The 280,416-nt window shown below is 44.1% G+C and overlaps 3 long non-coding RNA genes across 4 annotated transcripts in view; 2 read left to right on the top strand and 1 right to left on the bottom strand.

Moving 5' to 3' along the window:
* LOC128325092 (uncharacterized) overlaps positions 1–6,226 on the top strand; it is a 17,675-nt gene extending 11,449 nt beyond the window's left edge. Inside the window, exon 3 of the long non-coding RNA XR_008307252.1 lies at positions 5,205–6,226. This is a non-coding gene — a long non-coding RNA (uncharacterized LOC128325092). The remainder of the gene's footprint in view (positions 1–5,204) is intronic.
* Positions 6,227–39,244: 33,018 nt separating this feature from the next.
* On the bottom strand, positions 39,245–159,603 carry LOC128325093 (uncharacterized). Of its 2 annotated transcripts, XR_008307253.1 has the most exons (4): positions 159,516–159,597; positions 75,093–75,132; positions 55,012–55,074; positions 39,245–39,334 (listed from the first exon to the last, which is right to left on the bottom strand). It is a non-coding gene; the product is annotated as an uncharacterized LOC128325093 (long non-coding RNA). The 2 variants fall into 2 exon arrangements; XR_008307254.1 differs by lacking the exon at positions 75,093–75,132 and having other exon boundaries at positions 159,516–159,603.
* A 12,791-nt stretch (positions 159,604–172,394) lies between these two features.
* LOC128325091 (uncharacterized) lies at positions 172,395–182,807 on the top strand. The gene is made up of 5 exons (XR_008307251.1): positions 172,395–172,705; positions 173,086–173,196; positions 178,341–178,384; positions 179,803–179,879; positions 182,582–182,807. It is a non-coding gene; the product is annotated as an uncharacterized LOC128325091 (long non-coding RNA).
* The last annotated feature ends 97,609 nt before the right edge of the window (positions 182,808–280,416 follow it).

Below are 280,416 nucleotides of genomic sequence, written 5' to 3'. Positions count from 1 at the left end.
TGGATGTCTTTGGTAGAATACAGGAGTGGTCTACCATTGCCTCCTCCTGTGCACTATGAGATGATGCCTTTCAGCATCTTCTTATAGCGTTGTTGCCCAATATAGATGTTGCCCATTGTCTGGGAAACATACCAGCGGGGATATGACCCGGCAGCCTCTGTCTTGCTAGTCATTTCCCTGCTGCGCCATAAGGTGGCTCCCTTCTTTTGATTACACTCACTGAATTTCTTAAGAGCAAGAGTATCTTTTGATCCATCTGTACAGCTGCCACTGATATTGTCCTAAAGCAAAATTGTGAAAGGAATTTTGGGAATTGCTCAGCAAGTGAAACTTCTGAGGAATTTTGGGAGAAACAAAAAGAGATTCGATACAACTAGGGAATTTTTTAGGAAGATTCTGTAGATCCCTCAGGACAGTAAGAAGAAGTCTAAATGCGCTTCCATCTGCTGTTATGGAGGGAAGATTTAAAGGTACCCCTTTCTCTGCTCAACTTTGCCCCTGTGGGTCTGGTCAAGTGGAGACAAGTGCGCATGCCATTTTATATTGTAATTTCTATAGGGACGCCCGCTTAAGATTAGTGTCCCCTTTGCTGCAACGTTTTCCTGGGCATTTGGATGACTTTTATTTGAAGTATTTACTGTCCAGTCTTGATGACGACCTAATCACCAAAATGGCTAGGTACTGTTATATCATTTGTAACATCCGCTTAGGTTTCCAATAATGTTTTGCTTTCTCTTTTCCATGATTTTTGTTTTATGATTGTAATGGAGGGTGTATGATTGTAATGGAGGGTGCTCTGCTCCCTTTGGCTATCAGCAAGATCTATCTGGACTTCACCACATCTGCCTTAATTCTAACCTGTTAATATTGCGTTATAATCTGTGTGATTTATTATGCTGAGTTTCTTGCAAGTATGTATGTTTTACTAAGTATTGGTCTATGACCGCAATAAAGAATAAAGAATAAAAAGAAAGAATAAGAAGAATTCTGTGGGTCTAGAAAAAACCAGTGAAAATAACTGGCATACAGAAAGAGAGGCTGGGGCAGTTGCTTTGAAATATTTGACAGCTTAAAAGGGGAGCTGAGGTATGTATCTAGGCTCCTGGATATTGTATCCAAGTAGAAACTGATTCAGCCAGTTTATAGAAAAGGCAAATATTGACATCAAATTGTAACAGATTACACGGATCCCAACTGATTTGCTATGCTGTCCGAAAAAGACAGCCTGGGGCAACCAAGGTGAACTGAAATGCATTACCAGCATTAAATGAATGCACTCACTCTCACCTATTGCAGGCCCTTTAATTGTGTTAAACATCGGCTCTGTGGTTTTGATCTTCCAATCCATCTCCTTTGTAAAGAAACCTTTCTTTTGAGAGTTGCTGAAATGGCCATGTCTTTGTATTCAGATACAGATTCTTAAACAGAACAGACAGCAACCCTTCACAGGAGGCAAATGTATGCAGAGAAAATAGCAAAATCATTTTGGATCTCACTGAGGAACATAGGTTTTGATGTAAATTTGACAAGTAAATCACTTTGCATCTATATAAGGAAAATTGAAGTGTCAAATACATAGGCATTGTGCTCTGTCTGAAACGATAAGAAAATCACATTGTCCCTAACCAGTTTAGAAACATACTCCTACCAGACAGTAACTTAGATTGTATTCTAATAAGAACAAGTCTAGATAATATTTGCCTTTTGATGGATGACAACAATAAAAGGGCAAGCATGAAAGTCTGGTTAATTTCTGTCAATTTGGAGACCCCAAAGACTCTGCAGACAATATAAAGCAATTGTGATATATCTGGAAATGAAAAAAGCCCACAAAAAGCTTTTTATGGAACTGTATTTATTTCTATTTCCAAAAAAAGTGAATATGCAATTTAAACTGTGGTGTATAGAAGAGCAAAACTTGTAATTTCAGGCATCACATATTTTTACTTCGGAGGAAATTAATGGCATACAGATGCAGAAGAACATGTTTTATGTAAATCAAACACACTGTTTTATATAAAGCTTATTGTCACAAAATAATATTAAGGAATTATTGCAGGCCTCAGGAAATCAATATAGATGTTCTATTGCAAAGACAGCCCTTTGATCGTCTTAGGCAGTGAGTGATAAAATAGCACCTGATGCAAACTTGTAAAACTAAGGTTGCTGCCAGAATCCACAAAATGACAATTCTGGTAGTGAATGGAGGTCTGTGATGAAATGGGGGTGACTCTATATTCTCCTGGAATCTACTCTCAGTAGAGAGATTGCTCTGATCCCAAATCTAGGAGCATGCCGCTCCTTCAAGGTAGGGTGCCACCAGTTGAAGACTGATCTAAAGCCACTTAGACATGGCTTCATCAACCTAGAACTGTCCGGCTTGGGACTTACAGGCACTGTACAGCCAGAGTCCACACAACCCAGCTCTAGACAGCAAGTTAATATTCTGAAAATAACTCAAAAGTAGCAAATGACCTTAAGAGGCACATGGGGAAGAGTTTTGCAAGTAACCCTCCAGACATGGGCATAGCCACCATTGTGTGAACGGGTTCAAAGAACCTGGGCTGCCAGTGAAAAAGGCTGCCAAAGCCCCGTAGCTCAGGCTCCAGAGGAGCCCAGAGCAAACTCCCCCCCACACACACATACCTGGGCTGCCAAGAGCCTGGGCGAACTTGTCATCGGTTATTTCAGGCAGCGCCAGCTGCCTGATAAGACATTTTCGAGAAAGGGGGAAACGTCCTATCAGGCAGCCAACGCTGCCAGGAATGATGAGCTAAGAGTTCGCTCGGGCTCTCAGCACCTCAGGCATGCCTCCTTTGTGTGTGACATCACACACAAAGGGGCGTGGCCCGGGCTCATAGCCTACAGTGGGGTGTTCAAATCTCAGTGAGGGAAGGAAAGATCTAGCCAAGGTGCTGCAGGAGGAGACAGAGGAGGAGTGGAGTCTAATCCAGGTTAGCTGGGCATCGGGGCTGCAGGCAGCAAACATGGTGAGTTAGTTCTGTCTGCCACTCTCATTTGGGAAACTGAGTTTGTTGAGTCCAGCTTAGACAGGGATCTGTCCAGCCACCTGCTGGCCCTCCATCCCTTTGTAGACACCAGCGTTTGTTGAATTTCACCTTCGCAGGTTCTGAAACGCAGTTGATCTAGCCCTCTTGTTTCCTCACATGTGGTTTCTCCGCTCGCCGATATAGCCTCAAGCGCTCTCGGAACAGAGCAGAACTTCATCTCCTCTGTGGTCTGGGACTAAATGGGACTCCTTTGGTGTAGCCCGGGTGGGAGGGGGGCGTTTGCTCTGGGCTCCTCCAGAACCCGAGCTACACCCCTGTGCGCGTGACATCATGCACACAGGTGTATGTGGAGGGGGCTGCCAAGCGGGGCTGGACCCAGGCCGCCGTTCGGCTGGCTCCGCAACTGCCTCCAGAACATGTTAAATTAGACTAAAGCCACTTCTAAGTTTATGAACTTTATTAAGAAATAAGGTTGGCACACAGAATAAGGAATTGGGGGAAAAATAGGGGAGAACTGGGAGTAAAGAAAGGAATACAGGAATTCAAAAGAAAATACAAAAAAGCACTTACTAACTGACTAGCACTGAATTTTACCTTAGTCTATCAGTAGGCACGGGCAGGTCCTTGGCTGAGAGAGCATTAATCTCTACAGCTTCTCCTGTGGAACACCCATTTTTGCAGATGGAAAAGAGTGAAAACTGACTAGGCCTTTTCCCTCTAGCTTTAAAGCCATGAGGGAAGGGATGAGCTGGCTCTGGGCTGTGGGTCTCACACCTGTCTGTAGTTCAATACTATGCTAATTTCCTTCCCTCTGGCTGGTGAGATGCAAAGTGACCCTATCTCCTGTGTCAGATAAGGTTGGGGGATTAGTGAAGGGAGGGTTTGTGAGATGTGATGCTCTCCCTTCAAGATGATAGAGGTCTGAGTATGTCATAGGGTCCACTGGGCAGATTAGGGTGAATACCAGGGGGAGATGTGGTCTTTTGATCTCTGCATCTGTCCACATAGATAACAACACTTACCAATCAAGTGTCATCTTGAAAAGGAGCATTAAACTGACTGTTCTAATGGTCCCTCATTACATAGGTTGGCACCTTGGTGGGTACAGGCAACCTTCCTAAAAGGAATCCTTCTTTAATTTGCTTCAATATCCCTGCAAGTCTCTTCTCTCAGTCACCATTGCTACAGCTGATATTGTTGCAGAAAGATTTTTTTTGCCAATAGATATCTGTTGTGTAGACAATCTTCAGCAGAAACAGCAACTGTCAAAGAAGTGGTGGTGGGAGAGATTGTGGGGGAGAACAGCCCTTCTAGCAGGAACTTTCAGGTTCCTTTTCAGAAGCTCTCCTGAATGAATGACACCATATGGAGGACCTTAATCTGAGTAGCATTTTATATGTTACCATATTCAATATGGCACCCAGCAGGAGTTTGATACTTGGTAGAAGTTCTAGTGTGGTCCTCAGTTGACCTGGTCACATGGGTGGCTTGGCCACCACTGACAAGGACACAGTGGGGAATCGGTCACTTCTTCCCCTTCTGAAGAAAACTCTAGGGTAATGAGAGGTGCTTCTATTTCTGAAGCCTTCTCCCCTCAAAAACCCTCAGAGGCCAGATTCAGGAGAAGATGAAGGAAGAGGAAAAAATGAAAGTATTGCCTGATTCCCTTACCCTGAAAACAGCTTCTGATTTGTGGGAAGAGAAGTGTTCCTTATCTCATTCTCAGGGCCCAGAAAGCAGAGATGGTTCGAGATAAGGAATTAAAAATGAATGTGAGGGTTCCTCTTTAGGCACAATATCTTAGATATTTGGAAAACAATTCAAAGACTTTTCATAAAGCTTGTCTGTTAATTCAGATATGAAGGTGGCACCATGAACTTGTGAAGGACAGGCTTTAAGATCTCTTTTAACATTATGCTTATTTTATTATTCCTTACAACATTTCTCAGTGGTGTCACAGACTTTTATGAAGCCTATTTTTTTTCAAGTCAGTGTTCTTGAGGTTACAGCTTAACAGCCCAATCCTAATTTGCTCACACCTACAGAGTCCAACAGACTTATTTCCTAGTAAGTGAGTTTAGGATTGCAGTCTAAATCTGATTTGGAAAGGGAGGTAGCCTAGTAAAGCTTTGCCCAATAGTTTTTCTTTTAAAGGTCAACATCTGAACAAGATTCATTGTTACACTTTCACAGCTGAGGAATAAAAGGAAGAGAAGAGAAGGCATCTGTACAGGAAATGAAGAGACGAGGAAACATTTCATAGCCGAGCAATTCAAGGAACCTGAGTAGACATGAAAAAAGTAGGTTGTGTACTTATGTCCAGTGCCAATTCCTGAATGTGTGTGACCCAAGGAAAATGTTATCAATTTGTCAGTTCACCTGGTTTATTTAAAATGGGAGTGATACATCTGACCTTAGAGCTGTTACAAGACAGCAGTCATTGTAAAGTACTTTGAGTCTTCAGAGAAGAAGTGGCAGTGATGGAAATGGACTACACATTTTGCCTGGAACTCTTAACTAGGGGTGTTCAAGCCCCACCCGCTTCATTCTGAAGAATTCATTCATTGTCATTGAATATCTTTATTTTAAAATTGTGTTGATTTTAGTTTGGGTTCATTGTGGCTGCAGTTTGCTTTGTGATAGACAGCAACTTGTTTTTTGTTAACCTATTCATTTCTAGATGAATTTGCTCCTTTAAATGGTTAGAGGAAGGGAAAAGCAGCGTGTGTATGTGTGTGCGTGTGGGGGAGCCCATCACTCTACCATGTTGCAAGCTAAGTCTCCTATTCCAAAACTGAGCAGAAGTCCCAACAGCCCAATTCAGGATGTCTCTATATTTGTCTCCAAATGAATGAAAAAATGGACAAAATGGGCCCTGTTCATGTGTCCATTCCTTCTGAAACAAATGTTTCTGTTCTAAAGCGTAGATCAACATGGGCAAAAGCTTAGTGCATAGGTAGGTGGAGAAAGTTCAGATCTAGAGATAAACTAGTGAAGTTGATAAAGTTTGTTCTTAGGAAATCAGGTCACTTGGAATTAAAAATATGCAAAAATAGATTTTGAAATCTGGCCAAAAGACAAAATTTATTTGCCCAAAGACTGCATAAATAGACACTGCAAATGTGTTGTTTAGTTATCCAATTTCTAGAAGTCAGTATCTAAAGCTGAATCCAAGGGCCTAGGCAGCTGATGTTAAATTTCCATTTAACACAAGCATATATTGTCAGAGAGGGAAAGGGGAGGGGGGGACAGGAACAACAGTTTGCCCAATAGCAGAAGAATATATTTAGGAAAAGGAATCTCCCAAGAAAGTGGGATCCCACAAATTGGGGACAATGGTCAAGATAAGATAAAGGGTAATCACCCACCCCTTGTGACATGAACCAACTGAGGCTTTGAAAGTCATAGTGCTGGGAAGAAGCAGGACTTGTGAAAAGCCATTTGGGGAAACTTAATTATGAGGGTTTCATTTTTAATATTAATGGAGTTGATGCAAATTAATAACTATAAAAGTTACACCCTTGAGTAGTTCTGGGAACTGACAGAACATCTAGTTTTCACTTCTCAGAGGTGGGTTGACCAATCTGGCTCCAGAACATTTATAGAGGCTTAACGTTCATTGGACAATAAATATGAGTTTGATTTCAACAAGATGGTTGTGAGGGAGAGCTTAGGTTTGGCTGAGTAGGCAGCAGGAAACTATACACACAACAAACAGGAGTGACTGTGTTGCCCAGTCTTCCCAAATAGAATATTGAATTGAAAAATAGAAGCTAATAATAGCAGGATGGCCAAAGTTTAAAAGTCATGATCAATGCAACTCAGGTAAAACACATTCTACATGTGCATTAAGAAGGCAAGTGGGTGAACTCCACCCCAGTTCACCATTTAACATGGTATTCACACTCATTGCCTTTCACACCCAGTGTTCCTTCTTCACCCTGTACCACAATTCCAGCACAGCTCAGCCTACCCTCTGCTAACACCAGCCACAGGAGCAAAGGGAAAGCATTTGTTATATTGTCAGTCCTACAGCAGCCCATGAGGCTGCACTCCAACATGTTTCTGTCCCCACCCAGGTCCCAGAATTTTAAAAATGAAGTCATTTACATAGAACACATTTTTTAAAAATAAATTCCTATACTGCGTTCTTGCAACTTCCCTGTACTGTTCTCATTTGCCAATTCCCAATGCACAGTATATTTTAAAATAAAACTGTGGATCTTGTACAAACATAATTCTAAAAGGGGTAGAGCTTCCCTTTAGATGAAGCTAAAGATTAAAAAAGAACTGCTTCTGGCTTCCATCTGTGACGATTTCCGTTTTGATTACACCATCAATCCCCTTCAGTCAAATGGCTGGCAAAAAGCACCATGAAAACCATTCCAAAAGAAGTTATATAGAGAGGCATAGCTGCACAAGAGCAGTGATTAAAAAATCATATTTGTTGCTTAGAGTCATCTCTCCTTCTGTAATCTCTCCAAACGTTTTATAAAATTAGATCATGTAAAAACTAAAGGCATTTATTGAGACTCTGGAGGTGGCAGAATTAATATCCATATTTATCTTAAGTAAGCCTTGCCCTTTTTTTTTTTTTATTACAAGTTCTCAGGCTGCCTTCAATTTGTTAGTTCCGCCCAAGAACAACTAAAACACAAAAACTGACACATTATATTAAGAGGATAAAATCAATTTCAGATTATTTTCCGTGGAGTGATGCCCCATGTCTTTGTTGCATAAATATTACATCCCATAAATATTTATGGAAAAGCTGAGTATGTTCACATCTTCTCACTGATACATCTGCACTCAATTTGTAGAAATGAATCAGATTTTCTAGTGAAATCTTAATGGAAAAATACCAGAAGCCATGCTTTAGATGAATTATTATTTTCATTATCAAGGAGAACATAATTTCCTCTGTTTTTTTAAAATCAATTTGTTTCAAATCTGCAGTGAATACGTGTCATTGTGTCCAATAAGGTATCATTTCCTTCAAGTGTAAGCAAAATATCTGAATCCAGAGTTCTGTACTTTGATCACTCTGTAATTGCAGAACTAAAGCAGAGGGCAATATGGCTGACACCCTGAGAAGGATGCAGCAAAAATAGCTTCCTTAGAGCGGAAGGCTGGTCTTTTTGCAGCCAGGGGCTTCCCCCTACTGCAGTGCATGCAGAAGCGGAGTGATTATACAACCCTGAGCAACATATTTTTGTAAGGCATAGAGCACTTCTGGAGGCAGGAAAGATCAGCAAAAGTCCCCCTCCCAGCTGTAAGCACACTGCAGTAGCAGAGAAGTAGTACACTGCAGTAGCCTGCTGCGGCATCCTCAGTGCATCAAATCATGATGTCAGCCTATGTCTCTAATCACTGGACAGAGAACCAAAGGCTGCTGGGGGGTTGCACCCTCCTCAGCAAAAGGGAGATCAGTCTTGTGCCAGTCATTGACTAGAGGACCAGTAGCTATAGAGAGATTGTCCCCGCCCCCCACACAAGAGAGATTGCTTGGTTGCTAGTTGCCATGTGGCTGCAGAAGCAAAGCAAAGAAAAAATCTACCCCAGTCACTGACCAAGGCCAGGAACTTCTGGAAGCCTTTATCTCCATTCTAGCAGGAACACCTGTAAGGGAGAAATTGACCTGGAACCTTTACAGACAGGGCTGTTATCCCGAATCTCCTCCGGAAGAGAATGTGTGTGTTCACATACCAGCCAGACTTACCCCGAAGTCCAGTCAAAATCTATGGAAGCACCCAACACACAAATCGAGTTTTCTTTTCTGATATCTAGCTTTTCCCAATGTATTTCTGAGTTTTAAAATGCTGCTTTTAAATGAGTTTTTTCTGAAAACGCCAGAGCAAATAGAGAGAGGCACTGATGTATAATCATTAACATGATAAGTGGGAAACACTCTTTAGGAATGCAGATACAGCTCCTTAGAAATGCAAATTGAGCTGGCTTGCCTAGCTGTGAAGAGTGAAAAAATCAGTCTTCAGGAAACAAACTTATGTTCTAGTTACAAAAGTAAAACTTCTGTGTTTGTTCAAGCTGGCTTTTTTTGAACAAGATTAGTCTGCTTGCTTAAAGGTTTCACTGGTTAAAACACCACACATGTGTTGGGGGAAAAAGGAAAGTAATCTGTTAATGTATACAAATGCTTCTGGTCTAGGACATGAGATTTTGAAGGCAACATTGTGTTCCTACCCAAGGATTGCTCTCTCCCTCTCCCTCTCCCCTTCCCCATTGGCTAGAAGGAAAACACGGAGGCATGCAATATGAACCTGCACCAAAAAAAACCCCGGGAGCAGAGGGGAGGGGCTGCTTCCCTCGTGTCACAAGTATAATTCGAGGTGGCTTCTCTCAATATTTACCCCGAGAGCTGGAAGCTATGTGTGGGAAAGCTCCTGGCCCATGGTGGATTTAAATGGCTGCTAAAAACTCACATCTTTACTGATCTTCTCACAGTGGCCAGCATCCAGAATAATGAAGCACACATGCAGCAAATATGCAACACATACTCCGGGAGTGGGGTGATTTTCATAGATTTGCTATGATTTTCATAGATTCGTGATGTTACATAAAACACCAGCATTTTTTTAAAAAAGAAAATCATTTTTAGAAGAAGTCAGAGAAAGCTTTGAAAATGTAATAATCCAGAACATGAAGCAAAAATGAAAATAAAGTCAATTTGCATCTTCACCGGTACATGACTTCCCCTAACCCATCCTCACAATTGGTCTGTAAATTCATTAAGGCTTCTTCTTTATGTCTGTATTTTCCATTTAATGTAGACTGCGAGTTCTCACTTCTGTGTTATAGAGTGAACCAAGCATACTGTTGGTGCTAAAATGTATGTTATATACTCAACAGTAGGAGAATTTTCACTATCTCCTTCTGGCTTGGTAGCATACATAGATGTCTAGAAAGTGGATATTAGCAACCTTGTGAAAAGAATTACAGTTTGGGCTGAGGAGAAAGTGATTGTGTCATATTTGTAGCTGATGACTCCAGTTGTTTGTATTCCAACTCATTTTGTCCAGACTAAGATTATTTATTTTGCTCAGCTGGTCTTCACTATCTAAATTATATAGAATTAAGGGAAATTGATGGGGCTTGGTTACTGTGAAAATGGAGATTCAATATGATATTTGTATTTGATGATGTCAAATGTATTATAAACGCAATTAAGACTGTCAGAGCAGACTACCAATTTAAGATGTTGTAGCTGAATAATACTCTGTTTTTAACTGATGAATCAATCAATGGCATTAAAATAAATTTGCCTGGCACTAAATGTAATTAACCAAAGCTGCCACTCATTGTTAGAAGGTAAATTCATCCTTAATATTTTATTTTTTCACTCCCTATTCCAGTAACAACTACTATGAAGATTGCCTCAAAAAGTAGATAGGCATGCCCTTAACTCGCTGCCCCAGCAACTGCAATTTGCCCTCATCAATTAATATTGATACTAAAACATTGGTTTTAATAATATTGGTTTTAATTAATATTGATACTAAAACATTGGTTGATTAATCTATCTATTAGGACTGCGTATGTTGGCACATAAACAGCTCTAGGGAAAGCATTGGAGAGGACATTTCCCAGCACTCCATCTGCACCTTCCCAGATATTATTGGGGCTTGACAAGGCTCCGTTCCTCGTAAAGGGCCCCCCTCCCTGACACTAGAAAAAGTGGAAACAGTGAGAACAGTCACCTCTGCACAGTGTCAGGGGTGTGGCATTGTGGCATATTCAGCATTGGCTAAAGCTCTGTACAGGCCTAATAAGCAATTTGGTCAAAGAGCTGCACTAAGGGTTGATGGGAACCACTGCTGGCTTTTGGACCTTGCAATGAAGGGCATTGTCCTAAAGTTTCTTGAAAAAGTTTTCTCTCCTCTATAGCCATCATGACTAATAGTCACTGGCAGGCTTGTCCTCCATGAATTTGTACATTGCCTTATTAAACCTGCCTGTGCTAGTGGCCATCATCACATTTTGTGGCAGTTCTCACATTGCTTCTGATGAGCTCCAGCAAACTTCATACAGTCTGGTAAGATCTGAATGCCCCATACAGCTACAGAGAAATATAATTTTTATAAACATCCTCAAACATGTACTGCAATTTAGCCATATACCCCCTTCACACACATACACACACAGAGGGTAATGAGTCTGCAGTTCAGGTCAGGCCTCCTGAGACTTCCAAGCCCAAGTGGAGTGTCCCTTCACTTATTTAATAATAATAATAATTAATTCCCCCCAGTGAGGCACTACCTTGGCGTGGTTGTGGGGCTTGCGTGCTCTGAGGAAGGTGAGAGCTATGCCAGAGGTCCAACCATACTGGACAGGTCTCACTAGAGGAGCCAGACGAAGAGTGCCTCTCCCATCAACAATATGGTGAGACGTAACTTTAATAAATCTATACCGGATCGGTCGTCGCCTGGGTCAACAAGGACCGCACCAGGTGCTGGAGTCCGTGGACATCTGGTGGCAAGTGGGCTACAGGACTCAGGATCTTCAGTTGAGCAACCAGGGCTGGGAACTGCAAGGTTACTGGAAGAAACGTCGCTTAACCAAAAAAAAATATATATATGAAAAAAGCCAACAAGGAAATAATGATCTGCTATTACAAGTCTAGTCTAACTAGAAGAGGTTATTTAAAGAGAATGTACCAAATTTGGAAAGAGAAGCATCCAGATACAAAAATAACAGAACAAAGGCTAGCAGACCAGAGAAGATTCATAAGAAATAAAGTATTCACAGAAGTTGAGCTGGAAGAACTGCAAAGAGCAACACAGGCTCAAGATGTGGAAGAAGAATGATCACCAACTGAAGCAGTTGCTCAGGCGCAGGTGGAGGAGGTGTTGGAAATAGAGGAGGCCTTTGTTATGTTTTCAAGATAAGGGCTGTAAATTAAAAAATCTAGCTGAAGTCCAAAATTTGGTTAGCAACTGGTTTCAGTACCATCAGCTAAATGAAATTTACAAGAAGGATCTTAAAGCTGGATTTGAGGATCAGAGGTCAAGATATGAGAAGGAGCTGTGTGAAAATGATGAAAAATCAGTCTCTAAGATGCATAAGTTGTTGCTTTTGGAGGAGACAAGAGAAGAAGTGGTTAAAACGACTATGATAAAATGGGCTCAAGTTGTGGGTCATAATATAGAGATGGCAGCTTGGGAAAAATGATGGAAAACTGATTTAAAGTTTACTGCCTGTTATACTTTAAAAGAAAATTGTTATAAGATGATGTATTGGTGGTATCTGACACTGAAAAAATTAGCATTAATGTATAAAAATGTTTCAAATAAATGTTGTAAATATGGACAATCTGAAGGAACTTTCTTCCATATGTGGTGGTCATGTGGGAAGGCAAAGGCCTTTTGGGATATGATATATAATGAGTTGAAGAAATTTTTTTAAATGGCATTTCTTAAGAGGCCAGAATCCTTCTTGCTGGGAATAACTCAAGGAGAGTTCTCTAGAAGATACTTAACTTTTTTTATGTATGCAACCAAGGCGGCTAGAATAGTATTCGTGCAGAAATGGAAAGACAATAAAATGCCTTCAAAAGAAGACTGGTTGATAAAGAATTTGGAATATGTGGAGATGGCCAAACTTACAACACTTATAAGGGATGAAAACTTGGAATGTTTCAAAGAACATTGGGAACCTTTCTTGATTTACTTGAAGAACTATTTTGATAACATGGACCTTTCAGCAGGGTTTGAAATTTAGTAATTACAGCAGGTTGGGTAGGGTAGGGTAAAATAGAATTGTAAGATGGAGTATATATGTATTATATTATTATAGCAATGGCTTATATGTATAGTTAACAAGAACCGTGCAGACTGGTAAGCGGGAAGTCAATATTTACTTAATTAAGTGTAACTTGATTGTTAAGGTATTGTGAAAATCAATAAAATTTAAAAAAACACACACACACACAAACACACACACAAAGGAAATAGAGGAGGCCACTGTTGCTGAACTGTTCCAAAATCAAAACCAGGCAACCTCCCCTTTGCCTTGACCTCAAAAACCCAAATGCAGTTTAACAGAAAAGCAACAAGAACTAAAGCAAAAAATAACTGAGCACATGAACCAAACAACCACCAGGGTTCGACTTCCAACTCTAAAAGCAGTTGCCAAAAAACAACTTGCTCAGGTATTAAAAGATGTCAATGCTGCATTTGCAGAAATAACAACCAATAATTTGCATTTTGCAAGAAACAAACCAACTAATGTACAGTGCAGCAACAATAACAACACAAGAGCTCAGATATAATAAGATCAGTGGACCTGGAAAAAAAGAAAGCAGTACATCACCTAAATGGAAGATTAGATTAGAAAATAAAATCTCCAGGCTTAGATCAGATGCTAGTAAATTGAAAGATATGAAAGACAAGAAGCTGAAGCATGAAAACACCCAACAGTATCTGATCCAAAAATACCACCTAGATTCAAGGAAAATTAGAGAAGTCCTGGAAATAATAAAGCAGCAAATAACAGCAGTGTCAAAGAAGATTAGCAGATATGAAGCCAGAATTACACAACACAGGCAGAATCTCCAATTCCAGTCGAATCAGAGACGTTTCTACCAAAGCATAGAAGGAGAAACTGCAAGAAACATAGAAACACCAAATAAAGAAGAAACAGTGCAATTCTGGGGGAAATTATGGGACAATCCAATAGATTATAATAAAAAAGCAGGCTGGGTGAAAGAGGTCAAAAATGTAACCAACAAATGCAAAATCTAATAATAACACCAGAATTAATAAGTGAAAGAGCAAAGTAAATTAAAAATTGGACTGCACCAGGCGACGATCAGCTGCATGGCTTTTGGCTTAAACACCTAACAAGCCTTCATAAACAACTATCAAAACAGTTCAATCACATTTTGCAAGGAGGTGATATTGAACAATGGCTAACAATTGGGAAAACTTATGTCATAATGAAAGACCCAGCAAAAGGTGCAGTTCCAAGTAATTATAGACCGATAACCTGCCTGCCAACCATGTTCAAATTATTAACTGGAATAATAGCAGATGAAGTCATGCAACACTTATTACTAACAAACAGCTTCCAGTTGAACAGAAAGGAAATTGCCCAAACACCAGAGGCACAATAGACCAGCTGCTGATTGACAAAATGATTTTAGAAAATTGCAAGAGAAGAAAAACCAATCGAAGTGTTGCATGGATTGACTACAAGAAAGCCTTTGACTCATTGCCTCACACATGGATACTAAAATGTTTAGAAACAACTGGTGTCAGCAAAAACATTCAGATATTTATTTAAAAAGCAATGAGCATGTGGAGTACACAGTTAACAATCAATGGCGAGACACTTGGACAGGTTAGCATTAGAAGAGGTATTTTCCAAGGGGACTCACTATCCCCTCTGTTGTTTGTAATCGCCATGACTCCACTTTCACAAATACTAAACAGGCCTCGGATACCAAACATCTAAAACATCCAGAAAAATCAACCATCTGCTGTACATGGACGATCTGAAGTTGTATGGAAAGTCCCAGTCAGAAATCGAATCACTGCTAAACACTGTCTGTATATTCAGTAGCGATATAGCAATGGAGTTTGGACTAGACAAGTGTGCTGCATTAATAATGAACAGAGGGAAAATAACAAAAACAGAAGGAATAGAACTGCCCAATGGAAGCAACATCAAGAACTTGGAAGAGAAAGAACATTACAAATACTTGGGCATTCTCCAGGCTGATAACATCGCACACACTGAAGTTAAAAGAAAAATTGGAAGTGAAGACATCAGGACAGTTAGAAAAATCCTCAAGTCCAAACTCAATGGCAGGAACACCATACAAGCCATAAACACCTGGGCTATACCTGTTATCATATACCGTGCAGGAATAATAGACTGGACCCAGGCAGAGCTAGAGACGCTAGATCGTAAGACCAGGAAAATCATGACCATCAATCATGCTCTGTACCCCCGCAGTGATGTAGATAGGCTATACCTCCCTCACAGTTCAGGTGGAAGAGGAATGCTGCAAGTCCATCAAACAGTAGAGGAGGAGAAAAGAGGCCTTGCAGAATATATAAAGGACAGTAAGAAGATGCACTTAAAATGGTCAATAATGAGAAACTATTCAACACCAATGAAACAAAGCAGGCCTACAAGAAAGACCAAGTCAAGAACCGAGCAGAAAAATGGAAAAATAAGCCACTGCATGGTCAATATTTGCACAATATAACTGGAAAATCTGACCTCACCAAGACCTGGCAATGGCTTAAGAATTGCAACATGAAGAAAGAAACAGAGGGTTTAATACTGGCTGCACAAGAACAGGCACTAAGAACAAATGCAATAAGAGCAAAAGTAGAAAAGTCAACAACAAACAGTAAGTGCCGCCTTTGTAAAGAAGCAGATGAAACAGTGGACCACCTAATCAGCTGTTGTAAAAAGATCGCACAGACTGACTTCAAACAAAGGCATGACAAGGTAGCGGGAATGATACACTGGAACATCTGCAAAAAATACAAGCTACCTGTATCCAAAAATTGGTGGGACCATAAAATTGAAAAAGTGGTAGAAAATGAAGATGTAAAAATATTATGGGACTTCCGACTACAAACAGACAAACATCTGCCACACAATACACTAGATATAACTGTAGTAGAGAAGAAAGAAAAACAAGTTAAAATAATCGACATAGCAATACCAGGGGATAGCAGAACAGAAGAAAAAGAAATAGAAAAAAATAACAAAATACAAAGATCTACCAATTGAAATTGAAAGGCTGTGGCAGAAAAAGACCAAAATAATCCCAGTGGTAATTGGCACCCTAGGTGCCATTCCAAAACAGCTTGAAGAGCACAGGGAGTGATGCAGGGCAACTTGGGAAGCCCATGTGGCTGCTCGGAGGACATGTAGGCATCTGGGAATGGCAGTACCACTCAGAGCTTTGCCCATAAAATGGCCACCCCCAGATGCCTGCACATCCTCACAGCAGCCACACAGGCATCTGGAGATGGCAGTTACACGGGAGAAGCTCTGAGTGGAACTACCATCCCCAGACACCTGCTCATCCTCCCAGCAGACATGTGTGCTTCCTAGGCGGCCCCTCAGCTCCCAAAAATCACTATGCTGACCATCCCCCCACCCCGCACCAGTGCTGAGTGTGCAGTTAAAGGGCCCACCACCACACTACCTGACAATTTCAAAGATCCCACTTTACTGACCCGCACAGTCCTACCATCTATTAAACCGATTAGAGCTGATAGTTCCAGCAATTATTAATAACAGAAAGAAGAATCAAGCATAGATCTCCTTACGTTTCAAAGTGGGGAAATGCATTCTTTAAGAAAACTGTCCAACTTTCCAGACAGTGGAACATCACTTCTAGGGACCTGCTGAGGCTGCTGCACAACCTGAAAGGGTAATGCAGTGTTCTCCATTGTAAGTTCTAGACTGGGTGCCAGTGGTAGCCAGGGCTGGAGCCAGACTATTTTGTACCCTAGGCAAGGCTAAGTACTTGCACCCCCCCACACACACACACTTGCACCCACCCACCCCTACACTCTGCAACCCTCTGAGGTCTGCGCCCTAGGCAGCTGCCTAGTTGGCCTAATGGTAGCACTGGCCCTGGTGGTAGCCCCCATCAACTCTAAGTTAGGGGTGTGCAATTCAGATTTTCGGTGATTCGGTTTGGGACCCGAACCGAATCACCCCTGTTCTGTTTTGTGCCCGAATATGGGCCACCCGAATCACCCTTGATTCGGTTCGGATTTGGATTTAATCCGAATCCGAATGATTTTTGGGGGGGGGGAAGGGCCCAGGGGCAAAATTTTGGGGTGGGGTGGTAGTGCCCAATGGGTGGAAGCTACCACCCCAATTTAAGAAAATAAGGGAATAACATCCCTTCAGAAAAACTTCTGAGGTGTGAATTCTCATTCAATGATAGCAAATGAGATTTTTTTCAATTAAAGAACTCTCATGACCCCACTTTCACTTTTTTCACACTCTCATTTACTATGAATATGATGAATGAATCAAAGCACTTTATGAAGAAAAACCTCAGAAAATCAACAAAATCCAGCCCTCTGGCCAATCACTCTGAAATTGGGGACGGGTGGTAGCCTCCACCCATTAGGCACTATCTACCAGCCCACCCCACTCTTTTGGGGCAGATCCTCTTTCTGCCCCCAATCTGCCCCAAAGACACCAAAACTTCAAAAATTCCCAAAAAATCAGCCCTCTGCCCAATCCCCCTGAAATTGGGGATGGGTGTTAGCCTCCACCCATTAGGCACTACCACCCCACCCCACCCTTTTGGGGCAGATACACTTTCTACCCCCAAACTGCCCCAAAGACACAAAAACTTCAAAAATTCTCAAAAAATCACCCCTTTGTCCAATCCCCCTTAAATTGGGGTGGTAGCCTCCACCCATTAGGCACTACCATCCCACCCCACTATTCTACCCCAGGCCCCACTTACTGCCCCAAACTGCCCCAAAGACATGAAAATTTCAGAAATTTCCCAAAAATCACCCCTTTGCCCAATCCCCCTGAAATTGGGGTGGTAGTCTGCACCCATTAGGCACTACTACCCCACCTCACTCTTTTTGCCCAGATCCCATTCTATGCCCCCAAACTGCCCCAAAGTCACTAAAACTTCAAAAAATCCCCCAAAATCGGCCATGAGCCGAATCACCCGAATTTTTCAGCCCCAAAATTCGGATGATTCGGCTCGGCCCCGAAAAATATTGGGGGACACCGGGGGTGATTCATTTCAGCCCTGAATCACCCAAAATTGCTCATTTCGGGCACAGATCGATCTGTGCCCGAAATTTTTTGCACATCCCTATTCTAAGTGCAGTTCCTTGACTAACTGTTTACTGGACCAATGTGAAGCTTCAGCCAAAGCAGAATCCTCTGCGCAGTCTCCCTGGCCCCATTTAGGGATTTCCATTCTTACTGTGCAGTGCTACACTTTGCCCTGTGTCAGAAGGCTCCTTTAAAAGAAAGAGAGTCCCCTTGGAAGACATGCATGCAGAGGTTCACCTAGGTAATTTTGGAGCCTAGACCTAAAGGACTTTGGAGCCACCACCCCCCACCACCACCTGCTGCAAGTTAAGCATCATTTTTTAACACATAGATTCTTGAGGGCACAAACCATACCACTCAGGACAGACTAAAGAGGATTGGGGGGCCCTGGACTTTGCCCTTGAAGTCCAGGGGTAAGAGCGCCTCTGCATGCACTGAGTGCTAGGAAGTGTAGTCCTGCCCAACATTTTCCTCCTAGAGCTCTTAACAGAGGGTCCTCCCAGTAGGGTTCTCCCAACGTGGAGAAAATTATCATTATTATTATTCTTACATTTATATCCCACTCTTCCTCCAAGGAGCCCAGAGCGGTGTACTACATACTTGAGTTTCTCTTTCACAAGAACCCTGTGAAGTAGGTTAGGCTGAGAGAGAAGTGACTGGCCCAGAGTCACCCAGCTAATATCATGGCTGAATGGAGATTTGAACTCGGTTCTCCCTGGTCCTAGTTCAGCACTCTAACCACTACACCAAACTGGCTCTAAAGTGCAGTACTGTGCAGAGTTCAGCACAGGTGGAAATGGCTCTCATATTGTCGGGGTTGTTTTTTTGCCAAAGTGGCCCTTACTTGAAAAATAGTGAAGTTTACTGGTATAGTATGATGAGGCAGCTGTGGAATCACTTACAATCACTTCTGGGCAGTCGCACAGTGCTACTTTTCATAGTGTTGCTCAACTTCCTGGAAGTGGTTTTAAGTCATTCCACAGCTGCCCCATCAGGCTACAGGGTTGGGGGTTGCTTCTCAAGTTTCACAGCAGCCTTGGTTGGGTCCTTGACAGTGACATACTACTGTACAGTACTTATTTTGGGTGGATTGTATTTTACCACTTATTTTGTTTCATGTGATGTAAATGTCGACTGTTCCCCAGTCTTCAGAAGACAATGAAATACTGCCTTTCACTTCATTTGCATGTACATAAGGATTGCTCAGCATTTACCTCTAAACACATTTTACGACACAATTTAATTGCCCTGTTAATATCTGTACTTATAACATTTCCTGAGGCTAAAATTTATCGTCCTGTTTATTTCCTTCTAGTATTAATGCTGCTCTCCTCTGATTACATAAAATTTATGTTACAGTTTCCAGAAAGGAATTAAATATACAATCATGTTTATTTATCATCCTGAATTGGAAGGTAGAGGCTGTACTGGCCAGTAGCTAGTGGTGTGAGTTGTGAACCAGAAATTTCTGGATCGACTCTCGTGTCAGCCATGAAATGTACCATTTGTGGGCAAGGGACTTCAAATTAATGCTCACCTCTGCTTATAGAAAATTAGCATGCCACGTTTTGAGTGCAGCCTTCCCCATGACATGCTGGTTTTCCACATGAAGGAAGATTTATTTATTTTTAATATTGAGAAGGAGCAGTCTCACGCACAAAATAGCTTATGCATGGAGTATAAAACAGCACAGTCCATCAAGAACTGCCCCTCATGATTCTGCTAACTGCACAGCGGTGCAGTTATTCACCTGTCATTAGCTAGCAGTGTCCTACCTTCTAAACTACTAGAAGTCTAAAAGCCTTACAGATATTTCTAAAGAAAAGGAAAAGGAGCTGGAACCTGCCAGGGCACAGATGCAAGCTGGGGAGGAACAGGAAGCGCTACAACTCTGAGCTGCAGTAAAACCTTTCAGCAATACAAACTTTTTCTCTTCCTTTGTGGTATTTTAATCTTTTGCCACTCTTTGGTTTGTGTATTGGGTTTTTTGTGTTTGTTTGCTTGTTTCATATTCTTGAAAAATTTGGAAATATTTGTCAATCTGTATTTTGTGTTCCTCCAGGGCCTTAAAAATGGTCAAGATAACCTGACACTTTCCTGAGTCCTTCCATAAGCATGATGTCAATGAGTTCAGTTTATACTGGAATTCCAGACTCATGCGCCCATCCAGCTAGAGACTGAATGTGCACAGAAGCAGATTTGCATGCACATATTGCTAGGTAAATGGCGAATCATGTGTGTAAACAGGTATTGCATGATAACACAGTCCAATGCAACAGCTGTTGAGGGTCAATAATCTTACCCCCAGTAGGTAAACAACAGAGCACTAAGGAAGAGAGTACACACTCCAGTTACAGAGTAGGTAGCAGAGGATGGTTTAGTTGTTGCAGCCATTTAGAGGAAACACATGCAGATTCCTGTAGAACTAAATACTAAGTATTTATTGGTTAAGTACACTTGGATAGGAAAGTCCTAGTCCTAATCTAAAGGACTACATAATGAATAGGTAAGGAGAGAGAGAGATGTTTTCATCTGCTCTCTAGGAGGAAAGGAAGGATTGTGACTCAGCACAGAAAGTGCTGAAGAGTCAGATCAGGGGTCATAGAGTTGGGACAGATAGGGAGACCCTTACTCACTGTCTGTACTCCCAATGCCCCTAGTGGTCATTAGGATAGTTGGTGCAAAAGGTCGATGCACTGGAAGTTCATCTCCAACAACAGGAAGCTGCCATATACTAAGCCAGGCCACTGGCCCACGTAGCTCAGCATTTTCTGTTTTGGTAGCAGTTTTCCAAGGTTTCAGAGAGGAGTCTTTCCCAGTTCTATCTGGAGATGCCAGGGATTAACTGGAAGACCTTCTGATACAAAGCATGCCCTTCATCACTCAGCTACAGCCCTCCCAGCATAGGTGCACCTACATAATTTTGGAGCCTGGACCTAGAGGCCTTTGGAGCCCTCCCCTCCCCTGCAAATTAAGCATCATCATGTTCCTCCGGGCAACCACACCACCCGGGACAGACTAAAAAGAATATGGGGGCCCCCAGGGGCTGTGGAGGCCCTGGACTTTGGCCCCAAAGTCCAGGGGTTAGAGCACTTCTGCCTCCCAGTCACTAATAGCTACACACACAGCCAGGGTGGCCAGAACCTAAGGGGTATACTCGTGGGTCAAATGGGCCATAAGCCAGAATTTGGCTTTTTAAAAGCCAAATCTGGCCACCTAGCACACAACATCCTCCTTTTAAAAAAAGAAGAAGGCTGAAAACCCATCAATTGAATATTGAGGAGCAAGTCTGTGGTGGGAGTAAAGCAGTATACATGGTTCCCTGATCTTCTATAACCACCAGACTGTAAGGGAAGAATGGCAGTTCAGTCCCCAAATAGCAAAGCAAAATCAGTTGGGTGAGAAAGCAGCAAAGCAAGAGGTCTTGAGACAGTTCTTTAGTATTGAGGAACTACGACGATTTATTTAAAGAAAACGTTACAATATGAAAAAGCCTGCCGCTTAATTTCAGCTGTAGCTCATGGCTGAAGAGAGAGACCAAAACAAACAGCCGTCTCTGGAGAGACAAAATGGAGACTAACACTGGAAGAACAAATTGGGGAGGAGTCCAGCACTTTAATCCATTACCCTAATTCCCGCCCCCCCCCCCAGTGGTCACTATGAGACATTGCAGCTAAGAGCTGATGCTGCCAGGATCCTAGGTCCAACACAAACAGCTGACTAGGAATTTCATCGGGGGGGTTTAAGGGTTGTATGCATGCAGCCTGAATGTTCCCTGCTTACTGTGATGAATTATAACCAGCATTTCCAGTTGAGACACGCAATCTGGATTCAGACCTCCTTCATTAAATTTCCTTGGTTGTCACTGATCTCACCCTACAATAACAGTAACCTCTGGGGATAAAAAGCACTGATTTGTGCCAAAATGATTACACATTCTGTAAACCTGATTTTTAAAAAAAAAAATACTATTGGCTGTGTGTTTACTTCCATGGGATAGGTGTGCTGAGCACAAGAGATAAGAATGCAGCTGATGAGCAAACATATCATAAATGTAACGTTTGTAAAATAAATGTCATATAAATTTAGTCACATCATCTACATGTAACAATCAAGAAGGAACCTGACAAAAGTAATCAAAAGGGCTTTAAACAAAATATTTTGTTTAAACAAAATATTTTAAAACAAAAGAAAGCACTCAAAGGTAAGTACTAAACTGAGAAACTGAGAAAGTTGTGGAGTTGCCTAACAAGGCCCAATAAAAGAGCAGGAGAGATATTGGAGCATAATAGCCATAGCTTCCTGAGTCTATACACTAATGCACAGAGTTTATTTCCCTTGTTTATGGGAAATAAATAAGATGAGCTTGAACTCCTAGTAGGAAGGTAAACACATCTTGACAGGTATAACAGATTTGGTGGAATGGCTCCATGGATTAGAATGTAGAAATTGAAGGATAAAATGTGTTCAAAAAGAAAAATGCAACAAAAAGGGAGGGAAATACCATTATATGTCAAAAATGTGTACAACGACTACAACTACGAATATTTATAAACTGCTTTTCAACAGAAGTTATCAAAGCAGTTTACAGCTGCACATAAATCCAAGAGAGTGGACATGGTAGCCCAGTGGAAAGCATATGGGTAAAAAAATGGATAAAGACATGCAAACAACATTGTGATTGAAATCTACTACAGAACACTGCACCATACAGAAGGTGTGAATGATGCTTTCCTAAAATAAATTGCAGGTGTCTCAAGGAAGCAGGAGTCAGTAGCAGGGTTGTGCACTATCAGACCTTGAATTCCAGAAGTGGCCCAATAGGGACCATTCCAGAAGATATCAAGATAATCTGGATCCAAAATAGAGAAGACTATTTTGGTCCAGAATAATCCAATACCACTCAGTAGGGGTGTATCTGAACCAGTCCGGAGGCCATTCTAAAGGCCTCCGAACTGTCCGGACCGGTTCGGACCTGGCCGGTCCGGGTCCGGGTGGGGGGTCTTTCTTTAAGGGCGGGGAGGGCTTACTTACCCCTCCCGCCTCTTTGCCCCCTCCAGCGCCCATATATTACAGAGTAATTGGGGCGCTGGAAACCAGCCCCCCCCGCCGCCCCCCCACGAGCGGATTATGGCCAAAGCTACTGCTGCCCCCGTCGCCCGCCCTCCCAGCAGCCCTCCCTCCCTCCCTCCCAGCTGCCCGCCCGAGTCCTCACCAGATGTTGATTTAAAAATAGAGAGGAGCTCGCGAACAGAGCTCCTCTCTCGGCAAAGTCCCGGACGCTACTGAGGCTTTGCGCGGCGCGCACGTGCCGCAAAGGATGCCTGGGTGTTCCGGCGGAGGCCCGGTCTACCCGCTGGGACAAGGCCAGGTAGACTGGGAGGGCGGGCGACGGGGGCAGCAGTAGCTTTGGCCATAATCCGCTCGCGGGGGGGGCGGCGGGGGCGGCTGGTTTCCAGCACCCCAATTACTTGGTAATATACGGGCGCTGGAGGGGGCAAAGAGGCGGGAGAGGTAAGTAAGCCCTCCCCGCCCTTAAAGAAAGGCCCCCCTTTGGTACCGGTCCGGACTGCTCCGGACCAGGCACATCCCTACCACTCAGAGCATTGCAAAGTTCCAAATGGTGGCAGGAGTTTTGCACTCCCCCATTCCAACGATCCTGGCTGGGAGGGAGGTTGGAGCCATCTTCTGCAACCTATATGCCTGCCCGCCTGCCTGCCCATGCATTTCTTTTTAAAAAAAATAATCAGTTATTTTACTTACAATTTAAAAGATAAAGTGGTAAATTATTGGATGTTACATCACTTCCCTTCAGATTCTCAAAGGTAACATCAGTTTTCTTACATAGTTCTCTGTGAGTATAACTTCCAGGTTATACTCACAAATTAATTTAAAAACAAATTAATTTAAAAACAGTGGTTGATTAGATTCACTTGCAATTAAATATAAAGAGTCTGGCCATCCTTATCCACTTGTATGCCAACTTTCAGAGCCCCCTTTCTAGCCAGGGTTTTATTTTATTTTTTTATTTTAAGTGATTTTTTAAACTTTCTCTATAGACCTCTATGGGGACTTTCACCAATAATTAAAAAAATCAGATTCCAAATCTGATATCAGAATTCTGAAGGGTCCAAAGGACACGAAATCGATATCTGTGGTGCTGGATCAGATCAGATCCAGAATTTGTGATCATGCACAGCCCTTGCCAGTAGTAATGTGGGACTTCAACTACTCTGATATCTGTTGGGAAATTTTACTAAGCATGGATTTTCTAACAAATTCCGGGCATGCCCTGCTAACATCTTCCTCTTTCAGAAAGTAAAGAAAAAGCACAAGGGGAAGCAATACTTTTGAATGGTCTTAAGTTGCAGGAAGATAGCTTTGACTGAACTTTAGGAAAATTTGTTAATATTAAGATCGGTTTGCAATGAAAACAATCAGCTGGTGGGTGGGGCTCTCTATCACTAGAGGTGTTCAAGAAGTGGCTGAATAGCCATCTGTTGAGGAGGATCTAATTCTGGATTTCCTGCATTGAACGGGTTGTCCTCCTCAACTCTGTGGTTCTATGGCCACTTTTGGACATCATGCCAAACCTCAGGCAACGATGCCAGTGGTTGCAGTTTCCAGTCGTCCGTTTGTCTGTTGGACCCACGCTTTCCCTGTATGTGTGAAGGCAGCATATGATTCTATTCTCATTTTTAAAATATCACTGTGAAGCCAGTGTTCTATTTCAGAGAACCTTAATAACTGGCAAGTTTGGTTAGCATTACATCGAGTAAAAACTTATAAAAATGTCAACATTTAGTGTCTTCCATGACTGAATATTAATCATAGTTAATCTCTCAACATTGCATATTTTATTCTTCCTTGATTTAGAGTCGCTCCTCAAACCCCAAGATTAAAAGCATTTACTCCCATGGCTTCGTAACATAATGACATCTTTCGAAAGCAGAACAGAAATGTTTTAATTGCAGATTTATCATTAAAGTGTGCTGATGAAGGATAATACATGGATTCCATATGAATTTGTCTCTATAAGCGGGTTTAACTGCTATGGTGGATTGCATGGATTTTCTCATTTTTGTCTGTGTAAAGAGTAGCACTCCAAAAAGTTAATGTAGGAGATGTAACTCAGCAAAATGACTACATTATAGAGAAGAACTGGTAATGAGCAGCAGTGTTAAGAGCCACTTTCCCCCCATCTTATCTCTTTGGTTTGTCATCTGTGAATAGCCAAGGACACTTGTGAGATCTGCCAGCAAAGGGATTCTGCTGTGCTTTTTGCTATTACTTTGTGGACTGCCTCCTATCTTCTGGCTAATTGTAACAAACTTTTAAACTGGATCTGCTGCTAGAAGAAGGGGTTGGCAGGCATCGCACCTGTAAAGAGATGGGCTGTGCCAAGTGTGCAGCTGATGGTGGGCTGCTGGGCAGGCCACGTGTAAGCAGCAGTCGAAGACAGATGCCAAAAAGGACCAGCCTTTGGGCTTTGGGGGTGAGACAGAGGGCTGGGGCAAGTCACACTGTTGTTTAAAAAACTTCTTTCTTTATTTGCTAGATTTTATGCAGGTATGTGTTTTGGTGTACCTGGAACTCGAGGGAGTGTGTTCACTGTCCCAGGGGCAATTCCTGGGGTGGTGGGGAACAGAGGAAAATGCTGGCAGGGTAAAGTGTGCTATCGAGTTGGTGTTGACTCCTGGCGACCACAGAGCCCTGTGGTTGTCTTTGGTAGACTACAGGAGGGGTTTACCATTGCCATCTCTCGCACAGTATGAGATGATACCTTTCAGCATCTTCCTATATAGCTGCTGCCCGATACAGGTGTTTTCCATACCCTGGGAAACATACCAGCGGGGATTTACTGGCTTCAAAGTCAAGTCATTTCCCCGCTGTGCCATTAGGTGTCTAGGAAGCCATTATTAGGGATGTGCATGCATTGGATTTTTAAAATTTGATTCAAATTGGAGTCAAATTTTGAAAATTTGTTTTGAATTTGAATCTAATTTCAAAAATTTGTTTCAAACTTGAATCAAATTTGAAAATTCATTTTGAATTTGAATTAAATTTGAATCAATTTGACACTGTTTTTGAACCTTTTTAAACCAATCAGGGGACATGACTGGTTTTTAAAAGGTGTCAAATGGCTTTCTGCAGTACTTTGAAAAGGCAATTATTGGACCACTTTCAAGGAAACCTGCACTGCATCCTTCAGAATTAGGCAATTATAGGCCTGTCTCCAACCTCCCATGGCTGGGCAAGCTGATTGAGAGTGGTGGCATCTCAAATCCAGGCTGTCTTGGAGGAAGCAGATGATCTGGACCCATTTCAAATGGGCTTTCGGGCAGGCTATGGGGTTGAGATGGCCTTGGTTGGCCTGTTGGATGATCTCCAATTAGGAATCGATAGGGGAGTGTGACTGTTGATCTCTTTGGATCTCTTGGCAGCTTTTTGATGTATATGGTCTATCTCCAATGCTTTTTAACATCTACAGGAAAACACTGGGATAGATCATTAAGGGATTTGGTGCAGGGGGCTATCAACCCCTGCTAACTTGGCAAAAAGGTACCTTTTTAATGTGGTGATTCTCTTTATTTAGCAGGGGGGGAGTAACTGGCCCTCTCCACCCCCAGCTCAGTACCTCCAGTGACTGTTGCTGGTGTCTATCTTATTTTTATTTTTAGATTGTGAGCCCTTTGGGGACAGAGATCCGTCTTATTTATTTGTTATTTCTCTGTGTAAACTGCCCTGAGCCATTTTTGGAAGGGCGGTATAGAAATCAAATGAATGAATGAATGAATGAATGAATGAATATGCTGATGACACCCAAAGCTATTTATCCATGTCAACTTCATCAGGCAATGGCCCAACTTCTCTAAATTCCTGCCTGGAGGCGGTAGTGGTCTGGATGAGGGAGAACAAACTGAAGCTGAATCCAAGCAAGATGGAGGTACTAATTGTGGGAGGTCAAGACTTAGGATGTGGTTTAGATCTGTCTTTTCTAGATGGAGTTGAACTTCCTCAAAAAGAGCAGGTAGCCTGGGAATACTTCTGGGCCTGAATATCTCCCTGATCCCTCAGGTTGAGGTAGTGGCCAGAAGTGCTTTTTATCAGCTTCGGCTGATACACCAGATATGCCCATTTCTGGAGATAGACCTTAAAACAGTGGTGCATATGCTGGTAACATACAGACTTGTATACTGCAATGCACTCTACATTGGGCTGTCTTGATACATAGTTTGGAAACTGCTGTTAGCACAGAATGCAGCAGCCAGGTTGGTATCTGGGGTTGCCCGAAGAGATCACATCACACCCATTTTTCAAAGAACTGCACTGGCTTCCAATATGTTTCTAGACAAAATACAAAGTGCTGGTCATTTCCTATAAAGCCCTGAATGGCTTGGGAATGAGATATTTAAGAGAACGCCTTCTTCTTCACCAATCCTGCTGCTGATTAATATCATCTGGGGCGGTCTGCCACCAGCTCGGTTTGTGGTGACTCAAAACTGGGCCTTTTCTAGAGTTGCTCTGGTACTCTGGAATATGCATCCTAATGAAATTAGAGTTTCCACTTCTCTGAATTTTTAAAAGAAGGACCTAAAAACATACCTGTTTAGCCAGTCTTTATAGTTTGAAAGCTTTGGGTTTTTAGAGTTTTTATTTGTATTTTAAATTGTTTTAATCATATTAGTGTTTTAATGGTTTAGATTGTGAACCACCCAGGAACTTTTTTTTTTTGGAGTGGTATAGAAATGAAATGGAATGAAATGAATGAATGAATGAATGAATGAACTGCTCTGAGACACAAGTTTTGGGTGGTATAGAAACATATTAAATCAATCAATCAATCAATCAATCAATCCCCATTGCAAACAAAACAACACAAACTGGTTCAAATTTTACCTGAGATGATGATCCTGATCCCATGGTAGTGGGTGGATGAGCTCCCCTTTAGCACACTCATAATATATGATGGGAGTGTTCCATGTGGATGCAGCAGGTATGAATGAAGGACCAAAGTAATCAATTTAGCTTCCCTTTTACCAAAGAAGAATTATGCAATTCAAGCTTCTGTGAACAGAGGTGCCAGGTGGAGCAGCCATGTCATACACTATTAGTGCATTGGAAAAGATGTGAACACCTATTTCTCTACCACAGAACAGTCTCTTTAGGTGAGATCAGGGTTGAAAACATGTTCTTCAGGTATGCAAAACAGCCCTTGCTCTCTGGGCTTTTATACAGCTTGATAGCTGATGGCTATTGCAAACCTCTGGAATCTGTGTCATAGCCCACCTACTTAGGTGGGACCAGATGGACGCAGTTTTACAGTAGGGGTATGGATTTGTTCAGTGAATGAATATAAAAAGAAAGTGATTGTGAGAAATTTGGTTCATGTTTCCTCTGTTAGAAAACAAATTCACATTGAATGGATTCAAATGAGGTTCCTTTTAGGGACATTCATATCTCCTTTGAAAGATATTAATTTCCCCCCCATATTGTTGTGAAATATATGAATTTTTCTCCATCTCTTTTTGACTCATTCAAATTTCCTTTGAAAGGGGAGTCTTGCTGGCAACAAAAGCAGTTGGATCTTTTTTGTGCAGTTACCATCAGAAATAAACAGATGCCATGTGGAATACCATACTGCCCTGGGATGTAGCATTGCCCTGGGTCAAATGTTGGTTAAAAAAAAAACCTGGTGCAGAAGAAAAAAGCCTTTTTTTCTTCTGCCATTCATGGACAGCACCCCCCTCCCCACCATCATAATTACAGCATTTGTCTCTTCAGGCAAACACTGTAACTGGGAAAACCACAGGGAGGGTGAGGCTCTTGGGTGTGTCATCTACAGCGGCGAGACTTAAGAGTGAATTCAGGAATGTTGTACTTGTGCACAACTTACCTTCTTTTTTCATGCCTGAAGAGGGCTAATGAGGAAGGTGAGCTTCAGGATTTATTTTTTCTGCTGCTTGGGTGCCACCGCCATTTTGTCTTTGTGAAAACACTGCTGGTCACTGTAAAACAATGGCGGTCCTTGTGGGAGCACTAATTTCAATACCCACACTCCTTCAGGAAGACACCACATCCCAGGATCGTTAACATTCAACAGTAGGAGATGGCTACCCTGGAGAGCTCTAGCACCATCCCTACAGCCAAACAAAACTTGTAAGAAGAGAATAAGAAGTGGAAAGAGGCAAACAAATAGCATCCTTTAAAAAAAAAATTATGTATGATTGCCAAAATGGACATGATACCTGAATCAATAAAATGATTAATTAAAATTTAATTAATTAATGTATTATTTATATAACATATTTCTGTACCACCCCAAACCTGCGTCTCTGGGCAGTAGCAACAACAACAGAGTCTCAGAATGATTTCCCCTCTGCACATAACTTTTCAGATCAAATCTGGCCAAAGAAAGAGAAAGTAATGTGAGTTTTGCTGTTGGGTTGTAAGAAACAACCCTGAGGAGTTACAAGGTCCTTTTGGTGGAGTGATGATGTTTTTCTGTTCCCTCCTGCTCAACCTGTATATTTTTAAAGAAACTTTTTAAAACAGAAAATGGCAGCATGAGTCTTATATAGAAGCTTCTCAACCACTTTTCTGTTATTTTTACTAAGTCTCTGGCTGGGGCGGTTTATAAATGTAATAAACATAATACATACATACATATACATACATACATACATACCTGTTCCTGTAAGGACCTGCTTTGAAATTTTCAGTCACTTGGAATGGAAAAGTGAGCAGCTTGAAAGGAGAGTCTGAACTTCATTCTATTATTTAAGTCAAACCATTCTGATATTTCTTCTCTGTAGGAGTAAAAGGTAAAGTCAACTGTGATGAAAGTAGCCATTCAGACTCCCATTAGGATGCAAATGAACATTTACACTCTTCTAACCAACATTGATTAAATGAAAATGCCTGACCTTTATTAAGTAATTTAGAATATTAATTTACTGTCAATGTATACAGCCTTCTTTCCCCAAGGATTTTATTTGACAGCCTAATTTGATAAGCAGGAAAACAGATGCATTTGATCACAAGGAAAAATAATGTTCTTGTGCCTTTATCAAACAGTGGCTTTTAAAGTATTAAAAAAAATTGATGGGTCATTACCGTTTGTACCTTTGAACATTTGGGTTTCTCATTGGGTCATGCCCCGTGAAATTCATTGATATGTACGATATCACAGCAAGCCTATACAGCTTCACTCTCTGCCATGACATTCCTATGGGAAATGAGGACTTCCCCTCCCATCTTTTGTGAGGCATTGGAGAGATGAGTTTAGGTGACTCCACTCTCTGCTGGAACGCCTGGCAGGAATGGAGGCTCTAGGTGGCCTGTGCCCACAGTAGCATCCAAAAATGCTGAGAATAATAGGCAACATTCTTTCAAGCATCCCTCGGTGCTAGACAGTTGTTTTTTTTGCAGCAGTCTCTGTTTCCCTGAGAGCCTGTTAGCTCACTCATGCCCACCATGTTCCTGCTGCTCTAAAACTGTCCAGCACCGAGGGATGCTTGAAAGAATGTTGCCTATTATTCTCAGCATTTTTGGATGCTACTGTGGGCACAGGCCACCTAGAGCCTCCATTCCTGCCAGGCGTTCCAGCAGAGAGTGGAGTCACCTAAACTCATCACAAGCGGTGTAAGGCCTGGGTGCCAGTGATGGCCCCCATCAACCCTAAGTGTGGCTCCCTAACTAATTGTTAATGGGACCTGCGTGAAGCTACAACCAAAGCTGAATAGGCTGCACAATCCCCTTTGGAAACAACCATGCTCATGATGCAATGCTGTGGTTCCTTTAAGGGGAATTGATTCCTTTTGAGCTCCTGCACCACATTGGAAGATGTGCATGGAGCGCTCAGAAGTGTAGCCTTTCCCAGCACTTTCCCCAAAGAGCTTCGATGAGGGGGCTCTGTCTCTCTTAAAGGCCCCTCCCAGCCCTGAGAAGAGTGCAGTGTGAAATGACTCTCACACTGAAAGTTTTAAGTGGCCTTCTCTTGAAAAATAGTGATGATCACTGCAGGGAGGAGAGCTGGTCTTGTGGTAACAAGTATGAATTGCCCCTTTGCTAGGCAGGGTCCTGGTTTTCATTTGAATGGGAGACTACATGTGAGTACTATAAGACGGGGAGGGGGTGCTCTGGGAAGAGCACCTGCATCCTTGCATGCAGAAAGTTCCAAGTTTTCCCCCTGGTATCTACAGGAAGGGCTGGGGGAGATGCCTGCCTTGAAGAAGCCGCTGCCAGTCAGTGTAGACAATACTGAGCTAGATGGACCAATGGCCTGACTCAGTATAAGGCAGCTTCCTATGTTCCCCAAATGCAAAGGTTATGCTTTTGGAGCCCAGCAAGTCTTCTTTTTGCTAACTAGCTGCAAGAGTCAGAGCTCTTCCGCTCTCACACTGCAAGCTGTTTGTCTCCAGCCCTAAACTTAGCAAATAACTTCAGCTCTCAGTATAAAAATAAAAACCTAAAGAAAAGGCCATCATTTCATTCTGTGTGCCTGTAACAAACTTATGCTAAAATATGTGGAAACAGCCATTCATTCAGAGTTAAATAACGTTCAGATAGAAATAAGAATCTAGGGTTACCTGTTTCAGTGTGCAATGTAAATTAACCCAGCAACTTCTATCATTCTTCTTAAATAACACATGCATCTCCAATTCCTTTCTAATATTTATGAGGATTCATAAACTTGCCAGAGCTTGGAATTAAATCCTGGTTTTATGAGGCAATATAAAAATAAATAAATTATTCGCTTATGGTACAAACATGCATTTCTGCAGGGAAGGTAAAAATGGATTTCCAGTTCTCTAGTTTATCCAGAAGGTATTTTAGATACATTGCTATTGAAGTAGAATGAAAGCACCAATTTGCCAAAAAATTCAATTTGCAAATTGTGCCTGGCTTGTTGCAGCATGCTTTTGTTCCAATTTGAGTTTTCAGCAAAATAAATTTGCAGGAGGAACTTAGACATCCCCTGCATAAACTTTAGAACCATGGTTTCTTAGATAAAAACAGGAAGAAACAGACAGATGGAGAAAACACTAATCAGTTAGCTTTGCAAATAAAGACAAAAGAAGGAAATAATTGTCTAGTATATCTGTATCTCTCTCTTTACACTAGATGGCACACCATCTCAATTAGTGAAGGCAACCCAGAGGAAAGGAGCTCTTCCACTCAGGGCTGGAAAAGAAATTACTTCATGCTTCCTTTCTTTGTTTCACCTACCTACAAAATTAGGATGTGATTTGGTATGGATGATTGAGAGACTCAAAACTGCCTGTCATTACACCTGTATTGGAGACTGAAGTGTGATAAAACAAATATGTATTCTGTTAACACATTATTTTTAAACAGAGGATCAATGAGTGGAAAGGTTTGCTTACTCTTGAAATTAAACATTCTGGTATTTGGGTAGGGTCTGGATCAAGTCTAGAGCTGACCTGGGAGGGGAGCCAAATTAATCAAAATTTAAAAATTAGAGCCTGTTGCTGACATCCTGAGTAACAGTGCACATATGCAACCAAAAAAGAAAGAAGAAGGAAAGCACATGCACAGCACTAGTACCTATGCTTCTGCAATGGGAATACCTGCATAGAGGGGGGCAATTTTAGCCAATTTTCCCTCCCCACAGAAGTGCTCTGTGTGACTCAAACATAGGTCTCTGAAGGCTGCATGGAGAATCTCTGGCTTCTGAGAGTTACCGGAAATAGCCCACACATTTTAAAGAAATTATTTGCAAGCATATGAAATGCTTGGTTATTGTACTAATTCCATAGATCAGGGTTTCTTAAACTTGGGCCCCCAGGTGTTGTTGGCCTACAACTCCCACAATCCATGGCTATTGGCCACTGTGGCTGAGGATGATGGGAGTTGTAGTCCAAAAACATTGGGGGGAGACAAGGTTAAGAAACACTGCCATAGATAGTATTTTCTCAGTAAAACAAATATCTTGATTACTTCTCATCCCCCAACCTTTTGATATTCCTTTTGGATCTGTACCCAGGTATAGTTATTCACATGTTCTGTTGAACGCAGTAATAGCAGTACAGTTCCTATCTGTACCTTTCAGAGGGCCTGTACTCTGGTTCACATTTAAAGTGAATGCAGGTACAGTCATTCACACAAAAACATGTATAAGTGTACAGACATCTGAGCACAATTATGACATAATTGTCGGAATTAACCCGGCTAACTTGGCAAAGAAGCACCTTTTAACGTGCTGATTCTCTTTATTTAGCAGGGGGAGAGTAACTGGCCCTATCCAACCCCAGCACAGTACCTCCAGTGAATGTTGCTGGTGTCTCTCTTATGTTTCTTTTTAGAATGTGAGCCCTTTGGGGACAGGGTTCCATCTTATTTCTCTGTGTAAACCGCCCTGAGCCATTTTTGGAAGGGCGGTATAGAAATCGAATAAATAACAACAACAACAACAATAATAATCCCATTCACATGACCGGGCAGGCGATGGGGCAGGTGGGGGGGGTGAGGCAGGGTTCAACCTACCTTCCCCCAGATGATCCCTCCTTATCCTTTCAGCACACAAGCCAGTGTGGAGCAACAGCCCGGCCTCTGCATATCCCACAAGTCACTGTGTGATTAATGTGGTGTCTAGGGGGATCCCCCTGTCAGACGGGTGACTAGGCACCTGTCTCTGTGTCTCCTTGGCTTTGTGGACACACAGGAAGCACACGAGTCCGGTAGCCAGGTTAAAGGAGTGATTGCTCCCTTAACCTTGGGTATGAACTGAGCTTAGGAGAGGGTTTGGACTGGACAGGAGTGCCGGGAACTGTGAGGCTGGGCTAGGCTGCTCTTGAGAACGGCCTCAGTGTCTGAATAGGGCTAGGAATTCAGTAGTATCCTAACTTGTAAGCCATGCATTACCATTTTTCTTTGTGAAAAATATGATTGAAAAGAGCTTTGCTTCCATTTAGAACTGTTGTCCTGTATTCAGGTGTATTGAAATTTACCATATTTTTAAAACTGTGATTTCCCCCCACTCCTGTTAAAGTTCTTAGGAGAATGGGAGCTGACCTTTTAGCAGTCAGCTGCCTGTGGAAGAGCTGAGTGGAAGAAATCCTGAGGTAAAGAATGTATACAGCTAAGCACCTCACAAAAGACCTATCAATATATGCTTGCATGGCTAATCCAAATAACTACTAGCCTTCAGGAAAAGATAGGATGACACGACACACAGGCTGTTTCTTGGGGGAAAATGGTTCTCAAATCATTAAGTCATGAATAAGAGGTTTAGCCATAATGCATGGCTGTCATTTCTGTGGGATTAGAGGGTCCTCTTGCAAATTTTAGCTTAATGTAAAGGATTCATGTAAATATCCTTAAGGCTTGAGTAAGCTATTACTCAAGTTCTTTTCTTCTTCTTCCAGTGACAATGCCTGCAAAAGTCAATTTTATTTTGCTTAGAATAAGAACCTTTGGATAAATGGAAAATGGTTGTAAGGAAATTTTATTATAACTCTGCAGTGTGTATTCATTTTGCTTATACTGTCTTCCTATTACATTGTACATAATAGTTCAAGATGGTGATGATGACCAATAAAGCCCAGTGTATATAACAGACCGTCTCCATCCCTAAGTTCCACCATAGCCTTTAAGATAAATTGGGAGCAATTTCTTAAGTGCATCATCATCATTAGAGCTGCACAGGTAATACAGAGGTGTTCCTGGTTGCTGTCGTTCAACCTCAGAATGCTTTTGGCTTGAGGTTGGTTCAGGGACAATGAATCTTCCCCCAAACTAACCCATTAAATGGGGAGCTGGAGTGTACCATCCAAACCTACCTACCTTGCACACTGGCCCCGCAACTGCTATCCACATGGGGATGGATAATCCAAAGCAGGCCTATACGTATAGGCTCTGGCCTATAGTATAATGCAGCTGATTGCCTGAATTTTTCCAGATAACTTTGGATGATCCATGATAGGAATGGGAGGTGCACTCTAGCTGCCCCTATATAATGAGCCAATTCAGGGTATGTGTATCATTTGAACTGATCCTGGAAATTTATTGAATCCCAAGTCTGTATGCCTTCTGGAAACGGAGTAAGCTGTTTGGTGGGGAGAGGATTTGGTGGTGAGGAGGGAGATAGGGAGGGATGTGTAGAATCCAAGGGAAAGAGTTGTGGTATGCAATGACAAGGCAGTGAAGTTGAATCAGGAATATTAACAGTTTAATGAAATAGATATTATGTACAGAGAGGCAAGTACAGTCTGCCTTCGGTGCTCGTGCTGTTGGCTGCTTGTTAGCCCCACCTTGATTCCAGGACTGGAATACAAGCCCCATTCAAAAGCTGGCCTGGATCAAGGGACTGATTAACCAACAACACCACAGGTTGTAGTAAAATAATCAGACTATTGTTTTCAAATTTGAGTTATTGGGATGGGATGGGATGGGATGGAATGGACTAGACTAATTAAAAAGTGAGGAGAAGAGTTCAGGACAGTCCTATTGCTGTAAGTTCCTTGGATCCCAATTTCTTATGGTGTCTGTTCCTCATTCCCACTGCCAGTCATTTGCTTCAACCTGTTGGATCCTTCAGTTTGTGCACAGGCAACACAAGCAGTTGCTAATGAGTTCTGGAATGTTGTTTGAAAGACAGAGACAACTGTGCCACCCTATGTGACGTTTTCTCAGGAATTGCACATGCTGGAGCAGTGATCTTAACTATTTTTCAAGTGAGAGCCACATTGGCCAACCCCCCCCACAAAAACAATCTTCAATGCGAGAGCTATTTCCCACTGCACTGTCCTCTAAACAATGCTGCACTTTTCACTGTGCCAGGGGAAGGCCTTTGAGGGAAAAGGAGCCTTGTTGAGCCCCAGCCACAGAGCTATAAGGAAAGCACTGGGGAGTACTACACTTCCCAGCACTCCATGTGTACTTTCCCAGATGTCATTGGGGCTTGACAAGGCTTCATTTCACTTAAAGGGTCCCCCTCCCTGGCACAAGGAAAAGCACAGCACTGTACAGTCACCTCTGCAAAGTGTCAGGGGTCTGGCATTGTAGCATATTTGGCTTTGGCCAAAGCTTTGCACAGGACTAATAAGCAATAGGGGTGTGCAATTCGGATTTTCAGTGATTCGGTTCGGGACCCGAACCGAATCACCCCTGTTCTGTTTTGTGCCCGATTATGGGCCACCCGAATCACCCTTGATTCGGTTCGGATTCGGATTTAACCCGAATCCGAATCTGAATCGATCCGGGGGGGTAAAAAAGGGCCCAGGGGCAAAATTTTGGGGTGGGGTGATAGTGCCCAATGGGTGGAAGCTACCACCCCAATTTCAGGGGGATTGGGCAAAGGGCTGATTTTTGGGGAATATTTGAAGTTTTGGTGACTTTGGGGCAGTTCGGGGGCATAGCATGGGATCTGGGCAAAAAGAGTGGGGTGGGTGGTAGTGCCTAATGGGTGCAGGCTACCACCCCAATTTCAGGGGGATTGGGCAAAGGGGTGATTTTTGGGAAATTTCTGAAGTTTTTGTGTCTTTGGGGCAGTTTGGGGGCAGAAAGTGTATCTGCCCCAAAAGGGTGGGGTGGAGTGGTAGATAGTGCCTAATGCATGGAGGCTACCACCCGTCCCCAATTTCAGAGTGATTGGCCAGAGGGCTGGATTTTGTTGATTTTCTGATGTTTTTCTTCATAAAGTGCAGTGTGGTAGATTGATTCATTCAATATTCATAGTAAGTGAGAGTGTGAAAAAAGTGAAAGTTGGGGCATGAGAGTTCTTTAATTGAAAAAAATCTCATTTGCTATCATTGAATGAGAATTCACACCTCAGAAGTTTTTCTGAAGGGATGTTATTCCCTTATTTTCTGAGGTGTGAATTCTCATTCAATGATAGCAAATGAGATTTTTTTCAATTAAAGAACTCTCATGACCCCACTTTCACTTTTTCACACTCGCATTTACTCTGAATATGATGAATGAATCAATCTACCTACCACAAAGCACTTTATGAAGAAAAACCTCAGAAAATCAACAAAATCCAGCCCTCTGGCCAATCACTCTGAAATTGGGGACGGGTGGTAGCCTCCACCCATTAGGCACTATCTACCAGCCCACCCCACTCTTTTGGGGCAGATCCACTTTCTGCCCCCAATCTGCCCCAAAGACACCAAAACTTCAAAAAGTCCCAAAAAACCAGCCCTCTGCCCAATCCCCCTGAAATTGGGGTGTTAGCTGCCACCCATTAGGCACTACCACTCCACCCCACTCTTCTGCCCCAGGCCCCACTTTCTGCCCCAAACTGCCCCAAAGACACAAAAACTTCAGAAATTCCCCCAAAATCACCCCTTTGCCCATTCCCCCTGAAATTGGGGTGGTAGCCTGCACCCATTAGGCACTACCACCCCACCCCACTCTTTTTGCCCAGATCCCATTCTATGCCCCCAAACTGCCCCAAAGTCACCAAAACTTCAAAAAATCCCCCAAAATCGGCCATGCGAATCACCCAAATTTTTTGGCCCCGAAATTCGGGTGATTCGGCTCGGCCCCGAAAAATATCGGGGGACATCGGGGGTGATTCAGTTAGGCCCCGAATCACCCGAAATTGCTCATTTCGGGCACAGATCAATCTGTGCCCGAAATTTTTTGCACATCCCTAATAAGCAATTTTTCAAGGAGTCACACGAAGGGTTGATGGGAGTCACTGCTGGCTTCTGGAATTTGCAATGAAGAAGACTGTCTTAAAGCTCCTTGAACAAGTTTTGTCTCCTCTATAGCCATCATGACTAATAGCCACTGGCAGGCTTGTCCTCCATGGATTTGCACATTGCCTTATTAAACCTGCCTGGGCTAGTGGCCATCACCACATTCTGTGGCAGCTCACATTGCTTCTGAAGAGCTCCAACAAATCTCACACAGTCTGGCAAGATCTGGACACAGCTACAGAGAAATACAATTTTAATAAACATCCTCAAGCTCGTACAAGTTAGCCACACACACACCCTCCGCCACAGAGTAATAAGTTTGCAGTTCAGGCCAGGCCTCCCTAGAGTTCCAAGCTCCGGTGAGGTGTCCCTCCCACCTCATGTTCGGGCTAAGGAGGCTCTGGAATATAAAGAAAGCAAAACCCTTGTGCCATCTCTGCAATGGTTGTGTGAGAATATGAAGAGAAAACACTCTAGCCAATTAGAATTTCAAAGCAAATGTGTATGCTCTAGTGTCAACAGAAAATTGAACTATGACTTGTAAAATGAGATATAATAATGCTTACTAGCATCTGCCTTTGCTTTTAAATTTTTTTTTAAAATGCTTAATTGGGAACACTAACAGCAGTCAATTAAATTTATTTTTCAAAAAAATACAGAACGAACTGTAGAAAGGTCTTGACTTCTATGGATTTTTCCAGAAGGGATGTTCATATATGAAGGTTAACTATTTAAATTGTAAATCTTCTCCCCATCAGGTTCCTTCTCTCCTATGTTTTCGTCCCCCTCTTCAGAAGGTAGAAGGATAAGTAAGACTGCAATCCTGTGCCTTACCTAGGAGTAAGCCCCATTGATCACAGTGGGGTTTACTTCTTTCTAACCATGCACAGTGTTGGGCTTCACAGTTCACAACTATATTCCATGGCCCTGCCCCTGCAGCAGTATTGCCACTCCTGCTCTCCCTCCCCTTATGTGTATTTGGTGCCCCACCTTTTCAAAAGGCAGAGGATGGGGAATGGAGTGGAAGGAGATGTGGAGGGGTAGAGCCAACAAGCCCACCACTTTGCTCCACCCTTCCTTCAACTCCCCCCCCTTGAAAGTCAGGAGCGGGATGAACAGAGGAGAGGACAGGAGGAGAAGGAGCAACAGCAGCAAGCACCATGATACAACCAGATAAGGAGAGATGTAGACGGAATGAGGGAGAAGGCGGGATATTGCTGCAGGTGGAGTGGGGAAGAGGAAATTGCTATGGGTTGGGGGAGATCAGGGAGACATTGCAAGGGTGAGGTGCAGAAGTTTGGGGTGGGTGGGAGAGATCACTATGCATTGGGGAGGAGGAATCACCATAGATGTGGTGGGAGATACTGGTGAACTAACATGTGGTGCCCTCTGCATGGCACGGGGGGGGGGAGATTGTTGTGGGTTAGGTAGGAAGGCAAAAATGCCTTGGGTTAGAGGAGAGAAGGGTACATGGTTGTGCGCTATGGGGGAGGGGCTGGTGGTGTCTCATCGTGCCACCTCAGGTGCCAGGAGGGTTCAGGCAAGGTCCCCTCTAGGGACAACTGCTAACTGAACAAAGTGTCACTTTTCAAAGTGGTGATTCTCTTATATTTAGCAGCGGGAGAGCACCGGGTCTTCTTCAGCCCAGCACACCTTCCCTCCAGTGGCTGTTGTTGGTTTCTACCATATGTTTCTTTTTAGATTGTGAGCCTTTTGGGACAGGGAATAATCTTATTTATTTATTTATTTTTCTATATAAGCCGCTTTGCAAACTTTTATTGAAAAGTGGTATATAAGTAGTAGTAGTAGTCGTCGTCATCATCATCGTCGTCATTGTCATCCTCAGTCTATCTGCAGAGGAAAGAAGGTGAAATGGCATGTTGCTTTTTGTCTCTCTTTATTAGAAAAAGAAGAAAGGGTGTGGGGGATTTAAAAGGAGGAAGGAATTTAAAATGTGATTTTAATATGACAATATAGAGGAGAGGGAAAGGCAGGGTGCTCTACTTCAGGTAGCAAAATGTCGTGGGCCAGCACTGAAAACATCAGCATGCATCTGGAGACTCTCTTTAGATGAGCCTGAAAATTGACTGATGTTATGGTTATCTCCGTCTTATTCTAAGAAAATTAGGGAAATTCATTCAAAGTGCTGCCCAGATATCATTATGCACAGGTTAAACTGCACAATATTAACAAGAAAACTTCTGATCAATATTGGAGAAAATCTGAGGAGAGAAGGTTAGAAGATATTGGGCAAGGATCCTTCAATATATTAAATCAATTGTGGATTACATAATTCCTCTTGAACCTGTAGTAGTTTTTCTTGGTCAGAGAAATTGGAAGTCATGGGTTTACTCTTGTGTAATGAAAGTTGCATGATTTTTGCAGTTACACAACTTACGCAGTTCCCAACTTGCATGTCTGCAACTTTACTAATCTGATGTACCATTGGGTGGTATAGGGATGTGCGCGGAACCAGGCGTGGGCGGTTTGATGGCATTTGATGGTGCTGGTGCATGCAGGTGCAGCGGATACTTCCGGTTGTATCCGGACAATGGGGGCAATGAGGCAGCAGGGAGGTACTCTGCTGCCCTGATTAACTTCAGAATAATGGAGCGCCAGCGGGGCAAGAGCAGAGGGAGGGTTAAGTGCACCCTCCCCCACTCTTAAAGCAGCACCCCCGGCACCATCAAACCAGCAGAACCAGTCGCCTTTCGAACCAGTTCAAAGGCCCATAAAGGGCCTCCGAACCGGTTCCATACACATCCCTAGTATGTCAGCCACTAAATATTAGATTGGAACTAATAATATTGTTACTGACAGCCGCTAAAATGTCATTAACAGTAAAATGGAAGAGTAGGCATCTACCATCTATTAAAGAATGGTTTGATAGCTCTTGAGAAATTTTAGTTATGCAGAAGATTTTGAGTCAAAGAGGCAAGTAATCCCTAATGTGGATGAATTTCTAGAAAGGTGGTTATCTTTTTTCCTTATGTTATGTAAAACATTACATAAGAAACGGCCAAGACACAGTTCAATATGCATTTTGTGCAGTAAAATGTGAAGTTGTATGTAAGTCCATAATCTGTACTGTAATGAAAAAGTGCTTTTTAAAAAAAAAGTCTTGTTTGTAAAATGAAAATTCTTTAATAAAATGTATGAGAAGTGGGGCTGGGGGGTGGGGCTGGTAGTTTTTCCTTTTGACTGAGTATATCCTATAAGCTTTTTGGTAGCATCTTCAAAATCACACAGACTCTCAGTGTACTCTCTGAGTCCTGCTCTCAGTAAACCACAAGGAGGCTTCTGGCCCTCTTTTGTCACTCTGGGGGACTCTATGGCAGCATGAGTTTAGAGGTATATTTATTAGACCAAAAGGAGAACAAAGACATCAAGTGTATTTAAAATGCAAGGCATGTGAGGAAAGCTTCACAGAATAGAATACAGTTGGCCTTGGGAAAAGAAAGTTGTCATAAAGAAGATGGAAAAGAATTGTTCATTCTTCCTTCATTATTCTTTATCCTTCTTTCCAATGAGTTAGGGAACCCTCAAGTGGCTAACAGCCATAATACATAGAGAAAATTCATAAAGGATTTTTTTTTTAAATGGACATGCATTAGGTTCAGAGGCAGTATACTTTTGAATACCACATGCTGGGTACACAATGGTGGAGAGCTTTCCAACTCTCCTGGTCTGCTTCCTAGAGGCATCTTTGAAGCTGGCTTATACTGATGGATTTGGTCCATCAAAGTCAGCATTGTTAGAATGGCAGCAGCTCTCCAGGACTGCAGACGGAGGTTTTTCTCAGTGATAGCTAGAGCAGGGATTCTCAATGTTGGGTCCCCAGATGTTATTGGACTTCAGCTCCCATAATCTCCAGCCAAAGGCCACTGGGCCTGGGGATTATGGGAGTTGAAGTCCAATAACATCTGGGGACCCAACGCTGAGAATCCCTGAACTAGAGATATCAGGGATGGAACCTGCAGCCTTCTACATGCAAAGCAGGTGCTCTTCCCCTGAGTGTTGGTCCCTCCCTGCAGAGTTTGCCTCCTGCTGGTACAGGAGGAGCTTTCCCAGACCTGCCAGAGCAGTGGAAGCTCCTCTTTAGGGCCAAATGAGGCCAGGGCCTCCCAATAATTTTTTTAAAATGAATATTTAATTGCATTAAATCAATTAAACACATACTCATGTGTGACCTTAATCACTGCTGACTATTTAATCCTAGTTTTATTCTGGTTTTCCTATTGCTTCTCTCATGTCTGAATCCTAAATCTAGGCTCTTGCAGGCAGAGGAAGGGACCTGCAGATTATAGTTCACAGATCACATGACAAGGTTTCCTTCCTTCATTCTTCCAGGGAGGGCCAAACTGGTTTCTCTTGTCTTGGCTCCTTTGGGGCAGGAAAAGTTCCATGGAAACTGCTGAGCTGGTAAATGATCCGCCAATAGAAATTTCCGGGGAAACGAATTATCAGCCAATTACATAAAGCACAATTGCACAAAGTAATCTTGGGCAGGGCCAGCCCCTCAGATACTCCTTCAGATACAACTTCTCTCTGATTGGTCAACTTTCCAGTCTGAGGGCTGGGCCATGCCCACAGAGACCATTTGGCATATTGAGAAGAAGAGGCACAATTATAAAGAGCAGAGTATCCCCCTCCCACTTTGCTTTGCTGCAGCACAGGAAAATGGTCTGGCTTCAGTGGATGGTATTCAAGGTAAATCGGCTTAGGCTAGTACGCTACCCAGGAGAAGGGCTTGCATGCTTCTCAAAGCAGTTTACATAGCAAAGGGAATGAGAAAATGGTTATCTGTGTCCCCTGATGGCTCTCCCTAAGAAAGACTGTGGGTTGTGTGTGGTTTTTTTTAACCAAATCAAATCCTGATCTATGCTTATAACAGCAGTTCATATGGATATCATTTACATACTGTCTTCTTTTATAAACTTGCAGTAGAATAAAATATCCACCTTATTTTGCTCTTTTGCAAAGATTTACAGACACAAAACTGAGAATTACACATTTTCCCCTCCCTCACCAATAATACATTATTTTGTGATCTATTCTTTTTTGTTGCATAAGGATAAGATTTTGTAAAATGAATAACTGGAAATTGTTTTAAAAGATGCCCTTTTGCCCTGCCACTGAAATGCTTGCTTATTCTTAAAGCCTAAAAAAATGGGGTAAATCTAGGTATGGTTTGAGATCAGATTGGTGGTCAATATGTACAAGCAAACCTCATTGCTCAAAGAACCACTATTCACAGTTCAATGTATTCACGGGTGTCTAATCGATAGACAATTTCATTATCTGCCAATACAAAAGGGACGTATCCACAGCTCCTAGACTGCCAGATGTGACTGTGGAAATCCTGTCAGCAGGAGCCATTTTGTGGCTCATTTCTTTTTTTAAAAGGCATTTTCCCATGATTTTTAACAGTTTGGGGGGCATTTCACATTTGGGGGGGGCATTCTTGGGCACATGTAGACCCTGCGGAACATGGTACAGTAAGCATTTTCATTTCGTTTCACCTCTTTTAACCCTTTCTGTCCATTCTGGAAATTAACACCCCATTTCCCATAGGCATAATGCCTCATTACTCACAACTTTGTTACTCACAGTAGTAAGCGAGGAATGCAACCCCTGTGAGTAACAGAGTTTGCCTGTATTTGTCTATATTGTCTGCAATTCTGTGTCTTTTCTGTCTCGATAAATGTTTTGGCAAGGTAGTTCTGATCTAATTTTTTGTGAGGAAGTAGTTGTATTTGTTCACTTCTCTAAGCATTTGAATAACTTCTTGACTGCACTTAGTGGTATTGAAAGGTATACTGCCCCTGAATCTGGATGATTCACATTATACCCTTCATGACTAGTGATAGACCTCCCTTTCTCTATGAATTTGTCTAATCCATGTTTATATTCTCTAAACTTTACTAAATTGGTGTGTGTGTGTGTGTGTGTGTGTGTGTGTGTGTGTGTGTGTGTGTGTGTGTTTTCTTGGATGGACCTGCCAGTAAGGGAATTATGGGTCCCTGAAGAGGGTGTTAGAGAGCATAGGAAGATGCCTTGTACTATGTCTATGTTTTTATATTTGTGTGTGCTGTAGGAGAGACTTTATCTTTGGGAAATATGGGAAGTAGCTTCAATATGGTGAATAATAGTATTTATATTATGTTTGAGTGTTAAAAGTGCTTTATAGATACAATTTCATGAACCATGATAAAAGTACCATAAAGTAGATTCGTTGGGACAATGGAGTAGCGATATCAGTTGACTACCTACTAAGTTCATGCAGATGCTGTACTACCACTGTTTGAATCTTTAAGGGCTTCTCATTTGCATATAGTGGTTATCCAAAAGTGTGTACCCCCAAAAAAGTATGTGTGTTGTAGTAGAGTAAGATAAAAACACAAAGACAATATTATTTAGATTCACAAACAACAATAACCCCCAAAATCCAATAATTACTCTATATAAATACTATAAAAATAACCAAAAGTCCAATATATATATATGTACACAGTGGCACATTATTATTATTATTAACATTTTATATCCCACTCTTCCTCCAAGGAGCCCAGAGCGGTGTACTACATACTTACGTTTCTCCTCACAACAACCCTGTGAAGTAGGTTAGGCTGAGAGAGAAGTGATTGGCTGAGAGTCATCCAGCTAGTATCATGGCTGAATTTGAACTCGGGTCTTCCCGGTCCTAGTCCAGCACTCTAACCACTACCCCACGCTGGCTCCTTTAATATAGATCATATACACAGTGTTGTAGTAAGGTGACAAGAAACCCAAACTGGCCTCACCAACTTCAGACTTCAGCAGCCCTCACTCTACCAGACACAGATCTACATCGGAAGAGCAACAGAGTCGTCATCACTTCCACATCTCTAATAGCCCCATTCCACTATGCAGAATTTCTCTCTTCAACAGCCATTTGGTAAGTTACTGCCTGCAGAAAAACAATGAGGGTATTCTCACGATCCGTGGAAAGCGGGCTAAGGGAGCTTAGCCTGCTTTCCACGGATCATGGGAACCACCGGGCTCGCAGGCAAGCCCAGTTTCCCCAAAGCGGGTCACCCACCTAACTACCTCTCCCCTTAGCCCAGGTTAGCGGAGTGAGTGCTCCGCTAACCTGGGTTTTTTGGTCGTGTATTGCCATGGCACGGCTCTGCACCGTGGCAACACATGAGGAGACCCCCTGCTGGGAGGCTGCAAGCAGCCCCCCAAGCTCAGGAGTCTCTCCAGCATGCCCCGCTCATTCGCATGGGGCATCCTGGAACTTCCGGGGGCCATGTGGCCTCCAATCCCCACAGCCCCCACTGCCTTCTGCTCGTCTGTGGGGAGAGCGGGCTGAGCCCACTCTCCCCGCTAATCCCATAACGGCGAGTCTCACTGATTGTGAGACTCGCCTCGATGCCTTTTAGTATGGGGGCAGCTAATGCAGGCTGGGCTGTGGGTGGTTATGTTTTTAATGTTATATAAGCTGCCGCACAGGTTGTGAAGCAGCCAAGGTCATTTGTATGTGAAGTTTATACGCTGAAGGAGTTTGCCAAGTGCTGCTGCTATCTTGAAGGGCTGTTTATAATTTTCTTAAAATGTTTTCAGGGCTTTGTAGCACATGTAGAAGGGTGATTTGGATGACCACCCCTCACACATGGTTAAAGGATGTGCCAAAAACACATTGACACATCCTTGAATGACAACAGGGTGAGTGTGTTCACGCCGTAGCCCTAACCTTATCGTGTGTAGGGCCGATGTTCATCTGAATCGGCCCCATATCTTTCTTTGTTTTGTTTTCAATTGGAGGCAGATGAGCACAGCATTATGTTCCTTCATTGCTTCTATATTTGAAGTCCACATGTTGTCAGTTTTAATTCCTTTGGCCTCATCCCACAAGCCCTTTAATCAATTAGACTGACTGAGCCTCTTGGGGACAGTTACGTGTGTCTGTAACTGCTGTTGTAACCTGTTCTGAGCCAACAAGATACATCTGAATATAAGAAAACAAATCTAGCTCTGTGTGTATGTGTGTATATATGTATGCGCGCACACACACACACACCCTACTTTACATCCTTGGAACTCAAGGTGGCATACACAGTGGGTGGTCTCCAGACTAGTTAGTCTTGACTAAGCACCACTGAAATCAATGAGATAAATCAGTCTTATTATGTTATGTCCCATTTATTTCAATGGGTTTTAGCACTATGTCTGCTGATATTGGGAGGGTTCCACAGTGGTGGTCTGTGCATCTGCTTTGCAGGCAGAAGGTTCAGCCCACAATGTCTCTAGTAAAAAGAGTTCATGTAGCCTGGCTGGGGAAAACACCTGTCTGACCCATTGGAGATCTGCTACTACTACTAATACAAATAATAGAATTGTCACATCTGTATTTAAGCGAGTTGTTCTAGTAAGAACTAATCTACCTACTTTCCTTTCACTGTCCCTACAACTGGAATACAGCTGTACCTGTCCACCATCTTGAATGAGGGTGCATGCAATGGTGGATTACCGCATAGGCAGTCACCTACGGTGGCAAATCTTGGGGAGCAGCATCTTGGAGGGAAACTCTGCGTCATTTGTGAGTAAGCCGGGCTTGAGTGTGGAGTTCTTTTGCCACCATCATCCAGTGCCCAACCTCACCTCCTCTGATGGTTTAGGAGGCTGGTAGAGCCTCCTCTGCCGCTTCATTTTTAAAGGTAAAAAACAGAATTAAGTTTCCCTACCCACCAATCCCCCTTACTCTTGACCCTGGAGTGGAAAATCTTTGGCTTCTTATGGGTGGCAAAAAGATTAATCCACCCCTGGGTGGGTATCATCATTACAAACTATGCCCTTGAGCCTTCCCTATGTGTCCCTACAGCTGTACTAAATTTGGTTCAAATCAGTTAGGCAGTTCACAGTTAGGAGAGGAGAGCTATTCTTGTGGTAGCAAGCATGACTTATCCCTTTAGCTAAGCAGGGTCTGCCCTGGTTGCATATGAATGGTAGACTAGAAGTGTGAGCACTGTAAGATATTCCCCTCAGGGGATGTAGCTGCTCTGGGAATAGCGGAAGGTTTCAAGTTCCCTCCCTGGCTTCTCCAAGATAGGGCTGAGAGAGACTCCTGCCTGCAACCTTGGAGAAGCTGCTGCCATTCTGTGAAGACAATACCGAGCTAGATAGACCAATGGTCTGACTCAGTATATGGCAGCTTCCTATGTTCACAAGTTAGCCCACTTGTACTGCAAATGTTCACATGTCCACCATCTTGAATTGGGGTGGATGACATAATCACGAACCATGTCATTGAGGTGTCCCTGTGTGCCAGTCACTACAACTGTAGCAAATTTGGTTCAAATAGCTAGGCTACCCATTGGCCCTCTTCTGCCTCAAATGTTCATGAGTCTGCCATCTTGAATTTGGGTGGATGACATCATCACAAACTATGACTTTGAGGTGTCCCTATGTGTACAAGATTTGGTCCAAATCAGCTCCCACTTGCACCTCAAATGTTTAGTGTCTGCCCTCTTGACTCAGGGTGGATGACATCATCACAAACTACACCACTGAGGCATTCAATGAGTCCCTACAGCTGTAGAAAATTTGGTTCAAATCGGTTAGGGGGTTCACAAGTTAGCCCATTTGTGCCTTAAAGGTTTGTGTCTGCCATGTTGAACTGGAGTGGAAAACATCATCACAAACTACGCCATTGAGATGTTCCTATGTGTCCCTACAGCTCTACCTGATTTGTTTCATACTGGTCCAGACATTGCGAAGTGTATACTTACTTACTCTCTCTCTCTCTCTCACACACACACACACATACACACACACACACACACACACACACACACACACACACACACACACAATGCCAGGTGATCTCATAAGCCATCTAAAAAGTAGGCTAAAAAGGATGCTCCTTTTTCAGGCTCTAGAGATATGGCATAATAATAACAGGAAGTATTTTCCTGCCTTCCAAGAAGAATAGATCTAGGCCAATGGGACTCAGGAGAGGGTGTTCCATAAGCAAATAGAAAAGGTCCCTCTGGTTGTAACCCATCAAACAAAACACAGCCTACCAGTGATGTAGTATGGCCTACCAGATATTTGACAATCCTCCTGTTTAAGCAGTCTGAGGCCTTGTCCGTTCATTACAACTTTTTGTATATCCAGCTTTTGCCATCTGATTTTGCCATCAAAATCGGACTCTGCTAGAAAGTTTCATTTTCTATAGGGACATTGTCAGTATCAGCTAAGCAATGCTTTTTGTGTTCTTTAAGTTGGAGCATCTAGCAGCTAATGAAAAACCACTTTGCAGAGCCCTTGTTAGATGAGCCTTTTGCAACTGGGTCATACCAGTAATTCACTTCTGTAAAGACTTTGTGATTTTGGAAGGATAGCAACTAATACATTTGCAGCTGGCAATTGTCCCTTTGCTTTCCCACAGGAGAGTTCATTATGCACTTCTTCCCAGCCTCTGGGCTAAGGTGCAGCAGGACTAAGGAATGTTTCACAAAATAAGATAAGAACGATTCTGCTTCAATACCTCTTTTGTAGAGAAGGGAAAGTATAAGAAATAAGTAACTAGGTGTATATTTTTTTGAGGGGGGTAAAAGCTATGTAAGTTTTCCTTTTTAAACAAGTTTCTAGTTCCTAAATTGATAGGTGAATTTGTCCCAGCCCAAATCAGAATCAACTCAAGTTGATGCCTAGTGCAGGGGTATCTGAAGGACTGTGCCCTCTCTGAGCCTTGCCTCATCACAGACTTCAGCTTGACAAGGGTATACTTCCACAAGCCCACTCCAACACCACCTCTCATCTGGGCAAGTTTAGGAAACTTGTGGCAAGATTGAGCCCCTTTCAAATGTGCTTCAACCTTTGGGGGGATCTGGGTCCAATTCAAAGTGGACATGCCATAACTGCAAAGTTTGTTGCCATCACTATCTCTGGTTGTGAAGGCAAGCTTCAACGTGTCTGACAGAAGGCCTGAGAAGAACTACCAATGGGTTTTAGTTCAATACTCTCCATAGATTTTTTTCTTTTTCACAAGAGGACCAGAATAATTTATGGAAGTTAAGCAGCTTTGCTATATGTGCATATTTTAACATATCTGCTGTATGTGCATAATAAAGCAAGTGGTAGCATCCCTTTCTCCTGAGCTTAATGTTACAACATACAGACATCAACAGTTAGGCAAGGTCTGAAAGGATTCAAAGAAATGGGCTACAACTATTTTTTCAGCCACCAACAAATGAGACCTAGGACAGGGAACTCACACTGGCCTGAAAAGAAGCACTTTGGAGCTGCAGAATATGCCCCTGGGTAAGGATTGCTCTTCTCCTGAGTCCCTGAGGCAAGCTGACAGTCTTAACTGATTATGGCTGGTTTGAACAATAGTTCACCTGACTGTCCCCTATGATTAAGACATGAGTGTGCTATAAGTGTGCATATCTCCCCTCCAGCCTGCCACTCATCCATCTGGGAATGTTTGGGGTGGTCCAGTGTTACTAAACTTGCTCACTACACCATTATGGGTGCTTCACTGTATTCCTCAAACGTATCACTTAGTCATTTTTCCTAGCCTGCCTGGAAAAGAATTTGTAGCAGGCTGCATTCCAGGGAAAATCCTGACTAGATGTATCCCCAAGGTGCTTCAAGTCGTTGAAAAATGCTGCAGTGGGCTAAAGGAAACGTCCATCTGATTGCATTTGCCCTGAGCCGCCCTGAGCCAGCTTGGAAGGGCGGTATAAAAATCGAATAAATAAAATAAATAAATTTGAGCATATACAGAGACAGATGCAGGGCAGACTCATGTTAGAGTAAAACAGATACAAAAGTAAAGGAATACAAGCTCTCTTCCTCCCATATATACTGAAAAGAAGTCTCAAGGCTAAGTCAAACTTCTCACCTTGTTTTCTCCCTGCTGTTATTGAAATTGGGTGAGTAATGCAAGAACATGCGATGTGCCCCTGCCCATCTCTGTTTGGGTCATTGCTCTTAGCAAGCATTTCGTGAAACACTTCTTTGTTTAAGGAGCATAGAGGACACCCCAAACCCAACCTAATAAATACTTGATATTTATGCCTTATTTGGAGCAAGAATTCCAAAACACTAGAAGTTTCCTAAAGCAACACCTGTCCTACTGAAACTTCTCAATCATGCCTTAGGGTATGCCTTTACTTATAAAATCTCCTTCAAAGATGGTATCGATCTCTTGCATCGTGTGCTATTGCCTGCACCCTCTCAGTTGCACCCTACCATCGGACTCTGCACCCCATGCTAGGGGTGTGCACAAAACTGGTTTGGATGGTTCAGTTTGAATTTGAACTCAACTCAAACTGGTTCTAAAGGTTCTACAAAGGGTATAATGGGGACTCAAACTGGCCAATTATTCCCTATGCAGAGCATCTAAGGGCACAAAACTAGGTTGGGTGGTAGGTAGGAATTTGCACAGAACCAGCAGGGGAAGATGCACTTAGTAAGTAAGTAAGTAATAATTTATTACTGTCAGTGACCAGTCAACATACACACCAAAATATAAATCAGCATAAAACAAAACAAAATCAAAACTAGATAACAAAACATCAGGCTATACAAAAGTCTTAGTTACAACTACTCAGTTTTCCCATCTCAGTTTACAGGCTGCCACACAGACGCTTGCTCTCCCCGCTGTGACAGCTGCATGTTGATCTTCCAGAAGATAAGAGATGCAATTCTCTTCTGATTGACCAGACCTATTTTTAAAAAATGGTTTGATCCAGATAGTACAAATGCCCCTATAATAGGCAAAGTGCAAAAGAACATGTGAGACAGATTCAGTGTCACCCAAACCACATGGACATAACCGGTTCCTTAGTGGTATCCCCTTAAATCTGCCATCCAAAACAGCAGAAGGCAAGGCATTAAACCATGCCAGTGAAAAGGCTCTCCTCTGATTTGAGGTGGTCAAGTGGGTGAGGTACGCAGCTGGCCAGGGGTAGTCTGAAAAACCACCTAAAGTACTTCTGGTGATCACCAGACTTAAATCCAATTGCTTTTCTATATCTGCCACACACTGTTTAATAATTTCTTTGGCAGCATCATGACCCAAAGCCAATAAATGTTGCAGCGAGAAGCCATATCTGCCCAAATGGTCATAGAGGCTCTTGCAGCAGGATGAGTGAAACTCTTCATTTGCTGGTCGAATGACCGTAACAATAAAGATTTGATTTTGAAACTCCTCTTTCAGAACCAAGGGGGCAAGGCCCTGGGGGCAGGCATATAATTTAAGCCAGTAGTTAAATGTACAAAGCCACGCCTGTGCCTCAACTCTGGTCAAACCTGTTTCTAAACGCAAGGTAGTGTTCGATATGCATCTGGGGACTTGGAAAATGGCACAAAGAAATCCAGATTGAACCACTTCTAAGGGCTTAAAATTACAGGTGGGACAAATCAGGACCCCGTAGAACATTTGTGCCAGTATTTTAGCCGGATACACTCTAACCGCCGCAGGAATGCAGTGTCCCCCATGAAGATGCACTTCCACCCAACACACACACCCCCCTGCTGGTGCACGTTTCCCTGAAAGCCAATCAGGATGGCAGCGTACCTCCCTCCTGCCCTGCTCCAACATTATCCAGAAGTAACTGGAAGTAGTAGTTGTGACTGTGCGTATTGTGTGTGTGCACGCCACCTGCACGGACCTAATGCACACAGTCGCAGCTACTACTTCCAGCTACTTCCGGATAATGTCGGGGTGGGGCAGCAAGGAGGTATGCTGCTGCCCCAACGGGCTTTCAGGGGAACGTGCACCAGCAGGGAAAATACGGCGGGGGTATAAGTGCCTTCTTCCCCGTCCTTAAAGCCACCACCACCCCTGCTGTCAGAACCTCGAGCCGGGAAAAGTTTGAACCAGTCCGGAGGCCCATACAAGGGCCTCTGAACCTGTTCATGCACGTCCCTAGTGGTAGGCACCCATGGGTGCCAACTACCACCCAAACCCCAGAGCAATTGGACATTCCTGCAGTATTTAATGATTTTTTTGAAAATTTTTCAATTTTCATTTCTTCCATAGGGAATAATGGGGATTGAGATGGCCCCAATTCCCCCCTTGGGAGGTGTGCAGGCACCCCAAAGTGGATTTGGGGGTGAGACACATAGGGTAACAACTCCCCAGACAATCCCCAGGGTGGTGGAATGTATGTTTTGGTTTTATTTAAGGAATTTTTTTTTTAGTTTGGGCCTGTTTGACAGTTCTCTCAATGAATCCATGAGAAAAAGAACTTACAAAGCAACTAAGAATCCACACACAATTAAAAGATGTGCTTTAATTACAACTATTTTTTATCCAACAGTAAAATCACAGTTTAGAAAATATTGACACAAAAAACTATTAGAGCCTTCAGATAATTTCTACTTAAAGTAGTATTTCAGCACCAAAAATGGGCAGTTCAGCTGATAATATGTGTGTATATATATACAGGATATATAAAAAACTTAAAATGCTTGTTTATAATGAAATCTATACAAAAGCAGTTAAACATTGTTCCTATATACAGTTTTCTTTAAAAACAAACAAACAATGTCTTCATTACCAAAATGTACCACCACCCCCAGTCATCTATGTACACATCCAAAAATCTACATATTTACAAATCTACACATTTACAAATATACACACAAATTGAAACATATACAAACATTTACAAATATACAGTTGTGTTCTGCCCAGTTCACACCCCACTGCCCAGTATTTGGGTGTGTGCCCACAGCTCCCCGAGTGCTTCTGGCCAGGTGAACCAGAACCAGAACCAGGGAAAATCCTGACTAGACACGGGTTGTGCCAGTGGGTGTGTGCAGAGTGTGTCATGTCACAGCACTAGTGGCACACTGTGACATGGCATGGCTAGGAAAGAGGGAGGGAGGGTTAGGGTCGAGTGGAAGATGTTGCCAGGCAGGAGACCAACACCATGGGTGAATCACTCACCCACCTCAACTTCCAGCCTGGGGTAGCCCAGCAGGGGGAAGTTCACCTTGGGAAAAACCAACTGCTCCACCAAGCTAGGGTCCAGCCGAGAGCAATGGGGTGTCATAACACCGCCTGCATGTGAGAACACCCGCTTGCTCTGGATACTAGTCATCAGGGAGGAGAGGAGGCACATTGCGACCACTGCCAGGTCTGGCCAGACTTCGTGGCGGGTTACCTAGAACTGTGCGTGGTCCATCTCAGAATCTTCCTCCACAGGCTCCAGGAGATACTGGGCAACGGATTGCTCAGTAGGGATTTGCATGAATCAATTTTTTCAATTTGATTTGTACCCAAATTGAATCACCCCCCAATTTATTTTGGGTCCAAATCTGCCACCCCAAATTTCCCCAGATTTGATTTGGAATGCAAATCAATCTGAATCTGAATTGATTCAGGGCAAAAAAGGGGTTCTAGGGGAAAAGAGTGGGGTGGGTGTTAGGGTCCAATGGGTGGAAGCTACCACCCAAATTTCAAAGAAATTGGGCAAAAGGGGTGATTTATTTATTTATTTATTTATTTAAGTTTGCACATCTTTAAACTTTCCCCTGTACGGAATAATGGGGATTTCAGAGGCCCATAAGTCCTTGTGAGAAGCAACAGGGTGGCCCAGAGTGGGTTGTGGTATAGTGCACATGGGGTGCCAACCACCACCCCAAACCACAAGCACTATTTCATTGATAGTGCATTCTCTGGTCATTCATCATTTTGCACCAAAGACAATGAATGAACTAAGAATCCACTATCATTGTTCATCTTTGTTCATTCATCACCCTTTTGTACAAGTTCTTTGAAATTTGGGTGGTAGCTTCCACCCATTGGGCGCTATCACCCAACCCACTTTGGCTACAAAAAGGAGGTCCGAATCTCCAGATTTTTTCAGGTCCGAATATGGGTGATCTGTTTTGTACCTAAATCTGGGCAACTGAGCACAGGAGCTATTTGTTCTGTCTACAATTCAATTCAATTCATTATGATCAAAGATCAGCACACAGTTCAAATCCAGATACAAGAGTCCCCAAAAGTGACCATCAATACCAGTGCATGCATGCATATATATATATATATATATATATATATATATATATATATATATATATATATATATGCATACACATAAAATATACAATTAAGAACTATTACATAAAATATAAAATTGAATAAGATGACAAAATAAAAACAAAACAAATTAAGAGCCTGTATTCACCATCTCTGACACACCATGGGCAGCTGTACAGAATTTTGCCACCAAATGTGAGACATCAGTATATGTATTTGAAAGAAATAAGTTTATATAAAATTCATCAGAATTATTTGGATGTCTAAAACCAAGAGGAGCAATAAATCTAAGATGCAGATCACAATAAAATGAGCAATACAAAAGCATTTGACCTACTGTTTCAACATTGCCAGTTCTGTCTACAAATTGCCCTAATCAGCTAGATTTGGGTACAAATCATTTTGCAACTAATGTAATTGAGCGGAGTGGAACCCTCTCTATTATGAAAGGCTACAACAGGTATGTATTGGGTTTGTGTTTCCCCCCCCCTTTAGTTTTGGACAAAAACATGATATTGGTGGAGGAGGAGGAAAACACCATTCAGTTCCCCGCTACTAGGATACTAATTGTCAACAAGCAAGGATTCAATGGGTTTTTGGAGACTAGTTTCTGCCTCTGCCAATTCTCCCAGTGATAACAGGGATTCTTTAATCCCAGCGGAAATTTGGGAGTCGCACTGCGTGTCTATATACTGATCAGAGTGTGCATTTCTGCTTGGATCTACCTTTAGGAGATTTGCCTCAGTGGCCTGCTCTATCTCCTCAAGAGATCAAGCAACTGATTTCCCAACTTAAAGGCGGGAAAGCTCCAGGAAATGCCTTTATTCCTCCTGGTCTCCTGAAGGCCCACGTTGATTGATGGGCTCCTGTGCTAGCTGCTTTATTCACTCATATCGATCAGACAGCCCACATCCCAAAGGACTGGGGTATGGCTATTGTTGTCCCAATTTTCAAGAAAGAGAAAAGAGAAGATCCATCCAACTATAGACCAATAAGTCTCTTAAATATAAAAAGCAAATTATATGCGAAACATCTATGCATAAAATTATGTTCCTGGCTGGACCAGGAAGTCTTATTAGAAGATGAGCAAGCCGGCTTTAGACAGGGCAGATCAGTTATAGATCATTGTTTAATCCTGCAACATCTTATTGAAAAGTACATTTCCTTGGGTAAACGATCGCTTTTTGCTGCATTTGTCGACTTTCATTCAGCCTTTGATTCTATTTCTAAAAATTTACTGTGGGCAAAATTGGCTAATACATCAATTGATAAGTGGCTTTTACTGTTACTTTGTAAGTTACACGAGAACTCTTCTTTTTCCGAAAGAAGAAAAATTCTTGTTTAATTTTTATGTAAACAATTTAATTAAACAAAAGAGGTGCAAGTATACACCCTTGTCTCACACCTTTTGTAGTTGGGATTGCTTTAGATAAGTGACCAGGAGAGTTGAAACGAACACAGATAGAAACATTGGTCTTACCTGTGAAGGGTTCTTTTTCGCAGTGTCTGATCCATGAAGATGGGTTGTGTCCCTATATCATGCCTGAGGAAGACAAGAATGTAGTTAGATTTGCATGTGACCTCCGGTAGGCTGGTAGGCGGAGCTCCCTCTAGACCCCAGTTCTGTTCCTGTCTTGCCTCAGGCAAACACACACTTCGGAAACCTCTTCAATCTTCTACTTCAGGCTTGTTCTTATCTACTTTATTTCCCCTTTTTTTCTTTCTGCAAGGGTGGGAAGGGAGTCTTCGTGTATTTCTGCAAATTCCAAAGGCCTTTTTTTAGTTTTTGATTTGGCTAATTGACTGCTTCTTTTTTACTTTTGGTTTTGCCTTAGTTGCCTTTGACTCCCCCCTCCCCCCTTTCCCCCCTCTATTATGGATCCCACTGTGGCAGGGGATCTCTTAGCCGCCTCTATGTCCAAAGGGGCATGCTCCGAAGGGGCTGGAACTGCTCTGAGCCTTAAAGCCCACAAAAAAAGCTTCCCGCGGCTTGAAGCGCTCCCCACCCCCACTTTCTACTGATCAGCTGGGCATGCGACATATGCCTCTAAGGCACAAATGGCCACTTCTCTTGTCGCCCCAAGCAAGCCCCCCAGCAGAAAAGCAGCAGAAAAGACCAAGCATGGCGAACCAGAGGGTGGCAGGTCTCCGAAAAAGCTTAAAAATGCTTCTGACAAACACAAGCACCATAAGCGCAAAGTGAAACCGCCAGCAGCTCGCCTCAGTGAACGGCTGCTTTTACAAGCTGTCTGCCAACAGCACCTGCCTAAACGGCTTCCTCAGGCGCTAATTTTGGCTCAAGGGGGCTCTATTGCTGTGCATATCGGGACGGGCGCCTCTCTCACGTCCGCGATGAATGACACAAAATCCTTGATGGGGGAGGGGGACCCCAGCTTGCCGGCTAATCCCCCCGTATCCCAATTATCATTCTCCAACTCTACCAGCCTTATTGCTGCACAAGCTGGAGCTGCATTGGAAGCCACCAGACAACTGACTCCAACCGTAAGTAATCCTTGTACAGTACCTGAGGGGCAGTTTAAACAGGCAGCACCTGAATTTGAAGCCTGGCTTCGATCCTTTATCAGATCAGAGATGGGGTCTGCCTCACTAGTTCCCCCAAGGGCTGCGAATCAAAGCACTAAGCCCATTTTTCTCTCATCTTTACCGGGCTCCAGCCCCACCCATGGGGTCATTGCGGCCAATGAGAGGGGTCAATTCTTACCCAGACCTCCTAGATCATGCAAGTCCAAACATCCAGCGGACCCATTGCCACGCCATTTCCGAATGGAGTCTCTTTATACCATCAAAAATGCGGTGTGCAAAGGGGAATACCTGGCATCAATAGATCTTTCAGAGGCGTATCTACATGTTCCCATCCCCCCCGCATCTCAAGTTTCTTCGCTTTCGGGTCCTCGACAACCACTTCCAATACAAAGCCATGCCCTTTGGCCTGTCATCGGCCCTGAGAACATTCACAAAGATCATGGTGGCCAAGATGCGAGAGGAAGTGCTCCATGTCCACCCCTACTGGACGACCTGCTTATACAATCAGCATCTCTACACCAAGCACAACAAGACGTCCAATGCACACCCCTTCTCCTGGAACAACACAGATTCGTTGTCAATCACGCGAAGAGTCACCTGAACCCTGCCCAAACTCTTCAACATCTGGGAGCAGTTTTTGACACCATCAAGGGCACATATCTCTCTCCTCAGAGCACATAGCAAAGATATCAGACCTGATCAGGCCTCTCCTCCACAGACCTCAGACAGACCTCTCCCTTCTGGCTCAACTCTTGGGCTCCATGGTGTCCTGCATAGAGTGCATCCCATGGTCCTGCTGTCAATCCTGCCCCCTCCAAGCCTTCCTCGGACCCTTTCAGGATCTCATCGCCTACAAGATGCACAAGATGCTTTGTATCCTCTCAGAGGTCCTCCGATCTCTCCACTGGTGGCTCTCACTGGCAGTGCTCAGGGGAATGCCGTTAACACCACCCCACAGGGTCATGATCACTACCGACACGTGTCTCACCAGCTGGGGAGCCCACTACGGCCACCATCTAGCTCAGGGCACTTGGTCACCCATTGAATCATCAAGGAACATCAACCTCCTGGAATTGCGAGCCATTCACCTTGCTCTGGTGAGCTTCCTCCCTTTGATCCGGGGCCATCATGTTCTGGTCAGGGTGGACAACGTGGCCGCCAAAGCCTACATTGCAAATCAAGGCGGCACGAGGTCCAAATCAATGATGAAAGAAGCATGTCTCTTGTTCAGCCTAGCTCAAACCCATCTAGCCTCCATCACAGCCGAGCATCTGAGTGGTGCGACGAACCTAGCAGCAGACTGGCTCAGTCGCCATATCTTAGACACGGCGGAGTGGTTCCTGAACCCAGAGGTTTTTCATCAGGCCACCAGAGTGTTCAGGTTGCCCAAAGTGATTGTGCTACCAAAAGATTGTGCTTTCTTTAAAAAAATCTACCAAAAGATTGTGCTTTCTTTAAAAGAAAAAAAAATCTACCAAAAGATTGTGCTTTCTTTAAAAGAAAAAAAAAGAATGCTGATAATATTATGTTTGATATGGAGAAGAGCTAAAAGAGGTTGGTGACTGAGAGAATGTGTGATTTATAGTAGACTCTTTGCATCTCAGAGAAATCACAAGCTTCCCTGATTCTTCACCAGATACCATTCCCCCTCAGCCGAACAGACGGATCCCCTCACAGTGACCTGGCCCCTGGGCCTCCTCTATGCCTTCCCCCCAATGGCCATCATTCCCAGGGTGATCCAAAAGCTGATCCTCAAAAGAGCAGATGTGGTTCTAATAGCCCCAAGATGGCCCAGGCATCTGTGGTTCACAGATCTGATATCTCTCTCAATCCGGGACCCATGGCCTCTTCCTCACCAGAGAGACCTACTCAGTCAGGGTCCTGTACTGCATCCGGACCCAGACTGGCTACAACTTCACACTTGGAGATTGAGCGCTCCAGACTAGCTCAAGCGGGCTACTCACGGGCGGTACAGGACACCAAAGAGGACTGCCACCATTGGGGGTGGGTGTTTCTGAAGTTCTGTCTTTCCTTCCAGAAGGCTTAACCATGGAATGCATCCTAACACTCTATGCAGGCAGGTATCAGCCCTAGCTACAATTCTTCCTCTGAACATAAAAGAATCCTTGTCACTCCACCCTCACATTTCCTACTTCCTCAGGGGAGCGAACAATTTAGCTCCGCCGCCAATTCATAGGTTCCATTCCTGGGACTTGAACAAGGTGCTCAATGCTCTTACGAGGCCCACATTCGAGCCTATCACCACTACTCCCCTCAAGATCCTATCTTACAAAGTCCTCTTCTTAGTCGCCATCACCTCAGCTAGACGAGTATCTGAGCTGGCAGCCCTTTCACACAAAGACCTTTGCACCTTCTCAGAGGATGCAGTCATTCTCCATCTGGACCCAACCTTCATCTCTAAAGTCAACTCCACCTGTCATAGATCCCAAGAAGTAGTCCTTCCCTCCTTCTGCCCCAAAACTAAGCATCCTAAAGAAAAAGCATGGCACACCCTAGATGTGCACAGAGCCATCAAGGCTTACCTCCAACGCACCAGCCCTCACCGTAAGACGGATCCTTTCTTCGTCTCTTTCCACCCTGGATCTCTAGGCCTAAAGGCGTCCAAGCTTACCCTGACAAAATGGATCAAAGCTACTATCTGTTTAGCCTACGAGTCCCTCGACCTTCCAGTTCCAGGAGACATTATGGCACACTCCACACGCAGTGCAAGTACTTCTGCGGCTTTCTCGGCGAATGCGCCACTCCATGTCATATGCAAAGTAGCCACCTGGGCATCCATTTCGCTTTTTATTAAACATTACAAGATCTCTTCCTTCCATGCCAATCAAGCAGCCATGGCGTGTACTGTCCTTCAAAGAGTAGTCTAGGGTCCGCTTCCCTCCCTTTCTTCTACAAGACCTCTAGCTTGGGCATGTCCCATCTTCATGGATAAAATCAGACAACTGTGGAAAAAGAAACATTGGTCCTACCTGTGAAGGGTTCTTTTTCGCAGTGTCTGGTTTTATCTGGCCCTCCTGCTGACTACCTTTTCAACTCCCCTCTCCTTCTTGGATGCTACGTGGGCGCAATAGTGGGCAGTGGCAACTCCCAGGGTTGCAGACGGTTCTTTACCATTGGTGCTACCTTTTCTGATACTCTCTTGACTCTCTGTTGTTTTCTCTGACTTATTTTTTCTTCCTAGAGTCTCTTTCCTCTAGTATATGCTATCTTATGGCTCGACAGTCCGGAACTGGGGTCTAGAGGGAGCTCCGCCTACCAGCCTACTGGAGGTCAGATGCAAATCTAACTACATTCCTGTCTTCCTCAGGCATGATATAGGGACACAACCCATCTTCATGGATCAGACACTGAGAAAAAGAACCCTTCACAGGTAGAACCAATGTTTCTATCTGTGTTCGTTTCAACTCTCCTGGTCACTTATCTAAAGCAATCCCAACTACAAAAGGTGTGAGACAAGGGTGTATACTTGCACCTCTTTTGTTCAATTTTTATGTAAATGGTTTAATTAAACATTTACAGAAATTGGATACTTTTGCACCTATATTAGCAAACAGAAGGCTGCCACTATTGATGTATGCTAACGATGCAGTGATTCTTTCTCAAACTAGATCAGGCCTTACAAGAGCTCTGGGGGCTTTGGTAACACACTGTCAGGAGGAACATCTGGTCATCAATTATTGCAAAACGAAAATAGTTTGCTTTAACAATAAAGCTAAGGGCTTTAGATGGACTGTTGGGGGACATCAAGTCGAACAAGTAAAGCAAATCAAATATCTTGGTGTGATATTTCAGTATAACAACAGGCAACGTGCCCATGCTAGAATGGTTTCTGATTTGGCTCAACGAAGCACGGCAGCTATTCTGAGATTTCACCATGCTCAAGGAGGAGGATATATTCCTGCTGCCATTAAATTGTTCCTTGCTAAAACTGTTCCGCAACTTTTGTATGGAGTTCAATTGGGCCCCTTTGACAGTTTTATGCCCCTAGAGCGGGTACAGTCGGGCTTTCTAAGAGCGCTTTTTGGTACACCTAGATGCACCCCTAATGTAGTGCTATGACAGGAGGCTGGGTTGTGGAGGATTGAGACCAGGGCATGCTTGCAGATTATTTTCTACTGGCTGAAGCTTCACCTCCGGCCAGTGGAACTTGTGCCTGAGTTTCTTTCAGCTATACCCCGGCCTATTTGGCTGGTAATGATTATGGCTAAACTTTCCAGTATTGGCCTAGATCCTGAATTTTTATTAGAAACTGACCTAGCGAATGCCAAAAAATTAGTTCATCAATGTCTAAATGATATGGAGTCTCAGAATGAGTTGGCTTGTCTGCAAGCATTTTACAGTCAGTTTAAGGCCAGGGTGGGTTTTTCCCCAGCTTCATATTTGTCCATCATAACTGTCAGAAAGTTCCGCTGGGCTTTTTCAAGAGCACACTTTAATGCCTTTCCTTCAGCTATATTAATGGGGAGATTTCAACATCTACCCCTGGAGGCTCGCTTGTGCCCTTGTGGTTCGGGTGAACCTGAATCAATCGCCCACATTTTATTACGCTGTAGATTCTACAGTAACATTAGATATCATTTGATTCTGCCGCTTCTTTCTAGGTTTTAACATCAATTGGATGATTTTCTGCTGCTGTATAAACAACAACAATTACAAGGAGGCATGATAGAAGTTTATTAAGTTATGAATAGTAAGGAGGAGGGCCCCCCCTTTCCTCTCTCATAATACTAGAGCTAGATGTAAATCAATGAAGCTGATTGGTTGTGGGTTCAGGGCTGATTAAATAAAGAGGCCATTCACACAATCAAAAATTGTGTTCTACCCATGTTTGGGAACTTTGTGTGCTCCCAATTTCTGCTTGTGCAGAAGCAAGGTAGGAGGAAAACCTAGGTACTTTTCCTCCTACCTTGTTTCCACACAATTACATCTACCCAGGTTTTCCTCCTAGCTTGCTTCTAAACAACCGAAAATTGGGAGCATGCACAGCTCTCAAACGTGGGTAGAACACAGCTTTTGATTGTGTGAATGACCTCAAATTGTTTCACCCACACACATTAAACTTATAGAGCTTCTTACTACAAGATGTGGTAATGGCCTCCACATCATCACAGATTAATGATGAACAGAAATGTAGAGCTATTAGCTGTCCTTCTGAATGAAACCTTAGTATACAGAGTCAGAGAGACTCTTCTCACGAGCGTGCAGGGCATACTGGAGAAACCCCTGAGCTGGGAGGCTGCTTTTAAGCCTCCTGGCTGGGGGTCTACTTGTGAGTAGCCATGGCTACTCATGATTTAAAAAACCAGGTTTGCTGAGCACTTGCTCTGCAAACCCGGTTTAAAGGGAGGGGTAGTTAGGTGGGTTAACTGCCTGGAAGCCACTGGGCTTGCCTGCCGGTGGCTCACACGGTCAGGCAAAATCGGGCTAGGCTCTCCTAGCCCGATTTCGCCTGATCGTCAGAATAGCCTCAGAGTATCTTAATACCAAATGTTGAGGACAAAAACCAGGGCATCACCTTCATGGCCAGCTTGTGACTGACAAGAAGCATCCTACTGCACATTCCTTAGAACAGAATGCTGGCTTAGGGCAACCTTAATCAGAGTTAAGTCAATTCTTATGCTTTATCTCCTCCCATTCATGACCTTATGGTGACAGTGTATTCAACTCATGTGGGCTCTTTTGTAATTTCTGTTAGAAGGATGCTTTAGGGATTGCACAAGACATATTACTTACCCCTAATTACGGTCCTTTTCAAATGTGTCCTCTATTATGTATTTTTGTCCCATCCCTGTCCCATCAGAGTTAAACACTACTCCCATTAGAAATGTGAAGCAGTGAAGTCAAGTGAGACTCTTCAACAGCTTAGCTTGATCCTGAGATTTCTGTATTCAAACAAAGCCTATTTCATCACGTAGCTGGCACTATTCTTTTAGAAGTCTACTGCAGAAAAAGGACACATTTGCAATATATAGCTCACTACACAGCTTGTATGTAACTTATGAATCCTATCCAATTTAGTAAATTTGGGTTCACAAAGTGCGTCAGATGTTCCTTGCTGGAGATCTGAAGGCAACAAAGGCATCTTGGCATTTTTCAGTTGCCTGCAAACTTTAGAAGATCTTGAGGCTGTTTTCACAAGCAGCCAGGGCAGGGCTAAGGCTACTTGTTAGTACTGTGAGAACTCAACAACTGGCAGTGCTTTGGCTATGAAGCCCGGGATCGAGCCTTCCCTTAACCCTGTTTAACTGATAGTGTGTCAGTGCCAGCTGCTTTCAGAAGTGGTGGGACACTGAGGGGTACCTGCCTATTGCCTGAGGGATACCCACGATGCATTGCACACTTGCATGCTGCACTGTGGGATTTCTGGGGGCCTAGATGACGTCCTCTGGCCCCTGCAACTCTGTGCTGCCTGGGGCAATCCACACACCTAGCAATTGGGACCCCGTCATCTGTGGGGAAGGTCAGTTTCTATAGCCTTCCTTCCTGAACACCCTCCCAGCCAGGTCCCTGATCATGAGAAAGGGCCCCTTGTTTGCATAGTTGCATTGGATGAAGCGATCAGAACTAGACATAAATCAATATACTGAAATCAAAGCAGTTCAGGGAACGTATCACAGTGATAGCGGTGGTCCAAAGTATTGTGATGCCTGAGGTGTGGTGCCAAATGCTGGCTTGCCACACAGCCCTAATGCGGGATAGCCCCCTTTCAAAACAGACTTGCAAACTTTGAAAGTGGCATGGGGATGGGGAGGTAATAATATACCATAGAGGAAGCCACTCTGCTTACACTGCACATACATTCTTCTATATAAACAACCCTTCTACACTGGTTGATTTCAATATTGTATAATAATTTTTGTAAAACCATTTGTACACATTTATTTGCAATATCTATGGTCCTTTTTGTCTTTGATCCTCTATTATTCTAGATGCACCTGCTGCTCTTTTGGGTTGCAAATATCTCTGGCAAGTTTTCTACCAGAGTGCTTGGAAAGGACATCATATTGTTTCCCTTAAAAATTAGGTAGATTCTTCAACAGTAAACTATAAACGAATTTTAGAGGTGCTCAGTTAATTCCTCTGGATTTGAGTTCCGTTCTTTCCAATAGCAGTATCTCTTTGCAAGCACAGAAATTGCACACACGGAGTTGTATGGTCATTATGTCCAATGGCTGTATTGTTGCATAACTCTATTTGCACAATTTTTGCACTTGTGCAAGAATGCACTTGGGGAACTGCACCAACATTACTTTGCAACAAACACATAGGAGCTCTTCTCACGAACACTGAGTAGAGCTCTGGGGAGAGCAGGCAATCTCTCACAGACAATCATCCATGTTTCTCATGATGGGCGAATTGCCTGCCCAGACAACTGGCGGTTGCTCCCTGCAGCTTTGGGGGTTGGAGTGCAGGGAAGCACCTTTGAATGTTGACCTGCCCCCCGCCTCAGCTCCAATAATGCACCACATGAGAGTGTGGTGCATTATTGGGATCCCGCCTCCCCCCAAGTGTGCCAGCCATGGCTGCAAGCAGCTGTGGCTGACACACAATCAAATAAATGAGGTAAGGGGAGCACTCGCTCTCTTAACCTCACTAAGAAGGGAAGCTACTTAGGTGGGTTTGGTGCCATGTAGCTGCCAGGATCAGGCAATCCCAGTGGTTCAAACACATGTGCAAAACCAGGCTGGACTCCCTTAGCCCAGTTTTGCACATGCCTGTGAATAGCCTCATAATATTGTGCAGTATTTCAGCCACTTACTGTGGCCATTCACACAACCTACTGGGCGGGCAGACAAGGGGAAGGCCTCGTAAACCTTGCCTTCCTCCCAGACGATCATCATAGGAACATAAGAAGCTAACATAGCACTTACACTTAGCACTTACATTTATATACCGCTCTATAGCTAAGCGGTTTACAATGATTTAGCATATTGCCCCCAACATTCTGGGTACTCATTTTACCGACCTCGGAAGGATGGAAGGCTGAGTCAACCTTGAGCCCCTGGTCAGGATCGAACTTGTAACCTTCTGGTTACAGGGTGGCAGTTTTACCACTGCACCACCAGGGGCATAGGAAGCTGTCAGACCATAGGTTCATCTAGCTCAGTATTGTCTACACAGACTGGCAGCGGCTTCCTCAAGGTTGCAAGCAAGAGTCCATCTTAGCCCTATCTTGGAGATGTCAGGGAAGGAACTTGAAACCTTCTGCTCTTCCCAGAGCATCCCCATCACTTAAGGGGAATATCTTACGGTGCTCACACATCAAGTCTCCCATCCATATGCAACCAGGGCAGGCCCTTCATAACTAAGGGGACAAGTCATGTTTGCTACCACAAGACCAGCTCTCCTCACACTCCCACATGATTCACTCTGCTCCATGCAGCAAAGAGCCCAGTCCTGGCTGCTGATGAGAACAGCCTCACTGTATCAAAGAGTGTCTCAATATGCACCTGAAGAGCTTGCAAAAACTGCTCAGTGCTGACCTTCTTCTAGTCACATTCCTGGAGCTGCAAGTTCTTAAATAGCTGCTGCAATAGTGACTTTGGCCTAGTTCACACAAAAGCAGAGGAGGTAGTAACTATGTTCCTGGATTGTTCCACTTTACCGCATGTAGCGGCTGCATGCTACAACGTAAAACTAGCATATCAGGATGAAGGCTAAATAAGAGAGAACTTTTCTCCTTACATCTAGTTTTCTGTATTTATGGAGTTTGTTTTGAGGTGGGTTTTTTTTTTCTAGGAAAATTCAGTCCTACAGTTTTAGCATCTCACCTGCTGTTGTGTGAACTATGTATTTGGCATAGATGTTGGGGCTATTCTTACGATCACAAAAATGGGGCTAGGAAAATCCTAGCCCGATTTTTGTGATCATCAGAACCACCAGGCTCGCAGCCGAGCCCGGTGGTTCTGGAGTGGCTAACCCACTCCTGTAGCCCGCCCCTTAGCCACACTTTAAAAAAAAAAAATCATCTAAGGCATACAAGTAAAAACTAGTTGTTCTCAGCAGAATGAATGGAGCCTATTTCCACTTGTTTTAACATGGTGACTCTTTACCAAGGATATACTTCCATGTGATGCAAATTTGTTTGGTATCTGTTAGCACATGTCACAGAGAGGCATAGTCCATATTTTGTACGGCTGCCATCTTGAAACAACAAGGCAGATTGGCCACCCCACCCCCCCAAAAAACCCACCACCCTTGAGGTCTTCTAGCATCCTCCTATGTGCTATGTATTTGTTTTTGTCTAATTCAGCACATTGATTAAAAAGGGGTGATGCCTAACTTGGAGCGGCCACTATCTTGAACTAAAGTTTTGTGGATTGGCAAAAAACAAACAAAAGAACCCAACCCTTGGAGGTCCCCTGTGATCCCCTATGATTCCTTGTACTGTGAATTTGGTTTGTATCAGACTATAAACACAAACATTATTAGAGTGGGACACACAAACACAAACATGGTGATCCCATATGCAATCTTTCTTTGGGAACGTAGGCTAAAAATTACAGAAGGAGGGGAAATGACTTTGCCGCTTTCTTTTCTGGAAACTGCCCCACAAATAAAACAGCAGCAAAGAGTTACATTTTGTTTTCAGCTGGCAATACTATTGCCACCACAGGTGCTTATAGGATCAATCCATTAGCTGAACTCTGTACAGCAAACTATTGTAAGAAGATGTTATGCCTCAAACATGTGGCTTGGTGGGACACCAGACATGCAGAAAAAAGAGTTTAAAAGTATTTGTTGCTTCATGGCAAATCAAATGCATGAAATCCCATTTTAAAATGATTTTCTGATCAAGGAATCTTTTTTTTTGATGAACCAGAACTCTTTTTCCCTAAAAAAAAAGAAGAAGAAGAAGAAGAAGAACCTATTTTCAATGGTCAACAGAATTCACTGAAAAGTACTTATTTGAGCAGGAAAATTATTCATAACAGTAGCTGCATAGGCAATTTTTCAGCCAGACTTAGGTTAATGAGGCTAGATCTGGAAAGTGATGGACAGAGTGTCGGCGCTAAAATTTTATACTACTCTAGCGACTGAGATACACATCTACGGGATGGCATTAATGGTCTTTGCCATCTAATTTATGTGAGAAAGTTTCAAAAGATCCCCATGATTCAAAGAAAGACCTCAAGGCACATATATTATACATAGATGCAATGAAATAAAGTGGGTTTCAGAGTGAGCTTGTCTTCTTCTAATTTTTCACTCTTGGCTCATATTCTGAGCAGTAACTTGAACACATTTAGGATGATACGGTTCACAGAAAACAATACTTAAGAAATGGTATTCTTTCATTTCATCAAGCCAAAGCAATTCATAGGTCTATGGCCCCGCCCCGGTCCTATTAAATGTCACAGAATGGCTAAATTGGGTAAGATGCTGACAGACTTGTATTGGTCCTAAGCAGATATTCTCCATCTTGCACTTGAGCAAATGGAAGACATGTTTCCTGTACCAAAGAACCACGGAACATAGGTAATGCAAGGAACATAGGCAATCCATTACAGTCAGTATTTTATTTTATTTATTGTTGCATTTATATACCGCCTTTCGTTAAAAGACTACCCCAAGGCGATACAGTGTCAAACAGCTGGATCCTATCCATGGTTACTCATCAGTACATCCCACAGATTTCAAATGGAGATTACTCCCAGGTAAGTGTGCATAAAGCAAACTTAAGTGGGCAGAAATAGAGCATGTGGAGGAGGGACATGAGAATACTGAAATCTATTGATAACATATTCACAATGCCATGACTAGGAGCCCACCTTGTACCAGTACAAAGCAGCACTTGAAAAAATACAAAACTATCAGCAGTGCAGAGTCACATGGAATAAATTGCACACATTCCTCCACATCATGCCATGCATTGTGGGAAATTCAGAGGCTGGGACGCATGGTCCCGGCCTCTGGAACTCCACATTGTGTGGTCCAGTGCAAATCGTCTGTGAGTGAAGTCCACGCATGACACTCCCAGTAACATTTAGTTGCTCATCTGGGTGGGTAGGGGAGGTGAGTTGGCCCAATCTTCCCCCCGCACTTGCTCGCTCAGTCATATGAATAGCCCCTTTGTGTCTGTAGGGGAAGAATGGCAGTCCAGTCTCCAAATAGCAAAGCAAAACCAGTTGGGTGAGAAAGCAGCAAAGCAAGAGGTCTTGAGACAGTTCTTTAGTATTGAAGAACTACAAGGATTTATTTAAAGAAAAGGCTGCAAACAAATGTGAAAAAGCCTGCAGCTTAATTTCAGCTGTAGCTCATGGCCAAAACAAACAGCCATCTCTGGAGAGACAAAATGGATAAAAGTGCTGGACTCCTCCCCTGTTCCAGTGTTAGTCTCCATGACCCTCCCCCCCTCCCCCCCGGGGTCACTATGAGACATTACAGCTGAGAGGGGATGCTGCCAGGGTCCTATCTCCAACAGTGTCAAAGTATGGGAACAGGTATCCCAACATGGGATGGGACAGCAAACAGACCCCAAAGGGAGCAAAGGCTCATTCAAGCAAAGACTACATTAACTCAACATCGGTTTAATTAATTAATTAATTAATTAATATATTTATACTCCACCCCTCCAGTGCACTACTGCTCAGGGCGGCTAACAACAATAAAATAGATACGAGACATAATAAAATTAATAAAATTAACCAAGTTGAACAAACAACTTAAAAGGTTAAGAACCGCAATCATGATTAGATTCAAATTAAAAATTATTTTTAAAGCTTAAAACTGAAATTTATCAAAAGCTAAAGAACCTACCTGATGTAAACAAAAAATGGAGCATTAAAACGCCTCCTTTTAACTGTAGAGGGACTACACAGAGAGTGAAGAATAGAATGGGAACTAGATGAGAGGAAAGGTTACTGAATGACTTGAGCCACAACCCCGTGGCTTCTTTTGAGTGCAGAAGGCAAAATATTCAATCCCCTGCACCTGCAGTTTAAAGGGACTTTGGTAGTAGGCAGAGGCGTAACTATAGGGGGGCAGGGGGGGCACGTGCCCCGGGCGCCATCTTTTTGGGTCACATGGGGGGCGCCGCCATGACCAAATTTTTAAAAAAATATTTATACAAATTTCTCCTGCTCAGTGCAGCAGCGCTGCAGCAGTCAAGGAAGCGTGTCGGCGCCCCCTCCCCCATGAGCGGTCCCTTCCGCACCGCCCGCGCCCCCCCCCATTGCTTTGCTGGCGGCCAGTCAGTGGCCTGGCTTGGCAGCGGCAGGTGCCGCGGCGGGCGCCTTTCATGCTGGTCACTGCGCCTGCCCGCCCGCGCCCCCCCCCATTGCTTTGCTTGCAGCCAGTCAGTGGCCTGGCTTGGCGGCGGGCGCCTTTCATGCTGCTCACTGCTCCTGCCCTTTGCTGAGGCTCGCTCGCTCCGTCACTCACTTAGTCTGGAACAGCCAGAAAGAGGCCCTCTAGTGGCTTGCCAGCCAGAGGGTCTCTAGTCAGTGACGCACGCATGCGTGACTCGGCCGGCGTGCCGTATCGCGCTGCACATGTGTGCGGTGCGTCCGTCCTCCTCTGTTCGCCTGCACATGGTGGCGCAGTCGCCATCGCGGAGGAAAGCGTGGTTGCTGGGGTGGGGCTGCACTGCAGCAGGCGCAGGCAGGACGACGAGGACACACACGGACACCCGCACGGAAGAAAGGATTCGGCGGCGGGCGGGTGGAAGCAGCAGACCAAGTGTCAGGGTGAGAAACTGAATGAGTTGCAAAAACTACAGAAGCCACATGTGGGGAAAAAACATATTAAAGAATCAGGCTTTTATTTAGCTGCCCAACTATGGTTCTCAGATGCCTAACAGGTGTTAATGTTTGCATTATACGCTCCTCTCTCCGCCCCAAAAGAAAGAAAAACAATCATAAAGATTCTTTGGCACTCAATCTTAAATGCATGCATGTATATGGAACTGAGAGTCAGTTCCCACAGCCTGGGTAGTACAGCAGTGTGAGTTGACTCAAGCAGTGTAACATAACTGCCTGTGCATTGTTACAAGGTGTTTCAAGAGAGTTTTACCATGAGTTCTGCTTGCTGGCATGCTCGTTTTTGCACTGTGAAAGCTTGCCTTGTGATCTCAGTTTACGCTGAAGTGCTCCTATAACAGCTCCATCTAAGAAAAACCTGCAGTGTTAGCTTTAACAAGTGCCTGTGGTATCCTGCTAAAGACACAAAGTTTGGCAAGAAAAATGGGGGAGGGGTTATATGCAAGGACCGTTGGAGATATTCTCTTGCTTGTGAGGAAAAACCTAAGTATAATGTGGTGTGTATCATCAATCATTGCATCATAATTCTGTTGTTTGAGATACAAGCCAACTCCACAGGGTTGTTGTGAGGAAAAAACACATGTGTGTCAGTCAGATGTATGCTGGGGGGGGCGGTGGCGGTGGGGGGGCGCAATTTCAGTGCTTGCCCCGGGCGCCGTTTTCCCTAGTTACGCCTCTGGTAGTAGGGCAGGAAAATACCTCAGCCTGAGAGTTGCTGCCAATCAGAGTATACGCTGCTGAGACAGATGAAGCTGACTGTTTATATTAGTCTTGCCAAGTTAGTAGCAAGCAGTTGTATTCTTGAGCTGTTAAAACTCAAACATTAAGAATGACAGGTAATGATCTTTTATTTTCAGGACCCATTGTTCTGAAAATACTTGCTGTAAGGCTTTGATCCACTTCAAAGGCACGGTTTACATCAGTTCTACTTCAATAATTTTGTTGCTGCTGTAATAAGTTTTTAGATGCCAGACATATTCTGAAGGAATAAAGATGTGGTATCTCTTGAATTCCTGCCATATGGAAAATATTGACAGATGTGTTACTTACTCCCACTGGCAATACATACCTTCCAGATTCACTCAATAATCTCATTTTAGTTTGAGCAGAATGTTAATATCATAACAAACCAAGGCGGCAGGGGTGGGGGGGGAGAGAACGTGTTTTTCCATCTATCAAGCCAACTGAAGCTGTAATCCTATGCATACTTAGCTGGGAGTAAGCCCCATCAAACATAATGAAATTGACTTGGGAAAACACATGTATAGTGTTCTTTTGTGCAGAATATAGGCATGGGACAGATATGAATATGAACCAGTGGTTTAAACAAATGACTTAGCAGAACATTATTAAAGTAATAATATTACTTGAAGTGATTAGTGGTACTATCATGCTATAATAAACAGCCATTTTGTACAGAGATTCCCTTCCCTAAGCTTTACTTGCCATAATCTATTAATTCACAAGGGTTTCTTAGTAATTTAATAACTCTGCCAGGACACACTAATATGTCATGAGAAATATACTTCAAAAAAAAAAAAAAGTAGACACTTCTGTGCCCCCAATTTCTATTCATGCAGAGGCTGTCCCACTTTCTCTATGATTCATTGTTATGGCCATGCCTCCCTCCAATCAGCCTCCTCTGGAGGCAAGTAACTTTGCTGTGCTCCTTCTTGGATCATGATCCAGTGATTGGATCATTCAATCACTGTCATAGCTAAATAACCCAACCTGAGTAAATGGAGGCTGCTCTCATTGGATCTATATATCAGTCACGACCCTGAGCTTGCTTCATTCCAAGCTAATCAGGAGGCATGGACATATCCCTTACTTCATGGCTGTGGTAACAACTCAGCAACAAGTTTACTTTACATAATGAACAAAGACCCAACCACTAAGGACATATCTACACTACTAGTTTAAAAGTTAGGGTCAGCCCCAGCTTTGAATAAACCTTCAGCAGGGTCCCCACCTGTAGTACTCCTGCTTTTACCTGAGTGAGCCTTGGACCTCCTGCTACCTGGCAGCAAATTATTAGGGTAGATAGGGACTTTTATTCACTTCTGCTGCCTCTGCGGGCTAGGGATGTACAAACCGGCTCGAGCCAGACTAGACCCGGTTTGGCTCGAGGTTGAGTTGAAAACCCTGGACCAGTCTGGGGGTGCCAGATATGGTTAATTTTTTTTAAAAAAAAGTTTGCACTTACCACCGCCAAGGGCTTTGGCCTCTAAACAGGCAGAAACAGCCCATGAGAGAGCAGAGGGAGGCCAGAGGAAGGAGGGGGAGCTGCCAAAGGCCCCCCCACCCCCCATGGCTGCAGCACCACCCCCTGAGGCCACTGAAGCCCTCAGTGGCAGTAAGTGTGATCTTAAAAAAAAAAATTAACCATGTCTGGCACTCCCAAACCAGCTCCAAACAGGCACAAATTCAAACTGAGCTGGGCCCCTCGTTCAGGGTGCCAGAACGGAATATGACTGATCCAGTGCAAATCCAGTTTGGATTCGAACCAAACCTGGCAAACCGGTTTTGTGCACATCCGGACAGGTGGCAGCAGGTCAACAACAGGAGCAATACTGTTTTGGCTACTAGCCATATCCCCAAGGAGCATCATGCAACATGTAGGGCATTGTGGGGGGAAGGACATGGTGGCCAGTACCCAGTGGTTACCTACTAAAATGCTTTTGTTTTTCCTGACAGCCTGCTACCTCCAAGGTTGCTGTGGGCAAAAACAAATGAAAACATGCACTGCAATACCCACTGCCAAGGTAAGAGGCAGGGCACCCAGATGAAGACTGCTAGTTACTGGCTGGGTCCAATTCTCTATGGAGGGTGTCAGGACAGGCATCAGTGATGGGCATTCTGGGTTGCTTTGGCCCTGGCAACTACCTAAGGGCCAGTTAAAATGTTTGATGCTGGCCTAGGCCTGTTGATCATTTTCCTCTCCACAGGAAACCTTGAGAACTGCAAGTCTGTGAGAGAGGGAGGGGCTAAACTTCTAACAAAACATCATCTGCCCTGTCACTAGAACCAAGATCTTTGGAAGAACCCATGACAGTGAAATGGATATAAAACTAATATCCCTTTGTTGTGTCGATAAGATATGCACTTATAAGCCACAGAAAGATAGCTCCAGCTTTTAAGCCAAAATTAATGAATAATTAAGATTCAGATAATAACTTATATCCTTAGAGTGTAATTCTTCTGTGAAAAAGATCGTGTTTCCAGAAGTTCATGACAACATTTTTTTTTTTTTTTTGGTAAGAAGCTTTTGTAGAAACTAATATGTCTCGTATCAGCGATGGCACTTAAACTGACATTTTTAATGAGTGCAAAGTTAAAAACTCATTATAGAAAACAATGCAAGAAGGGCAGTCATTATACTGCTATTGTACATGGTAGGAAACGTGATCAAATTGGACTTGTCAAAGACAATTGGAACAGAGAATAATAATTATATTATGGGGTTAACTTAAGACTATTTGACTAGTAAGCCAGGACACAATTTTTAAACACTTCATTTTCACCCATTATTATTGCTATTCATATCCCAACTAGACTTTCACCAGAAGACCTGAGGAAACAGGCCTCTGTAAAACTTCTAAAAACCAATGGTTAGAAGTGGCATTTAGAGAAGAGATGATAGACACGGGAGGGGTGCTTAACATAGGAAGCTGCCTTATACGGAGTCAGATCTTTGGTCCATCTAGCTCAGTATTGTCTACACTGAGACAATAACCCTGGCTTCTCCAAGGTAATAGGCAAGAGCCTTTCCTAGCCTTACCTGGTGACAGCGGCGGCCAGTGCAGGCGCTGCTGGATGGGTGGGGGGGTGGGGGCGGCGGCAGGAGGCACCTTTAAATGCAAATTTAAATTGCTTATCTCTCCTCCTGCTGCACCTGAAAGCTGTTCAGAGCAGTGGCATGCTGTTCAGCACCCGCTGCAGTGGAGGACCAGCTCCACCCCTCAGCTGGCGGAGGCTGTTTGCATGGCCAGCAAATGGCCTCCACACATGTGCAGATATAATCTGGGATGCAATTTTGGATGGAAAAATGGCATGAGAAAAGAATCAGCCTCCCCTTCGCTATAACTCCATCTGGATGTTCCCTTACGGCTATTTCAAAAGAGAACACAACTGAGGGAGAGATCATCATGGTATGTTTAATAAATCATGTAGCTTGACCCTAAAGAGCAAGGCGAAGCTAGAGCAAGGCCACCAAATCAGTGGGAAGAGCAGTTTCAGGAGACACTCATGAGACTGGGCCACAATCAGGTTAAGCAAAGGGTTGCTGGGGCTGAATGGGAACAGTCTGAGCTACTGTTGCTTCAGTGAAGGTTGATTAACATATAAGCCTACCTTAGAGCCACGTCAAATGTTTTTTTGGGGGAGGGGAAGAGGATGGTACAGTCCTTCACATGACTGTGTCATCTTAGGATGTGCGTGAAGAGCATCAAGTCTCCACAAATGCTCCAACATCAACATTTCTGAGCATGAGGAAAATTAACATGTGTAGGAGAAGCCTCAGCTGAACATTTCTAGCCCATCAGTGTGCAAGGGATACTTGAAAGCAAGCAGGCAATGCCGGGTGAATGTTCAGAATACGAATATGATGAATACGACAATTATTTATATACCACTTCTCAACAGACGTTCCCAAAGCAGTTTACATAGATATAAACAATCAAACAAACAAACAAACAAACAAACAAACAAACAAAATGTCTCTCTGTCCCCAAAGGGCTCACAATCTAAAAAAGAAACATAAGAAAAACACCAGTGACAGCCAATGGAGGGATGCTATGCTAAAGATGGATAGGGATAGGGCCAGTTGCTCTCCCCTTGCTCAATAAAGAGAATCACCACTTTTAAAAGGTGCTTCTTTGGTCAGCTAGCAGAATGTTCAGAAACCAGAATAGAGCTGTGGAATAATATATTTCCAGTGATTACGCGTCTTCAGCACCCTGCCTAGCTCCTTGTCCCTCCCTATAAGTAGCAGGTGCAAAATAGATTATGCTAAATCAACATAATTATGCAAATAAGCTTCATTTAAGCTTCAAATAAGCACCCCTGCTAATTTGGCAAAGAGGCACTTTTTAACATGGTGATTCTCTTTATTTAGCAGGGGGAGAGTAACTGGCCCTATCCACCCCCAGCACAGTACCTCCAGTGAATGTTGCTGGTGTCTATCGTGTGTTTCTTTTTAGATTGTGAACCCTTTGGGGACAGAGTTCCATCTTATTTGTTTGTTATTTCTCTGTGTACACCCTGAGCCATTTTTGGAAGGGCGGTATAGAAATCGAATAAATAATAATAACAATTTAACAGGCTGCTGGATTCCATTTTCTTGGCATAGAATTTGGGCTACCTTAGTACACATGACAGGATGCTGATTACTGATGGGCAAGCATGAGACTGCTCAGCCCCAAATTGAAGGCCTCCTTGAGCATTCTACTTGAACCTCAAAACTACTTGGGTGAGGGATTCAAGATTTGAAATGGGACTCAAAAGGGCTGGATCCCCTCCAGCTCTCCTCACCTGCAAGAATAAACAGAGTGTGCCAGGAGTGAAGGGACATGGTTTACAACATCCCTTTGCTCTGATGAGTAGAGATAAGGTGTGTAAGCAGAACTGAGGTGTGTGGTCCACTAGAGGTGAACCGTGCTGCCTGCCCCAATTCTATTATCAGGAATCAAAAAAGGAGTTTGCCTATGCAAGCACTCTTATTTGATTTCTCTGGCACCTAGAATACTAATGCTTTTTAAAAAGCATTGTGCACTCTCAGCTGTGATGCTAACCATAATGCCAGTTTATTGCTGCTTCAGTTGATCCTGGATTTGCCCTCCATGTTGCCATTTCTAAAGGCGCATTGAAAACTGGAACGTATAATAAGCAACACATTTTAATTATTCACAGGTGAAATATAATAGTTTAGAAGCATGTCATTGTGGAATTTTAAATCAAATTCCACTCTCACTTCTGCTACATCAGCCAAGAAACTCTTATTTTTAATAGGAACTTATTCTGAGAAATATAATTTTCACCTGCACATTTCATTACGTACAGTTTCATTCTGGCATATAGGTAGAAAGTTGTCTGGGCTGTTCTATGACTGTTTGATTACTTCCCTGATTTCCTAGGATTTTGGTCTGTGATGTTCTCTTTAATGAGAAACCTGCCTCTGTATAGAACATCTTTTATTTTCTCCATGGTTTATAGAGTAATTTATTTTCCACCTTACCTCAAAGTCTGCATCCTTGCAGCATCTTCAGAACCAAACCCTGTAACAGATGGGGTTATAAATACATTTACTGAAGCTAAATAATGTCTCCAAATAACTTGCCTTGATTTTAAATTATATTATTAAAAAAATAAAATAAAGACAAGGCAATACATGGAGCTGAAGAAAGAACCCAGCAGTATAAAATGTCCTGAAATAGAATTATCTTTCAAGGTCTTACACAAGTTGTATGAGAAAAGAAACCTTCAGCTGTGTCCAATTTTTAAAGGGCCTGCAATCAAAGGTTCATGTCCATCCTTTCAATTGTTCTGTATAGCCTGCCAAGTAAGAAGTACAAGGATGATTTAATTCTGGGGCTGCCTCCTAGGAAGTGTGGTACAACAACCACAGCTTTCTACAGACTAAGGGTCTGGGTTCCCTCTTGCTTATTTGAACAGAAGAGTACCCCACTTAGGGTAAGTATGTTCAAACAAACAGTTCTGTTCCATAGGCAGGTGGAATGCCCACTACAGGACTGGTATAGTAGGGGAAGAGTTAGGAGTCAGTATTAGCTGCTGGGTGGCAAGCCATATTCAGCCTTGAATTGAGCTTGAGCTTACTGCAATAACAGTAACAGCTGGTGGCTTATGAAATGGTGACTTTTGAAGTTGATGGAACTTGTTGGGAGTAGCCTCCTTTTCAGCCCAAACTATATGCTTAATGGTCTTCCAGGCAGAACGAGGACTTTTCAGATCCACATTGACCATACCAGAGACCCCCCGCCAAAAAAAAAAGGTATGAGAGAAGGTTGGCATTTGTGCCCCTCTCTCTGCTTGTTATGGATAACAAAGAGGCTGAACAGGTCTTTGAGCAATCGGATACTTGGGAAGGCCCTGGAAAGGAAATTAAATGCAACAGTAACAAGGTTTGATATGCAAATGCTGAAATACCTTCCCTAGGTAATCACAGAAAAGGAATTCCTCATCAGAGCCATTTCCTCCCCTCAAGTGTGAACACAATTTCCTCCTACGACTGATTTGAATTAGCCTTGAGGACTAGCAACTCATGATTAGATCAAATCTCAAAGAGTGAATCCCATATCTAGAGTGATCTCTACCCCTAGGTGCCTCATCTAATCTGGATCTCCCAAAACATTAGACTCAGATGCACTACATTATCTCTGCCCTTCAGATAAGAATTGTCAATTTAGAAATCTGATTTTACCCCGCTTCCTCTCTGAATAGGAGTAACCCTTTTGTCAACTATGCTTAATCAATCAATCAATCATCTTTATTAGGTCAAAGACCAGCAGAGGATATAGTACAGATACAATGAAATAAAACATCATTAAAATTATTATAAACCAGATAGATATACCTAAAATGCTGCGAAGCCATAGCTATAATTAGCCTATAAACTGATGATGATGATGATGATGATGATGATGATATGACTATGATTAGTGAAATACAACTCTAAAAACTGATTAATAAAATAAGATACAGCAGGATAATCCTAGAAGCTGTAGGGAGATTAATAGAATAGAGATAAAACAAAGGTAAGTATACAACTATCTTTAAAAGTAGGGCATCTAAAAATAGGGATGTGTGAACTGGTTCGGATCCGAACCGGTTCGGGTCCGAACCGGTTCCAGTTCGGAGGTTCGGATCGAACCGAACCACCCCCGGTTCGGTTTGATTCCGAACCGAACTGGGGGTGGTTCGTTTCGAACCGGTTCGGACCGGTTCGGATCGGTTCGGAAAGCTGAAAATTGGTCAGATGGTAGCTGGCACCCAGGGGTACCTGTCACCCAAACCCCAAAGCAATCGGACACTCGTACGATTTTTTTATGAATTTTTGAAAAAATATTTTTATTTTTCTCTCATAGGATATAATGGGACCCGAACCAGGCCATTATTTCTTATTGTGGAGCACTCATGGGTGCCAACAACCATGCAAACCCTGAAGCAATCAGACACCCCTATGATTTTTTATGAATATTTGAAATATTTTTAATTATTTTTCTCATTGAGTATAATGGGACCCGAACCAGTCCATATCCCCTGTTGTGGAGGACCTAGGAGCACAAAAGCAGGGTGGGTGGTAGACAGGCATGGGTGCCTACCACCCAAAAAATCTCAAGGCAATTGGACACTCCTCTGATTATTGGTGAATTGTTAAGTGTTTTTGAATTCCTCATAGAGAATAATTAGGATTGCAGCAAATGTATAGCTTCACGTCGGGGGGAAAGGGGTGTCGTAGAGTGCAGTGTGGTGGGTGGTAGTTCCTAGGGTGGGCAAGGAAGCTATCAGAATTATTTGAAAGGAATTGGGCAAAGAGGTGATTTTTAAGTGATTTTTGAAGTTTACGCGTCTTTAAGGTTTTTCCTCATAATAAGTTATAATGGAGCTTTCAGCAGCCCTATAAGTGCACATGGGGGTGCTGGGGTGGCCCAGAGCAAGTGGTGGTGTAGTGCACATAGGGTGCCAACCACCCCCATGGGTTTCTAACCCATGGGGTACAGGGATCTCTGGTAGGGGCACCCCCATGGGTACAGGGTTCTCTTGTTTCTGAGGTATTGAGTGTGGATTCTATGATAGCAAATGAGATTTTCAATGAGACACCATCAATCCACTCTAATATGCTATCATAGAATCCACACTCCGCCTCCTGCTTCTTCTCTGTGTGTGTGCTTAGTGTGCTGCTCCACTGCTGGCAGGCAGCAGCAGCAGTGGCCTTTTTGTTAGATCAGAGAGTTGGTGTGTTGTCTCTCTGAGTGTCATCTTGCTTGGGTAGGTGGTAGGTACTAGGTGTTAAGTGTTAGGGCGCCCAGAGAGAGGGGCAAAAAGGCTGGGGTGGCAATTGATGGGTGCCCCTAGCATTGTTGGTGGATTTCTTGAAAAGAAGAGAAAAAATCCCATTGGCTAGATTGGGGTTTTTGGGGGGGCAGCCCCGGACCCGCCTCTGTGGGGTGGCAGCACCCCCAAAGTGGGTCTGGGGCCATGGCAAAAATGGCCTCAGTCCCTCCCGGCAATCCCCGGAGAGATAGGAGTGATGGTTTTTTTATTAGGATTTCCTAAGGCATTAAATGAATAACTGTCTCTCTATGTGGCTTTTTATCACCTTTCACCCAGTGACACACATTCTATTCTTTCCAATTAGATATTATTTAATGCCTTAGAAAATCTTAATAAAAAAAACTATCACTCCTATCTCTCCGGGGATTGCTAGGAAGGACTGAGGCCATTTTTGCCATGGCCCCGGACCCACTTTGGTGGTGATGCTGCCCCACAGAGCCGGGTCTGGGGCAGCCCAAAACCCCCATTCTAGTCAATGGGAAATTTTTTTTTTCCAAAAATTCACCAATAATACTAGGAGCAACCAATTGCCTTGGGATTGTTGGGGTGGAGGACACCCATTGGTGGCTACCACCCACCCCAGCTTTTTGCCCCTAAGTGCTCCACATAGGGAGTTATGGGCAAAAATTGAAATTTTTTTTAAAAATTGTAAAAAATCAGAGGAAGGTCCAATCGACTTGAAATTTGGGTGGCAGGTAGAACACAAGGTCCCCTTTCAAACCAGCTATTTTTTGAGATCTGAACCGGTTCAGATCCGAACCGAACCGGGGGGGTGGTTCGGCAAAACCAAAACCGAACCACCCTGGTCCGGTTCGGACCCGGTTCGGATCCGAACCGAACCGGGAGAACCGGTTTTATGCACATCCCTATCTAAAAATATAAAATAGTTAAGATAACATATAAAAGCTAAAATGTGAAGTAGAGAAGCAAGTTACAATTATACAATCAGGTAAAATGATCAGTAGTTAAAATCTGCTACAAGGAATATTGTCTGGCAATCAGGACCTGGTGGATCTTGCATGTTGCCCCGCAGAACCTGGCAGCATTGTACATTAAAGTCCGATTGTCATCTGAAAGCAGCATCTTGGTGTAGACTTGACTAGAGCGACCAGGGTATTTGAGAAGCAAGGGAGATATGAGCTTGTCATGGCTGTCTTTATAAAAGAGACATGAGAGGAGCACATGCTCTATGGTTTCCACCTCCCCAAAGTCACAAGGACAAAGCCTTTCCATGAGTGGGATATTCTCATATTTGCCTTCCAGAACAGCGGCGGGAAGGGCATAACACCGGGCAAGGGTGAAAGCCCTTCTATGGCTTGGTATTTCCAATTGTGACAGATATGCAGAGGGGGAGACAATGAATCTATGACTATCCGGGCCCAGAAAGCCCAGCGCCTTACTTAAATCTGCCTGGCATTCCATGTCCAGAATCCTCTGTTTGATGGCAGTTTTCGCCTTGTCCCAGCCCATAGCAAGCAGAAGGGATGGGGAGAAACCAAAATGTGCCACTTTGTTGTAGACTGCCCGTTTCCAAGAGGATTGAAAGTTTTCCTGCCGGGTTAGCGGGGCCAGGCCCCATGAACAAAGGGCTAGTTTGAGCCAGTGGTTGAAAACTGTCATCCAAACTTTAGCCTCCACTTTTATCATGCCAGTTTTCAGCCGTAGATTGGCACTGGAGACACAGCAAGGCACTTGTAAGGTCCCTCTCGGAAATTTAGATTGAATACATTCCAGTATAGCAAGATTAGATAAAGATCCTGGGTGGGGTCAACTATGCTCAATTCTAGGGTATATCCCCCACCCCCCAGAGCTAGTATCTTGTTCAGCGTACAAATACAATTGTGAACCTATCCACACATCTTTTGCAGCTTTGCCAGTCCTCATTACTTTGACCATCCACCCCATTGCAAAGCCCAGATAGAATACACATTCTGTGGATGATTCTGAGAATCTCTTGTCCAAAGAGCTGATTCACTATATTTGAGCTGATTTCAATATTTTGGGTCCCTCAATCCCTCACAGGTTGCTAAACTAGCTGCCTTCATCATTCCAGCCCAGGAAAGCTACAGGATAGGTAGATATAGCCCCTGCAATCACACTCTTTAAGACAGGGATTCCTTTCCCCTCTTTTGGTCTCTTTTCTATCTTTTACTAGCAAAGTGGAGTCCCTAGCCAGGGATCCCTTAATTAGTGTTGCTCTGATCTGCATTGGCAGTCAGAGGCAAAAGAGCATTAGCCTTTGTCCTAGGGTTGCCAACATTCCATTGCCCAAATAAGGGACACAGGTTGGGGAGAGAGAGAGAGAGAGAGAGAGTGAGTGTATAAAATATTTTTTTTATTGTTGACTGTATACTGCCTTTCATTAAAACAATCCCAAGGCGGTTTGCACAAAAATTGAAAACAAGACTATAAAAATGACACAATTAAAATATTAAGCTAGAATATAAATAAATCTGATTAAAAGATTTAAAATACAAGCATAAAAACTGTATAAAATACAAAGAAGCAGCAGTAGAGACAATCATATAAAAGCCTGGGTAAAAAGCCAAGATTTAACATGTTTTCTAAAAACTGTGATGGAGACCGAGGAGCGACTAGCCACTGGGAGAGCATTCCAGAGTCTGGGGGCTGCAACAGAGAAGGCCCTGTCCTGCGGGCATGACAACCAAGCCTCCCTCTTTGTCCACACCTGGAGCAGAGCCCCCTCAGATGACCTTGTCAAGTGGGCAGCAACCCTTGGGAACAGGCGGTCCCTCAGGTATAACCCAGGCCCAAACTGTTAAGGGCTTTAAAGGTCAAAACCAGCACCTTGAATTGGACCTGTAAACAAACTGGTAACCCCCGGCCACTGCTTCCACCTGAGCTTCCAAAAGCAGAGCCGGGTCCAGTAATAGCCCCAAGCTGCGTATTTGCTCCTTCAATGGGAGTGCAACCCCATCCAGAACCGGTAAACCTCCTCATCCCAATTGGCTCTCCTACTGACCAACATTACTTCCTTCTTGTCCAGATTGATCCACATTCAACCCATCACGGCCTCCAGCCCCCAATTCAGGACATCCACTGCCTCCCTAGGATCAGGTGACAAGGAGAGATAGAGCTGAGTGTCATCTGCATATTGCTGACAACTCAGTCCAAGTCCCTGGATGACCTCTCCCAATGGTTTCATGTAGATGTTAACATCATCATGGGGGACAAAACTGAAGCTGGAAAAAGGAACAGGCCTCAATTGCCTGGACTGTTTTCCCCTGTAACGGCCAGCCCAACTCCCACTGCCATATCGGCCTCTGCCCACTACCTGTGATATTGCTGCCCCACACCATCCCCACTTTTCTGCTCTCCCAGACACATCTCCTCAGCCCAACCAACCACAGCTCCTCTGATAAAAACCAGGTCTAGGACTCATGCATATATATCTTTTGCTTTTTTTTCTTTTTCCAATATCTTTTACTCATACCTGTCTACCCAATATCTCTCTCCTGGTCACTGACAGCTCATCTCATACTGCGTGGGAGAATGCAATGGTAAACCCCTCCTGTATTCTACCAAAGGCAACCACAGGTCTCTGTGGTCGCCAGGAGTCAACACCAACTCAATGGCACACTTTACCTTCTTACCGTTATACTATGTCAACTGGATCACCTTTATCCACATACCTGTTGACACTCTCAAACAACTCTAAAAGTTTAGTGAGGCAAGATCTACCTTTGCAGAAGCCATGCTGGTTCTCCTTCAGCGGGGCCTGTTCTTCTATATGCTTAACAATTTTATCTTTGAGAATGCTTCCCATCAATTTGCCCAGCACAGATATTAAGCTAACTGGCCTGCAACTTCCCGGATCCACCCTGGATCCCTTTTTGAAAATTGGTGTTACATTGGCTACTTTCTAGTCCTCTGGTACAGAGCCTGATCATAGGGATAGGTTATATATTTTTGCAAGGAGGTCAGCAATCTCACATTTGAGTTCTTTAAGGACTCTTGGGTGGGTGCCATCTGGCCCTGGTGATTTGTTAATTTTTAATTTTTTCAAACAGTTTAGAATGTCATCTCTTGTCACCTCTACCTGACTCAGTTGTTTAGCCTCTGTCCCTGAGAAGCTCAGTTCAGGCACAGGTATACTCTCAGTATCCATTGATGTGAATACAGTTGCTAACAACTTGTTAGCTTCTTTGCAATCTTCATATCCTCCTTAATAATCCCTTAACTCCCTCATAATAGGTTTATTCCCATGGGAACAAAGCAGGTTTGCCAACAGTCCTGGATTGGGCAAGACGTCCTGTATTTAGTGTGGGGGGAGTTCTTGTCCTATCTGGGATGCTCCTTCTCCCATATTTAGTGGCTGTTGGTGGCAGCGGCAGCCAGCACGAGCTCCACTCCTCCATGGCTCTTTCCAATGCTCACTCAGAGGCTGCTACTACTGCTGAGCTGCTCCACCCCACCCAAAAATAAGTTCTTTGGTGGGTGGGCAGGGCTTGCACAGAAGCCTAAGTGAGGCTCCTCCTGGCGCCTACCTACAGCAGTGACAGCCAACTTCTCAGTTGTACACAGTAGGAGTGTACTTCTCACTGCAATCACGGTAAGCTGAATGGGGAATGGAGAGGGTGGGGAGACAGGGGAGACTTTTGAAGCTCTTTCTTTTCCTTGTTTCTTTTATTCTAAAAAGCAGACACTGCCTTACTAGGAGAGCTCTTCTCAGTGCAGCTGGCTTTCTTACTATGGGGGAAGCAGCAAGATTCACCTTGATTTTTCAATCTCCAAAGGAAAGACAAAAGAGCCCCAAACAAAGGAACAAACAGTGCTTCATTTTGCAGATCCAATAAAGTGCACTGAGCTGCTGGGGGAGTTTCCAAAGGGAGCAAGAGAGATGATCAAGGACATTGAAAATGCAGCAGAAAGCTATGCAACAGAAAGAATTAACTGGCTTGGAGAGTGGCTGCTTCCCAGGGAAAATCTCATGCAGGCAAAACACTGATGCCCAATTGCCCCCTACCATGGCATGGTCCCTGGGAGGCGGACAGAGCCAGGGAGTTTCTGTTTGTCTCTCCCCCTCCACGTCAGCCTATTCTGCAGCTGTGGCTAAGCACAAAGCTTTTCCAACTCTTTCCCACCCCCAGTGCTTTTCCTTGATCCATCCCCATCCTCATCCCCCAACTTCCTCCCACCATGCAATCCCAAATAGCTACAAACCAATCAGCCCCTTGGGTGCTATCTCTTGTAAAAACTGATCTGAATTCCAAAGGAAAGGCCAATTCCATGCTTGGAATCATTAGGCATTGACATGCAATAGAAATGCTAATATCATAATGCCCTTGTGACTAATTTCCCAGATTGTATACTTTGATTGTTTTTTTAAAATGTTGAATATTTTACATTAGATGCTCCTTGCCATCATTTGTATCATTCTCATGCCTATGCACAGCTTAGCCCTAGCTGCCAAGATCATATGAGTCTTGCCCCACATGTCACAACAAAGTGCTATTTTTAAACTCACTCTCTTCCCCACACCAGGACAATGCATCACTAGTAAACGGGAAAGTGTTTAAACCTGTGTAGTTTCCCAAATGAGAAACATCAACTATTATCTACACATTTGTGGATAGGATGAATGTCTTCCATCTGAGAAGTCATGACCTAGGCTTGAGCCACAAATACTTTCATCGTACTTTTAGTTACAATATGGGTGAACATAGGCAGGGCCAAAAATGGGGGGGAACCTGCCTTACCCCTGTCTCTTTTGTTCACCACCACTGCCTGTTTAGTGTTGGCAGTGGCAGTTTTCCTCCTTGTGGCCACTGGCTGGCAGCTGTCATTTTTCCCCAGACGTCCCCTCAAGACAATGCTACATCATGGCGGGGTGTGTGTGAGTGAGAGAGAGTCGTGAGTTGTTCCAGAGCGACCCTTTTAAAAGACCCATATTCATGCAATAAATGAATATAATATAAATGTTCACATTGAATGCATGTCAATGTGAGGCAATCTCACTGCCCCCTTATGTAATTGTTCATAACAGAAGGGATAATGCCTGGACTATTCATTCATTCATTCATTCATTCATTACATTTCTGTACCACCCTTTCCAAAGGCTCTGGGCGATGTATACCAAACAAATGACCCTCCACCCCCCGTCAAAAAACACACAACACCAAATAAAAACCCAAGAACAATCATTTAGAAAAAATGATTTAAAACAATATAAAACAAATTTAAACACAGTTTTAAAACATTCAAGAGTAAAAAACACTGGAAAATAATTTTAAAACCTTGGAATGCTAGACCGAACAAATACGTTTTTAGGGTTCTCCTGAAGGCCAACAATGAGCCCAAACTCCGGATTTCAGTCAGGAGTGCATTCCACAGTCCAGGAGCAGCTACAGAGAAGGCTCTCTCACCACCAGACATTCTGGTTTTAACCAGAGGTGGAGCTCTCCAGATGACCTCAACGTGCGGTGGGGATCATACCAAAGAAGGCACTCTCTAAGATAACCTGGACATAAGCCATTCAGGGTTTTGAAGGGAATATCCAACACTTTGTATTTTGCCCAGAAACATATTGGCAGCCAGTGCAACTGTTTAAGGACAGGCATAATATGGTCTCTTGAGGTTACCACCACAGAGACCAATCTGGCTGCCGCATTTTGGGCTAACTGAAGTTTCTGAACTACAAAGGCAGACCCACGTAGAGTGCATTGTGATAGTCAAGCCTGGAAGTTACCAGTTGATACAGCACTGTTTTGAGATGGTTCTATTCAAGGAATGCACACAGATGTCGAATAAGCTGAAGCTGGTGGAAAGCGCTCCTGGTCATATCCTCCACCTGAGATACCAGGGTGAGGCCTGGATCTAAGAACACTCCCAAGCTGCATCCATTAGGCTGTGTGTAGCCTCCATGGTGGAGGAACAATCAAGGAACAGCTGCCTGGAGGAGCGAGGGAGAGCTCCTTCCAGCTCCCCTCCTCCCTCTCAAATGAGTGCACGCCTGGAGGCAGCCCATTTTGGGCTGCTGCGGCGGTATTTAGAAGTTTAAAAAGGGGGGCTTAATCCTCGCCACCCCTACCCTTCTCGCTGCTGCAGTGGGGCAGCAAGAGGCTTAAGCTCTCACTGCTGCTGCTGCTGCCAGCAGCAACAATCTTAAAAGTAAAAACAAACAAACTTTCCCGTCCCAAGATCTGCCACTCTTCCAAGATTCGCTGCCATAGGCAATTGCCTCCACTGCCTCTGCAGTAATCTGCCTATGCCCATAGACAGCTCTAAAGCCAATTTGAAATGCGTCTAAATAATCATTTTTCTCCAAAACTGCCTGAAGCTGGTTAGCTACCACTCTTTCAGTCACCTTGCCCAACCATGGGAGATTGGAGACTGGCCTATAACTATCTAGGGAAGGCTTCTTAAGAAGTGGTCTAACCATTGCCTCCTTCAAACAATGAGACATCCTACCCTCCTCAGTGATGTGTTAATGATATTAACGAGGCCACCTTCAGCAGTTTCCCTGCTAGATAGAAGCAGCCAAGCTGGGCAAGGATCCAGAGAAGCAGTGCTGGTAAACAGCACTGCCCCAAGTAGCATGTCCATGTCCTCAGGCATCACAGATTGAAACTGATCCAATCTAGTACTGCAAAAGGGATTGCTGGACACCCCCTTAATAGATTCTGCTGAAATAGTGGAGTACAATTTGGCCCAAATACAAGAGATTTTATCTGCAAATAACCCATTAAAAGCGTTATAGCAGAACACAGTATCTGGGGACTGATTCAAAAAAGAAGGAGCTTGAATTAAACTCCTCATGACCTGGGATGACTCTGCTGAACGTGAACCTGCAGATGCAACACACACAGAAAGAATGTTTTTTACCTGCACACACTGCCGCTGCATAAGGCTCAGATGTTCTGAGTTCACGTTACTTACTATTTCAAACAGTGTTGTGTGAGTTATGGTGGTTTTTGTGGGGGGAGCAGTTCAGTATGCCATTTGTAATGGCAAGTTCTTGTTCATTTTTGCTAATTCCTGAATCACATTTGTTTTATTCCAGATCGCCCCATGTTCATTTCTCTATTCCCACCCACCCACCCCCATGGCACTTGGAGGTTGGGTGATTTATTTGTTGCAGACCTCTGTAGCAGATCAAAGTGGCAGACATTTTCTTTTCTTTTTCTGCCTCTTGGCAACCACTGTGTTTCCCCCACAATACCTCAGATGTTGCATTGTGGGGGGAAACATTATGATCACCAAGAAGTGCTCTTTTACATTTTACACTCCTTTTGCACTGTTCACCCCTATACCCCTCTAGAAGGTAGCCTCTAAAAGGCAGTCCCCACCTTCCTTCATCATGAACAGGGCCCATATGGACTATATGTTATTTGGTTCATTTGGGCCCTGTAGGGATTTCTTTTGTGACTGTTGAAAATTGGGCCAAATGCTTCCGGTATGGTTCAGTCTTCTATTCATCATGAAATGAATGCACATTCCAATGCTGTGGCAAATGCGGTTCAATGTTGGCAAGTGTAAGTTGACGCAAATTGGGACGAAAAACCCCAACTTCAAGTATACGCTGATGGGATCTGAGCTGTCGGTGACTGACCAGGAGTGGAATCTTGGGGTTGTGGTGGACAGCTCATTGAAAGTGTCGACTCAATGTGAGGCAGCTGTGAAAAAGGCCAATTCCGTGCTAGGGATCATTAGGAAGAGGATTGAAAATAAAATGGCTAATATTATAATGCCCTTATACAAAACTATGGTGCGACCACACTTGGAGTACTGTGTACAATTCTGATCACCACATCTAAAAAAGGACATTGTAGAACTGGAAAAGCTGCAGAAGAGGGTAACCAAGATGATCAGGGGCCTAGAGCACCTTTCTTACGAGGCAAGACTACAACACCTGGGGCTTTTTAGTTTAGAAAAGAGATGACTGCGGGGAGACATGATAGAAGTCTATAAAATCATGCATGATGTGGAGAAAGTGGATAGAGAGAAATTCTTCTCCCTCTCACATAACACTAGAACCAGGGGTCATGAAATTGATTGCCAGGAAATCTAGGACCAACAAACGGAAGTACTTTTTCACACAACACATAATCCACTTGTAGAATTCTCTGCCACAAGATGTGGTGACAGCCAACAACCTGAATGGCTTTAAGAAGGGTTTGGATAACTTCATGGAGGAGAGGTCTATCAACGGCTACTAGTCAGAGGGCTGTGGGCCACCTCCAGCCTCAAAGGCAGGGTGCCTCTGAGTACCAGTTGCAGGGGAGTAACAGCACGAGAGTGTGCATGCCCTCAACTCCTGCCTGTGGCTCCCAGCGGCATCTGGTGGGCCACTGTGCAAAACAGGATGCTGGACTAGATGGGCCTTGGGCCTGATCCAGCAGGGCTGTTCTTATGCTTATTCCCAGTGTGAGCATAAGGGGCCCCTTTTCATTCTCACCTTTTTCATGAGAGGGATTGCTTCCTTGGATCATGACCAGGTTTGAGTTATTTTCAACTTTGGTCTTATATTTCACTTCAGCCTTTTCATCAATAATTTGCTCACTTTTTCTTTCATGATGGAATTGTACCTTTACTCATGAAGAGGTACTTTTCTTAATGCACACACCTACTGGTTCTCAACATCATTATCCCAGAGTAATTGAACAGAAAGTGAAATGAAAATCATTGGCGCTCTGGTGGTGGCCATAATTCTCCTCCCTCAACAAGAAACTATCAAAGGCAATTCAAGCAGAGTTCATCGAAACAGTAGTTACTGAGTGACACAGTAAATTTCTGAAATATTTATGAGAATGGCTTTAAAGGTATCACAAGATTGTTGTGTGTGAGAGAGAATGTATGTAGGTGCCCACACATATGTCAGATCAATCATAACAAGAAGGGGGCAGGATAAAGAAGGCATTTTAAAAGACCTATATTCATTGAAATCAGACGGCCCAAGAAATGATTCGTGCTGATGGCAGAAAATTTAAATAGTGTTTACAGTGGAGGTAAACATATAACAATAAATGAAATAATGGACTATCCACTGCCTTTCAGTGGTACATGAAAATCTGTCTCCTGAGGTGGGCCATATCCGTCTGCAGCCAGTGATGGAAACATGCACATTTATGATGTTTTAAATCTGAGATTTAAATAAATTGAATTGTTCAGAGAGGGAGTCAGTCTTTATTAGAGTCTTTGACCAATCACACAACATCTAAAACAATATAAAATTTTAAACATAGCCATATTAATAACATAACTATACATTGGATCTAACCATTGGCGAGAAGAGTGCTAAGAACCCGTATTGCAAAACAACAGAATTTTGCCACTCTGTGTGTGATAGATGAATTCACATGTATTAGCAAATATTTGGTGTAGAATTCATCCGATTGACCTGGCAGATTATGTAAAAGCGGGCCAATTATCCTTTGCCTAAGGTCTACATAAAAGACACACCACAGTAGCACATGTGCTACTGATTCAATCTCATCAGAGTTACAGGGGCAATATCTCTGTTCATTTGGGATTCTATTGTATCTGCCAGCCAAAAATTCTGAAGGGGGGTCATTCATATGGGCCCTCGAAAAGGCCCATCTATGTTTGGGGAAAGTGAGGAGAAGCAGGTAGTATGCTGGGCGAGTTCTCATCCCACCACTGAGCAGGAGTTATGACCTAGATGTCCTCGACAGGTCTTTCTGAATCTCAATATCCCATATCCTTCCTTTGTTTAATAAGTTCTTTGGCTCTATCCAAAACAGAGAAGGAGAGGTCAGTCCTTTTCATGTTTGAACACCTGTGAATTAGGGATGTGCAATTTGATTTGCACGTGAATCAATTCACTCTGAATTGGGGGCAATTTGCTAATTTGACCGTATATCGATCACCCCGTAAGTGAAGGGGCTGATTTGAAGTCAAATCGAATCAGCCCCGATTCTACATGAATTGATTTGCATGATTCAAGTGGCCATTTGGGTAGACTCCCCCCCCCTTGCTGATTGGTTTTCTGGCATTGGCTTCCAATTGGCTTGATATCTCCTTGCTCCTTGGTTGACTTGTTCTCATTCAAATCAAGTGCTGGCATGGACAACTGTGCCTCCATTGGCTTTGGGGAGGGAGGAGGGTGGGGGGACACTTCTGGAGGGAATTTCAAAATGTATTCAAAGGGACTGGGAGTGGTGAGAGAGAGAGAGAGACCTTATGAAGAAGAGGATACATCAGGACAGGAGGAAGGAAGGTCAGAAGGAAGGAAGGAAGGTTTGATTTTGTTATTTCCTTTTCTCAGCACTATATGCTTTGCTACCTGTTGCTACTATAACTGTTTTCCTGGATCTCAGATTGACAAAGGGGGAACAAAAAAGGAGGGAATTTCAAAATATATTCAAGGGTACTGGGAGGCAGAGAGAGCCTTTAGGAGAGGAGGAAGGAATCAAGGAAGATTTGATTTTGTTGTTTTCTTTCTTAGCACTGAGTAGAATATGCTGTGCTATAGCTGGTCTCATATTGACAAAGGCAGAACCTAGGTGCCTTCCTGCCTGCCTGCCTTGAGTTGTGGTTTGGTTTGTGTTGTGGCATTGGATAGTGGCAGCTCATCTCTCTCTCTCTCTCTCTCTCTCTCTCTCTCTCTCTCTCTCTCTCTCTCTTTCTCTCTCATATTTTCTTAGTGATTGTGGTGAGATGAGCCCCATATCTGGCCTTGAGAGTGACTTGTGCTTCACTCACTGCTCTGGTCTGCTCTGTAATCTGCAATCTGCATTGCAAGGTGTACTCATTCAGTCAAAATGTAGCTGAAGACGTTGCTGTAGTTGAGCTTATGGCCATGCTTGCTGGCTGCTAAGGGTGCTGCTGTGCTGTGGCACCTGTTGCAAGTAAGGGCAGTGTGTGAGAGAGCAACTTGTGCCAATGATGTTACTGCACTGCAGGCACTTTGGCTGGCAGTGGATTCTGGGTCAGTGATTCTTTCCCCCCCTTTTTTCCCCATCTTTGAACTGTGTGTTTGGAAAAATGTGTTCTGTGTTGGGAGAGACTGTGTGTGCTGCTTCTGTTCTGCATTTTTTTTTTCAAGGCAGGGTTGCAAAATGTGTGCACAGTACACTATGCTTGTTTTGCTCATAGGTGACAATGGGGACCTCAAATCACACCATTGTTACCCATGGGAAGGTTCTAGGAACACCAAAGTGGGTTGAATTGTACAGCATGGTGGTTGCTAACTACCACCCACAAAATAAATGAGCAAGCAGGCAATTTTTAAAACCTTTTAACCTAAACCCCCATAGGATCCTAGGGGTTGGGGGGTAAAGTTTTTTTTAACCCTGCTCGCCCATTTCTTTTGTGGGTTGGGTGGTAGGTAGCACCCATCATGCCCTACAACCTATCCCACTTTGGTTTCACAAGGACCTGCCCATGGGGAATAATGGGATTATTCAAGTTCCCCATTTCCCCCTATGGGTGAATAGTGATTTTTAATTTTTTTTTTTTTTTTTGCGAATTTTCCATTAGATCCATTGAACAGTCCAGCAATGCCCAGCTGGTTTGATGAATCAATTCAAATTTTTGTGATTTGATTCAAGGTAGAATCGAATCACAAAAGAACTATTTGTGCACATCTCCAGAGGTGCACCTAGGTAATTTTGGAGCCTGGACCTGAAGGTCTTTGGAAGCCACCCCCCGCTCCCACTGCAAGTTGAGCATCATTTTTTAAAACGTAGGTTCTTGGGCACAAACCACACCACCCAGAGCAGACTAAAGAGGATATGGGGGTACCCAGGGGGTGTGGAGGCCTTGGACTTTAGCCCCGAAGTCCAGGGGTAAGAACGTCTCTGCACATCTCTACTATGAATATAGGTGTTATATTAAGTTATCAGTTCCTCAAGTAGAAGCGTTTGCAGAAAAACTTTAGCAAATTATGGGTGAACACAAACAATAATTGCCAACTACTTATTAAGCACACTATGCTATATAACCTTGAAAAGTATATCATCTATTCACTGCTGAAAGGAATTTGACTCAATTTCCCCAGTTAATTAGAAAACCTGGGAAAGCAAGGGAGTGGCAAAATTCTTCTCAGTACTGCTCAGAATAACACAAAGATGACTGGCTTATCAAGAGGTCACATGCTACACAGGTGGCCCAGAACATTTGGTACCTGAGATAGAATATCCAGAAGTGAACCCTTTCTGCAATGGCAGTAAAAATCTAATATAACTGAATAAGAAGCAAAGTGCTACCTTTTAAGGGTTAGGGTGTGCAAAAATATATATATCATTATTTCATTTGTTTTTAGTATTCAACAGCTGATTTGTTTAGTTATTGATTTGTTGTACTCACATTTGTTTTGTAACGAACTCCATCCATTTTCATTATCCCCCTGCTTTACTTTTCTCTTTTTTTCAAATGCTGTTCAGCAGCTGCCTCCCAGTGCTGCCATTTTGTTTCCCCACAAAACCCTACTAGCTGCATCTAGGCAAGGCTGCACAACTTCAGTCCTATTTCCGAGCTACGGTACAACTTCCATCATACCTGACTGTTGGTCTTTGACCATAATAAGGGCTTATTGATCAATTGATTGGCCACAATAGCTTGGGATGATGGGAGGTGTAGTCCAAAAACAGCTGGAGGACTATTGTTAGAGTGGCTCTGCTGCCAGGAAACCTAAGGCAGCCAAATGAGTCACAAATGAATCTCATAGCAGTTAGAAAAATGAACACATCCATGATTGATGTAGGGCTTATATAATTTGTTTTGCAATGAATGCAAATTGAACTGAATGAGCCCTATTTAGTTCCTATTTGGGAATGCACACATCTGTTTAATGGTACTCCAACATCTGCCACCTCATGCTGGCCACTGCACATTGCCTAATCGTATGGTTGGCCCTGGCATGCACACTGTCACAGCAGCAGCTGGTGAGGGCTGGCAATAAACTAGCAGGTGCTTACAGTGTTAGCGCAACACCTGCAAATTGTCTCAAGCAGCGGCACTCCCCCCAGTATCCCATAGAGGGCAGTGGTGTAGCCCTGGCCTCTGAATGTGTGCAGAGGCCATTTGCATGGTCAGCAACACCATGCATGTGCAGAGGCCATTTGCGTGGTCAGCAACACCATGCAAACCATGCAAATGGCCTCTGCACATGTACAGAGGGATACTGAGACAGTTTGCGAGTGCTGTGGTAATGCTGGTAAGCACCTGCTAATTTATTTTTAAAGGTGCCTCTAGCCACTGTCCACAACAGCCACTACGGCACTCATAAGCAACCACTTTGTAAACAGTGTTCTGTACTCAGACTGTCTCTCTTCTTGCCATAGTGTAATTATCGGACATCTTACCAAGCATTCATTGTAGAGTGAACGTTTTGGGCAAATGCCAGAAGTTCCTCAAGAAATTCCAAGCAATTACTGACAAGCTTTAGTTCCTTTGGTTTCCTCTCAAAGAGAAGGCTAACTCTGCAGAGCAAAATTACTTCTTAAGATATTTAGAGTGATGGCAGCAAGTCCCATGCAGATTTGTCATGAAGTTATTCATGTTTGAATGACAATAGTTGAACCTGCTGAAAATATGTCTTTTCTACCTCAATAGGACCCCTTAAATGCATCTCAAAGTTGCCTTAGGTTTTTGGGTTTTTTTTGGTAACTATACCATATCCTTTGCATGTCTCGATTCTGGATTAGTTGATCTTGGAGAAGGTCTGTCCGTGAACCAGCTGCTGTACTGAATTGATCCACAGCTCTCCCCTAAAGAAATGCTCTCCTCAACTATTCATTCCAGAAAAAGGTATATTGAGATGAGGCACTATAAAATCGTGTGCCATTAGGCTAAGCAACTGTTCACCTCAGTTGAATCCAATGAATGATTAATCTTGCATACAGACTAGGTCTGGTAAACCATGTGGCAAAATGAGGTGGTAGAATCCTGAGCTGATAGAGTATATTGGTTCAGTTTGGACTGCAGGTGGGGATGCCATTTTTGAATGCTCTCCTGTGTAAAAACTCTCTCCAAAACAAACAAAACTCTAACACATCAGAGAGTGAGAACATACTCCCTCATCTGCTAAATCTCTACTTGAACAACAAAAGTACTATGACAAAAGTACTTTTGAATAACAACATTTGTGCTATGAACAACAACTTTTTTTTATGTTCATAGGGGAGTATTCAAAATTATGTTCCCTCTATCTACTGCCTGAATTGGTATACTCCATTCTATCACTTCAGGTCTCTGCAATCTCATTCCTAACTCATTCTGCTGCTGTAGTAAACCACTCAACCTGCTAATGCATGTTGGCTCTGAAAGAAGTGTCCATAGGATTGCAGCTCTCCTGCAATCTCCTTACAGTATCTTCTTACAATATATTGTAATACTACAACTATACTCTCTCCTCTTTCATATTCAGAATATCCCAGTTGTTGAGCTTCTAATGTAACGTTCTGCTCTTTAAGAAAATTGAAAGTTTTTATGATTCTCAAAGGACCTACCTGAACTCTTCCAGGAAGAATGTTTTATTTCGGGTCTTTTATAATTTACTTTTATGAGTCTAATGACAAGTAACATAAAGTGAAATTTTTGTAGGAAATGGCTAGTAAAAATCTCCATAAAACCTCTTCCCATAAACATTGTCTCATCAGTCCATCGCTAATACAACTGCTCTCACTCCCTCACCTTTTTTCAAGTGCAGTCTCATGAAATTTAGAAATAACTCCCACTGAAGTAAATGGAGCTTACTTGTGATTTTTTTTTTTAAGTAGGCTTAGAGGCTTATTTATTTATTTAAATTATTATATTTTTGAACCACCCCAAACTTCCATTTCTGGGCGATTTAAAGCAACATAAACTAATTAAAACAGAAATCAAAACCTTAAAACAATTTAAAACCACAAAGTTTGGGTGAATAAATGCGTCCCTAGAAACGTCTTAAAAGCTCTCACAGATGGGGAGGCTCTTATTTCAACAAGGAGTGCATTCCAGAATCTCGGGGTGGCAACTTAGAAGACTTGTCCCTGTGTAGCCACCAGAGAAGCTGATGGAAACTGCAGATGATCCTCTCCAGATGATTCAATGGGCAATGGAGCTCAGTGTGAAGAAGACGTTCGCTTATACCCTGGGCCTAAGCTGTTTAGGCCACCTAATGGTGCAGTGGGGAAATTCTTGACTAACAAGCAGAAGGTTGCCAGTTCGAAAATCCCCAATGGTACTATATCGGGCAGTAGCAATATAGGAAGATGCTGAAAGGCATCATCTCATACTGTGCGGGAGGAAGCAATGGTAAACCTTTCCTGTATTCTACCAAAAGAAAACCACATGGTTCTGTGGATGCCAGGAGTTGAAATTGACTTGATGGCACACTTTACCTTTACCTTTAAGCTGTTTAGGGTTTTTAGGTTATAACCAGCACCTTGTATTAGGGGTGTGCAAGTTGGCTTCGTTCGACAGGTTCGGAGTTGAACTGGATGTGCCTCAGCAGGTCCGAATTAAAAAAGAACCAGGCCTGATTCAAACTGGGCCAGCTCAGAGCTCTACTGGTAAAGAGGAATCCAGTGAGGATCCCCTTTACATGTAAAGGGGAAAGGGGGGCTTGCCCAAAGGTAGAACAGGCAGGAAGGAAGCAAGTACTAACAAGTGCCGGTGATGCTGGGCCAATGGCCTCCCCCAGAGTAGGCCGGGCCAGTGGTGGCTTGGTTGGGGCCTCTGCATGTACATGGAAGCCATTTTAGTGACCTCCGCACATGAACAGAGGCGATTTGTGTGACCAAAAATGGCCTCCACATGTGGGCAGAGGGGCTCAAGCCAGGGCTGAAGATGGCCCAAATGGAGCCAAAAAAGGCCTGAACCTTGAGCTGGTGGCCCTGCCTCCTTTCAGGGAGGCTAGTGTGGGTGAGTAGGAACCCCTGCCACCCCATGGCTGCCACCGCAGCTGCCAGCGGTGGCATTTGTAAGTACTTACTTACTCCCCTCTCACCTGCTCTACCCTTTGGCAAGCCCCCCTGCCCCTTTACTGGTAAGGGAAAATCCTCGCCTTATTCCTCTTTACCAGTAGAGCTCTGAGCTGGTTGAACTGGCTTGGTTCAAACTCGAACTGGGTCCAGTTTGACAGGGTACAGAATCATGTTGGGTTTGTTCGAATCTGGTCCAGATTTGAGCCGAACTGGCAAAACTGGTTTTGTGCACATCCCTACCGTGTATTTTGCCCATAAATTCATTGGTAGCCAATGTAGTTTTTTTAATATAGGAGTAATATGGTCTCTTAGAGGTGACCAAGAGACCAAACTGGCTGCCTGATTGGAGCAGAACCACAGCAAAGCAGTGCATTCTGCAAACTGTAGTTTCCCGACTATGTACAAAGGCAGCCCCACATAGAGTGCATTGCAGTAGTCAAGTAGTCAAGAAGAGAGCTGGTATTGTGGTAGCAAGCACGACTTGTCCCCTTAACTAAGCAGAGTCCACCCTGGTTGCATATGAATTGGAGACTTGATGTGTGAGTGCTGTAAGATACTCCCCTTAGGGGATGGAGCTGCTTTGGGAAGATCAGAAGTTCCAAGTTCCCTCCTTGGCATCTCCAAGATAGGTCTGAGAGAGATTCCTGCCTGCAACCTTGGAGAAGCCGCTGCCAGTCTGTGTAGACAATACTGAGCTAGATAGACCAATGGTCTGACTCAGTATATGGAAGCTTCCTGTGTTCTTAAGTCTGGAGGTTACAAGCATATGTATTGTTGTTTTGAGGTCATTTATCTCAAGAAATGGGATGAAGCTGGCATATCAGTCGAAGCTGATAAAAAGCACCTTTGGCCACTGTCTCAACCTGACACCAGGGAGAGGTTTGGATCCAGAACTCCCAGATGGCGTACCAACTCCCAGATGGTTGTCGAACTGGCAACCTTCTGCTTGTTAGTTTCTTTCTGGGGAAGTGTGACCCCATCCAGAACCGGCAGATCAAAACTGTCTCCTGAGTTCTGACCCTGTACCTCCTTTTTATTTGGATTTAGTCTCTGTTTGTTATCCCTCATTCAGCCCATCACTGCCTCCAGGAGAGCATTTAGGGAGGTTATGCCTTCTTTTGATTATGTTGACATGGAGAAATACAGTGAGGGAAATAAGTATTTGATCCCCTGCTGATTTTGTCCGTTTGCCCTCTGACACAGAAATGACCAAGCTATAATTGGAATGGTAGGTTTATTGTATTTGTGAGAGACAGAATAACAACAAACAAACCCTCAAAAGCCCAGTGCCCAAAAGTCAGCGATGGATTTGCATTGTAGTGAGGGAAATAAGTATTCGATCCCTTCACAAAAGATGTCTTAGTACTTGGTGGCAAAACCTTTGTTGGCAATCACAGAGGTCAGACGGTTTGCACACAACCCAGGAGGGATGTTGTCCCACTCCTCTTTGCAGATCCTCTCCAAGTCAGAAAGGTTTCGAGGCTGATGTTTGGCAACCCGAACCTTCAGCTCCCTCCACAGATTTTCTATGGGATTAAGGTCTGGAGACTGGCTGGGCCACTCCAGGACCTTCATGTGCTTCTTCTTGAGCCACTCCTTTGTTGCCTTGGCTGTGTGTTTTGGGTCATTGTCATGCTGGAATACCCATCCACGAGCCATTCTCAATGCCCTGGCTGAGGGAAGGAGGTGCTCACCCAAGGTCTGACGGTACATGGTCCCGTCCATCGTCCCTTCGATGCGGTGAAGGTGTCCTGTCTCATCAGAAAAACACCCCCAAAGCATAATGTGTCCACCTCCATGTTTGATGGTGGGGATGTTGTTCTTGGCCTCATAGGCAGCATTCCTCCTCCTCCACACACGGCAAGTTGAGTTGATGCCAAAGAGCTCGATTTTGGTCTCATCTGACCACAACACTTTCACCCAGTTCTCCTCTGGATCATTCAGATGTGCATTGGTAAACTGCAGACGGGCCTGTACATGTGCTGCCTTGAGCAGGGGGACCTTGCGGGCACTGCAAGATTTCAGTCCTTCACGGCATAGTGTGTTACCAATTGTTTTCTTGGTGACTATGGTTCCAGCTGCCCTGAGATCATTGACAAGTTCCCCCTGTGTAGTTCTGGGCTGCTTTGTCACCGTTCTCATGATCATTGCAACTCCACGAGGTGAGATCTTGCATGGAGCCCCAGACCGAGGGAGATTGACAGTTATTTTGTGTTTCTTCCATTTGCGAGTTATCGTGCCAGCTGTAGTCACCTTCTCACCAAGCTGCTTGGCGATAGTCTTGTAGCCCAGTCCAGCCTTGCGCAGGTCTACAACCTTTTCCCTGACATCCTTCGACAGCTCTTTGGTCTTGGGCATGGTGGTGAGTTTGGAAGCTGAGTGATTGCTTGCTTCTATGGACAGGTGTCTTTTATACAGGTACTGTAACAAGCTGGGATTAGGAGCACTCCCTTACAGAGGGTGTTCCTCATCTCAGCTCGTTACCTGCATATAGTGAAAAGACACCTGGGAGCCTGAAATCTTGCTGGTTGATAGGGGATCAAATACTTATTTCCCTCACTACAATGCAAATCCATCGCTGACTTTTGGGCACTGGGCTTTTGAGGGTTTGTTTGTTGTTATTCTGTCTCTCACAGCTACAATAAACCTACCATTCCAATTATAGCCTGGTCATTTCTGTGTCAGAGGGCAAATGGACAAAATCAGCAGGGGATCAAATACTTATTTCCCTCACTGTAGATGTGGGTGTCATCAACGTACTGATAACACCCTGCACTATATCCTGATGATCTCTCCCAGCAGTTTCATGTAGATATTAAAAAGCATTGGAGACAGCATGGAACTCTGTGGACCACCATATAAAAGTTCACATTTTGAAGTACAACAGTCTCCAAGCGACGCCATCTGGAATCTACCTGATAGGAGCAGAACCACAGCAAAGCAGTGCCTCCCACTCCAAACCCCCTCAGATGCTCCCGAAGGATACTATGTTTGATCGTATCGGAAGCCACTGAGAGATCCAAAAGGACCAAGAGAGTCATACTCACTCTGTTAATTCGTAATTGGAGATCATCCATCAGACCCCCCCCAAGGGAGTCTCCACCCCATAGCCCACTTGAAAGCCAGTTTGGAATGGGTTTAGATAATCAGTTTCCTCCAAGACTGACTGGACCAGGGAGGCTACCACCCTCTCGATTACCTTGCCCAACCACAGAAGGTTGGAGACAGGCCAACGGTTGCTTAACTCTGTTAAAAGACTGTTATTTTTTTTTTCATAAATTGCTTTTCTTACCAAAATTCAAAGTGGTGAATAATACCAAAAAAAGCCCTGATGTACATCTGTTACGTGAACCTTTGCCTGAGCATGGTGAAAGTTGTAGGCACCTTTCCCCTCAGAAACATAAGGATTTGTGACTGTCTTGAGAGACTATTCTTCATAAGAATTTTGCTCTTTTTGTCCAAGCCTTCCTTCCACCAGCTCCTTGCCACAGAGTTCCATTAGTTTCACCCACCTACTTGTCTATTAAACTGTACTCGGAGCCCACAAACATTCCATCCCATTGACTAATATGGGGGCAACACGGGAGGGGAGGAGTTTGGCCCCCTTTGAGTTCTTTCTTCCTTTTTTTGAATGCCTACATATCTGCACATCACTCCCCACCCCCAATATGCTGGTACCTCCCACTCACAGGTGCTTCAGTTATCTATCTTTCTATCTATCTATCATATTTTTATACCACCTGATATGTAAATCTCTAGGCATTGTACAAATTTTATCTGCCCATTGGGATCATAATGTTTCCAGCACTTTTGGAAACAGTATATAGATATTTCAATCCCACTCTCTCCCAAAAGTGCTCATGGTTCTTTACAGGAAAACAAGAGTAGGAGAGGGTATATGCCTTGTCTCCTGCTTGTGGGCATCCTTCTGCTGGTTGGCCTCTGTGGGAAACCAGATGTTGGCCTAGAAGGGACTTGGCCTGATCCAGCAGGGCTCTTCTTAAGTCCTGTGCCCCCATGTTATCACCGTAGTCAATCTGCCCTTCCTCAACCACAGTTCAGAACTATGATCAGTGTCCCTTCTCTGCCATCATGCTTTGTGTATGAACAGTGGCAAGAAAAAGAAGCCCAGTTGGCATCCCCACCTGATATTCCAACCTAGGCTTGGGTATCAGGATAGGATGGTATGTGTGCACAGCAGAATAGGGATGGACAGCCTGCTCAATGTAGTCTCTGCTGCCTGCCCCAGTTTTGCCTATGTCAGCATCCCATTTGATTTCTCACAATATTCCAAACAGCCATAAAGGAGCAAGGATCAGCTTTACAGTGACCACTGGCAATGCTCAACCTTTTCTGCTCCTGTATTGATTTTCTTATCACTACTCATGGTTTACATCTGTGCTTTTAAGGCCAAAAGTCTGATAAATTTTTAAAAGAGGTAGCAAGGCTTAGAACACCTCTGAGATCCAAAGGTGCTTCCGAGACTTAACAGAGCAGGAATTTGTGAAATACTCAGCCTTTCAGGAAGTGAAGTTTTTGTCTCAGTGACACATTTATAGGACTAACTCACTCTACAAAATGAGGTTTGTCTTAGGAAAAAGAGGGCAATGCCTCTGAGTGAAGATAGCAGAACGTTTCCTACAGAACACTGAAATCTGCTCTCCTTTGAGTACACTGTAGAATTCAGAGTTTATGTGATAATCCCATTGAATAAACTGCTTAATGAAGATCTGCACAATGGTGACCCTCCAAGCTGGCCATTTCTGCAATTCCAGGAAGGCTGAAAAACAAAAGGTTTAATTTAGCCCATTGTGGATTATCATATATGGCTGGAGGAGTCAGGGCCAAGATCAGTGACTGATACTGTGGCAGTTGCCAAGGGCCTGCAGAATGGCCTACCTCTGTACCCATAACCCTCATGTGGTGGTGAGTGCCTGTCTTAGAGCCCAGCCAAGTAGGAGGGGATCCATGGAGGGCAGTTTGTCAAGGGTCCTCTGAAACCTGCAAGCAGTCATAGGTAGGCTGTTTGGCTTAGTGAGTTACACTTCATGTGCACCTATATTCTATAACCAAACATAATTTCTGTGGGCCTGGTACAAACTTGTAACATAGGGTCCCTTTCCTGCCCTGCTCACAAAAGGTCATGTCTTTGAAAAGTTGAGAATTGATTGGTAATCTTTTCCTTCTTCTAGCTTCCTTTATCTAAACTTTTCACATTTATGATGTATTTATAGCCAGATGTGACAGTATGGTGCCACCACTGACAAATATCCCTTATACATTCCCCCCCACCCCCATGTCCTTATATCTAGTGTCAGTTTTTCTATGCACTCTGGACCAGAAGCCTCTTTACTCCCATATACTTCCATATGTCCAATATCTCAGTCCCCCATAGAACTCTTATCTCCAATAGCTAAATGGATCCTGCTCAGCTGCCTTTGTGATGTTGGAAGCATTGTTGGTGACCATGGAACCTCGGCAAAGGTTTGGCTGCCCCGACAGCCATTCCTTTACATGGTGATTCATGGCAGTAGACAGCTCAGCTGCTGTGTGCTCAGTGTCAAGCACCTCCACATGGAGAGGAGAGATGGTCTTGTGGTGGCAAGCATGACTTGTCCCCTTAGCTAAGCAGGGTCCACCCTGGTTGCATATGAATGGGAGTCTAGATGTGTGAGCACTGTAAGATATTCCCCTCAGGGGATGGAGCCATTCTGGGGAGAGCAGAAGGTTTCAAGTTCCCTCCCTGGCTGCATCTCCAAGATAAAGCTGAGAGAAATTCCTGCCTGAAACCTTGGAGAAGTCACTGCCAGTCTGTGCAGGCAATACTGAGCTAGAAAGACCAATGGTCTGGCTCAGTATATGGCAGCTTCCTATGTTCCTATGATCACAGATCACCTGTGCTTTGCTGCTTGGGAGGGTCTGGCTATGCCACTAGCACCAGCTATCCCCTTGCTCTCCTGTCCCCACCAGTGCACTGTGAGGGACAAGAAAGCAGTGTGCCTCCCACTGGGACTGGTCTACAGATCTGCAGTGAAATGCATGCTGGTGTCAGGCACTGCTGTGTGCAGCAGCCCTGATGTGACCTCTCTGCATGCCTGGTAAAGAGAGGGCACCACCCACCTAGAGGTGGTGCATGAGGGATTTGGTAGTCAGAGGCGAGCAGTCGGAGCAGCCCACAATAGCCAGCATTCTCCATCACCTGGAATGGCTGGTCATCCAATGTACAATGTCTCCAAGCTATCCAGCAATTAATTTGCAATGCCTCCTAAAACAGTTGTGTGTGTCTGTATTTCCAGAGATGATGGTGGTAATCTCGTTCATCATGTTCTTAAATGTTTTTGTTATGAGAGATGAGATGAGATGAGATGAGGCTCTGGGTTACCAGATCACTTGCCCACCGACTGTACCCACTGTACAGACAACCTCCCCTGCTTGGGAGCAGGAGTAGGAGCCTTGCTGCTAGCCAGGGACATGCAAGGACTATGGCTGCCAGCAGGAGCTAGTACCCCCAGTTGATGCCATCACAGATGCTGCAGCATTCCCATCATTCCTGAGAAGGTCCAGGAACAACAGGAATAACTTCTTCCGGGGGGGGGGATTGCACCACCGTTGGGGTTTGGGGAGGATGGCGTGTGCGGGCTGGCTAGGCTAGCAGCCAACAACACCTCCTCCTCTATTGCCATAGGAAGAAAAGCTTCTTCCCTGACAGGTGAGGACCTCCCCGCAACTTCCACTTCAGCCACCATATGCAGTTGTGCTGCAGGGCGAGGCTCCACCAGATAAATGACAAGTGCCCACGTAAGTACTTCAGTCGGGTGGACGACTCAAGGAGTAGGCCCCTCTCACCATCACCCAGCACAGCAAGCAGCATTACCCCTCCCTCTGCCTGCCATTCTGCTCCTAGCTTTGCTTCTCACCCTTCCAGACATCTTAGGAGTTTTTAAAATTTAAGCTGTAACTCTGATAGGGGGGAGTAGCACCTTTAAGGGGATGTGGGGTTGGGGGTGCACTGTGCTACACACAAAAAAGGTTAAAAATTAAATCCCCCAAAATAAACCAGCAGGCTTTTTGGGGGGGCTGTTTTTAGAAGGGAACAAATGAGCAACAATGGGGTAAAGTACAAGGGAAGAGAAGGTGAAGAAAGGCAGGGGACGTGGCCTCTCTCTAACCCAGCCCTCCTCACCTACGGTCCTGCCACCTAATCCCTCCCTTCCCCAAACAACCTGACTGAGGGGTGTGTGTGTGTGTGTGTGTGTGTGTGTGTGTGTGTGTGTGTGTGTGTGTGTGAGAGAGACCTATTGGCTTCTTTGGCTGGGGGCTTCCAGCGGTGTCTTCAGCTGGAGTCTGCTGGGTGTCTTCTCGGAGGCACTCTTGGGCCTAGCATACACCAGTACTCAACAGCTGGGGATATGGCAGGTGGGCAATAGTCACCCACCTACCCAGACAAGGACAAAACACACACACCCCAGAAAAGGAACAGAGGGATCCTGGCATGCTGTGCACCACACAACAGCTCCCCAAATCCAGAGATTAATTCACCAGGCACAGACAGGCAGCACACAGACAGCAGCAGCAAAGGTGGCAGCAGGGCTGCACAACAACAACAACAACAACAACCCATGCCCACTGCACACCCCAATTATTAAGCAAAAACAAATAGACAAGGAATAAAATTCCAAGCAGCACTCAGTTAAAGGCATTGGTGCTGCTCATACAATTTGAATAAAGTGTGTGTGTGTGTGTGTGTGTGTGTGTGTGTGTGTGTGTGTGTGTGTTTCATAGCACCCAGTTACTAAGCAATGAGAGAAAAAAGAACCCACAAGGAAATAAAATCCAAACACAGCATCCAGTTAAGCCACTGGGCAGCTGTTACTATTTTACAATAAGCGGGGAGGGACTGAAGTGCACACACTCACCACACCCCATTTATTAAAGTCACTGGGTGTGGAACTGGCTAGAATCAAGAATAATAAAATAAAATTCCAAGCAGCAGCACCCAGTTAAAGGCCTCCTTTGGTCTCCTCCCTCCCTGCTCCCTTCCTCCAGCCAATGTGGGCAGAGCTGCCCCGCCAACGCTTGTTTTGAAAGGCAACTAGCCAACGATGAAGCAAGGAGATCTCAAGCCAATTGGAAGCCAGTGCCAATTTCGAAAAACACAGTCAAAATTGCATCTGCTAAACGAATCACTAGCGAAACAACCTGCAAGAACCGATTTTTGATTTGATTGGCATTCGAAACAGCCCCTTCATTCAAGGGGCAATTCGATTCATAACCTAATCAGCGAATAGCCACTGATTCATGGTGGATCAATTTGTTAGTGAATCAATTTGCACACCCCTATCTAAAAGCTAGGAAACTCAATTGTCTGTGCTGGAAATTTGCTTGGGACTTCAACAATAAATAGCTATGAGTCACTTTGATGTGAGCAGCCCAATAAATAGGACATAAAGACCTTGGAGGAAGCATTTGTTATAAATTGCAGTTTGCTGATTAAATCTGTAATAGTATGTGGAAGCTGAGTTCATTTTGGTTCGATGGAGAGTTCCACAGAAACGATAAAATCCACTGCCAACCATGATGTTTGCCTTTGCTGTGATAAGTGATTTCTGAGGGAATATCTTCTCAAAACAAAGAAGAAAGTTCTGTGTTACAAGATATTGAAATTTTAAAAAGCTAAATATTTTCTGTTTATCCAGTGTTGGAAAATTAAGGAGGAACAAAGTCTTAAAAGTTAAATTAGATTAATTCTTACAATCCTATGGGAACAGAATTAGCTTCTTAGTCAAAGAAATGGCCATGGAAAAATGTAATTAAATTGCAAACAGTATGCAATTTGGGGGGAAATATAAATTGGCTGAATCCCCCCAAGTACAGTGTATATGATTTTGAATAACAATTTTACTAAATGTGATAATAAAGTCATAAGACGTATTCTCAGTATAGATTACATTGAAGTTTATGTGTATTGCTTCTACATATTGGTTTGCCAGATGTCCTTTATTTGAAAGAATTGCTTCTTAACCTGAAGTATCACAATCCCAAAGAACCACATACTCGAAGAACAATTGTAGTATCTGAACTTGTTCTCATGATCATATGGTTTGGTCTGGAAGGAAGGCACACTCCGTCCTCATGCCTCCAAGATGACCAGATCCTCCTCTGGGCTCTGCAGCTTGTGTGCCCCCATGAATACCACAGCAGCGTTCTCTTTTGCTGAAACTGGGAACTGAGCCTTCAAACATCCCACAGTGCATTGCGGGAGCAGCAGAGGGGCAGCCCTCAGTACTCTCTTCTCCCTTGCCCTGCTTCCCACAAAGCTCTATTATAAACATGGCCACTGGCAGTCCAGGAAGAGTTTAAATCATGCTAGCTGCACAGAGGACCAAAACAAAAAGGTAGGGCAGCTCTTTCCTTGTCCTACCTCACTTTTAATCTAGGTAGCTGATCAGGAGGACTCCCGGTGCCCTCAATGACAGATTCCTGTATAACCACCCTGCTACCCAGGAATCTGTGCTCGTGAGGACAGCCTCTCTCTGTATTTATTGATAGGCTCCCAAACAGCCCAACTGATTTGCATAGAAAATGTATCATTTGCAAACACGGGCATAGCAGCGTTGGTGGCCACCACCACGGCCACCCCTCCAGGCCTCATTTTCCCCACCATCCCAGCCCCATAGCTGCTCCCTCTGTAGCAACTTCCCTCTCCCCTCATTGCCTACTCCTCCCCAACTCACTGCTAGCTCCTAAAGCTCCAGGAGTGGGAGCTCCTAAGCTATAAAAATGTCAGGGCTCAGCAGACTGGGCCCTGACATTTGTATAGTGCCAGAGTCCTGGGAAAGCTTAGAAGCCCTCACAGCAGCTTCTGGAGCTTTAGAAGCCATCTTGACAGGAGCAGTGTCACCTAAAGCTCCAGGAGCTGTGGCAGCAGGGGCTTCTAAGGTTTTTCCGGCCACTGCGTGCTCTAAGAACGTCATGGCCAGGCAACAGGAGCCAGGCCATGATGCCTTTAGAAGGCCATCAGCTAGGATAACTTTAGGAGGCCCGGCTGCAGCTCCTGGAGTTTTAGGTGGCAAGCTCATGATACAAGATAGAGGATGGGGAGTGTTACAAGGGTCAGGGGTGGGAGGAGAGGCAGCCTCCGAAGCAGCCCTTGGAGGTGAGCAGCTTGCATTCCTTTAACACATCCGCTCAGTTATAGCTCCGCTTCTTTTTGCAAACCTATGGTGTGCAGGCAGACCTTGCATGTTTTCGTTTACTACTACTTGCTTATTTCGCTTTGAATTAAAATGGCTGTTTTAAATTAACAGGCCACTTGAGGTGATACTGTCCAACTGGCCCCACTTCCCTGTGAACATGCCATGAACACACACATCCCAACTGTTGCCTGTTGTGCTGCTTGCTTAACTGCATGGGGAGAATGGGCTGTAGGAACTGCCCCTCCATGCTTAACATTTAAATCACATTTGTTTGTTTATTGTTTTCTTTTCTTACATTTACATCCTGCTCTTCCTCCAAGGAGCCCAGGACAGTTGACATGGTTATGTTTATTATCACAAAACCCTGTGAAGAGAGATAAGGGATTGCTCCAGAGTCACCCAGTGAGTTTCATGGCTGAATGGGGATTTGAACGTGGGTCTCCAGAGCCAGAGGAGGGTGGAGTTCCACTAGGGTTGAATCCCTGTCTGTAAGGTATTGAAAGTAGGCTGCTACCATCCACTTTATTTTGATGTGGGAAAACCCACTCACCATATAAGATGCCTGGAGGAGCAAAACTTTGTCTTAAAGGGCTGAGAAGTCCTAAGCCTTCAAAGGCATACCAAAAATGAAAAGTAGCACACTTTACCAACAAGGGTTTATTATTACATTAAAAGAAAAACAAGAGTATGCAATAAGAGCAATTGTCTCATCATAAAGCAGATTGTAAGAGAGAGAGTTTCCCTAACCAGGCAACTCAGATGCAAGCAATACAGTAAAGGAAAATAACTTCCCTCACAAGTCTAACTGAACTGGTCCCTATTCTTCTTCTACTCACTGGCAGGGGCCTTCCTGCTTTTTCCAGACTCCCAATTCACCAGCAGCTTCTCAGTCCACTGCTTTTTCAGGGCACTCTTGGGTCAGACTAAAGAACAAAGTTTTCTCTTCTGCTGCTAATGGTTGTGTGTGTAGATCCCGCCCAGTCCTCTAGATTGGTCCTCCTGTTTCTTTCGATTTGGGAAAGGCCCACCCTCCCAGCAGTTGCTCTGTGAGGCCTAATCCTCCCCTAAAGCCTTACTTTCACTACAGGTAGGTTAGGCTGAGAGATTAGTGACTATCCCAGAGACACTCAGTGAATTATGCAGATTATGCATTCTTAGTTTAGGCCTATCAAATTTACTACCCACCAAACTGAATGCAGGCCTTGTGACCTGGCATTTCTTGTAATTGCAACCACTTTTTGGCAACCATTTTTGCAGTCCCAGGAAGGAAGTAACCAAGGAAGGTTTATCAAGCCCTAACAGGCCATCATACCTGAATGGTGATTAAAGTTTAGCTTCGTTGGTGACTAATTGCTCAGGTCTGGATTAACTAATGTCCCAAGCCACCACTCAAGCAAAATGATGGCATTGCCAAGCTGTAACTGACCAAGAAATTACAACCATACACATAAAAACATTCTTACACAGGCTGAATAAAAATGCTTTATTATCCCACCAAAGGTTTTGTATGAAAATTGTCAGTGAACTTCCCTATTGAAATCTGTATCATTTTTTAGATTTTTTGAGTTGCCTTCCAATGACAAGTTGTATTATATTCACCAGTGATGAGCAGAGCTCTTTCTGTGCAGATCAGACATGTTCTCTAACCCTTCTTTGCCTGAAGATAAGCAGGAAAAAGAACGTGAGAGTTTGAAGGCAGATGCTTGTTAACAAAATCCAATTAATTGCTTGCTTGTTTCTAGTTGCAGGGAATGTAGTGTTAGGTGGAGTAATTGGACAGGAGAGGGGGCATTCTTCACAATGTGTAGCACTGAATGAAGATGGCTTTTTTCCCTAAACAGAGACCATGTTCCCCCACAGAGGACTGCAAGCAAGAAGCTAAATGACATGAGTGCCTATTAGGGGTGTGCACACACTGATTTTAGCAATGTGATTCTAATTCAGACCGAATTCGAACTGAACTGCTGCTCTGCAAACCGGTTTGGTCAAACTGACTGGCTAGTCTGTCCCATTCAGTTGAACTAGTTTGACCAAATTCAAATTGAACTGCTGGTCCTCAAACCGGTTTAGTCAAACTGACCACCCGGTCTGTTCTATTCGATTGAACCAGTTTGACCCGGTTCTGTGGTTCGAGGGACTATGCTTGTAAAGGGGAATCTGGTGAGGATTCCCTTTACAAGCAAAGGGGGATCCTGGCGTTAAAAGGCGGGGTTCTTTTAAAAGACTGGATTCTCCCTGGCCACCCTTTAATGGGGGTGTGAGCAGCAAGAGGGCATCTTTACAATAGTTGTACAGTGCTTACCAGTCCAGAGCTCCCCCCAGCAGCCTGCCGGTGTGGTGGCAGTACAGTTCCTGAACTGACCTGGCCTCCATGAATGCACGGAGGCCATTTGTGTGACCACCACACATGCACGAAGTCTATTTGTGTGACCACATGGTGACCTGGTCATTTGTGTGACCATGCGTGGAGGTCATGCAAATGGTTGCACATCCATGAAGGACAGTTCAGTAACTACACCACCACACAGGCTGACTGCTGTAGGGAGCACCAGACTGGTAAGCACCTTACAACTACTTTTAAAGACCCCTACTAACCTTGCAAAGAGGCACCTTTTAACATGGTGATTCTCTTTATTTAGCAGGGGGAGAGTAACTGGCTTTATCCACCCACAACACAGTACCTCCAGTGACTGTTGCTGGTGTCTATGTTTCTTTTAGATTGTGAGCCCTTTGGGGACAGGGATCCATCTTATTTATTTTTTATTTGTCTGTGTAAACCACCCTGAGCCATTTTTGGAAGGGTGGTATAGAAATTGAATTAATAATAATAATTTAAAAAATGAAGATGTAAAAATATTATGGGACTTCCAACTACAAACAAACATCTGCCACACAATACACCAGATATAACTGTAGTCAAGAAGAAAGAAAAACAAGTCAAAACAATCGACATAGCAATACCAGGGGATAGCAGAATAGAAGAAAAAGAAATAGAAAAAATCACAAAATACAAAGATCTACAAATTGAAATTGAAAGGCTGTGGCAGAAAGAGACCCAAATAATCCCAGTGGTAATTGGCGCCCTGGGTGCAGTTCCAAAAGACCTTGAAGAGCACCTCAACACCATAGGGGCCACAGAAATCACTAGGGGTGTGCACGGAACCGCAGAGCTGCGGTCCGGCACTGTGGGGTGGGTTCCTTTAAGGGCGGGGAAGGTTTACTTACCCCACCACCACTTGCCCCCGTCCAGCGCGCGTATTTAATGTAATAATTGGGGCAGCAGGATACTTCCCTGCTGCCCCTTGTCCCTCTGCAATGCCCCAGCTTTGACTCACAGTTTTGAAAATAAATTACTGCTGCCCAGTGCCAATAATGAAGTTGAAGAAGAAGCCGGCCTCCACTTCGGCGCCTCTCCGCCCAGCGGCTCCCCCAGGAGCCGCCGCCGCCTCCCAGCAGCCACTGAGAGCCGCTCTGCCATGGAGGACGCGCCGCGGCAACCCTCACTTCCGGCTACCATGCGACTTTCCCCCACATACAGAGTGGCTGCATTCTGCCACTCTGTATGCGGGGGAAGTCGCATGGTAGCCGGAAGTGAGGGTTGCCGCGGCGCGTCCTCCATGGCAGAGCGGCTCTCAGTGGCTGCTGGGAGGCGGCGGCGGCTCCTAGGGGAGCCGCTGGGCGGAGAGGCGCCGAAGTGGAGGCCGGCTTCTTCTTCAACTTCATTATTGGCACTGGGCAGCAGTAATTTATTTTCAAAACTGTGAGTCAAAGCTGGGGCATTGCAGAGGGACAAGGGGCAGCAGGGAAGTATCCTGCTGCCCCAATTATTACATTAAATACGCGTGCTGGACGGGGGCAAGTGGCGGGGGGGTAAGTAAACCCTCCCCGCCCTTAAAGGAACCCCCCCACCCGGACCCGGACCAGCCAGATCCGAACCGGTCTGGAAAGTCCGGAGGCCTTTACAATGGCTTCCAGACCGGTTCGGACACACCCCTAGAAATCACCATCAGCCAATTACAAAAAGCAGCTTTACTGGGAACAGCCTATATTCTGCGACGATATCTATAACAATTGACAATAAAATTCAGCCATCCCAGGTCCTTGGGAAGGACTCGATGTCTGGATAAAACAAACCAGTCAATAACAACTGTCTGACTGTGTAAAATAAAATAAAATAAAATAAAATAAAATAAAATAAAATAAAATAATAATAATAATAATAGTGCCTTCTCAGCACCCCCAGCCACCCTTTAGAAGCCTTTTAAAACCAGGATTCCTTGTTGCTTGTAAAGGGGAATCCTCACTGGATTCCCCTTCACAAGCATATTCCCTCAAACCACCATACTGGTTAGAACTGCTTCACTATGGACTGGGCTTCAGTTCAGTTCAGCCCTGGACCTGGAGGCTGGTGTGGTTAGAGATTCAACTGCTGAATGGGCCCTGTTTGTGGCAGACCGATTTGTGATCGAACTGTTTGGGCACACCCCTAGTTCTGATGATAATTTCAGTTATGAAAGTTAGTGTTGATCCCCAAACTACTTCCACAGTTTCAGGGCAGAGCTATACATTTCATTCAGCATGGGTCTGCTGGTGCAGATTGCATCCCCAGTTTGAATTATTCTTTCCCCCCACCTAACATGTAGGATCAATCCTGCCCTGATATCAATTCATTTCTACCTTCATCATATTTGCTTGTGGAGGAAAGGAGCACATTAAGATATCAAGAATATGGTTCCTTGAGTGGGGAGGAAAAATCAACACAGGGATGCCAATCTTGATGGCAACCCCATGTCAAGTGTAATGTGCAGTTCTGTCTTAGTGTTTTCCTGGACTCAGTTCTGAGTCTGAGAAACTGGCCCATAAAATTGCCTTGAAATGTTTAATATTGTTTGTCAATTGCCTATCTTTTTAGCCTTGAAATAGTGACCTGCTAAAATAAAAACACAGTGGCTGACATCCAGACTAGCACTGCACCATTGAACAAGGGGGGTGATTTTTTTTTAAATGAATCTCCACTTCCTTTTGAAACCCACTGTGCCTTCCCCACTAAGTGTCCCTAAGGGCTGTGCAGTTCTCAGGGATATATTTTGTGAGGCACATGGGTTTCAGAGGGAAAGGGAGATTGGTGAAGACCACCACCCCTCCTTGCATGATGATACAATAGTCTGGATGTCAGCACTGTTGCACCAGTGCAGTGCTAGTCTAGATGTCAGTCATGAAATCTGACTCAGTCTCTAATGGGGAAAAAACTCCACTCTTCAGTAACACAGCATTGTTGGAGGAATCCTGTGCTATTTCCCATATTAATTGTAAAACAATATTATGGGCAAATATATGGTTAAGCCCTGAGAAGCTTGAGCCCTGGATATCTGAAGGAGCATTCTTCCATCGGAATCTTCCTCCCACACAAGATCAGCTCAGGGGAGGGGCTCTGCTCCACATGTTGACATTAGCTTAGACCTGTTTGTCTGGCATGCAGGATGGCCTTCTTGGTGACTGCAGATAGGCTATGGAATGTCCTTCCCAGAGAGTCTCCCAGGTCCCGACCCTTTCAGGTTTCTGTCACTGCCTAAAGACTTGGCCTTTTACTCAGACTTTGAACGTATAAGTTGTTTAGTATTGGGATGGGATCATCTGAGAGCCTGCAGCAGCATGAGTAAATCAGCACTGCCAGGATGTCAGCCACTGAACATATAATATACCACAGATAGGTAATAATATAAGAGACAAATATTGTCCTTCTTCTGTTAGTTCAGCAGTTCCTCTGGAATTATACCTGATAAGGGTTTATTCATAATATAATTTCTTTTCTGGTGATAACAACTATCACCTGATGGCTTGTCTTGATTAAAAGGGCTTTTTGTTTTATTATCTGCATTGCTGTGAATACAGCTCTTGCTTGCTCATGCTCTGAACTGTTTCTCCTAGAACATTAATAAAAATGTGCACAGTTTTTCTCTATTTTTATTTTTGCCAGAAATGTACAAAAGAAACAACTTACAAAAACAACAGATAGAACTCAGCGCAGGAACAAACAACTATAACACTTCATTTTTAAAAAAATTATCATTACTTCACTTATTCCATTTAGTATTTTTTAAAAATACGATTATATACAAAAATTATTTTCAGCCTTTCAAGTCTTGTATACACACAATGACTCCCAGACGTGCAGAAACAGAGTATTGGGTGGATCACAAGGTGTATTGCACCAGAATCACCATTTTCTTTTTACTGAGTTTTACGTTTAGAGCAGCAGGGAAAGAGGGAGAAGGGGAGGGCGGTGTTGGGGATGTGTGTGGAAAGAATGGGAATGATGTAAGAAACAAAAAGTGGCCCACATGTTATAGTTGGGATTTAAAGATGGATTCTATCTTTGAAATGGTTGGACACTTCTGGAACAGAGCATTACAAATCCTGCTCTATAAATAGTGCCTGGATGTTGTACCGTGAACTTCTGCTACTTCCCATTTCAATAGCTCTGCATGGCTGCTGTCACCATTCACATCTAGTCCCTAAAACCATTTCAGTTGACTTGCAACTACTCCTTATCTCTTTCCACCAGCCACAGGGTCCAAATAAAAGCTTTCCTACTGAAGACTGCGTAAACCTTGAGGAAATGTGCCATTCATCGCAAGGGCAATGATAGAAAAAAACATGAAGGAAAGAGAAAGCAGGATATAAGAATACCTAGTTGAAGTGCAGAGATGCAGGCAAGGAAGCTGATGGTTTCCATGCTGTGTATGAGCTGTGTGTCACATATGATACTCTCAGCTCTAAAATAAATCATGCATATGTGTCACACACACTCCCCCCCCCCCCAAAGAGGCTGTGAAACTGCTCACACCACATCAAATGCCATGGCTTACATCACATCATATAGTCAAGCTGTGTTATCTGGGGCCTTCATGTGGCATAAGAGAGATACTCCTCCATCTCTCTTCTCTACAAAGAACGTAACATATGAACCCATCAAATGCCAATTTCTCTCTTTAAAAAAAAAATGATAGTGGGGTGGAGGGAGAAATCATGCAAAAATAATTTCTGTTGACTTTTTATTACATTTTATCTACTTTTCTTCCATCATGGAGTTCAGAGTGGAATGCATGAGGTTCCTAGGTGATTATGTGAGCACTGATCTAGACTTTCTTACCTTCAGCAAGGTGGCTGCATTATATAGCCTCAGGCTATGCCCAGGTGCCCATTTATTATATCACTGTTGTATTCTATATCGTAGTCTTTTATGTTTTGTGGTTTAGGAAGTTCGTCCCAGTGGGGATCCTGTAGAGAGAGAGTGTGTGTGGGTGAGGGGAGTCAAAAAGAAAAGGTAGAGAAAGCAGATGGCAAAAAAAATATTTATTTATTGAAACGTCTTATATACTGCCTTCTCCAAAGACTCTAGGTGGTGAACAACAGAAATACCAACAACAATCTTCTTTTTAAAAATATTATTAAAGAGCAAGCAACTGGCAAAAGAGGTGGGTCTTAAGAAGGGCCTTAAAAGCAGGAAGGGAGGGGGCTGAATGAATCTGGGGGCGGGAAGAGTGTTTCAAAGAAGAGGGGTGGCCACAGAGAAGGCCCTCCTATGGGCCCAGGCACCATGCACTACCCCAGGGCCCGGGACACTAAGGAGGGCCAACTCAGAAGACCTCACAGGACGGGATACAACTGGCTGAGAGAGGCGATCCCGGAAATATACAGGTGCTAAGCCCATAAGGGTTTTGTAGGTGAGAACCAGCACCTTGAATTGGATCCAGAAGTGAACAGGCAACCAGTGCAGCGACCGTAAAAGAGGTGTGACACTATCAAATCTACAGCCACCCATAAGGAGGCGGGCTGCTGCATTCTGGACTAGTTGAAGCTTCCAAATCATTTTCAAAGGGTACCCTAGGTAGAACGCATTACAGTAATCCAAACAAGAGGTAACAAAGGCATGAGTTACTGTTGTCAGGCCCTGCCAGTCAGGGAAAGGCTGTAACTGGCGAACCAGCTAAAGCTGGGCAAAGGCATCCCTAACTACGGCCTCCACCTGCTGTTCAAACAGGAGCCGCAAGTCTAAGAGGACCCCCAGATCATGAACTGTCACTCTCATGGGGAGCACAAGCCCATCAAGAGATAAATTCATATACGGCAATCGGCCAGATCGCAAACTGAACAAGAGCAACTCGGTCTTGGAGGGATTGAGGCTGAGCTTGAAAAATTGAGTGATTTCTGAATAAAGTTAGTCTTAGTTAAACAAAGTCCAGACTACTTCATGTTTATGAGGGAAGCAGCTATAAAGCAGTTACCTGCTGCTGAAACAAAAGGGGCATGCAACTCCTTCACCACATAATGGTCCCAGGTAACATATGAACTGATGTATGTTCTACATAGGTGTATCTAGGGGTGGGGCAGTCAGGGCACGTGCCCTGGGTGCCACTTGGGGGGTGCACCAGTGCCATGCTGCTTCCCACCTCCTCCCCAGTTCAGGAATTTTTTTTAAAAAATTTTTTTTTACCTCTAGCCCCTTTGGGGGGCTTCCTAAAGGCCACAGGGTGTGTGTGTCTGTAAAGGTTTCCCCTCCCTCTGCCAGCCTCTTAAATCACCACCACCGCCCATCCCGGGCTGATTTTTGTCCCCTTCCGGCCTGCAAAAATTGGTGCGGTGGCCATTTTGGAGGCTGCCGCACATGCTCAAATGGCCTCTGTGAGGCCTGGCAAGGTTTAAGGCCTCTCAGCGACCATTTGAGCATGTGTGGTGGCCATTTTGTTTCTGGTGGCCATATATATATATATATATATATATATATATATATATATATATATATATATATAGGCCACCACATATGCTTATAGGCCACCACATATGCTCAGTAATCTTATAAGCAGGCCAGCACCCCCATTTGTTATTCCTATGTCGTAGATAGGAAATTTGCAGGAAGAAAGTCTGACTTTGTGGCAGAGTGCTGGACAGTAGAATATGGGGCAACTGAAATAAGTTGAGAGGGCAGAGATGTGGCTACTTTTCATGGATGGGATCTGTGGCATTCAGAAGGAAATCCTGTCCATGACAACTGCTAGGCGAATCATCTAAGCGTGGACACCTTTTGGAAACACCCAAGAAAGACCTACCTCTTTGAACTGGCATGTGGGAGTGAGTGTGAAACTGGAAAGGTAAAGAATGTCACTGGTATTACAAGGAGATTAATTTCATTATGTTTTGCCTTTTATTATCTGTCCCACACTTTTGCTTTGTGTGGGTTACACATCTAAACCCAAATCAAAACACAGACAAACAATTTAAAAGGCACCCTGCATTTCAGAATAATTTTCTGGGATTTTAAAAACTTAAGATCTTTTGATAACAACTTAGTACGTTTAATGTAGTATAGGTTCATCCTGATTCATTTTGTTAGCAGAAATGTTTTGCACTAGTCTTGGCCAGGATAGCAGGAACAGGTGGCAGTCAATGATTTCAATAAAAGGAGGTGTGAACACCACACAGGTAGTCAGTCCTCATTTAAAGGTCATTGTAGCTGGGGATGATGGAAGTTGTAGGGATGCAATACTGGGAAACTCTGCAGTAAAGGATGGGAGCGGGAGAGGAGGATGATCTGGGCGGACATACACCTATGATGGACATCACAGAATTTAATTACACAGTGGTGATTTAAGAGGAACCTTTGCAGACAACCCCTCCCCCCCCACGGCCTTTAGGAAGTCCCCCAAAGGGGTTACAAGTTAAAAAAAATTACTATAATATAAGTCAATGTTTGAACAGGGGTGCAATTTCTGTGCTTGCCCTAGGCGTTATTTTCCCTAGATACGCCTCTGATGTTCTTGCATGTTTGATATGCTACAAGGCATTAAAGACGGCCTTTTCTGTTATGGTGCCTGTATTGTATTCGGTTGTGGTGCGTGCCTGTATGGTCTCCTTCAGAAGAAGGAGAATACAAGCAGGTCTGTATTCTCTCAGTGCTTTATGTCAACTAATTCTGACACAAAGCAAGTCAGATTTTAAACTGCTATCACTTGCGCCTGATTTTATATTGCTTCATTAGCTGTTTTTATTGTTCTTGTTTTTATGTATTTTTATTTGTATATTGGAAGTAGAGTGTGTGTGTTTTTTAATTTATGATTGTTAGCTGCCTTGAATACCTTATAGAAATGTAGAATAGACTAAGAACCACAAACAGGCTCCAACTGTCTCTATTTACTGGGGAGAGTTCTTATTTTCTAGAATTTGACCCTGGTAAATCATTGTTATTGCTATTTTTGCCTTTTGGGAATACAGTTTTTCTCAAGTGAGTTGCAAGAGCTGTAATTCTTCAGAGTTCAGTTCCCTTCCCAGAGTGCCTAGACCCAGCATAGCATAGAGGCTAGAGTGTTGGACTAGGACCAGGAAGACCTGGGTTTGAATCCACATTCAACCATGAAACTCACTGGGTGACTCTGGGCCAGTCATGTATCTCTCAGCCTAACCTTCTTCACAGGGTTGTTGTGAGGATAAAAATAACCATGTATGCTGCTCTGAGCTCCTCGGAGGAAGAGTGGTATATAAGTGTAAAAAAATAAAAAAAAATCAGATGGGTGAGTGGTTGCATCATTGTCTTGTGCACATAAATGTAAATGGGTATGGAGGGGAAAGTGGCACTGGGTCTGATGGGGTTTTGTCTAAGGCATGATCCAGTGCACAGAATCCCTTAGGTGGAATCATCATTATTCATTTAGTTATCAAATTAATGTTGTGAGAAGGCAAATGCATGCCCGTCCTCCCTTGAATGAGAATTTGGATCCATTGGTTTTCTGTTGTGATGTTTTTAATGAGTCCCCCCCCCCCCAGATATAACTGCTTGTATTTGAGCTGAACTAGATTCTACAGTTACTGCAGATTCTACTGTAGAGGTGTCCACCAGCTCTTCTTGTATGGTTAAATTTGATCTATTTCAATTTGAGACTCCTGAGGGTGTGGACTAGCTGCTTGCGACACTTTACCTTACCACCAGTCCTCTTGATCCTTGCCCGGTATGGCTTATTTGATCTAGCAGGGAGGTTTGTTAAGGAGAGGGTCTTGTTAAGATCACTAATGCTTCTCTGCGAGAGTGAAGAATGCTTTCTCGTCTCAAGGAGGCAATTATTACACCACTCTTGAAGAGGCCTGCATTGTATCCCTCAGAATTGGGCAATTATAGGCCTGTCTCCAACCTCGCATGGTTGGGAAAGGTGATTGAGAGGGTGGTGGCATCTCAGCTTCAGGTAGTCTTGGAAGAAGCAGATTATCTGGAACCATTTCAAACTGGCTTTTGGGCAGGCTATGGGGTTGAGACAGCCTTGGTCGGCCTGTTGGATGATCTCCAATTAGAAATTGAAAGGGGGAGGTGATTCTGTTGATCGTTTTGGATCTGTCAGCAGCTTTTGATACCATCGACCATGGTATCCTTCTGGAGTGCCCGAAGGGGTTGGAGTGGGAGGCACTGCTTTGCAGTGGTTCTGCTCCTACCTCTTGGAGAGGTTCCAGATGGGGTCACTTGGGAGATTGATGCTCGTCAAAATGAGAGGTATCATATGAGGTCCCGCAACTCTATTCTATGCTTTTTAACATCTACACGAAACCTCTGGGAGAGATCACCAGGGGATTTGGTGTTATCAATATCTCTCCATGTCAGCTTCATCAGGAAATGGCTTGACTTCCCTAAATGCCTGCCTGGGGGTGGTAATGGGCTGGATGAGGGAGAACAAACTGAGGCTGAATCCAAGCAAGATGGAAGTACTGATTGTGGGAGGTCGGAACTTAGAAAGTGGCTTAGATATGCCTGTTCTGCATGGGGTTACACTCCCCCAGAATGAGCAAGTATGTAGTCTGGGAGTACTTTTGGACTGAAACTAACTTCTGAGAAACCTCTCCCTGTTTTCTTAGATTGAGGTAATGGCCAGGAGAGCTACCTATCAGCTTCGGCTGATACACTAAGTCCATTTCTGGGGATAAACCACATTAAAACAGTGGTGCATATGCTGGTAACATCCAGACTTGACTACTGCAATGCACTCTATGAAGGGCTGCCTTTGTATGTAGTCCAGAAACTGCAGCTGATACAAAATGCAGCAGCCAGGTGGGTCTCCAGGGTTACCCGAAGATATCATATTACACCCGTTTTAAAAGAATTACACTGGCTGCCAATAAGTTTCCGGGTGAAATACAAAGAACTGTTTATTTCCTATAAAGCCCTGAATGGCTTGGATCCAAGGAATTTAAAAGGACACCTTCTCCTTCATCAACCGCACTGCCTGTTAAGAGCATCTGGGGAGATCCGGTTGTAGTTGCCACCGGCTTGGTTTGGGGGCAACTTTGAACCGGGCCTTTTCTAGGGTTGCCCAATGACTTTGGAACACACTTCCTAATGGAATCAGAGCTTCCCATTCTCTGGATGTTTTTAAGAAGGACCTGTAAACATACCTGTTTAGTCAGGCTTTTTGTTTCTAGCTTTAATGTTTAAAGTTTCAGAGTTTTCAACTGTATTTTAAACTGTTTTAATTGTGTTAATGTTTTAATTGTTGTGGGGTTTTTTTTTATTGTGAGCCACCCAGAGACTTGCATATGGGATGGTATAAAAATGTGTTTTATAAATAAATAAATAAATAGCCTGATATATTACTACTACTTCACCTTCATCTTCATCCTTGTCTTCATCTTCTTCTATAAATATTTATATTCCACTCTTCAAAGAAAGTTTTCAAAGTGGTTTACATAGAAAAATAAATAATACATAAATAAGATGGCCCCCTGTCCCAAAAGGGCTCATAATCTAAAAAGAAACATAAGGCAGATACCAGCAACAGCCACTGGAGGGATGCTGTGCTAGGATTGGATAGGGCCAGTTGCTCTCCCCTGCTAAATATGAGACTCACCACTTTAAAAGGTGTCTCTTTGCTTAGTTAGCAGGATATCTCTCTATATACATTTTCAGTAACATAACTTTACCTCCTACATATGCAGGGATCTCCCTATTTTCATCAGTTAATTGTTGGAGGGTATACAACTACAACATGTGGTGTGAGGTGAAAACGAAGATGTTTGAAGAGACGTGTCAAAGAAAAAAAGAATTAAGCAGCCACCCCCCACCCCCGCATTTTTCTATACCAAATTGCCCCTCCTGAAGCTGCTTTTCATGGGAAGAAAGGGCTTTGGTGCACACATTTGCATGCAAAGCAAGCCCTGTGCAGGTGTTATGAACTCTCTGATGCTGCACTCACATGCAGTGTCCCTGAGAGCACAGCTGCAAGCCCCATTGGTGTGCTACAAAACCTCATCTCCTGCTGACCATGATTACAGCTTTGTTCATGGCAGTAGCTATGCAGGCACTGGGATGCGTCAGCGTTCTGATCATGGGAAGAATCCATCCATTAGTACAATGTTATTCCATTTGTCTCTGCAGACAAATGTTGTAAATGTGGATGGGGGAGGCTTGCAAGTTTTGCTCCCAGGGACAGCGTACATGAGGGCAGCATCACAGTTTTGACAACGCCTGTGCCATTCTGTCTATAGAAAACAGTATTTTAAGATGCTATTTGCTATTGTGTGAGGGGCTGTAGGGCCTGCAGGGCCTGCTGAGAGTGATTCTGTTACCCACTGTTTACTGTGCTACTTATTCAACAGGAATCCACTGCACAACATGAAACAGGGTGACAGAATTTCCCAGGAACATTTCTGACACTAACCAATAAGCCCACCATGTACTCACAACAGATATTAATAAATGTGAACCACATGTCAATCTAGAGGAATTAGGGGTGTGCACAAAACCGCTTTTCCTGGTTCAGTTCGAATCCTGACCGAATCAAATTCAGACCAGTCCAAACCAGTTTGCACAAATGGCCCATGTGCATGGGCGGAGGTCAAACAATGGCCTCCATGCGTGCGCAGAGGCCTGTAATGGGCTGGAGACGCAAATAGGTCTTCAGTCACAAATAGGCACAAATAGGGCCCGATCCTGCCCGGGACACTCAAGGGGAGGCTGATGGAGGTTGGAGTAACTGCTGCCACCCCCCACAGCTGCCACTGTGAGTAACCATTTTTAACCCCTTTAAATATGTGGTAGGGGCTTTGAACTGGGCTTGAGCTGATTTGGCCAGTTCAGTTGGACCTAGAATCAGACCAGGCCCAGTTTGGTTTAAGGTCAAGCTTTCGAGCTGCTCCAGCTCAAGTGTGAAGCCGATTTCGACCCAGCTCGTACAGCACACCCCTAAGAGGAATGCACCACCAGGCATTAGTATTGTTTAAATCTAAAAACAGATTAACAGTGTACATATGTGCAGTTGATTGAAGATGTTCTTAAGAGATGTTACAGCCATAAAGCACATTGAAGATGTGCTTTGTGGGTGTAAGAAAACAATTACAAAGGTAGGTGTAAAGGAATATGCACAATTGTACGTATTATGAGTAGTGTGAATATGGCATTCATTCATTCACCCATTAAAAAAAAAACCAAAACAAAAAACAAAAAAAAACCCTGCATTTCCATTCAGAGAGTGTTCAAAGTGGCACTTATTATCATATAGTGCATCTGTTAATAAACTTTAGGGTGATGCCCTAAATTGAATGATGCCCAATTTGATGAAAGACAGGACATATATTATTGTATTCATTCATGTATTACATGAGTATTTCCGCTGGGAAGCTCAAGATGACAGAGTACCCAGGTCACCTCCCATTCAGGTCTTGATTAGAGTGACAGCTGCATCATGCTTCAGCAAGAACATGCTTCATCATGTGGTTTGAGTCCATGCCCTTGGCCTGATAAATCATAAGCCTCCCAGAAGTACCGGCCCGGCCATTTTTGAGTCAGAATACTTGACTAGATGGCCCAAAGGGAAAATTCTTATGATCTTCACATTTCATTTTCACAAATTCATCCCTGTCCTAGTATTGACCGCTCTTCAAAAGCGGACTTTTGAATTCTCTTTTCATGGACGCCTTCCAGTGACTAATTTCTTAATGCTTCCAAATGGCTGCACAACTTTGGGCGAACATACACGCTAGATGTGAAACATAATATAAATCCTGCCTGACCAGATGAGCCTGTGCCTTATCGTGCAAATGGAATGTTCTCAGAGATTTTCTTCTGGCTACATTCCAAAGAGAGAAATATTTTAATTATGTGTTAGTGCTATGAGGGCCATTAGATGGCTTAAGTTCAGTTTTCTGGCGCTTCAAGTCTATTGAACATTACGTGTATCACCAACTGTACATGAGTAAATTAATAATGTGATTTTTTTTCAGCTAGAGGAGGGCAGGATTAGTTCTGATGACAGTCTGTTAATTGATTCCTGTATATGTAATGCAGGACACGATGACACTAGAGTCCAATTTCAGTGAGTGGGATGTGTAGAAGACACAGAGTGAATAATACTTCACATAAAGTTCATTTGGTAAATCCAAGTTCTGTGTGGTGATTTTCATTTAAAATGAACTCTCTTATTTTCTTATACAGAATGTATTAATTAAAGTTTATCCAATGCATCAGTGACAGAATATTAATAACACACTCAATTAGAATAATGTAAATAAGTGTTTCATTAAGGACTCAGTCAACATAGCACAGTATTGGATCATATGCACCATAGTACCCTGGCTGTTCTCCAAACCACTCCCTGCTAACCAATTAAAATGTCCTACTAGATTTACTAAAAAATCCTATATTATTTTGCATAGCTTCTCTGTCGCTGCCCAAGGGCAACACCAAATAAATCTTTAGGAAGACCATGGTCCTTGCCAGTCCTAAGCAACAGCCATATCATATATCCCAGTTCCAGGTCTTGCTTCAGGATCTCCTTTAGTCATTACCAATTATAAAATATTCCACACATGGAATCTAAATAGGATACTTGCAGGTCTCAAGGCAAAGTAAACAATATATTGTGGAATTAAGAAGCTGAACGGGATTTTTTAAAAGATGGGAAATGTACGTGGATTAGATCATATACTGGTTTATCAATAAAAATGAATTATGGAAAATGAAGATTTTGAAAGGAATATGAACCCAGATATAAATTCTTACACTTCGGGATATGAGAGCCTCTTAATGCAGGTTAAAGAGACCCAGAAGGCAAGTTATCCTCAAACAGTTTTCTGCAGGATTTCATTCTCTGAAATAGCTAGCACTGGATACTGCCAACGATAGGATATTGGGTTAGATAAAAGGCTGGTTTGATTTAGCGAGGCAATTCATCAGAACTTAGCTGCATCAGCTATTCTAACTTCAGGGACAAAGAATAGTTTGACTGGATCGGATATTTTGCACGGGTAAGTGAAGAGGTCTGAGTTTCCCTCCTTAACTTCCTTAACTGGCAAGCAGCATGCACTTGGGCAAGCTAATTGCTCTCACTGTGCATTGGTTTCTTATTCTCAGACAAGAGGTGCAGTTCAATTATTTATTTGTGTATTTGTTTCTTTATTTCACTGAAATACATATAGCCTGCCTTTTAACTTAAAAACAGAATCTCAGTGGCCTGCCTATAATAAAACCATTATCAAACATGTAGAAATGAACTAGTGATCAATAACAGAAATAATAGCAAAACATCAAGGTAGCACAGCATTTGTTTATGGCAGAGAGGGGCTTTTAGAGAGGGGAGATGAGGAGGTGGAAGAGGAGGAAAGGAGGAGGTATCAAGATGGGGGGCGACAGAGCTGTTGGTTCTCTGACACAGGGTTAACATAGCCCCTCCTGAGAGTGCAACTGTTGGTCAAATCAGGTCAAGAAGCAATGTGCAATGTGTTTGGCAGTGCAGAGGCCTACTAATTAGCACAGTGCTGGTGGCAGGGGTGAACAGAAGCACTGACTATAACATGAGAACATTTATAAGATTTAGCTTAAAAAAAATTACACTTAATTCTGATTGTGGTTTTAGCCTGGACTTTTAACTTGTTTACATAATTTGGCTAATTTTATTAGTTTTATTTTACATTGTATCTATTTTATTGTTGTGAGTGGCTGCGGGCAGTGGTGTACTGGGGACAGGGTTGTATAAAGTTTTAAATAAATAAATAAGCTTGAGAGCTGGCCCTTGCTGAAGTGTCTAAAAATTTCTCACCCAATGCCTGTAACAGAAGGAAGTGTGTGTGGGGGGGGGGGGTGGGCGGGAATGAAGTCATCCACACAACCAAAACCTAAGTAGGACAAGGTTTGGGAGCTGTGAGTGCTCTCAATTTTCAGATGTGCAGGAACAAACCACTAGGTAGGAGGAGGAGGAAGTGACTGTGTGGAATCAAGGAAGGAGGAAAAGCTGAGTAGGGCAGCTTTCCCCCTACCTTGGTCAAATGCTGGGTATGAAAGCTTTAGGACCGCGCTATTGTGGGATACCGGAGGAGGCAGCCTAGTTTTCCCCCTTCCCCACTCTGCTCAGGGAGCACTCATGCACTGGTTGTGTGGGCTTGTGGCATGGCAAAGTCCTAACCCTCCCCAGCCCCAGCAGTTGTGGTCGTGAAAATGACCTCACTGGGCTGGAAAATATAACTCAATGGGGCTGTTCCCATGAGCAGCCATACCCAGGCTTGCACAGCCATATCTGGGTAGGCCTGTTTGTGTGGAGTACCGCTATCAGTCCCAATCCTGCTGCTGCCCTGCTGGTAGCTCGAGTTTTGTCCTTGGGCTTTTACTGAGGTAGAACGGTGCAAGCGCGTCCTTCTGCCTCAGTCCCCAGTCGTGTTTCTGCTCAGACTGCCTTCAGCTGGGTGGCTAGAGTGCCAGTGTGCAGAACTGAGCAGTTTTTTGTAGGTTCAAGAGTACGTAGAGCTATTTATTCATCTATGGTGTACAACTTTAAAAAAAACAAAAAACTTCATTGAGAGGGGGAAATGACTTTGGCCCTTGCATTTCTGGCTATTGCCCCCCAAACAACTCCTTCCCACCACACTTCTGGGTTTCGTTTTCCTGGTCGTTCAACAACATTATTGAGCATATTTCTTTGAAATCCCAATAGCTCAATTATACAATATATTTTCTTTCACATATGCAGACATTCTCTACTCATCTTAATTTTTTCTCCCCTGCCATTTAATTTTCCTAATTTGCCTGTTTTTCAAAGCCAATGAGAAAACCTATCTCTGTCTGCTAAAGATAGCTTGGATCAAATAATCAAAGAGATTACTTTTCTATTCTCAGTGGCAGAGAAGTGATAAGGATGAGAGGGAGCATTCTCTTTTTGAAGAATCTAATCTCTTCTGCAATAAAATACGACCAGCCTTTGTACTCGTGTGAGGGAAGTCAATGTGAAACACACACATTTGTTATGTGTGACAAAAATGTGTTTTCCAGTGCACAACAAGTGATACTGGAAACTCTTTACTTGAAATTCAGTTTTTCTTTCTTTAAGATCAACTAGCATATCTCAACAGAAAAGGGCAGTTCTCCAAGTAGTTCAGAAAATAGCTAATATACAGCTTGTGTATTAGGTGATGTGGGGTTTCTTTATATAAGAGAAGATCTATATTTGATTTCTTGTGTCTGTTGCAAACTACTTAAAAAGATATTGAAAGGAAATGGCTTAAAAAAATTAGATGTGTTAGTACATCTTGAGTATAAGCTGATGCTCATGAACATGCATGGGGGAGTTGTGATGAGCACACAAAGGTTCAGCATTGCTCTTTTTCTTGCAATCTTTTTGTGCTATCTCAGGGAAAGAGAAAAAATGGGATTGCTGTTGTTGTAAGCCCTGAGTCTGCAGTAGTAGAGGAGTTTTTCAAGTGTGAGAGCACAAAATTGGATATTCACACACATTTTCAGCAGAATTTGGGAAAGATTCTGGCCATATTTTCATGTAATGTGGAACTGTGAGTCCAACGGACTTGTGGTTCCACAACTTCCTTCTTGACTGAAGGAGAGTCCACACAGCCAATCACACCAGAGTTGAGGGAGGAGCTACCTCCTCAACCGGTTCCTCAACAGGGGATGCAGGCTGTGGTTCCGCATTTGGACGTACTGCAGGCTGCATCCAATCTTGGGTTGTGGCAACGAAACTCACTACAACCCGAGGGTTCAGATTGGAGTTCCAAATATGAACCCTCACTTTTGTTGCTGACCCAAACTGGAATTTCCCACATTCAGGCATAATGTCCATGGAACTGCTGGCCCATCCAGTTGCACTTCTGCGTTACATGTGAATGCAGCCTCTAGGTCCCATCATCCATCACCCCACCCGCTTAGTTAACATCCCGTCAGGGGTAAAGTTTTGGGGGATAAACTCACTCTCTTGTCACATCTTTTTACTCCTTAGGGACTGGGACAGATGCTGAGGTTTCTCCTGCTCACCCTGAGCAACCGGTTATAAGGCACAAATGGCTCTGAATTTCTGAATGAAAAGCCTAGTACAAGAGCATGTACCACATGTACCAAAAGCCTAAAAGCCTAGTACAAGAGCATGTACCACATCCACCAGATGGGAGTTGTTAATATGAGAATGTAAGGTGGGAATCTTCCTCCCTTGTGAATGCAAGAAGAAACAAAAAGCAGCAGCTTGGGAAAGGGGTGAGAGAGACTGAGTTTTGGAGCCCAGAATAGGGAAACTGAAGAGAATGCTGAAATATCTTTTCACAGCATGTACAGGACTGCTCTCTGGTTTGCTGCAGGTACAGGACTGCTCTCTGATGCAACCCATTGCTGAACTGTGTAGGAGTACTCTGCTATTTCAACTTTAGCTAATGCTCAGCTAGTATATTTGAAAATAAACCAAATATTTAAAAGATACCAAAAATCTCCAGTGATCTCTCCTGTAACAGAATCAAGGCAGTGTGTTAAACAATTTAACATACACACAGCATGAATACAAACCAACCACAGGCCACTAACTCAAAACATTCCCCTGCCACCGGCTTTTGCACCCCCTGCTTAGAATTATTTCTGTGGACACCCTTGGCAGAGGAATACTATTCAGGCCTTTGCAGAGTTTCATAATGCATGGACATATCACTCCATGCATAAGATGTATATGTGGTGGCTATGTTCATTGAATGGACAATTTACACACACAAGAAGAGCATTACACACACAAGAATTGTAGCATTTGGTTCTAAAGTAAATCCTACTGATTGATTTGTTCTGGATGGATTGGTCTAAACCTGACTTCATAGATTGGACCTATGTGAGGATTCAAAGTTTTAAGCTAACTTGGCTGTTTTCTAGGCTGCTGCTTAAGGCCACCTTAGCACATAATGGAAAACTGAGGGTCCAACAGACCCACAGTTTGCCCCGAGTCACCACGCCACACTCCCAGACAATTCTGATCAGGAGTCTAGGAGACTATAAGGGGGGAGGAACTGCCTGCGCAGGCTTCTACCTTTGCATGAAGAAAGCCATGGCAGCCAATCATAAAGAAGGGAAGAAGGAGCTTCCTACCCTCAACTCCAGTTTCACCCAGTGGATAACACGATGCCACTTCTGGACTTGAGGATCTGGCAGCAAAACCAAAAGGTAACTAAAGAGGTTCCAACTGGAACCTCTTAGAAGAGGTTCAAAGAGGTCCCAATTGAAATTTGGAAGCTAAAACAGACCCACGGTTCAGAGATGAAACTGAGTTTGCACGTTCAGACAACCAAAATATTGGACTTCTGTCAGGGTTGCCTCCAGTTTTGTCTTATGTCCAAAGGCGACCTATGAGTCATGATGTGCTGTCTTTCTTTCTGTCTTTTCAAATTTTATGCTTTGAAAAATGTGTTCTAACTCTGCATACTTGCTTCAGTGGCTAGTGTTGAAGGAAGCAGAAAAAAATTAAAGCTAAACATAAATTTAAAAGAGCTCAAGATGATAAGTAACTAAGTAAGTAAATAGCTTAAATAGTTTAAGAACATCTCTTGTGGTATTCTGTTTTGTTTTGTTTTAAATAAATCTCATAATAACCAGAAAGATCAGAGCTTGTGGGGAATGATCATGTCAGGTCTGTTACATCAGTTTAGGACTACCCTCCCTCTGACAGACCATGCAGTTTTCAGAATTATGCCCAGTCAAAACAATGCTACAAAATATATAGTTCTGCCTTCAAAAATATGTATTTTTTAAAACACTTAATCCTGTCCATTGCTACCTGGTAGAGAAACAGAACAACAACCAACCCCCCACCCCCGCAAGCTATAAATAACTCAATCTTTCCGTGTGACCAGTTGTAGATGGTGATGTATTGATTGATAGGAAGGCTCATGCTGTAGAGCCTTTTAATGAAGGCCTAGAAAATACCATGATTTAAGACCACAGAAATGTGCTTTAGAGGTTGCTAAGAAACAGTTAACAGGCACATATCAAATCCTTAAGGCTAAGGATGAATCGTTCACTTGCTACCCATAAATTATGGGCAGCCAATGTTTAAGGAGACAGTGATAGAACTGTATTATTGGTCCACAACAAACATCATCAGTGCTAAACCACAGCAATAAGAACCATGTCCCCAATGAACAGGCTGGCTTAATAAAGACTTGGAATTTTCTAACAAAGCTTACCTCATCCATCACCAGAAGTAGCGGGGATTGTGTTACGGCAGTCTTTGCTTCAGTGTAATTTCCCCTCTACAGTATAAGCTTAACTTTCACATTATGAGTGCAGCTGAGCGGCTTTCTAGGCAGTCTGCAACCTATGTGTGTGCCTGCACCCCTCCCCTTAATATGTTAAAGTGAGCTACAGGCTTAGTCCATACTTTGCGGCAACATGAAAAATAAACATTGCCTTGAGTTTATGAGAGTAAAAACACACTATAGAATCCCTTCTTATTGAGCAAAATTATTGCCTCCTCATGCTGCACCAAAGTTGCCTTATACAAAATCAGAAACACTGGTCCAGCTAGGCCAATATTGCCCCTACCCTGACTGGCAAGGTTTCTGGCAATAGCCTTTCCCAGTCCTAACTAAAAGTGGCAGGGATTGCACTGCATGCAAAGCATATGATCTACCCCTTCCCACAGGAAGGCTTAATGGATGTGTATAGGTCATTAAATGACAATGTATGTTTTGCATTGTAATTGGGCAAAGCAAGTCTGCATTCCTTTAGGAAAGATTTCATGGGGTCTACCTGGTGAAAGATTTTAAGTTGTGCAAACACCCCTAGAGGCTGCTTTAACTATATAGCCTATTCCATTTGCAAAAGAACACTTTGGTATAGCATGTTGTGTTGACTCAAGATCCAAACTGCTGGGAACTTGCAGCTGTTAAGGGCCACACCCTTAACAGACACATTTTGTAGGCAATAAGGGTATAATATGGCATCCTATATTGTGGTTATTTTCAACTTTGCTACTGCCTGGGAACTGAACAGCTAGCACTGTTTGTTGCGGTAATATGGTGGCCTCCCAGTTTGTTGCCATCTCCCCTGCACAGCTCATACTCCTTCATGGGTGGAGGAGGACTTCAGGTGCTTCCACTTCAACTGTGACTGGTCAATGGAGCACCTGAAGCCCTCTGCCCTCATCTGCTGCTGGATGCCCTCCCAATGTCTTATTGGGTATTGTGAGCTGCTGCTCATAAAAAAGAGGCAGCACATGGTTCTTCTTCACCTCTTCACCTTTCCCACAGCTGTCAACTTGCTGCCATCTCTTGTGCAGAGGCTAGTAGACTGAGGCCTGGCCAAATTTATGTGCTGGACTAGGACCTGGGAGACCCAAGTTCAAATCCCCATTCAGCCATGATACTAGCTGGGTGACTCTGGGCCAGTCACTTCTCTCTTAGCCTAACCTACTTCACAGGGTTGTTGTGAGGAGAAACCTAAGTATGTAGCACACCGCTCTGGGCTCCTTGGAGGAAGAGTGGGGTATAAAATGAAAAAATAAATAGAATTTAGTTAGTTAGTTAGTTAATTTGTACATTTATATACCGCCCCATACAAAAAAGTCCTTGGGCAGTTCACAATATAAATTGTGAATAAATTGTAAATTGTTATAAAAAGTCCCTGGACAGTTCGTTCACAATATACATGTTTTCTCCTTTGTGAATCTTACTTCTGCAAGATCAGGTGTCTTGCACAAGATTTAACGTATGAGAACAAACTCCCGTTTGTCACAGAATGTCATCCCAGAAAAATGGGAAGCAAATTTAGAAGACCCTGCAATGGTGAAACATTTGTAGGTACTTTGAGATAAGTCGCTGGAATCTAAAAACATTTATTGGTGTGTGTGTGTGTGTGTGTGTGTGTGTGTGTGTGTGTGTGTGTACATACACACAAATTCTAGGAAAAAAGGTACCTTCAACAGAAATCAGACACTCATGTATCATGTTACAAACTGATTAACAGAAAGCTCCTTATAATATGAAGTTGGCTGCCTTCCACTTTGTGAATAGTAGTAATTATGGTGAATGAGTGAAAAGTTTGTCCATTTAGAAATCCTATTTGAGATTGCTTTGTAAAAACAATGTGGAATGAGCAAAGTCAATTGTTGAAAATTCCCTTTTCTGCTGACCCTGGAGAAATGATTAAAAGAAAACTTCTGCTGTTAAAACTTCATTCTTTCTAAAAAGAAATATAAAACCAGGCTGGAAAGTTCTTTGGTATTGAGTTGCTTGATTCAAAACCCAAATGAATTTATAACCACCTCTGATTTAATCAGCTGAATTCACAAATAAACCGCAGTTTTGTTGCTCTTGTGTTTGTGCATGAACTGTTATTAAAATATTTCTGTGCTTGCATTAATGGGAGTCTGACATCACAGGTATGTTTAGGATAAGTATTTTTATGGGAGATGTATGAATTAGTTGCCTTGCAAGATTAACATATATTCATAAATGAAATACAAAATATGTATAATGTTTTGAGTAAAGCCCCAAACACCATTTGTAAGGCCACATGTGTATGTTAATGTGCTTTAATTAAATGTCTGGGCTGAAATGAGCCCCACAACTATGTGGCTCTGTTCCCAGTAGGGATGTGCAAAATGTTTTGATGTCAAAAGGTTTCAACTTGACATGGGCCATTTTGAGTGCTTTGAGCTTGAAACAAGACACCCTTTAAATAAAGGACCTGTTTCGAGCTCAGAACAAAACAACCCCATTTTGAGTTGAAATGCTTTGATGTTCTGAGCACCATTTTGGAGGCCTGTTTTCACCTTGCTGATTGGTTTTCTGGCACTGGCTTCTGATTGGCTCGCAATTTCCTTGTTTTGTAAAAAATTGTTAAAAATCATCCACTTGCCCATTTCTTTTGTGTGTTGGGTGGTAGGTAGCCCCCATCATGCCCTATCATCCAATCCACTTTGTTGTCCCTAGGAATTACACGTGGGGAACAATGGGGTGTTTTGAGTTTCCCTATTTTTCCCTATGGAAGAAACACTTGAAACATTTTGAGTTTTGTTTCGTCGAAACAATCAGGTTGACTGCTGTTTCGACAAAATGTTTTAACCATCTGCATTTTGTTTTGAGTTTGAAACAAAATGCAAAATCCATTTCATGCACATCTCTAGTTAGGACCCCACTTCTTGGCAATGTGTCAGCAGGGGCCTGTGAAAAGGGTCAATGTGTTCACCCCACTTACTATAGGCATGATCATGCTCTCTCTCTTTTTTTGGGATGCACTAAATTGAGTTAGGAAGCATTTATCTCCCTTTGTTTTGGCTACAAATGTCATAACATAGCTAACTCTGTTGACTAAATTGCATATTATTGCATATTAACCCCTGCTAACTTGGCAAAGAGGCACCTTTTAACGTGGTGATTCTCTTTATTTAGCAGGGGGAGAGTAACTGTTGACTGTTGCTGGTGTCTATCTTATGTTTCTTTTTAGATTGTGAGACCTTTGGGGACAGGGATCCATCTTATTTATTTATTATTTCTCTGTGTAAACTGCCCTGAGCCATTTTTGGAAGGGCGGTATAGAAATCGAATAAATAAAATACTAATAAGAAGAATATGAAGCTAAATCAGAATGAGGGCAGGAAATATTGTTATCACTCTGGTTTGGCTTTATGATTATGCAAAAAAAGCCAATGCCATTTGCCTCCATGACGACAGAGCAATGTCCTTACTCTGATAGGATAAAGTATAGAGGAAAAAATGTGTGAGGAGCACAATTGCTGTCATCTCCACCATAAGCCAATTTTGGTCTTGAAAAGAGACAGGAAAATAAGCAGTGGTTGACATGAGGCACAGCAAAAAATTGCATAATTCCTAACAAGAAAGGATTGCAAGTTTCTTCAGAATCCAACCCTGATGTCTCCAGCCTGTGGGAGAGCCCATTATTAAATAAAGTGGGAGCTTTAAAAGATATGGAATAAACCATCATGTGGAAAAATCCTAAGTAGCACATGTGAAATCTTTTTTTAGACCCCTTTGCATTTGAAAGGCCTGTGATAATTGCCCAAGGAAAGCTAGGTAAAGTTTACCTTGAAAAGCCACCTGAGAACCAAATATTCAACTACAGAACATATTTGCTACAAAAGGTATTTGCTATCTTGCCCATTAAAAGAGCAGTTGAATTGTCACATGCTACTGCTTGATGTGTACTGTCTAACATGTGAGTCAAGGAAAAGACTGTGCTCATGCCAGAGTTTATGGTCCCTGTTCTGCCATCAATAGAAGTCTGACATATGAAAATTAAGTAGTAGCTTTTTCCATCACATCATTTCTGTAGCAGAAAAAGCTTCACTTGCTTGATGTCTGTATTGCCACCTGTTATTAAGGGCACAGGAGCAATGCAATAGAAACATCGGTAATGCACATGGAAAAGATGAGTGGAAAATTTGCCTGCATTTTAATGAGTTTTATTCGTAAAACAATGCTTGATAGCTGTCTATACCTCATTGCTACATACAAAAAGTTGGAGTGTTGTAAAGTGAATATAAAGGTAATGTAAATAATTAACAGGTGAGTCAGGAAAGATATTAGAGATCTTTCCTGACTCACTTGTATATTATTTGATGCACTGTGGCCACATAACATTAAATGCCCTGTGTGAGAGAGCCAGGTAAGGAAAGCAAAGGCACATTCTCTACACCTGCTCTTGGCAAAGTTGATAGCTGACCAAGAGAAGAAACGACCTAGTCTGCTATTGTCTTTAATATCAAGTTGATCTACAGTAATGATTCAGTGAAGCTTTTTTCCATAGCACAGAGACTGACATTTTTATCCTCTAATATCTGCTGATCAAACCGTGGTTAAAAGCACAGAAATTGAGGCCAGTGAAACAGGTGTTAGCTCTAGCTTGTGGCTCAGCTAATACTGTTAACATTTGGTCTTTGAAAAACAATTAACTAGTTTCAAATAAAAGGCTGGCTCATACTTCCAATATTATGTAAAACAAAGCTGATTCTTTTATGTGGTATTTTAGTTGTTGATGGGTTTGTGATTGTATATCTTCCTTTGATCACTGTTATATTCTTGTACATTGTATGTTGGTCAGAAATGAATATTATGAAGACTGGAGATAGAAAGACAGGTGGAGAAGCAGACATGGATGGGCTGTTCTGGGTGTGTTTGAATCTCAAGCAATTAGAATAAGTAGGTTTATTGGGCGAGAAACCTGCTAAATACTAGCACCCTTTGGAAATCCATGATATCTGTGGAAAGCCAATGCATGAAGGGGGGATGCAGATATGCTAGCTAGCCATGCCCCCCCCCCCCAATGCATCAGTTGGCCAGGCCACTGGGCACCCCCACATTCAGTATTTGTCTGTAAAGAAAAGTTCTGGACAAGGAAGCATCCAGTGTGGAGGATAGCCTTTATGTCAGCATGGGGGCTGTCTGTGGCTGGCTGGCATTTCTCATTTTGCCCCATCATGCAATTGCTGTCCACAAGTGTTCCAACATCTGAAAAGAGCAAGTGAGGCATGAGGAAGGGGAAATTAGAAGCATCTATATTCTTAGGGCAGTTCATGGGTGGAGTTATATTTAGTGGGAGGGGGCAGATGCACAGAGTAGGCCTGGGTTTGGAAACTTCAGCTGTAAAAAATTTGCTGGAATATTTATTTGGATCTAATCCCACTATGAATGTCTGAGTTTTGGAGAACTCTTGCAAAAATCATTCCCAGCTAAATAAAACTTTACAAATAAAACTAAATAAAACAACTATTGTAGCTGGGGTGTCTGGATTGCTTGTGAGGATGATCCAGCCCTAGATCTGTGAAAGAGAATACAATTGTAGCTTCTCCCACCCGCTGCTCAACAGGTCCTCTCACCCACCTTACCATCCTCCAAGCTAGTACACACCGGATAATTGCCCAGCAGGTGAGAAAGGAGACAGAAAATCCCGTGGCATGGAGTCCCTATTGTATGAACTACATAGCTGCACCAGATAAGTGTAGAATCCAGAATAAAGAGTTGTGGTACGCAGAGGTGCACTTAGGTAATTTTAGTTAATTTTGGAGTCTGGACCTAAAGGCCTTTGGAGCCCGCCCTCCACCGCTGGAGGGTCCCCCCTCCTGCTGCAAGTTAGGCATCACCCCCTACACACACACCCATGACAAACATAATGAGGCTATTCACACAATGGGGCAAAATCGATTTTGCCCCATCGTGTGAACCATCAGCCTTGGCTGCTTGTAGTTAGGTAACCTGCCTAACTACCCCTGCCCTAAAACCAGGTTTGCGGAGCGAGTGCTCCACAAATCTGGTTTTAAAGATCGTGAGTAGCAACGGTGCAGCTCCGCACCGTGGTTACTCACAAGTAGACCTCCAGAGGGGCAGCAAAAAGCTGCCTCCCAGCTCTGGGGGCCTCCCCAGTATGCCCTGTGCACTTGCGCAGGGCATACTGGAGCGTCCGGGGGCCGCACAGCCCCCGAGCTCCCCAGCCCCCGCCGGCTCCATCACGGAGCCAGCAATCATGTGGGCGAACGATCCAGCTGCCCAGGGCTCCCACTCTGCTCATGTGCGGGCTTAGTCCACTCTCCTCACTCACCCTTCCAAACAGGGTCTCACTGATCATGAGACCCGGCTCAGTATTTTTAATATGTGGGGTATATTTATGCAAATATGCAATAGCAGAAACATTTCAACATGCAATTTACCATATTCCTATCCCAGATTTTTCTTTCCCCGCTCCCCTACCCCTGGTCTCTAAAACAGCCGGCACAAGTCACAATCACACTCAGCTGCCTGGCACAGTGCAGACCAGCAGCAAACACACCGCCCGAGACAATCTAAAGAGGATTGTGGGGGCCCCAGGGGGCATGCCCTGGACTTTGGCTCTGAAGTTCAGGGTTAAGAGCGCAACTGGTGGTATGCAAGGGCAAGACAGTGGAGTTGAATCAGGAATATTAACAGTTTGTTCATTCCTTCATTTAGTGCATTTCTATACTGCCCCATACAAAAAAGTCCCTCGGCAGTTCACAATATGAAAAGGAAGTTTAATGAGATATTATTTACAAAGAGGCAAGTGCAGTCTGCCTTCAGTGCTCTTGCTGCTGGCTGTTTGTTAACCCCGCCTCTACACCAGGACTAGAATAAATAACTAAAGCACCATTCAAAAGCTGGCCTGGATCAAGGAATGGGTTAACCAAAAACACCACAGCAAGGACCTACTGGATGGGCAGATACTGACTACATCTGATGCTTTGTTGTAAAACACTGTCCTTAAAAAGACTGCTAGGCCATCTTATTGCTTCACTTTAAGTGTACTGTGACATGTTTTCACAGGTTTCTGAAAGTCCAACTGAAATCAAGGGGGAAGCGAAACATGTTTAATTATCTTCTATTGAAATCAGCGGAACTTTATTTACCTGTGGCTGGATTGTGCCTTTGATTTGTAGCCAGAGATATATTGAAGAAGGTTGCATATCTCTTTCTTTTTAACATGTACTATTAGGGATCTCTCCCCCACACCACCCCCACACTGCCCTCTTCTTGTGCCTTCATACCTTTTCTGTTTAGATTCTCAAATCTGGGATGAGCAGACCTTGAATAACACAGCTGTGGAGCTGATGATAAAGAATGTGTGTTGAATGTGTATGATGAATGAAAATGACAGAGCCATAAACAGTTTCTAAAGCTGTCACTGTAATGGAGATAAAAGTTTGTTAAGTAATGACCCAGCAAGACCACACAATTTAGTTGGTGAGGACCTCTTAATGGATTACATAAAGGTGTGCCTGCTCTTGGTGTGTTAGAGATGGCACTGGGCAATGCTTAAAATGTTGGACAGCTTGAACTGTTTTTGCTGGGTGTATTTTAGTTATATGAAAGAGTGGACAACACAGGAAGAGAGAAGCGGTCAAACATCATGATGTCTGACCCCAGCCTGTCTGCTTTTCATCGCCCATTAAAGACCTGCCTGTTTTGCCAAGCCTTTAATCTTTATCTTAGTATTGATTGACTCTCGGTGGTTGTTGGTTTTCTGTCTTTGTGGCTCATATCAAATTTTATGTTGGTGAATTATAAATTTTAGATAGATAGATAGATAGATAGATAGATAGATAGATAGATAGATAGATAGATAGATAGAAAATGTGAGCCAACTTGAGCTCTCTTTTTGATTGGAAAAGTGGGGTAAAAATGTTTTATTAAATCAATATGCTGGCTAAGAATGACTAAACCCCACCCTGTCAAACTACTAGGACCTGATAGCAGAAGATTCTGTCTGAATGATAAATGGAAAGGAAAGATGAATTGTTTCTTTTTCTTTTTGCAAAATGGTCATTATCAGATCTTGATGTCTGGAACATTTTACACTAGGGTTATGATGTATCAGACAGGGAAAGAAGAAGGGAAGGAGAAATGCACAATGAACCCTTTGCAAGGAAAAAGGAGGGATGTTGCACTGACCAACATGTCAGAAACAAATCGAGTTTAAAACCCTTCTACATAGCATGCTAATGTTTATGTGCATGGAATTAATAATAATAACAACAGCAACAATGATAGAAAAATTATTTTCTGTGTGTGTAGGGATTGTATGGAGAAGCATTGTCACACACCTGGAGACTGAAGAGCTTCAGCCCAGACATAGGTTTAGCATTATAATAAGGAATGAACACAAATATATTCCTCCGAAGCGGACGGGCAAGTGGATCCATGTTAGAGAGGGCCTCATGTTGCCCTTCAGCCAGGAGTCCATAAGCACAGTCCTTCTCCCTACCAAAGGTGTGCTTTCATCATTTCAGTGTTCCCCTTGCAATCTGATTGTCATGGCCAGGACAGAGCTTTCAGGAATAATAAAACAATTTAAACACAGTGAAACCCAGTAAACAATAAATCAAACAGCAATAAAACACATGCTTGTTAGAAATTCTTATAGTGTCTGCCTCTGCCAGATTCTAACTCAGATACCGAGGTTTTCCTGTGCCAGATATGTTTACCAGATTGTAATTCAAAATGACAGAATCTGTTCTTGTTCCAGAAATAAATTTCTGAAGTTTTGCCAAGCAGGTGAAAGAAATTTGCAGCCAGGTGAAAGCACAGGAGCTAACTGTTCTGTCTTTAGCACACTACCACAACACTACCATTGCATGGCTTTTTAAATTAAAAAAAATTACAGATGTAATTTTTCTTTTTTAAAAAACCAGCAATGCATTTGAACATTCATAGTGTGTGTGTACACATGTGCATTTCTTCATTCCCCCACCCCCCTAATTTTGAACACACCCACACACCCATTTGTTGTCTAATTAACCACCTTGGGGTTGTTTTTAATGAAAGGCAGTATATAAATTCAACAATACATAAATAAAATAAATAATATTCTAAAATCTGGAAGTCCTGCTGGAATTCAACCAGTAACCCACTAATCTCTTCTTCTTACATGGAGAAAGGTGGTGAGCCTTCGTCAAAGCAGTGGTGCATCTAGGTAATTTTGGTGCCATGACTTTTTGGTGCCCCGCCCTGAGCCTACCCCCCTGCCATGAGGCCCCCCTACATTTTTTGTGGGGGGGGGGACTCCTGCCACCACCCTGAGCCCGACACATCACACCACACAGCCAAAATTTTCCTTAATTTTAGCCCCCAATCTACGCGGACTGGGTGGATGAGCTGAGCAGGCTTCCCCCACCTTGTGGTGGTGGGCAGAGTGGCTGATGGGCCAGACAGGCAGGCCCAGTGGCCGCTCCATCTGCCACTATCACAGGAGGCCATGTGGGCCCCGAGGTCTGGGGATAAGAACGCCCCTTCATAAAAGCTATAGAGAGCAGCACCTTATGGAATCATAGAATATGTCCTTGTCGTACAACTCCCTGGTCAGTGCAGGAAATTGCTGGGATCTGACAGATGGCTGTCCAACCTCAGTTTGAAAGCCTCCAATGAAAGAGAACCCACCACTGCTCAAAACAGACTGTTCCACTGTTGAAGAGCTCTTAAAATGAGGAAATTCTTCCTAATATCTAGGTTGAAGCTGCTTCCTTGTAATTTCAGCTCACTGGTTCAAGCTCTCTGGAGCAACAGAGAACACACCTCTACCTTATTCTATGTGACAGACCTCCAGATATCTGAAGGCGGCTGTCATATCTCCCCCGAGTCTTCTCTTCTGCATGCTAAACATATCCAGCTCTTTCAACTGTTCCTTGCAGGACTTGGCTTCCAGACCCCCTCACCATCTTTATTGTTGTCCTCCTTAACCAATTGTCTGTAATAGGAATTCCCATAAGTTGTTAACTAAACTTCCATCATTCCCAGGTCCAAAGGACTTTGGCTGGGTATTATAGGAGTTATAGTTGACACGTGAAAGGCCCTGTTATAAGTAATGACCAACACCTTGTATTTTGCCTGGAAATGTATGGGTAGCCAGTGCAATTCCTTCAACACAGGAGTTATATGGTATCTCCTAGATGACCCAGAGACCAACCTGGCTACCGCATTCTGAACCAACTGCAGTTTCTGGACTACGTTCAAAGGCAGCCCCATATAGAGTGCATCACAGTAATCCAGCCTAGAGGTTACCAGCAGATGTACCACTATTTTGAGGTCATTCATCTCAAGAAACAGATGCAGCTTGCGTATCAGCTGAAGCTGAAAAAAGGCACCTCTGGACACTGCCTCAACATGGGACACCAGAGAGAGGTTTGGATCCAGAAGCACCCCCAGACTGTGCACCTGCTCCTTCTGACCCCATCTAGAACCAGCAGATCAAAATCGTCTCCCGAGTTTTGACCCTGCACAATAAGTACCTATGTCTTTTCTGGATTCAGCCTCAGTTTGTTATCCCTCCAGGCAGGTGTTTAGGGAGGTTATGCCTTCTCCTGATGATGTCCACATGGAGAAATAGATTTGGGTGTCATCAGCATACTGATAACATCCTGCACCAAATCTCCTGATGATCTCTCCCAGCGGTATCATGTAGATGTTAAACAACAACGGGGACAATATGGAGCCCTGAGGGACACCATATGAAAGTTCAGATTTTGAAGGACAACAGTCTCCAAGAGACACCATCTGGAACCTGCCTGAGAGGTAGGAGTGGAACCACTGCAGACGTTCTAGTAGGATACTATGGTTAATATTATTGAAAGCCAAGAGATACAAAAGGACCAACAGAGTCACACTCCCTCTGTAAATTACCAATTGGAGATCATCCATCCGACTGACCAAGGCAAGTCTCCACCCCATAGCCCTGCCTGAAAGCCAGTTTGAAATGTGTCTAGATAATCAGTTTCCTCCAAGACTGTCTGGAGCTGGGAGGTCACCACCTTTTCTATCACATTACCCAACCATGGAAGGTTGGAGACAGGCCTGTAATTATTTAACTCTGACGGATCCAAGGCAGGCTTCTTCAGAAGTGGTCTAATGACTGTCTCGTTAAGACAAGGAGGCATCCTGCCCTCCCTCAGAGAAGCACTATTATCTCTACCAGGCCCTCTACAACAGCCTCCCTGCCAGATAGTATAAGCCATGTCGGACAAGGATCAAGTGGGCAGGTGGTAGGCCGCACCATTCCAAGAAACTTGTCCACATTCTCAGGAGTCACAAACTGAAACTGATCCAGGGTCATCACATAAGAGGAGCTACTGGACACCTCGGCATCAGACTCTGTAACAATTGTGGAGTTTGAATCCAAGTCAGCCCAAATACAAGAGATTTCGTCCACAAAGAACTCATTAAAAATGTTACAGCATTCAATTGTTGGTTCTAAGTACTGATTCAAGGGGGAAGGGGTGCACATCAGCCACAACCCTGAACAACTTGGCATCAGATGCAATTTCACTGGATGTGAACTTGCAGATCTGAAACAGGAGGAAAAGATTGCTTCTTTGCCACACATATCACCTGAGCATAGATCTTCAAATGCTCTTTATGTAATATCTGTCAGATTCGAGTTCAGTCTTCCTCCACTTGCATTCTAGTCATCTACCTTGCCGCTTCAGCCCCCGTAGTTCATCTGAATACCAAGGGGCCAATTTCAATGCAGGTCGGAGAGGATGCTTAGGAGCAATCGTGTCCACTGCCCCGATGAGTTGATTATTCCAGTTCTCCACCAAAGTGTTGACAGGGTCACCAGCAGGGCCAACATCAAATCCCTCAAAGGCTTCTTGGAATCCTATTGGATCCAGTAACCTTCTTGAGTGGACCATCCTAATGGGCCCCCCGCCCCTGCAGAGGTGGGATGTGGTCATGAGTCCAACCTTAACCAGATGGTGGTCCGTCCATGACAAAGGGCAAATCACAGGAGTCCCCACCCATGGAACACCACCATGTTCAGCGTGAAAGACCAGATCAAGTGTGTGACCAGCAATATGCATTGGTCCCAAGACCACCGGAGATAGGCCCATAGTCTTCATGAACTCCTGAGCCACCCTGGACAAATTGGTCCCAAAGTGAACATTGCAGTCCACCAGCACCACAAGCCTGGGAGACTCCAATGCCAAGCCCAAGACCAAGTCCATCACCACAGTTAGGGACTCTGTCAGGCAGCGGGGTGATCAGTGCATGAACAGAAGTCCCAGTCTATCCCTGGTCCCCAAACCTAGGTACACACATTCAGTATGGTCCAACACTTTGACAGGTATCCTGGCAAGGGAGATCCTGGCAAGGGAGAACACAGCGACTCCACCTCCCTGCCCACTTCCCCTCCCTTGCTCCTCAACAGAGTACTCTGGAGGAAGAAGCTGGGACCAGAATGGGCCACCATCTCCAAAATACATACCAGATCAGCCCCTTCATCCAGAATCAGATCATGGATGATTTCAGGTTTATTCTGGACCGGCCTGGCATTACAAAGGAGCAAGACAAGGCTTTGTGGGTGGTTAGCTTTGCTTTCCCAGGTCAAGGAGCTGGCTAGTCAGCCAGAAGGAGAGACAACAATTAAGTTTCTGATTTCCCTTCCCCTGCAACAGCCTGCTGATCTGTCAACATTACTTCTTCTATTCCCTACCACCACTGGAATAGCTGCCCCATAATTGATGGATACACTCCCTGTCTCTCCTCATCTCTAGAAAGACCCAGACACATTTAAGCTCAACTCACCCAAGATTTCTAAGAGAAGCCCAATTGTATTACTCGCCCTCCTTTACACACCCACAAGGGATCTTGAACCAAACAGCCTGGCTCTCACCTTCATTATCCCCTAAAGTGGCTCCCCAAGGACACAACCCCCTTCAGTGGTGACCCTGCTGGTGGTGGGCCCACTGCCACAGGCAGCGTTCCTACAAAGCCCAAAGCTGAGCAGGTGGCCCGAAGAACTGCTTAGTCACCCAGGAGCTGGTCCCAATCCTGCATACACTCCCAACAGATGTTGTCCAGAGGCCTGCAGAGGAAGCCCCACAGGGGAAGCAGCTGCATCAAGCTGCATCAAACTGCTTGCTCTTAAATTATGTCCAGAAGCTATTGGTCATCCAATATAATCAACAGGTTTTACATTTAACCCTTGTCAGTCCCAGGACATCTTCTGAAAGTAATGTGAAATGCAGAGCTTGATTTTGTTTTTTAGTTGGTGCTTAATTTGCAAACTGTGAGAGATCACAAACTTATATGTAAGATATGTTCCATGATCCAAAAGGATCTCTCCAAACTGGGGTAGTGGGCGACAAAATGGCAAATGCTGTTCAGTGTTGGCAAGTGTAAAGTGATGCACATTGGGATGAAAAACCCCAACTTCAAGTATATGCTGATGGGATCTGAGCTGTCAGTGACTGACCAGGAGAGGGATCTTGGGGTCGTGGTGGACAGCTTATTTAAAGTGTCGACTCAATGTGTGGCAGCTGTAAAAAAGGCCAATTCCATGCTAGGGATCATTAGGAGGGGGATTGAAAATAAAATGGCTAATATTATAATGCCCTTATACAAAATGGTGAGGCAACACCTGGAGTGCTGCATACAATTCTGGTCACCACATCTAAAAAAGGACATTGTAGAACTGGAAAAGGTGCAGAAGAGGGCAACCAAGATTATCAGGGCCCTAGAGCACCTTTCTTATGAGGCAAGGCTACAACACCTGGGGCCTTTTAGTTTAGAGAAAAGATGACTGTGGGGAGACATGATAGAAGTCTATAAAATCATGCATGGTGTGGAGAAAGTGGATAGAGAGAAATTCTTCTCCCTCTCCCATAACACTAGAACCGGGGGTCGTTCCATGAAATTGATTGCCAGGAAATCTAGGACCAACAAACGGAAGTACTTTTTCACACAACACATAATCAACTTGTGGAATTCTCTGCCACGAGATGTGGTGACAGCCAACAATCTGGATGGCTTTAAGAGGGGTTTGGATAACTTTATAGAGGAGAGGTCTATCAATGGCTACTAGCCGGAGGGCTAAAGGCCACCTCTAGCCTCAAATGCAGGATGCCTCTGAGGACCAGTTGCAGGGGAGTAACAGCAGGAGAGAGGGCATGCCCTCAACTCCTGCCTGTGACTTCCAGTGGCATCTGGTGGGCCACTGTGCAAAACAGGATGCTGGACTAGATGGGCCTTGGGCCTGATCCAGCAGGGCTGTTCTTATGTTCTTATCTTGAGACTGTGCCCCATAAAGCTAGATGCGTTGAGACTAGAGGTGGTTATTCATGGCAGCCAGGGACTTTATTTAAGAGAAATCTGGTATACATTTTAGAAGAAAATCAATGAGGCTTAAGGGTCTATAATTCTTACAGTTTCCCTTGTCATCCAGCCTGTGAATTGGAATAACAGATGGACATTTGCTTGATGATTGAATATGAGAAAAGGGTTTAAGCCCGACTTGGGCTCACCTGTCCCAATTATTCTTGACACTTCTACCGAGACGCATTCTTCTTCAGGCATTTTACAGTGCCTAATCAATGATGGACATTTATTTAAAGAATTTCTGCCCTCCCTTTACATAGCACAAGACAGAAAGCTTGCATTCAAAAACAACACAAAAAATGCTTGATGATACTAAAATACTAAGAATAAAACAGCAAGCATTAAAAACAGAACTATAAAGAACAAAGAGGCTGTTCTCACTCACAGCCAAGATCGGACTAAGGCAGCCAAGCCCGTGCTTGGTTGTGCATAAGAACCACGGGGATTACGCCCGATCCCAGTTGTGCTTCAGCAGCAAACCTGCCCGTGGAGACATCCTCTTAAATGAGGTTAAGGGAGCAAGTGCAACCTTAGCCCCGTTTTTTAAATCATGTGCAGCACTGGCCACTTTAGCCAGCGCTATAGCAGTGATGGGCATCCACCCATCGCTGCAGGGATCCCCACAATGCACAGCACATTGTGGGATTTCTGGGGGCCTGGACAATGCGGAACATTCCTGCCCCCTGACCCTCTCTGCTGTTTGGGGCAGTGGAGGATCATCTGGCTGTGCAGTGAGCACACCCAGGAATGGAGGAGTGGTCATCTGTGGGGAAGGTAAGTTTCAGCAGCCTTCCCCACAGCCCACCCTCAAGCCCTTTTCACTAATAGTGAGGAAGGGCTCAAGAATGATGAATAACCCATTTCTAAACCCAGCAAAGGGATCCTGAAAGAGTAAGACTTTGCAATCCTGCCAGAAGGCAAGGACAGTGTAAGAACTCATCTAGGAGGTTGTTTCAAAGCTTTGGGACCATTCTTATGAAGGCCCTGCTCCTGGAACCTGCTGACTTTTGAGCAGGGCTCCTAAAAGCAGATGCACCCTGAGTAGACCTTGATCCATAGACTGCTGACAATAAAGGGGCTCATAATGGCAGAGGCATTTCTGGGATACTTAGGTTTCTGGCCTTTAGCAATAGCAATAGCACTTACATTTATATACCGCTCTATAGCCAGAGCTCTCTAAGCGGTTTACAATGATGTAGCATATTGCCCCCAACATTCTGGGTACTCATTTTACCGACCTCGGAAGGATGAGTCAACCTTGAGCACCTGGTCAGGATCGAACTTGTAACCTTCTGGTTACAGGGCGGCAGTTTTACCACTGCACCACCAGGGGCTTTAGAGGTAAGGAGCACCTTGAAGGGCTTTGGCACTAACCACTAACTAGTACAAATGCTGTAGAATCCACTTAATATGCTCCCATCTCCCAGTAGGAGGCAAGCAGCAGCACTCTGTGCTAGTTAAAGCTTAACTCAGAAGCTTTGAAGACTTCAAGGACACCTGTACATAGGTTCTACTCAAGCATCATCTCCCTACATTCATTGAATGTGGGAAGAGAAGGAATTGGCCACACTCCTGGACCTCTATGCATGCAGTACCAGTTTGTAGGGATGTATACAAATTGGTTTTTTAAAAAATTTGATTTGTACCCAAATTGAATCACCCACAATTTGTTTTGGGTATGGATCTGGCCAGCTAGCACAGGGGTGATTTGTTTTGTCCACAAATCTTCTAAAACAGGCAGCTTTGGGTACAAATCATTTTGTACCCAGATCGATTTGCACAGACAGCAGGCACAGGTAGTGATTCTCTCAGCAGCAGGAAGGGGGTGAAAATAAATTCTCTACTCTTTTCCTCAGACAGGAAAGCAGGAACAAAAGGCAAAGAATCTACTCCAGGCAGCAGGCAGGCAAGGCAAAGCAAAGCTCCGCTGCCCCCCCCCCATGAGGCAGAAAGGTGTCTGGCTGCCTCCCTAAGTCCATTTGAAAATCCCTCCTTGTAACTTCCCCCACCCTTGTCCCTTCTTTGACCCTTCCCCTAGCCAATATGGGATAAGTCACCCCTGGCAACACAAGATTTTAATGAAAATGAGCCAATCTGGAACAAGGGAGGAATCGCCTGCCAATTGTTGCACACTGTAAATCACCAGTCTGAAGTGTGGGAGGGTGGTTTTTTGGTTTTTTTGTTTTTAATTATGACACAGAATGGAGATCTGAATCTATGAATTTTTCAGGTCCGAAATCTGGTTGATTTGTTTTTTGTACCTGAATCTGGCCAGCAAGTACAGGGGCAATTTATTTCGTCCACAAATCACCCCAAACAGGTAGATTTTGGTACAAATCATTTTGTACCTAAATTGATTTGCACATCCCTACCATAGAGAGCATTGCAGTAATTGATCCATATAAAACCATGGATCAGCATGGCAAAATCCCTAGCCTCCACAAGGAGAAGGGAAAACTACACATACTAGTAGGCGTTCTCCTCTCCTGCCTGTCTGCAATATAGGAAAAAGAATCTGGGGTCTGAGCCAAAGCTCAAATTAAGCCATCTTTATATTTCTATCTCTCTTAAAGACACATAGGTATTTGATAAGTGAATGCTAAAATGTTACTTTGAAAAAGGTCAGCATATTTGGATACTATAGATTTTTAAACACCAAAAGAATTGATTGATCTGCTTAAAGTGCCATGTTACTCTTCCAGTAATTAAGAATAACTTAATTTCTGTTAATAAAATAACCATTGATTTTTCACCCCATATTTGGATTAATTTAAGCTTTCCATGCTCATTGATTAATAAATTCATCAAGGCATGTTCAATAGCAGCTTTTATGGTTTTAATAATATTCCCAGAAAAATGATTCTCAAATCAAGTGCTACTTGATTTCTGGGTCTTACCAGGGTTTTTACAAAGTCTGCAAAGGAGAGACACTGGGACTCCAAAGAACAGACATGCAGTGGTTTAATAATAGGAAAGAAAAATGGCAAATTGAAAAGTAACGTTAACTGTATTAAATGTCTACACTTGATGAAATATTTCCAGTATACCTAAAAATGATATATCCTGGCCCATAAGTTGTCATGCCCTTGCTAACTAAGGAACATGGGAAGCTGCCTTATACTGAGCTGGACCATTGGTCCATGTAGCTCAGAACTGTCTACACAACTAGCAGTAGCTTCTCCAAAGTTTCAGGCAGGAGCCTCTCTTTTCCCTATCTTAGAGATGCCAGGGAGGGAACTTGGGACCTTCTGCATGCAAGCATGCAGGTGCTCTTCCCAGAGCAGCCCCATCCCTCAAGAGTAATATCTTACAGTGCTCACACATATAAAGGCTGTTCTCACAAGCAGCCTAGCCCAGGCTAGGGTAGCCCAGCCTGAGTTATTCTACTCATGTACAGCACCAGGGTTGAGGTGGATTCTGGTGCTGCCACACTGCCAAATCCACCTTTTGGACCTGGCCTTTTATCGAGGTTAAGGGCATGGGCTCACCCTTAACCCCTGATCCCAAGGTCATGTGACTACAAGCAGCCCAAGTGGACATAGAGACCTGTGCATGAAATGTTTGTGTCACATATTTAGTATGTAGTGCGGGGGGGGGGCACTTTTGACCATTCATCCACCACATGAAGAGGGTCGGTACAGTGGAGGAGTGTACTTCCCTTAGCTGAACCATGCCTATGAACCTATTTCATAACATGTGAAATTGCAGAGCAAATGAAGATAGCATTTGGGATGGGATGAGTAAACAGAAAGAGAAAATGGAAACCTTCCTATCTGTGGACACACCAGCACCAAAGTTAGATGTTTTACCTTCCCATTGATTGAAAGTTAAGCATGTGCTTAACTTTCCCATTGAAATGAATGAGCAGTAAAAGACTTTGACTTGATCATACTCTGTCATACAATTAAAACTGCAAAGGAGGGCAGCAAAGATTGTGAGGGGCCTGAAACCAAGTCCTATACAAGAAGCTGAAGCTGTTGTTGAGGGGGTTTCTATTGTGGAGTCTTGGGTGAAATCAGCCTACTATGCATCTATGTTTGTCTGAAGAAGGGGAGACAGGGGTAGTGTCCATTGACTGTGGGGCAGCTATTTGGTGGTGTTGGGTAATAGAACAAGTAACGTTAGCAGGTCAGCAGGCCGTTACGGGGGAAGGGAAATCAAATCTTATAGCTGTTTCCTCTTCCAGCTGCCCTACCAGCTCTTTGTACTTGGGGAACAGTGCCAACTACCCAGAGAATAGGTAGTCACCTTGCTCCTTTGTAACACCAGGTCAGTCCAGAATAAATCAGAAATTATCCATGATCTGATTATGGATGAAGGGGTTGACTGGGTTGGGGGAGGCTGGTGGCCCAGTATGGTCCCAGCTTCTCCCTCCAGGGTACTCTGTTTAGGAACAGGTAAGGGGACATGGGTGGGGAGGTGGAGTGGCTGTGGACTGTAAGAATAACATCTCCCTTACCAGGATCCCGGTTCAAGTATCTGGTCATATCGAGTACGTGTACTTAAGTCTGGGGACCAGGGATAGACTGGGACTTCTGTTGGTGTACTGATCACCACACTGCCCAACAGAGTCCCTAACTGAGCTCAGGGGGCTGAAGCAGTGAGATAGATGACTGGAGTGCAGGTGGAGAAAGACTCGACTTGAATCAGACAGATCAAGTCATGGACCACATTTGAAGACTGTGCTCTGGCAATATGTATAGCAAAGAAGGGATTCTTTTCTGTCCATATTGTACCCACAAGCTCGTATCTGGAGCAGAGTTGTTCAGGGTTGTGAGTGGGTTAGTATATGCCCCTCCTTTCCTGAATCAGGATTTGGATCCATCAATACCTGCTGTGATATTTTAAATGAGTTATTTGTGGACAAACTATCTTGTATTCAGGGCAACTTAGACTCAGATCCCACAATTACTGCAGCGACTGATGCAGAGGTGTCCAGCAACACCTCTTATGTGGTTAGGCTGGATCAGTTCCAATTTGTGACTCTTGAGGAAGTGGCAAGCTGCTTGGATCAGTATGGCCTATCACCTGTTATCTCAACCTTTGTCCAACATGGCTTATATTATCTGGCAGGGAGGTTGTTTTAGAAGGCCTGGTAGAGTTTGTAAATGCATTTCTGAGGTAGGGAAGGATACCTCCTTGTCTTAAGGAAGCAATCATTAGAAGCCTGCATTGGATCCTTCTAATTTAAGCAACCATAGACCTGTAGCAAACCTTCCATGGCTGGGCAAGGTAATTAAGAGAGTGGTGGCCTCCCAGCTCCAGACAGTCTTGGAGGAAACTGATTTTCTAGACCCATTTCAAACTGGCTTTCAGGCGGGGCTATGGGGTGGAGACTGTCTTGGTTAGCCTGATGGATGATCTCCAATTAGGAATTGGCAGAGGGAGTGTGACTCTGTTGGTCCTTTTCGATCTCTTTGTGGCTTTCAATACCATAGTATCCTTCTGGAGCATCTGAGAAGATTGTGGGTGGGAGAAACTGCTTTGATGTAGTTCTGGTCCTACTTTTGGGCAGATTCCAGATGGTATGGCTTGGAGACTATCACTCTTCAAAATATATATGCTGTCCCTCAGAAGTGTTCCCTGTAACAGGGATTCCCAGATGTGGTTGACTTCAAATCCCTGCATCCCCAGCTGCAATGCCCTTTGGCTCAGGATTATGGAAATTGTGTCAACATCTGGAATACCCTGTTATAGGGAGTACTGTCCTCCAGGGCTCCATACTGTCTGCAATGCTTTTTAACATCTACATGAAACTGCTGGGAGAGATCATCAGGAGATAGGATGCAGGGTGTTATCTGTATTCTGATAACACCCAAATCTATTTCTCCATGTCAACATCATCTGGAGAAGGAATACCCTCCCTAAATGCCTGCCTGGAAGCAGTGATGGGCTGGATGGTATAACAAAGTGAGACTGGTATAACAAAGTGAGACTGAATCCAGATAAGACGGATATACTTACTGTGTGGGGTGGGCACTTAGGAGACTATTTTAATCTGCTGGTTCTGGATGGGGTCACACTTCCCCAGAAGGAACAGGTACACAGTCTGGGAGTGCTTCTGGATCCACACCTCTCCCTGGTATCCCATGTTGAGGTGGTAGCCAGAGGTGCTTTCTATCAGCCTTGGCTGATACTCCAGCTGCACCTGTTTCTTGAGATGAACGACCTCAGAACAGTGGTACATATGCTTGTAACCTCCAGCCTGTCTGGTGACCATGGAGGGATGGGCCTTCTCTGTTGCTGCCCTGAGACTCTGGAATGCACTCCTTGTTAAGATAAGAGCCTTCCCATCTCTGAATTTTTTTAACATATCCTTAAAGCCTTATCTTTTCACCCAAGCTTTTTAATTTAACTGTGATTTGTTAAAGGAGCTGGCTATGTTAAGCCTGGGGAAGATAAAACTAAAGGAGGATATGAAGGAAGTCTTCAGATATCTGAAGGGCTACCATATTGAAGGAGGAGTGGACATGGTTTTTGTGCCTGAGAGCAGGACAAGGCTCAATGAGTTGAAATTACAAAGAAATACATTCAGACTAGACACTAGGAGGGGCTTACTCATCCATAAGAACTGTTCAACAGGGGAATAGCCTGCCTTGCTCAGTGGTGAGTTCTTCCTCACTAGAGATTTTCAGACAGAGGCTGGGTGGTCATCTGTCAGAGATGCTGTAGGGGCTTCTTGCAGTGATCAGGGGTTTGGACTAGAAAACTTCAGGGTCCTTTCCAACTCTAAACCATATATGATTCTTTGAACCTGCACACTCAGGTTGACTGTGAACAAATTGTAACTTGCTCTCTTTCTGTTTCTAATTCTAGTTTTTTGTGCTGCAAGAGAAGTCAGTTAAAGTTTTTTAGTGCCAATCTGAAATGCTCCTCCCACTTTACTCACCATACTCTTTCATACCCCAAAAGCACTTTCTAATTTCTCCACTACATCTGTGAATGGAGAGAGATGGCCAATTCTGGCAATTTCTTGGATGTCCCTGAGAATATCTGAGAAAGTTCTCAGCTTATTGTTACTTGTCATCCTCCACCCACCCCTACCCAGAATTCCCATCATAATGATACTCCAGCATGATCAGTGCTGCCACTCCTGCCTACAAAGGCATGGTGTGGACTCAAAACAAAACAAAACAAAACAAAAACCACCTGCTGCTGCCTCCACCAAACACTACCAAAGAGTGGTAAGCCAACCCCTCAAACTGTACAAGAAGCATTGTACAGGGCAAACACATTTCCCTGTTTTATCCCCAGACCCTTCAATTTATTCAGATTTCGCCAAACCTTGTTTAAAGAGCATTATCGGGTCAGCTGTAGTTAAAGAAAGTTCAGCATTATTGGGGGAGGCGTTTTGGTAGCACCATGTGAAGCAATTAAAAGGGGGACTTTCAAAAGCCCTGGGACATGCATAGTCCATTTGAGTGTTCATAGCCCTGGACACTCTCATTTTACACTTCCCCAAAGTTCCTTAAGAATTCAGTTTCCCTTCACCAGAAGAGAAATAAATGTGCTTTGAATTCATTCACTCATTAAATGAAACATAACCTTATTTACACATTATTTTTCATACTTGTACGACAAGTGTGCATAGGTACAGATCTGTACACAGGTACAGTTATTCACATGTACTGCTGAATGCAGATAAAGCAACAGACTTCCTATTGGTACCATGCATTTGAGGGGTTCACTTTTAAATGAAGTCATTCACACAAAAATATGTGTGAATGTATAGACATCTTAACATTGATACAGCATAATGTTTCAGAAAGGCTCTAGGTGACTACAGATCTGTTCATTTGAATGGCCGAGCTAACATTAAAGGCAAGTGTAATTTAAGATGTGAATAGAAATAGTAATAATATAAAAAGCAATCTGGGCTCACAAACAGAAACATGGCAGACTAATTTGCTTTTCCTTTCAAGAAAAATTGCAATAGGAATTCAGTCAACCTGAACTTTAGCAAAGGATCTGATACAGAGCAAAGTAAGAAATTGCTATTTCTATTAGGAAAGATGGGCCTCAACACAGTGGGAAATTCTAAAAGTAGCCTGTGGAGCCTCTCAGGGCCAGTCTTGGAATCTATTCCATTCAATTTTGGGACATAATATATTGATTGAGTTTGTACATGGGAAGAAGGGCTTGCCAATAGGGATGTGCACGAATCAATTTTTAAAAAAGTTTGTACCTGAATTGAAACACCCCCGATTTGTTTTGGGTCTGAATCTGAAACCCCCCCTCCCCGAATTTTCCAAATCCGGACAGATTTGGATCAAAAAAAGGGTTGTGGGGCCAAAAAGAGGTGTGTGGAAGTGCCCAATAGGTGGAAGCTACCACCCAGATTTCAAAGAAATTGGGCAAAGGGGTGATTTTTAAAGGATTTTTGAAGTTTTCCCATAGGGAATAATGCGGATCCCAGCAATCTTATAGCTCCATGTGCAGGGCACCGAGGTGGCCCAGAGTGGTGGGTGGTAATGCCCAATGGGTGCAAGTAAGCTACCACACATATTTCAAAGGAAATATGGAAATCTTTAAGCTTTTTCCCATAGGGAATAATGGGAATTTCAGCTTCCTTCGTTATAACTCTGTGGGGCGGGGGTGGCACCAGGATGGCCCAGGGCAGGTTGTGGTGGGTGGTCCTCATTATGCCTCATTGTGGTGGGTGGTCCCCATTATTCATTGTCATTGAAAATGAATCCACTCTCATTTGCTACCAGCTAATCTACACTCAGAATAGGGATGTGCCTGGTCCGGAGCAATCCGGCCCGGCCCTGAAAGGGGGCCTTTCTTATAGGGCGGGTAGGGCTTACTTACCCCTCCCGCCTCTTTGCCCCCTCCAGCACCTGTATTTCACTGTGTAATTGGGGCGCTGGAAACCAGCCGCCCCTGCCACCCCCCCGCGAGCGGATTAGGGCCAAAAGTAAGCTACTGCCACCGTCGCCCTCCCTCCCAGCCGCCCGGAGGGCGGGCGACGGTGGCAGTAGCTTACTTTTGGCCCTAATCCGCTCGCGGGGGGGGCAGCGGGGGTGACTGGTTTCCAGCGCCCCAATTACACAGTGAAATACGGGCGCTGGAGGGGGCAAAGAGGCGGGAGGGGTAAGTAAGCCCTCCCGCCCTTAAAGGAAGACCCCCCACCCGGACCCGGACCGGCCAGATCCGAACCAGTCCAGACAGTTCGGAGGCCTTTCGAATGGCCTCCAGACCGGTTCGGACACACCCCTAACTCAGAACACCTCAAAAACAACAAAAACCAGTACCCCATGGGTATGGGGGTTGTTGGCACCCTATGTACACTACAGCAACACTCACTCTGAGCCACCCCAGTGCCCCCCAAGTGGAGTTATAGGGCTGCTGAAATCCCCATTATTCCCTATGGGAAAAAAGCTTAAAGACACACAAACTTCACAAATTCTTTAAAAATTACCCCTTTGCCAAATTCCTTTGAAATCTGGATGGTAGCAGGTACCCATTGGGGCACTACCACCCGACCCACTCTTCTGCCCTCAAAGCCACTTTTCTACCCCAAAGACGTGCAAAATTCAGAAATTCTTTAAAAATCACCCCTTTGCCCAATTCATTTGGAATCTGGGTGGTAGCAGGCACCAATTGGGGCACTACCACATGACCCATTGTGGCAGTCCTAGGAGGCACCCACAGGCAGAAATGGGCACTGTCTGTCCCCATTGTCCCATAGGGTGGATGCAGCATACGCCAACAACAACAGCAGAGCTTTGCAAAGAACAAGGTTTCCAAAGGTCATGCACATCCACTGTGTCACTTGCCACATCCACTGTGTCCCACCATCCCCCCCCCAGAAATGCAATTGATCTACACACAACAGTGTGAAACAATAACAAAGAAATGCACTGTCCCACACGCCCCCTCCCAATGCATGGTAACAGCAGCAGCCAGCAACAAGTAAGCAAGTGTGATATCAGACATGCAGGGGACTAGGGCAGCAGACTAGGGCCAACAATAGCATCATATGTGCCCTGCCCTCCCTCCCCCAAGCATTTTATCAACAAGCAACACACAACTACATCTGTGGCACCTGGCCATAAAGGCGGGTTAAGTAAGGATGCAAAACAACATTCTGCCAGTGGAACAGAGAGGTTTGGTCCCCCTCCGACCTACACAAGTAGAAGGGTGACGATGACAACAATGGCACACAATCTTTTGGTGATTTTTTTTTTTTAAACCAAAACATTTCTGCAACGGATTGGAGCCTGTGGCACCAGCACAAGCTATTGTAGATGCAAGCAATCTTTGAATAAAAATGCTGATGATGCTACAAGTCACAATCTGACCCAATCTGCATTGCAAAGAATCTGCATTGCAAAGAAGTCCATACACAGAGAGAGAAGAGAACCTGTCCTGTGCCCATCCATGAGGTCCCCAAAACACAGGCACAACAACAAGCCAAACCAAGGCATTTGAATTGCATAATATATATAGTATACTGCTAGACTTGAGATTATGTAGGGGGAAAACATAGTATACCTGTGCGTGCGTGCTCTGCAAAAGGGTTAGTGGGTTTGGGTTCTGGTCACCACATCTTAAAAGTTCTGGTCACCACATCTTAAAAAGGACATTGTTGAACTGGAGAAGGTACAGAAGAGGGCAACCAAGATGATCAGGGGCCTAGAGCACCTTTCTTATGAGGCAAGACTACAACACCTGGGGCTTTTTAGTTTAGAAAAAAGACATCTGTGGGGAGACATGATAGAGGTCTATAAAATCATGCATGGCGTGGAGAAAGTGCAGAGAGATTCTTTTCACTCTCACACAACACTAGAACCAGGGGTCACTCCATGAAATTGATTGCCAGGAGGTCTAGGACCAACAAATGGAAGTACTTTTTCACACAACACATGATCCACTTGTGGAACTCTCTGCCACAGGATATGGTGACAGCCAACAACCTGGATGGCTTTAAGAGGGGTTTGGATGACTTCGTGGAGGAGAGGTCTATCAGTGGCTACTAGTCGGAGGGCTGTGGGCCACCTCCAGCCTCAAGGGCTGGGTGCCTCTGAGTACCAGTTTCAGGGGAGTAACAGGAGGAGAGAGGGCATGCCCTCAACTCCTGCCTGTGGCTTCCAGTGGCATCTGGTGGGCCACTGTGTGAAACAGGATGCTGGACTAGATGGGCCGTGGGCCTGATCCAGCAGCACTGTTCTTATGTTCTTATGTGGGTTAAAATTTTGGCCATGGCCTCAGAATGCTATGTGCTCTTTAAGTCTGTGTGACAGACATTTGTGAGGGCACCAGCAGCAAGCTCATCCTTGGCCACGGCTGGGGATAGGTGGGTTCATATGTGTATGTGCTGCAGCTTCAGTCACAGTCCTTCCATGGGTGGAAAAAAAGCAAAGCAAAGTCTCAGACAACAAACATTACATAGACAAGTGAAGGTCACATTACAAAACAGAAATGCATGAACAATAACTCATTGTCATCACGTCATCAGAATCATATTTTTAACACATTGACATTCATCATTTTCATTTCGGCATCAATTCAAAATGTCAATGAAAGCAATTCTTTCATATCAGCATCATGCCTGCATGCATCTTCCAAAAAAACCCCTCCTGCCTCCCCCCACCCAACCACAGCCTCTGTGGATTGGTGGTGGTGGTGCTGGGCCATAGTGGTGCCAGGCCAGGACATATCACACACATCCGTCATGGGCCTCATGGTGTCATGCATGGTTGAAATGAATCAAACAAACACTATTCAACATTAAAAGGAAACAAATTAAACCCTCTGTGACAGTGTGCTCCCCTTGTGTGTGTGTGTTTTGACATAAACATGTGTGAGACATAGCATCCCAGAAATGATGCCTGCACATGCATCAACCTGCCTCTGTGATGGACGATGTGCCGCTTCTGCCTTCCGGCCCTCAGGACTGGGCAAGTGGGTGCTCCTGCAAGAGGGAGGGATCCACAGATGTATGCTGCTAGGAGTAACTGCAACTCCCATTCTCCCTAGTCTCGATGGTGGCCAGCCATTACAATCGTGAGGAATGGGAGTTGTAGCCTCTCTCAGCAACATCTTGATGCAGGGAGCACTCACTTGTCCTAGCCCTGAGTGCCAACACACAAGTAGTGCCCCATCTCACCATTCTCAGGCTGGCAGTGCGGCGGTGCCTGTGTGCGTCTATGGATGTGTCAAAAGCAGTAAGGGGCAGAGACTGTAACACATCTTGGTTGGGATGAGCTGTTGTGGTGTGGCAGGTGCTGCATAGTGGGGTGACATGAGTCACTTACCCTCCACGGCCAGCTTGTGTTAGCCCAGCAGCAGGAGGTTGGCCTTCAAGAAAACCAGCTGCTCAACTAACTCATCACCCAGACGTGAGCATAGAGGGGTCACTACATCCCCGGCCATGGAGAACAACCTCTCGCTCAAGACACTGGTTGGCAGGCAAGAGAGGAACCAGCCATCAACAGTTGCTGTTCGGCCAAACATGGCAACAAATTGCCCAAAACTGACACGGCTGTGTCTCCTGGCCTTCTGGCTCCTGCAGGTAGAGCAGAACAGACTGCTCAGGACAGCTGCAGGGAGCGACAGGCTCCTCCTGTCCCCCTGGCAAGGAACCAAAGGAGACCTCTGTGAACTACTGGGTGGCGGAGCGCAGAGGTGGCACTGGCTGCTCCATTGGTACCACTGCCAGAGAAACTGTACTGCTGCACTGGGAAGAAGTGGTGGTGGTGGCAGTGCTGCTGGGGTGTGTGTGGAATGTACACTGCTTGGCTGCACACCAGCCCCCTCCTCCTGGTTGTCGTCTGCACCTAGGCTCTTCTCCTCTGCATGCCTGACGTGCTCGACCAGGAGGTCCCTCCACCTGGGCAGCTGGGCAGGGGTGACAGCTCTGCCTTTCATCCTTGGGTCACAGATGCATGCCAGGACATGCCATGCAGATGCACCCAAGGGTGTTGTGAGCCGTTCCACGACCCTAGTCCTCAACTGAACTGCCAGGCTGCATCCCCAGTGCTCAGAGTGGCCTGGAGATCACCCATGGTCTTCTTGAGGAGAAGCCTGGCTGAGCAAAGCTGCCTCAGTACACAAACTGTTCGTGGCAGCATAGAACGGCTTGAGTAATAAGACCAGCTCAGAAATGAGCTTCCAGTCCACTGTGGACAGGTTGCACACATCCAAGCCACTACACCTTGCCAGACTGTGGATGGCTCCCTCTTGCTCCTGCAGGCGCTGGAGCAAGAGAAAGGTGGTGATTCACCGGGTAGGAACATCCTGGGGGGTCAGGTGTTCAGGCAGGCCCAGCTCAATCTGCCTGGCCTTGAGCAGGCACCTTGCCTTTTTGCTCCGGTGGAAGTGGCCAGTAATCTTGTAGCACTGCTCCACAAGAGAAGCCATGGAAGCAGAAGGTTCTGGGGTGGGAACTCAACCTAATCTCTACTGGCTCTTGGACTTCACCTCCTTAAGCCCAAGCACATCCTGCACCACCAGGTTTAAAGTGTGTGCAAAGCAAGCGATGTGTACAAATTGAACGTGTCTGGCTACCTTACTAATGTTGGCTGCATTGTCAGTGACCATGAAGTCTCAGCAGAGGTTTGGGTTCCCAGCTAGACAAGTCCCCACCTGTTGGTCCATGATCACCGACAACTCATCCGACCTGTGGTCTATGTCCATCGCCTCCACATGCAACTCTGCTTGCCTGCCTGGGAACAGGGGCATACCTAGGGTGGGGCACGCAGGGCACATGCCCCGGGCACCATTTGAAGGGGGGCACCATTTTTTAAAATTTACTTTTTAAAAAAAAATGGCCACTGAAAACAAAATGGCCACAGCACATGCTCAAATGGCCTCTGTGAGGCCCTAGGCCATGCCAGGCCTCGCAGAGGCCATTTGAGCATGCGCGGTGGCCATTGTGTTTTCAGTGGCCATTTAAAAATATATATATATTTAAAAATGGCCACCACCCATGCTCAAATGGTCCCTGCAAGGCCCTAGAGGCCAGCGGGGGGAGAGGGAACCTCTGCAGAGTCCCCCCATGGCCTTTTTGGAAGCCCCCTAAAGGGGCTACAGGTGAAAAAATTAATTTAATATAATATAAGTCACTGTACACATATTCAGTTTGGCACTATGTACAGAGAATCGGGGCTTGTGAATACTGAGCTGAAGCTTATGAGCTAGGATTGTATTCATTTGCTCTTACTTTGCTTCTTGTGATAAGTGAGTTACATGTGATGGCTATTAATGGTGAGTTTGTATTTGAATCAGTGTGAAATCCTTAGTATTAAGGCCCACTGGGAGTTTTTTGCTCTCTTTCTCTCATTTTCACGATCTTTCTGAAATACGAGAATATATTCCAAGCAGTGACACAATTTACTCTGCATTTTCAGAGTATCTGAGAAAAATCAAATTCTCCATTTATTTTTAAAACTTATGTAAGAGTGATGTTACAATGCACAGTAGACAATTAGGCAGGTGCTTCTGTTTAGTTTTCCAAGTACACCTCCACATAGTATTTGGGTATTTCATGAGCCCCAGCATACTGAAATTTGTAGTTTTCCAGCATTTTTTGGTCTGGCTACGTCCACTGCTAAATAGTTTTTGAAATATTAAAAGATTAACTAGCTTGACTTGTATTTTTGAGCTGATAATATGGTAATGTTTTCTGAAAGATGGGTGTCAGATGTCTGGACAGGGGGCGCAATTTCAGTGCTTGCCCTAGGCGCTATTTTCCCTAGATACGCCTCTGCCTGGGAAGAGATGGATACAGCTCCAGCAGAGCCAGATGTCCCCTCAACCTCATGTCCCCACTAGTGGGCTGTCAGGGACATGTAGGCAGTGTGCAGCCCACTGCGGCTCATCCAAAGATCTGCAGTGAAGTGCACACTGGTGCTGGGCCAACACAGCCTCCCTGCATGCATGGTACAGGGAGGGCACCACCCTCCTACTGAAGGTGGTGCATGGGGGGATTTTGTACGCTGGGGCAAGCAGCTGGAGCAGATGGTGGAAGCCGACATTCTCCATGATATTTAAAGGTAGATCATCCATAGCCATCATCTCCCCAATGGCCCGGATAATAAGATCTTTGGGGGGCAATCAGACCGCTTCCCCAAGGCTGCACCCACTGCTCAGTCAGCTTTCCCTGCCTAGGAGCAGGAACCACTGACTGCTTGCTGCTAGTGCTAGAGGAGGCACTTGGCCTAGTGCCACTACCAGCAGAGGCTTGGACCCCCAGGTCCTGCCACTGCAGGTACAACAGCAGACTGAAGTGCGGAAGTGCTTAGGGTCCTTGCCCCTGCTAACAAGTGCCGTGAAAAACCCTCCCCCTACCTGGCACTCTTCTGCCCCTCCCAGCCATCTATTTTGGGGCTTCTTTTTAAAACCCTGACTTAAAATAATTTTTTTAAGGAATTGGGGGGCAAGGGGCAGAAGTGGGGTGAGTATCTCAGGGCAGGAGACACTCAGTTGGGAGAAGGGCCAAGAACAGGGGCTGGGCTGACTTCAGCGGAGTGTGCCTCCTTCAGTTGGGGGTTGGGGTGGGTGGTAAGGGAGGAGGCTAGAGTCTGTGCCCACTCAGAGCCCATAGGCCACTGGGCTGGGCACTAGGGAGGGAACAGACACAATAGGTTGCTGTTGCTGGACTACTGGCCTGGGGTGATGGCTGAAGGCTTTGCTTGTTTAAAGCAAAGTTGGGGGTGAGTGGGTGGAAAGGGAGGAAGCTGGAGTCTGTGCCCACTGCCCACTCAGAGCCTATAGGCTGCTGGGCTGGGCACAGGGAACAGACACAATATAGGCTGCTGTTGCTGGACTACTGGCCTGAGGTGATGGCTGGCTGAAGGCTTTGCTTGTTTAAAGCAAAGTTGGGGGTGGGGAGGGTAAATGGGCACAATGAGGAGGCTGGAGTGTGTGGCACTAGAGCCTGTAGGTTGCTGGGCAGAGAATATTAATACTAATATATATTATGGGCCCAGAGAGCTGGACGACAGGCTTCTGTTTTTTTAAAATTAATTAAATAAATAAATCTTTGGAATGGAAAAAAAAGACATAATTGTTTTTTTAAACCCACAAGGCTACGCTACCCTTCTAACCACCTACTAGTACTAGCTAATGGTGATCCCTTCCACAGACAGAACCCCTATTTAAACTTCTTCTAAACTACACTCCCTGCTAACTGGGCAAAGAGGCACCTTTTACCACGGTGATTCTCTTTATTTAGTAGGGGGAGAGTAATAGGCCCTATACACCCCCAGCATAGTAACTCCAGTGACTGTTGCTGGTGTCTATCTTGTGTTTCTTTTTAGAATGTGAGCCCTTTGGGGACAGGGATCCATCTTATTTATTTATTTATTATATCTCTGTGTAAACCGCCCTGAGCCATTTTTGGAAGGGCGGTATAGAAATAGAATTAATGATGATGATGATGATGATGATGATGATGATTTTAAAAAACAACACAACTTTTTAAATTCAATTGCAAACCTAAACCTCCCTCCAAACAGGAAAACATCCCCAAGAATACACAATTCCAGAGATATGTTTGTGTGTGGTTGTGTGTGTGTTAAATGGGTACTACTCACTCAGTCTAAGGCTTCACCCACATTGCGTCCAGTCTGGTCTCTGAGAGGTCTGGTCTCTGAGAGTCTACTTTCTCCTTCAGTTTTCTTCAGTCTTCAGATGGGAGGGTGCGGGCTGGGTCAAAAGCCTGGAAAATTGGGGTGGGGGTGGGGTGGCTGGCTGGCCAGGTGGCCAATGGCTGCAGGAGCTCTGGGGCTGGGGGCTGGCACAGGCAGGTAGTGATTCTCCCAGCAGCAGGAAGTGGGTGAAAAAAAGAATCAGATAGAATTCTTTTTTCTTCTCTAGAATTCTCTTTTTCTCTACAAAAAAGCAATGAATGCAGCAGAGAATCCCAGGCTGGCACAGACACTGGCAGGCTGGGTGGCACTGGCAAGCAAGGCAGGCTGGCAAGGCAGAGCAATAGGCAGCAAAGCAAAGCAAAGCAACTCCCTCTCTCTCACTCTTTCTCTCTCCCTCCCTCCCCCTCCCCTCCCCCTCCCCCTTACTTATGAAAGAAGTTCTGGGGTCAACCTTCTGCTAGGTTAATTTCCTTGTAAGGAGAAAGCTTTAGGGTTCCCCCTCACCCAGTCTCTCTCTCTCTCTCTCTCTCTCTCTCTCTCTCTCTCTCTCTCTCTCTCAATTGAACATCCAAGAGCAGGCAAATAATGCCATTCTGTAAAGCTATTGATCTCCACAAATACAAACAATATGCCAAGAAATACAGAATTGTAGAATGTTAGACTTGGAAGGGATCTCGGAGGGCTTCTAGTCCAACTCAGTGCAGGAAAGTGCTACAGCATCCTGACAGATGGCCATCTAGCCTCTGTTTGAAAACCTCTAGTGAAGGAGAGGCTACTACCACTGCATGAGGCAGACTGTTCCACTGTCAAACAGCTCTTACGGTTAAGAGCACCAACAAAGGGTGCTCTTGCCAGTCCGCAACACGCAAGTACTCTTCTGTTTGGCTACTTTCCGTTACGGGCTCTGCATGAACTTTTCCAGGGAGGTGAGGAAAGTACATACATACAAATATGTGAAAGTGTGTATGTATGTATGTATGCACAAACATATGTATGTACAAATATATGGCCAGGAATCCAAGGGGAGGTGTAAATGTTGTGGATGCCCATGCATTCAACCTGCCAAAATTGTTTCTCTCCCCACCAAAAAAACTCCTGCTCCCTCTGACTAAAGGGGGGGGGGAGTGGTATCCAAAATGTGGTCGCTACCAGCATTGCAAAACCATCAAGCTTCATTTAAGGAAGGTGCTTACCAGGGGTGTAGCAAGGTTGGAGTGGGCCCAGAGACAAGATTTTAAAATGCCCCCCCCCCAAGTCCAGGGCCTCCGCACACCCCAGGCCCCCAAGGATTTAAGTCTGATATTCCAAAATAAGTATGCTGCCTGCAAATACATTTCACTGAATACACACACACACGTCACAATATATAGTGCTATACATTGAGTACTATACATTTGTATTACTTTTAATGCCTAGAACACACTAGAAAGCTGAATTATTAAAATGGGCCCCTCGCTGCAGATTAGCAAAGGAGACTTTCAACCATGCAGGGTGAACCTATGTTTGTTTTCTCAGTCAAGTTTGATTGCAGGAGGTTTTTCACAGGAGGCTTTTAAAGCCCTTTAACACACCTCTCCTCTGGAATGGAGGTGCTGCATTCACATGTTGGCCAGATTTACCCTGAAGTCCCTGCAAGTTATTGGGGAGCAGTTCACACACAAGAAAAATAAAATAAAAGCACCACACATGCTTCACAGTTCTCACTCAGACCTTCTGGGTTGCAAAACAACTTGAACATAAGTGCATTTATAAATGAATGAATGAATAAATAAAATTAATAAAATACTGTTCCAGAAGTTTTTGCAATTTTCTGCCATGAAACAAGCCACTTATAGGACTTTTTAGATAGTTTTTTTTAAGTCAGCAAATTTTCCAAGCTGTTTCAAAATAAATATTCAGAGACTTCTCGGTCCCTCCCCCCCCCCATATCCAAGCCCTATGGCAAGCAGATCCCTATATATGATGGGGGGGGGGGAAAGGTAACCACAAAAAGGAGTTCACACTCTACCTGGCAAATGCTGGTCTGGGTTAAGCAGTGCAGCAAGGGGTCTTCTGCTGCAGAGAACACTCTGGCTGCCTCCTCCTTCCTGGCTTGCTTGGGCCCTACTCGAGTTCAGGCTTCACTGCGGCCTACACGGAGGCCTCCGTGGAAGCCCCGCCCACCCGCCGATCAGCTGAGAGGCGGGAGAAAAGGAGCTCATTGCAGCTTGCCTGCTGCTTCGATTGCGGGCCAGCAGAACAAGCAGGAGAGACGGTGAAGAGGGCAAGTGGCTGAGAGGCTATGGGGCTGGGCAGGGGGCAATGGGGAGTCACATGAGGTGCCTCTGGGGTGCCCCTCCAGGCAGTGGGGCCCCCAGACAACTGTCTCCCCTTGCCCTATCATTGTTACGCGCCTGGTGCTTACTGAAGAAGCAACTTTAGCGAACAAGAGCCTAGAGAAAATGTCTGTTGTTCATTTGCAGGCCATAACACCAGTAGAGCCTTCAGTGGGATTTCAGCAGTATATCTGCGTGCAAGAGTAAATCCAAATGAACACAGTGGAACTTCTATCTGAGTAAACCTGCACAGAATTGTGCAAATGGTTTAAAATTTGTAGACATTAAGTAATTAAGAGTACCTCATGACAAGGGTTAACTGCTTTTGGATGAGGGTTTGTCATTCTGCTTCTTAAAAGTCACCCGAACAAGTTAATAGTCTATAAATAAGTGCACATAGTCTGTGCACACAATAAGCAAGCATAGAGGCTGCTTAAAAATCCCAATTGGTGACATTTCTCAAGGGAAATCAACACATTTCAGCCTGGCTGAATGCTGGTTATTACTCAAGCATCACCCTGGGTGCCATTAGTCTTTTGCCAGGATTGGGCATTGTACAAGCACTACTTAATGGCTCCACATCATCCTGTAGGGAGTACCACAGGGCTTAGTGCTGTGCCCTGTGCTGTTCAACATTTTCATAAATGACTTGAAAGAAGGAAGCAGACAGGATGCATATCATTTTTCACAACCTTCACACTGGTTTGTTTAGTTATTTATCCCACCCCTCCAGCACATTGCTGCTCAGGGCAACTTACAATAAAACAGAGTAAAGCCATATTAAAATAACAACAACAACAACAACAGTATTGATGATAAAATTCAGCCATCCCAGGTCCTTGGGAAGGACTCGATGTCTGGATAAAACAAACCAGTCAGTAACACCTGTCTGACTGTGTAAACAAGAAATGATGATGATGATGATGATGATGATGATGATGATGATGATAATACCCCCAGTGAGGCACTACCTTGGCGTGGTTGTGGGGCTTGCGTGCTCTGAGGAAGATGAGAGCTATGCCAGAGGTCCAACCAAACCAGTCAATAACACCTGTCTGACTGTGTAAACAAGAAATAATAATAATGATGATGATGATAATAATAATAATAATAATAATAATAATAATAATAATAATGAAAGGACTCAATGTCTGGATAAAACAAACCAGTCAATAACACCTGCCTGACTGTGTAAACAAGATAATAATAATAATAAAATATAAAACATAAAAATCAAACCAGCAAGGTAACTTAGCTTGTAGGATTAAAATGGAATTAAACTGGAAACCCAATTAAAATCAATTCTAAAGTGCTTGTCTTAAAAATAGGTTTTCTGATTCTTTTTAAACAATAACCAAGGAGGGAGACTGATGAAGCACATCTGGAAGGGCATTCCAAACTAGGGTGGGATGGGGTGGGGTGGGATGGGGTGGGGTGGGGTGGGGTGGGGGTGAGTGTGAAGACCCTTTCCCTCGTCCCTGCCAACTGCATCTGCATCAGTGTTGGGGTTGAGAGCAGGCCTGAGGTGATGATCTCAGGATCCTGGCAAATTCATATGGGTGAATGCAATCAGATACTCTGGACCCAAACCGTGTAGGGCTTTAAAGGTCAAAAACCAGCACACTGAATTTAGTCCAGAAGCAAACTATCAGTGAGTTAAGCTGCTGCAGGGTAGGTGTAATACCACTTGTGTAGTGACTAGCATCCAGAAGAATACTTGTGACAGAGTTCTGAAACAATTGAGGCTTCTGAAATGTCTTCACACAGAGTGCATTGCAGTAATTCAATCTGGATGTGACCAATCCACGGATAACAGCTGTCAGATCTGGTTCCCACAGTAGGGTTACAGCTGATGTACAGTCAAAACTGGTAAAAGATACTCCAGGACACCATGACCACCTGGGCCTCTGAGGAGAGCAATGAGTCCAGGAGGACCTCAGTCTATGAACTTGATCTTTCAGGTTCCCCACATGGAAAAAATGGTGTCATTGTGGTAGAGTAATTGGGGATGGGGTCGTAGCTCAGTGGTAGAGCACCTGGCTTTGCATGCAGAAGGTCCAAGGTTCAATCCCTGGCATCTCCAAAAAGGGCTGGGAAAGGCCTTACAGTCTCACACCTTGGAGAGTCACTGTAAGTCAGAGTAGACAATACTGAGACAGATTGATCTGACTTGGTATAAGGTAACCTAGTGCTTAGAATGTTAGATTAAGGGGCTATTCCCACGATCAGGCGAAATCGGGGAGCCTAGCCCGATTTTGCCTGATCGTGGGAGCCACTGGGCTCGCAGGCGAGCCCCATGGTTTCCTGGTGGTTAACCCGCCAAACTAGCCCTCTCCTTAAACCGGGTTTGCAGAGCGAGCACTCTGCAAACACGGGGTTTTTTTAATCGTGAGTAGCCAAGGTGTGGCTCCACACCGCGGCTACTCACAAGTAGACCCCCGGCGGGAGGCTTAAAAGCAGCTTCCCGGCTCAGGAGTCTCTCCAGTAAACCCTGCGCGCTCACGCAGGGCATACTGGAGCTTCCGGGGGCCGTGCACTCCCCAAACCCGCCAGCTCCTGCTGGCTCTGTCACGGGGCCGGCAGTCATGTGGGAGGCCGATCCAGCCACCCAGGGCTCCCGCCCTGCTCGTATTCAGGGAGAGCAGGCTTACCTCACTGATTGTGAGACCCGGCTCTAAGACTGGGAGGATCTAGATTCAAATCATATTGCCTACTCTGCCTTGAACTAGCAAATAGCAATAGATTCTCTCCATTGCTACAGGAAGCCAAACTGAGTGTAGAGCCCTACACATGAACACACTTTCAAAGTCTGTGATACCACAGAACTGCAGCCAAATGCTGGCATATGTTATTTGAAGCACAATCCACCAAGCTCTGCTCTTACAAAAGCCCCAGTGAAACAAAGTGGAGAGGTTGTGCAGGAACAGTGGTTGGCTGATTGCACCCTTTGTTACTCTGGAGTGTTTTTAAACAGTTCCATTAGAATTAGCAGCAGACAAGTGGATACAAGGTTTTGTCCAAGCCTACTGTACAATTACAGACAGAACAATTAAGCAGCATTAAGAGAACTAATCCTATACTTTGAGCCCTGTGATTCCAGTAGCTTTTGTCCAATGAGGACTTAAGCCATACCACATATATCCCTTATTGTTGATGCAACAGAGCTATAGTAGCTGGAAAGAATCAATCTGTGGTTATAAAAAGGAATACACTTCATTGAAACAAGGGGCATTTGGGATGCTGACAAACAGGGTGTAATGCACCAAGTTTCACTCAGAGTGAAAGATGCCTTAATGTGACATAGGCTGCAGTTGGCAGCTAAAAAACACTTGGGATCTTTGCTGTAATTGCCTAGTGGCCCCTATTTCTCAAAGATAATGGCCACTGTCTTCCCAGGGGAGAAGCTCTGAGTGGGACAACAGTACCCAGACATCCCACACTTCCTCCTAGCTGCCCTGCACACTGTCCCAAGCTGTGCTGCATCACTCCCCCCCCCCGCCACCCCCCTGGATGCTCCCGAGAATCTCTTCAACCACCCAGCTGCCCCTGAGCCAGCACTGGCTCGGCAAGTAAAGAGCCACCACCACTGTTCCGCCAGGGGCAATTGCCAACACATTCTGTTGCCTCCTCGTGGTAAAGGTCAAGTTGTGCTGTCGAGTCGGTGTCGACTGTTGGCAACCACAGAGCCATGTGGTTTTCTTTGGTAGAATACAGAAGGGGTTTACCATTGCCATCTCCGATGCAGTATAAGATGTTGCCTTTCAGCATCTTCCTATATTGCTGCTGCCTGATATAGGTGTTTCTCATAGGCTGGGAAACACATATAGGTCTTTCCCATAGGCTGGGAAACATACCAGTGGGGATTCAAACCAGCAACCTCTTGCTCCCCAGGCAAGTTACTTCCCCGCTGCACGATTAGGTGGTTTCCTCCTCGTGGTGGGGGCTGGGACTTCTGACATCCTATTTCAACGTTGCCATCATGCACAACCCTAGTGGTCAGACTATAATGGAGACCTTTTTGGGGGGAAGAGGATGCCCACTAGGTTTGCCAGCTATTTTTCCAGACAGGTGCCCTTAAAAGTAACCACAGGTGGTAATTGAACAGATGAATCATAATTGAGCAGATGAATCACCTGCTCAATCCCCAGGTTAGAATAAGTTTCACCTATGGTGTTTTCATCTCTTGATGATGCTGAACTCGTCCAAGAATTTTCACTAGTCATATCAATATACTTTTTGGCTCTTTCGACATTCCTACGATATCATGCCTCAACATGATTTATTTGGCTTGAAATTTCACTTTAGACAAAACTAGGTGGCATTTTAGGGATGTTAGGTTTAAGATCTGCCTGGCATGTTGAGTCTTCTCAAAGCTGCTGTTTCCTTCCTTTGGAATTCCTTGGTGGTTTCATCCTAACAGGAACCTCAATATTTGCCTCACAGTTTTACTTTAGACAAAACATAGTGACAACTTTTCCTAGTACTTTAGGGCTGACACAGTGACACCCAAACAGATTTAGAGATTAAGCCCCATTGAACCCTCATACAATCTCCTGGGGGATCTGTGTTCCATAAAATTCCAACTATATTACCCTAAACAAAGAATACCAGAGCATTAATAAAGGAACAAACATAAATAAGGGTGGATTACAGAGGTTTTGAAGCAAGAAATTGATTCAGGATCAGGGGAAGGTTCTTTTAATGCATTTTGGTTGATTTATTATCGTCTTATTCCAGAAGCTTACAAAAAATGCATTTCCATCCATCATCCTCTTTCAAAAGGTTGACGGAAATCAGCCTTTATGCCAAAGCAAAGAAATACTTGATAACAACAGACTCCCCAGACAAAACAACAGGGTGTAAATCAAGTTAGTCTGATCATGTGATTAAGTCCACTGAGGTTGGCTTTACATCATTGCAGTCAACAGCAATCCCTCTCCTTTGGTGTTCCTTGGTCATGTAACATTTCCCATTGTAGAGACACATGATGCATTCGCAGTTATGCACAAGCCTGCATCACATCAATAGCAGGGTTCAACAGGTCTGTATGAGATAATTTGAAAGCAAAAGAAGGCAGAAAAGTAATTCAGTGTTGTCTATCAAAGTAAACCTGCCTAAGGTGACTATGTATGGCTGGGAACTTAAACTAGAGAAGCCTCTCATCCCATATAATCATGCCCAGACTCTTAGATCATTAAGAGAGTCCCTTCTGCATGATCATCTGAGGTGGTTGGTGAGTGCATGTTGAAGAGGCTTTCTCAACCTCAGTACCCATTCTGAAACTCATCAATTTGGAAGGTCCACTTGATCTCCTCTCTGATGATATTCCACTGTCACTTGAATACTTTCTTGTTTTGACAGGACTTCGCCCTTGGGGATACGTGATTTGCTGGCTCTCTTCTTGATGCTTTAATTCTTTGGCTTGTTTTATTGAACTGTGGCTTTTTTTGGCTGAATTTTAGTTATATTTTTAAGTTCATGTTTTAAACAGTGTTGTTGGCAACCTTGAATGGTATTTTGATAAACACATAGGCTGAATGTTTGCTATGTTTGATTTTACTGCCACAAAATGTTCTTTCAGAACAGGAGTATTCTTCAGAGGACAAGAGTGCCCCTTGATTGAAAAATCAAGTTCAAAATGTACAACATTTTGCAGTACATCATTCACTACAGCACTTCCCATAAGGCAATAATTCATTTGCACATCACTGATATCATAGGTGATGGCTATGTTTGATAATCTAGGATGTTCTGTGGTGATACAAAACATCATGAGAAATTATGTCTGTGCAAACTGGGTCTGCATAGCCAAGAAGGTAAGATAACAAGTTACTGTGACCTATCCTTACACATAGGAAATGTTATGTATTGGCACATTACATCATTATATCAGTGAGTATAAGAGTATGTTTAATATGGACTGAGACAGAGAGGCTATATTCACAACTGATAGAGTGGGCGAGAGTTCACCTACCTTCTCCCCAGACAATCAAAAATTGCTGTTGGGAGTGTGGACTGTGCTCTCACATGATCTGCGCTGCTGCACACAGTGTGGATCTCTGGAGGCCAGGACAATGTGCTCAGGACAATGTGCCCCAGCCTCTGGGTATCCCACAATGCACTGTGTGATAAGTGTGGTGCATTGGGGGATACTCCCATGAGACAGGCTCTCTGGGCACCCATCTCTGTGTGAGCTCAAGCTGCAAGTAGCCCAAGCTTGCACACAATTCTGGCAGGCAAGTTAAGGGCACGCTTGTGATCGTAACCACAGCTAACAGTCGGGCTTGGACTTTGGGTTTAGCTGGGCTGGAGCATCGGGATTGGTGCAGATCCCAGCACTCCATACATGCAGCCTAGCCCAGGATAGGCCGCTCATGAGAACAGCCTTAGTATGCTGAGTTTACAGCAGAATATCATCACTTCATTACATAATTACATCAGTGTCAGGAGTGCAATTCAAAATGTCAACAACAACAAAAATATGTTTTGGGTAGTTCATCAAAGAAATCCTAAGCAGATATGAGCTTTAGGCACTGTGAAAACAAATTTGAATGTGTTTAGGTATTTCCAACTCAGTTTTAGTGTATTAGCATCCCTAATGAAAATGGATTTTGTTTAGGTTCAGTGTTAATGGCTCTGACTGCCTAATTGCTGTATACTGAGTGACAGAGATTAATTAATTATTATTTTATTCCATAATTTATTTACCCAGGAAAACTCTGCTCCGATACAGCATCTGTTTCCCTCTGAGGTCTCACATTGACTTAATTTTACAGCTGAGAAGCAGGACAAGCATAGAAGTTGAGTCAACTTGTTCAAGGTCACAAAGATAGTGATCAGCTTTTATTAGAGCTGGGTGTGATGATTGGTTAGGACTTCAGCTCTGGCCACAAGAGCACATTTGTTCCCAGCTTCTAACAAATGGAGTCATGCAGACACAATGCAACCCTGGTCCTAATGTCTGTTTGCTTTACCTGAGGAAGCTCAGAGGACTAGAGCAAACTAGTAGAAAAACAATGAGCTTCACCTTGATGCCTTTGCAACAAACTGTCTCTTCAAGGACAGAAAAGAGTCAAGGCTTTTGAGCTTTGTGAAATATGGCCTTGTTTCCCCCACTCACTGCATATGATTTCATACAATCCAAGGACTATAACGTACTTGAACATCATTTAAGATGCAGGGTTTCAGATTTTCTACTACCCTTTCCATGTAGATTTCTTTACCAAGGAATACTTGTTCATTTCCCCTGTATATTATGGAGGATTCTTAAGGTCTAGCATTGCACTCTTATTTCACATAGAGTTCCAGCCAGCCCTCTTGGGCTTAGTTTTTGCCCCATGCAACATAGGAACATAGAGAGTTGCTTTATACCGAGTCAGGTCATTGGTCCATCTAATTCCATATTGCCAGCATGGACTGGCAGTGGCTCTCCATGGTTTTAGGCAGGAATCTTTCCCAGCCCTACTTGGAGATGCCAGGGACCTTTTGCATGCAAATAGAGAGTGCCCTGAGGTCTTGTCCCACAGGCCCTGGTAGCAGTGTATTTCAGGGGAACATCAGCAAAGTTGTTGAACTGAACTCATTTATTTACGGTCAACGGCCAAATAAAAGCAAAGTTGTTTTTGAGAAAAGCTGGCCAGGTATTACTGATCTTCTCATCAAGGAATTCTGGATCAGCTTCCAGGAAATCCCAGGATTTCTGGGAACACAACTGAAAAGGTTAGTTCCCTGCCTTACAAATTATAATGTGATTCTCCAGTTATCAAACCACTTTGATAGCACCAGAAACCCCACCTTTCAAAGATCCTTTTTGTTGATTTACATTGGTAGTTTCTGTACATATAATTAACATGTTATCAGTTCACTTTGGATTCGGTTGGTAGTTGGTCCAAAGATAATTTAACAAGTTGATCCAATTTATATCTGCTACAAGCATGTTTAGCTGGCTTCCTTGTCATCCTCCTGGGATATCTTGGTGGTTTTTTTTAAGCGCAAAATATTTGGGAATCAAATATTTGGATTGTCAACCCAACAACAGTACCTAAAATTCAAAGGGAAAACTCTGGAACATGATCAGTTCCAAATCCTTATCCCTCAGAACATGACACTATGTTGTCACTTCTCAGTTTTGATGCCTTGTCATAGAAACCCAGCTAAATGAGGTGACATAAGAAGGGCACAGCTGAATCAAAAACTGTGCCACCAGTCACAGTTGGGTACAACTCTAGTTTCATTAAAAATTTAATTGGAACCAAACTATGCCGCCATGGAGCTCATAAGTATTTCCTGTTCATTCTGCTTAAGAATCAGATGTTCAGGCACTGGCAAATTAGCAAAGAGCATGCTTACACTCTGCTCCCTTATTACAAGAAGTGATTATTTGATAAACAAAGAACTGCAGCCAGGAAGAATTGCCAACGCTGGTTGACAGATTCAATGATGTGTCACAGTGATTGCACCTCATTCCTCTGGATGGAGAAGGGATGGCTGCTTAAGGCAATTCTGCTGAAGCTAATGTACGTGACTAGGCAACTGTCCGAAATGTCAAATGAGATTCCAGATTGAATGACAGCAAGTTGAGGATGCTAGGAATCTGTATGATTGCAACTGCATATTAAACTGGTTTACACATACTACACATACAGGTACATCACTTTATCTCTATATTTAATTTTGCAATACTTGATTACTGGCAGCTGAATGCATAAAATGATTCCCCTGACAAGCACTATTTATAATTTATTTATTTATTTATTACATTTATAAACAACCTCATCCAAATGCTCTGGGTGGTGTACAACAAATTTTAAAAGACATAAGATCACACACCATTTAAGACACAGTGCTAAAAAATATATAAAACCAATTCAAAAACAATTAAAAACCATTTAAAACTAATTAAAATACTTTTAAAAAAATTAAAAACCTTGGAATGCCAGGCCAAACAAGTAAGTTTTTAAGGCTCTCTTAAAGGCCAACTGTGAGCCTAAACTCTGCAGGTGATATCTGTAGGTGATACTGTATGATGTTGTGTTCAGTTTGTGATGACCCATTCATACATGCAAATCAACTATACTCTTCCAGGTCAAGCCCAGCCTCCACTGAGGTAGGAATCCAGGAGGGACACAGACCTCAGACATCTCCAGAGGAAATTAGTCAGGACATTGGATAGCTCCAAGAAGGACAGCATGAGAGCTGCTTAAAACTGCATAGAATGATGTGGGTCCAGCAGATGCTTGGAACTGACTGCTGGTTTTTATAGCTGCTGCCCAGGTAGAATGGATCAGCCCTACACCTTTTCTGAAAAAGGCTTTGTTTTTTAAATGGCCTTTTTGAAAAACAACGTAGAAGTGCTGGCTCTGGCGGCACATGGGGATCTCTATATGAGCTGACAGGTTTTTGAAGGACTAAGTCCTTCAACAAAGACCTGAGGATTATGTTCTCAGGACATGGTGATTGTGCTAGCTCTGGTTCCCCTCAGCTGTGAAGTCCCAATGGCACAGGGTCACCTTTGTCTGGGAAGTCATTCTGTCTTATCTCCTTCTCATCCCCCAAATGCTGGGGATCCCAGATCCAGGGTCATGACATCAACAAAATTAGAGGGAGGGACTCTGCATTACACAATATGGATAAAATATTGATCCAGGGAGAAAGTTGATGGTGGCAATCAAGCCAAAGAGCAAGGGTGTAGGAATAAAGTGACTGCGGTGGGAGGGAACTAAAGAGGCAGGCAGGAACAGCTGGGGATAGATAGATAGATAGATAGATAGATAGATAGATAGATAGATAACTGCCCTGGGCTATTTTTGGAAGGGCAGTATATAAATCAGATAAATAAATAGACTATAACTTTATTAAAGGAATATTTCATGCTAGCAATTCAAACTAGTAAGGAAGAGTAGTTATAAACCTTCCTGTGTAATGCACAGAGATACTGGCATGGATAGTCAGCTAAGAGATATCCTCCTGGAAAAACTCAGATCTCTGAGGAACTGCACTTGAAAAAAATACCTTTTCCTGTCTAGGGAGAAGTAGATTCCTCATTGCAACTGTGGTTGCAGCATATTTCCAGTACCATAGACAAGCCTCCCACTGGTTGTCACGCAACCTATTGAACATCCTGCTATCCCCTATCTCAGCTGAGATGGCCTTAGAGACTCCATTATAGGGGTGTGCATTTTGGAATTTTCTTATTTCAATTTGTTTCCGAATCAAAACATCCCCGTTTTGTTTTGTGCCCAAATTTTCTGAATCCGAATCAGCCCTGTTTTGTTTTGCAGCCAAATTTTCCGAATCCGAATCGATTTGGATTTTTAAAAAGGGTCCCAGGGCAAAAAGAGTGGGTGGTGGTGGTAGTGTCCAATGGGTGGAAGCTACCACCCAAATTTCAAAGGAATTAGGCAAAGGGCTGATTTTTTAAAAAGTTTACACATCTTTAAGAATTTTTCCATAGGGAATAATGGGGATTCCAGCAAATGTATCGCTTCAAATCCAGGGGAAAGGGATGACCCAGAGCAGAGTGTGGTGGGTGGTAGTGCCCAATGGGGGCAAGGAAACTTCCAGAATTATTTCAAAGGAATTGGGCAAAGGGCTGCTCTTTTGTGATTTGTTGAAGTTTACGTGTCTTTAAGATTTCTCCTATAGGGAATAATGGAGGTTTCAGCAGCCCCATAATTCCACTTGGGGGGGCGAGGAGTTGTGTAGTGCACATAGGGTGTCAACCACCCCCATACCCACAAGCTTGTGGGTTACTGGGTTTTGTTGTTTCTGAGGTGTTCATTGTAGATTCTCTGGTAGCATATGAGATTTTCAGTGAAAAACAAGAATCCACTCTCATATGCTACCAGAGAATCTACACTCAGAACACCACAGAAACAGCAGAACCCAGCACCCCATGGGTTAGCAACCCTTCCCCTGGCCAATGTGGGGTCAGTAAAGAGTGGCAAGAAGCAAAAGAGCCACTGGGGAACAAGGAGGGAATTGTCAGCAGGTCAGCCCGTGATTTAGGTCACCGATCAGAAGGCTGGAAGGGTGGGAAATTCAAAGAGATGTCAAACACAAAATGGAGACTGACTCAGAGATCACCACAAAATGGAGGTCCAAAACAACAAAATGTTTTGTAGCCGAAACAGGGACGTTTTGTTTTGTATACAAAACTTTTGGATCTGGAAAATGGATGTTTTGTTTTGTCTACAAAACACCTGAAACAGGCTGTTTGGGGTACAAAACGTTTTGTATCCAAAACGTTTCGCACATCCCTACTCCATTATTCAGGACTTTGGGGCATAAGTCCATGCCCCCAGAGCCCCTGCTGTTTCTGGGGGGGGTCCCCAAATCATGCAGGCTGCAGCCCTGGTCACTGCCCCATGTGCACCACCACCTCCTACTTGGTGTCAGGAATCTCCCCGGCCCAGCTGGGCAGAGAACATGAGTTGTTCCAGTGTGCATGGCTGGGCTGCTGAGCTCAAGTCCTCAGCCCCAGCAGCAGCACACCTTGTCTCCTCCCAGACGCACTGAGGCCAGGGCCAAATGTGAGTCATGTGCATCTGGCTGCTTTGTATTCGGACTCCCAGCAAGGCTGAGGCAGAGGCAGCACAGCTGAGTGCAGCTCCAAGATGCTTGCACAGTGGCATCCTCTTTCCTGTTTGTGCTGCTTCCTGGTTGCTATAACCCTTAGCAACAGAGCAGCATTGAGCAACGAGGACAAGACTGGTAGCTGCAGACACAACTACCAAGTCAGCAGCATCCACACCCCCACTGGTGCCCCCTCTCCACCAGCCCCATCTCAGTAATAATAATCAGCAGCACTCTGGCCAGACAGATTGGACAAACAGAGGAGGAATCTCCTCTCCTAGCTGAGGCCGAGCATCCATGAGCTGCATGAATGTGGCGGCCTGACTTTCTCTAAGTGTCTCTTCTTCTTGGGGAGAGTGGAGACTCTCTTGCCATTGCCACACACACACACACAACCAGACCAGTCCAGGAGGGTCAACAGGTGAGGTAACTGACTGAGAGCTGAGATTGAAAAAAAAAATGCTTCTGAGTCAATGTTATATACAAATGTTTGCTTCCTTTTCATTAGCCATCATTTTTCAAATCAGGGGAGGAGCATGTAGTTTTCAGCAGTGCAACAGAGCTGAAGTCCCAAAGGTAGATATAATGACATTTTGACCAACTTTAAGGGGAAAAATCTTTCAAATAATTGGCTTAGTCACTGTTCATATAATGTAAAAGAAAATAAATCGGTGTTTATTTGAAACATGGGAGCCTTTAAGAGATGCTTTTGATACCTTGATATTCTAGATGTCATCCATTAATTGTTTAAATAATGTGTGTGTGAAATAAATGCAAAGAAAAATGTCTGCAAATAGCATATCTGCAGTTATTTTTATTTGTAAAATGCCTTGTAGTGAGGAGGATATAAAGCTTCCATAGCTTCCCAAAGATCAAATTATTCTTTGTATTATAACCCATGCCATCTTTCCCATGACATCTAGAGCCTGACAAATCACTAGGGGGTAGGGACAGGGGTCCAGGGGAAGAGATAATATAACTGGCATGACTTCTAAATTACTGAGTGTTTATAATAGGGAATGGCAGTCAGTAGTATTATCTTCAAATTTTAGAGACACCGCTATGGTACCGTCTTCAAAGTTCTCATCCTGGTATCACCATTGTAAGAAAAACAGTGTACCACTGAGGAAGGCCTTTACAACTTTCTATTTCCAAACTATGTCCTCAGCATATCTTGAAGGGAGAATTTGCAGATTCCCAGTGGAGCAGCACCTTTGTCCTTGTGGCGCTGGTCATGTGGAGGACATCATCCACTACATCCTTTATTGCCCTATTTACAATGTGATCAGGGGAAAAACATGGATGATAGGTAAACTTCCGATGTGATTCCATATGTCAGCTGTCATGATACCACCTTCACTATGCTTTCTTTTAAACTCAGAAATAAATTTACGTGTTCTAAAATGTAGCTTTGGTTTTAGTTCAACCTAACTGATGTAACTTTTTGGTATGTTGTATTTTTTCTGCTATGTTCTGACCTCCTGTGGTCACAACAATAAATGTATTACTTACTTACTCTTCAGTTTTCCTCCTTCCTAAAAATGAGTAACTACTTAATAGTTTTAAAACTTTCTAAAACTTTCTGTGTGTGTGTGTTTCAGCAAGCTAAGCAAAGGAGAAAAGTTGATAAAATGAGCATGGTGATGTTTGCTTGTTGAAAGCCAGCCACATTTATTTCTCTCTTTCAAGGGAAGAGAGAAAGAACATAAGAACAGCCCTGCTGGATCAGGCCCAAGGCCCATCTAGTCCAGTATCCTGCTTCACACAGGGGCCCAACAGATGCCTCTGGGAAGCCCACAAGTGAGTGTTTATTATGTATATATGTGTTGACTGTCTAGGCATATGTTCTTATGTTAATAAGACTATAAGAACATAAGAACCCATTTTAAAAAAAAATACTGCATGTGTGTGTGTTGTGGGACGATACATATCTTGCAGTTGTGGGGAGGGGGCCTATTAGGTCCAGGCTCCAAAATTACCTAGCTGCACCTCTGGATGGCCTATTGCTTTTGATTGTTTGGCTTCTGCTTAAAGTGCCACATTAGGCAAAATCCAGTAACAATGTACATTAGTTGGGGGAGGGGCTGTAGTTGGGGAAAAGGCCATAGCTTTGCACATGCATTGCATATACAAGGTCCCAGGTTCATTCTCCAGCATTCCAGGTAGAGCTGTGAAAGACCCCTGTTTGAAACCCTGGAGAACCACTGCCAGTCAAATTGAGCTAGATAGACCAATGGTCCATCCATATAAGGCAGTTCATTCATAATCTAGAGGTGTGTGGAATTGCCCTGTGAAATTTTACTGGATTTTACCAAATTTTACCAAAAACTCTTTTGGCCACATTACCAAAACAGGGCAGGATGGAATCCCGATGAGGTGTTCCAAAACTGCCAAGATAACAAAAAAGATCCTTAAATGGAATCCTCAAATATGGAGCAAACTTTTCCACACAAGGCTGAGAAAGATTGGGGGCAGTTTTCTGCTCTTCCCTTCCAAACCACCTGAATCATTCCTCAGGAGCACCTGTATATCTGGTTATGGTAATGTCTCAAAAAGATAAGCACAACAAATATTTGCAACATCCTGCTCCCTACCTTCCTTCCTATCAGAATTTAATCTTGAATATAACCAAAGGTTGTCCTTTAATCCTTTTTGTTAATCTTGCTCCCACACTGAAATTGAAATTGAAAGATGAATTGGAGTAGGCCTAGCAATTTAGTTGACATAAATCAGGACTCTCAATTCTTGGGTAGATTTTTTTAAAATAACTCTTACTTACAATTAGGGATGTAAGCTTTAATTTATTTAATTGTAGATTAAGCAATTAAAATGCTAGTTGATTTTTTAAAATTATTATGTGTTACTGTAATTCAGAATGAAAAAAGAGATATTAAAGATTTCTTGTAAGCATGAGTGGTAGCCTTTCAATTTTATTAACTTGTAAATTATGTCATCCTTGTAGTATGCTCAATGAGACAAATTTGGTGATGATGAAATGTGTTTAAATTTAATCAATTAAATGCTTTAATTGCTAGTAAGCAGAGATGGATAGATGGAGAGAGAGAGAGAGAGTAATATCAAAGAATTGTACTCTAGTGCTGACTCACACTTGTCAGCTTTCTCACTTTAATTAAAAGCAGATGGTTAACATATTAAAAATCCTTGAATTGGTTGACAATCTTAATTAATATCAATCAAGATATATGGCTATCATTTGACTAAAGCAAGATTTGAACAAAGAACTCTCAAGCGCTCTCACTTTCTCTCTGTGTCACAATATTTCATCAGCAGCTGCTTTATGCCAATGTGACTCAGCACAATAAAGTCCTTCAATTCTATGCCTTGGATTTGTATTTTTCTCCTTCCTCCATGTATGCACTACTGTTTTCCAAGAAAATTTGCAATAGCTTCCATTTGCAATAGCTTCCATCGTTCTGAGGTGGTCTTCCATCCAGGCTCTGGGCAGCATCAGGGCTTGGCTAAATCAGGTACTGGCTGGTGGCTCAGAGCCATCAAAAGTCCCACAGTCTGAAGTCCACCTGCCCAATCCCTACAGCAATGGCAGCAAGAGCACAAATTTCTAAGCTGAGTGAGTCATGCCATGATTCTGTGCCACCCTCCCCATCAGCAAATATGGGAGCCTTTCAGAGCTACATTTCATTGTTTAAAAGATGGCACTGCCGCCACAGCCACCACAAAGTGCTCTGGGCTGCTGACCTGTTTCTATCTCGCACCCAACTAAGCCTTCCCCAGACTCTTGTGAAGACTTACTAGGTGGTGGGCAGAAAAAGTTTGCACCTGTTGCAAAGTGCTCCAGGCTGCAGCTACATTTAAGCTCAATTAGGACTTGGTGGGGGCCCCAAACAGCCCTGGTCAAGGGCCCCTTGAAACCTTGAGTTGTCCTTGCCAGGTTCTGTAATATGTTCTTCACATATCATACCATATCCATACCATAAACCCTACAGCGCTTAGCACCTGTTTACCTTCAGGACTGCCTCTCCCAGCCAGTCCTGTCCCATCCTGTGAGATCTTCTCAGGTTGCCCTTCTTTTGGTCCCTGGTCTCAGATTGGTCCATAGTACTAGGGCCCATGGAAGGGCTTTCTCTGTTGCTGCCCCTTCACTTTGAAATTCTCTTTCCCCCCACCAGATTTGGTCTGCCTTCTCCCTTTCAGCCTATAAAAGCTTACTCAAGAGATTTCTTCTCCTTCAGGTGTTTGCCCATTTTTTTTAAAAAAACAAAATCTTGGATGATATTCTTGTTTTGTACGCTGCCCTGAGTCTGTGGATTGGGCAGTATATTAAATCTTTTAATTAATAAATAAAAATTAAATATTAGTCTCATGGTGTCAGCCAATCTGGACAACAGTCTGACCAGTTCTTTTAAGTGTGAGAGAGAAACAGGAGTGTGGACATCTCTTCTCCACCTGGTGTGTGATTCCACTACTACCTTTTTATGTGGAGAAGGAGGTTTGCCTGAACTAACTCTCAGTACACAGTTTCAATTGCTACTTAAAGTAATGTTAAGATGGTGCATTGGGAATGGTTTGGGAAAATCCTTCATACAGATGGATGATGGTGCAGAGTACAGTAAAGATGCTTGCACCCATATTCCTGCTCCATTATCTTTAAAATTATAAACTGTCCTGAGCCACTTTAGAAAGGGCAGTATATAAATCAAATCAATCAATCAATAAACAAAAATAAATAAGAAAGCTGTTTGGAGTATTGTTTGAACCTGGTTTTTGTTGTTGTTGTTTGCCTTTTCTTATCTTACATGTCAGTGTCCTTTTATTCTTGGCTCTTTGCTGCAGAAATAGCAGTAGCATCATATACTCTGAAGCAGAAAAGGTCCTCCTTTCATACTGAAGAAGCACTAAAATACAGGGCATAGTGTTTCCCAAAATGCCACCTGCTAACTATTTACAAAAGCAGATGTTTATGCAGAAATTCAACAGGTGCAGCAGCTTTATGGATCACTCCTCTGGAGAGCCTTTATCCCCCTCTTCCATTTGTACTGATGATACATGGATTTTTTTGTCCCTAAGCCCGAACGGAGGAAGGAGGAGGGTTCATCAAATTGCAGCTCTTCTCACTGTCATGCCCTGTGTTTCACTGAGTTTCTCAGTGAAAGTGTCAGTGACTGACCAGGAGAGGGACTGACCAGTTGCAGGGGAGTAACAGCAGGAGGGAGGGCATGCCCTCAACTCCTGCCTGTAGGCTTCCAGTGGCATCTGATGGGCCACTGTGTGAAACAGGATGCTGGACTAGATGGGCCTTGGGCCTGATCCAACAGAGCTTTTCTTATGTTCTTATGTTCTTTGCTTGCCAGTGAAGAATAAGAAGACAGGAGATGTCACCTCATTACCTCAGCACATGCTGAAACATTCTTTTCTCCAAACCAGCCAAAATTCAGGGTGCTGTTGAGGTGGACTTGAAAATGCTTGAGAACCATGGTCTCCCCAGCACCTGCATTTATCTTAGTTTGAATGGAAGCCAGTGTCTGCTACGGCCTTTGTTGCTCAGGGTTCCATTTTGTACCCCCACTTTCAGTCAGAATTGCCACTTCAATTTGCTTTTCTCTTGAATGGAATCAAAAGATATATCAACACTCTATCATCTCATTGAGTTCAAAAGATCAATTGATAACTTAAGTGGTTATGGTCTCCATTTTAGACTACTTTTAGTATATGATATTTTAGGTCTGAAATAAGTTCATCTTAACTACTTGAAAGACATCAAAGTCTTGATAAGGCTTTTTGCAGTTCCTCCAACTGCTGATATTACTTTTGGCTGAGGTATGAACATTCGGTGACAAGCTGGATAACTTTCCAGGACTCAAAGGTGCCTCTCAAAATCCATTACAGATTATTTCATTCCCACAGCTGAAGCTGTGAGAATGCAGACCCAAGCATGTTCTTGCTGGCACATTCTCATAGCAGCCTGTTTGTGAGATGTTGTAGGTAATGTCACAGTGCTTTAAGCAGAAATCTATTAGGTACATAGATAGATAGCAAGTGACTGGATGATAAACCCTGTTCAATTTCTGGCTGGACATTTACTGTAGTAGGTGGCATTTTGGGGGAGCACTGTCTTTTGTATTGATGCATCAGACAGGAATTCAACAGGTGCATCCCTAGCAAGTGAAAGCTATTCCTGTTGTATTTCTGCTTGGATGCATCGCTCCCCAATCCAGTTCTGAGCTGAAAGGCCAAGGCAAAGTGTGGGTGAATGGAGCCTAATTGTAAAGCCAGCATAATATACAAGACAATACAGAGTTCTTATTGCATACCGGGTCAAAATAACTAGGTGACCACATTAACTTGAAATGTCCAGCTGTTTTAAAAAATGATTGAAAACTGTAAGCACCTTAACTCTAATCTTAAATGGAATGGGTATATATATATATATATATATATATATATATATATATATATATAATTTTGAAAAGTTGTGTTCATTTCAGTTATCTTTGATTTGAAAGTATTATTGAAAGAAGGGAGTGGGTGGGTAAGAAAGAAAAAGAATTACATTATTTTTAAAAATCCACTGTCATTATACTGTATTTTAATAAATGTCTAGCTAAACTTTTCTTTTTATCATTTCAGTTAATTTGTTTCTTGCACTGCTGAGTTCTATCCCATGCCGAGTGCCATAGCAAATATCCATTGCATTACCTTAATGTTTCCTACGGATTATGAGTCATCCTTCATAAAAGCTGTTGTAGGCAAAAGTGATGAAGAGATGAAATCCACATTTTTATTAGTATAAAAGTCCTAGCAGGAGTTTTCCTGCAGGAAAGTGAATCTAAACTTGCACTTGTTTTTTTAACTCTTCATCATACCAATTCTATAATGGTATTAACTGATTTGGAAGGATTAGTGATGCATGGAGCCCTGATGAAAACTTAAAATAGTCTTATCAAAACTCTTTTTGCTTCCCTCAGAATTCTCCAGAACATCCACAGAACATCCAGTGCTGATGAGACAGGTTGACCATAACAATCTGCATTATTTCCTGTGGATCCCAGTCAAGGGATAAGTAGAGCCCTCCATTTGCCAAAGTATCCTATCTCTCGACCCAGTACAAACTTGTAAGATGGGCCTCCTTTCTCCTCCCCTCACAAAAGCTCATACTGTTTTGAAAAACCTTGGTGTTTGACCTTCTCAACTGCTGCCAGGTGTGGGCCCAACACTGTGGGCTCCTATCCCCCTGCCTGAAGACAGTAACTGACACGGGGGACTTCTGACATATGGGAAATGTCATTTTTGAAAGAGCACATCATATGGGATGAGACACTTCTCTCTATCTCACAAGCTACCAATCTGAGTTTCCTATGCAAGCTCTCCCTTCCTCTCATAAGATTTTGCCCGATCTGGACATCCTATAGCAGTACATATTTGCAGGGAAATAGGTCTGCACAAACACCCTCTAGGATGATCTACAATTTAGTCTGTTTTGGCAACAATATTTGCAGATTGGGATAGTTCTGATATGTAGTTGGTGTAGAGATTGCTCTAAAATGCTCCTCACCCAGATTTCAAAAGTATCTGAGCTTGTTTCTCAAGTGGAACTGTTACACTAGGAATTATCACGGTTCCACTCTTTCTTTCTGCATTCAGTACTGTGCTGTGCATGTACTATATTTGCCACACCTTTCAAGCAATTCTGTTCATGTGTCTTCCTATCAAGATGCTTTTATGTATTGCTTTACTGCACATGCGCAATGAGAACACCACACAAAAAGAATCTTGATGTCATATTGGCCCACATGAAGCGCAGCCTTACATAGGTGTTATACTGCACTGTGTACCTGAAAGACAGTATTGGGTCTGCTCAGTACAGGCAGTTGTGCATGCAGCACTTTTTACAGGTTTTCCCAATAGACATCTCCAGTATTGCCTTTCCAGTCTGCAGGAGGCCCGCAGTGCAGTGTTGTGCCTCCCTAATGCTGCATGTCATGTCAGGCAATATGTATGATCACTCCCATATTGGTTTTTTTGCAGAGTTTTCTTATGTGCACATGATCATGTACACATGATCTCAATACTAAGGGGAAAGGAAAATGAAAGAGGACAGAAGGAATGACAAGTCCTGCTCCAATTTCTAAATTAATTTTAAAAATTCTCTTTGATAACCAGAATGCAGGAGGAGTGGAACACAGGGCAGAACCATGCAACCAAGCAACCTAGCTAAATGAATGGATGGATGGATGGATGGAGAATAATGAATGAATGAATAAATAAATAAATAAATATTTTTTTAAAAATGGAGCAATGGAGAAACCCGTTTGGTAATAAACACAGTTTGGGTCAATAAGGCCAGTTTTGATGATACTTTCCTATTGCATTATTCATTTGTTTTAGCTTTTATGTGTTGCTTTACTGCTTTTATGTGTTGCTTTACAGCACATGAGCATTGAGAACACCACACAAAAAGAATCTTGATGTCATATTGGCCCATGCCACAAGATGCGCAGCATTACGTAGGTGTTATATAATAATAACAATAACAATAACAATAATATGTAGGCAAATATTTTCTTCATAAAAACATGAAGCAGCAGAAAAGCACATTGGGCTGGTTCAGACAATACTTTCCAGCCAGACCTGTTCTCACATGACTGAGTTGTACACATGTTGAGAGTGCACATATCTCCCCACCATTACTCCTGAATCACATGTGGGATGGTTTTTCTGAACCACCCCTCTACAAACAACTCCAAATGCTAGTATTTAGAGTGCATGTAGAGGCAGTGGCAGATTTAAGCAGAGGCAGATTAGGCATCTGCCTACAGTGGTAAAATCTGAAGAGTGGCAAACTTTGTTACTCCTCAAATTTTGTCACCCCGCTCTGTAGGCAAGGGGAAAGCCCCCCCCCCTTAAAAACCACCACTGTGTGTGGTGGGATAAGGTCAGCGAAGGTGAATGTTATGGGCCATAACGGACTGCAGATGGGCCGTGCAGTCATTTGGGATGGAGTAGGGGAGATGGAAGGAGCTCTCCCTTGCTGCTCTCACCACCTGTGCAGCAGCATTGCTAAAAGAGGGAACTTTCCCCTTGGCCTACTACCACCCTTCCCACTGCAGCCACTGCTGCCCTGTTGCCTGCACAGCATTTTAAAGGTAAAGGGGGGCTTTCCCCTCTCTACCTTCTCCACAGCCACTGCTGTGAGGCCTTCGCTGACATTATCCTGCCCCGGACAGCAACGGTCTTTAAGGAGGAAAAAAGGGGGCTTTCTCCTTCCATCCCTACCCTTGCTGCAGTGGTGGGGGTGGCAAATCCTTGGCTGCCTACGGGCTGCAAATGGGCTGCCCCCTGTGTAGGGGGGCAGCTTGAATGAACTACTCCTCACATGATTAAGGAATGCCATACCCTGAGAAGGAAACATATGTGCTCATGGCATGCTCATGTCATAATCAGGGGGAGCTGGCCAGGTCAGAAAGTACTTGCCAAACTAGCCCAGAACAATTTTGGGTTTTACTTGTGTTTTAATGCCTTTTTTCAGCGGTAATGCTTTATGGCAGAATAGCTTGTCACGTGAAATTAGTTGTGCCATCTCCTTCTCCTGGACACAGGCAGGCCAAGGCCAAGCTATGAGAGACAACAGCCAGAGGAAAGTGATGTTTGTTTGACAGAAACAACAAAAAGTAATACAGTTTGGCCCTGGATGCTTTTAGAGAGTTTTGTAACTACATACATCAGTTCTTGGTTAATCACAGAAGCTACTCCAATGGTTTTGCTATTCTGCCACACAGTTGCCATGGGAAAGCACCCTGCGGTGATGCTGTGTTAGAATGATGCAGGTGTTTCAGCTGTTTGCAGTCTATTTGAAAACACAAGCGCTGGCAGCAGACAACTTTCGTGTCCAAAAATCTTATTTGTTGAAGCCGCAACACCAATGATATGGCCAAATGCAAAGGATTTGCATATGAAGTCAACCAAGTAGCCCTTCTTGCCAAGCATGATGTCAGTATCATGTGATGTTTAAGAAACAATGCCAAGATTCTTTCTTAAAGCTATCAGTTGATTAAAGTTCTTTTAGGATTTAATCTCCATTTAAGTTTAATGGAGCAGCTTTAGTTTAATGAAGGCAAGTATTTTACATATAGCAAAGACAAATAAGGGACAAACTAAATGTGACAAAGGTAGCTCCCTGTGTTTAACCCGGATCTGTTGCAGTCACAGAGATAGCAGGATGGGATGAGAGGCCCAGTTTAAGAAGCGAAAGGGATGTATGAGAGAGGAGTCCTGAACTTTATTTCCCTATCCGGTCCACTGTCAGGAGTCAGCTGTCAGTACTATGCCCAGTGTCATCACAGGGCCTCTGGGGGACATTCTCATTTGCAGATGGGGGCAGGGGTTCTGGGAGAATACAGCAAAGTCACAACTGAGAGCATTGCATCACCACTGACTTCTCCCACCTCCCCATCCACAATGATGCAGGGGCCTCTTTGAGGAAGCCTATTTGCAAATGGAAGGGTGGGAAGGCCTGCTGCTGCCTAGTTCCCCCCTCCATCTGTGGAGGGGAAATCCAGTGGGTGTTGCAGCTCCTGCTCCCACCTTCACCATCTGTGAATGGTGGGGACTAGGTGGTGGTAGCTTTTCCTCCTCCCACTGTCCAAGAGTTGAAAGAGGAGGAACTGCCAATACCTCTGAGGAGTTGCCCCCCTCCCATTTGCAGATGGAGAATGGAGGAAGAGGATGCACTGTTGGAGCTGTTGCCCCACCACCAAGCCCCCCGCTGACAAAGCCTGTAGTTACCTCCCATCACAGAGGACGGGGCCTTTGGTGCTCACATGCCAAGGGCGGGCCTCCTCAGACAGCATGTTGGCCTTGTTCCCTGGCAACTCCATTGCTCAAATGCTTTTCTCCCAGATGGCTTCATTTCAGTTGTTGGAACCTGTCTGAGGGGGGAAATGATACTGGAGGACAGAGTGCATTAGGCTTCTGCTCACATCTGGCAATATCTACAGTCTCTCTTCAGAAGCTGCTGAAACTTTCAGGATTGCAGCAAGTTCTAACACAGAACTGGGCTTCTGTAAATTCATAATGAATCCCAAGTGTGAAACGATGCAGTTTTGTCCACCTAATTATAATTCAGCATAATTAATGTTAGATACTTAAATTAATCAAGGTTTTGCATCAGATAATTGGCTATTATTTGGACATTGTTTTTGTTTTGCAGTGTTGAACAGCTTCAGTTCTACTACAGCATCCTCTTGGAACCATCTATGAACCATTGTTATTTGAAAAGCAAGGTATTTTATTACATTTTCAGTAACCAGGACTCTATAGCAATGTTTTAAATAGACCTGGGCAACCCTGGTGAGAAAACCTGCTGCTTTTAAAGCAGAGGTTTCTTGATGTGCCTTAGGTTTCTACCCTAATTAAAACTCAAGAGGATTTGTAAAGTCAGGAAGATGCAAAACTTCCAATAAATTAATGGGAGAATATTTATGCTTGTGAAAACCAAGAATAATGAAGGAAATAGGTCATTTTGAAAATGCATCCTGGGATGAGGAGAAAATGAAACCTGGTTTATGATTGATGGGTGCAGAGATGTTATTGATTGTGACTGTGGAACAGGATGGACACAAAGAACATGCTTATATATGTTGTTAGAAATGAACTCATTATTTGGAGGAACTCTTTGAATATGAGTGAGCATAATTTACTAATGATCAAGAATTCCTTGTTTTGACATTTGTTGAAGTCTCAAGTAAGATGTGTACAGGGCCACAAGATATGTCTAGGACCATTTGTATTAGTTATATGACCACCACCACACCTACCCCCTCCCTACACAAATGCAAATTCTGAACTAAAAATCATTGATTATTTATTTAGAACAAGTTAGTCTACCAGTACAATATATAGCAAATGTAGCATATGGAAATGTGTTTATTTGTATGCATGTGCTCAGTCTGTAATTCTGAACTAGCTATCTTTTAAGACCATGGAATAGGGTGGCAACCTGACAACAGGGAATGATAGATGCAGGCTGGTGGGGCTTTCTGGGTATCAGACTGTGACTGGAGATCACAAGGGAATAATGGGAAGCCATATAGCTGAGTGGAAAAGCTCTCTTCCCCTGAGCAGTAGAATCTTTTGCATGTCTGCCTGGACAGTTTCAGAGTTATAAGTGTCATCAGGTACTTGGAAATAAAGGGCCAGTGCACACCTCATGCCAATACTTATGTCCTAAGCATGATGGGGCGTGGAAGTGAGCATGGGAGCATGCATTCTGCAATGCCACATATAGAACATTTGATCTGAACCTTGTTCACCTGATCAAGCCTTGTTCACCTGATCAATCAACCCTTTGTCAGATACCATAGGGTCCGAAGGAGGAGCCCTGTGGATCACACACTGATTCCCTACTTTCTGCCCCATCAGGGCTAGTGGTCAGAGGAAGAAACCATAGGAATACCTACAGCCTGCACCTACAGCCTCAGAGGCAAGATGGCTCTAAAAACCAGTTGCAGGGGAGGAACAGCAGGAGAGAGGGCAAGTCCTCACATCCTGCCTGTGGGCTTTTCAGAATCATCTGGTGGGTCACTATGTGAAACAGGATGCGGGACTGGATGGGTCTTGGGCTTGATCCAGCAGGGCTATTCTTATGCTCTTACCACCACCCACAATTCTCCTGGCCTGAGGAATTAGTCAACTTGTTAATTCTGTATTTGTATTATCCCAATGCAGTTCTTGATATTCCTTTTCATTGTAGTTCAGTCTTTTCATTGGCTAATACAAAGTTCCCACATCTGGTCAGCTTGTTACTCAGGGTTTGCCCTGCCAGACTACCAATCTCTCTGCTCAGGTAGGTCCTTCTGGCAACCACTCTATATAATTGCTCCTAGTAGGTACCTTCCCGGGGTGTTGGCTGACTGGTATTTATTGCATTTTGTGTGAGGGAAATAAGTATTTGATCCCCTGCTGATTTTGTCCATTTGCCCTCTGACACAGAAATGACCAGGCTATAATTGGAATGGTAGGTTTATTGTAGCTGTGAGAGACAGAATAACAACAAATAAACCCTCAAAAGCCCAGTGCCCAAAAGTCAGCGATGGATTTGCATTGTAGTGAGGGAAATAAGTATTTGATCCCTTCACAAAAGATGTCTTAGTACTTGGTGGCAAAACCCTTGTTGGCAATCACAGAGGTCAGACGTTTCTTGTAGTTGGCCACGAGGTTTGCACACGACCCAGGAGGGACGTTGTCCCACTCCTCTTTGCAGATCCTCTCCAAGTCAGAAAGGTTTCAAGGCTGATGTTTGGCAACCCGAACCTTCAGCTCCCTCCACAGATTTTCTATGGGATTAAGGTCTGGAGACTGGCTGGGCCACTGCAGGACCTTCATGTGCTTCTTCTTGAGCCACTCCTTTGTTGCCTTGGCTGTGTGTTTTGGGTAATTGTCATGCTGGAATACCCATCCACGACCCATTCTCAATGCCCTGGCTGAGGGAAGGAGGTGCTCACCCAAGATCTGACGGTACATGGTCCTGTCCATCGTCCCTTCGATGCGGTGAAGGTGTCCTGTCCCCTTAGCAGAAAAACACCCCCAAAGCATAATGTGTCCACCTCCATGTTTGATGGTGGGGATGGTGTTCTTGGGCTCATAGGCAGCATTCCTCCTCCTCCACACACGGCAAGTTGAGTTGATGCCAAAGAGCTCGATTTTGGTCTCATCTGACCACAACACTTTCGCCCAGTTCTCCTCTGGATCATTCAGATGTGCATTGGCAAACTGCAGACAGGCCTGTACATGTGCTGCCTTGAGCAGGGGGACCTTGCGGGCACTGCAAGATTTCAGTCCTTCACGGCGTAGTGTGTTACCAATTGTTTTCTTGGTGACTATGGTTCCAGCTGCCCTGAGATCATTGACAAGTTCCCCCTGTGTAGTTCTGGGCTGCTTTGTCACCGTTCTCATGATCATTGCAACTCCACGAGGTGAGATCTTGCATGGAGCCCCAGACCGAGGGAGATTGACATTTATTTTGTGTTTCTTCCATTTGCGAGTTATCGTGCCAACTGTAGTCACCTTCTCACCAAGCTGCTTGGCAATAGTCTTGTAGCCTAGTCCAGCCTTGTGCAGGTCTACAACCTTGTCCCTGACATCCTTCAACAGGTCTTTGGTCTTGGGCATGGTGGTGAGTTTGGAAGCTGAGTGATTGCTTGCTTCTATGGACAGGTGTCTTTTATACAGGTACTGTAACAAGCTGGGATTAGGAGCACTCCCTTACAGAGGGTGTTCCTCATCTCAGCTCGTTACCTGCATATAGTGAAAAGACACCTGGGAGCCTGAAATCTTGCTGGTTGATAGGGGATCGAATACTTATTTCCCTCACTACAATGCAAATCCATCGCTGACTTTTGGGCACTGGGCTTTTGAGGGTTTGTTTGTTGTTATTCTGTCTCTCACAGCTACAATAAACCTACCATTCCAATTATAGCCTGGTCATTTCTGTGTCAGAGGGCAAATGGACAAAATCAGCAGGGGATCAAATACTTATTTCCCTCAGTGTAATTGCTCCTAGTAGGTACCTTCCCGGGGTGTTGGCTGACTGGTATTTATTGCATTTTGATGTATTGCATTTTGAACTTTACCAATGATAATGAGCCAGTTCTGACAATACTGATCCCCATGATGTAAGGAGGAGCATGTGCACACACATCTCCACCCCTCCCTCACCCACCACACACAAACCTGGCACACTGTTCTACTCTGCATAGTCTGCATTGGGGACAGGGAGGAAGTACTTTCAATACTACTTTGAAGTAGTGTTTAGTTTGGACATTCTGCCCTCCCCCATGACAATGCGGGGACAGAGTGGCGCAGTGAATGGGTAGGGAAGCACATGCTCCTCCTCATGTGATAAGTACTGCTGTTGTCCAAACTGATTCAATGAGCCCTTTCTCACAATCAGAGAGAAAGGCTTGGGGGGAAGCCAGATGGTGGGGAAGGCAGCAGAAGCTCACCTTCCCCGCAGACAATCTGGGAAGGTCAGGGCATGCGATCCCATGTGCCCAGACGGTACTCTGTTTCCCCTGGGCAGTGCAGAGGTGTGGGGGTCAGGACACGTCGCCCCAGCCCTGGAACTCCCACAATGCACTGCCTAAGTGCACAGTGCATTGTGAGGATCCCTGGGGATCCCCCCAGAGCTGGCTAGGAGCCTGCACCTGTGTCAGCACCGTGTGGTGCCAACATACGAGACCTTAGCCCGAGTTAAGGGTACCGTCTTGTGCTTAACCCGAGATAAGTGGTGGCCCCCCTAAGCAGGTTTGCCACCATGCAGCCACTGGGAGCAACGTGGCTCTTGGTGGTTCTCATGCAGAGACAAGACCAGTCGTGGCTGGCTTATCCCTTTCTTGGCTTCGCATGAGAACAGCCTCATAGTCTACCTTTTTCCATGTTTTATTTTAAGACCCTTTTGACTTTGCCATGTTTTATTCAATCTGTTTTTTAAATTGGTTTCATATCTATCAGTGGCTTTGGGTATATTCCTACAGAAAAATGAGTACTACTTCTGTGTGCAAAATCTATCCCATGTACTGGTGACCCTGGTGTCAGGGGAAGGTGGAAGACCTTTCCCTTCCTATCCCACCACTGTCTGTGAGAGCAGCTCTTGAGTTCCTCCCACATCCATTGATAACTTTCAGTTTTCAAGAAGTGAAGAGAAGAAATTTTAGTTGGGAAAGTCATCCAAACCATATGAAAAGCAAAGAGAGGATGAATTTGAACAGGTTAATATATGAAGGCATTAAGGGAGGATAAGAACATTATATAGGAGAAGAGCAAAACGTACGAAACCCCCAGAAAGAATATGTTAAGTATATTAGAAGCAGAAAGCTTGCCAGATTATCAATACAGCCATTGTACCCTCAAGGTGAAAGAGAGGCAGTCAGGGATGACAGGTACTGCTGAGAAGCTAAATGAATTATTTGCATCTGTCTTCATAAAGGAGAATGTTGGAAAAAAATATATCCACTTACAAATTAGTTTTTCTTTTCAGCTGAAATATCTGAAGCATTTCTAAGAGAGGTGGCAGAACAAATAGGTAAACAGGAATACATCAGTAGAACCAGGCAGATTTCAGCCAGTTCTGAAAATGTACAATTACTTGCATGTGCAGATGTGAGAATACAGAAGGCTCTACACATGAAAAGAGGCTTCAAGAGCCAGATGCACATACCGCAGTTATACTACATAATCACATAGTGTAGTTCCAAGGGGCAGTCTGGGGGCGTGGGGGGTGGGGGAGAGAACATAAGAACTGCCTTGCTGGATCAGGCCCAAGGCCCATCTATTCCAGCATCCTGTTTCACACAGTGGCCCAGTAGATACTGCTGGAAGCCTACAGGCAGGAGCTGAGGGCATGCCCTCTCTCCTGCTGTTACTCCCCTGCAACTGTTATTCAGAGGCATCCTGCCTCTGAGGCTGGAGGTGGCCTATAGCTCTCAGGCTAGTAGCGGTTGATAGACCTCTCCTCCATGAAGTCATCCAAACTCCTCTTAAAGCCATCTAGGTTGTTGGCTGTCACCACATCTTGTCACAGAGAATTCCACAAGTTGATTATGCCTTGTGTGAAAAAGTACCCGCATTTGCTGGTCCTAAATTTCTTGGCAATTGGCCTGGAAATTCCTGGAGTGTTGGCCGCTCATGCTGGTTACCAGGAAGAGCACTGCCCCACCATCATAGAACAGATGGCCATGAAGAAGATAAGAAAGGGGCAAAATGATACGACCCATGTAGTCTCCCCACCATTTGCCCCAAGCCCAACTTTGGAGCTGAATATTCTACAATGAGAACTCTCTGCTCAGTGACTCAGACATCCGGATTAAATACTCAATAGTTAAATAGTAGTTACTCGGGATATACTCTGAAAGACTACTAAATTTCAAGAAGACGTCCTTTGGTAAATTTAGTCATCCAGTGTTTTAAAAGAAATGTCACACCCATGCCCAGCTGAAACCAAGATTAAGTAGGTCAATTTGCTCATGTTGGCCATCCCTTTCTTATTTCTCTCCACTCCCTGCTGCGTGCTAGTGTTCTCTTCCCTCCTTATATTGCCTCCCCATCACTGAAATTATATGCTTCTATATTTTGTCTTTGGGAACTTTTGTAAAGCACCAGGTACACTGATGGCACTGCAGACATAAAGGTCAGAACTGTAATTGTGTATTATTAGTTTCTAAATAATTCACTTGAAATGCATATAAATCAGGGAGAGTATCCTTTTGTTAGGATCATTTACTCCCATTAGCTGCACAGCTGTAAAATGATGACTTCATACCACAGCTAATGGCATAAGACATATACAATGAAACACTGTTATTAGCAAATATTAAAGTACAATCAAAGGAGGTATTTGAAACCATTTGCTATTGAATCTACAGATTACTTCTTCCATAATTCCTGTAAGCATTTTAAGTGCACAACCTCATTATTGTATTATCTACAGTTTATGTCCCTATACTTTTAATAGTCATGAACTTTTGGCTAAAATCCATTATGATTGTTTTCAATTACAGAATGGCAAGTATTAATAAACAGTAATACATTCTAGTGAATTTGTTCTATTGATTTTTCTCTAAATAGTTCCATGATTGCGCATCTACTTTCATTAATTGCTTTGCTTTACATTCTAAATCTCTTATAGACAGAAACTTATAGCTGTCCAATACAAATATAAACAGTAGAGTGAATACAGATAGATCTAATGTATGATTAATACTGAGAGGTTATGGGTTTTTTTGTTTGGTTTTTAGTATCCATATGGTACAGCAGGGAAGTAACTTGCCTAGGGAACAAGAGGTTGCTGGTTTGAAGGTTGCTGGTTCGAATCCCCGCTGGTATGTTTCCCAGACTATGGGGAAAGACCTATATCGGGCAGCAGCAAGAAGGTGCTAAAAGGCATCATCTCATACTGTGCGGGAGATGGCAATGGTAAACCCTTTCTGTATTCTACCAAAGAAACCCACACAGCTCTGTGGTCGCCAGGAGTCGACATTGACTCGAAAGCACAACTTTACTAGTTGCTTCGCTGGGGATTTGGATCTCAGCTGTTCTAAGGCCGGGACCATCATCTCCATTGAATAAGGGGACCTTTCTTTGATCTCTTTCAACCTGTTTTTAGGCCTGGTTTGGGGGCTGAAACTAGGAATGTGCAATTTGATCCACATGTGAATCAATTCACATTGAATCATGGGCAATACAAAGATTCAACTGTGAATCAAATCACCCGTTTAATGAAGGGGATTATTTGAGGTCTAATTGCATCAGCTCCAATTCGGCTTGAATTGATTCATGTGATCCATGTTGCCATGTTGGTGGATTTCCCCCCCTTGCTAATTGGTTTTTTTGGTATTGGCTTTCAATTGGCATGAGATCTTGCTTCTTGGTTGGCTTGTTGTCATTAAAATCAAGTGTTGGCATGGGCAACTGTGCCCCCATTGGCTGGGGGGAGGGAAGCGGTAGGGGAAACTCTTTTGGAGGGAATTTCAAAATGTATTCAAACTGTCTGGAAGGCAAAGAGAGAGTACTTATGCAAGACGGGGATACATCAGGAGGACAATAGAAAGGAAGGTTTGATTTTGTGGTTTTCTTTTCTTAGCACTGAGTATGTTATTGCTGCTATAAGTGTTTTGCTGGATCTAAGATTGACACAAGGAGAACAAAAAAGGAGGAGATTTCAAAATATATTCACAGGGACTGGGAGGCAGAGAGAGTGCTTACATCAGGAAAGGCAAAGAGGTTTGATTTTGTGGTTTTCTTTTCTCAGCACTGAGTATAATGCTCAGCTATTGCTTGCTGCTTTAGATATCTGGTTTTGCTGGATCTCAGGTTAACAAAGGGAGAACTTGGTTTCCTCCCTTCATTCCTTGAGCTGTGGTTTGGTCTGTTTATGAGATGGAGTTGTGGCGGTCTGTTTGTTTGGAGTTGTGTTTGGTCTGTTTATGAGATGAGCTGAGTGGCTGCGCTCAGCTCATGTGTCTGCATGTAATATCTCTTGGTGATGGCTGTGATGAGCTACATGTCTGTCCTTGAGAGTAACTTGTGCTTTACTCACTGCTCTGGCCTGCTCTGAAATCTGCAGTCTGCATTGCAAGGTGTACTCACTCAGTCAAAATGTGGATGAAAATGTTGCTGTAGTTGAGCTTATGGCTATGCTTGCTGGCTGCTAAGTGTGCTGCTGTGCTGTGGCAGCTGTTGCAAGTAAGGATGGAGTCATAATTGTGTGTTAGACTGAAACTTGTGCCAATGATGTTACTGCAGTGCAGTAGGGGTGTGCAAACAGGTTCGAATCTGTACCATTTTGATATCGAACCGGTTCGGTTCAAAGATTTGGGATCAAACACACCCCACCCCAGTTTGGGGGTTCATTGACCATTGGGGGGGATTTCCCCCTTTTTAAACTTATCCTCTCAGGGAGCTTAACCAAAGTGGTGGGGGGTCCACGGAGGTTACCCCTCCCCCCGCTAGCCTTACTTTTTGTAAAATTCACCCTGTTTTGGGCATCTTTAGTGCTTTCCAGACATATTCTCTGGTGCGGCAGCCATTTTGGAGGCCACCACGCCTACGCAGTGGGACCCTGCATGGCCTGGTCATGACTGCGCAGGTGCAGCGGGAATACAGTAGCAGAATACAAGAGGAGAGGGTGGCTGAAGACAACAAAAAAGAAACAGGTCTCCCTGGCACCAAAAGCACACAACAAAGGCTGTTACCAAGTGAGCCTCCCTGATAAGAGCTCCATCGTTTCATAGTGATTGTGTATATGAAGATAAATGTGTGCATTTTTATTGTATTGATGTATTACATCTATATCCATTTATACTGATGTATTACATTTATATTCTCTTGTGGGATTAGATTGGATCATTTTCAGTTTGTGACTCCTGAAGAAGTGGACAAACTGCTTCAGACTGTGCACCCTACAACCTGTTCCTTTTACGCTTGGCCAACTTGGCTTATCTCATCTGATAATTATATTATCAGAGAGGGTCTGGTAAATAATATAAATGCTTCTCTGAGGGAGAGCAGGATGCCTCTTTGTCTTAAGGAGGCTATTATCCGACCACTTTTGAAGAAACCTGCTCTGGATCCCTTGGAGTTGGCTAATTACAGACCTTTTTCTAACCTCCCATCGTTGTGCAAGGTGATTGAGCAGGTGGGCCTCTCAGTTCCAGGCAATTTTGGATGATGCAGATTATCTAGACCCATTTCAAACTAACTTACATGTGGGCTATGAGGTTGAGACTCCTTTGGTCAGCCTGATGGATGATCTCTAATTGGCTATTGACAGAGGGAGTGTGACTCTGCTGATCCTCTTGAATCTCTCCGCGGCTTCCGATACCATCGACCATGGTATCCTTCTGGATTGCCTGAGGGGGGCTGGGATTCAGTGGCACTGTTTTACAGTTGTTACACTCCTACCTCTCTGGTAGATTCCAGATGGTGTCGCTTGGAGACTGTTGCTCTGCAAAATGAGAACTGAAGTATGGAGTTCCACAAGGCTCCATACTGTCTCCAATGTTCTTTAACATCTACATAAAACCGCTGGGAGAGATCCTCAGGAGGTATGGTGCTGGGTGTTATCAATATACTGATGACACCCAGATTTACATTTCCATGTCATCCTCATCAGGAAATGGCATATCTTCCCTCAATGTCTGCTTGGAGACATTAATGGGCTGATGAGGGATAACAAACTGAAGCAGAATCCAAATGAGATGGAAGTACTGACTATGGGGGGTCGGGACCCGAGAGATGGTTTAGATCTGCCTGTTCTGGATGGGGTTACACACCGCCTGAAAGATCAGGTACATAGCCTTGGAGTGCTCCTGGACCCAAAGCTTCCCCTGGTTTCTCAGGTTGAAGCGGTGGCCAGGAGCACTTTTTATCAGCTTCGGCTGATTCATCAGCTACGTCCCTTTCTATAGGTGAATGACCTTAAAACAGTGGTACATATGCTGGTAACCTCCAGACTTGACTACTGTAATGTGCTCTACGTGGGGCTGCCTTTGTATGTAGTCTGGGAACTACAATTGGTACAAAATGCAGCAGCCAGATTGGTCTCTGGGACAACACGAAGGGACCACATAACTCCAGTTTTGAAAGAACTGCACAGGTTGCCAATAGATCTCCAGGTGAAATACAAAGTGCTGGTTATTACCGATAAAGCCCTTAATGGCTTGGGACCAGGCTATTTAAGAGAGTGCCTCCTCTGTCATGCACTCGCCCGCCTTTTGCGGTCTTCTGGAGAGGTCTGGTTGAGGTTGCCACCAGCTTGTCTGGGGATAATTCAGGACTGGGTTTTCTCTGTGGCTGCCCCAGGGCTTTGGAATATGCTCCCTGCTGAACTAAGAGCATCTCCTTCTCTGTTTGTTTTCAGGAAGACCCTCAAGACTTTCTTGTTCTCGCAAGTTTTTAAATAGAATTTTAATAATTTTAATTATTTGTTTTATCTTGTTTTATCATGTTTTATGTATTTTAATGTTGGGATTTGTACATCACCTAGAAATTTACATATCAGATGGTATTTAAAAATATGATAAATAAAATAAAATAAATAATAAAATATCCTGCCTTTCCTCCAAGGAGGTCATGATGGCTTGTGTGAGTCTCTCATCAAACAGACCAAAACCTGGGAAGATTCATGCACCTCCAGACCATGGTCTGGTCCTACACTGCAACATATGGTGTGGCACAAGTTGTTATTATTATTTGACCACAAAGAGAAAGACTGCTTAATTGATCCTTGTGTCAATTACTCAGTCAGTATGCAGTGAAAAACAAGACACGGAATCATTCTTCAAGTGTTACAGTTTATATACCATTTTTTATCCAGAGATTCTCTCCAGGAAGGGAAACTGAAACATCTGAACTTCTCTGAAGTGACCCAGTGTGCTTATGCAAAACCAGGGCAGAAACTTTGACTTACTAAGCACTCTGTTCGTTATGGCAGAGTTGACCTTTTTGGACTGGGATGATGAAGCTGTTTAAGGTTGACTAGCCCAACAATCCTTCCAGGCATTTATTCGCTCCACTGCCTGATTTACTGCTGGCAAAAGAAATAAACCCAAGAGAGAATGCTTGCAACAAAGAGACAGAAATAAAAAAGAAGGCAAGCAACCTGGAAAATAAGTTAGCATTTACTCAACACTAAATAAGTTCAATATGCACAAATGGAAATATGACAGATATTATTTTCTTTATTATTATTATTCTCGTACTTTGTTTTCAATGCTTATTCTTTGTCTTACTCAATTATTTCGAAGAAATCAAAATGGAAGATGTTCGGATGAGAAGTCTATTTTTCTGTCAGGATGACAAGAGCTGATATTAAATATTTAAGGAACGGTACTTACCTCAAAGTTGAGGCTTTGGAACTATTCCAGAACAGTAGATTGACCTCCAATGGAACAGTCATTTTCTTCAGGCTGTCAGCAGTGCCTCTTTGGGACAGTGGACCCAATCCAGAGGGCCCCCTTCTTGGGAAGTGTTGCTAGTCTGAAATTCTTACAGCTCAACATTCTTCAGATATTTGAACTGAGGGAGCACTGCTAAATATACGTCAAATGTTTCTTAAAGCAAAATCAGGTTACAGTCTACGAATATATTAAACCTCCCTGAGAAATGTCAATTGGCTTAGAAAAAACTCTTTTGCCTTCCCTCAAAATGCCTCAGATATTACACCTGAGGAGGAGTCCCCAAATTTGCTTTGACATTCACTTTAGTTTAAATTAAGGCTGAGCAGTCTCTGGAGTTTCATCCAAAATTAGGACTGGAGGAAAAATTGGGGGGCCTGAAACTCAGTGATATTGTGGAGGGTGGGTTAATTTTTGATTCAGGGTTCAGTAGGATGAGGGGGGCAGCAAGGTTCTTTACTTTAAAAAAGAGTTCTGCAGTCACAGGTAGAAGAAGATATTAAGGTTATCTTGGTGGCCATTCATGGAAGCTACCACTTTTCCTCCAAAATATATGTAGCTTTGTACCAAGGCATTTTTTTTGGGGGGGGGGGATATGGTTGCTGCTGACAGCCACTGAACTGCACTCCTGCTGCCACTCAAGTAAACTCCCTGCCCCACCAGTCCATGAATGTTTTTGAAAAATGTCCATCTCCTCTCTGTGTGTATGTGTGGGGGGGGCATTTTCACTCAGTCCTGGTTTTAATTAATCTAGTGGCAATTCACTTTTCTGCAGAGCTCAGCATCAGTGCTAAATTAATTGCCTACAATGTAGCATAAGAATATAAACTTCTTTTCATACAGACTAAATCACAGGTAGAGTGGAAACAAATTGCACAGCCCAGATTAATATCTGTGAACATGGATATTCAATATTTGCAAGTATTCTGCATTTAATGTCAGTAATTGAAATGTGATGATTAGGTTTGTGCCTGTTCTTGATTTTGATATTCATTTGAAAAGAAGCATGTATAATGCAGCCAGACAAATTACTGAGAAAGATAGTGACCCAATATTAACTGTTTTGCTGATGTTCAGCACCTTTACCTCCTGTGATATTGCTTGGGAGCATTCAACACATCAGAAGTTGCATTGTGATGTCATCAATAAAATAATGTGGGTCACCACAGTCAACAAGATTAAACAGCAGCACTGGCAAATGAGATGGAGAATTCTGAGAGCAAAGGAGGAGGAGGAGGAGGGAGGAAAATGGAGTTGAGAATAACAGTATAGAAACAAGAATGGACCCACAACAAATTGTTGCTATATTCATTTTATTTTCATTTTTGTATTGTTAGATTGTTTTAATGAAAGGTGGTGTTAAAAAAATCTCAAGGTGGTTTACACAATATTTAAAATATAAAACTATAAAATAGTTACACGATAAAAATATGAAATTGGAATATAAAAATATAAATTTAATTAAAAGTTTTAAAAACATATACAATAAGACCATAGAGTACAGAGCAGCAGCAACACAAACAGCACTCATATAAAAGCCTGGGTAAAAGCCAAAATTTCACTTGCTTTCTCAAAACTGTGATGGAGACTGAGGAGTAGATGCCCACTGCGAGAGCATTCCAAAATCTGGGGGCAATATATTCCTCATGTCTATATGTTTCCTGAGCCTGTGCGTGGCGAAAAAACAAAAATTAGCAACAGAGACTCCTCTGACTTGGGTCTTACTTCATATGAATTTTTTTTCCCCTCCCCAACTTTCTCAGTGTCTTGTGCCAGGAGGGCACTGGTGCTCATTCCTACCTACTTTTCATCCAGCCCTAATGACTTAAATGTTAAGAAGCAGTGCTCTTAAGTTTTGTGAACCTGTTACAGAGGTACACTAAGGCACACTTCTTCTGTTACAACTTATTGTGATTATCTGAACCTCCAGAATGTTCCCATAAAGCTGGGGAGTTGTAAGGAAATCCCTTCAAAATTTGCCCACCAGCACCTGGAAGAGCAGGACTTCACTTCCCACCCATGCCTGCTCTGCTGTTCAAAACTGAAGGTAGTGGAAAGGAGGCTCTCTGCAGTCAGGGAGACTGCAGAGAGGAGGGGGAATTGGCTGTGCAGGCTTCCTTCTTGTATGAAGGACAGCCCACACAGCCAATCACAGCTGGAGAGAGGGAGGGGCTTCCTCCCTCAACTCAGGTTCACACAGCTGAACCTGCAGTTCCGCATTTGCATTAAAATGCAAGCTGTGGCAAACCTCGGGTTGGAGCAGTGAAACTCACTTAGTTCCCCCCCCACCTTCAGGTTATTTGAACATTGATACAGTATATCTGCAGGTCAACCCACTTGCGCACAGGCACTCCATCCATAAGGATCCCAAATTTCAGCACTTGGAAATAATGTGTGTGAGAGTGTGTGTGTGTGTGTGTGTGTATATACATTTTATATAATTTTTACATTTTATATCCCGCTCTTCCTCCAAGGAGCCCAGAGCGGTGTACTACATACTTGAGTTTCTCCTCACAACAACCCTGTGAAGTAGGTTAGGCTGAGAGAGAAGTGACTGGCCCAGAGTCACCCAGCTAGTATCATGGCTGAATGGGGATTTGAACTCGGGTCTCCCGGGTCCTAGTCCAGCACTCTAACCACTACACCACGCTGATGAGTTCACTAGTGTCAGCAACAACCAGAAATAAGAGCTCCCCCCCGCCCCAAAATCTAAAAACATATACAAAAATGAGTTATAAGATAATTGCAATGTGATATTTGCCTAGAAGATTAAGGTATTCGAATGAACACTGGTATTTATTACCAAGATTACGTTCTAAGTTTCAGTGATGATGTCTAGCTCATTTCCACACCAGTTTTCAATGGGGCCTAGGAAGATGCAAAACACACCAGTGCATTTTGTGCCTTGAGTACTGAGCTATTGGAGTGGGATTTGACAAACATTTATAACACAAATTTCTACTTGGAGTTCAAGAGGCTATGTAAGCCTCACACCTATTTTCAAGGTAGAGGATAGATGCAAAATAGATAGTAGTGCAATATCTAAAGCACAGCATCTCACACATTGCCAGATTTACTTGGAAAGTTTGGAGATTCAGGTCATTTCTTTTAACCATTCCTATATCCATGTATTAATATTGTTCCCTTCCATATTTGAGGCCTGTGTATGTCTGTGTATGTGGTAGGAGTATAAGCAGGTCTTTCAAGAGGTACCAACATGCTAGATTTTCACATTCTACATTCAGTGGGAAGCGATCATCCCTCATCAAAACATTGCTGCATTTAATACATAGTGACTGGTGTTGTTTCTTGTTGTCAGTCACCAGATGGGGAAAAGCTGCTGGGTGGTAATGGGAAATAGAAGTCTGTTGGCATCAGCATGCTGTATTTGAATGACAAATAATTTGGTTTGGGGGCATATCATCATGAGCTGCAAATAAATATCACCCATATAATGATTTTAACAACATCCAGCAGTGAGGATGCTTTCACTACTATTATGAAAGAAAATAGGGGTGTGCGGAATGGTTGATGGCAAAGCAGTCCACCACGAACTGGTCTGTTTCGAGCAGTTCAATCATGAATCAGACCACCCTTCAGGAAAGGAGGCAGGTCCAAGATCGAACCAAATCAAACCCGGTTGGGAGTGAACCGATTCAATGCTTCAAGCAGCTGTGGAGGCCCTGGGTGCCACTTTGGTAGGCTTTTGTCTTGTTCTTCTCATACTGATTGGCTTTCTGCCAGTGCCTTCTGGCTTGCAATTTCCATTCCTTGCCACTAGCTTGCAATCTCCTTTCTTCTTGGTTGGCTTGTTCTCATTCAAATCAAGTGTTGGCATGGGCAACTGTGCTCCCATTGGCTGTGGGGGGCAGGAGGAGTGGTGAACACTTTTGGAGGGAATTTCAAAATGTATTCAAAGGTACTGGGAGGTAGAGAGAGAGCCCTTATTCACAATAGGATACATCAAGACAGGAGAAAGGAAGTTTGGGGTTTTCTTTTCTCAACACTTATATGCTGTGCTACCTGCTAGAGCTGTTTTGCTGAATCTCAGATTGTCAAAGGGGGAACAAAAAAGGAGGGTGTTTCAAAATGTATTAAAAAGGACTGGGAAACAGAGAGACCCATTACTCAGGAGAGGAAGAACGAATCAAGCAAGGTTTGATTTTCGTGGTTTTCTTTTCTCAGTGCTGAGTAATTATTAGGTATGTGCCCGAAATGTTTCGGAGGCCATTATAAAGGCCTCCAAAATGTTTTGCCGCAGTGGGGGGAGGGGGGTTTCGGCATTTCAGCACCGGCGGGGGTAGTACTTTAAGGGCGGGGGAGGGTGTACTAATCCCTCCTGCCGCATTTCCTCCTCTGGCGCTCTGTTATTTTTAAGCCCCTCGGGGTGGCAGGGTTCCTCCCTGATGCCCCATTTCCCCCATCGGCCAGAAGTGGTCGGAAGTAGCGCACGCACGTGCACGGCAGATGCGTGCGCGCACGCATCAGGCTCATGCACGCTTGCTCCTTCTGGCCACTTCCGGCCGATGGGGGAAATGGGGTGGCAGGGAGGAATGCTGCCACCCTGAGGGGCTTAAAAATAACCAAGCGCCGGCAGGGGAAATGCGGTGGGAGGGGTGAGTACACCTTCTCACGCCCTTAAAATACTACCCCCGCCGGCGCCGAAGATATTTGTGCACATCCCTAGTAATTATGCTGTGCTAGCTACCTATGTATGAGCCAGCTAATGGCACAGCAGGGAAGTAACTTGCCTAGGGAGCACGAGGTTGCTGGTTCGAATCCCCACTGGTATGTTTCCCAGACTATGGGAAATACCTATATCAGGCAGCAGCGATATAGGAAGATGCTGAAAGGCATCATCTCACACTGCATGGGAGGTGGCAATGGTAAACCTCTCCTGTATTCTACCAAAGAAAATCACGTGGCTCTGTGGTTGCCAGGAGTCGAGACAGACTTGCCAGCAAAATGCGGCTGAAGTTGCTCTCTAGTTGAGCTTGTGGGCAGCTATATGCTGTTGCAGCTGCAATGCTAAGAGGTAAAAGGAGTCATAATTGTGTGTGAGAGAGAGCAAAACCTGTTCCATTGATGATGTTACTGCAGCACAGGTAGGCAATGTGGGAGGCAGTGGATTCCGTGTCAGTGGTTCTTTTTTGGACTGAGTTTGAAATGCGCCATGTTCTGTGTTGGGAGGGACAGATTGAGATTCCCTTTTTTTAAAACTATGTTTCAAAACTTTTGTGGTGTGTGTGTGTGTCTGTGTGTGTGCAGTGCATTGTTTCACCCATTTTTAAACAATAATGGGATGTGTGTGCGCGTGTGCGCGCACATACACACTTGTGGAGGGATGGAGGCCTTGCAAAGTGCAAAAACCCTTAAAGGGGTATGGTGCATCTAAGTGATGAGTCAGTATTCCACATAGGGCATTACTGATACCTCCCACCACTGGCTGTCAGGTGAGTGCACATTATAACAGGAACATTGCAATGTACTTGGTGGGAGGATAATGGTTAACAACTCTGACTGAATCTATTTCTGGAGATCCTGCCCCCTCCCCAGTACCTTTCACAATATCAAGACATTAAAATCTCCAGGATTGCTGGAGCTATCCTGAACCAATCTCCAGATTTCATCTTGGAGACCCCAGACCAATCCTGGAGGGTTGGCAATGCCATGATATGACCTGGAATGGAAGGCCTGCTTGTACTTCCCATAGAAAGATCCAGTGCAATGTTCTTCCATGAGGCCAATGCCTGGCTGCCCATGCTCGTAGTAAATGTGGTCTGCAGCTAAGGACTCAGAAAGGATCAGGGCTGCCGGATCTCTCTATGGGAAGTGCAAGTCAGTCTTTCATTCAAAGTAATAGCCCAGTACAACCTGCTCTCAGCCAAGGCTACTTGAGAAAGGGGATTGAGGAAAGGGGCTCCATGGAGAGGGACTCTAAATTGCCTTATGAGGAACGCTGCTCATGCAGAGCTATGCCCATGGGAGGAGTTGAATCTCATCTGTTATTACTGAAAGATCCCCTTTGGTTTAAAATGTCCAGTTAAATCTGCTAGTTTACCTTTTGCTTTCAAAATAGAAAGTGCTGGATAAACTATTAATCTTTCTTACTCTGGCTTTTATTGGGTCTTTGCAATCAATTTCATTGATGGATCAAACTGTTCAAAGCCAAAATGCTAATTGTTATAATGGGAGAAAGGACAACCTGTGCACAAGGAATGAAAGCAGAAATCCTATATCACACTTGATGCTCACAGTAATGTAGATCACTTTGCAGTAAGCGTGATTTACTTTTGAAGTCCTTTGCATTACTTCATAATTAGAGAGTAGATGTATCTACTGTGGGGGAAGCTAGGGCATGAGTTCAATCCATTTGCTAATGTTGAACTGGCACATGACTTACTGAAGTGAATGAGATATGCCATTTCACAGTGAACAGCTCTAATCTCTTGAGAGAAAGACATGTCTGGTTCTCTGTTTGTTCAGCACTTATCATTAAGTGGCTCACATTATATAAGGGTGATAGACTGTTCCTGCCCTGAAAAGTGAAGTTGTAATTAAAAAGAAAATTCTAGTCTATGATCTAGTGTGGAACAGCATATCGCACAGGTCTGTGACCCACCAAGTCAAAAGCAACCACGTAACTAATCTCTCAAATGAATGACACCCTCTCACTGGCCTATTTTTGCAAAGTGGTAGACTGCAAAAATTGGAGATTTGGTGAACCCCTCGTGGGCCACGATACATGGTTGTTGGTCTGCATTTGACTTCTTGTGTCCCAGATTGTTCTGCTTAAACCTGGGAAATCCACAAATTGATTAGGGCTCTCCATTTAGTTTTGGAAGAAGACAAATCAGATCAAGTATGTGCTATCTCGGTTTGGGATCTAAAGACCCAAAAGTATACAAAGATGTCTGCGAGAAAGTCCCATGTGACAGCATAGTAGGATGTGGCTAAAATTCAACAGATAATTAAGTGCATTTGAGAATATTTACTTCAATGTAAGTTTGCCTAATTCTTTCCAACACTTGTCCAGAGATTTAAGTTATTGTTCAATCTTTTTTTCAAATTGATTTTCCTTTGCTGTAGTGATGGAGACCTGGATTCAGATCTCCATACAGCCATGAGGCTCAGTTAGTGAAGTTGGACAAGTCATTATCTTTTACCCTGAGCCTCAACCTAGACTGACTTGTGCCCTTTAGAGGAAAGGTAGGATACAAGTGAAATAAATGAGTTGGCCTGAACATCCACTGGGCACAGGAAATGGTATCAGTGATCAGGAATGGCACAAAGGGACAATTCACAAATGAATATGCATAAGCTGAGCAGCCTATCAGCTGTGCACCTGACTATTTAACTTGGGACTGACAGACATGTTGGAACTGCAACAGAGTTCCCCCACAACAGGAGAAATTTTAGTCAGAGGTTCTGATTGCTGGAGGTCCCTTTTATTGTTGCAGAACTCCTGTAGATAATTCTCAACAGTGGGCATAATGGTTTTAATGCTGTTTTAAAATATTATTTAAAAATTTTTAAATTGTTTTAATGTGTGTGTCCCCTCCCCCCCCATTTTTGTCTTAACGAATGTTGTACTTTGTTTTTATTCTGTTGTAAACTGCCCAGAGATGTAAGTTTTGGGTGGTATAAAAATGTTTTAATATAAATAAATAAATAAAATATTGTGTCCAACATGTTTGTCAGACCAACATGATTGCACAGTCATTGTCGTCATCATCATCATAACCACAATAACTAATAATATAATATAATATAATATAATAATGCTATAATTAATATTATTATTAATAATAATAATAATAATTATTATTATTATTATTATTACCTTGTTTTAAACATTTTAAACATTTAAAAATGCCTTATTCAATTACTCTCAAGAAATAAAAAGTAAGATATTCTATTTCAAAGTCTGTATTTTTCTATCAGGATTACAAGAATCGTGAGGTATGTCTGCTTGTTTATGATACTAGATTTTTAAGAGGCGGGCTACCTGTCTGAGGAGCACCAGGATCAGGAGCAATCCTGGCATCTCTCATGACCAGCTCTACCTGAGTAGGGCTGTGCAAGCCTGCGTAAAGCTGTCCATGAGAACGATCTCAAATATTTCTTTAAGAGAAATCTGGTTGCAACGTATGCAATTGCTGAATCCCTTTGAGAAATGTCAAGAGTCTTAGGTAGGGATGTGCGAAACGTTTCGGATACAAAATGTTTTGTACCCAAAACAGCCTGTTTCGGGTGTTTTGTAGACAAGACAAAGCACCCATTTTCCAGATCCAAAAGTTTTGTATACAAAACAAAACGTCCCTGTTTCGGCTACAAAATGTTTTGTTTTTTCGGACCTCCATTTTGTGGTGATCTCTGAGTCAGTCTCCATTTTGTGTTTGACATCTCTTGGAATTTCCCACCCTTCCAGCCTTCTGATCAGTGACCTAAATCATGGGCTGACCTGCTGACAATTCCCTCCTTGTTCCCCAGTGGCTCTTTTGCTTCTTGCCACTCTTTACTGACCCCACATTGGCCAGGGGGAAGGGTTGCTAACCCATGGGGTGCTGGGTTCTGCTATTTCTGTGGTGTTCTGAGTGTAGATTCTCTGGTAGCATATGAGAGTGGATTCTTGTTTTTCACTGAAAATCTCATATGCTACCAGAGAATCTACAATGAATACCTCAGAAACAACAAAACCCAGTACCCCACAGGCTTGTGGGTGTGGGGGTGTTTGGCACCCTATGTGCACTACACAACCCCTCGCTCTGGGCAACCCCAGTGCCCCCCAAGTGGAATTATGGGGCTGCTGAAACCTCCATTATTCCCCATGGGAGAAATCTTAAAGACATGTAAACTTCAACAAATCACAAAAGATCAGCCCTTTGCCCAATTCCTTTGAACTAATTCTGGAAGTTTCCTTGCCCCCATTGGGCAGTACCACCCCCCACACTCTGCTCTGGGTCATCCCTTTCCCCTTGATTTGAAGCGATACATTTGCTGGAATCCCCATTATTCGCTATGGGAAAATTCTTAACGATATGGCAAAGACCCCTTTGGCAAAGACCCCTTTAGGCAAAGACCCCTTTGCCTAATTCCTTTGAAATTTGGGTGGTAGCTTCCACCCATTGGACACTACCACCACCACCCACTCTTTTTGCCCTGGGACCCTTTTTAAAAATCCAAATCGATTCGGATTTGGATTCGGAAAATTTGGCTACAAAACAAAACAGGGCTGATTCGGATTCAGAAAATGTGGGCACAAAACAAAACGGGGATGTTTCGATTCGGATACAAATCGAAACAAGAAAATTCCAAAATGCACACCCCTAGTCTTAGGCAAACTCTTTTGGCTTCATTTGGAATATGGAATATGTTCCGAATTCAGAAAATTGGATCTGCTGGTCACTGCACCTATAAAAGGATATTGTAGAGCTAGAAAATGTGCAGAAAAGGTCAGAGGGTTGGAATGATTCCCCTATGAGGAAAGGCTACACTGTCTGGGCTTTTTTAGTTTAGAAAGAAAGTGGGTAAGAGAGGACATGATAGAGGGGTATAAAATTATGCATCATGTGGATAGAGATAAGTTTGTCTCCCTCTTTCCTATTATTAAGACCCGGGGTCATCCACTGAAGCTAAATTCAGGACAGGCAAAATAAAGTACTACTTTACACCATGTATATTTAAACTATGGAATTAGCTGCTGCCAGATGTGGTAATGTCTACCAATCTGGACAGTTTTAAAAGGGGATTCAACAAATTGATGGAGAACAGGGCTATCAATGGCTACTAGCCTTGATAGCTGTATACTCCCATAAGGTTCAGAGGTGGCTTCCTCCTGAACATCAGGTGCTAGGGAACGTCAACGGGAGGGGGTGATTGCCCTCTTTTCCCAACTTGCAGGCTTCCGAGATACACCTGGTTGGCCGCTGTGTGAAGCAGGATGCTGGACTAGATGAGCCTAATCCAGCAGAACTTTTCTTATGAGACATCAAGTGATGATTTGCATGTTTGAATGGCCATAACAGATATATTACCAAAGACATAATTTTTGTACTGCCAAACATAATGCTTGTCACACATTCACAATGCAATTCACACATTCAGCTGCCAGTAAGCACGAATGCAGCAATGAAATGCAGAGGTGTAACTAGGGAAAACGGCGCCCGGGGCAAACACTGAAATGGCCCCCCCCCCCCGCGCCCCCAACATACTACATTATACTTAGGTTTTTCCTCACAAGCGCCCGCCGCCGCCGCCAAGCCAGGCCACTGACTGGCCGCCAGGTGACAGCAAAGCAATGGGGGGGGCGCGGGCAGCGCGGAAGGGACCGCTCATGGGGGAGGGGGCACCGACGCGCTCCCTTGACTGCTGCAGCGCTGCTGCACTGAGCAGGAAACATTTGCATTAACAAAAAATTAACAACAAAAATTTTTTGTCATGGCGGCGCCCCCCACGTGACCAGAAAAGATGGCGCCCAGGGCACGTGCCCCCCTGCCCCCCCTATAGTTACGCCTCTGATGAAATGATCTAAAAGCATCTGTGAAAACTAGAGGAGAACTCAGATGCTGGCAACTAGTTCGGTGGCACAAGTTGCATTTTGTTGTTTTTTGCCTCCTGTTGAGAATCAATAATTTGGACTTGATTGAGCATGCTTATGTATTATTATTCATTTGTGTCAGTTTGCATTGTTAAAAATTGTCTTGAATTTCACCTAGCAATAGGATCTGTAGACCACCTTTAAACAGGTCCTGTGGCAGAGATTTCCTGAGTCTTCCCAAAGTGCCAAACTTTCCTGTTGTCCAAGTACATACAGTTGCAAAGTAATGTGAAACTCATAAGAAATTATTTGTTCTCTGAAGAGCTATAAAAGAAAAGTCATTTAGAAGGAGAAAGAATGATATTTTTCTCATCGTTAATATATGAGGTTTAGTAAAATAGGAAGGATGGAGCAGGTGAGGAAGAACATCTTTCATCTGAGAGGAATTCTTTTTAGTATGTTAACCTGAGTTCTTGTGTTCCTTGGTCTTAGAAGAGACATCCATTTCTATTTTTGATAATAAGAGTTTATTACTTCTTTTTTAAAGTGTTTAGTATTTTGAGAAGATATTCATTTGGCATTGGTACGGAAAACATAACATACAATTTGGAAATCCTAATTGTTTAAAACCAAAGCATGTTAGGTTTTTTTTTAAATCCACATTTTCATGAGATTTTGTTGGTAAAACACAGCTAAATATAGGAGAGCTCCAAAGAAGAATCATCTAATGTAATTATGATGATTTGATCTGGTTTAACACTATTATGTCTTTGGCAGCATACCCATTTTAAGGCTTGGCAGTACTACTAACATTTGGGCTAAATTTCATGAAGAATTATTTAACGCTAAATTTACTTTAAGAGGTGCCGTGCTAGAATAACTGAGGAGAAAAACCTTGAGGGAAAGAAAATTGAACCTGTTGCCTCAAAGGATACGATGTATGCTTTAGTTTTAAAACATGTTTCTTGACTGTTTACACTTGTGAGCCTAGATGGAGAATGCAGCATAGGACCCACAGACCCTTGCACTGGTACATGCCAGCTATTACCTGGAACAGGAGGCTGGTATATTTCCTGTTTCCCCATACAGCAACATCTCTCTAGCTGAAAGCATATCTCTAACCCAAAATTTACTCAAGGTTTGCTACACCTGTGCTGTGACTCAGGAATGATTAAACCCCCAAAAACAAAATCTAGAAAAAGTACATTCAAAATGCAGGTATACAGGAACAAAGCCACTATATAAATCCAGATAGATAGATAGATATTATTATTATTATTATTATTAACATTTTATATCCAACTCTTCCTCCAAGGAACTCAGAGTGGTGTACTACATACTTAAGTTTCTCCTCACAACAACCCTGTGAATTAGGTTAGGCTGAGAAAGAAGTGACTGGCCCAGAGTCACCCAGCTAGTATCATGGCTGAATGGGGATTTGAACTCGGGTCTCCCCAGTCCTAGTCCAGCACTCTAACCACTATACCACACTGGCTCGATAGAGAGATGGATACCTGCATTTTGAATGCACTTCTCCTGGATTTTTAAATTTATTTAATCACTCTTGAGTCACAGCACAGGTGCACACACACACACACACACACACACACACACACACACACAGATCGATCAAACGTTTAAAATATCCAATAAAAACATATCCTCACTTTATATTAAACTAATATGACAAATATTTATATACCGCTTTTCAACAAAAGTTCCCAAAGTGGTTGGTAGGTAGGTAGGTAGGTAGGTAGGTAGATAGATAGATAGATAGAATGTTTACTTGTTACATTTTTGTTTCACACTGTCTTCAAGGACCTCAGGCAACATGCACAATTTCCTTCCATTTTATCCACACAACAGCCCTATAAGGTTGTTATTGGGTCTAGTAACAAGATAGGTTAGGCTGGGAGAGAGAGGCTGGCCTCATGTTACCCAGTCACAGCTGAGTAGGGAGAGTTTCCTCAGTCTAAGTCCAACACTCTATCCATGATACCACATTGGCTCTCTGTCTCAAATAACATACCCCAAATAAAGAAGCAAACGCGTCTATATATACTTCAGTGTCGGGATCCTTTTCTTCCTTCAGCACCAAACTGATCCAAAACAGCTCATTTGTATTTAAAAAAAAAAAAATAGTTGGAAGTCCCATCAATGTCAATTTTTATTTTGAAATCTCTTGTGTATCATAAAATAGGGAAACATTTAAGATATAAGAATGGGAAGTACTTCAAAAGGTACACATGTACACAATACTAATGCAAAGCATAAATTAGTTTGAGTAAATTATGTGCATAAAGGTACATGAGGAGTGTTGAATAGGGAGGTCTAAAAAATCAAACAGATGATTAAAAATAAATAGGTGCTGGTCACGTGACCACACATGGTCATGTGGGCAGTGGGGAGGAGGTAAGGTTCAACCTACCTTCCCCCAGACAACCGCTCACAGCCTGGGCAGTACTCAAGCCATGACCAGTGCTGCCCGCACGACCAGCACTTCCAAGAGCAGCGCAGATGAATCTCCTTGCTGCTCCCAGCAAGGACTTGTCTAGTGGTGTGCACGGAACTGCTGCTCCCTGGTTCAGCACCGGGGTGGGGGGTTCTTTAAGGGTGGGAGGGTGTACTTAACCCTCCCGCTGCTTCCACCTCGCTGGTGCTCCTTTTAAAAAATAAAACTTCTAGGGGTGGCAGTGTACCTCCCTGCCGCCCCTGCCCCTGTTTTCAACTGGAAGCAGCCAGAAGTACCCCACGCGTGCGTGCGCATGTTGCGCCCGCGTGTCCACATATCCGATGTGCGCTTGCGCCGTGTGCACACATGCACTGAACTTCCGGCCACTTCCAGCCGAAAATGGGGGCAGGGGTGGCAGGGAGGTACACTGTTGCCCCAAGAGGTTTTTTAAAAGGGCGTCAGCAGGGGAAAATGGCGGGAGGGGTAAATGCATCCCCACCCTTAAAGAACCACCCCTCCGGCACCAAACCTTCAAACTGTGCCACGTTTGAACCAGTTCAGAGGCCTCTACAATGGCCTCTGGACCTGTTCGTGCACATCCCTAGACTCATCCTGACCTCCGTGAATCCCACCATGTACTGCACGATGCACACAATGCATTGGGGGAATTCCCCTAAGAGATAGGTGCTCTAGGTGTACATATCTGGATGTGGCCAGGCTAGTAGTTGCCCAGCTTGCACATGAACCTGTAGCCTGGGTTAAGGGAGCACTCACTCCCTTAACCTTGGTTAACAGCTTGGCTAAGAAGCAGGGCTAGGCGGCACTGCCCTGCCAGGATCAGGCCCAATCCTGGCGTTTCTCACGTGAAGCCTAACTGAGGCTGAGTTAGGCTGTGTGTGAGAACAGCCTCATTGTCTGACAAATATAATAGTCTCTCTAAGGGTGGATTCACACATATGGTAGCACCTGAGATTGGGTTCCCTGAGAGTGCATGCTACCAGCCTGAGCTTCTACTTCTGCTCCAGCTTCCCATATGCCAAGTGATATCTGGTGTTGAGTTCCCTGAGAGACATGGAGCAGAATAAGCCTAGATTGGTGGGTTCAGATATCATGACTAATCTTGGCATATGAGAACCTGGAGGAGAAGTTGGGGCTCAGGCCGTTGAGGCTCCCAAGGAACCAGCTGCTTGCTCAGGTGCCACGCACTGTACATGTGAACCTGCCCTACATCAATACAGTGAATAAGCTTCATGGAGGCAAGGGGTTACTATAGCTCTATTCCTACACCACTAGATTCAAGAATAAATTAGCCTTTATTTTGCTCTAACCTACAATTTTCTGATATTTTACCTTGCCCGATTTTTGTTACAATGTGTCCTTTTTGCTGTGTGTCTTCTGGCACATCAGATCTTTAAATCAGCAAGAACATTTCTGAATGAACAGTCTTGCAACATCTTTAACATCCAACTCCCACTCCCACAAGGCCTGGCATTGTCCTTGAAAATATAACTATTATTTTATTTTCACTTCTGTGCATACATTTGGCATGAGACTTAAAGTCCTGTATATCAATTTCAGCTGGAAATGGATTTTCCAGTTTCTGGATTCCTGAACTTCTTGCTCTTACTATACAGACCGCAAACTAGTCTGTCATAACAGTTGTCATTTAACACAGCATGAAATTTGCAACATGTCGTTTTTGAAAGCTGCTGACAGTTATGAAACCATGGCCCTCTCTCTCCTATATTTTATTAGGATCTCTCAACAATAACCACAGGCTTTAATTCAGAAGATGTCAAAACACCTGTACAACTGCTTCATGATTTTCTTTCAGTCTTCGGAAAGGAGATTATTTCTGGTATCACAGGGCTGGATCACACCAATATTTATTTATTTATGCACATAATTTGATGTCCCTTCTTGATGACTGGTAGCCAAATGTGTTAAATGTCTAGTAGGGGCTGGTTCCACTTGGGAGGAAGCCAGTCAAATAACTCTTGGAATTTCAGTTTCTCCTTGGAGGAATCTGGGAATTTGAATTTCACTTTAGAAAAATCTATGTTGATACCACAGTGCCCCCTCCATTGGCTGTGAAGAGGGAGGGCCTCTGTGATCTGACATGGACTTGCTCGTTCTCTAAAAGATGATATTTGCTACTTAGCATAATTCTCACTATTTTTGTTACTGTTCTAATGTTTTAATACTTAACCATACTTATAAAACTAGCAAAATATCTATCATTATAACAGGCAGGATGGGTGCAGAGGGAGAGTTTTTATCTTCAGTGGATCCTTAGAGAAAATACACCATGGGGCTATTCTGACGATCACAAAAATCGGGCTAGGAAAGCCTAGCCTGATTTTTGTGGATCGTCAGAACCACTGGGCTTGGCTGCGAGCCCGGTGGTTCTAGAGCGGGTAACCCGCTCAAGAACCCCTGCCCTTAGCCCGATTTTGCAGAGCGAGCACTCCGCAAACCCAGGCTATCTGCTCGTGAGTAGCCGTGGCACAGCTCCGCGCCATGGCTACTCGCGACTAGACCCCCCGACCAGGAGGCAAAAAGCCATCTTCTGGCTCAGGGTTCTGCCCAGTATGCCCTGCGCACTCTCGCAGGGCATACTGGGGCTTCCAGGGGCCGTGCGGCCCCTGGGATCCCCAGACTCCGTCGGCTCCGTCACGGAGCTGGCAACTGTGTGGGCAGCCAATCCGGCCACCCAGGGCTCCCTCCCCGCTCACCCTGCAGAACCATGTCTCATGGATCGTGAGATCCGGCTCCATGTATTCCACACATAAAGACAGTGCATTGCGAACACACTCTCCTACAAGATCCCTGAAAGCAAGTTCAAGAGCATAAGGCAGATGTTGGCCTTAATGAAACAGTGTCTAAAAAGCATGGTTTGTTTCCTCTATATAAGTGGATGTTGCTATTCACTCTTATGAAAACCATTAAAGGGATACAATATAGGAGTGGGGGAAATAACTGATCCCTAACCCTTGGTGACCTTAGCTAATGAGAAGTGTTCCCTCTAACAGGGAGTCCGAGATGTTATTGACTACAACTCCCAGAATCCTTAGCCAAAGGCCACAGCAGCTGGGAATGCTGGGAGTTGTAGTGAACAAAATCTGGGTATCCCTGTTAGAGGGAACAGTGCTAATGAGTACCCAGTCAGCTCCTATCTGCATGTCTCCATCCTGTGCTCAGTTCCTTGATCACAGTAGAATTTGACTGCATGTTACAAACAAATTTTGCAAGCTTTTAGTTCCCTTTTCATCTGTCATATGCCAACCCTAGAGGCCCTAGGGTGGCTCTGAGGGGCTTGTTTGAATGTGTTTTATGTCAGTATAATGATCTCCCACAGTGCTGCCCAACAAAGAAAGATGTAGATGAACCCCTTTTGGCTTAGAAAAACTACCCCAAACCTGACTGAGATAAACACTGCAAAGCACTTCTAGTCAGATGCAAGATCTATTTAATTCAACAGAACTTATTTCCCAGAAGTCGTGCTTAGGATTCAGGTGTTAGTCTAGGGAGTTTCACGATTTCCAGAAACGGCATCTCTTTGTTGATATGAGAACAGTGTGCCAAGGACAGGTGGTAAGATCTTCATGACAAGTAAATTTCTATCTGAAGAGATTTACGAATATTTTCCCCTTTTAGCAGGGTGCAATGTGACAGTAAAGAGATGACAATCTCCACGATGAAGGAACCTGTTCTAGAAAGAAAATATTTAAAGCCATTTGGTAAATTGCAATGTTCATTTTTTGAATCCACGGCTGTTGTAGAAAATAGACTGTGAAGTGATGCTTAGTCAACTATGCCCAATTTTCCAAGCATTTGCACTCATGAATCATTGTTTTATATTGTAAAATAAAATATAAATATGTCAGAGAAGGAAATGTGAATTGGAACATGGTAATTTAAGCCACCGCATTGTCAGCTCTGTAGACTTTATTTGTGTTCATTATTTTACGATCACGAAACACAAATTTTCATTTATGTCATCTCTGTGTTATATCTAAAACTCTTTTTGGGGGGCTGCTACCGTTAAATAAAATTGCAGTTGATAAATACATGGTCGTATAAAAACATGAGGAGATTACATAATGCACTGAGTAGAGTGATTTCACTATGTTTCAAGAAAGGTTAGCTCTGTTTGTCTAACTTGAATCAACACTGTCTTACCTTATTTCAGTGAATTCTTTCTTAGGCTTGAGGGTAAAAATCTACCAAGGGATCACCAAAGGACACAAGTTACAGAGGATATTCCATGTCTCAACTTTAGTGGGCCTTACATCCAACCAACCATGCCGGATGCTTACCCTTGCAAACACAACCATGCAGATACCACTGCATATGGACATTCATTTTGTATGCCACTATGTACATGTACAAGTCACCTTAAGTGGCGTAGTGGGGAAATGCTTGACTAACAAGCAGAAGGTTGCCAGTTTGAATCCCTGCTGGTATGTTTCCCAGACTATGGAAACACCTATATCAGGCAGCAGCAATATAGGAAGATACTGAAAGGCATAATCTCATACAGTGCAGGAGGAGGCAATGGTAAACCCCTCCTGTATTCTACCAAAGAAAACCACAGGACTCTGTGGTTGCCAGGAGTCGAAATTGACTTGATGGCACTTTACGTACATGTACACACAAGTTGGACACAACATACCCTCTGTTGGCTGTTGTCAGAAAGTTCTGCAGTGAAAACAGGAAGCCTCCACAGTTCTGAACTGTTGGGAAACTCCTGGATGTTTTGCAGAACTCCATCAGACTTCCAACATGTTTGTCAGACTTACACCCTCTATGCTGCTGCTTCCTCCTATTACTTGAAGCTGCTCTCACAAGTAGCCAAGACCAGGCTAGGGCAGTTAAGCCTGGGCTTGGCTGCCCATGAGAACCACCAGGAGCTCACTATCTCCCTGCAGCACCTTGGCGGCAAATCTGGCTAAGAAGCTAGGCTCTTAAATGAGGTTAAGGAGCGAGCACTCCCTTAACCCCATTTACCTGACTGTGTGTCAGCACCAGATGTGTTTAGCTGGTGCTGAAGCACTGATGGGTGCCTGCGTGTTACTGGGACAATCCCCACAATGCACTGCAGTCTTGTGGGGCATTGTGAGATTTACGGGAGCTGGGATGATGCGTCCTGACCCCCCACCTCCGCGCTGCCTGTGACAGACACGGACCATCCATACACCCAGACACCCCCCCCTCCCACTCAGATCATTGGTGAGGAAGGTGAATTTCTGCTACCTTCCATGTCGTCCGCCCTCAGTCCCTCTCACACAATCATGAGAAAGGTCTGCTTATTTTTTACTGGGTGGGTGCATGAAACAAAATTCAACATTGCTTGCTCTTCATTTGGACACAACACACACAACCCTTCTGAGGCTTGTGCTTTAAAGGCCTCTCTCCCCCTTTCCTTAAATGTTCTTCTGGGGTCATTTTGTGGCACAAGGGCACCTGGCAGGAGTAGGTTCCCCACCCCCCAAGGCTGCAGCTATGGCACAAGCCTCATGTGGGAAACTCCAAATAGGCCTCACATCTCTCAAGGACTTAAAGGAAAGTGCCCACTCTTTTCCTTGAGAGCTCCAGGTGCTTCTAGGAAATTGATTTTTTCCTGAAGATTCAGCCATGGCTGCAGCCTTAGAAAAAACTACCCATCCCATCTGCCCTTGAGCCACTAAAGGACCCACTGAAGAAAATGTTAAGGAGAGAGGAAAAACATGCCTTAAACACAAGCCTCAGAAGTGGTGTGTGTCCCCCTCTGTGTGGAGATCAAACAACATGGAGCCGGGTCTCACAATCAGTGAGACCTGGTTCTTGAGAGTGCATGGGGAGAGTGGGCTAAGCCCGCTCTCCCTGCACATGAGCAGGGGGGAGCCCTGGGTGGCTGGATTGGCCGCCCACATGATTGCCGGCTCTGTGACAGAGCTGGCGGAGGCCTGGGAAGCTCGGGGGCCGTGCGGCCCCCTGAAATCTCCAGTGTGCCCTGCACGAGTGCTCAGGACATACTGGGGAGACCCCTGGAGCTGGGAGGCAGTTTTTCACCTCCCCTCCGGGGGTCTCCTCATGAGTAGCTTCAGCACAAAGCTGAACCGCTGCTACTCATGATTGGGAAGCCCAGGTTTGTGGAGTGCTCACTCCGCAAACCTGGGCTTTGGGGAGGGCTACAAAAGCAGGCTAGGTTTACATGATCAGCAAAAATTGAGCTAGGAGAGCCTAGTCCGATTTTTGCTGATGTGAGAATAGCCCCACGGAGTCCTGTTCTCTGCCCCCATCCAGCGAAAGGTGAGGAGGAGGAGACAGCAGAATGGTGAGGAGGTCTAACAGACATGTTAGATTCCTGCCATGTACAAGACACAGCACATATGACATGGGCACCCAACATGGCCCATCACAAGAATGCCACTGTAGTGTCATGTGATGAGGTCATTCAAACAATCAAAAACTGTGTTCTACCTGGGTTTGGGAGCCATGTGTGCTCCTAATTTTCAGTTGTGTCGAAGCAAGGTAGGAGGAAAACCTGGGTAGAAGTGATTGAGGCTGTTCTCACATGCAGCCTAACCCAACTCCCCCAAGGAAGGTGAGTTTACTCAGCCTTCCCCCCCACCCACACCCGCCGCCCTGCCTGCTGGTGTGAACAACCTCATTGTGTGAAAGCAAGGTAGGAGGAAAAGCTACCCACGTTTTCCTCCTACCTTGCTTCCACACAATCATTTCTACACAGGTTTTTCTTCTACCTTGCCTTTGCACATCTGAAAATTGGGAGCACACACAGCTCCCAAACACAGGTAGAACACAGTTTTTGATTGTTTGAATGACCTCCATTTCTTGATGGAATCTGACATTGTGGGCTGTGCACAGATTCATCAAATATATTCATAAGCAATCCACAGATTGGGGTGTGTGGTATCTAATTAAAGTTGCTCTGTTATTCTCATGTTCTATTTGATATACCTAACATCACTTGAAAAAAATGTACAAATTTTTAACCTCATAGTCCTTGACTTGCCATGGGAAGGATTTTCTCAAAGCTATATTTCACTAATACAGCAGATCATCCATGATTTCAGTAATCTTGGCACATATTACACCATTTTTACTTTAACCCAAGTGAACTGCTTACAGATTATTTTCCTGCTGCATTAAAAGAAAGGAGACATTTTTGCATGCTCAGCTAATTATTTGCATCTTGCAGTTTGGGGACAGATAGTGTTACACAGAGAAGCAGAGGGAGGAGTGAGTTAGCAGCTCCATTTGGGGAGCAGGGCCTCTCTGTGGGGAACTGATGTGAGATGGTGGACCTGCTACTGTATAGGAATGCACAAGCTACATGCCTCTCCTGATGATGATCTTCTTCTGGATTTGCAAATAACCCAAATATTACAAAAACACCATGCATCTCCAGTGTTCTCTTGTCCAAAAATACCGAAAACTCAAGTAGCGCTGCCCTTGGAACTACTTACCACTTAAGGTAATGGGGAGAACATATGAATCATTCATCCATTTAAAATTACACCCTGAATGATTGCATTTAGAGATGATCCTGTTTAGAGAGGTGCCTTTAAACTAAATAGTATTGCAGCAAGAATGGTTTTGCTCTGTATGATCATTTGATACTAGTCGACATTAGGCCCGTTACATTAACGGGCGCTAGAAGAGTTGCCTGCGGCTCTGGCCGGGCCCACCACCCACCACCGCCTGCAGCTCCGGCCAGGCCCACCACCCACTGCTGCCTCGCCCGGCTTCCCCTGCCGCCTCCTCACCGGACACCTTTACGCGTGCGCCACGCATGCGCAGAACACCCGCAAGAGACACGGATGAAGGTACCTTAGGGTTTTATTATATAGGATGATTTCCCCTTTAAAATTGTCCATCCCATGTATAGCCTAGTAGGACTCCCCAAACGAAGGATGGACTTGAGCTGCTGCCACTGCTCCTGTGCTGTCCTCTTGGCCCAAAATGTAGGGCAGACCAGTGGAAGCACTACTGCACATGGCTGTCTTCCTCTCTCCTGGAAAGAGGGTCATACTATCTGGGAACAACCTAGTGAAAATACTGGTGAAAATACTGCGAGTAATACTGAGAGGGGGAACGAAATCAGGGTGACTTCAGTTATCACCATAGATAGGATAAATGCAAGTTCAGGTCACAACAAAAGAGCTCAGTTTTCTAGATTTCCTAAATGACTCTGCCTTAGAAATGTTAGCCAAAGAACCAACCAACCAGAGGGGAGGCAACCCCTGACTGGATCCTATGTGGTACCCAAAATCTAAGCCCTATTCAGACATTGTGTTAGGCCTGCATACTAGGGGTGTGCACATAGCCGGTTTGCCCAGTTCGGTTCAAATCCAAACCGGACTTGAACAGAATTGGGCATGTTCGGTTTTGCACCACCACCCCCAACACCCCCTGGCTTAGCTCAAATTTGAGCCAGTTTGGGGGTTGAATTGTTTTTTTTTTAATTAATGACTCACTGCCTGCAGGGGGTGCTGCTGGCTGTACTACTATTCTCCCTCCCCCTGCTGATCTCCCCCCAGTCTCTAAATGGCCCAGTTTGGGTGGTTTTTAGCCCATTCCAGGCCTCTGTGTAGTGGTGGCGGTCATGTTGGAGGCACCGCATGACCCTGGTCATGCAGCTGTCCATTGCCCTTCCATGACAGTCTCCAAAATGGCCACCACCACTACAAATTCCCAAGTGGCCACGAACTGAACTGGGGATGGTCCAGCTCAAGGTCAGTTCGATGTCGAGCCCTTGAGCCGGGCTAGTTCAATGTCGAACTGGCTCAAGTTCAAGGCAGTTCGCCTATCCCTTCTGCATACTTGCATCTTTGCACATGACTATGTTTTTGTGTGACTTGCTGTACTTGCATTCATTTTTAAAGTGAACATGTGTACATGTTCTGTACATGTGTACAGGCCCCCTGAAATGCTTAATAGGGAACAGAAGTGTACTGCTGTACTTGCACTGAACGTAACATGTGAATTCACTGTACTTGCATACAGAAACATACAGATCTATATATATCTGCATACCTACATACAGACACAGATACAGATTGTAAGACTACTGAACATAGAGAGTGAATAGGGCTGTAGTGCAAGATCTAAGCATGTTTGAAAGAATTGGAAACACTGGCCTCAATAGCTGACATTCCGCACAGTGGGATAGCAGTGTTGGTGACTCACTGAGGCTATTGTGCAATGTGAAAGGCAGCCCCAATGATGTTGCACAAAAGGACAGCTGCAAAATGACTTAAAACAGCTTATGAACAGTTGTGTAGGGCAACTTCCATTGGAAACAATGGCCACTGTGGGAGAAGAGATTTTTGGTCTGACTTAGCGGAGTCCTCCTTATGTTACTATGTTCTCCCCACCACCACCACCATCAGTTAATATCTGTAGTTGCCACATTGCTGCTACTTTTCATTTCCTTCTAGGCCAATTAGGAGAGATGGAGCCACATGCCAAAGCTAAACACTTGGTTTTGAATGGAGGAGAAGGGAGGCATTAAGGATGTAGACATGAAATCGGAGATCTGGCAACTTTATTCCCAGCACAAGCTACTGAGCTCCTTGGGGGCTGCTATCATGCTTTTTCTAGAGGTGGTGGTGTGACTGGGAGGAGTGAGTCCAACAGAGGCACAATTATTTTTCATGGTTGGGAAATTCTGCCCAAATTTTGTGATTTTGCAATTGTTCCTGTCAAATGATATAAGCCACAAATGGAGAGACCAGAGTTGCATTATGCTCTCCAGTGTCCAAAATATAGCCTGCAGTTTCTCATGGAGCAGTGCACACAAGGAAACAGTAGCAATAGCAGATCTGATTTATTTCCTGTTCTACTTTCCACACATTGGTGGCAAATGAGTCATCCTGCATGGTACAAGAGATATACAAAGGGCTATGAGGCATCTGGTGCCAGGTCATCCAGTTTGAATTCCCTCAGTGTTGCATGGGGAGATGCATTATTGTCAGTCCAACAGGGTGAATGACCATCACATTAACTTGTTCTCAAAATGCCTGTCAAGCTACTGATTAAACCCTACTAACCATGGCTGAAAGCCAAGTCTAATTATCAAAGCAGGTAATGTGTTTGACCCTTGCTGCTAGAACATATGTTTTCCAGCTTGCAACTAAGAGAAAATTCATTGAAGACAAACGGTGTATTGGCATTTATTCTGAATGGACACCATGGAAGTAGTGGTGTTTTGTTTTTATCCTGAGTCTTGTAGCAAAGCCTACAAGAAATCAGTATCTGCTGTCAATAGCATTATGTCTTTTTGTCAAAACTCTATGATCTAGCCAAGATGGCTGCCACAACAATCTCTACTTCCATCAGAACTATTCTGTATCATATGTCCATCCACTCATGCTTAGGGTTGTCAAGTTGAAACTCAGCATGAACATGAACCATTTTTCATCATGCATCACATCATCATTATACAAGGCACAGTCATGATCTAATCACTTTCTGATAAATCTTCACTAATTTCCACCCCCCAAGGACTCATGTTTTTCCTGTAATTATTGGTTGCATCTCTTGGGAACTTTTTTTTGGTTATATTTTTAGGGTGAATATTTTAAAGGGGGTTGTTCAGAGTTGTGAGTAGATTGACCCAGGTTCCCTCTTCTTTGCATATAGATCGAGATTTTTCATTATCCCACTGTGATGCTTTAAGCAACTTCTTTGCATATAAAATCTCTCACATTCGAGCCTCCATGGTTATGGTAGGGTCAACTTCAGAGGTGTCCAGTATCTCCTTTGGTTCAATTACAATCGTTCCGTTTCAGTTTGTGACTCCTGAGGATGTGAACAAACACATCTAATTGTTCAGTTTGTAATCTTAAGCACTTGCTTAGTTTCTGCTGATCATGAAACCACTGAACCCCAAATTGCTCCATCTTAATATAAAAGGATATTAGCAGGTGCATACCTAGGTAATTCTGGTGCCCAGACTGCCCCCGCCACGAGCTCCCCACCTCACCACCATGAGCCCCCCTGAAGCCTAGGGGGGGGGGCTTCCTGCCACCAAACCTCCGGGTTTTTCTTTTAATTTCAGCCACCGCACAGCTAAGGGGTGGCTGCCCGGGGGGTGAGCCAAGCAGTCCTCCCCCACCAGCAGCTCTTGCTAACTTTCAGGCATGCCTGTGCAGTTGAGAGATATAGGTGCAAGCCTATGAAATTAAAAAAACAAGAATGGAGGTTTGGCAGGGCAGTGGTGGGGTCAGCACGGGGTGGCTACAGGTGCCCCCCCGGGCCATTTGGAGCCCCCCGGACCTTGGAGGCTACGGACCGGGCCCCAAGGTCTGGTGGTTAGAGCACCTCTGGATATTAGGATGCAACAAGCCTCTTTATCATGGTGATTTTTGTAAGATTTCATTAGACAATCTGGATGAGAAACAAATCTGTCAGTCAGAGATTCATGCTATACCTTTGAGATTTCCACTGAAGTGAGAGAAATAGCAGCTAAAGTTAAACCTCCTCCTTTCTGGTCATCACCGTCTAATCTGACTACTCTGCCCTTTGTGTACCATAACCAAGTATTGCTAGTTACAGAAGATGAAGAGACTGAGGCCACATTCATACCTCATGAAAAACCTGAGGCAAACTGACTTCAGGTTGGATCCTCATGCTGTTTAGAACACAACAGCAGCTCCAATTCCTACCCCTAGTCTCCAGCCTACAATCCTCAGATATAAGCAAGGTAGATTCACTTACTAAAGTGAGGGTCCAGAGGCTGGAGTGTGCATCTGGTCTGGGCAACTTGCCCAAACTGGAGTTAAAGGCGAAAGCTCCTCCTGCTGCTCAAATTTAATTGGCTGGTGTGGCTTTCCTTCCCAGGTCCTAGAAAGCCCACGCAGCCAGTTTCCAGCCCCTTCCAGGTTCAGTGAGTGCAGCTCCAGCTCAACTGGGACCAAGTTGGGGAATGGAGAAGAGAACTGCAAGTTCACTGAACCCATGGTTTATAACTACATCTGAATGGGCTCTTTGGGGGACACAATGGATGGGAAAACTTGCAGCTGACGTGACTCTTGTTTCCCTAGGAATCTTAAAGGCATATCATCAATGTCTGGTTTGCACACTGGTGAGCCTATTCAACACTAGCAAAGGAACAGAATGGGTAAAAATTGGGACTGTTCTATATTCATGAGAGATTTCAGAGCAATTGTGCAATCATCCACCAAGTCAGGTCATGAAATAAGGTTTGTTTCAGTTACAGTGATTCAAGTGTGCTAAGGATAAAGCTTTTTACTGTAAAAAAAAATTTCTAGTTGATCCTCAAAAATGTTTGAGTGATGACAGGTGTTCATCAGGGGACTATTAGTTTTGTTTAAAAGAACAATTATGGCTCTTTTCAGTGTCAAAAGGTGCAATTCATATACTTCCAGATACAGCTGCAACCAGTTTCACCTAAAATGAAATTTGGTGTGGATTTGGGGATTCCTCCATTTACATCTGAAGAATTCCAACAGAAGCTAGAAAGAGTTATTGGTGAGACAATTTGCATTTCTCATAAGGATTCCACACATCATCAGGCTGCCAATTGAACTTTTTCCATAAACAAAATTTGAAGCAAATTTGGATGTTTCTCCTCAGGTGAAATATCTGAAATATGTTGAAGAAATGTAAAAGAATTTCAGTAAGACTAGTAGACTTTCTCAGAATGGTTTCACACATCCCTACGATGATCATTTCACATTGGCATACCTGTCCCACATTTACGTTCAGATAATTGGATTTCTGGAGGCCTGGACTTAAGTCTTGCTATGTCAATCAAGAATTTGAGGCAGTGGATGTTAAACCTAGAATTGCCACTTAATTTCACCTACAGTGAAACTTTGAGACACATTTGCTGGCTTCTGCTTGGGTGAGACATCCAAATAATTTCATGGGAAGCGAAAAGGGATTTTTGGTCATTTCAACATCCTTAATTACATCACTATGGTAGGCCTAATACTTCCATAGCATTACATCAGAGTTCACACTCAGCTTCCCATGACTCAGCCTATCAAACAGTGTCAGTATTATTGACTTTACACTATTTTTAGAAGTAGTAGACATTCACACGGACTCCTTCAATGAGAAGCAGAACACTTAAAACATGACTTTGACAATGCTCCAAGGGTGTGCAGAAACTGGTTTTAAAATAGCAGGCATGCTCACCTTGATTTGGTGACAAGTAGCACTATATCAGATTGCTTTTCATGATCTACAGCACTGATCTTACTATGCAATGATTGTTTAAGCTCATGACTTTACTACTTGGCAAAATGAACCAATAAATGTCATTTATTGGGAGGGGAGGAACAGAAGTGGGGGAAGGCAAGAGAGACCGGGGCAGGAGGGAGGGTGAGGGGGAAACAGCCGGCCCCAAAGAGCGTACAGATGCTCTGTGTGGGGTTGGCTAGTTCCTTTGTATTACTGAAGACAAAGCTGTCTACTGCAGCTTCACAACTTCTGTAACCATGAGGAAATGGTTGTGCAATTGTCACACATGATAGTTAGAAGGGTGTACTGCACAGATTTATTTCCTAAATCAAAGCCATTTGAAATGTGCCTCTTTGCCCAGTTAACAGTTTTTACTTAAAACAGGGATATCTCCTCAAGTAAAAATCTGAGGAACGACGGAGATGTCAAAAAGCATTTTGATATAACTAATGGAATTTTCCAGGGGGGTTTTATATGCTTGTTATGCTAATGATTGTGCCATCTACAGTTGTTACTATTGCTGATAAAGGCACAGCTATTTCTGTCCAACTGTCAGGCATCTAACCCTATGCACTATGAACTATAGGGCCAGGCTATTAGTCTGGGTAAATGTGGTCAGCTGTTTATCAAGTAGTATTCTGTAATCAGCCTGCAATTCTACTATTCTGCAATATCCTGTCAAGAGATGAGTTGATTTTTACCATGACTATGCATGATGTGCTAAGTAGTTGTTGGTGAGCTTCCTCTGAGGGCTTGAATCAAATTGATTCAGACATAAAGCCAGCTACTACTTTTAAAAGGGGGAGGAACACACCACCCATTTAGCTCCTAAACCGTTGTTTGTAGCTATGGATCACAAAGATTTGCAAGGCCCCGAAAGTTCAGGTACAGATTAGAGCCCTGGGAAAGGAGAGGACCTACTGTTGGAGTGCAACCCTCCCTCCCACCCACTGAAGATATTTGGGGCAAGAGGGTCTCCAGTGGTGGGATTGTAGTATCCACCCCACTGGGCATTTTTAGGGCGGCAGCCTATTTAAATCTCCCTATTGAATTCAGTGGGGACATCACTGTAAAGAGATTTAATCTGAACTAGGAAAAATTTAGGGACTTCTAATGCTTGCCCGTCCTTTATGGGAAGTATTATCAAGCCCCCCAAACTTGTTTCTTCAACTCCAGTGGTGTTTTATGACCTGGGAAACGGCTATCTGTATTCACCCACAGCCTACAGCATATTTGTAGCAGTCTATTAACCAGGATAATTCTGAAGCAATCTCTTCTGTCACTGCACTTAAGGCTCCCCCTGAACAGTTGCTTCAGTTCTCCTCTTAACAGGAGCTGTAAAATATGGCTTATTTTAGTTACAATCCTCTATTTTCAATCAAGTCAGTGAGGTGGGGGGTTCACAAACTTAAATGATTGCTGTAGATTTCTTCTGATTTTCATATTATTAGGCCATGTTCTAGAAGCTTAGAATGTATGAAGTACCTGGGCAGGGGGGAGGAACAGCTGAATAACCTCCCCACACATCGTGCTTTATTTAATATAATTAGTTTGTCACTGAAGATTTATAGGGCATTGTATTATGTTGAAAAGTTTTTGTGTTGCCATAAGAGCTAGACTAGCTTGAAATGAAATATGCCAACAGAGAAATTTCCTCCTTAAAACACTGTGAAATCTAGTTAAGGCATTTTTATTGCATAGGAACAATGAATGCTATTAAGTTGTGATTTATACTTTTAACATAATTGCCCACTAAAATGAATGGAAGACATTACTCAGTATAAGTAACGGGAAGGAGAGGGGAAAAAAATGGCAAAACCTGTATCTCAAACATTATCCCAGGAGATATTCTCTACTTGAATACTTTTTTAGAAATTTCATCAGACTAGGTCATAGTTACGCCAAACAAATTTGTGACCTTAACTATCTTGTCTCTTTGTCTAGGGGATTAGTTTGAATAACCAGGTGAGGACTATGTGATATATATGATACGCAAAACTTAGAAATCATCGAGTGGAACAATATATCTAATAGTTCCAGAATGTCACTCTCTGTATAGAAGGAGCTGGTACTTTTGATTTACCTGTGAAATCTTAACACAGATACTTGCCAAGATGTGAAAAAGTTATACCATACAACCCTTTAGATGTTGTTTCAGAAAGAAAATCATATCAAGCTTGTGATTGAAATGTTATTTCTTGTGTTGACATTTTCCAACCCATGTCACTCTCCAAGATGGAACAACAAGCTATAACTTGTCCAGTAGAAAGCAAACACCTTGACAGAACAAGATAGGCCCACCTATGGAAGCAAGCTTTCACAGAAATTGAGATACAAAATATAGATGTGTGCATATACATTTGCATTGCAATGCCCACATAGTCCACATTGAACTGTCCAGGTGCATCCCTTACGGGGCACAGTGCGGACTCCAGAACTTTGACCGAAATGCCTTCGGGGATGGGGCTATAGCTCAGTGGTAGATTATCTGCTTTGCATGCAGAGTTCCCAGGTTCAATCCCCAGCATCTTCAGGTACGGCTGGGAAAGATTCCTGCCTGTAACCTTGAAGAGCCACTATCAGCCAGTATAGACAATACTGAAAGAGACAGAACAATGGTCTGACTCATTATAAGACAGCTAATGGGCCCCTTTAAACTGTAATATATAGTGTGTGCAAACTGAGGTTATCTCTGACCTTCTTGAATGCTCTTTGTGCTAAGTGAGAATAGTGGTGTTTCTGGCAGTGGGACCTTTGTTGGACTTGGGACCCAAGTCAGTGCCCAGTGACAGCACCTTACAAAGCTAGCTCTTTGGGAAATTGGCTATTGCAGTGACTAGTTGCTCATCACTAGATCTTCCAAGCTGAGGATTTACAACAGAGGTCTGCTTTCGTTCTGTGTAGCCAGGGCTGGACTATCCATGAGGCAGGCTGAGGAGATCACATTGAGGTCACACCCCAGGTGGCAGATTAGTGGGGGTGGGGTAGTTGCCTTCACAGACTTCTGCCTTCCACTGCAGCTGTTCCCCAGAAATACTCTTGGCCACCTTTCTACTCTCCTCCCAGCTTCCTCTTCTATTGAGTTCCCCTCCCCTTTTTAAATCTAGGAGCAGCAACAGGGGCTTTTTATGCCTACATGTAGGCTGACATGTTAGCCACAGTAGCATTTGGAGTTGAAAGTTCCCACATAACCCCAGATAAGGGGGGCAGGCAGCAGAAGTGGCAACATTCAGGCACTGGGAGATTTTAGACTGGCCCTGTGTACAAGTTAAGGGGAATAGTGGTTCCACATCCAGAAATAAAGACACAAGAAAGTGGGTTATACTCAGGTCACCGCTCTATTGACTTGTTACAAAGATCTGCAAAGCATAACTCAGCTGTAGTGTGGCTTTTGAGGCTCCAGCTTTTCTGTCTCCAGGAGAACTTCAGGATTTTCAACAATCAAAATCAGCTTCCGATGGCTTTCCCCACCCCTTTTCTCTTGATGTGATGAATGTGTAGCCAAACCTGGCTCACCCTTCTATACTATGCTGGATTAATGTAGTAGCAAATGTACCATTTGTTATGGGCCCAGCGTTTTTGAGGGCCCTGCATGCCCGGCTTGAACTGGCCCTTTTCTTTCTGCTCACTACTACTCGTGCAGCCTCTCTCCTTGCTGCCTGGTGCTGCCACCAATTCTCTCCCGAGTCCTGAGTTGGCTGCCCGCCAATTCCAATTGGCTGCCTGCCCGCCTGCTGCCCACATGCTTCTTCTTGTGGGGCTGATAGGTGCAGGCAGCCCGCCCTGTGCGCGCTCCCTTTCTCCTCATGCCTGCGGGGCCCACACAACCTCCTATATTATTCAGTGACACGGACACTGACCAATGCACGCTTGCTTGTCACCCATAGCTGCTCCACGGGCCTTCTCTTGTGTGCACGTGATGCCATGCTTCTGTGTATGCTCATGAAGAAAGTGTGTCACTAACTGCCTACCTGCCACCACCCTCACTGCCGCCATTTCCTGCAGGGTGTGCTGCTGCCTGTGTGCTGAACTGAACCCGCTAACCACGTCCCAAAATGAATCTGAAGAGCTGGGGCTGCTGCCGGGTGCACCAAGTATGCATAGAGAAACTTAAAGAGCGTGCACTGCTGAGAAGTGGGCTCAGCCCTCTGGCTCCTGCCTACGTTATTATTGAACATTATTGAACACAAAAGAGGGGTGGGGGGCATTTTGCAAAGTTGTTTAGAAAGCAAAGGTCAATTTTGGGTTGTTATTAGTTGCAAACTTTTTCCTGTCCATTAGATTAGTGCTCTGCTTACCATGGGTCAAACCAAGATGCCTCACCCACTGTTTCACCTGCTCTCCCCCTACCACGGTCTTATGTTTGCCAGGATTGTTTCATGGCACAAAAAGCCTTGGCCTCAGGGCTGATACAACATGGTTTTGTTTGGTTTGCTTGCAATGTCAAGGCATAAATAATGCTAACAATTGTATTCAGTGATGGGAAAGAGTCTAAAAATGATATATTTCCAACCATAAACCATACAACCATAATTTATGTTTCAATATTTATATACTTTAAAAAAAATTTTTGAGCCCCTTCATAATATATGCTACAGGCCCCACACTAGCTTAATCCAGCCCTGCTTCTGTACTGAAAACTGAAGAACTGAAAACCCCTGCTAACTTGGCAAAGAGGCACCTTTTAACACAGTGATTCTCTTTCTTTAGCAAGGGGAGAGTAACTGGCCCTATCCACCCCCAGCACAGTACCTCCAGTGACTCTTGCTGGTGTCTATCTTATGTTCCTTTTAGATTGTGAGCCCTTTGGGGACAGGGATCCATCTTATTTATTTATTATTTCTCTGTGTAAACCACCCTGAGCCATTTTTGGAATGGTGGTATAGAAATTGAATGAATGAATGAATGAATGATACCCTTACTGCTGCTATTTGGGTTCATCAGAGGTGGGGAGCAGGAAATAGGAATATGGCAGATATGGTTGAAAACTTGAATCAATACTTGACTTTTCAGTTCACATAGCACTATTAAGGTGGGCTTGAAATGTAAGAGAATGTTGTTGTGGCTACAAGCAAAGATATCTCATATTTCAGGAGGACTGAAAGTTTGACTGGTCCTCTGCATGAAATTCTCATGTCACATGAGAAACAAGCCTATCAGGGAATGGGCTGGCCCAGAAGAAGATCTTTCTGACTTGCTGCTTTTATATGTGTAGGGGAGTCTGTTTCTTTTCTGAGAGATTTCAAACACCCATTTCCTACACCTGTGCCCACTGTGTGCAGTGTCACTGCCTAGCAACAGATACATCGTATGAGCTTCAGCTGATCCGCTTTAGCTGTATCTTGCTCATCAGATATTTTTCCTTTATTGCAGGGATCCCACCTCCATAACATATATGACTACTTATATGCACATTGTGTACATTGGAGGGTAGAAAAGATAATAATTATGCTTCAAAAATATGCTTCCAATCAAAAGGAGGGAGGGGAACATGTTAGGTTATTTTAACAATGTAAGAAGGTGCGAATTATACTGGTAGGTGGGATACTTTAATAGCTGCAGGTGGCGAAATGAAATCTGAGCTTTGAAAAACTCCATTTCATTATCCCCAATTTTTCTCAGTTCTCCTATCTCAGCTAATTATATCCAGAGGAATCATATTGCTCTTTCATGCCACTTCTGAGGCATGCCTTTTATTGCTGCTTATCTCCGGATGTTTACAAGTTCAGGCTGCAAGCAACTCGTAATCTGGCAGCTCCATTTTTGTGAATATGCTGGGACCAACCGAAAGAAGCGATCTGGTGCTGTTAAATGAATTATTTAAACCGTTCGGCTGGTTCTGCATAAATATTTACACGAAACACCGTGGCAAGCAAATTGTCATAGGGCTCAGTCTCACAAAGGCGTTACGAGTGACTATCAACAAGAAGGCTCTGGATGTGACTGAGGAACAAAAGAAAGAATAATTGGATTAAGCATGTGCCGAAATAGAGATATGAAGTGATTTCCTGAGAATGTTGAACTGGAGCTTTATTTGAAGCCCAAATTAATCTGGAGAACGGAAGTCAGCAATGCTAATACTAATTGCCTTGGAGAATGCAGTTGTGTATTCATGCGGCTTAAATAGTCAAATAAAATTATGTTCATTATTGGTTTCCCCCCCAAAAAAATATTATTACAGAAATTGACAAGTGGAACTGGAGTAGGAGTTGGTAATGGAAGATAATAGATTATAATGATTTGTAATTTGTTTGGGGAGAGTGATCTGTAATTGTGACAGTAGGTACTTAAGTTCTCTTTTCAAGTTATTTCCAGTGGTTTAATGATATACTTGCAGTTTTTCCTGCAGTACAGAGATGGCCCACTGGCAGCTCCCGGGCTAGATCCAGCCAACACGGACATTTCATCTGCCCCTTCAGTGGGTCTACCAGAATTTAATCTAGTCGTAGTTTAAAAATAACAACAATAATAATAAAGTTTCATTTGACAGGAAAAATTGATAAAAAGTTGTGGAGGGTAGATATATTTTTACATTTTAAGTTGAATTTCTATTTGAGTTTTCTTCATAATGCCTTATAGTTCAGTGATTGAACCTAGCACGCACAAGGTGTAGGAGCTGGCTGTGAGGGCTTCCTTCTTGCCTGGACAGCCCACACAGCAAATCGGGCTGAAGTGAGAGAGGCGCTTCTTCCTTCAACTCCAGTCACATCAGGCCCAACCTGCAGTGCCATCATTCAAACGTAGCCCTGGCACCACAGAAATGTGGTTTTGTCGCCACAAACTCCAGGTTGCTTTCCTCCGCAAGCTCCATTTCCCTGAATTCAGACATTCAGGTTAGGAAACCAGAGGTGAAGGGACCTCCATTTTTCTATTTTGTCTGAACTCAGCCTCTCTTTCTGTATCTCCTTCTGTGTCTCTCTGCCCTAGATCTAAGTGCCCAGATTGCCCATTGGGTTTATGGGCAAACTACTTCTCATTCATTAATGGTGTGAAATACTTGATTCATTTATTTTTTACATGTATAGCCTGCCTGTCCTCCAATTATGTCAGGGTAGCATATATGTAATTTCCCCAGTTTTATTATTGCAATAATCTTCTGAGGTAGTGTCGGCTGAAAGATAATTACTGCCCCAAAGGTCACCTACTGAAACATCATGGGTTTGGAGGAGATATTTGATCCCAGGTTTCCCTTGGTCCAAGCCTGGTAAACTGTGCAGACCATGCTTTAATAGTTCCCTCTGGTGTCCCTCCTGGAAGAGACAAGTGCAAGTCAGATGAAAGTGAAACTTGCCTATTTCTACTCTAGCTCATTAAAGTTAAAAAGCCGGCAATAAATCCTGATTGTGGTGGAATAACACAAGGGAAAGGAGGAGAAAAGGAGATGTAATTCTACTTGTTGCTTCCCTACCATAGCAAGATGTTATTTCAAAAATCTTCTAATATTTGTTTCTTTCAAAAAGACAGAGGTAAGCCATCTTACTGGAGGTAATACTTTAGCTCACAAGCTTTTAACACTGAGTGCTTGCTTTAGATATCCCTCAGTGATGGAGTCTCAAATGAAGATAAGAGCCTCTTCCTGCTGCCATTTGTTGAAGTTATTTTTAGCCAAAGCAATTGTAGGCTCTATTTTGTGCTTTGGAATTTGTCTCTCCAAAACTTCTCCAATGTCACAAAGTGAGAAGATTATATTGGGCAAGTTAATAGGTTTTTATTTTTAATACCTGGTTATGCTTCCCCCTCCCTCTGTTTTCAAGCTTTCTCAAATTAGATATTTCAAATTTTTTGATACATTTAAATAGTGTGTTTGAGAGAGAAGCCTAGGAATCTAGTCAAAAATTTTATCTGACCACTAAAACAGAGTTTTAGAGTGACTTACAACACACAAATCAAGAGTCTTTCACCCTGATCTATAAGCATGCTTCCACATGAGAACTTCATTAGAACTGGAGGCATAAAACTGACACACATTTCAGATAGGTCTGTAACCAGTCTCAAAACTTTTCTGCTGGTGGGGTGGGGTGGTGGTTGCAGAAGTCAGGGGAGGCAGGTTATAAAATGTTCAGTGAAAACAGTCAGTGAGGCTGGGGAGGAAAGAGGATTTGTTTGGTGTGGCATGTACACACCATGCCACCAGCTGGCTACGGACCTGATTTCAGATGCACATCAAAAGGTACATTTGATTTGAATGTGGATGCCATCTATCTATACTGCATTGCTTTGAATACAATGCACATTTGAATGTTCATTCTAGCACAACTAGCTAAGTATAAATAAAATCTAAGTGTGATAGTAAAATCTGAGACATATTGCAGGTTTTCTCAAAGCTTGCCTGGGCGCCGTTTTCCCCAGCTACGCCTCTGCTTCCACCACACAGATGACGTCATGCATGAAGTGGACACTAAGGATGTGCACGGAACCATGGCGAGGAGGCTCAAAGGCAGCGTGGGTGCAGCTTTAAGTGTGGGGGAGGGTGCACTTACTCCTCCTGCCACTTTTCCCCTGCCGGCGTCCGTTTCTCTAACAGCTAACTGGGGTGGCAGCATACCTCCCTGCAGCATACCCATTGCCCCTGTTGGCCGGATATGGCCAGAAGTTCCAGACACACCTTTGCGTGCCGGCATGGGCGCGCATCGCCCACATACCTGTGCATGTAGTGGTGTGCCAGCGCGCACAAGCGCATCTGGAACTTCTAGCCATATCCGGTCAATGGATGCAGGTGGGGAGTGGTAAGTGTACCCTCCCCACTCTTAAAGCAGCACCCCTGCTGCCATTGAACCAGTGGAACCGCCGCTTCTTCGAACCAGTTCGGAGGCCCATAAAGGGCCTCCAAGCTGGTTCCATGCACATCCTTAGTGGACAATATACTATAGCCAGATTGGAAAGAACTCAATCAGGAGCATAGCAAGGTTGGAGTAGGCCCCAACACCTTCTTCTTTGGAGAGTCATGAGGGAGAGAGCAAAGAGTAAGCTCAGCTGGTGGACCCCTCTCCCTCATGGGCCTAGGGACATCTCCATTCACTTATAGCTTCACTTCTGCACTCAAGAAATGTGGTCTTTCCCCCTCACACTATTTTGAGAGGAAAGGAGTGCACAGATTGGTCACCCATGTAGTCAGACAGCAGCATGGAGTAGGCACTTTATAATGAGGATGGGACGGGAAAGGGGTTTGTCCATTCCTTTGCCATGTGCTGGGTACATATGCTGAGTACAACCCTGAGCTTTTTCTTCTATGTGTACACCTATGGGGAGGTGAGAGTTATTTTACTGGTTGCATTTCCATCTTCCATTCTCAAAAAACAGTTTCATTTCTGTCCACTGTCTCATGCGAGCTACTAGAGCTTTTGCCTTCATGTGCATGCTCATTGTTTTCTCTCTCCAGTTCTTCCATGTACTACTTTGTCATCCCACTGGGTAATGTAACCATGTTTGACAGTTCTGTATCTATTGATTTCTTAATTTATGCCTGCCATAGGGCTATTCTTTGATTTTATATTCGACTGCCAATGAAGCATATTAAATATATAGCATTGAGTAATCAGCCAATGACTACAGTGTCTAGGAGGAGCTATTTTACTTAAAGATAGTACTGAGACTTAGCAGATGCGATAGTAAAACATTTACCGGTGGGAACATCTTTAAATCATTAAAGATGTGCTTTAAAGTTTGTGCTCTACATTTCTGCTTGTTTTTAACCTGATGGTCATTCTGTAAATTAAAGTATGAATATCAAAGGTAAAAGCCTATGGACCATGGTATGTTTAGTTCATGCCATCCCAGACCCAGAAAACCCTTTACGATTACAATTATCTTTGCTATGTCATTCCACCGGCTGTGGCAAGGAGATGCATTGATTTCTATTGATTCATTTAACTGATTAATTGATTGATTGTTAGAATTTTATACCAGCTTTTACTAAAACAATGGTGGTTTATAAAACATTTTAAACAATATAAAACTATAAAACAGTTACACAATAAAAACAATAAATTGGAAAATAAAAATACAAATCTAATTAAAGTTTTTTTAAAAAATATTCACAACACCATAAAATACAGAACAGCAGCAACAAAAACACCACATATAAAAGCCTGGGTAAAAAGCAAAGATTTCACTTGTTTTCTAAAAACTGTGATGGAGACTGAGGATTGGATTCCCACTGGGGAAGCATTCCAAAGTCTGTGGGCAATAACTGAGAAGGCCTTGTCCCCATGCACAACAGCCGAGCCTTCCTCATTGTCAGCATGTGGAGCAAAGCCCACTTCAAAAATCTTGTCAAGCAGGCAGAAATCCTTGAGAGCAGGTGGTCCCTCAGATATCCAGGGCCCAAACTATTAAGGACTTTAAACATCAAAACCAGCACCTTGAACTGGACCTGGAAACAAATTGGCAATCAATGTAGCTCTCCCAAAATGGGTGTAATATGATCCCAGTTGGCAGCTCTGGTTAAAATCCTAGCTGCCACATTTTGCACAAGCTGAAGTTTCAAAATATTCTTCAAGGGCAGCCCCATGTAGAGCACATTACAGCAATCCAGATGTGACATGACTAAGGCATGGGTAACTGTGGGTGGATATGCCTTCTAGAGAAAGAGGTGCAGCTGGTGCACTAGCTGAAGCTGTGCAAAGGCACCTCTGGCCATCGCCTCCACCTGAGCTTCCAAAAGCAGAGTCGGGTCCAGCCATACCCACAAGCTGCACACCTACTCTTTCAAGGGGAGTGCAAACCCATCCAGAACCAGTCGAATCCCCTCATCCCAATTTGCCTCCTGTTGACCAACAGCACCTCTGTTTTCCTGGATTTAATCTCAGTATATTTGCCTACACCCAACCCATCATTGCCTCCAATTCAGGGCATCTACTGCCTCTCTAGGATCAGGTGATAAAGAGAGATAGATCTGAAGGTCATCCGCATGCTGCTGACAACTCAGTCCAAATCCCTGAAAGACCTTCCCAGCAGTTCCATGTAGATGTAAACAGCATGGGGGACAAAACCAAACCCTGTGGGACCCCACAGGCCAATGGCCAAGGAGCCTAGCAGTAGTCTCCCAGCACCATGTTCTGGACCCTCCCCCTGAGAAAGGACTGATGCAGTACCTCCAAAGCAGTACTTTCAATCCCTATACAAGAGAGGCGGTCCAGTAGGATACCATGGTCGATGGTATTGAACACCGTTGAGATGTCCAGCAGAACCAACAGGGACAAACTCCCCCAGTCAAGCTCCTGGTGCAGGTCATCCACTAGAGAGACAAAGGCACTTTCAGTCCCATATCCAGGATGGAAGCCAGATTGAAAGGGGTCTAGATAATCCATACCATACAAGACCCTCTGCAGCCAGGATGCCACCTTGCCCAAAAAAGGGAAACAAATCTATAGTTGTCCAGGTTGGAGGGATCAAGGGAGAACTTTTTAAATAATGGGCCTTACCATTAATGATAAGAAACTCAAACATTTTATCAAGGGTCATGCGTTACAACTTCCAGTCACAGTAAATGTAGTTTAGAGTATAACAGACTTTCCACAAGTCTTTCCCAATCTACCATTCTTTTCAGAAATTTAGAAATAATGGTGGACACCTTTGCCAAAGCACTTCATAACCATCCTTCCTCTAGTCAATGAAGAGTGAATAGGGACATGGGGTGGGGGGAGAGATAGACAGCAAGGACAGCTTAAGATTGACAAATGCGTAAGTGCTGATTTAGCTTTTTATATAGTACTTTTGTCTCTTTAAACACTTTATGGCAGCAATCCATGAAACATCTGGAGATGGAACTGAAGAGGATAAGTCAACATAATCTACAAAGCAGGGCCGGGAATTGATTTCTGGGTTTCAGTTGGGACTGATTGATATATGAACCTGTAAAGTTCTGTTGTGTTGGAGATCTGGTATGGAAGTGGCATACAACCACTGCAGCTCAGGGACATTCCAAAGGGTTCATTCTCACTTGATGGTCAAGTGCTGTGATATGGTCAAACGAGACAGTGACACTTGGACATGCTAGAGAGAGGCTTTCAGTCAAGTGAAGATTTTGGTTTTACAACATGAATAATCAAAAAGCTTCATTTACATAGTTATCCCACTTAGCGGTTATTTATTTATATTTCACCTTTATTCCATCATGGAACCTGGGATGGCATACATGAGGTTACTAGATTGTCATCCATCCAGGCAATGATGGATATGGCACTAAATGTGGCTGTATCATGTTCCCTAGGACCTGAGTGGTACCCTGTTATCTCCTCTTCTTTGCTTACAGAACACTATCATTCAGGTAACATCTACATCTAGAAGAGATTTAATAAGAAGCATGAATGTGGGTTTGTGCTGGGACATTGTTTTGTGAGCAGCAGAGTAGTTACATTCAAAAAATATATCACCAAACCCATGAACAAAGAGCAAGGTAATGCATACAGAGGCACAATGCAGGTTAAGACCAAACTACACATATAATGAAAAACTCCTACAGGCACCCATATTACAACAGCAAGACAATACAATGGAAGGGGCTGAACAAGCTCCACAAGATCAAAAAAGTGATGCTGACGACAGGCACTGAAACGCTGGTCATAGATAATGATGTAAATGGTGCTGATGTGCCAGAACTCAATCCTTATGAATGCGAGGAACTGCACTCTGCACAAAAATCTTGAACTGAGAGGCTGGGCACAGAAATCTTGAAAGTGGAAAAAGTGGAAACTGGAACCTTGACAGACTTCCTAGGTTGTAGTTTGTTTCACAAGTATCTTCATCAGAAGTATAAAGGTCTGTGCAACAATAATCATAATACTTAAGCCCCAATAATGCAAAATGAAAACATGTAATAAATATGCAAACCAACCTTAAATCTGGACAAGCCTTGTCACTAAAAGCAGCATCTCAACACAGTGCCTGCTTGAACATGCTACACTCCTTAAAGGATGATACTTAACCTTGGAGTTTAAATACTCTCCCTAACCATCAATCAATGACCTAATAAGTGGGAACAATAGACCAGCTGTGCTGATCTTAATTTCCCTTATATTTAAAGGAAACAGGAGAAATCGCAATTAACATTTAACCCATTGTGTATACATGTGTTGAACTTGTGAATGAAAAGAGATTCTTTTTGAAAGAGGATCCTCTGCTTATCTTGTTTGTCAAAGGACCTAGGTGTAAATTTAAAAAGCACAAAAAACTTAAAGTCATCGGGTGAGTGAGATTTCTCAACAAAATGTGGCACTAATGGGGCATCTAATATTCTGTTCTTGAGCCTAGATCTGTGTTCAAGAACACGGGTCTTAATTGGTCTCATAGTCTCCCAACATACCACAAGTTACATGGACACACTATGACATACACAGTCCCTTTAGTCTTACAGTTCACAAAAAATCTTAGGCTAACATGTTTCTTCAAACCCGGGTCCCAATATTCAGTGGTGGGAAGGCTGAACGAACAAGCTGCACAACTCCCACAGGGGTGGAAACCTTGTGCAGCCATACTCACTGGTGGTCTTTCCGTAAAATCCGAGCGGGTCAAAAAAAAAATTTAGACTCTTAGTTTTTCTAAAGGCCACCATAGGGTTTTGTTTTTTACAGTCAGGTATATCTCAAACCAGATGCCAATGTCTACAGATAATCTTCTTGATCTGGTAGGATAATGGAGTGTAGTCTATGGACCAGATCAAATGGTCCAGCTGTTTATTTGGGGCATCCTGCAATAACTCACTCCGTCTAGTGGTATCTGCTCTAATCCTCACTCTGTGTATGACTTCCTTAGGATATCCCCTATGGACCAATTGGGAGGATAACAAATCAGCTTCCCTGCTGATTTAGTTACATTCATGCAGCAAGCCTCTTTAACTGTTTGATTCTGGTCAACACACCAGTATATCCCTGCTTTTGCTATCAGCATTGGGAATTAAGATGTTTCCATCAGAACTAACAAGGGCCTTCTGGAAGATCACAAGCAGTGAGGTTGTGGTTTCCACTCTATTCCCTGTTATGCATCCCCAGTGTTTGCTATTCAGAGGTACCAAACCTCTGAACTTGGAGATTCCATTTTGTTTTCCTCCATGCACTTCTTTACTACTTTCAAAAGTCAAATACAATCCCTTATGCGTGTACATATACGAGCATGATTGTCGTAGTCACTGGGTTGCTCCAAAGCTGATCCAAGTAATTGCAAAGACTTCCACCATGAGGTTTATTTCTGACACAATATTTACACAGTGCACAAGCAATCCCTTACCCTTGGGAGGTACATCACTAGCATGTCATATAAACATAAAGACTCTACACAAAATCCATGAGGTTATTCACATGACTGTGTGGAATGGGGCTAAGGGGGGGGCCTGCCCAGTTCTGCATGGTCATGTGCTGCAATGCGTGCCATGTGGCTCCAGGCAGCAAACCTGCAAACTACCCCTCCTCTTAAACCAGGTTAAAAAAGCGAGCGCTCTGTCAACCAGGTTTTCTTGATTGTGAGATGCCTCAATGCGGCTCCATGCCATGATGACTCATGAGGAGACCCCCGACCGGGAGGCTCCAACAAGCCTCTTGGTTTGGGGGTCTTCTGAGCTTCATAATGGACTTTAATGTGTGGGAAGAGCCAAAAAGAGGGTCTAAGCCAGGCCTGTACAACTTCAGCCTTCCTGCAGATGTTGGACTACAACTCCCATCATCCCCAGCCACAGTGGTAATAGTCATGGATGGTGAGAGTTGTAGTCCAATGTCTGTAAGAGGGCCAAAGCTGTGCAACCCTCATCTAAGTTAGATGCTCTTACCATATTTTGGAAAAGTGGATCCCATACATTAACCATGCATTGTGTGAAGATGGACTTCAATGCCTAAGAAGAGAGACAAGAGGCTGCAAACGGAAACCAATTTGCGGAAATGTTTTGTGAGATCCATCCTAAAGGCAGACTGAGCATACATGTGAAAAACATATACCACTGTGCTGACCTGTTGATTAATAGTCAGAAATTAATACTAATTGTGAATTAAGTTTCTTTTTGGGTTGTAATAATTACATGACTAGTGCAGATGGGGTTTTTTGCCTGAAAAATGCAGTGATGATTTGAAGAAGACATGATTCTTGTTAGCAATTTCTTGCTAACAATTCTTAGTTGCTAATTATTCTTGTTAGCCTTATAACAGTCACAAATAATTGCTGTTTGTGGACTATGTATCTGTTTTTCTGCTCTCTATGGTAGTTAATTAAAAGAGTGCTCCATATTTTACAGACAAACAGCAAAGGCACAGTGAAGGCACTAAGTAAAAGCCAGTGTTCATTATATTTTTTTAATCTCACCAGATGTCAAATGTTGTCAATCAGATTCACTGGGGCAAGTGGATACTGCTTAAATAAAGGTTCGAGGCCTTGTGAAACCCTCAGAAATTGAAATAACTGTGGTAAGTACAATAATATTGTTGTAGATTTGCCTCTAATGTCTTGAAACTTTCCTGAAAACACAAATATAAAGTTTCAAGTGAAAAGGTTACACACAAAAAGATCATCATTTTTCTAGGTCAAAGCTGAATCAAATGATTGAAGGAAAAAAGGTGTGATTATATTGATTTTATATGCCAATGCATTGTGGTCATTAACATATTGATGTCCACCCCAGCACAGTAACTCCAGTGACTGTTGCTGGTGTCTCTCTTATGTTTCTTTTTAGATTGTGAGCCCTTTGGGGACAGGGATCCATCTTATTTATATATTATTTCTCTGTGTAAACAGCCCTGAGCCATTTTTGGAAAGGCGGTATAGAAATCAAATTAATAATAATAATAATAATAATAATAATAATAATAATAATAATAATAATACTGTCTGTATATTCAGTAGCGATATAGCAATGGAGTTTGGACTAGACAAGTGTGCTGCATTAATAATGAACAGAGGGAAAATAAGAAAAATAGAAAGAATAGAACTGCCCAATGGAAGCAACATCAAGAACCTGGAAGAGAAAAAACATTACAAATACTTGGGCATTCTCCAGGCTGATAACATTGCACACACTGAAGTTAAAAGAAAAATTGGAAGTGAATACATCAGGAGAGTTAGAAAAATCCTCAAGTCCAAACTCAATGGCGGGAACACCATACAAGCCATAAACACCTGTGCTATACCTGTTATCAGATACACTGCAGGAATAATAGACTGGACCCAGGCAGAGCTAGAGATGCAAGATTGTAAGACCAGGAAAATCATGACCATCAATCATGCTCTGCACCCCCGCAGTGATGTAGATAGGCTATACCTCCCTCGCAGTTCAGGTGGAAGAGGAATGCTGCAAGTCCATCAAACAGTAGGAGGAGAAAAGAGGCCTTGAAGAATATATCAAGGACAGTGAAGAAGATGCAATCAGACATCACCAAGACCTGGCAATGGCTTAAGAATGGCAACTTGAAGAAAGAAACTGAGGGTTTAATACTGGCTGCACAAGAACAGGCACTAAGAACAAATGCAATAAGAGCAAAAGTTGAAAAATCAACCACAAACAGCAAGTGCCGCCTTCGTAAAGAAGCTGATGAAACCGTGGACCACCTAATCAGCTGTTGTAAAAATATTGCACAGACTGACTACAAGGCATGACAAGGTAGCAGGGATGATACACTGGAACATCTGCTAAAAATACAAGCTACCTGTAGCCAAGAATTGGTGGGACCGTAAAATTGAAAAAGTTGAAGAGAATGAAGATGCAAAAATATTATGGGACTTCCGACTACAAACAGACAAACATCTGGCACACAATAGACCAGATATAACTGTAGTAGAGAAGAAAGAAAAACAAGTTAAAATAATCGACATAGCAATACCAGGGGATAGCAGAATAGAAGAAAAAAGAAATAGAAAAAATCAACAAATACAAAGATCTACAAATTGAAATTGAAAGGCTGTGGCAGAAAAAGACCAAAATAATCCCAGTGGTAATTGACGCCCTGGGTGCAGTTCCAAAAGACCTTGAAGAGCACCTCAACACCATAGGGGCCACAGAAATCGCCACCAGCCAATTACAAAAAGCAGCTTTACAGGGCGAATCCCGGCACTCCCACCCAACCAAACCTTATTTTTAAGTCTGGCTTGTAGCTGAGGTTAAGGGAGCAAGGGCTCCTATAACCTGGCTGCTGGGATTGTGTGTCACCTCGGGCTGCACGAGATCTGCACTTTTAAACCTTAGTATTATGCCTGGCTTGTAGCTGAAGTTAAGGGAGCAAGGGCTCCCTTTATCTGGGCTTCTGGGATCATGTGCCACCCCGGGCTGCCTAGAGCACCTATCTGATGGGGGAATCTGTGCTCGACGTGCAGTTCATTGTGGGATACCTGGAGGCTGGGATGCATCATCCCAGCATCTGGGGCACCACATTGCCTGGTGCAGCTCTGCTTGTCTGGGATTGTTGTCTGCACTTCCAGCAACATTCAACTGATCATCTGCGGGGGGAGGGATGTAAGGTTTCACAGCCTTCTTCCCTGCTTGCCCTCCCAAATGGTCATATGAATAGCTCCAATATATGAGCACCGATGCTTTAGAGCTGAAATGAGTTGAGATTACCATGCTTGCTCATGTGCATGTACACTACACATGTATGCATCTATACATTTGGACCAAACTGGAGAAATTTGCTCAAAAACAAATTTCAGTGTGAATAACAAATGAACAACAGTCGGAGAGAGGCAAGTCAATGCTAGGTTATCACAGAGGAACAACGGATTCAGAGGCAAGGCTTTTGAAGCAAGAGTTAATTCAGTAACCCAAAAACCTTTAGTTTAAGATGAGAGTTGAGATGCTTTACATTTTCACTCGTACTCTAAAAAGAATGGGAATTGCAAGTTAAGGTGCCCATTTTAACTTCTGTTCCATATAAGTCTTTGTAAAGACTTTGTACGGTCAGGTATATGATGATGGCTTTAGAATCAGGCTCCATGCACCCACATTTTGCCTTGATCAGAGATGCATCAGGAAGAAATTCATCAGGGGCATCTCTCAGAAGTGATTAGGGAAACTTCACCTGTTAAATGTCTGCCTCTGTGAATCCCTTCCCAGCAAAGTGTCCAACTAACAGACCGAGGCACCCAGAACAAAAACTTCAGCAAAAGTAGAGACTTCCTTCCTTTGTTCCAGCTGTTCGATACCCAGCACCCATTCAAAACAAAACAAAGTAGAGGGAGTCCGGCAGGCTGGGCACCACACAACAGCCTGTGTAAACAAAAAAATCAATCCACAAGGCAAGCAGCACACAGACATTACAGTAGCAGCAAAGGTGGCAGAGTTGAAGGGGGGGGGGAAGCACAGCACCCCAGTTGTTAAAGCCACTGGGGGATGGCTATAAGCAATGGGGGGGGAGAAACAAAAAGGAATAAAATTCAAAGTAGCACCCAGTTAAAGGCACTGGGGCTGCTGGTACAATTAAAAAACTTTAGGGGGTAGGGAATCAGCACAGAACCCCAGTTATTAATGCCGCTGGGGGCTGGCTACAAGCAAGAATAAGAAGAAATCAAAATAAAATTCCAAACAACACCCAGTTAAAGCCTGGGGGCTGCTGGCACCGTTTAAAAAAAAAAATCAGGGTGGGGGGAGGATCACAGCACCCAAATTATTAAAGGGGGCCGGCTATGAGCAATGAGGGGGCAAAACACATTCAAGTAAATAAATTCCAAGCAGCACCCTTTTCAAATCACTGGGGCTGCTGTTTAAAAAAGATTAGAAGAAAATAAAAGCAGTTGCTGGCAGCACTGCAAATTCAAGGAATTTTTTTGGAAAAAAAACCCACTATAGAGAGAGTCAGATAAGCCTCTGTCTCTATCTTGACTCACTGGGCCAGGCAGGCAGGCAGGCCCAGACCACCACCCTCTGCTCTTCTCTCAGTGTTGCTGCAGTCTCTCTCTGATCCTTCTCCTCTGAGGCACAAATGGCTCTCTGTCTCTACCTCTTAAATACATTTTGAAACTCCCTCCTTTGGCTCCCCCCACTCCCTCACCCCAGCCATGGGGGCACAGTTGCCCATGCCAACACTTGATTTGAATGACAACAGGCCAACCAAGAAGCAAGAGGATAATAAGCCAATTGGAAGCCAGTGCCAGAAAACCAATCAGCAAGGGGAAAACATGGAGACAAAGTGCTGCCCACAATTTGAATCAGTCAAATTGATCTGTGTCGAATCAAGGGTGATTCAATTCGATCTTGAATCAGTCCCTTCATTGTAGGCGTGATTTGATTCGAGGTTGAATCACTCAAATTGCCCCAATTTGGTGTGAATCAGTTCACGCACAAATTGAATTGCACATCTCTAGTAACTATGCAGATGGCGTACAGAACCAAAGGGCTTTATTGTGCCAAATCTACATAACTGATTTGGGATTTGATCTTGATTTCATTCCAGGGTGTGCTTTCCCTATTTCTCAGTTGTTGTTGTTGTTGTTGTTCTAAACTTTTTGCTAGCTTAATTCTTCTGCCTTCATTAAATCTCTGTTCACATGTTATGTCCAATACATGTACAATTGTGTATAGTATATGCGTATACAGATCTGTACACAAGTACAGTTATTCACACATTATGTTGAACACACATACATCAGTACAATTCCCCAAATACCATGTATTTAAGGGTGCCTCTACTGATTTCTGCTATTTTATCGTCAATTTATTTGAGAGGCATTTTGAAACTTGCTAAGAATCTTGTTTCCCATATAGAAATCTGAAAAGGCATGCCTGCAGTCCATGCTTACAGAAACTCTTATTCCACTCCCCTCCGATCCCTTTATTTGACTAGTTCCAAAAGTATCTCCCTCTTTCCCAGGATCCTTTAAAAAAGCCAAAGCTCCTCCTGTCCCTACCAACAATTACTCTTTCTATTTAATCCTCTAATTGGTCCCCTTCTTCTATGCTTTCCGACAAAATGCTCTCTGAGTGCCTGCCTTCTTCAGACGCTTCAGACGCTCTGTAATCTCTACTTGCTCTTCAGCTGGCCTTCATCTCCTATCCTTGGAACAGACATGAGAAAAGAGAGACCCCATGAAAGTCTTTGCGGCTGCCAGAAACAACAAAGAGTCTTGAGACACCTTAAGGAGTAACAAATTTATTGTAACATACACTGTAATGGACGACAGACCACTTCATCAAATGGATGAAATGTTATCCACAGTAGGCAGGTATATATAATAAATGTGTGTGGAGAAAAGAGCATGAGCTGTGGAGTCAAATGGCTAGGAAATGCAAAAGGCCTAGCTTGTGACAGGTCCTTGAGGAGCTTAACAGCAGTAACAGTAATAACATCCTCCTAGCAATGCTAAGTTAATTATTGTAATGTGACAGAAAACTATTGTTGCTGTTCAAACCTGAGAAAATAAAAGTAAACCTCATTCAGCTGTCTGTACACTGTAGTCCCCTTTGAAGTTCTTCTGCTGAAGCTTGGCAATTTTGTAGCTGGCACTATCCCCCCCCCCCCCCGCCTTTTCCACTTATGACAGCCGAGAGGGAAATGGAGAACTGTTTCTGAACACCAGGGGTGGGCACTTGGTAGCCCGACAGCTAATAGTAGCTCTTGAAGTATCTCTCCAGAAGTTTGGTTTAGCTTCTTTCTTCTTTAGCTTCAGTCAATATTATAAATCTGATTGGCTGGCTTCGTGCAGGCACCATTTTAAATCTCTCCCTCCTCAAGTGATTAGGGTTGCGCTTACTTTCTCTTCCTTGAATTTCTCTTCAGTTCCTTCCCCTACTAAGTAGTTTCTGTTGTTTCCCTCCTGTCCTGAAACAAAATTCTGTATAGAATTTATATATTGCTGGGCCTGTTTGTGAAGTATCAGTTTTATAGAGTATGAATGCTCCCTCCCTTCACTTTAGAAGGATGCTGTACTGGGTTGTGATGTGAACTGGCCCATTTTGTGCACAAATGTGTCTTCTGGAAGCATCGCTCAGAGAAACAAAACTGACTGTATGAGTCATCCCTGAAAGAGAGATGTGTATCCTCTTCAGTAATGTGCCTGATGCAGTAATTAGTCCAATAGGTATTTTTACAGATTTATCCATATGAATGTATACCCCATCATCACTGTGTTGAATCAAATGTCTTACTGCATGCAGATGGAAGGAATAGAACTGAAATTAAAATGTCAAAGCACAGTGGGAAAATTTGTGCACTTTAAAATTATGCCATGGAAAGGGAATTGTTACTTTTGTATGTTTAGCCTGCCTTTTTTCAAAGGCAAAGGTACATACTGTAATTAAACAAAAAAGGAGAATTAATGATGACAGACAACAAGAACAAAAGTGTCGATGGAGCAGCCATTTTCTGTTCATCAGATATGAATCTGATGTGGTGCAGTTATTTCTTAAAAGTCTGGCATGTTTTGTTTCCTGTATTCCCACAAATCAGTCATGTTGATTGGTGCCAGCTCCCAGTCTGGAGACAATGTGGTACCATTAAGTTAAAGAGAAAGAGGAGAGTATTCAGGACAAAGGAGCTCTCGTTTTGATTTAAAGCTGGGTTTTGTATTTGTGGTTGCTATGGAGACTGGAATAACCCCTAGCTTATAGAGCTTAACAGCACTCACAGCCCAAATCAGGATCATTGTGCAGTGATTTCCCTGCACGAGCTGTCGATTATGTAGCATGGGGTTGGGGTACAAAACAGTAGCTCCCGGTGAGGGTAGGTGGCGAGAGCTACCTTTAAGAGTCTTAACCAGCAATATTGCCAAAAGTTGTGGGCACTTTGGGCAGCAGCAGTGCCCCACCCGGCATTCTGCTTGGTGGCAGCCCTGCCGATAGCACTCATCTGGCCACTGCACATGCATGGTGGCTATTTACTTGGTCAGCAATGCTGTTGTGGCTGTAGTGGTGGGTGAGAGGAAAGAAGGAAAGGAGAGATCGATCTCTCTCCATTCTGGTGCTTGGAGTACTGTTGTAACAAATGCCCAGATACCAGTGGCTCTAGGAACTGTAATTTCATCAGGGGTACTGAACTCATAAGATGTTCTATGCATGTCAAAAGCCCTGGGAAAACTACAGTTCCAAGGGCTACTGGCTCTTTTAGATGTGATGTAAGGAGGGGATGGGGCTTACTTTCTGCTTATTCCTTGTTCGATTCCAGCTTGCAAGGGAGGGATCTGAAATCTTATCACTGTGTCCAATATCAGTCAGCAGCAAATCATATAGTATTATAGCTGTAGGCTGTAGTGATTGAAAAACCATATGTGGTAAACGTAGGATACACATTGTGGATTCAAGAAGTGAGAATTAAGATATATTTTTCCTTTGAAGCTGTGTGTTTTATTAAATTGGTGAGAAAGCTCTTTTGTGCCAAAGTATCCCACAACATATTTTAAATGGTGATGTGCACCAAATATATTTAAGCCAAACCAAGACTACTCAGCCTTTCAGGAACATTTTACAGAATTTCAGTGTCCAAAGTTCATCTGCTTGTCTAATGCATTATACATAATCTGGATGTTTCAGTTGATTCTGGTCCACTGTCAATCCACAATTACTGAGAAGATAAATTCCAGAAGAAGAGCTGTGTTAGTAGTCTCTTGTAGCAATAACTGGAAGAGACCTGTGGCCGTCTAACAACGTTTTTGGAGACAGCAGCTGACTTCATCAGATGCATCAGAATTTCAAGAAGACTGGCAGCATTTTTCACAAGGATTCTATGATACCTGGGATCCACAAAAACATTAACACTGCTTGTTAGTCCAGCTGTAATGTTGGTATCATCTGCACACCATCAGCACTGAATGTCTTGTTGGGAAGAAATTATCTACATAGCTGACTATGTTGATAAGAATTAAGTGTTGCTACCAGATTTTGCAAAAATTTGTACAGGATATGGAAATTTCTGCGTGGAAAAACATCTAAATACTATCGAGGGAAAATTTCACACAGAGGCTCTAAACATCCATAGCAATCAGATGAGAAAGGTGTTAGCAGACCCGCTCACTTTGCCATTTGGGGGGGTACTTCGGTGTATTTCATAAACTCAAGCCTCATCTATTTTCTGTTTCTATATTCCTTGGAAGAGAAAGATTGACTGTATTCTATGTAAATGGTTGTTCTGACAAAGGGTTTTCCTAAAAAGGCAATACTCCAGTCCATTAGCAAATGACCTGCCACAAACCCAAGGAAATACCCTCACTGATTGCATTATGTCATAAGCAGGTAAAATGCAGAACAGACCTGTAGTGATCAGCCACCCCTCCTCTAAAGAGTTAACCAGAAGTGAACCCTGTCCTGACTCCTGACTGACAGGTTGGTGAACTCCAGGGTGCAGCCAATCAGCACACCGGGTGAGTGGGACCTAGGGAGCCATTGGGAGGATGAAGTTTTTCTTTGTCAGAAGAAGCTAGGCTGGAGATGCAGGAGGAAACAGGTGGCCATGGAGGATGGCTGCAGGAAGATGACTGCAGCTCTGGGAAGACAGAACTGTAGGAGTTTGAATTCTCATCAGGATTTGGTGTGTTCAAGACAAAGGAAGCCAGAGCTTTGGCTTTGGGAAGTTTAGTCTAGGCAAAGTTTGTTTAATCAGATTTTGCATTAGACTTCCTGTTTCTTTTGTGTGTGCTTTATATATTCCTGATACTGGTCTGTTATTGAGACTATTCTCACAATGGGGGGAAACTGGAGCCCAGCCCAGTTTCCCTCCATCATGAGAACCACGGGGCTCGGCAGCTAGCCTGCCTAAGAACCCCCACCAAAAAAAACGAGGTTAGTAGTTCACACTCTCCTCTAACCCCATTTTACTGACTGTGTGCTGTCCTGGCGTGGCTCCTTGCCATGGTGACACTCAAGTAGACCCCCAACTGGGAGGCTACAACAAGCCTCCCAGTCTCGGGGATCTTCCCAGAATGCCCCACACACTTGCATGGGGCATCCTGGGACTTCTGGGGGCCAGGTGGCCCCTGATCGCCACTATCCCTACCAGCTCCGTGATGGAGCCAGTAGTCATGTGGGCGGCCCACTGCTTGTGTACAGAGAGAGCAGGCTAAGCCTACTCTCCCCACTGAGCCCAGTTAGGCTCCACACCTTGATCATATGTAAAGCCTCATTGGTTATCTGCAATGTGATTAAGCTAAGAAAAACTAACCTATGCCTAGCCAGCCAGGGCGTTGCAAAAGACTCTGTAAGTTTTAATTGTGCTTTTGTATTTTCCTACATATCTGTTCCTAGCAACTGAGTAACCAAAATTTTAAAAGTGTGCCACCCCATCTTCATCTGGGCTGTTTTTTGAAGTATTTATGTAACTTACTGAGTACTTTGACCTGCAACTAAAAGCTGAGAAAACCACAGACAGAAGCAATCTGTAGTATTTGAATAAAACTGTTTACTTTTTGTACTTTTCTTGTACAAACCTCTGTGAGTGGATTTTTAACTCAGGAGGAAAGTGGGGGCTGAAAGTGGGCTTTGTCTCTGGTGCAAACATACCTCAGGAGCTTAGCAGCTATTCGTTTTCTCACCATGTGTAGGCTTGCAAGTGGAAGATTTTTGTACTTTTCCAATAGCAAAAGAAAGAGAGGCTATTCACACAATGGGAAGAACCACCAGGTTCTGCTGCAAGCCCAGTGGTTCTTAAACGGGTCACCTGCTTAAGTAGCCCAGTGCTTAAACTGGGTTTGCAGAGTGAGCACTCCGCAAACCCAGTTTTTGCAATCGTGAGTGGCCATGGCCACTCACGAGTAGACCCCCGACCGGGAGGCTGAAAAGCAGCCTCCCAGCTTAAGGGTCTCTCCAGCATGCATTGCACGCTTGCGCAGGGCATACTGGAGCTTCCAGGGGCTGCGCACCTGCCGAACTCCCCAGTCCCCACCGGCTTCGTGACAGAGCCAGCAGCCATCTGGGCAGCTGCTGTGGCCACCCAGAGCAGACTGTCTGCTCATTTGCAGGGAGAGAGGGCTAAGCCCGCTCTCCTCACAAACCCTCCCCAGGTGGCTCCCACTGATCATGGGAACCGCCTCAGAGAGTCTTCCCTGGGAATTCCACCCCAAGCCCAGGGAGGTTCAAGCTCTGTAACACAGAGGGGTGGTGGTGGCAGCCATTTTTGAACCTACCAGAAATACAGAAGACTTTTAGGAGTAGCCTTTGCCAGAAAGCTCAGCAGGGATGATTCATCCTTTCTTTCTCTTATATGAGCTTGTTCTGAGACAAAAGCTTTAATCCGCTATAAGACCTATGTGAATGTTAAGGAACAAAAGAGAAAGGAATGCCAGCTCTCTTTCCTCTGTAGTTTGAGAAGAATTTCCAAGGCTGAGCCAAGCTCTACTAAACTCTTCCCCTGCCCCCATCATTATCAGAATTGAGCAATCCCTCCTCTTTTGTCTGGGTGATTGCTCTGTGATCTCCCTTTTTTGGAACATCATTTGTTATGGAACATACAGGAAAGAACCACCTAGACAAAACCTAATCATAACGAATATTCATGCCTTATCAGGAGCAGTAATTTCTGAAGCCATCAGGAAACTGCTGAAGGGGACCTAGGGGGTTGATCTCCCCCTAGCCTCCGGACATGTTTCTGCTTATAATAACCCCCGTCAATCATGGGATCACGCTTTTGCTTTTGGGATCATACTTTTGCTGCTGCCATCATATCTACCTTACTTCCTGCCCATATGCCTGTGTGCATGCTGCCTGGGTATGCCCATGAACTTGCTCTGTGCTTGAGCTCTCCAGAGAGAAGGATTCCCACAAGGGAGATCTAGGTAGATATGACACATGGTTTTCCTCTTCTCTTTCTCTTTCACCATTAGACCTTATCCTCCTTCCTAGTATAGCGACTTGGTAACATGCCTAACCAACCACTTTTTCATTTCCTGTACCCCTAACACCCCTCAATAAAGCAACTCTTTGTTTTCAAAGTCATCTCTACCCTCTTTCTTTCCAGTGTGTCCGCATTGAAGCTGCCTGTCCTGCACAGATCTCAAGGTATTTTTATTACTGTTCACTGGGCTGCAGCATTTGATGCTAATTTTCCCCACTTGAGCCAAAACATAGTCATGGAGGGCCGTAGCTGACACAGCTCCTGAAGACCTCATAACAACATCAGTGTGTTGGAGTACGAGTTTCAGTGTGTGTTTGGAGTACGAGTTTCAGGTTATGCTGGAATGTTGTTAATATAAATCTGGTTGTTCAGGTGAAAAAAAGAAAAGAACTTCAGTAGAGGTGCATGTATTTAAACTGTTTAAACTTGGTAAAGCTAATAGCATAGGGTAAAGCTAATAGCATAGACACAAAGAGTGTGTGTATGTGTGTGTGTCTGGTGTAATGCCTTTAGCAAATACAATAATGAGAATGTAACCTTCTTCCTGTGTTAGTAGGCAATAATCCCAGGCGAAGTGAAAATTATGTAGCATCTCTTCTGCTATAAATATTCCCCCCTCTTATCTTCAGATTCCAGGGCATGGAATTCAAATCTCTGTGGACAATGCAAATGTGCAACAAGCCGTCATTGTCTCCTAGCAGCTCCTATTAGAGCTAATCAGATATTAGGTTGGTGCCTGAGGCCATTAATTTCCCCCTATGTGTTTCACAGTGTGCTGTTCCTGTCAAGTAACTTACATTGCAGATAACTTCTGCTATCTCATACTTTCAACAAAAAGACACGTGACATGTCACTCCTGGAAACTGAGAGCCTGTAAAAGAGCATGATGTTCTGGGAAAGAGAGTAAGCAATTAAAGATAATAATTTCTTAATCTTTTACCTAGTGTGTTGGTGTCAGTACAAGTTACTTCTAAGTTCCCTTCTCATATATCCACAACCACTTCGGGAGCTGCTTTCCTGTTATGTGATCCCACACAATTGCAGTATCTGTATGAATACCACAACCACATGGTTGAGGGCCACCACATGTCTTTTCTTCCTAATCATTACCTTGCCATTTGGATTCTACCCTGCAAAAATGGTATCCCTGCATCCATTTCTACCTGGCTTCTGCAGACAGAGAGAGAAGAACCAAGGCCCCTTCCATTGGTCTGGCAAGGACCAGTATGATACTGTATAACTAAGTATATAAACACCAAATGATCAAAGATTCCCTCACTTCTGGTTTTCCCGTCTCCACTTTCCTCTTTTTCCTCTGTTGTCTTCCCAGTGTGACTTCTTAGATTGTAAGTTCCTTTGAGTCAGAGAATAAATATCTTATTCTGTCCGAAGCATGTTCAATGCATAAAGGGAGGAGGAGGAGGAGGAGGAGGAGGAGGAGTTCATAATAGCCTGCCGAGGGATTGGACATTAAACTACAGGGAATCATGATGGCAGGTGCATCTGAAGGACCTAAATAAGTACAAAAAGTACCTACAAAAAGTTCACAATGGCAGTTTCTACTTCTATGGCAGCTTCCAGTTCAGTAACACAGGAAATAGCAGGGATGTTTGACATATCTTTCACAATGATGATGCCAGTCCCAGGGGGAAAGGTGCTGCTGCTGTAGGGAATGGGTGTAGAATAAGTCCACCCAACATGCTTGTTCCATTTTTTACATTACCAAAGTAGTGCAACACACAAAAAATATGCAGGTGAAGTCTCTATCACTTTATCTCCATGCCAGGGGAAGCTTCACATGCAAAAAGAAACAGCGAAAAAGAGGTTACCAAGCTTATATGCAGAAGCAGTAACTATGTCTCGAACACGCACCTCACACATCTTTGCAATATGGGAGCCACTGCAGAGGAGCTGCACAGGTACCCCCATTGTGAGTGAAACCCCAGTTTCCACCAGAGCAACACTGGTGTAGAGGGTAGCTGTAAAACAGGCATCTCTCACACAGTTCTGGGTTTCTGATGCTATTTTTGTGGCATGACAAGGAGCTATTACAGAGGCTTTCATACCACAAAATTAATTGGGCCCATTCACAGGCCTGAGCAACTCATAATCCTCCAAACTAAATACAGCACGCTACAAGGGATGTGCAAACCAGTTCGAGTTCAAACTGGTTCGAGTTCGACAATTCGAACTTGAACCGAACTGGGCATTGGTTTTGCAATGCTGGTCCGAGTTCAAACTGATCAAGCCCCATTTCAGCTCAAGCCAGTTCGAACGTGCTCGAACTGGTTCAAAGCCTTTAGGCTCCATTTTAGTTCTGTTTTCCTCAATTTTATGTCTTGTTCTGCTTGTTTTCATCGTCCAAGCTATGGATGCTGTGACTGGCCAGATGAGTCTGGCCCTGTGGTAGGCTGTGCACTGTGCCAGTGTTTGAAAGCTGGCATCGTATTGGCCGGGGGGAGGGGATTGCAAATGTGGGGGCTCCCAAAGGAGGGAGTTTCAAAGCATATATAAAAGCAAGCCTCTGGCCTGGAAAATTCTCTGGTTTGCAGTTGCTGCTTGGCTCTGGCTGGCCTGTGCTGCTCTCTAGCTGCTGGTAGGGATGTGTGGACTGGTCCGGTGGTCTGGCGGTCTGGCGGTCCAGTCCGGGGGTCTGGGGGTTCAGGGTCAAACTGAACCACCACCCCCGGTTCCATCGGACCGGAACCGGACTGCCGGGTCCAGTCCAGCCGGTCTGCGAATTTTAAAAATGAAATTAGATGATAAGTACCTTTAGCCCCTTCGAGGGGCTTGTTGAAGCCGTGGGTGGGGGGGTTCATGCGGGTTCCCTCTCCCCCCCACCGGCCTTCCTCATTACCACCGTGGCTTGCCACAGCCGGCTGACTTTAGCATTTTTGGCTCTTTCGGGCCTCCATAAGAGCATGTGGCCACCATTTTGGCGGCTGCCGCGCATGCACCAATGCCCTCTGTGAGGCCAAAATGGCAGCTGCGTGCTTTTACAGAGGCCCCAAAGGGCCGGAAATGTTCCAGTTACCCGGCTGTGGCGGGCCATGGTGGTGATGAGGAAGGCCAGTGGGTAAAGAGGGAACCTGTGCGGACAACACCCCCCCCCCCCCCGCGGCTTCAACAAGCCCCATGAAGGGGCTAAAGGTACTTATCATCTACTTTAATTTAAAAAAAAAAATTTCGCGGACTGGACCGGGGGGAGTTCGATGGAGGGCCAGACCGAACCAGGTCAGACGGTTCCGTGGACACCCCTACTGGTGAGTCTGCTGCCTTGCATAGCTGTGCTTTTGGATCCCAATTCCTCTCATCCCCTGTGTTCCTTTGCCTCCTCTCTCTGCCGGCCTGTGTCCTCTCCTTTTAAAACCTTTTCCCAGTCTGTGTTTTTTCCCCTCCTGCTTTTCCCTGCCTCTCTCTTTCTCTTTCTCTCTCTCAGTCCTTTGCTTGTCCAGGGCCTACCTGGGGCCTGGCCCATCCCTCCCCCTCCACCCCACCTGCATTGCTCTGAATCCCTTCCTCGCTCTCTCTCATGCGCTGTCTCTCCTTCTGTACTTTCTGCTTAGAGTTTTAACCTTCTGTCTTTATTTTTTCCTTGCAGTCAGTCCTCCTAAGTTTGTTTGGCCAGGGCCAATCAGGGGCCTGGCCCATTTCCTCCCCCACCTGCATTGCTCCGCATCACTCCCTCGGTCTCTCTCTCTTGCTTTCTCCTGCCTTCTGTTCTCTTTGCTTAGATATTTAAGCTTCTGTCTTTATTTTTCCCTTGCAGTCAGTCCTCCTAAGTTCTTTGTCCAGGGCCTGCCTGGGGCCTGTCCGATCCCCCCCACCCCACCTGCATTGCATTTCATCCCTCCCTCGTTCTCTCTTTTTATTCCCTTTCTCTCTCTCTGTCCCAGTCCCTTTAAACTTTAAAGCTTCCAGTGTGTGTGTTGTTTGTTTTTTCTCCTATTTTTTCTGCCCCCCCTCCCCCCTCTTTTGGTGGCTGCCTGCCAGCACCCCCTTTCCTTCCCTCCCCCATTCTCAGACAGCCTTACCACCAGCCAGCCTTTTAATTTATTTTCCAAGTTCTTATTTTGTTTGGGCAGGTGAGTCACTGGAAAGCTTCTCATTCTGCCCTCCCCCTTTCTCCCACCTGTGCCTGCCTGTGCCACCCTGTGCTGTGTGCTCGCCTCTGCTGCCATTGGTCTCTTTTTTGTCCTTGCTTCCTTTCACCAGTATGTAGGGTATAAGATATTGGAAGAAGAGCGGTGAGTTGTTCTGACTTTTTTTTGTACCCCTTTCCCCATAGTGGGTTTTAAATAGTACCTCCTTATTATGCATTTGGGTGTGGGGAGAGATATTTTGTATGTTTTCTTGCAGGTTGTTGTCTCTCTTTTTTTGCAGGTTGTTTCTTTTTTTCTTTTTAACAGGTTCCTCCCCCCTCCCCCCAATCATTTAGGTTATTGTTGATTGCTTTATTTTTCTTGCATTATTTATTGCATTGTTGTGGGTGGAGTGGGTGGGTAGGATTTTGTGTTAAAGGGGTTTTTAGTTAAATATGATTAAAAATTAAAAATTTGATTTAAAAAAATATTAAAAGTTTTGCTTTAGGTTCCCCCTATTTTTTAAAAAGGCTCATTGGTTTTCTTTAAAAAAGGTTGCCCCCTCCCAATTTTTCCCCCATAAAGGTCCCCCCTCCCTCTGGTTTTTAAAAAGACATTCCTCCACCCCATCAGATTCATTAAAAAAAAGGTTCAAGCCTCCACCCCTTCAGATTTTTTTTACAAAAGTTTTCCCTCCACCCAATTGGCTTCCCCTCCAAAAAAAGGTTTCCCTCCCCCCATTTGGCTATTCCCCCCCTAAAAAAAGTATTGCCCCCCTCTTTGGCCTTTCTTTAAATCTCCCACCTCGAATCTTTTTTAAAAAACATTTTTCTTTCTTATTATTAATCAGGAAAGAAATGTCTGAGCGCCATGTTGTGAGCATGGCTTGCAGCAAGGTGGCAGGTGGAGGTGGGAGAGGATGGACTGGGGGGAAGGGAAGACACCATGAGACCAGGACCCCAGTCTTCTCCATCAGTAAATTCTTTGCCCCAAGTGAGGCATTTGCACGGTAGCTCAACTACCTAGAGCCTGCTGCCAGCGATCAACCATTCCCTGAACTTGTGGCAGGTCCATCACCACACCACCAGTGGTGCTGGAGGCTGGTGGTGCAGGGATTTTCCCTGCCACAGCTTCTTCAGTGGCAGGAGTGGAGGAGGGAGGATGTGACAGCTGCAAGCGCAGCCACATTTTCCCTCCCTCTTGTGGCCCCTCCACCGCTTCTCTCACCACTCAGTGGGGCCCCACCTGAGGACGTTCCAGTTGTGGTGGAGTCCAGTGCTGGGTCCTTCCAGTCTGGCTCTGAGGAGGAAGGGTCTGCTTTGTCTGAGGTCATGGGGAGGCCTGCTCCTCCTCTGCCAGTGAAGCCGGGCCCTTCTTCCTCCACACAGGGTAGAAGGGGGGGGGGTGACAGAGGTGGGTGATCAGTGGCAGGAGCCCCCAGGACCGCAGTCACCCAAGAGACCTAAGATGGCACCCAGGGTGCCAGAGGCCACACAGAGCAGCAATGTCTGGTGGCATTTTGAGGTCCCTCAAGATGCCCCTACTGCTACTCGCTGTGTCCACTGCAGGGCACATGTCAGTCGGGACAAGGATCCCAAGCACCTGGGGACAATGCCCGTGTGGCGGCACATGTGATGGTGTCACTCAGGTGTTTTTGACCTCACTGGCAGTGCTCATGCGCCTTCTGTTCCTGCAACTAGTGCTGGCTAGGGTGGCACACCAGCTTCCATGAAGCAGGGCACACTGCCAGTCAAGCGGTGGACACAGTTATCAGACACCAAGCATGGTCAGGTGGACCCACGTCACCTCATAGGGGAGATGATGGCCACCAACAGTCAACCATTCCAGGTGGTCAAGAACTCCAGCTTCCACTGGATTCTCCAGTACCTTGCGCCTGACTTCACGATCCCCTCAAGGACAACATTCAGACAGAACTTGGTCCCCTCCCTGTACCAACGGTGCAGAGAGTTTGTGTCAGCCATGCTGTGGGCAGCACCGGTTGGCACCAATGTGCATTTCACGACTGACCTCTGGACCAGAGTCAGTGGAATGCATGCTGCTTTCCTGGCTCTCACTGCCCACTGGTGGGGCCCGGAGAGAGGGGGGACCTTGGGTGCTGCCTCTGGCTCCAGTGCATCTCACACTGCATTGTGGCACAGGTAGGCTATCGTGCATGTGGAGACCATGGATGTCAGGCACACCAAGGAGGAGGTGGCGGCCGTACTTGGCCACCAGATAGAGGAGTGGATTGGTGGGTGTACACACCTCTCCTGGGGCTTCATTTTTATGGACAATGGCTCCAATGTGACCGCCGCTGTAGAGTCAGTGATGGAGCGTGTCAACATACGGTGTATGGTGCACATGCTCCACTTGGCTGTCAGGGACGTCCTTGGCCTTAGGGAGCTGAAGGCGTCCAGGGAACAGTTAAAGGGCCAACTCTCTACAGGTGCTGTTGCTGCCAGGGCCGCGCTTGTCAAGAATTCTCACAAGATCGCGGCCCACTTCCACCACAGCTAGTCGTCCAAGCTCCTGCTTCACGAGAGGCAGTGTGACCTCGGGCTTCCATGCCATCTCAACCCAACAGATGTAGTGACACAGTGGAACTCCACCTTTCTCCTGTTTCAGGGCCTGCTGGAGCAGGAGAGAGCCCTTGGCAAACTGGCAAGGAATGAGTCCATGGGCATATGAGACCTCTCTAATGCTGAGTGGAAGGTCATGTCCAAGCTGGTGTCAACACTCGAGCCCTTCCTGTTTCCCACAAAGAGCTTGTGTGCTGACAACACTCCTCCGAGCCAGGCCCTGCCCACAGCTCTCTGCTTAGAGAAGATGATGGGCGAACACCAGACTTCGCTGACCATGCCAGAGGGGCATGCTCTGGCTGGAAGGCTAAAGACTGGGGTGGCCAATCAGCTGGTTGGTATGTTGGGTGGCAGGGAGGAGTATTGTCTTGTCTCTGTGACCTGACCATCAAAGGCAATGTAGTGCACGCCAATGACTGGTGGAGGGACCTCCTGGTCCAGAGAGTTAGGGAGGAGAAGGTCAATAGGACCCACAGGAGAGACCAGGAGGGTGGTGATGGTGCACCCCCAGAGCATGTGCAACCCACACCTAGCAGCAGCAGTGTCGGCAGCTGTCATGGCCCAGACCTCTGAGTCAGAAGAGTTGGAGGAGGAGCGGGAGGACTTGGTTGGGAGAGCAGGCTCAGAAGCACAGCAGGAGGACTTGGCTGTGAGAACAGACTCCGAAGCTGGGCTGGAACAGCACCAGACAGAACAGCTGGCAGAGATGATGGCTGAGGAGACTGATCAGGAGGAAGCTGGAATTTCACTTGTGTTAAGAAGACGTCTCAAGAGAAAGGCTCAGTGGGAGACACGCAGGCACAAGATCTCACAGGAGAGGAAATAGAATGAAGAGTCAGGGAAAGCCTGATTGGCTGCCGGTTATCTTGAGTCCTATATTAAGCAGGCACTGTTCCTGGGACTGGACTGTTCCAGGGAATGGACTGGGATGGGACTGTTCCTGGGACAGCAACGTTGGCCTCCGCAGACAGTGTTCCTTGTACTTAGAATCATTCAACCTTTCTTGTTTCAGCCTGTCCTTGTTCTATTCATTCCTTGCTCCTTTATTTCAGTTATTACTCAGTTATTGTAGAGGGGGGTACCTAGTTTAGTTTCAAGGGACTTTATTTTGTTTATACTACTTTATCTTTGTCAGTCATTCTTCGCTTTCATTCATGCAGCTAAGCTGTTACTCTTATCTCCAGAATTTCTATTTGACTCACAGAAGTAGAGCTGAAAGGATTGTAAATCCTGTCAGGTCAGCCGTGCCAACAGATTTACGACAGTAGTCCAGCATCAGCTACCCCTTCCCCTTCTTCTTCCCAGTCCAGCAGCATGTCATCCCAGGCAGCGGTGTAAATGCAACAGGCAGTTCCTCCTGCTGAATCAGCCCAGTGGTTTAAGCGGGTGTGCCTTGGCGCCTTGCCCAGTGTGCTGGAGGCTTGGCCTACCAGGCCCACCAGTGCTGAGCAACGTGTTGCCCAGTACTTGGAGGAGTCTGTGGAGGAAGACCCAAAGATGGACCATGTGCATTTCTGGGTGACCCACTGTCAGGTCTGGCTGGACCTGGCGGTGGTTGCTGCATGCCTCCTCTCCTGCCCGCCAACCAGCATCCATAGCGAGCGAGTGTTTTCACATGCTGGCGACGTGGTAACACCCACTTGGTACCGGTTGGACCCTGGTGTAGTCAAGCAGCTGGTTTTCCTCAAGGTGAACCTTCCCCTGCTGGGCTACCCTGAGCTGGAGGTTGAGCTGGGCGAGTGATTGGCCCATGGTTGACCCTTGGTGTATGTATGTATGTATGTATGTATGTATGTATGTATGTATTTATTTATTTATTGTTGCATTTCTATACCGCCTTTCGTTAAAAGACAACCCCAAGGCGGTTTACAAAAGTTAAAAACTTACAATAAAAAGACAATAAAAACATCAAGCTAAAAATATAAAAACATATTAAAAACATACATAAAAATAATACAAGTAAAAACACATAGAAGCAGCAATAAAACGATTATGTAAAAGCCTGGGTAAAAAGCCAAGTTTTAACAAGCTTTCTAAAAGCCGTGATGGAGTCTGAGGAGCGAATGGCCACTGGGAGAGCATTCCAAAGCAGCAACAGAGAAGGCCCTGTCCCGAGTGCACGACAGCTGGGCTTCTCTCATTGTCGGCACACGGAGCAGGGCCCCCTCAGATGTCCTCATCAAGCAGGCAGCAACCCTTGGGAGCAGGCGGTCCCTCAAATACCCCGGGCCCAAACCATTAAGGGCTTTAAAGGTCAAAACCAGCACCTTGAATTGGACCCGGAAACGAACCGGCAGCCAGTGCAACTCTTTCAGAATGGGGGTGATATGCTCCCAATGTGCAGCTCCGGATAACACCCTCGCTGCTGCATTTTGCACTAGCTGCAATTTCCGGATATTCTTCAAGGGCAGCCCCACGTAGAGCACATTACAGTAATCCAGCTGCGACGTGACTAAGGCATGGGTAACCGTGGCCAGATCTGCCTTCTCGAGAAAGGGACGCAGCTGGTGCACTAGCCGAAGCCATGCAAAGGCACCCCTGGCCACCGCCTCCACCTGAGATTCCAAAAGCAGAGCTGGGTCCAGTAGTACCCCCAAGCTGCGTACTTGCTCCTTCAAGGGGAGTGCAACCCCATCCAGAACCGGTCACTTGCCTGGCAGCATCATCCCTACCCTCCTCCTTTCCACCTTCAGCTGACAGCTGTGTGCTAACCAAGTCACAGCGTATGTCCACTACTACTGCTGATACACCTCCCTGCCTGGCATAACCCGATGCTGAACACATGCCCCTAGTTCCACCTGACCAGCATTCGGGGGGGGGGGGGGGGTGCACGGGCACACACACATATACTAGGCACCAGCGGTGGTCTATGTGAATTTTTTAAAAATATTGCTTTTTAACAAAATGGAGATCTAAAAAGGTTGATGGTGATGAATTTCTAAAAAAGTTGATTTTCGAAAAAATGAATTTGTCAAACAGTTGATTCTTTAAAAATGAATTTTTTAAAAGGTTGATTTTTGAAAAAATTAATGTCAAACGGTTGATTCTTTTTTTAAAAAGGAATTTTTTTTAAAGGTTGATTCTCAAAAAAGTGAATGTCAAATGGCTGATTCTTTTTAAAAGGAATTTTTAAAAAGTTTGATTCTTTTAAAAAAGGATTTGTAAATATGTCTATTTTTAGATGTGTTCTGCAGCTTGTGGGGAGGGCAGGGCAGTGGGACTGCCCAAATGTATGTCTGTAAATATTTCTGTCTGTGTAAATATGTACTTGTGTATTTAGAAGTGTGTGTATATGTGTGTGTGAATGTGTGCATGCATGGGGGGGCGGTTCTTCTGGTGTGTGTGTATGTGTGGATGTCGTCAGTTAAGGTTTTTCCTTTCCTTTCTGTAGATGTTTTGGGTCTGGTTTGTGTGTGTAGATAGTGAACATATTGATGGTGTAAATATTACTGTATAGCTTCTGTATAGCTGATTTGTATATATTATATACTTGTGTACAGTATTTATTTATTTATTTATTTAACATATTTGTATACCATACCACCACCTCCCATCTCTTCTCTCTCTTCTCTTGCCTCTCGTTTGGTTTTGCTGACACGCACACACACCACATGCACACACACCTACCATCTACCAAACCCCAAGGCAATCGGACATTTCTCTGATTATTGGTGAATTTTTGAAGTATTTTTCAATTTCCCATAGGAAATATTGGGGATATAAGGCAGCCCCAACCCCTACTTTGGGGGTGATAGGGCACCCCAAAGTGGGTCTAGGGGCACAGCAGGTATGGCCTCAACTCCCCACAGGCACTCCAAAGTTCATAGGATTTATTGTTCTCTATTAAGGAATTTTTAACAGCATTTTTTCCTTCTGTTGCAATGTATTGGAGACCCTATTTCATTCATGGAACACTATGACCCTAATTACTTTATTGCTGTGAACTATGAACTCAGAGTTGACAATTAGGTCACACACTGTGTGTTCTGTTCCATGAATGAAATGAGCTCTGCATTGCATTCCAATGAAAGGACAGAAATATTTTTTAAAATTCCTTAATAGAGAACAATAAATCCTAGGAACTTGGGGGTCCATGGGGAGAGTTGATGCCATACCTTCCATGCCCCCAGACCAAAAGGGGGTTGGGGCTGCCTCAAATCCCCATTATTCCCTATGGGAAATTTAAACATAATTCAAAAATTCACCAATAATCAGAGAAGTGTCCAATTGCCTTGAGGTTTGGTGGGTGGTAGGCACCCCTGGGTGCCTACCACCCACCCCACTTTTGTGCCCCTGGGTGCTCTACATAGGGTGTAGTGGGCCAGTTCAAATCCCCATTATACCCTATGTAGAACCTTTTAGAACTGGTTTGAATTTGGTTTGAATTTGAACCAAATCAAAGGGGGGTTCAAGCAAAACCATAACCGAACCTGCCCAACCCAATCTGAATCCAGTTCAAATTTGAACTGAACCAGGCAAACTGGTTTTGTGCACATCCCTACATACTACCCATTGATAGCAGCCTTCCAGGAGTCAAACAGACTGCCTGTTCCTGCTGTCTGCCTAAAAGTGCCTAAAATGGGCAAGAAAACCGCCTAGAGACATCTGGGTAAAGTGGTATAAAAATCAAATAAATAAATAAAACAAAACAAAACAAAATATGTAGGCCAGATACCTATGTCTAAACTGTCCTGAACCAATTTTCCAGGGTGAGAATCTGAAGAACTTAGGCAAATAAAGGAGAAAGGAAATGGAATTCTGGGCCTTATTCACAAATTAGACATTAATGTATCTCTCAGTTTGGAGGCTGTTACTCAAGAGTTCTTAAATAACTCAAATATGAAAGAACTGATCTTAAAAAAAAAAAGTAAAAGTAAGTTCTCCCTAAATTCTGCCTTCTTACCAGGGGTTGGAAAGTAGCCTGTGTAACACTGATTTTTTAAAAAGGAATATAGGAAGTATCCAGGAAACTACAGTTTGATTAGCTTAGCATGTGTTCCAGGTTAATTGGTGGAAAACATTATTAAAACATTATTAAAGATAAAATAAGGAAGCATATAGAATAGCACATCTTACCGAAGAAGGAACTTCTTACTTCTGGAAAGGGAAGTCCTGCCTCATTCACTAGCGTTCTTTGAGAGTGTCAAAAAAATATGTGGATTGGGATGATCCAGCAGAGGCGTAACTAGGGAAAACAGCGCCCGGGGCAAGCACTGAAATGGCGCCCCCCCCCCGGCCGCGCCCCCAACACACTGCATTATACTTAGGTTTTTCCTCACAAGCAACAACCCTGTGGAGTTGGCCTGTATCTCAAACAACAGTATTATGATGCAATGATGATACACACTGATGAAGTTCACCTGATGATTATTTGGCTAAGAAGAACTAATGAATTCACTAGTCACAAGCAGAGAATCAAGGAAGCTGCTGTTCTTTAGAAGATCCACCAACTTGGACTGGTAATGAAAGAAAATTTCAGCAACGCATTCAATCAGCCTCTTCAAGGTGAACTGCTTTTTTCAAAGTCTCTTTACAACTCCAATCACTTCAACTTCACAGGGTTGTTGTGAGAAGAAACTCAAATATGTAGTACACCGCTCTGGGCTCCTTGGAGAAAGAGCGGGATATAAATGTAAAAATAAATAAATAAATAATAAACTTCTAACCATTCTTTGGAAGCCTCCCTCTTTCTGTAGGCTGCCAAGCACAAACTATAAATAGGCATCTCATTTAGATTTGGAGTCCTTTCCAGGCCTTTACAAAGCTCTCCTAGTATGGCAAACATGTGGGAATTAGTACCAATAAAAAAGGTGATTGAGTCAGAATGGGAGGTCCAGCACATACAAGAACAAGGGTATCAATAGGGTGAGCAAATGCAAATACATCCTTTGAGAATTTGACAAATAAATCTCTATATGGGGTAGAAAGTAAAGAGCTATTTCAAGCATTCTGTTTTGCAAAACTTGCCATCATTGTACAGTTTCCCAAATATCTGTTATTTGATTTATTGAAAACTCATCACAGTCAGTCAGTTTTTAATTAATGCAAACTGGGAACAACAATAGGAGCTCTATTAAATGTACCTAGCCTACCAGTGATTTTTCCCCCAAAAGGGAATTTGAACTAATATATCAGAAAATGAGGAGCTATAAACATGATTAATAAGCATATTAGACTTTCCTTATCACATTTGTTGGCAGTTTTTATCTGGTCACAGCTGAAATTCCATGAAGAAATGGAATTTCAATTCTAAGCAATGTAGAACTGTATTTTGGTCATTTTCCAGTAGGAAAACAGACTTATATGATGATGGCACCTCTGTCTCTTGCATAGGAAGCTAGAACAACAGTTCATCATGAGTTTATCCTGAAAATGGTGCATTCAGATTCACAGTACCACAATTAATCTATGCTCGTGCTCTTTAATTGTAGTTGAAGACTTAACATTTCAAAAGGGGAATGGAGGAGGAGGCTTGGGAAAGAGAGTGAGCGCGCGGGGCACAAGATAGAGAGAAGGAGGGAAATGGAGGAGCCGGGAAAGAGAGAGTGAGAGAGGGGGAAGTGGAGAAGACTTGGGAAAGAGAGAGCGAGAGAGTGAGACAGAGAGAAGGAGAGAAGTGGAGGAGACGGGAAAGAGAGAGCGAGTTAGAGAGAAGGAGGGAGCTCAATGGAGCCATTTCAGAAAGCCAAACTGGGGGAAGGTTAGTCACCTATAGCAACCTGGCTGCAATATTCGACACCAATAGCAATTTCGAGCCGTTTTTCTGCCGCTGGCAACCCAAGCCCCTGGGTCACTCCATTTACCCGCCAATGAGAACAGCAAGGGGGAGGCGCCAAAGAGTGCCTCGAGACTTCTGGGAGCAGATATTGCAGTGCAGAGCCAAGAAGGAAGAACCTAGAGAGTGCCTAATCAGTTTTTAAACTCTCTTCTACGTCCTGCTCTGCCTGGCATTCACCAATAGCTGTACACACACACTACAGGAGTACACACACCCCCAAAGCTCCCTAACGTGCTGGGTCCTCACCCTACTGCCACCCGCTCCGAGATTCTGTCTCCCCCACCCCCTTTGCCCGCTTCAGTCATACTGCAGCTCCTCAATGGAAAGCCATATTGAGGCTGGAAAATGTGAGGGTGGGATTGAAGCGAAGGTGGGTAGTGCTCCTAAGGCTCGGGCCCGACACGTTTTCCACAGCTCTCTGGGCATAAAAGGGAGACTAGGATGTATATATACATAATCCGCCCCCCCCACCCACAGCACCGAGGAAGTTTGGCTGCTGGAAAAGCAGTTTGTAAACCACTTCAGCCCCCTGTAGGGACACGGGACGAGGAACATGGCAAGTGGGGAGGGGGACAGAGCGCGCCCCCACACCAGCCAGCGGAGAGGAAGCCGCCGAGCGAGGCGAGCCCACGCCTTGAGCGGACCTGCCCAGCCCGCCGGGGCTTGCTCTCCTAAGTCTCTCCTCTCCTGCTTGCTGACTGGCTGGCGGGGCGGAGCAAGCCCGTTGGGCTGGCCCAGCCGCCTGCCAGCCGTGGGTCACTCACGCGCCAGTGGGTGGAGCGGCCCGAGGGGGGCGCCTGCTCAGCCCTGCCTGCCCGCCCGCCGCTTCTGGAGGCCGGGCGGGCTCCTGCCATGGAGAAGAAGAGCACAGCGCCCAGCAGCTGCGCTGGCTGCTGCGCGGCGGCCGGCTGGCCGTCGCAGCAGCAGCTAGACCGGTGGTGGGACTTCCGTGGGCGTGGCTACTGCCGGGCCTGCTCCGTGCTGGGCTGAGCAAGCACTCCTCCAGCGGGTCGCTTAGGTCGGACTCGGGCCCAACTCGGCCGGCTGCGGGCGGGCGAGGAGGGCCCCGGCCTGCCCTCGGTTGCTGCTGCCTGCAGTGCACACGCCCCGCCCGCGCTATGCACTCTGCACATGCTCGGAGGCACGGGGCCGGTTACTTTGAAATGTGGATCTGGAAAAGGAGCGCAACAAGCGAGCGAGGGCGGAGAGCGGCGCGCCTCGTCCTCTGGGACGCAAGCCAGCCTGGTGCAATGCCAAGTTAAGTAAGCCCGCTGCCCGCCCCCGCCCCGCCAGCGCCCGACCGACCAAGTTCACACGTGCCACCCATGAATCACAAAAAAACACACCTTGTCCCTGCTGTGCGCTAAGTTTTGCTCTTGTGCTGCCAGCCGGCCAAACTAGGTGAATCCCCTTCCCCTTCTGCTTCTTGCCTCAGGCAGCAGCAGCAGCAGCAGGAAGAGTCGCACTCACTCACTCCGACTCCCTGCCTCTTCGCAGACGCCGACGCATGTGCAGCACATGGCGAGCTGGGAGGAGGAGGAGTCGGACAAGGGACACCAGCACCGCCCCGCACACCAGACTGTGCGGGGCGGGGACTGGGAGGAGTGCGCGGCCGCGGATTAATTTGGAGACAGAAACAGAGTACTTGATGCTGGTGAGTCACCAGTGGTGACGAAGATTTTAGTCGACTAGGCGCCTGCGCGCAGCGCGGCAGAGCCGAGCAATGGGGGGGCGGCTCTGGGACCGGGGGGGCGCCACCACGCCGACGCTTAAAAAAAAAAAATGGCGCGGACGCTTTTTTTTTTTTTTTAAGGAAAGCCAGGGGAACGTCGGCAGGGGCACTTTGGCGCCCCCCACGTGATCAACCAGGGTGGCGCCTGGGGCACGTGCCCCCCCTGCCCCCCCTATCGTTACGCCTATGTGATCCAGTGGACATAGTATACTTGAATTTTTTTTAAAGTGTTGAAACAATTCCTTTTTGAATGTTGCTAAGTAAACTTAGGAGTAATGGGATACAAGTATGGGTCTTCTTGTGGATCAGTAATTGATTTAAAAAGCGGAGAGTTGGAATAAATGGTCAGTGGTCACCACAGATGGAGATAAGAAACAGGATCTCCCAAGGATCCATATTTAGACCAGTGCTTTTTAACATCTTCATAAATGTTCTGCAGTTATGGTTGAGCAGTGATGTGGCAAAGTTTGGAGATGCTACCAAATTATGCAGTACGGCCTGTGAAGAGTTCCAAAAGGATCTCTCTGAACTGGATTATTGGGCAACAAAATGATGAATTTCATTTCAATTTAAGTACACATGAAGTGATATACACTGAGGCAAATAATCCTAATTTCACATATGAACTGGTATTGACTAGACAAAAAGGCAATAAAAACCTCAACTCAATGTGTGGCTGCAGTGAAAAGGGCAAATTCCTTCCTAGAAATGATAAGGAAAGGGATTGGAAATAAAATTGCCAGTACCATAATGACTTTCAAAAAATATCTGGAGTGGCCTCACTTGGACCACAGCTGACATCCGGATTACTAGGAACCAAGGATCATAGAAAGCTGCCATGTACTGAGTCAGACCATAAGTCCATCTAGCTCAGTATTGTCTACACAGACTGGCAGCAGCTTCTCCAAGGTTGCAGGCAGGAATCTCTCTCAGCCCTATCTTGGAGATGCCAGGGAGGGAATTTGGAAACTAGATGCTCTTCCCAGAGTGGCTCCATCCCCTAAGACGAATATCTTACAGTGCTCACACATCAAGTCTCCCATTTATATGCAACCAGGGCAGACCCTGCTTAACTAAGGGGGCAAATCATGCTTGCTACCACATGACCAGCTTTCCTCTCCTCTTTGTGCTAGTGCAACAAAGAGGTCGCACATACTTAAGAAGTTTGCAGAGCAGCATAAAGTTGTGGTGCTTCATGATGCTGAGCCACCAGTTGTGGAAAACTTCTCTGAGACAAATACAAAGCTATGCAAGACACTGCAGAATGTGTTGTGCACTCTGTTGTGCAAAGTGTCAGCACCTTCTGCTAGCACAAGAACTGTTTGGAACAATCATTCTTTTCTTTGCACAGCATCATGCCCCACATCCTTACAGAAGCACAACACTAGTCTGGATGTAGGCTACTGAGTATAGTTCTCCTTGCCCCATCTCAGAAAAGTCATTGCAGATCTAGAAAAGGTGCAGAAAAGGGCAAATAAAATGGTTGAGGGTCTGCAACACATAATGTGCTTGGGGCTGATAAAGGTTTATAAAATGAAAGACAGTGTAGATAAAATGGATAAAGAGAAGCTTTCTCCTTCATGCCCAGCTTGTGGGCTTCGCAGAAACATCTGGTTGACCACTGTGAGAAAAGAATACTGGACTTGATGGCTCTTCTCATGTTCTTATGCTTGGGTCTGCTTGATGGTTCACAAGTTGAGCAAATCTGCATTAAGATTACATGAGAAATGGCCTCCCAGTGCTCAGGTTGAAACCCTAAGTGGGCGTTGGGGTGCTACCTCCTCAGGCTGCAACTGAGTCTCTGGAAGGAGAGCAACAGGAAATGGGACAGGGAAGTGGGGCCAAGCAAGACTATATTGCTGCCTTTGGGGCACTAAACAATGCTGACATAGCAACATGCCTGGGAGCATAAATAAGTAAGGTCTCATGAGACCTTGTTGTGGAAGATGAAGCTTTGTTCATGCAAGTACATGGATGTCAACACTGCTGGTATTTATTTGAGAATATAGGCAAGGAGGCTGAGGAGAAGACAAAACAGCTAGTGAATGTCTTCAAATCCTGGGAGGTAAGTTAGCCATGGAGGAGGACAACAGTTACAATAAAGCCCCCTCCCCAATACTGACACCTAAGGGGAACAGCTGAAGATAGAGCACCTGGGCAGCAGAGAGGGTGGTTTTAAATTCCTTCTCTTGAATCTTCCAAGTGTCACAATTCAGAAAAGCAGCTATTGTATTAACATTCTTTAGCCTGCTCATTATTATTTCTTAAGTTATGCAAATTGAGTTTTTGAATTGTACTTTCTTCTGACCCTTTTATCACAGAAGCAGGGATTGATAATAGTTTATTGGACAAAAAAAAAAAAATCAACAATGAACATACCTGCTGTGAAGTTCCACTGGGAAGTATAATTGAGATAGAAGTATTCTAATTGTTCATTGATTAGATCCCATTAGTTTGTACAGGCTCAAAAGCAACAGTTAATGCAGTTGATGTACTTATTGTTCACTTGGTAAGAGTTATTCATTAAGTAAATTAGAAGTTGAATTGACTTTTGATGGCACATAATTGGTTTATCTAAATGACTGACAAAAATGAAAGTAAAACTAATGGTAAGTGTTTTGGAACAATCTTGGCACTATGATAAAAAATAATTAGGTTTAGGAAACAGTTTTTCTAGAGGACTATTTTCGAAACTATTTTCAAAACCTATTGCCTTTTCAATATTCCTTTAAAAAAACAGCAGGGGGAAAAATCGTGACTAAAACAGATGAACTGTCAATGATCTCACAAGAGATGGATTCCAATATTGATCCTAAAATAATATTGATCCTAAAATATTGATCCTTTATTGATCCTAAAACAGGACCTAAAGCTACTGTGCTTGCTGTTCATAAGCTGTGCAGAGAAGTGCTATAGAGGTAAAGTTACCAGATCATAGGAACATAGGAAGCTGCCATATACTGAGTCAGGCCATTGGTCTATCTAGCTGAGTATTGTCTTCACAGACTGGCAGCAGCTTCTCCAAGGTTGCAGGCAGGAATCTCTCTCAGCCCTATCTTGGAGATGCCAGGGATGGAACTTGGAACCTAGATGCTCTTCCCAGAACGGCTCCATCTCCTGAGCGGAATATCTTACATTGCTGACATTTCTAGTCTCCCATTCATATGCAATCAGGGCAGACCCTGCTTAGCTAAGCGGACAAGTCATGCTTGCAACCACAAAACCAGCTCTCCTCTCCATGAGTAGGATATATATTTTCCTTTCATGTCTTTATACGCAGCTGTGGCTTCTATCCATTCTACCCACCAGTGTTATCACCTGCCCTTCTCTATCACTTAAAGTAATGAGGGAAATTTTGGGTATGTTGCTCTTCAGGCAGGTGAGGAGATGAAGACAAAAAGATGAGGAGCAAAATAAGCAGGGAAATGTAAAGATGTCTTCCACTGCTTCATATAATTTAATTATATATGTATGTTCTCTGAATTGTGAACCAATAGCAACCCAACATAAAGGAACTTTGCAGACAGTGCTGAAGAGGCAAGTTACAAGTAGTTGTGTCTCCCCACACATATATCTCTTTTCTTGAGAGTTCAATGTTGCCACATATCCTGTTCCACGAAATCTCAATTTTTTTGTTTTTTTCTGATTTACATCTCACACTTTATATCTGATCCATTTCAAAGAAGATCAAGAACGTTGGCAGAGTCACACGACATAAAAATCATATCTTTCCCTGAATGATAAAAATTAAAAATGCACAACTCCGCCCCCGCCCGCATCTCTGTGATTGATTTGTGAAAAGGAAAAGGCTCAAATTATCTGGAGCCTTGATGTCTTAACTTGGAGATCTTGAATTTAAGAGAGCACCTTTTTTGTCATTACCCTCAGCAACTATTGAGATCACCTGGGAATGTCTGTCTGCAGTTGCCACCAGGGTGTCTAGTAGCAACCCAAAGCCGGGCCATCTCTGTAGTCACCCCGAGGCTTTGGAACACACTCCCTGTTGGAATAAGAGCTTTGCCACCTCTGGTAGCATTTTTTAAAACTCTCAAGACACACCTATTTAACCAGGCTTTTAGTTACTTTTAAAAAATAAAACATTTTTTAATGTTTTAATTGCTTCTTAATTAACAACAACATAAAACCTTTATTTGTTAGCCACCCCATAACAAATTGTTCTCTGGGCAGCTTACAACACAACATTAAAACATGAGATAAAAACACACAACATATTAAATCATAACACACACACACAAAAATGGTGAGGGGATACAAAATCAATACAAAACAATTTAAAATACATTTTTTTAAAAACAGTTAAAATCAGATCAAAATTTAAAATTTAAAAGTCCTGAGTGAACAAAAAGGTCTTTACCTGGTGTCTAAAGGAACAAAGTGATGAAGCCAGGTGAACTTCACTGGGTAGGCTATTCCATAAATGGGGTGCAACCACCGATAAGGCCCTCTCCCTAGCAGACACCGATCTCACCTCATTGGGCATGGGCACCTGGAGGAGGGCCTTTGAAGGACATCTTAAGGTCTGGGTTGGGACATAAAGAACAAGGCACTCTCTCAGTTAACCCAAGCCATTTAGGGCTTTAAAGGTTAAAACCAGCACCTTGAATTAGGCCTGGAGACAGACTGGGAGCCAGTGCAGCTGATGAAGCACTGGCATAAAATGCTCATATGTCCAGTCTTAGTTAATAATCTTGCAGCCCTATTTTGTACCAGTTACCATTTCTGGACCATTTTCAAAGGCAGCCCCACATACAACACATTGCAGTAATCCGAGTGAGTGGCTACAAGAGCATGAGTAACTGTGGCTAAGCTATCTCTGACCAGGCAAGGTTGCAGTTGGCGTATCAGCCGAAGCTGATAAAAGGCACTTGGAGCCACAGAAGCCACTTGAACCTCTAATGACAGTGCTGGATAAATGAGGACCTTTAAGCTGCAAACCTGGTCCTTCAGGGACAGTGCAACCCCATCTAGAACAGGCTGAACATCATTTATCCAAGCAGAGGAATCACTGACCAGCAGTTTATTCACCCTCATCCAGTCCATTACTGCATCCAAGCACTGATTCAGGACAGTCATCACCTTCCCTGCATCTTATGAAAAAGAGAGAATCAGCTGAGTGTAATCTGCATATTGGTGACACCTGAGGCCAAATCTACAGATGACCTCTACCAGCGGTTTCATGTAGATATTAAACCATATAGGGGTACGAATGGAATGCTGTGGAACCCCATAGTATAACTGCCAAGGGATTGAACAATAATCCCCTAGCACCACCTTTTGAGAATGGGCCTTGAGGTAGGAGTGGAACCACTTCCAAACAATGCTTCCCACACCCAACTTGGCCAGCCTATCCTTCAATGGAGCTGGGACCACTCCCTCTTTCAATGAGGTGTTCAGAGCCTGCTGGACCCAGCTAAAGATTCCCTCCCTACTAGACTTAATAAGCTATTAAGGGCAAGGGTCAAGCATGCATGTGGTTAGCCAAACTCAACTAAACACCTTTTTCATATCCTTGGGGACCAATAATTGAAACACCTCCAGCAAAACTAGTCCAGGTTTTACTCTGGGCACCTCTCCCAAAGGTCCTCCATCAGCAGTAGTGTCCAGCTCATGGGTGAATGTGAATTACTTTACCCTCAAAGCGCTATGCAAATGCATCACAGCATATTGCCAAGGGTTCTAATACATCCTGCCCAGGGCAAGATTTCAAAAGGTCCCACACTACCCAGAAAAGCCCCACTGGACAACACTGAGAGGATGCAGTGCTGTTCCATCACTGCCACAGAGTAAGCTCAATAATGAGCTGTAACCTGTGTTCACTCAGACATACCCTGAGTTTTCCTTCACTCACATTCCAGCCATCTCCCAGATTGCTTAATCTCCCTCAGTTCAGGTGTGGTGATGTGCAAACAGGTTCGACATTGAATGTGTTTGACATCAAACCAAATCGGTTTGACTGTTTGGGGTTGAATTGAATCACCCCCTGTTCGGTCCGACCCTGGACTGCCCCCCTCCTGGCTGTTCGGTGGGTTTCACAATTTTTTTAAAAGAACTTATCCCCTCCAGGGGACTTGCTCTAGGTGGCGGGTGTATGTGTGTCTGCAAGGGTTCCCGCTCTCCCCACCAGCCTCCTTGCCTCCCAAACCGGCCCATTCAGCCAGCTCTTCAGCCTGTTCAGGCTTTCCCCCTCCAGCCTGGTGGCCATTTTGGAGGCTGTGCCAGAGGGGAAAGGCCTGAATGGGCTGAAAAGCAGGCCAAATGGGCCAGTTTGGGAGGCAAAGAGGCCATCAGGGGGGAGTGGGGATCACTTTGGACACCCCTCCGTCACCTAGAACAAGTCCCCCAGAGGGGGTAAGTTCTAATAATAATAATAATAATAATAATAATAATAATAATAATAATAATAATAGTTGTTATTGTTGTTGTTGTTGTTATTATTATTTTTTTTGCAAGCCCCCTGGACCAAACCAAACTGGGTGGTGGTGGTTTCGAGAGGGTGCCAAACCAAACTGACACAGTCCAGGTCTGGTTCTGACTCAAACCAAACTGAGCCAGCCAGTTCCATGCACACCCCTACGCAGGTTTATATCAAGGTGCTACACAGGCTCTGCTTTGCAGGAGGGGGCACTTGGGAGCTATCATGGCAACCTCCCAAGACATCTCTCCATTCCAGAGAGCAACTAGAACTTTGCCAGAAGCACCTGCCATACCAGCTGAAAAATCAGGAATCCATTGGAGTCCATCAGTCTCTGGCGATGGACCATTAAATAATCTTTATTACGGTCGTTGACCAGCACAAGTTATAAAACAGTAATACTATACAGTAAATGCAATATAAGGAAAGTGTTGCAGTATTACGGAGATTAAAATTGATGTAGCATTAAGACTGAGGGGGCGGGAATCTAAAAATACAAAATTTTAAAACATGATATAAAACACAAACAGAATAGATAAAATGCATGTAAGCTAAAAAGGACTCAGCCAAACACTTTGTTTCAGTCAAAAAGCAGTATAAAATCAGAACAAATTTAAAAGAAGGGATAATCAGCATTCTATGGGGTCCTGCTCAGCACAGAGTCACTGAAAATGCTAGTAAAATACTAGTGAGATAGATTAAAATAAAAGGGCAGCTTATTCCTGCTTATTGAACAGTTACAACTCCAAACACAGCTCAGCTCCCAATCTGGGAGGAGATATACAATTCAGGGGCTCTATAAAGTGTTAGCATTGAATTAGCTACTTTAAAGCTGGCAATACCTTTCCCCACATGCCCAGCTACAACTAGCCGAGATATGAGTACAAATTGCTCTGGCATTGTGTCGTTTATTTGTCCATTTTTAGGCTCTTCTGAAAGCGAAGGGCTGCACTGCAAAATTTGGCTACCTGTCTAGTGGAAAAGGAATTACTTCCTTCCAGGAGCCTGGCAGTCATCTGAGGTAGATCGAGACCTGGGAATTTGACTGTCAGAGGGTGAATGAAATCCCGGCGCAGGTCTCTGTAGAGCAGGCATTCCAATAGTACATGGGTAACTGTTTCAACTTGACCCTCGCCGCATGGGCAAAGCCTCTCCCCATAGGGGATCCCTCTGTATCGTCCCTCTAAAAGGGCTGAAGGCAAGGCATTACATCTTGCCAAGGTGAAAGCTTTTCTAAGAGGGGGCACCTCCAGGGCAGTAAGATAGGGTGCTGGGGCCAAGCAATACCTAACTGATTCTTGGCACTGAAAATCAGGTACCCTTGCCATGTCTGTCTGTCTCTCAATATCCTCAATTCTCTGTTTGATGGACTTCCTAGCTGTCTCCAAACTTTGCGTGAGCAGGGCGGACTGATCGAGGCCCAAAGAAGTCATCTTTTGGTTCAGTGAACGCTTCCAAGTCGACTGGTATGAGTCCGCTAAGACTAGGCGGCTCAGCCCTCTCTCTGAGGAATGGACTCTCAGCCAATAAAACAGCGCCATTTGCCAACATCTGGCCTCAACTCTAACGAGGCCCGCCTCCAGTCTGAGCCTCACATTGGAGGTGCATTTAGGGGTTTGAAATAATGCTCTCAGAAACTTGGACTGCACCACTTCTAAGGGGAACAGATCTGTATAGGGACCCAGTTGGGCACCGTATAATAACTGTGCCAATGGTTTCGCCTGAAAAAGTTTGATGGCTGCGGGGATAAGATGCCCACCCCTGGATCTATAGAACTGCAGAATAGCTCGGGAGCTGTTTTGAGCGGCCTGGGCCACGTGCAAGGCATAGGCTCGTCTTGAGCCAGATGAGTGAACAGCTACCCCCAAATATACAAAGTTTTGGACCTGCTCTATCCTTTGTCCATCAATTTTCCAGACCCGTCTCTTGGGTCTCCTAGCAAAGGAGAGCACCTTTGTTTTCTGGTAGTTGATACTCAGCCGTTCAGTCTTACAGTAGACTGCCAGTGCCCCTAAGGCCCTCCTAAGCCCAACTGGGGTTCTAGCCAAAATGGCCACATCATCTGCATACAGTAGCACTGAGATACTTCTTCCAGCTAGCTTCGGAGGATGGAATTCACAACTATCTAGCTGGGTCACCATATCATTGATGTATAAATTAAACAGCAGGGGCGCCAGCACGCATCCTTGCCGGACCCCCTTTCCAATTGGAATAGCTCTAGTTAATCCTCCTTGCGGGTTGTACCTAATCCTCATGCTTGGTGATGCGTGTAAAGCTCTAATTAGGGCTAAGAGTCGCCGATCAATAGAGGAAACTCTCAGTTTATCCCAGAGCCTGTCCCGAGGGATTGAATCAAAAGCGAACCTAAGATCGACAAAGGCAACATGCAAGGACTGAGCGTATTTCTGTGCTAGATGATGCAGAACAAAACAATGGTCTACAGTAGACCTCCCTTCTCTGAACCCCGCTTGCTCATCTGCGAGAATGTTGTCCTGAGCCATCCAGTCCCTCAGCTTCCCATAGAGATGTTTAGCATAAAGCTTACTAACTGTACTCAGAAGACTAATTGGCCGATAGTTGCCTGGGTCGCTTCTGCACCCCTTCTTGTAGATTGGTACAATGATGGCCAGGCCCCAGTCTTTCGGTATACACCCTGAGCTATCAATAGCAGTAAACAACGATGCAAGCACCGGCGCCCACCAGTCTATATTAGACAAGAACAGCTCTGGCGGGACCAAGTCCGCTCCAGGGGCCTTGCCAGGCTTCAATTGATGTATTAAGTCAGAGACTTCTGCTATAGAAACGGGCGGCCAGTCTGGTAGTGGCTCCTCATTGAAAATGAAGGGGCCTGAAAGGGTCCCTTCCTCCCAGAACAGTTTTCGAAAATGCCTCTCCCAGAGCTCTGGATGTATGTGAGTATCAGGCGTTAGATGTCTTCCGAGGGGAATCCCTGCCACAGCTCGCCAGAAAAGGGACTGCTGTCTTGATTGAATTGAGTGCAATAACAGATCCCAGGAAGATTTCATATAGATTCGCTTTTTCTGTTTAATCAGCTGTTTATATTGCTTTTTCTGGAGCAATAGTTCTTGGGCTGATGTTGCAATAGGATCTAGCTTATAGGATTGGTATCTTTTTAAAAGATGGTGTCTGCACTCCACGCACTCTTGGTCAAACCATGGTTTAGAAGGTCTCCATTGACCTTTGGGGGATTCGCGCTGTTTATAAATGAGATGTTTCTGCAGTTCCAAGGTAATGGAGTTATAAACTTGTATAGTTTGAACCGGGTCCAAGGGATCAAGCATATCTTGGCTCAACTTCTGTAAATGTTGCGACTGAAGAAGAGTGGAGATTGTCTGAGCCAAAGACTGAGACCATCTGGTACGACAGCAGTTTTCCTTTATCTTCATAGCAGGGACTGACTCCAGCTGTTTGAGGCCCAGCAGGTTTTGCAGGAGCAGAGTAACTGGATGGTGATCACTTTCCACTTGTGGGACCACCTCCAGACTAGGGGAGTACTGGGCCAGGCACCTCGAGATAATAAAATAGTCTATGGCACTCGCTCTCCTCCCTGCCCAGAATGTCAACTCTGCCGGATGGTCATTATCTACTGAGCCATTTAAAACGAATAAGTCTAAGCCATAGGTCATTTGAGCCAAACAATATCCGCTCAGATTTGAGACGTTATCCTTAGAGAGGCGCGGGTACGGGAGCACGTACTCTTCCCAAATAGGGGGACTTCTCTTATATCGTGCATAAAGAAATTCATCACTGGGGCCCATTCTTGCGTTAAAGTCACCTCCCAAAATTATACTTGCATTGGGAGATTCCTCTGTAAGGGCAAGGATGTACCCTTCCAACTTTCCCCAAGTGTCCTTAATTTCCTGGGCCCTACCTTTCGGTGGGAGATATACATTGACTATCAGCACTACAGTCTGATTATGAGCAACTTCCACAGTCAGTGCTATGTTATCCAGAGAAGAAACCCACTTTGCTGAGGCCCATAGCTTGGTTGAAATAAAAGTCCCGAGTCCTCCGCTGGGTCTGCCCTTTTTCTTGCTCTTGGCAGCCGGTAAAGAAAATATGTAAAAGCCGTTAAGTACCGGGTCAGACAGTGCCCAGGTTTCTTGCATCAATATGATGTCAAAACTGTCCAGAAAACTCAAACATGAAGGGTCCTTGGATCTAGCTTCCCAGCCCCCTACGTTCCAGGATACCAGAACAAGCCCGTGCTGGTCAGCCTCCCTTCATTGAGTGGATGGGGCCTCTTTGCCCCTGGAAATGACCTGGGTCAATGTTTCTTGGCCTGTTTCTAGGGGGGGGGATCTCTTGCTTTTCCTGCGGGACCGTTGGATTGAAATCTATATGAGGAGCTGGGGTTTGTATTGGAACAATAAGGGTATTTGTGTTCATTGTAGCAACTTGGGATTCCAAGGAGGTGCTTTTAGTTGAAGAATCTGGGGTGTTAGGGCAATCTTGTCCTGACTTCAAGAGTGGCATAGCAGCTGCAAAGTGGGGATCAGCCAGTAAATTAAACCACCGATCTTTCTTAGGGGAAATTTCTGGCTGTTTAAATGCTTCTGCAAGGTGTGCCAAAAGTGGGAGATCTGTCTTAATTAGTTCCAGCTCTTGCTGCAGGTCCACCCCCATCTGGTCCTCTGAAAAGGGCATGTAGTTACTAGTCTTAATTGGTGAGGAGGAGAGAAAATCTATCTTTTTATCTAACCTCTCCTCAGACTTCCTCCAGGTAGGCTGGTTACTTGCAACAGTCAGCTCTTCTGTCATTGAGGAAGTGCTAATTACCAGAGGATTCGATTCGTTGGTTGTACCAATGGTATCCTCTGTGAACTGCATGAAGAGGGAGTCAACTGAGTGAAATTCCATAGGCGGAAGTGGTTTCGGGACATAAGGTACCGTCTCAACATAATTGCGATGCCCTTGTTCATTCAACTGCTCTGGTGTTTTCCTGAGAGGCTTTGGAATTAGAGGCTCCAAGATGGTGTTGGCAAAACAGCGATTAGGAAAAATCTCAAAGCCTTCAAGCCAAGATTTCCTTTGTAGAATCCTATTCGGGATCCAGGGCGAATAGAAGTCTAGCATGAGCCTACTTTGGAAATGGTTAGATGGTAGCCTCTCAAAGCGTTTAAGGTCAACATCTCTCAAACTGCAATTCAAGAGCTGACTTAAAGAACATCTAATAGAATAGAAATTATACCACTTATTGTAGTTTGCCCTGTTCAGGTAAACTACAAGGGAGATGCGGTTTGGTTGCAATGTTCTGTTAACTGAGCAGCTTCCTCCTGGAATCACATTGGAGTTGCAATAGGTCTGGTGAGTACCACAGCCATAGCCGCGCTTCTTATCCCCACTAATATCATTATCGGGCCTCCCCCTCTTAGTCTGCCCTTTATATAAATCATGCAAAAGCATCTTAACAGTATCCACTTTCCTCTCTAGTTGAGAGAGTCTATCGAATACCGCTTTAAGGGTTTCAGCTACCAGCTGACAAGATGATAGATCTGGAGGCTGTTGGAGCTGGAGCTTTTTGGGTGTCTTGGTTTTGAAGGCCGATGATTTGCCCATCCCCTCATTGCGGTTAGGATACTGGGGGTTGTGGGAGGATGCTTGAAAAGGTCTCCGTTCCCTCCCCTTGGCATTCGGAGTAGGCTGCTCTATTGGGGTTAATATTTCATTTCCTGTGCATAACAGCTTCTGGGAGACTCCATTTCTCACCGTAGTGTACTTAAGCTGTGTAAGATCTTGCTCTGGTGCACCTGGGGGCTGCGTATGACCCTGCACCACCTGCTTAATATTTAGAGAGCCTGGATCCAAAGAGCTTAGGCTATCTGCAGTTGGCAAAAAGTGACGAATTGAAGCTTGTTTGCTTACTTGCTTTGAAGCTTGCTTTGCACGCTTGTTGGGCTCTGTGGTCGAATTACATGGACTGATTCTTGACCGCTTTCTTCCCATTGTAGCCAGTTGAGATCTGACTCAAGCTGAGTCAACAAACACGGAAAGCAGGTGGGGGCTGCGGGCTCATATCTTCTGTTCCGAGTGCTAACCTTGAAATACTTTTGCTGACAAGCTCGGTGTTGGCAGTAAAAAGGACGAAGGGCAGGGAGGCAAAAGAAAACCCAAACCTCAGAAGACTAAAACAAGGAAAGTAATGGAATTAAAAAAACTGAGCTGAGAGGAGGTAAGAAGGACGCTGCCCTCCCTTCAGAGACCGGAACCGGAACCGGCGATGGACCATTTTTATAGGTCACCCACCCATTCAGAGAGGTGTAGCTGCTAAGACTCTAAACCTCAGAAGGAAGTGATCTGACCATGACAAGGGCATACAAGAAATATCCCCCACATTCACATCACCAGCCTCCTGTCCCATTGAAAAAGCTAGATCTAGAATGTGTCCCAGTTCATGTGATGGGCCAACAACATTTTGGGACAGCTCCATGGTTGTCATTAAGTCCTGAGCCAATCCAAATAAGGCAGCCTCGGCATGGATGTTGAAGTCACCCAGAACAACCATTCTGGAAATCCTCAACACTAAATCCGAGACCACTTCCGTGAGCTCAGTCAGAGAGACAGCTGGGCCGTGGGGTGGGTGGTACACCAACAGAATCCCCACTCTGTCCTGAAAGCCCAGCATCAGGTACAAAGATAGGAATAAGATGTTGAGCCACTCTTCCCTTCTTCTGATGTGAGTGAACCATACCTTTCTCTACCCATAATCACTCTAACTGAAGCACCCCCAGCTCTCCCCCAGTTTCACATCCTCACTCAGGCACATAATTAAAACAACTAAAAGCTACTCTCGGCCAGGAAAGTAGAGCCCTTGCCCTTGTAACCAATGAAGGGGTTCATGAAGGGGCTCCCAAAAGGGCAATCCCCTTTGGTGTCACCCCTTCAGTGGTGCCTAGGGCAGTGTGCTCTTTTGTTCTAATGTTGGTGTTTTAGTTCTGTAAACTGCCTAGAGCTATGTATTTGTGGTGGAGAAAGGGAGGGAGGGAGGAGGCGGGAGAGAGAATTCCAGATATCTGGTAAAAGGCTGCAGCAACTCAGTGGGTGTTTTCAGATGCAATATGGAACTTTGGTTGAATTTGAGAATCCCTGCTGTACTGTCCTATCCGAATGCAACTCTTAAATTCACACAAGGTTCAGTTTTGCCAAACAAGCCATTTGTACCGACGTTTGTAGTTCGCTTGCTTGTTTCAAGTGTAGTTCAAATTGCCACTGAATTGCATTTGAATTGGTCACCCTGTGGTTTATTTTTGGCTTAGCAAGAGAGGTGGGCACCGACTAGAGCAGCTCTAAAAAGAGCTGTGGATTGGGCAAATGGCAGAGGGAGGGGCCAAAGAAACCACCCAGCAGCAAAACAAACCACTCTGCTGTCAGTCATCTGAGGAAGGAATTCTCCACTTGTTTTCAGAAGCTTGCTTAGAATCTTCTGTGGCTCTGCATTGTGTCTGACAGGACCCAGTGCGAGGAAAAGTTGTTGCAGAGTAATTACTTATCCTCTATAAGTAATTGAAAAAGAAGCCAACTTTAACTGGGAAACAAGAGTTTGATATTTACCGTATTTTACGGACTATAAGACGCTACGGACTATAAGACGCACCTTAATTTTAATCCAGTTTTTCAGAGTTTTAACATATTAGACTGTTAAAACATATAAGACGCACCTGAATTTTGGCGGATATTTTTCGAGGAAAAAAGTGAGTCTTATAGTCCATAAAATACGGTATTACTAACTAAACATAGGCTAAGAAAACAACAAAAAGACTAACAGACTCTTATGCAGAGAGAGGGAGAACTTATCAGTTTAGTGAGGAGCAGACAAACAAATTGTGATTCCAGCCCTAAGCTAGTACATAGATACATTCAAACAGAGAAGTATGCCCTGTATAAAGAATTGAGACTTGGCTGTATTCGCACCCATAAAACACAAAACTGTAACACAAAATGGAGATGAAGGGACCTCCGGTTTCATTTTAAGTATGTCTGAATGTGGGCAACCACAGTTGTGCAGAAAAATTGACCTGCATTTCCCCTCTGCTTTTAGAGATCTGTGCCTTTGGTTTGCAATGAGGTCCATTGCCTTGACCTCCAGTTTCACGGTGCAAGCATTACATCAGAAAACTGGCACTGCAGTCTGGTTGCTCTGCAACTGGAATTGAGGGAGAAAGCTCTGGCTACTATTGGCTGCCAGGGCTGTCCTTTCGTAAAGAAGGAAGCCCAGCCAGCCAGTTCCCCCTTCTCTCTGTAGTCAGTGAGGCTGCAGAGATGGAGTTCTGTTGAACAGCTGAATTTGGATGGGAAAGCAGGGGAAGGAAGACGCAGAACCGTGGGTCCACTGGTTCAGCAGTTTCACATTACATCCAAAGGCAGCCAATGTCTATAGCAAATCCCAGCAAAAGCCAGCCTTTTAGATGCTGGCTCCAGATTAGTTTCCAGGCTCTGTTCAAACCAAGTGCTAGTTTTGATGCCATAAACTGCATGGATCCAGGATATCTCAGACAATCCTTTCTCCCATATGTAGAACCTCCCTATCCAAACATTGATCTATCCCAGGGCTGCTCAACTTTGGCCTTCCTGAAGATGTTGGCCTACAACTCCCATAATTCCTGGCTATGGGCCACTGTGGCTGGGGATTATGGGAGTTGTAGTCCAAAAACAGCTGGAAGGCCAAAGTTGAGCAGCTCTGATCTATCCAAACATTGAAAGGAAATGCCTAAGATATCCTGTTTATTTTATTTTATTTTAATGCCCTTTCTTCCTTTTTATTTTGAAATGTCATGCCAACTCTGATTTCCTCAAATAAACTAAATTTTACTTTTAATTATAATCCTTTGCCTTTGGTCAATTCACAATCCACCCACCCATGACTACTTTGGCACACTACTAGAATTTTGGCTTTCCCTAAATTTTGGGGTTCTTTTTGGTTCTTCAATAAGAGGCTTTTAATTACATATTCTAGCTGCCCAAAGAATTAGATGGTAGCAACTAATTGAGGATTTTATACTCATGAAATCCATCAACCCCAGTTTACCACAGGATCTACCATTCATGAATTTGCCTCTCTTGGGGTGAAAAGCATGCAACCTAATATCCATCACCACATCTTGTCGGTAGTGAAATCTTAGATGTTTACTGAGCATCTAAAAAGACCAAGGGTTCTATCAATACATTTATCTGTTACCAGAATTTTTTTCATTTTACATTTTACAGGTGTGATAAATTTTTTATAGAGCTGACTTAGCTGATCTGTTTATTTGTCACTCTCTCATGCAGCACATATAAAATGCAGCTCATAAAGTACATTATGTAAATATAGACAAGATCTTTAAGGGGAAATTGCAATACTTGGGCCTTTAAAAACTTCTTTTTGTTAATGTTTGTATTGATGCATCTAAGTCAACATGACATTAACTAAACATATGAATCTTGATGATGGTTATTTGTAAACATTATTTTTCAGCTACAAGCAAATTATTTGCCAGAACTGGGACAATTTTTACTTGCTCAGTGCTCTGCCTTTTCTATTCAAAATCTTATTTATTTATTTATTTATTTATTCATTTATTCATTTATTACCATTTAATACTGCCCCATACACAAGTCTTTGGATGGTTCACAAGCTAAAAACACAACAATTAAAACAACAGAATTAAAACAGCTTAAAATAAAATAACTCTAAAACTCAAAACTATGAAATAAAAGCCTGACTAAACAAGTATGTCTTCAGGTCCTTCTTAAAAACATCCAGAGAAGGGGAGGCTCGAATTCCATTAGGAAGTATATTTCAAAGTCCTGGGGCAATCCTAGAAAAGGCCCGGTTTCAAGTTGCCACCAACTGAGCCAATGGCAAGTTGTCAACCACAATCGGACCTCCAAAGATGATCTTAATAAGTGGTGGGGTTGATGATGAAGAAGAAGGCATTCTCTTAAATTTATAAATAAATAAATATATAAATATTGTGGATCCAAGCCATTCAAGGCTTTACAGGTAATGTAACAGCTCTTTGTATTTCACCTGGAAACTTAATGGCAGCCAGTGTAGTTCTTTTAAAATGGGTGTGATATAATCTCTCTGGGTAACTCTGGAGACCAAACTGGCTGCTGCACTTTGTACCAGCTACAGTTTCTGGACTACATACAAAGGCAGCCCAGTGTAGAGCACATTGCAGTAGTCAAGTCTGAATGTTACTAGCATATGCACCATTGTTTTTAGATCATTTATCTCCAGAAATGGATGTATCTGGTGTATCAGCCTAAGCTGATAGGAAGCCATCCACTACCTCAACCTTAGAAACCAGGGAGAGGTTTCTCAGAAGTTAGTTTCAGACCAGAAGTACTCTCAGACTATGTACCTCCTCTTTCTAGGGGAGTGTAACTCCATCCAGAACAGGCAGATCTAAGCCACTTCCTAAGTTCTGACCTCCCACAATGAGTACCTCCAACTTGCTTGGATTCAGCCTCAGTTTGTTCTCCCTCATGCAGCCCATTATTGCCTCCAGGCAGGCATTTTGGGAAGTTTTGCCTTTGACTGATGAAGTTGACATGGAGAAATAGATTAGGGCATCATCAGCATACTGATAACACCCTGTGCCAAATACTCTGATGATCTCTCCTAGCGGTTTCATGTAGATGTTAAAAAGCATTGGAGATAGAATTGAGCCCTGCAAAATGGAGCCCTACAAAGCAGTGCCTCCCACTACCAATCCCTTCAAGTGCTCCAGGAAGATACTGCGGTTGGTGGTATTGAAAGCTACCGAGAGATCCAAAAGGATCAACAGAGTCACACTCCACCTGTTGATTCCTCATTGGAGATCATCCAACAGACCGACCAAGGCCGTCTCAATCCCATAGCCCCATATTAGTTTATTTAACCTTCGACTAATGAACTGTCTTCAAAAGAAGATTGGCTGATAAAAACTTTAGAATATGTGGAAATGGCAAAACTTACAACACTGATTAGAGACCAAAGTTTAGAACGTTTTAAGGAAGACTGGAAACCCTTTTTGGTTTATTTAAAGAATTATTTCCCTACTATGGATCTTACAGCAGGATTTGAAATCTGAAATGCAGGTTGGGCTGATTAATGGTGGTGGAAGGTTTAAATCTGTATTTGTGTTTAATTAATATTATTATAAGGGTAAAATTTATAGTTGGTATCACGAAAAGAGGTGCGCGGGAAGTCAATTTGTGTTCATTATGATTGAGATGATTGTTATGGTTATTATTATTGTTAAAACTCAATAAAATTTGAACTGAAAAAAAAAGTTTATTTAACCTTCCTGGAGGCTGGTTCCATATGCATGTTCAGCATTTGATGACTGCAGCATCAACGGGATGACTCATGTGCTTGTGAATGATCTATCTCAGATCAAACCTCACATAACATCAATGATGGCTTATGCAGGCCTTTTATACTTTCAGCTGCAAGTCATGATGGCCGTTCTCACAAGCAGCCTAACCCAGGTTAGGGCAGCCAGCCTGGGTTAGACTGCTCGTGTGGAGTTCTGGGATCCATGTGGATCCCGGCGCTCCTGGCCATCCTAACCCTACTGTTCAGCCCAGCTCTTAGATGAGGTTAAGGGAGCAAGCACACCCTTAATCTGGCAGCCGGGATCATGTGTCTTCTTGCGCTGTATGCAGCCTGAGGGAACACAGAGAGATGGGCAACTAGAGCACTTGTCTGATGGGGGAATCCCCCAATGCACCGTACTCAGTGCACTGTGAGATTCCTGGGTGCCAAGTAGCATTTCCCCAGCTTCTGGAATGCTGTGCTGGTTGCTGCAGTAGCGATAATGTGCACAGATGCACAGTGTTGCTCAGGTCATCCTGGATTATCTGTGGGGAAGGTAGGTTAAACCCTGCCTTCCCCTGGCCCTCCTTCCCAAGCCCAACAATGGTCATGTGAATGACCTTATGATGTTTCTGTTGATGTACTGGAATTATGAGAAATAAAGTTATGTACACGCATATGTGAACTAGCCTTGTTTGCAAATTAGATTTATCAAGTACTTGGGGGCACAGATGTAATGGGATTGTCTTTTCTATGGCTTAAAGGTAGAGTCATATTATATTAGCCACCTAATGGCAAAGTGGGGAACTAACTCGCTTAGCAAGCAAGAGGTTGCTGGTTTGAATCCATGCTTGTATGTTTTCCAGACTATGTGAAACACCTTTTTTGGGCAGCAGTGATATAGGAAGATGCTGAAAGCCATCATCTCATACTGCATAGGAGGAGGCAATGGAAAACCCCTCCTGTATTCTACCAAAGACAACCACATGGCTCTGTGGTTGCCAAGAGTCAACATGACACCAGTGCAACTTTACTTTACCTTTTACCTATTATTATATTATATTATATTAATTCTTTTATTTTCTTTGGTGGTGCAAATCTGTTACTTGAACATAAGCTTGTTCTCATGATCAGAAGCTGAGTAGGAGGATCATCCAGCCAGGCTCCAAGCCCTGTAGTGATGTCCATGGATCCGCGGAGCTGTGGTCTGGCACTGGGTTGGGGGTTCCTTTAAGGGTGGGTGGAAGGTGTACTTACCCTTCCTGCCACTTCCCCCCCCCCACATGCCTTTTTTAGTTAGCAATTGGGGTGGCAGGAGTCCTCCCTGCCGCCCCTTCCCCCGCTCAGCTGCAAAAGGCTTCAGGAAGCCTTTTGTGTGTGTGCACGTCACACGCACGTCACGTCTCCGTGACGTGTGCGTGCGTGTGTGGCTGTGCCCGCGCACGTTGCAGAGACGTGACGTGTGTGCGCGACATGCACACACGCAAAAGGCTTCCTGAAGCCTATTGCAGCCGAGTGGGGGAAGGGGCGGCAGGGAGGAATTCTGCTGCCCTAATTGCTAACTAAAAAAGGCACACGGAGGGGGGAAAGTGGCAGAAGGGGTAAGTACACCTTCCCCCCACCCTTAAAGGAACCCCCACCCCAGTCCGGCCGGTCCGGAGGCCTATAGAATGGCCTCCGGACCGGTCCGTGCACATCACTAAAGCCCTGTGAGTATTTCTACAAAATGGATGTGTGCCAATAAAAATCAAGG

The sequence above is a fragment of the Hemicordylus capensis genome, chromosome 4 (genome assembly GCF_027244095.1).
Source record: "Hemicordylus capensis ecotype Gifberg chromosome 4, rHemCap1.1.pri, whole genome shotgun sequence".
NCBI classification, from domain to species: Eukaryota; Metazoa; Chordata; class Lepidosauria; order Squamata; family Cordylidae; genus Hemicordylus; species Hemicordylus capensis.
The sequence above is the reverse complement of the archived record's forward strand: the minus strand, read 5'-3'. Positions and strand labels throughout refer to the sequence as shown.